The 288,358-nt window shown below is 38.2% G+C and overlaps 3 protein-coding genes across 5 annotated transcripts; 2 read left to right on the plus strand and 1 right to left on the minus strand.

Moving 5' to 3' along the window:
* Positions 1-9,841: 9,841 nt before the first annotated feature.
* rwdd (RWD domain containing 4) lies at positions 9,842-14,998 on the minus strand. Its single transcript, XM_040140406.1, has 8 exons — positions 14,797-14,998; positions 13,972-14,052; positions 13,652-13,761; positions 12,320-12,470; positions 11,681-11,789; positions 10,759-10,808; positions 10,621-10,623; positions 9,842-10,531 (listed from the first exon to the last, which is right to left on the minus strand). Exons 1-8 carry the CDS (start codon positions 14,818-14,820, stop codon positions 10,499-10,501), a joined length of 561 nt encoding a protein of 186 aa, XP_039996340.1. The 5' UTR covers positions 14,821-14,998; the 3' UTR covers positions 9,842-10,498.
* Positions 14,999-36,435: 21,437 nt separating this feature from the next.
* On the plus strand, positions 36,436-242,773 carry adam19a (ADAM metallopeptidase domain 19a). Of its 3 annotated transcripts, XM_040140979.1 has the most exons (23): positions 36,436-36,621; positions 68,653-68,732; positions 134,269-134,345; positions 162,814-162,895; positions 176,762-176,838; positions 190,292-190,475; positions 196,140-196,205; positions 196,826-196,897; positions 197,241-197,407; positions 199,388-199,472; positions 206,577-206,719; positions 207,200-207,377; positions 210,449-210,538; positions 212,374-212,569; positions 214,794-214,902; positions 219,133-219,337; positions 222,091-222,168; positions 228,608-228,716; positions 229,331-229,472; positions 233,043-233,142; positions 234,206-234,457; positions 236,848-237,056; positions 241,945-242,773. In XM_040140979.1, the coding sequence occupies exons 1-23, from the start codon at positions 36,492-36,494 to the stop codon at positions 241,994-241,996; spliced, it is 2,883 nt and encodes a 960-aa protein (XP_039996913.1). In that variant the 5' UTR covers positions 36,436-36,491; the 3' UTR covers positions 241,997-242,773. The 3 variants fall into 3 exon arrangements, with proteins under 3 accessions (XP_039996913.1, XP_039996915.1, XP_039996916.1); XM_040140981.1 differs by lacking the exons at positions 36,436-36,621; positions 68,653-68,732 and adding an exon at positions 134,075-134,160; XM_040140982.1 differs by lacking the exons at positions 36,436-36,621; positions 68,653-68,732; positions 134,269-134,345; positions 162,814-162,895; positions 176,762-176,838 and adding an exon at positions 185,110-185,185.
* Positions 242,774-249,105: 6,332 nt separating this feature from the next.
* LOC120797676 (PC-esterase domain-containing protein 1A-like) lies at positions 249,106-256,978 on the plus strand. The gene is made up of 6 exons (XM_040141529.1): positions 249,106-249,155; positions 249,271-249,332; positions 249,756-249,835; positions 251,213-251,445; positions 254,856-255,006; positions 256,787-256,978. The coding sequence occupies exons 1-6, from the start codon at positions 249,106-249,108 to the stop codon at positions 256,976-256,978; spliced, it is 768 nt and encodes a 255-aa protein (XP_039997463.1).
* The last annotated feature ends 31,380 nt before the right edge of the window (positions 256,979-288,358 follow it).

The following is a 288,358-nucleotide window of genomic DNA, read 5'->3' on the forward strand; positions in this document are numbered from 1 at the left end:
CTCCTTTTAGCTTTGGTTTGGTCTCAACCAACTACTGAGAAAAATATCTGACTCTTTAGCAGCTAAATGCGCCACTATGTTCACCTTTATCAGGGCTTTTTCACTGAAAGCAGCTGCTGCTGCATCTGAAAAAAATGCTAATGAAAGCCTGACACTGAACAAAAACAATAAATTTGTGGGTTGTGAAACCAAACAATGAGGTTAAAGATGCAAAAAAGCTCAGAGGGGAACTGCAGAGTTGGTCATAATTCTCTGTGGGTTTTGTCACTGTGAGCAACACCTTTCATATTACATACAGTCATTTAATCCAATGTTAAAGCTGGCTGAGTGTGAATACTTAACATAATGTAAATTGTATTCAAGCCCAAAGCCCTTAGCAAACGAGCTTGCTTGCACAATGGTGCCAAGTAAATATCTATTTCAATATTTTGTAGTGTATTGAAGTTTTCAATATGTTGTGTGTGGCGACTTTTCCGCACTGCCAAGCTGGTAGCAATGCTTCTTCAGTCAACCAGCAACCACTGGTTTGACAGAGCTGAAGAGAGGAGCAACCCTAGCAAAGAAAACAACTAGGAGTATGGTTGATCCTATGGAGGGAAAACCTAGGAAATGTCCAAGAATAGTTTCTGATGCTCAAGATAAAAAAGAAAGTTGGCGTTTAGAGGAAAGAAAAAAAAGGACAGCAATCAACGGCAAGGATAAACAAAAATCATCATTGGTGTGGCTTTTCCTTGTTGTAGAGTGCTAAGTGAGAAGGGAATGGGGGCAGACACGAATGTTGCCTTACTGCTCTTGGACATGTTGGCATTTGTAAAATATTTGGTGTAAGTTATGTAGCTATTAACTTTACTCTACCTAGATAATGGATTATTGTCTTGGAACAGTAGAAGTTTCTCTGTATTTTTGTAACTATTTCTGAGGATGAGCCAGGGACTTTCCAGGGCTAGTAGTGTTATGTAGTGTTAGCAAGCTAGCTAGTGTCGTTTGTCATTTTTTCACCTGTGGGCATATGTCAAGTGTCGACATTGTTTGTGTAATTATTCTCACTGCCAGAAGGGGGAGAGAAAAGTTCTGCATTGCAGGTGAAATATAAAAATATTGATTAGTGAAGCTTTAATAAAATATCATTTTAAATACTTACTAAAATATATTACACAAATGGCAAAAAAATAAAGAAGGTCTCCGGTGTTCTTAGGATATAAGTTTAGTACTGACACTACTAGTCAAGGTAGGCAAGATATGCTAGTGTGGAAGTGGTTGATTTGTAAGATCATGAAAGCCATGGCCATGAATGATTATTTTTTTTTATCATTTCTGTTCTTATATTCTCCATATCCCTTCAAATTCCCATGATGAACACTTGTTGGTCTACAGCTGCAGCCACTGAAGTATCAGCTGTTGAGATGATTTCTGCCTCCTTGGCATCACTGCCCTTAGTAACTTAATGCTCCAGTTGAATTCTGTAATATATAAACCTGGAAAGTAACGGTATGTTCAGTACAAACCAATTGGGGTAAGAAGATTAAAATGCTGAAATGCCAAAATGTCACAATGCTTTCTGAACTTTGTCTACTAAATTCTACTTTTCCACTGTAAAAAAGAAAAAGAGATACATATTATCAATACAAAAAGTTGAGTAGGCACTATTTTAGTATAGTCATAATTTCAGAGGATTCATTATTTCCACCTAAACACAATATATTTTCCTTATAGATTACATAAATCTATATATGGCAGGTTCATGGCTTACTTAATGCCATTTAGCATGTACCTTATTTCAGATTTAAAGTAAATGTATTGAAGATTTTCCTCCGCTGAGCCCATTTTATTTATCTTTATGGCCACCTAACAAAAGAAAGAGGATAGGCTACTAGTATGTTTAAAGCATTCTTTATTTTTAAAGCCACAATGAAAAGAATTTTAAAATTCTAACTTTGGTTCTGACTCCAGTGGTAGCATCAAAAAAGACACTTGGGCAGATCCTGGGACCAACAATTTAAAAGGACTGCGCTGATTATCATCAGATTTGGTTTTATTTTTCTATAAACGTATGCTCTCAGTATAATTTGACATAATTATAATCACACAGTAAGTGTACACATTGGAGCTTTAACCCATATTAAGGTTTGTTCCAGCACTGAAAGCATCAGTGTTGTTGAAGAGTTTTATACTTTAAACTAGTTTGACAATAGTTTGACATTTTTGGAAATACACTTACATACCACACTAACGGTGGTGCTGGAGGCCAGGGCAAAGTCATCCAGAGTAAATTTATCATTAGATAAGGTGTTCCTGAGGTGTTGGGGGCCGAGCAGAATAACTTCAGTTTTGTCTGAGTTTAATAGCAGAAAGTTGCTGGTCATCCAGGTCTTTATGTCCTTAAGGCAAGCTTGAAGTTTAGCTAACTGATTGGTTTCACCAGGCTTCATTGACAAATACAATTGGGTGTCAGCCTAACAATGGAAGTTTATGGAGTGTGTCCTAATAATATTGCCTAAAGGAAGCATATATAAGGTGAATAGAACTGGTCCAAGCACAGAACCTTGTGGAACTCCGTGACTAACTTTTGAGTATATGGAGGATTTATCGTTAATGTGCAAAAACTGAAATCGATCTGATAAATAGGACACCTATTTTATAACACTTGCCAGCCATTCAGAAATTAGTATGTTCCATGGTAAACATGTCAGATTTGTTGATTTGCTGCAGCTGTAGTTAATACTGCAGACAAACAGGATAATTCAGATGGGACTACTTTAGACATAACAGAATGAACAGAGAACAGAAAGTATATCTGCAAATATTTAGTGGTTTAGTGTCATGGCCTGATGCACTTACTATGAAGTCATTCTTAGTATGGGACTCCTCGTTCAGTTTGGTGCCATGCCCCTTTCTATTTGTCCTCAGCAAAATAAGAGAGCGCGCGCGCACACACACACACACATTTCCCATAATGCAACTCAATAGCTTCTTTTGATGACCCCCCCTGGTGAATGCTCCATGTCTCCATGCCCCCAGTTTTTATTGAGGCTTTATATATTATAAAATATAAATCTTTATAAATCTGTATTCTCCAAGCAAAGATAACCCTGATGACGTCATCTGGGTTGCAAATGTGAAACACATGAGCAGGTGGATCAGACAAGGAAAATGACCAGGGATATCTGGTCTGTTTTAAACTGGTCTGGGGAAAGTTTGTGTTATAAATTTGTATTCTCTAAACCAAGATAACCCTCATGACATAATCAGGGTTATTTTTTCGAACTCTCATCAACAACTGCCTAAAACCCCTGTTGCTGCCGGCTCCAATTAGTGGGTATTAAAAGTAAAATTTAAAGGAAAACATGGCATCATACTCAGAATAAATGTCAGAACTACTGTGTCCCAGAAGTGTCAAGCACTAACAATTGCTGGTTTCCCTGGGGAAATGGAATCTTGTCGTGACTTGCTGATAACAGCACAGGCAGGTAGGACCCAAACACAGATTCACAAGAAAGACTGATGCAGTGAAGTAACATTTAATGTAAAATAATAGGCTTACATGGAGATGGATGAACAAACACGCAGGTGGGTCGACAGGCAGGTCGGCAGTTGGGTAACAAAACTCAGCAGGCATGAAGGAAAACACTAGGGAACAGCAGATGAATTGACAAGGAAATTGTGACAAAGGCAGGTTTAGATTCAGGCTAGGGTAATGGGGTATCTGGGAACAAGCGTGTGAGTGGGCAGGGATGCACAGGCAATTGCGAATGTGAAACAGGTAAGCAGGTGGATCAAACAGGGATAAAGTCAGGGGTCCTGTGGTGGGCAGATGAAGACTGGCAGGTCTGGGGAAATGAAGGGGTGGACATGACTTGGGAGAAGTGAGCTGAGGCTGGAGACAGTAGCTGAGGGGAACTGGGAAGCGACTTTGACAGGAATAGACAGCACAACAGCACTATCATGCAGTGTATTCAAGCTACTGCCTTACATCTACCCCTTACTTAATTGATGGCGTCCCAGCCATCAGACTAAACAAAATAGAACTAAGACCACCCACTAACACATGTACTGCATAATCACAAAACATTAGAACAGTGACAATAAATGTGCGGTGGATGTGCTGTATAGAGAATGTGTGTGTAGCTGTCTTCAATGTGTAGGCATTGTGCCCTGCTGCCCCTCTTGCTTTGGCCCGTTGCCACACCTTCCACCCCTTTCTATCTTCTGCTGGTCATTTTCTGTTTTCAAGACTTTGGACACACATGATAGTCTCTTTGGAGAATGCCGATTATTTGGCTGATTTCTCCTTGGAGTTTTCAGGCCCCTGAGGTGAGCTGGCACTACTGACAGTTACATTGACCTCCCCTCTTTAACTTTATTTGTCCTCTCCGCTTATTGTTCCAGGCAGAGCTCTGTCCACCGTTTCCCCTATATTGTCCACCTCTGAATCCTCCTCTGTATCCAGCTCTATACTTGCATCCCTTGTCTCTGTACCCAACTTGACCTCTTCCATTGTCGCTCCACCAACTTCCTCCACTGGAAGAAACTGTAAAGAGGTTGCCATGGACCACTCTCTGTTCCAAGATCCTATGGTTGCACCACATACACAGGTAAGCTGGGTTGCTTCTTCAACACAATGTACAGATGTGGCTCCCATCTATCTCCCAACTTCTGCTACCCTCCCACATTACACACTTTGATCTGGGCTAAAGACAACTTTTTGGTCATAGTACTTTTTCTTTTGTCCCTTAGCGTTCTGAGATGTGTAGCCTTGGCAAGGCCTGCGACAGACAGTCATGCAGGGTCTGGGCATACTCACTTTATCCACGTGGCTTAATACTGGTGAGAAGCCCAAAGATAAGGTTGACTGGGCACCCGGGATGCATATCAAACATTAGGTAGTATAGAGTATATCCAGTTCATTCATAAAAGTCACAGAATTAAGAATATCTTCAGACATAAATGCAAAATAACCAATTTTGCATAATCAAAATATTTTAATAAACTACTTATTGAACAAAAGAAATTAAAAAAACAAAATATTGAAATATTACTGAAATAATACAAAACACAAAATGTACCCCAGTCACAATTATTGGCATCCTTCACTAATATTTGGTTGCAGAACCTTTGGAAACAATGATAGCCTCTAAACGTTTCTTGTAGCCATCTAGAAGCTTCTTGCACCTGTCTGCTAGTAGTTTCTGCTACTCTTCCATTGCTATGTGTTTAAGCTCTTTTAAGTTTGCAGGAGTCCTTTTTGCAATGGCAGATTTCAGCTCTCTCCAAAGGTTTTTGATGGGATTTAGGTCAGGACTCATTGCTGGTCAGTTTAAAACAGTCCATCTTTCATTTTCAACCATTGTTTTGTGCTGCTGGATGTGTGCTTTGGGTTGTTGCCCTACTGAAAGACCCAAAACCTTCACCTCAAACCTAGTTTTCTGACACTGGGTAACACATTTTGCTCTAACATGCCTCAGTAATCTTCTGATTTCATCATTCCTTTGATACATTCAATGCCTCCAGTACCAGAGGAAGCAAAGCAGCTTATAACATGATAAAACCTCCACCATGTTTTACTGTAAGTAGGTTGTTCTTTTCCTTATGGGTTTCATTTCATCACCTTTAAACAAACTGATACACTGCATTCACAAAGAGCTCTACTTTGGTTTCATCTGTCCATAGAACATTATCCCAGGAAGACTGTGGCTTAACTATGAAAGTTTTTGCAAACATTATTCTTGCCTTTTTGTGCCTTTCTTTCAATAGCAGTCTCCTCCTTGGTCTGCGCCAATGGAGCCCTAATTGATACAGTGTGCGGTGTATGGTACGGGCTGAAACCACCACAACAGATTTTTCAAGGTCAGCCTGAAGCTCTTGGGATATCTTGCGGGGTCTTTTTACTACAATCCACATCAACCTTCACAGACTTCTCTCATTGAGTTTCTTCTGAGCACCTCATCTTGGAAGCGTCTAAACAGTTTTATGACTGTGAAACTTCTTTATAACATTATGAACTGTTGAAGCAGGGATTTCAAGACCTTTGGCTATTGCCTTGTAGACTTTGGAAGTGTTATGTTTTTTGATAATACCATTTCTGATGCTCTCAGACAGGTCTCTTGTCTGTGCCATTGTGAAAAAGAAACTGGAAACAAGCAGTCCCTTTTAATGCAGTAAAACCATCATTCATTGGTTGTTTCAGGTCATGTAAACACGGAAAATTAAGCCCGGGTGAGTCTTAATTGTTTTTTTAATTTTGTTTGAGAAACTCACTTAAATTCATCAAAAGGGTGCAAATGTCCAAACTTTGGACATTTCATTAAATATTCTGATTATACAAAATTGCTTAATTTGCATTTATTTCTGGAGATATTTTAAATTCTGTCCTTAAAATTCAGATGTGACAAAGGGTTCAACCAGGACCATATTATTATGTCCCCTCAGATACTGGAAGTCTAGTCGAATGTGGAAAGCCGAGAAACCCACCGCTGGCCTGTAGCGTCGACCTTGGCTGAGGTCATCACATACTTGAGGGGATTGTTGTCTGTCAGGACAGAGAAACTACGCCCATCAAGCTTGTCATAGAACTTGTCTGTGACTGCCCACTTTAGAGCATGGAACTCTAGTTTATGTGCAGGATACTGTGTCTTTGCTGGCATAGGCTATGACCCTCTCAGCTCGAACCTGGACCTGAGCCAACACAGCACCAAGCCCCTCTCCAGATGCATTGGTCTGAAGCACAAAAGGCAGGCTATAGTCTGGATACCCCAGCACTGGGGTCAACTTTTCTTTTAAGGAGTGAAAGGCCTCCTCACATTAATTAGTCCACAAAAAGGGTTGTTCCGGGCCTGGGCTCTTCAGTATCCCTCTCTTTCCTTCTGGGGTCAGTGGCTTTGAGATGGTACAAAGGAGCAGCCAGGATGGAGTAGCCCTTCACGTAGGGCCTGTAGAATCCCATGAATCAAGAGAACTGCAGCACTTACTTCCAATTAGTGGGCCTTGCCCAACCCATAACCCTGCTGACCTTCTCTGGATCTGTCCTGGTTCCCTCTGCAGGCACCAAGTGCCTTTCCTTTCTAACAAGCTGGCAGTTGGAGGGTTGTAACTTCAGGCAATGCTCCTGAAGCTGATCAAACACTAGCTGCAACCTCTTCAGATGCTCATCAAAAGTTACTGAAAAAATGATGAGGTCATCATGATAAATCCGGTGGTGGTTGAAGTTCAGATCCCCAAAGCAGCAGGTTATGCATCTCTGAAAGGTAGATGGAGCATTCTGCAGCCCAAAGAGCATTCTATTGTAAAAGTTAAGTTAAAAAAAACATAGTCTATTACAAAAAAAATTTGAAACTGAAAAATCATATATTTATAAAATAAAGATTACTGTACATTTAGATTAATTACAGCACCCTTAACATATGATTTACTGCATGGCAATAAATTAAAAACTGAGATATTACAACTAATACTTCATTACATACCATTTCCACTGTACAAATGCTTGACCAATGCACAGCTAAATAGCCAACATCAAAGACAATATTTAAGTACAATACACAAGTGATCACCACTCACAACCACACCAAATTGTAGTTTAACATCGTAATAAACACTGCACATAAGCAGATTAAGTGGATAGGTGGTTTTAGTTCTGATATTTTATGATGATGTAGGCCATCAGTAACACGGCTTGCCTTACAGGGTAGTGAAAGTAAACTTTAGAGCAAAACATGGCATCCTACATGGAATGAATGATGATGCATATAAGCATCACCACGTTGTTCAGAATTACATGGTGATAGACATACATACATACATATACATATATATATACATACATACATACATATGCATATATGCATCATGTCTGTATGTACATATATGTATACTGTCTATATGTACAGCTACCAAATTCAAATTCAATACTTGGAATCAACTCCAGCCCTTTTATCTGAAACTGATTTTCAGTCAATTGTCCAATTACTTTTGAGAAAATTTGGACTATGTATAAAAATAATTATATTATATATATATATATATATATATATGGATCATGTATGTATAATACACATAGTACATTTACGATCAGATTATTTATTGATATCACGCAAATTCTGATTATTACTACACCAAATAATGGCTATTACACAAAAAACTGTTGTTATGAAAATATCACTGGGCATCAGTGTTGCTCCCTGCTGCTGCACCACATCGCTGTTGAACACTCTCTGTTTTATGTGCGTGTGTGAGATGGAGAATTTTCCTCAACCTGACAAGCAGTTGCTAACATGTAGTAGAGAAGTCTGTGATCATACCTGCACATTCATGTGTTTAATACTGCGATTCATCTAGCTGTGCGACATGCTCTTTTTTTGTGTTTCTCTCTGTAGAATTCTTTGTTTCCTACAGTCATACAGCTCCTACATAATAATACCTATAATGTACATAAATCACCTGACATAGTGATGTTGGGCCGTTGTTTATAGCTGGGCCTCTAAGGGCCTCTTTGTTCTGCAAGACCTAAAATGTACAATGAATCATTAGAACCCTCAAGACAGAAATTCAGCTTCTAAAAAATACTGCAATTATACAAATGCCAGCATAAATATATAAATCAATATATAAATCAATAATTTCCTAACAAAACTGTAACTATCTCTATGAGGATATCAAGGTGAAATATAAGTTATCTATCCATTTTTACCAGTATGGGGTCACTAGTAACTTTTTTGTACTCATCCAATAAATGGGAATCTAATATTTACTACTGAGTTTGCCAAACAGACTTTAAGTCCAATATAGGAATATTTTCAGTAGTTTCTTTTTTCCTAATTACTTTTAGTTCATTTAGCTGTTAATGCAGTTAAGGACAGAAGCCTAAATAAAATGAACTGTAAAAGAGTTTCTAAACAAACAAAAAGCAATGATTAATTAATATTGACAATTCAAACGCTGCATGTCGTAAAAAGCCCATTACTTTTCTGTAGTAGGTTGTGTCACCTTCTGCTGTCCATCTTTTAAGTACGAAAGGAGTGAAATGCCAAACGTCTGGTCGTGAATTTCAAAATAAACGCCGCAAAGGGTGGCATAAAATTCCTGAATGAGAAATACTTTGTGAAAGTATAACTAACAGAAAGGACTTCTTTTAGCAGTTATGATTGGCTACCAGGCAATGACCCTTATACTCAAACCATACAATGGTCCATTCAACTGAGAATTTTGTAGTTTTTCTAATCCGTACCAGGGCAGTTGTCAGGATTTTAGAAACAATAAGGTCATCATACAAATTCCCCCAGTGCAGTTCCACCCCAAAACAAAAGACCGACTAGCCTTTAATAAAATACTGAAAACTTAATATTTTATTTATTCTATTACCTTTCCCACTATACTTTCTGTGACATTCCATCTGTCCATATTTTGTGTGCAAAAACATTATCAATTAAGTAAGTAAATGTGACTGACAGTCAAGAGCTTTTGTTCTGACTCTCTGGTGTACAAGACCTTTGTGTTGACTGTTTTAAAATGTTAAATCTTCAAAATATTATCTCAAGCAGCCATATAGAAACGTGTAACATTTGAATAACTCCCTCACAGATCACTACACTCCCAAATATGAGGGCATAACCTCACTTTCCTCAATTCTAGCAACAACCCACTCATTAGATTGTTTTATTTTAAAGCAAAATCACTTAACTTCTTTTGTACCTGAGGTAAAATTTTGTAATTTCACACTTTTGGGACAGAGGAATGCAATTTCACTTTAATGTAGCCTTACAATTGCTATACATGTAATACAGGAACTGGTGAATTGTGTTATACAGTTAGGTGCTTGACCGATGGTAAATGACATAATTAGACAAGAAGCAGACCAAGTGTGTTTTATTTATATATAAAAAATTTAAGTTTTTCAATTCAAAGGGAAAAGGAAACATTTGTCAAAATAAGAAAATGGGGAAAATGGTGAAAGGAGAAGCATTTTGTGTTATTAGAAATTTCTCAGCTTTCACAAAATCACATACCTCAGAGTAAGAGCAGAATGCTACTTGACACTTTGACACATCCATTTCGAACCACAATCCAACATTTATGTCTCAGTGCCTGACAGCTGGGGTTAATCTCACTGACTGAAAACATGGCAGTGACAGCAAGAACTCAAGCACACTCCACCCTGATGGATGACTGAGCAGAATATCTGAGGGCTAAGTGAATGAAGAAAACCTGATCACGTGTTCCTCTTGACGTGGCTGCTTTCCACAAAAACAACAAACACATAAAACACAGCAAGGGCTTCTGAGAAATCCCAGCTTAAAGTCTCATTTTGGCTGAGTGTATGTGTATCCTGAAGTCCACTGTTACCCAGCCTGCTTTGGTTGTCAGGGTGGAAGCAGCCATTGTGAGTGTAACATGTTGGTGAGGTTGAATGTGAAGGCTTCTAGGCTGCAGCATCAACAGGCTGCAGTGATTACAGACTTCACTACAGTTTCTTGTGTAAAGCAGCACCACATCACTGCCCTAAGGCTTAGTCGTCATCTTTTCCTCCTGTTTTACTCAACTGCAACAAAAACACAAGAAAACAATGTTACCACTGGTTTGTGTTACGGATTGTTTAAATAGATTTTAATTGAGGTGGTTTTCACTTACATGCTGGAGGATGGTTGCAGCAATGAACAGGGAGATAAGACAAAAGAGTAGTAAAAGTTAGTAATTTATGTTGCTATGGACTCAGTCTTAACAGGTTTAATTGCATCATCCAGTGGAGAAAAGGTAAAATAAACCTACTTTGATAACATCAACCCAGTTCCAACCTCTTGGCAGTTCTCCCTTGTTATCTGAAAGCACAAATCCTTCTGTTATCTTTTGACTCCACAGCTTTACGACTGACTTTAAAATACTGGCTGTGGTCATAACTAATATATACCAGACAGCCAAACTTAAGACTTTATAGGACATTCTAATGCTACATGGAATTTGAATTAAAGACCAATTGAAAATTAAATTAAGGTTGAAAACTAAAAATTGGAAGCATAAGAAAAAGGACCGCAACAGCCAACAGGGTCCACCTTTACAAGCTCATATTTAAACCAACCAAATATATCTGAAATTTAAAAACCATGAACATACTGAACAGATACATGTACAGTAATTGGACAGCCTTTTAGGGCATGGCATCTTGGGTTTGATTGTTTTATTGTACTCAGTGTGAACATCATATAGCTTCTATGAAGAGTTGAAATAAGAATACAGGCCATATACAGTATGCAATCGTGTCATGTGTGTGCTAAAAGTGCTTTTTGTCAGTATGTCTAAAAATTTTGAGGCAGACAGAGAGAGTGAAAAGTCAGGTGCAACGAAAATGACATGCACTGCATTGCTGCTCTTTTTGATCACAACATGCTGCCGACAATATTACTTTGTTCAATCCTGCTCAGGTCAACCACATTTTGGATCAGGTCTAGTTATCATTGGGTGTATTAAGGTAAGCTCTTACTCTCCTTGAGTCCCTTGCAATTCAGGTCTCTTATTTTGAATATTAATTTTATGCAGTTAGGCTCAGTTATGTTTTGCACGGGGAAAAATTCTGGACCCATATAAGCCTGTAGTATTCTTCATTTTTGTCAAAGCTAGTGAATGTTATTTTCATTGGGTAGTGCACTTGTGAACAAGGCGGTTTCAAAAACAGGACCAGATTTGATTGATGTACCTGTTCTGTTGATGATCCTTCTCTTCTGAGCTTTAGTCAGCTGTTCTTTCTTTTCCTTCTTCTTGGCTGTTGAGCTGGTAGTTGTTACCTCACTGCTGGATGTCAACGTCTGCAACAAGAAATAATCAACAATTATTTTCTTCAAACATAAAGACTCTGGCTATTTGTTCAATGTTCTTTCAAACATTAAATTATGAGGCACTGAAACTGATGCTCACAAAGGCAAAGTTAGGTTGCGCAGGTCGTAGGGAATGAAAATATAATGAATCACCAAAGACCCAACACATACTCAAATAAACTTCTCACTTGTGTAACTGTGTAGATATTGTATAAAACGAAAGTGATAATCCCTGCAGCGGCTTTTTCTTTGGTGCAGTTTATATATATATAAAATACATAGCTGTATTGTTGGGCAATATCACATTTTTTTTGCCCTTAACCCTTCCCAAAAGGTATGGAGTATTACCAGCTAATTTTAAAACTGTAATGTAGGGAAAGAAGGAGCTCCGATTCAAGAATGAAAATATCACAGTACAGGCCACAGTGTCTGACTGATACAAGCTCTCTGGGGAAGTGCAGTCCAGAAACACCTGAGCAATTAGCTGTAAGAAATTTGAAAACTGTACTAGTGAAATGTACCACAGCAGTCACTAAAGGCTTATGGTTCTCCATGAGGGCTTCCTGGTTTTCCTTGGCCCATTCAAACAGGGTGTACATCATCGCGGTCCCCAGGTTAGCCTCCACTTGCTCCTCCAGCTTTAACAAGATCAGCTGCTTTGTCTCTGCAGAGCTGTAATTGAACCAAGATAATGGAAAGAAAAAAAAGACCATATTACGAATTATTTGTGTTTCCATGAACAAGAGTATCATACTGCAGTCACAAACTCAACTTGGTGAAATCTGTTTTAGCCATTTTAGCTTACTTAAAGGCACTATGTGTTGTCTATGAACATTTCTAACTTTGGTGCTCCCCAGTAGTGGTCCCAAAAAAAAAAAAAAACCGAAGCAAACAGCAATTACATTATACATATAAAAGAACGTACACACAGCGGCAACTTTTTTGATCGATTTGAGTATTATTATACTCGTTATGCTTACATTTGACAACTTTTTGGCCAATCAATAACTAGACGATTTAGTATTTCGTTGGCAGACTTTTATTCCAGTGAAGATCTTTGAAACAGCATTTCATGATTTTGTGATTCATTTCGAGAAATAACATTTCCAGAAAAACTAAATAAACAGTTAACTGAGTCAATAAAATACACAAAATCTAAATAATTTTTAAAAATTCATAAACTTTCTTTTTAGGGTCTGATCAAAATTTTCTTAATGGGTTGGGGGTAGTATTTCTAAAATCCTCGTTATGGCCCAGACATCACCACTTTTCACCTGGATTGCCAATTTTTGTTTTTTCTACAAACAGAAATTTATCCTATCAGAATATATTTGAAAAAAAGATTTACTCATAAAAATCCAATACATTGTGGCTTTTAGTCAAATTTCCAACTTTCAAATGCTTTCCACCTCCTCCTAACATACAGCGAGAGAGTGAACTCTAGGGGATGAAGCGCGAAAAATAGTCCAGATATACTACAAGCGATTTAGCGTGATGAGGGGTTGCGAGAGGAGGGGATGGGATGTTTTAATGATTTCTGCAGTTAGAATGATTATTTTGTGACTTGTACACCGTTATATTTTATACAGGCTAATTATATAGGCTTAAATAAAGAGTGATGTTGATTAACTGTCAGTTAATGTCAGTTACGCTACTGTCAAAATAATAGAGTTATCTTACAATCTAAGAAAAGGCTACTAGTCATGTTTAAATCCATAGATTTTCATCTAAAACATGATATGAAAATAGGTTGGAGGTGCGGCAAGTCTGATAATCTGTCATCAGGGCCTTAAATATAAACTGAAGCATGACAGAAGAGGGACATCTGACAATAAACTGTGTTTGCAACGTACATTCTGTTGTTGAAAAAGGCATCGAGGGAGATTTGTGGGGCCGTCTCAGGGTACGTCTCTGGCCATGTGATGTCCAGGATGAATGCTTTGGTGTCCTCAAGGTCTCCTATCTTTGATATAAAATAGAAGGTAAGACACGTTACTATAACAGAATCAATCCAAACAGTTTCTGAAAGGTGTTTAAGTACCAGTGAAGAACAATGTTGAGACTTTCTCTTTGTTTTAATATGATGTGTATCTTGTTGAAACTGGGAGTTGGGGAGACACAGGTGATAGCATTTTTCAAAGTAGACTTGGACAGTACAGAGGACCGTACTCACCCTAAACTGAAAGGACACTGGACTGATTTCCTTGAAACCCTCATCCCCCTCATAGATGGAGCGAAGAGCCTCCAGCTCCATCTGTGATTTAATAAGATCAGTATTGACAGGTTAGTCTGATATAAGTAGTTAATAAGATGGACAGCAGCATGTTCTGATAGCTTCCGCGCACCAAGTACCATTCAGAAATATGGTAAATTAAACCTGACGAAGGTTAAGGGGTATTCAAAATAGAAACAAAGACCGTACACATGACCATGGTAACTTATTTTTTAATTCGGCATACATGTAATCCTCGAGGAATACATGACTACCATTATATTCAACCTTTAACTCGCTAAAGGCACTTTCTACTGTATATACAAGGAAGAGGCTTCGGTAAAACGTCCAATATTTTATTGGCATGATGTTGCTGATTGATGGATAACAATATACAATGGCTTTGTGTACGTTTTCTATTGAGAAAAATGTCGTAACTTGTAGTTCCTGTGGCATGCACGAGTACCTATGATTAATAACACATTAATTTAACAGAGTTCGGACGGACTTTGGCTCGAAATTTTCTCCGTTATGAAAGACGAACCAGGACATAACAGCTAAAAGCAGTCTTGACACCCTGGCCTGGCCGCTTTTCTAGTCAAACGGAGCTCTTCCACATTGAATTAGTGCCGACATGTTAACTTGTTTTGCTGTCTTACAAGTAGAATAGCTGTCAACTGAGCTCGGAAACCCAGACTCAAATGCTAACAGTCATGCTAGTGTTATGTGGTTAGCTGTTAGCCGCTAACAGCAGCTACCCTACCACAGCATCATTATTCATCATACCTCCTGATCCTCGTTAGCTGTCATGGCTCTCGTTCTGCTTCTGTATGATACTTTCTCTGTTTAGAGCTTAAATCTTATAAAAACTCCACAGTTAACAACCCATATCGCTCATTAAAACTTTACTATGTTAATAATTTAAAAACTTCCCCAGCTGGTACAGTCAGTGACACCATGCTACTATACGCATGCGCAGTAGAGAACTCTCCGTAACCTTTGAACCACATAACTGCAGTCTTACATGCATGTTTATTATATTATATTATATATTGCCATTTAAATGGAGAAACTATAAAATCAATAAGATACACGTGAAAATATGTATTTTGATAAATAATGAATATGTCATACAAAAATAAATCAGATATGGTTTGATAATAGCATTATATTAGCTGAACAACTTTGTGATGCACATGTTCATTTAACATAATGATGACATATATCTATATTTAATTTACCAGTTACATGAAAAGAATAAGGTTTGTGAACCCTGCTAAACAGTGCACCACAAATGCTTAAAATTAAGATGAAGATACATTCTTAGGAAAAATATGTATTATCAAGGAAAACACTCAAATTAATATAACAGGAATATAAGATGAGATGTAACTCTTCCCCAAGGGGAGATGCTTTTGGGCATCCCTTTATGGACATACTGTATATTCTATATAGAAGTTTAGTAGTCATATAGACATAGCGTAATATATGGTAATTAATATACGCTTAGTGATAAAGTAAGAGAGGTTTCAAAGAGAATTTTGAGCCAGACATATCTGGTAAAACATGCTTTAGACTGCATACTGAATAATCTTGTGATTTCTGTGGACTACAAATATACACTAAATTCTATTTGTTAGCTTATTGTATTTACAAACAAAATTTTTTGGATGGACTTGGACCATTTTATAATATTTTTTGGACACTTTTGCCAGGATCTATTGGTACATAGCACCACTATTTATAATGTATGCCTATCCTTAAATGAAAAGGCACAGGGTTTGCATCCCTGGTTTATGAACACTATTGGTTGTACATATGTTGAATGTACATACTGTTTGATTCATAAAGAAGGCAAAAACAAACAATAAACAAACAAACCAAAACTATTACCACATGATATCAGCGCTAATACAAATACTGATACTAATGCTTTAGTATTTGTCTTTATCTTTAGTAAAATTTAAAAATGTTCAAAATCACTTATTTACTTGCAAATCACAAAGTGTGTAAAAATAGATATTTAGTGTACATTCCAAAGCTTGATCACAGTTATTTATCTAAATACAGCAGGAACATCTGAGGAACATTAAATAGATCAGGAGAGGCTTGATCAGAGATATAGAGAGAGGGCTGAGTAGTAGATGTTTGAACTGCTATTACTGAAGCTGAAGTGAGAAAGAAATAAAAATAGCAGCTTTGACTGGCTCGCTTCATCTGCATTCGTTAAAAATAGGCCCTCGAACTAGTATGGCGGGTGTGTAGCTTTGAAAGCTGACACCAGTACCAACTAGAAAACGTGCTCAGTAGAGCACATACCCCCCAAGGCCAATGTCAAACAACATACACCCGACCTCAGAGAAAAAGAATTCTAATTCATACTAAATGATCTGGATCTGGCCCAAAATGTAATGAGTTCTTCCCTGGCCCGTACCCCAGCCCTCCTCCAATTTCGGTACAAATTGAATGAGTATTTTTGTGTAATCCTGCTGACAAATAAACACACAAACCAACCAACAGACACATGTGAAAACATAACCTCCTTAGCAGTGGTAACAACAAATATAATTTCAGTGGGTTATCATACACAGACAGACAGATAGACAGACAACACAGTACAACTGCTGGGATCCAGAGGTTATTTAAAAGGAACTCAAGACATTTTGAGAGATATGCTTGTTTTCTGTTTTACCTAGAATCAGACGAGATCATTTTTGAAATCACTTTCATCTCTTTTCATCCAAGATGAATAGTCTTTATTCAAACTGAATTTCAGGACAATGTACTGAAGTCAATTTCTGCCAGGAAAACAAAACAAACAAAACAAACAAACAAACAAACAAACAAAAAAATAGATGAAATGCTACAAATGACAAAAGTCATAACAATGTTCATGGTTAGTCAAAAGTATCAAATGCTAAGTTAAAATGTAGGTTTTTAAAGTCAGGTTTATTACTTTAAAAAAAACTTAATGTCACTATTCTGACTATTATGAGTATTAGCACAGAATCAGCCAATTCTTAACTTTTGCCTCATTTTCCCTTTTTGTCTGCTAAGTCAATAACTTGTAATTCCATATGCAGTACAGTGGCCCTCAGAGCGCTCCCAACAGTTTGTTCCACCCATCTGTGCATCACTTTCCCATTGCCCAATTAGTCTCCTGCAACTGTATCTGAATTTAGCTGCCCACCTAGTTTTTTCCAGATCGTCGAGTGACTTTTACCTGTTCAGATTGATAACCTTGCCGACCTCTGCGTGTCAGTTTGACCAAATAGACTTGGTTTTTGACCTACCTGCCTTTTCTATGAGTCCTGCTTGTGAGTCCAGACCTTGCTCTACTGAGCCATCACAAGTAGTTTCGACTTGTATCTCAGAATTTTGAGTCATAAATGTATCATTGTAATTTAGTATCTCATAATTTCGACTTTTTATGTCCTTATATGGGCTTACCATGAATATTTGTTATCCTTAACATTTTTTCTACAAGATATGGATTTACTGCAATATCAGTCCAGTCTAACCAGACTTATGGTTTGACCTACAACACACTTCAGTTCCTAGTTATTGTCAAAGCTTGTTTTTTTTATTTCCTCTTGTAACTTAAAAAAACCAACTAAATATTCTTATAATATTATTTAAGAAATTACTGTTACATTTAGAGTTGTACTTTTGCTGATGTTCGTATTTTGTCCTTTAAGAAACAGCTGTAAGGGGAGAGAATATAGATCAGGTTGTAGTGGAAGACAAGGATGACAGTTCTCATGACAGTTTTCTACAATGTAGTAGTACTGTAACACTACATATACTGTATAAAGTGTGTGTTAGCAGCATCCAAACCAGTCTGACAAAGATAGCTGGTGCTATACTCATAAATTTACAGTGAGTCTGCTCAATTAGACCCACAGTGTATAGTGAATTAACTTTGATATACTACACCATAGTACATGGAGTGATGAGTGTGATTGAATAATTGCCAGCAGCAGTGTTGGGGAAGCAGAGATAATTTTCCCTTTGCAGCTGAAAATGACACATGGTGTTTGAGTTGTGATTATGTTGATCCTCTGAGTGATTCCCCTCAGGTGAAGAGGGCAGCCATGGTGGAGGAGGAGGATCAAGAAAGATGAAGAGAGGAGGTTCTGGCTTTCACTGTTTGCAATCTTCTGATAAAATGGGAGGGTTTACTTGGTCAAATAAGACTTGAGAGAGAGAACTTGGTCTTTTCCACATTAACTATTGTTAGTTAAAGGACAAGGCTGGTAATTTTCTATATTTTTCTTATTGTCAGTAAATGTAATGTAGAGACCGAAACAAACCATGCGTTAATCAGTTTTTCAATATTTTCTGACTTTCCTAGTCCGTCTGTAGCTCTCAACCCCAAGCCCCCAAAAATTGGTAAAATTTAAACTACTGACTTTAATAATACTGGAATCAGATGTATTTAATTGTAAACTCTCTGCTGGTTATGTAACCCCCCCAAATTCAGGACATCACCTTAGGGTCCTAATGGTAGCTTCACAAAGAGGAGAATTTGCAGTAAATAAAAAGAGGGTACCTGCATAAGACATCTGCTTGATTTGTTTACCTCAGACTGCAAAAACCTCACAATAGCTTGACACCAAACAAGTACTGTGGATTCTGTCCCTCTTTCTCTTACATTGGAAGTGGATTAGGAAGTGATCTCTTTGCAGCCACTATAACAAGGACAAATAATCACAACGACCAAAACCATAAATGTACCCATGGGCCTGAGAGAATTGTTCTGGGACAGAACCGCAGTGTTAACATGAAATTCCAATATTGAATTTTTTTTCCATGTGCCGGTTCTGTGTAACACTTTCATACTGAATTGAGTTTGATGAAATGAAAATACCAAACAAATTTTAAAATATTTACTGAAAGAAAATCACTTACAATGTTGTATATTTTCAGAGTGTTAGTGCATAATGTTAACATTAGCAATTAACCTTAAAAAGGACAAACGTCATCGTCTGTTCAAGACAGTTCTACCCTCTTTACAGTTTGCCTTCAGCGTGTAGAGATTTTCACCGTCCTTCATCTTCTTCCTCTTATTACTCATACATACAGTACATGTTTACTGTCAGATAGCAAACCAAGCCTAAAAGTGCATAAACCTTTTACTGATGCCAAGGAATTAGATGAATCTGTACTTGTTTGCTTTTCCTAAATCCCTGGAATGAGAGTCTCAGAAACCTGACTTGACTCTGAATATGAAATTCATTGCAACACAATATCATCTCTGGATATTGCCTTGTGATTTTGTTCACACTGTGTCAGAGAGACGTTGATTCAATTCTTTGGTCAGTTTTGAAGCTGCAGTCTGAGGTGCTGTTTTATTGGACTCCGTTATATTGCATATTTTGTTCCCTCATTTGGAAGGAAGGCATTTGTTGACAGTCTGTTTATGTCTGCATGTGGAGGCTGTAGGGGTGAACGGATGCCATCCTATGGTTAAAAGGCAAGAACTTTATAGGGACACAAGAGGGCACCTAGAGCTTAATTTTGAGAACATGCACACGGTTTGGAGGAGTGGCTGCCTGATATTGCAGTTCTCTAAAAAATTAGAGCAAGATGCAAACATTTGTAGACTTTTGCATCCAGTGTAAAAGTGTTTTTGATGCTGACTGCACAGTAAGTGGCTACTGACCTTAACCTATGTGGATGACTCCAAGGGTTTACCAACGTTAAGCATCATACTTTGATGTACTATATGTGTACAGGCGGTTTCATTTGTATGACACACCTCTCAGCAGCCACGTCCACTTCCATCATACAGAGTCATTGGCTGCACACCAATAATATTTAAATATATGAACCAGTTACAGAAAAAGCTGTGTGAAAATAAAAGTTGTGATGCAGGAGAAGATCAATGCCAGAATAGTTTTTTTTTTTTTTTTTTCCCCCCCACAAATTCCATTCATGAGACACAGTAAACCCAAGTTGGGAAATAACTCAGTAAATACACTCAGTTGCTATAGTGAGGTAGAATTGTAGGTACTTCAGGTAGTTTTAGGTAATTGTGCCACTTTTTATGTGTGATCCACTGCATTTCTTGTGGAGAAGCGTGAAAAAACCAGCTGGACCACACTTGTAAATTAAAATGCTGTTTACATTTCATTTTTGCAAAATATGTAAGTAAGTTTTGACCACTTGGGCGTAGCAGAGCAACCTGTAAACAGAACACTTATATAAAGTATGATCATCTTATAAGACTGTATGTTAGCAAACAGTTGCTTTTTTTTTTTTTACACATATGAACACGGACCGGCTTTAGAATTGGAGCTGCATTTGTGTCCAGTTAATGAAGTAAATGCAGAAAGCCAAAAAAAAAAAAAAGCTGGTGATTTTACATAGTAAAGCATTTAGCAGCTAGAGAGACAGTCAGTATAGAGAGAGTCGCAGAAAAATTGAGGGAGAGATTTAACATGCAACAATGGTCCTCCAGCCAGGAGTCCAACTATGGACATTGCTTTTACGTGGTACATAATTAAGGAAAAACCTAAATCACAAAGACTGCTCATCTGGCTGGTGTTTCCAAAGGAACAGTGACTAAAGTGACATCTGCTTTTAGATCTATGAAAAAGAACATCAGTAAACAGGGTCAGAAGTTGTTGACAGCAAACATTTGATGACCATGATACAGCAAGAACAGTCATTGACAATTACATAGAGAAGGATATTATAGTAGGGTTGCATTGCATAAACCTGTCATTACAAAAATCAATGCACGTTAGTGCAGCTTTAATATTTTACTGTTAGTACTTTCACTTACATTATGAATGCAGAACATTAAAGCTACATCAACTGAACAAGCCAAAAGCACAACATTTACACACTATCATCTTTTTTTTGTTTCTACAAATGTATTAGCAAAAATATTGCTTATTTACACATCCAGCAGACAGAGCAACATTCAGTCTTTTTTCTGACCACTTGATGAATCCAAGTCCAATATTCATTCTCTGTTTAGCTTTATCCTGGGCTCTTTACCTGCTAAATGCTCCAATACTTTTTCAGTACTCTCTGACTAACTTTGTCTGTCTGCTGTTTGGTGCTGAGCAGGTAGTGGACAGTGAGATTAATCAAAGCTTTTTCACAGAAGACAGCTGCTGCTGAAAATTATGTAGATGAAAGTGGAGACTATGGGCCACAAAACCAAAACAATGAGCTAAAAGATGCTAAAAAGCTGAGGGGAACTGCAGAGTTGTGATAATTCTCTGTGGGTTTTTGTGACAACCAGGGACACCTTTCAGAGTATACAGTCATCATAAAAATATTTCCAGTGCACCTTTAACTTACGGCTTTTGGTAAATGATACAGAGTTGCAGCATATATGGATCTGTGTACAGTGTTTCAGATGGTTTATGAGTTCTCTTTTATGACGTTTTGGCTGCAGTCTATATTACTTTCTGGAAAGAAAAGCTTGACCAGACGAGTCTAGTTGCTGCTGCCCCCCTTAGCTGAGATGGATTGGTTTGGTCAGACCAATTCAACCTCATGGCTTCCTTTACTCTTCAGTATTAACATTTACATGAGAGAAGATATGGAGCAAGCTTTTATGTCAGTTTCAGTCAAATTGGATTCACTGGAAGAGGTAATTGAAGAGAAAACTAGTGTTTTTTGCCCCCTCAAGCACATAGTGAGACAGAAAAGCTTCTATCCTCCGTCCTCTCCATACTAATGTGTTTGTACTGCCAATACCAATAAAAACTCAGGGCTTACTACACGTTGATTTTCATAATAAGACTATCAGTCCTATAGAAAACAGAGGTACATTTGTGCATAGTACACACACACACACACACACACACACACACACACACACACACACACACACACACACACACACACACACAGTTTTGTACTTGCTGAAAACTAAGATTTTGTACCGATGTTTCTTTGCATTTGCCCATTTTACTGTCAGGACAAATTTAGTGATTCAGCTATGTAGCGTTTCCCTTTTATGAGTATTCGTATCATATTGTGAAAGCTTTGAACTTCCACAGGTCAAGTATGTATCATATATATATGCACAAACAGGGTAAAGAAGTAAAAAGCTATTTGATATTTTTAGATATACACGTGTTTGGCACAGAAATAGATTGATTGTGAATTTCCTTCTTCTCTGATGTCTTGCTTGTCATATCATCTAACAGTATGTGAATCCCTCTTTCAAAAGATGGGATGGGGGGGGGCGGTCTATATGGTTGTTGAAAAGAGATTGGCTAGATGAGTTAAAAAAGGTAAAAGTAGGTGGAAGTTCTCTCAACTCTCATGGCAGAAGCCAGGGACGCAGGAAAAGACCCAAATGCAGATTCACGGGAAAGCAGAGAGGATGAGAGAAGTAACTTTTAAATACGTGTAACAGCCTTAAGGGCAGTCAGGTGGACAAGATGGCAGACAGGAATCCCAGAACACAGGCAACAGGAAAATACACACAAGGAGAACCAAGGAACGCAACCAGGAACAATCCAGGGTAGGTAGAACGTCCACAGAGAAACATGAGGTAGTGAAAACAGAAACAGATGAAACTAGTAAGGGCGGGGAAAGCAATCACAAAAGATGGGGGGAAAAACAAAAAAAAAACAAACAAACACTACAATTCTAGGAGGTGGAACAACCAAACAGACACACAAAGGTAATTAATTTCAAATACAAGAGTCACAGGAAGTCACATAGTGGGCAGATCATGTCATCAAGCTTTTTTCTTCTTCATCTGGCACACACGTACAGACTAGATTTTTTTAAGCATACCCTGGCCTTAACTCTGTCAGAGTCTCAGGTTCGTACTCCCAACCGTGAAATCTGTCCTTACCAGAAAAACCACAGCACTGACCCATTTGTACCAGTTTTGGAAAGCACTAAACAATGTTGTCCAGCAGATTAGGCCGATCAGAGAATGCAATTACAAAATACCTTTGTTGTTTAGGTTGAAGGGTCACCTCATATTACCTCTGCCTTTGCTCCTCATGGACAGTCATTATTCACATAATGACAAGAGGTCACTTGTCAGAGAAACGTAAACATTGTTTTAAGTGTTTGAACAAATGACAAATGCTTTGGTTTTTCTATTGAGGACAGTCTCTCTGAGCTCTCCCTACCGCTTCACTTATCATTTTATCATCACTTATGCACATTTACAGGTTCTTTTAATAGCAGACACAGAAATCAGGCATGGTTTACTGTTAAAAATAAATGCAAAAACACAAGAACAAGGGATTTTGGACATGCTGTGTAAATTCTGCAGGTATTAAGTGGAATCTCTGGGAAATACTCAAAGCATTAGCCTACAAAACCAAGAAAAAACAACTGAAATGTAAAATGTTCAAAAAAAATGTCATACTCTGTTTTTATATTTAGTGAACTCAAATCAAGACAGAATATATGTAAACCAATACAAGCTTAATTCTGCTGTACTTTAATACTGACAGTCTTGATTGTCAGCTTGCTTTTCTTATGCCATTTCCTTCAAAGAAATTGGTCACAGTTATTACATTGGGCCCCATCTGCTTCAGAGACAGAAACATTTCAAAGATTTGTCAGTCAATTGGCTTGGTTCCACCCTTGTCTCGTACAATAGTGTGTTGTTTTTTTTAATCTTCTTGGAGAGCGATTCTCTGATACACAATGACCCCCTGCCACAAATACTGAGCATGAAATGCAATTATTGTACAGCAAGAGCAGAATACAAGGCTGTTATCATCTCTTCACTGTTCTTAATTAACTCATCCACTCTGCAAAAGATTTCTGGCCTATAGGGCAAATTCTAAATTGGCTGAGGGAGGCATACTTCCTCTTGAGATGTGATAATCCAAATAAACATCTCTCTCACCAGAGTACCTCAGAATAACTCTGTATTTTTGTGCTCTGCAGTGAGAGCTTTGTTCTTGTGTTTTTAGTAGAGGAGGAGTAAAGTTTAGGCAGAGTTTCTGTCATTCGGGGATCCAGCTAAGCCCTGATTGATAAAACTGGGCCTGTGTTGTGAGAAGTGTGTCATACTCCCCAGACAGGTCTGCTAATAACATTAGCAGAGAGGAAGGAAAGATTTGACTATCTTTCTCACACACACACACACACACACACACACACACACACACACACACACACACACACACACACACACACAGGTTGCCACTCACACATTTGATTTCTCTTCAGGAGGTAACAAAGCTACTACTCATAACAATGTGAAACCATATGGCATGTATAAATAAATAATTCGGTGGAGAGAGCACATTTTCTCAAGGCTACATTCAGCTAACAGCTTTGTGTTTTTGGTTTTGAATTGGCAACCCTGATATGAGATGGTGCCTACAGGTTACACTCAGTGTTAGGATTTTTTCTGCTGGCAACAGCTTGTAAACAGCATTGTTATCCTGACTACTAGAACTCACTATTACTAGTACAATAGGAGTTTGCTAGCATATGGGGCCACTACTGTTGTATTAAAAGAACAGTTCAATATTTTGGGAAATTTCCCTATTTTCTTTCTTTGAGATGAGAAGATCAATATAAATCTCAAGTTAAGTACAGAGCTGGAGTCAGGATGTACTCAGCTTAACTCAGCATACAGACTGGAAGCAGGGGGAACAGCTAGCCTGGCTCTGTTCAAAGCTCAAAAATACACCTACCAACACTTACAAAGCTTCTTTGGTTAATTTGCATAATCAAAGAGAATGAAATAATGTTAGTTCTACAAAATATTTTAGAATAAGGCTATGTGACTGACCCTCAGACCAGATATTGCCCAGAGAATAAATCTTAATACCAACTCCCTGAACTTTGCTGTAGCACCACCGTCAGGACAAACTGTCAAGGGTGGAGGAAGGAGCACAGGCAGAGAGGACAAGCTCAGGTACACAACAAGGCAGGCGCAATGACCTCCTAATAGATTTAGTGATGGGGACCAGCCTTACGGACAGGCAGGCAGGCAGGCAGGCAGGCAGGCAGGCAGGCACAGACAACAGATAACTACATGCAGGTAGCAAGAACAGGAGTCCACAGCATGAGTGGCACAAAGACAAACACACAGAGACATTGGCAAACAATCTGGCAACTGACTGGGGAAACAGGGCTGGTATAAATATTACGGAACAAATGAGGGAAATGAGGAACAGATGTGTAGGTAGGTAGGAAGGGAAGCTCCAGTGATTGGAAATGGAAAACAGGTGAGCAGGTGGATCTGGACATCTGTCGGGCGGGTGGAGTATGACAGGAGGCCAATAAACAGGGCTGAGAAAGAAATCATGACACAAACTGTATTTTCACATTAACATACCACACAATCTGAGTATATTCAGATTATGTGGTATGTACATTCATTCCAGGGGGATAAACACACTTGAACTGAATGACCCCGTGGCCTTTCATTTCCAGCTCCACACGACTCTTAGGAAGGGTAAAAATCAAGAGTGTTTTCTATCCAACACTAATTTATTATCAGGGGGTGGTAAGAGTATTGTAGCTCTCAAGGCTAACTGAGGCTTTTGGCTATTAGTCTTACTTTTTTTAGTAAGTGGCAGGAGTGCTATATATGATTCATATTAGCGTCCTTCTCATTTTTGGGCTGACCCCCAAGTTTAAACTTGAGATAGCTTCAGCATAGCTTTGTCTCTGAAAAATGGTTGGAAAAGTAAAATTACAATCTTCAAATGAAAGATTTTAGCAGAAGTATCCCATGTCATCCCTTTTTTTCCTCATAGTTTATCAACTTTAAAGTCCATTATGTTCTTGAAAAGAACAAACTGCAGAGGAAAGCCTGAAGCTCTTCATCAAAAGAAGATAACACAAGTAGTCCTCAGAAACAAAGAGAAACAGCCGCAACAATACAAAAAGACAATAGCACTAAAAAAAAACAGAAAATGGAGCCAGGTGTTTATTTGCTTATGAGAAGAATGTGCATATGTTTTAAAAAGCCAAATACCTGTTGTCAAAAGGCACTTAAACAGATGGAATACAGCCAGTTTCATTAAGAGTGGAACACAGGAGAGAGGATGAAGCTGTCAGGAGGCCTGCGAGACAACACTGCTCTGAGCTGGTTTGTTTGACACAAGATAAGTCGCATCTGTTTCACTGGGAGTCCTCGAGCTGTTTACCAGGGAACTCGACTGAACTCCATTCACGCTAAGTTAGCGGCTAGCTAGAGGTAAAGGAAGAGGAAGTAGGGGGTGCTGTCTTTATATGCTAGGGTATTATGTCCAGTCCCCAGAGAACAAGACAACAACCCCGACTGCTTTGTTCCAGCAGCAGACCAACCAAAATGAAGCTTTTTCCATAGGATTACTTAGCTCAAGTGCAAGCTAGCTAAAGGGTATTTAAGGATTCAGTCATTGAGTGAATAAGTTACTATAATACCCAGTTATTATTATTATTACCACCCAGTAGCTCCCCCAAATCAGCTTCTTTATTCTGATTTGAATGTTTTTGCTTTCAAGTCAAGTCTTTACGGAGAGAAGTATCACATAAGTCAAGTGTCACAGCAGTTAAGGCTCAAGCCCTTATCTTTCAGACTCAAGTCTTATTCCAGTCTTCTCTTTACTCAACTGTTCCTAGTTCTCTGATACCGTAAGGAAGTGGTCTTTGCTATTTTTTCCATGGGAGCCACACTGGCAGACACAGTCAATAGGACAACCAGATTTACTGTAAAAACAGTAAAAACCACGCTCCAACTTACTTCACTTGAAATTGGAGCAGGAGTGGTTGCCTATTAAACACAAAAGGTTGGATCTGTAGATGGCAAAATAAAAAATCATGTCCATTTTTTAAAAATTTCCTCTTGTCACATTGTATGGAATGTACCTTTTTTTGGTCTTTGTTTCGATTTTCAGCTGCTGCACAGCCTTAATCTGGCCAGCAGTTATGAAGAGACTTTTCTCTAAACCAAAAACGGACTGACAACCCACTTTTCTTTGACCCTGCTGCTAGCATTCAACCCTGTCTCCTATAAATTATGTTTCCATTCAGCTAAATTGCACCAGCATACTCATTTTGTAGGAAATATAATGGCGTCCAGATTACATTTTCTATAAATTTAATCAAGATATGTTGTTAATTAACATATTTGACAAGTCACCAACACGTTGATACTGAACGCATCAGTAAAACGTCCACAGGCAACATATTTGTTTCCCTACAAAATATCTGATCTAGCAGAACAACATCCACATGTAGTGACTTTTTATGGTTCTGATTAGACTCTCACAGCGCTTTGTTAAAGTTAGTGAGAGATCCTGGTCTGGTTTAGTACAGAAAAAGTTGACAGTGACTTCAGGCACAACATGTTTATTTACATTTAAGTAAAACCATCATCTTTCCTGAACCTTAACCAAAGTGCTTTTGTTGCCTGAACCACAGATGGGACTGTGGCTGCTTGCGCTTTATAAACTCGTCACCGACCCAAACCACCTCCTGGCGACTCCACTGCCATAAAAAATATTTCGCTTCTTTCATTCAAATAATTCACTGCCTCTGAACATAATCCTGCCGGCAATATATGTTTCTTACAAAACATATTTGTTGTTGCAGTTTAATTGTATAAAAAAGTAATTTCTAGGAGACAGGGTTGTAGCTGGATGTCTCACCATACAAGGTGATGTACAGTTGGTTACCTAGTTAGCTTAGCTCATTAGCCTCAAGGAATGTTAAGAACTAAATCTCACATTACCCGTTATTTCTGTGAAAAGCAGGGTTTTTGCCTCTTATACAAGCCTGTGCTGAACAATGAAAAAAGAGGAAACTCTACCACGAGCTACTGAGATGAAGTCAAGGGTTGGGGTGCACACCATGTGATAACAGTATGTTCTTAAGGCTTTGAATCCAACATCCTGCAGCCTGCGTTTTGTTCCATGAATCTTTTTCTATCTAACCACCCTGCATCTTAACCACAGCAATAAAAACTTTTAAAACTTTCTGTAACTTTTTTCCTGTATGCAATGAATGGACTCCTACTTAAGTAGTGTTACAAAAAAAGACATAGTGAGAAATAACTTAATGATGAAGTCTGCCATTGGAGTCTTCTTTTTTTGAAGATGTCTGGTTCATATCTGACAATAGCAGCAAAAAAAAAGAGTCCACATGCCTTTCATTTTTTCTGTGAGCAACTGAAAATGTCATACACCAATAATTTCCCTGTGAATGATCAATTAAATGAGCTTTATAATATTACAGGACTAATTATCTGTGTAGAAAAAGCACCTGAAGAGAGCAGAAATAATGAAAAGACCACAATCCTTTGAACAAATGAGGACCTCATGGCCAGTAAAACAAAGAGATGACTGGTTAACAAGGTGATTAGAGCATCTGCTCAAGTGTACTTGAGCAAAACACTGATCATGATTCAGCAGAACTGAGCAGCAAGTCTAGTCTGATGATATTTTTCAGTGCTTCATTCATCCATCATGTTCACTAAGAGATTCATGCTAATCAAATTGTGACACAAACATTAAAAGAGAAATTATGAAGCTAAATAGCCTCCTCATCACCAATTTCAAGCACAGACTACTTAAGATGGAAACCACTAGAGGCTGGGACCCTGGTGTCCTGAAGCTCCTTTATAATTTTGGTGTATTTTGATTGGATATGCATTGCAGGATAAATGTCAATCTGTCTCTAAAAAAGGGAAGTGTTCCAGTTTATTATATTTTATTAGTCTTGCTGAGGGTTCCTAATTTTTGGCCAAAGCAAGTAATATGAGCAGTCAGATGATCAGACAGGTTTTAAACAAACCCCAAGGTAAGCCAAAGATAACTGGAAGAGAAAAAAATTCCATATTATATTGATTCAGACAGCATTACATTTCATCAAAAGGTATATGCCGTTGCAAATTAGTACTGTACTGTAAAAAATGTAGTTTTCTAGGAGATAGTGTTAAATGAGCGGCTGTTCCTGTCATTTCAGGTGTTCTCACTTTCAGTTTGACCTCCAAATAAAGAGGTTTAGATAATCTAGCTAAACTGTGGCTTGTTTATAACCTATCTGATCATGTGACTGACTGTGTTTGTTCCCCCTTCTGACTACGTTGCAGTGATGTCATCATGTTCCCCATAAATTCTAAGATAACACTTATAAGATATATATAAGATATAAGATAAGACCCAACTTCTAATAAACCAGAATTTGATGGAAGGTTTTTGCCATGGCCCCAAAGAAAATCATCCTGGACCTGGACCTAGCCAGCTGCAGGCCTATCTCTGTCTATGTCTGTCAGGCCTATTTTCTGTCCCTGGTATTAAATAATGTGTTTGCTTCACAGCTGCGGTAGTAATTTAAATTTGGCTTGGGAGCACCTCGGGGTCCCCCAGGAGAAGCTGGAAAGTGTTGCTGGGGAGGGGAAAGTCTGGATTATCTTGCTTATCCTACTGCCCCTGTGACTTAACTCCAGATAAGCAGTAGAAAAAGGATGGATGGATGGATGGATGGATGGATGGATGGATGGATGGATGAATGGATGGATGGGTAACGAATGATCTGTTAATGACAGCTGTGCAGACTCTCCATGTCTCCTGACTCTTCTTAACTTGAATATCACACAATGAGGCTGGCACAGATCCGGACTCTCATTCATTCTTAAAAAGCTGTAACTGTGTTATACTCAACATGGCAAAACATAGCTTGTAACTGAAACAGGATCAGAAATGAAAGAGATAGGATCTTAATTAGATAGGAACAACACAGGTTATGTGACTGGGGCAGAAATGTAAGAGATGAATTGGGATTTGCTATGCTACCTTCTACCTGTCGATCACACTCTCATAAAGTGTCCACACATACAGTACTCTTTGACCACAAAATAAGTGGCTTCAGTTTTACTTTTCTAGTAGGGCAGGAAAATGATTTTTGGAAGAAATGTTGGCAAGTTGGGATTGCTCCCTTTCTGGTGTCCCACGGGGTTTGGTACTTTGCTTGATTTTGTCTATCCTCTATACAGTTCTGTAAGGAGCAGTTTTGCTGTGCTAATGCAACCTATATGTACATCAAAAATGCTTAAAGGAGATAAAACCCTGGAAAACTGACCAAAATCAACACGACCAAACCTGTTGAAGGCTATAGGTTTCACAGCCTTTTCTGGTCTGAAAATTTGAACTACTCACATTACAACTTGACTATTGTTTGGCTGTAAATTCGATAAATAATGAGATGATGCAAATCCCTTTAATTTCCACCAAAAATTTGTTAAGAAAAGATCAACATTTGTCATCTTAATTGTCTTGAAGCCTTTCTGCATATCAAACAACACTAACCGAGGTTGTGAAGCTTGTTGAAGGCCTTCTTTGACATTTATTCATTCATTACAGCATCTTGCTGTACAGTGTCAGTATATTCTGAGCATCTGCTGTACCTTGCCTACAAATAAGAGTTATGTGGGCAAAACACTAGGATTTCTTTATATATATATATATATATATATATATATATATATATATATATATATATATATATATATATATATATATATATATATATATATATATATACACATATATATACATATATATACACAACTACAATAACTGTTCTGGACCTGAATTTCCTCAACTCCAGTTCAAAAGTGATAATACCTCTGGGTGACCTAGTGCTCTACTACGGTATATAATCACAGTGTTCCTGGTTTGAGTCCAGCTAGGCATCTTTGTTGGATGTCTTCCCCTTCCTCTCTATGTCACTGTCTCTACTGTCAACTTTCAAACAAAGGCAAATTACCAAATGAAAAAAAAACCCTGTAGTAATTAAATTTTGAATGCCTATGATTATCCACTGCCTCCTTTCAACTACATTTATAACTCATTGTTAATCAATAAAAGTCATCATATCATATGGACAGTAACGCCTTCTGCAAACAACAGTCAGACGAGAATAAAAGAGAACATGTCTGAGGTCAATAGCTCCTCTGTAAAGCCCACAACTCTTTTTTAAATCTTTCTTTCCCCAAAGCCTAGATCAGAATCATAACAATAACTTAAAGCTGCACTAATCAATATTTTCTTATATTAGCAATGGATCAAATGACTCTGTGTAATGTGAAAGGTTTCACTCGTAATGAAAAAGAAGTATTATAACTCTGCAGTTCCCCTCAGCTTTTAAGCATCCTTTAGCTAATTTTTTTGGTTTTACGACCTGCAACTTTAGTATTTGATCTGTTACAGTGCTCTCGCCAGTCTTGTTTTCAGTGAAAAGGCTCTGATAAATACACAAATTCAGAAACAAACACAATATTTAGTATGTCACCTGAAAACAAGACTTCTCAGGAATGTTGGTTCAGTGGAAATCATATATTCCATCGTCATTTAATTCCTGGATGTGTAATCTTTGCCATTTTTTGAGACTTGAAAGAATTAAAATCGGATTAAGAGATTCACAAACTAAGTTTTACTTCACAGCCAACCAATGATCTCTCTTTTTTTTCTTTTCACGGTGTGTCTTAAGTATTTCTGTTGTATAAGCATCTTGCTTGCTTTGATGTAGGATATGATCTTTTCTTTGAATAAGCTGAGTATTGTACACTGTGATACATATATCACAGTGTACAATATATATATACATACATACATATACATATATATACATATATATATACACACACATATATATATATATATATATATATATATATATATATATATATATATGCGCAGTATCTTAGCTGTTCCTAGGACTGTGCTCCTCTTGAAAGAGCCCTCAGATGTTGTACCCGGAATCTGCTGGAGCCATTCTCCCAGTTTGTGGGTCACAGCCCCCAGTGCTCCAATTACCACTGGCACTACTGTTGCCCCACATCTTTTTTAGCTCCTCTTTCAGGCCTTGGTATTTTTCGATTTTTTCGTGTTCCTTCTTCTTTATGTTGCTGTCGCTTGGGATCGCTACGTCTATCACTACTTCTGTTGTTTGTCGATCAACACGATGTCCGATTGGTTACCCATCACCAGTTTGTCAGTCTGGATCTGGAAGTCCCACAGGATCTAGGCTTGCTCATTCTCAACCACCTTAGGAGGTGTCTTTCATCGTGACCTTGGGACCTCAAACCCATAATCAGTGCAGATGTTCCTTTACACTATGCCAGCCACTTGGTTATGGCGTTCCATGTACGCTGTTCCTGCCTGCATCTTACACCCTGCTACTATGTGCTGAACTGTCTCAGGAGCATCTTTGCACAGCCTGCACCTGGGGTCCTGTCTGGTGTGGTAGATCCCCGCCTCTATTGATCTTGTACTGAGTGCCTGTTCTTGTGCTGCCACGATTAATGCTTCTGTGCTGCTCTTTAGTCCAGCCTTTTCCAGCCACTGTTAGGATTTCTTGATATCAGCCACTTCTTCTATCTGTCAGTGGTACATGCCGTGTAGGGGCTTGTCCTTCCATGATGGTTCCTTCTCCTCCTCTGCATCATCGGGTTTCTGCTGCCTGAGGTATTTACTTGGCAGTTCATCTTTGGGGGCCATATTCCTGATGTATTCCTGGATGTTGGTTGTTTCGTCCTGGAAAGTGGCTCTGATGCTCACCAGTCCTCGGCCTCCCTCGTTTCGCTTAGTGTACAGTCTCAGGGTGCTGGACTTGGGGTGAAACCCTCCATGCAATGTGAGGAGCTTTCTTGTCCTGATATCAGTGGCCTCTATCCCCTTCTTTGACCAGCTTATTATACCAGCGGGTATCTGATGACTGGCAGGGCGTACATGTTGATGGCCCGTATCTTATTCTTTGCATTCATACATATATATACATACATACATAGATATATAGATGTATATACACATATATGCACACACACACACACACATATATATATAAACAATCCCAGCACAGCTAAAGGTATATAAGGTATATTCTAAAATCTTATCTTCTCCACTCTCTGATGCCTTTGGTTGACACAGTGCTTTTCTCTCCCTGGGCAGCATGAATGAGAGGATAGATTTGAACTTTTCTGGGTCTAAGGTTTTGACTTTTCAGTGTAACTACTGACGGTGACAGTATCCTCCAAATAAAGCTGAGCAACAACAAAAAAACAAACCATTTGTGCAATGGCTCAGTGAACGAGCGCAATGTCCACTCTCCCACTGGCACTGAATGGTCACTGAAGTGGTCAAACGACAGAGGAGACATTTTCCAAATGAGGTGAAATAAATCCGTCTTATCCAGCACCACCTCCTTCCGGGTAAGTCTAAATCCTTGCCATAATTCCAAAGTCAAAGAGAGTGAGCATGACACCGGCATGCAGCGGTAGCAGGGGAAAGGATAGACAATGACTTTGGGCTTAGTCCTGGCATGCTCTGTGTGCTAGACATCCACACATTATAGAGTCAGCAGCTCGCCAGCACATGATCTGAGTCCTCTGGAGGACACAGATAGCTTTTCTGAACTAGACCGAGCTGCGGATGTCATTTTGTCCTGGGCCAGATATCGCAGAGCATAGGGCAATACAGCCAATAAGCTGAAGTGAGAACTGAAGCTGTTCAGATTGTTTGATTTTTGAATGGAGAGAGGGAGAGGGTAGAAGGAAAAAAATACCATTGGGAGGAAGAAAGATAAGTTAAGGAGTTGCACAAAATGTTTATATTCAGTGTTGCTACTGGCATTAAGTTCAGTGTTTGGATTAATATTGAATAGATCCTCGTTCTACTGGTAACTCCGGCAAAAGAACACTGAGAGGTAGTCATTACAGTACACAAACCCTTATACAAAGACTAAAACCAAAGCTAAAAAGCAGACAAGAACATGTGAAAATAGATCTATGAGGCCCTGTGAAACCCCAAAGCAGCAAAGAGGAATTAGTTCGAAGCCTCAGAAGTCCTGAAATTAATTATAGCTTGTTAAACTGTTTTCAGTTAGAGTGAAAGATTGTTTTGTAAAGAAGTTTTCTTGTTCGAAAAATGTCTTGTTTTCACAAGATCTTATCTTGTTCACCACAACTTCATATCTTGCTTGCACAAGTTATCGTGTTCACACAATATATTATCTTGTGAGAGTGAGCATGATGTCACCACGCTGCTGTAACAGGGGAACAGATACATTCCTAGTTATTATCATGTATGCACAAGATAATAAGAAAATGATTTTTGTACACGTTTTGTTTACACAGGAATAAAAAATGATTTTTTTTGCACTTCAGGGACTATAGATTTCTAATTTTGAACATAAGAAATTTCTTTAAACTTTACATAGAGCTCTAACTGTTTCAATAAAGTTCCCTCTATCCAATAATCTAAATATTGGGTGTGAGTAAATGGCAATCGAATTGAAAATGGAAACGCAATTGGTACACTGCGATGCAGCATTCAATCCGTTTCATATCCTAACTTTATGCAAATTGATAAATTTTAACAGAGGGAGGCAGTGCCATGTGTCTAAGATCCCACCGCCCACCACTTACATCGTACTACAGAGTTTGAGTTTGCCTGGTACCGGTTTTTGGAAGATGATTCTGATATTTCTATGCTGAAGCCATAGATACTTTGTATTTTGAATTTATCCATCCCTCCTCCCTAATCTCCCCCCCTGGGAGATAAAATCAGTGAGACCAAACTTTCGTTTTGTACTCTGGTGTATACAGTCACTGCACCTAACTGGTGTTTATCCAAAAATAATTCCAGCCCCTACCACCCCTAATACCACAAACTGACATCTCAACATCTCTGTGTATATACGAATCAAAGAAACAAGATGCAACATGTGCATTACTTAGCTTTAGAGGTGTTTGTAGGTGTATTTTTGAACTTTTGACAGAGCCAGGCTAGCTGTTTCCCCTTGCTTCCAGTCTTCATGCTAAGCTAGGCTAACCACGTCCTGCCTCCAGTTCCATACTTCACGAAAAGCCATAAGATTGATATCCACATCTTCTCATCTCACTCCATTGAGGAAAGCAAATATTATTTCCCAAAATGTTGAAATATTCCTTTTAGTTAAATATTAAATATTAAATATGCCTCTCAACATAAGTGAGATTCATTTTATAGTCCATACAGCTTATCTATGCTTATGTACAGATTACTTATTACTATTTTTTTTGTTCAATTGATCATCAATTCCTTGTTTAATTGATGATTTTTTTCAATGCTGAAATGTGAAACCAACATTTTACAAATTCATTTTCACAGCTAATAGATTTTTGTGACTAAAACGAACACGGCTTTCAGCAAAGCCTTTCTGCATCCTGCGAATTAGAATGAAAGAGTTTTTAAGGAAACGTAGAAAAATCAGCCAAATCCACGCCTTGTTTTGTCGAGTGCCAAGGGGCGTCAAGTTAAACGCTGTCACAAATGGCCGGATGACACTTGATTTTTACTTCAAAATAAAAGTGTAAATGGTCGCTTACACAAGTCAGACGGCGTCTTTCAGAAGGCTTACTGAAATCTTTATGCATTAAATAAAACAGAAGCATGTAAGTGGACAATACAGCACTTTAATATTGAAGTTTTTGGTATTTAAGTGCCCAGTAGTTTCTTCTGCTGAGGACCTGCAGCTGTGGCAGGCATTGAAAGCAGGTTTGACTGCGGCAGGTCATCAGCCTGTTTAGCTTTCCGATAAATAGGAAACAGGTTTTTTTTTGTTTTTTGTTTTTTTTAACCCTCTTTCGCTTTGCAGTCAGGTTACAAAAATACCCACTGAACAGACAGCAAGAACAAGCAGCAAGTTGAACTGCTCACTGTTAAGTTTCAAATTCACTTTGTGTACACAAAAATGGTTGATTTTGTGCATGAATTCAGCAAGCCTGTGTGAACTATCTTACTTTTTTTTTGCCCACAGTTTGTCCTGTCTGAAATCAAACTCAATTCATGTTTTTCTTGAATTCCTGGAAAATCTAGAGTTTCTAAAGAAGCCGTGATATCTGTGCTTTGAGAGTTTGCAACTGAGGAGCCTTACATTCATGAACTACACCTTTGTTGGAAAATGAAACCTAACACTGATAAATAAACATAGTAAGGAAAATGCTGATGCTGACAATCTATAGGCTGCAAAATAAGATTATGAGACAAATAAAACATCTCTACAGTATTTTCATTTTGAGAACGGATATGCTTCAACCCATGATTCTAAATGTTTCATGCAAAGAAGACGAGTTGCAAGTAGCGTTGACAACCTGCCTGCAGTTGTGCGTGCCTTTGTAACTATATTTGGAATTATGTCAGCCACTTAAAACTGGTCGAAGTGTGTTTGATACAAACCACAGACTAACTTATTATAGTTTTTAAACGACAATACTAATTAAATAATAATAATAATAAATAATTAATTCTAAGTCTTAATTACCCCCCCCCTTACCTTATATGATCCCCTTATTGCTAAAATGTTCAGTGATCGCTTCTTTTTGTGGTACGTATGTTTCAAATCTTTCATCCTACGTTTATTTTGATGGTCGAGGCAGGAAGTAGTGTGTGAGTGGTCTCCCACGCTTGACGCTCGGAGGAGTCAGAGAGGGAGGCAGAGTTGAACAACGGCGAGGAAAGGGAGGTCGGCCGGCGGTACCGAGGGTCACAGGGATGTACAGTAAACACAGGCAGAAAAATGCCCAAATATCACCGGCAAAATGTGGACGTTTGCTCCTTTTTCTTTCTTTTCTGTTGCTGAACGGCATTGTGGCAGGAGCCAGCGGAGACACTGGAGAAGAAGGTAAAGAAAAGGAGCGAACATGCTGTACAACTTCTTTTAGTATGTACCAGTTGCGTGTTGAAACACTGAAGCTCAGTAGATACACAAGTATAAAGGCTTTAAAGAGTGTTGTTCAGTATGTCGAGTTTTAGGCTAAGTGGTAAATGCTTTTTACTGCTGATTGTACTCAAACTTTTCGTAAAGTAATTAGCTGTTATATGAAGAAGAGGGCTGTGTGAGCCAAATTCCATTTAAAAATCTGAGAATTTAATCCCGCGTTGCTTACAAGTCATAGGCGCAAAGCTAACATGATTTACAAGACCTTTGTTGAGTAGCCTAGATTCATTCTTCAGAATTCCATAGGCTTCGTCCCAAACATTAACACATAACTGCTGAATAACACCTCTACTTTTATTACCGCGTGTGATTATTTCAACATCTGTCCCCTCCTCAAATTGGTAGGTGGTTCTGGTTTGAGGGGGGAAATAAGGTGAAACGTTTCTAAAAGTTGACATTATTGAGTTTTGCTTTTCATGCCGAAATTAACGGAAGACGTTAGTGTTTCCAAGAACAAAGAGTCACATATTTTCTAATGGGTTTTACATATCTGTATGCAAGGTAGCATTAAACTAGGATTTTTCAAACGTGTTTCCAGCGAGCGTCTCTTGATCGAGGACACGTATCAAAGCGAGCAGCTCTGTTAACCACATCCTTTTAAAAACATTTTATAATTAAGTTTTTGCAGTTTTCTATAGCTGAAGATTAAAAGTTTCAAATGTATTTAGGGTTGGCGACTAATTGCCTGTAGTATACATGTTAAAAATATTTTTTTCCCTAGCAAACTAAAGAATCAACCCAGTTCTCTCTGTAAGTTGTCCATAAAAGGCAGAGTTCAGACAAATGCTGGAGAGTACTGCAGACCAGTACAGTAGACTAGCCCAGATTTCATCCAATTATGTCACAGAAAGTGTGTTATATGGACTTTGTAGGTGAAACCACGACACTGTAAATCCCTGATTGAACTTTATTCTTCGCTGTTAAGGACTTGTCGTGGCCTTGGGCCCTGGCTGTAGTCTGTATTTGAAATTGCAGGAAATGAACTCTGAAACTTTAATTGAATGTATTCAGCACCTCCCTTCTCTCAGCCTGCTGTGTGATAGTGGCTGGTATGAAGATGCATCCATCTGTCCAGTCATGTGGGTTGAGCTACCGCAGGGCAGAGTAAGACTCAAACAATAACCCCCATTCAAAAAGGATGTTTCAAGTTAATGTAGTTAACCACCCTTGTGTGTGTGTGTGTGTGTGTGTGTGTGTGTGTGTGTGTGTGTGTGTGTGTGTGTGGTTTTGTTTGACCTCTGTACAAACTTCATGACAGGGTTGAGTGTTCAGTGAGAGAACACGGATGTATTTACATTCAATTATCCGATAATGTGAACACTTGTTGTATTGTCTGATCCAAGGGAACACAACAGCTCTGCAATAAGTCCTGTCTTCGTGGAGTTTGTAACGTTTGGTGTTTAATTCTGGTCAATTGTGAGGCTTCAGTTAGCGGAAGTCTTGGACTGTGTTATACTGTTCCTAATATTATTTTGTCCACACGCTGTATGGACTGTAGAGAATTCTTGCTCCTGTTTATCGCTGATTTGATCCCCACACGTCAATGTTGTTGGTTTAATAACTTAATGTGAGTCAGTATAGCCAAAATAGAATATAAAATGTGAAATGTACAAATGACAGCTTTTAAAAACGGGTGATAATTGTAACACAGTAGTCAGTATCTAAAATGGAGCATGTTTGACAGTGTAGTCTTGCCTTACTTCACTGGAAGGTCAGATTTAGCTACAGAGCTGGGAGATATTTAGTAATGCATGGGCAGCTGAAACTGGTTATTGAAAATACTCTCTGCTCCCAAACATTGAACAGATATGGTCTACGCATATTGTGCTTTTCTCAAGTGCTGACACAGGTAGTCCATTAACTGATGCAAGTCAGTCATCAGAAAATAATCAACAGTTCTGACAGTCAGTGAAGAGTTGAAGTCATTTATTGCTCAGAAATGCAAAACATTCACCTGTTCCAGCATGATTTGCTGTTTTTCTCTGTTTTGAATCATTGTAATGGGATTTTTGGGTTTTGGACTGTTGATCAGACAAAACAAGACTTTTGAAGACCTTGCCTTGGGAAATTATGATGTGCATTTTCCTCTATTTCTCACATTTTATAACTGATTAATAGTAAAAAATAACTGGCATATTAAAGCTGGAGTGTGAGACTTTTACATATAAATGAACGTCCTTTACATTCAAGCCCTTGCCAAACAAATTCACACAATGCTGATTAAGCCTATCAGCGACAGGTAAATCTCTCTGTATTTCGCAGTATACTGGAGTTTTAAATCTGGTGTCTGCGGTGACATTCCCACACTGTGTACTGGTAGCGATGCCTTTTACATCAGCCAGCAAGTTTGCCAGAGCTGAAGAGGGGAGCAGTCCTAGCGGCTGAGATGGAGTAGACTATAGCAACTAAGAGTTTGGTGGAGCCTATGGTGGAAAAACTTAGTAAGTGTCCAAGAAAAGTTTCTGACGCGCCAGATAAAAAAGAAACTTGGCGTTCAGAGAAAAGATTACAGTCTAAAAAGACAGCGACTGATGGAGATTACAGTCAAAGATTATCACTGGGGTGGCTTTTCCTTGTTGGAGAGCACTGAATGAGAAGGGCCTGAGGGAATACACAAATTACTGCTTTTGGTTGGCATTTGTAAATTATTTGGTGTAGTCTATGTAGCTATTACTTTTACTCTACCTAAATAATGGATTATTGTCTTGGAACAGTGGACGTTTCTCTATATTTGACAGTGTTTGTGTAGTTGCTCTCACTTCCAGAAGGGGGAGACGGAAGTTCCACACTGCAGGTTTAATTAATAATGAAAATAATTGTAAGCTGCAGCTCCACATTCCCCTCCTCTTCAGCTCCAGAGAGACCCTTAGAGCCAGGAGAAGAAACAATGGCTAACCTCTCCTGGGACTCGAGCCAGACCCTTTACTGGCTTTTTGAGGCTGTTTCTGATATTTAGAGTAAAAATCAGATAACAATGTATCAATCAATATTATTTTTTTTATATAAAAGTATATCAAATACATTTTAATTGCAATTAACTGCAGAGAAAACGAGGGCTTTATTTGAAAAAGACCTATATTAGAAACAGGTCTTTATTTCAAATTTCCCATTATACATTATAATTATATTTTTTCATATTTTAAGAAGCCTCCCTGTTTCCCGATCTGCTCTTTAAGAATAAAATGCTGTTAATGCAGTTTCAACAATTCCTGCATGTTTATCTGTCATCTTGATAAATACATCGTCATTTACATTTGCACTGTGCTGATTCCATCAGTGCAATAACAGTCATGTCATACTGACCACATGTCTCTGATGTTTCTCTCTTTAAAAAAAAAAAAAAAATCAGTTTTCATTCACATTTTCCCAGTCTGTTCCACATTTTTTTGTTAAGCTTCTGTCAGTGATGCTTAGCACTTCCTGCTCCAGTGTCTCCATGGAAAACCTTACTTGTAAATTAACAGCAATCTTATCAGTGATTAAAAAAAAAAAAAAAAAAGTGTTTTCAAGTCATTTTGCATTTGCCAGGGAAAATACATTCGGTCCAGTTTTATAACCAGGAAATGTGTTTACAAATTAGCGTACAATGTGCACTTCAGACAGTTTTATAGTCAAGGAAACAACAGTGAATAATACCACATATCCCACACTTGTTTCCCAGTGCTGGAAACTGGCAGAAGGTCCAACAGAAGAGGATTGTGCCACTTGCCCTCTCTGCTCCCCAACCAGTCTGTCCTCCTCCTCCCCTATTGTTTTACCATATTATTTCATTTTTTGTCTCTCCAATACTTAGTGTCAGCACTTTCTTCTGCAGCATGGTGTCAATCAGTAATGCAGCAGTTAAATGGCCACAGATCATCATTTTCTAAATAGAACAGTGAGAATTGGCAGTTCCTCTGCTCCAACTTCCTTGCTCAAAAATACCCTCCAAAAAACAATACGGACATCAGAAAAGTGGTGATTTTTCCACTCAAACTGGGGGGTAATTTGTAGCAGTCAGCAGAACCCAATCGTCAACCATATCATTGCCATCTGCCATTAACAGTTCATTTCTCAACACAGACTCCAGTCGTCTGAAGACCTGAGAATAAACTGTCACAGTACAATTCAATATTATAAATAAACACATTACCATAAAGAAATCATAAAGAAATATCTGTCTCTTGAGCTGCTGAATGCTCCACTATGTTCACCAGTTAGTTTCTAACTGTGTCTGTCTGCTTTTTGCTGTTGAGCAGGTAGTGGACAGTGGCTTTGTCAGAGCTTTTTCACTAAAAACAAAGATTAAAATGCTCATTAGAGTTAAGGGAAACTGTACTTTTCACATAATACATGGTGATGTAAGCCATCGTTAATATAAAAGTATTGATTAGGGCAGCTTTAAATCTGGAACTGCCAAGTAAACAAGATTACAAATCCGACCACGCAGTTGATGCCAACTTTCAGCATTTTCCAGTTTCTGATACTCTGTACTAAAGACACTGTCCTGACTGCACCACAAGAGTATTGACATTCAATAACCAGTCAGAGTAATACAGTCTGTAGTAGAATGACATTAGTTTTATATTTGATATTCAGCTATTTGAATTTTCCAAGAAATCAAATTGTAACATCCAACTGTTTAAGACCAGCATTATAGCCAATTCTTAATTGTTTAAAACTATACATCTTAGCGTTTACTATATATATGGTTTTGTACAAACATACAATGTTAATAAACATATATCTGGAAAATGTAATTTGAATATATGCAAATATACACCGAGCAAGCTTGGTTGTAATGGGAAAGGTAGGCTTGATAGGCAAATATTTTCATTCAGCTCATCAGTGCTGAGTGTAGTATGCTAATCCATTAAAAATGTATTATTTCTGTATCATTTATCTTGTGCGCAGGTAGCTTTGTGTATGGTCCACTGAGCCTTTTTTATGAACAGCAGAGGATGTGATAGTTCAGGGTATCCCCAGATGAAAACATTTATATCTGCATTATGATATTTGACTTGACTCAACAGGATCACACATCTATTTGTGGTTCTTAACTATGGCACGCTGTAACTATTGAATTCTGCACAACTCTGGGGCTCTGATGCATGGTGATATATGTTGGTGAGTTTTTAGGACCTGTTATCTCGAGATTCTGGCTTAATTATCTCATTATGTTGTGAGAACAGATGGTGCCCATACTTTTTTTTTAGCCTGCTATCTGGAGCTAATAATAAAATTGCAGATACTTAAGTGATGAACGAAACAACTTTTTAACTTAAAAGGTATCTTTGGATCAAAAATAAAGACAAAAGAGAAGATTTCTTTTCTTGACAAAACTAGAATATTAAGTTGTGATCACTAAAAAACGGCTTATTTCAAAACCCCTATGTGTAGATATTTGAAAATGTGATTACAACATATTTCAAATAATGTGAGTGGCATAAGTTTGCTGAAACATGAAATAATCTTGTTTGAAAAGAGGTGCAGGCTATAGGTTTTCAGCTTATTCATCTGCGTGCATTGCTTTCTGCTGCAGTGTCATTTATGATACTTCAATTGGGAGATGTCAAAGTTGTATATTTTGACACATAGTGGCTCAAAAAAACAAGATAATTAAGTCAATTGATGTCTGTAGTCCATTTAAAACTGTGTTTCCCGCAGGTTGAGAATTTACTTGTGGTGGTTGGTGGTGCGCTGTGTGACCTATGTGTGTGCAGAGGCTGATGCAGTTTAGAAGGCGGGAGTGTAACCCAAATCATTTTCTATAGCTACAATTTTCAGGTGCCCTTTAAACATCTCACATGCAGACTATCGTTAGACTCTAGCTAGGTGGCTATGCACGGAGAAGCCTGTAGTCCCCACTCAGTTAATGCAGTGCATGGAACTCGGACAGATGTGTGGCTTAAAATAAGTTAGTCAGTTGAGACCAAGTGATTTTTATCTACCTGGGCGGCTCACCCAAGTAGCTTATGTATGGGAAAAGCTGTAAAATAATTCAGCCTCCTGCTGTATCTGTAGTTGTTCTAATGCAGGTAAAGTAATGGCCACCATAAATATATTACATAAATATAAGTGATGTCTGTATAATCTGTTCATCATAAAGCAACCAACAACTGATAGAACAATACTAAGTTCTGTGGAGCCATAAATTATTCTCAGGAGTTCGTGGAGACCAAACCAGAGCTGAAAGGAGAGTCAGTATTGGACCTACATTTATCAGGTAGACACAAACTTGACTCTAAATAAATGTTGATGTTGCTCTGTGTCTGGTGGATGTGTCAGTTGGCAACTGTTTGCTGACATGATTGTAACAGCTTTATCAGGGGATAATATGTTAGATGTTGTCCATAGAGCTTGTTCTGCTACCCTCAAGTGGCCAGAAATTTAACAGTGCAGCTTTGATAACCAATTTAAAGGAATCTTTATCAAAAATGCTTGTCTTGGTTTTTATAAAAAAGGTTTTTAAGCTAATATTAACCTAAAACTAAGATTGGTGTCAGGCTTAAAATGTTTATCAGTCAGGCTACAGCAGGGATTTATTCAGAATTGACATCATTGACGTCTGCGAATAAAAAAGTGAGATGTGTAAGTGGACTTTCTTATTGTTGACAATGTCTGCACAAAAAGGAAAGAAAAGAAAAAAACAAAGGCCAAACTTTTTACAGGAGAGACTTACCAGCAGTCCAGTCATGCAGATCCAGGGGTTCCAACTCTATTTTCTATATGTGTATAAGTCTGCACTGATAGCTGACAGAGGATTGACTCAAGGACTCTTAAAAAAATCAAAGCTCAGTTTTGTTCCCCTCTCAAAGGCTTTAGCTAATGCATTTTAAAATCTAGAACTTCCTGATATTATCAGGCAGATCTCTGTGACTCTCTTACAGAAACTGAACCCATACAAATTCCCACTTCTCCATTTCTTTTGACAGTACATTGCTTTTTTGTGCACATCGTGTTTTGGTCAAGCACATGCTTGACTACTCATGCCTTGCCCACCTTTTGAAATGTTTTACAGGAGTGTTTTTGCCGCAAGGTAAATATAGTTCATCTCAGTGGATAGCATGTTTGGGTGCAGTTTTCATGGTAGACGTATTTCATTCAAGTTCATTTTGAGTGGCCTTCTCAGTCAGTCTCAGATGCACCTGAAAGGATTTTAGATTGCTTTAAAACCAGTGACGTCCTGCACTTATACCATGGAACATTCAGATCAGGTGGCTCACTAATGGCTCTATTTGACGGTCTTGACGTCATTACATGAAGTCCTGACATCACAGCCAGACTTGTGATTTGATGTCATGATATCATAACCTTATGTTTTCACATCATAATTTGATGTCATGACCTGATGGTCTGACATGTGGTGGATTAAGAGAGCTACCTCATGATACTGACACCCTTTCCTGATGTCATCCATAGTCACAAGTTGGGTTAATGTGCAGGTTTGCACATCTGTATGATTGCTTACACTTGAACACAAAGGATTATAACCTCACCTAATGTTGCTTCCAGTGATCAACATGCTCTGCAACTTTCCTGATCCATCTCCTTGTCAGTTTTCTCACACTCTCGCAATCTCAGACTTGTCATCAAAAGGTTAAAAAGTCCCTCCAAACTCCTAATGCACTTTTGCGCTGCTAGAAATCAATTAAACTCTGTGCTCAGCAGTTTTCTGTAACATATCTGCCTGCAACATGGCCCATTTACCAGGCACAAAGCGCAGCCTGCCCAGGACCTGCTCTCCACATGCTTTTGCAATGCAAGGCCTGTTCTCTTTGCCCAGAGGAATCTGTATGGGATGATTTGAGAGCTCTTGAAAGCGTGGGCTGTTATTTCCAGAGGGAAAGCAGGGACTGGCTGTGCAGTCAACAGAACTGTTGTGGCTTGACCTCTAAACAGGCAAACCTTCATTAGTGACACGTTCCCCGAAAATGCCCAGTTCACCTTTTCACATTTCCTCGTTTTCCAGCTGCAGACACCAGGCCGGCGAGACGGAGAGGTTGTACCCTTGAAGAATATTTTTTTTGGAAATCTAACGAGATTTTTTGGTTGTTATGTGTAACACCCACAAAAATACTGTGCAATGTCCTTTTTGGTCTGCTGTGTGGGCTTCTTGTAGTCATTATTCATTTTCAAAGTGTTATGTTTGTGCTTTGTGGGTCTGTGGTGTTTAGGTGAGGGGCTGCCAGAGAGCACTGTGTTGCTGAGAGCTTCCTGTTACACTCTAATGCTATCAGTCTGTGTGCCAGGATGGAGTGTAATGTAGTTCTACAATAACATGTGAAGTTTGTAACCTTATGATGAGCTGAGAAAAGAGCCTTTCTTACACAACAGATAACTGAGCTGCCTCTACTTTGAGAGCAAGTGTCAGATGCTTTTTAAGTTATTACATGATGCATAGGAGGATATAAAAACCCTTCAGTTTTATAGCTCTATCTAGTAAACCTTTTATCTAAATTTTTTTGCAGTGAATGTCACATGTAATACAGCTCTTTTTTAAATCAAAAGAATAACCCAAAAATTTGTGATGTTGCCTTAGTACAAGTTGACATCATGTTCACTCCAACCTCGCCCATGCTTCCCTATTAAGATATATAAAAATATAACACATTGAACAGTGTGCGTAATTTCATTCCTCTTGATGCTCTTGATCCCCACGGAAAGTCCAGGTAGTATTTACTGTCTCTTGTGGTCATTCAGAACTCAGAGGTGTAGTTACATACATAACTCTTGTTTGGCGTTGTACTTTGAAAATAGATACAGCCCAGGATTTAAATGCATTTTTGAATATGTGAAGGTGGTGTGTTCAGTTGAAAACTGAGTGTTAAATTGCACTTTAAATGTCAGACAAGGCGTGTACCCTCTATCCTGGCTAACCAACCTGCTCTTTATCGAGACATGTACGTAAAGCTAGTAAGTGGACCTTGAATGAAGATTTTTTTCATCAAAACACAAAAGTAATATCAAGATTTTTATTTAATTTAAACTGCTCTTTGAGAAAGTCAGCCACTATGGGTATCTTTGTCAGAAGAAGTAGAAGTTTTTCTGCATACGCGCTGGGTTACCAACATTTAATGAAATAGACAGTTGTTTTGATAGCCACCTCATGTACATTTTAATAGAATTTTTTTGGTGGTGACAACAAAATCGAGCCGTGGTTCTTTTAAGCCACTTAGGTACATCCCTTACTTTTGCTTTGTGATCTTTAATTGGGTAAAATCCCTAATGATTCTTAAAAATAAAAAGGACCCTTAGCTCATATGCACATCAGACATAGCATCACCTCTGAGCAGAGTACATTCCCTGAAGCTTTAATGTTGTGGAAGTGATTCCTCCCTCTTGCAGATGTGAATGGTTTGATTATATCGCCTCCCTGAAGGAAAAGCACCAAGACGAGACACACACAACATCAGTGAGCTGCAGCTCAGCTCAGAAGAATTCTGTTTGCATCCAGTTCTGTGTCATCAAATGTGAGAGTCACAAAACCACTCTGTGTAGAGACAGACAATTGGCAGGTGTATTTTGGTGTAAATAGTTCTCAGTGAAAATGCTCAGTGAGATCCGTGGATTATGTCTTTCTCTGCGATTGGCTTTTCTAAAAGCAGTTTCAAACCAAAATCTCATACAGCTTCCTTGTATATGGGTGATTGAAGGGATCTCAAAAAGAGCTGCAATTAACCATTATTTTCATTATTGATTAATAAATTAATTTTTTTTTTCATATAATTGTTTACTCTTTAAAATTTCAGAAAATAGTGAAAATTGCTCACCACAGTTCCCCAGAACCCAAGATAAAATTTTGAAATTTTATGTTTTGTCTAACAACCAGGAATGAGGGAGAAGTTGCATCCTTGACAAATATTAAAGATATTCAGTTTCAGAACCAACAGGTGCCATGTTGGATCTGGTACCTGGTTGATAAATGACTCTGATTTTATCTCTCCTTCTTTTTTTATTAGCAAAGAGGAATGTAGAAAATATATTGGTAATTTCTTTTCGGCACTGACTGTTGCTTTTGCTGGTTAAAGTGACAAACATTAGCTAACTGATTTTAATTGTGTTAACATCAGTTAAAATAAAACTTATGGCTATTGTATGGTTAATGTGATGTTTGCAATCAGGTGTGTGTACTTGGTGTGTGAGGTAAAACAGACATCACTCTGTAACACCACTCTATGACCACAACTGTGGACTGTGTGTTTTTGTAGTTCAACAAGACATGGTTGATGGGTGAGTCTTGCCTAAAGAAATTATCCTGCTGATTGAGTCATTTTCCGGAGAAAATGGCTCAATCAGCATATGATTTCAAATCATATCAGTATTTGACGGTTACCAGCTCCAATATTTAGGGCAAGTAGCTTCTGAAATTAAAGCTGTGAAAGTAAGCAGGCTATACCTGTTATTTCGATGTGTCATATACATATTTAAACATTTCATTCTGCTGTTCATCTACATTTTAAGGTTGTAGCTTTGAACATTAATCAGACTGCTACTCAAAAAATGTAGTGTTTGTGCCATCTCAGCCAAAAAAAGCTAATTTGAGATCTTTGATTTTTAAACTTCAGTTACTCAGATTCGATAAGGAATTTGAAAGTATTTGATTAGCAGATTCAATACTGGTTCAGATGTGATGAAACACGTTAGAACCCCAACCCTGATCACTGGTGATAAAATGTCTATTGAATGACTTATCACTGACTTGACCAGTTGTTTCACATTCTTTTTATTTCAGATAAACGAGATACATAAAACCTTCCTGTTACTCACGAGCAGAGGATTTTTTCTGATGTCCTGCCAATATGACAACTTCCATGAAGAATCAGTAGACACATGGTTAGGATATTGCTATGACAAACAAGTGTGAACTACCTGTCATTATGAGGCAGGTCCCTTGTTTATTTCTAGAAGCCTTACATTCTTTGTAATTTTGTAAGATGATTATAAAACATTTTCCTGTGTTGAAGGTTTACAATAGAAAAACTCCACAAACCCTGAACATTTTTTGGGTTATTTTCCTCATTGACATAAAATTTAAGTGAAAACATAACAAACAGGAGAAACACAATTTTAAGGGAAAGACTTTTTGTTAAAGCACCAGGAAACAGCTTGTCTAAGGGTGTTCGTTTTAATGATAATGACAAGCAAAACCGACAGTTATTTAAATGTGAAAGTTACAGCTTTTCAGGTATTGCTGTAATAATTTTCGACGTATCATTGGATCTGGTTATTATTCTGTCTCACAAACGCATTGTAAAGGTGGCTCTCATTCTGCCAGGAGTGAGGGAAGGTGAACTGAGCCTCTAACAATCATCAATGTAGAGATAGGGAACCACTTTCCCCTTGGAGAGCACTCAGACTGATACATCACATCACTTCAGTCCTGTGGAAAAGCTAGGAAAAGAAGAGAGAGAGGGGAAGGAAACTCCTTCACCGAGCATCTCATTAAGACTGGGACAAGCTTAGGAATACTTGAGCTGAGAGAGAGAGAGTGATAAAGAGTGAGGTTAGGAGATGAAGTCTGTGGGGATTTAGGATATAGGAAATGTAAGAGTAAGCTGTTTATAGGGGGATTGGGCTGCACTCTCGTTTACTGCTACTTATATGGAGAGCAGTAGCAACTGCCTGCATCTGTCACACAGCCCTATGGGATTTTTTTAAACCTAGTGTCCTTTGATTTGGGCAAATAAGCTTTGCAGTTGTTGCTTTGCTGCATTCACACATCGATACAGCTAAATGTCCTGCTCTGATTAAACCCCTGTGTTCCTGTGTCCCCAATTCTTGTGTTCTGCAAAGGCATAAGCGCACTGCTAGTCCTGTTTGGGAATTTCTCAAGCAGGACTAGCAATGTCATTGTCAAGGGATTGCAAGTTCACATTTAAAGCTGAATATGTCAAACGTCACAGCTATTCGTAAACACCACCGGATAACTTTGTTCAGCGAATCAGCGTGCAATATTCAGGTCAGCTGATGAAACTTTTTTCCGAAACTAAGAGTCTGTGATGTTATCTCCTTCAGGACTGAAAAGAAGAGGAAAGCTGAAAATTAACGAAAAAAGCGTGTTATAGTGGTCAGGGAAAAGTTACCTTCATTGCTTGTAAACACAACTCAGAAAAAGTCTAAATAGGAGTTAACCAAGATAAATTGAGTGCTTTATTCTACAGTGGATAAAGTAAAACAGGATATAACTCTGTTTTCTTACATGGATATCATGTACTGAATGAGGCTGGAAAAATACCTGTCTGCATAGCGTAATTTATGAGCAGTTTTTTAAATATCAAATATTTTTAAATATCTATGAATATGTTGTGGGTAATTCTTTTTTAAATTTCACTTCAAATTATTTTCCTTATATTTCTATACATTGTTCTGGGCTTTCAGTCTGTTAAGAACAGCTCACAACTTAAGGTTTTCCGACTGCATCTGAACATTAACTTGAATCTTATAATCCTTCAGCATTGCCTTATTGCCTCTCCAACTGTGTCATCCTTCTCCCACTGCCCTGCCTACCTCCTTTTCTGTTTCACCATAACTTTTCACCCAAACCCGTGTCGCTTCCCTGCTGCGTGATTATAAATGTGTGTAACACTCTCTTCAACACAAGTCTTCCTTCCTCCTCGGTAAAAGCACAATTCCTCATTTTACTGAAATTGCCTCAAACCAATTGTACATTTGTAATTTCCTTTGTTTGTTAACCTAGACACAAAGTGAACAACATACAGTACACTTTATTACGAGTTTTTTTTAAGATGAAAACACATACAGAAACACAATGCATTTTTCCTGAGGTGCCCAGCAAAGTGAATGTAAGTGCGTTGCTCTTTGGAATAGTTAAGCAGTCATTTTGCTATTAAATGAGAATGGTTCTTTGGGAGAACAGCCATAACAGTACAGCAGTGTATTCTGGAGGCATTAGTTACACACCTTGATAGCATAAGTGATGTTTTCAGAGAACTATTGATTTGTGTGATGCTATTACATTTTGATATGGGCTTCAGTGGTGTAATAGTACCTTAAGAGGTGGATATACCTTGTCCCGCCTTATCCATACAGAGGGACAATAGAAGTACCTTTCAAAATAATGAACCTAAAGACATAAAAGAGCTGCCATGTGTAAAGTGGATAATGATGCCCAAATTTTTTGTCAAAAGCAGTAGAGAATATAATTTTTTAAAAAGTTCTAACTTGGATTTAAGGTAGTCAAAGTTGGGACAGGGTTTATATATTCTAGAATTTTGTTCCAGAGTGGCACAGAGTAATGAAATGCTGCTTCTTCATGTTTGAAGTAGTTTGGACTCCAGGGACAGTTAGCAGATGGCTACCTGATGACCTGAGACGTTGAAAAGGGTGTATATTAATAGTCAGAGATGTTTTGTGGTCCCAGACCAATGACAAATTTGAGCAGATGAGCAGCAGTAATTTAATATGTATTCTATCTCACACTGGCAGACAACGTGTTCACTTTTGATGATTTGATCCTCCTGGTCATAAAATATATAAATAAAATAAAATTCATTAGAAATCAGAGGTGTACAATCTGATCATTATCCTAGTCTCCCTATTCACAATCATGTTACTCTTGCTGTAATACAAATTACAAGCTACCTTGGAGGAACAGTGGTACCACCATTCCTTGTCTAAACATAGGCATCTACACAGTCAAGTCATTCATAAAACGTATGAATGGTTTCCACATCTCAGTTTTCCTAATACTTTGCAAGATATTCACACATTTGGCTTTCAACAGACAAAAATTAATTAGTGTGTGATTCTGTAGATTTATTGAGAAATCTTCAGAGTTTATACTATATGTAACATATGTAATTTTTTATTGGCTGGACCTCAACAGCCAGGGCCAGACCTATAATTGCGAATGTCTGTGACTGACTGAGTGACTGACTGAGTGCGAGATAAAGTTAGACCATTGGTCAGCCGAATGCTGTGTGACTGAGTGCTGGGTTTCCCCAGAGTTGTTGCTCTTTCAAAATAAATAGGTACAAATGTCATCAGGGTGTCGTTTACAGGCAGTGTTGCCAACTTAGCACCTTTGTCGCTAGATTTACCAACTTTTCAGACCCCTTTAGCAACTTCTTTTCACAAAAGCACCTAGCGATAGATCAATCAACTTTTTGTACAAACCTCAGCTAGAAAGTCCCAGTATTGCCCCGCAAGCGCGAGGTCGGGCTTCCCAACGGCAGGCACACCTCTCTATGCATCTCATTAAATTGACCGCACGGCAGCTGACAAGGAGCTGAGGGATAATTTTACGGGTAAATATAGCTGAAAACACAGCACAGGTGTTGGCTTTAACTAAAGTGTATGTTGATTTTATCAGATGGCGTTGCAGTTATAAAATTAGGATTTTAGCAGTGCAGAGCACCAGCTTGGAAATGGCTTGGAAGTGACTGCTGGTTAACATGTAGTCTTAATGGGTTCAGTCACTATTTCATACTTGTTCCATCGTTTGGCAACAGAAACAGAAAAACATGTAAATGGGAACAGCTTTAGTGGGAATTCAGCTGCATTAAATGACTGTATATGTGAGCACAAACAGGAGAGAAGGAGAGAAGCAAACAGATAAAAGGTGATCCAGCCATATACTAGGTTTTGACCTAGTCTTGTTTATTTTTTTCCTGTTGCCATAGTGTGCAGGCGCCACGGCCTCTTGCAGACCAAATATCTTGTTGTATTACTTGTTTTCAGCTGTAAAAAACAAAACAAAAACAAAACCAACCTTTCATATGGCGAAAACTGAACTACTGCTTCAGTCATGCAGATTTAAAGACGGTTTTGCTGAAATTCCAAGAACATATCAAGTTTGTTACACGAGGAGAAAATATACTACACTTTCTTTACACCCAAGTTGGATTAATTAATACAAATTAATAGTTTGGGTCAGAGCCAGAAGGCATGTCTCCCCCCAATCCTCCACAGAGATGGTTTACTTTGAGTTTTTCAATAGTAGACAGTGAGGGTTACAAAGTAGTTTTAATTTGGGAATTTATGAAGCTCCTAATCTGTAATCATTTGAAGAAGTATCTCCTAGGAAAGTTATATTTATCTACTAACTGTTGGAATCATCTTTATACAGGTCTCTTATTTTACATTGTCCTTTTTGAATCCCAATATATTGCGTGTTCCTGGTTTGAAACTATCATTTCCCCAAATAGGTGAGAAACAAGAAAATTTGCTAGTTTCATTTCAAAAAGCGTGGGCCTCCTGCCAGGCTAATATAATCCCAATTCCCAGGCTAATTGGAATGGATTATGTGTGTGTTTTGTAAATACTTTTGTTTTTGACGAATTAAAGTATAAGTGCAGTGGAAGTTCTAATGTATTATTCTTTATATCTCTATAGCTAAATGAGAGACAGTCTAGGACTTTGAGGCAGGTGAAGCTTTTATTAAGTGTGGAGAAAAAGGAAGCTTGTAGGGGCAGTGGAAATTCAACAAATAAACAAATTCGATCGTTTTGGGCTTTAGCAAATTGTGACATTTTTCATAATTTTTTAAACATTTAATAGACCAAACAAAAAAATCATTATTTGCAATCCTAGATTGTGGTTGCTTCATGACAGGTTAGGGTAAATTTGGGTGTTGTCTGCATAATTATGGTAAGTGTTTTTATTGATTTTATTTATTTTTTTGTATAATTTGGCTCAATGGAAGCACCTATATGCTAAATAACACAGGCACAGGGATTGAACCTTGGGGAAATCCACAGGTTATGTTGGTTTTTTGGACGGATTGTTGCCAAGTGAGGCAGTATAGGTGTTGTCCTCAAAACAGATGCAAACCAATCATCCTGAAATCATGACCTGCTGAGTATGTCTGCTTTTTCTCTCATCTGTTTATGACTTTTAGATATCTTGCCTTTTAGATAAATATTCATGCACAATCATGATGTATAATTCATAATGGTAATTCAAATGCTGAAGTTTGGTCAGTAATAACAGAAGCCACTAAAAGCAGAGTTAGACTTCTATGAAAACTCATTTAAATGTGAGCACTATTTTAAACATCAAATATATAGGCACACATAAAGTGTATTACAGAGCAATGTCATGAAAGACTTGGGAGTTACTGACCGGATAGGACAGGAGAGTTAGATGATTGGCTCTCGCTGTGACTTTTGTCATTCTTCTGGCCCTTTGAATAACGTTTCAGAAGACGGAGATCCTAAAAATGAGTTGCTACAAGATTTTTCTTTTAATCAGGCTGTTGGTTGTGCTAAAATAAAGTGTCCTCAATGCCCAGTGAAAAAAATGCAGCTACACTGCTACACTGCCCACTTTTGGTGCTTTATGTTTGTACTCCAGGAGTTGTGAATACAGTTTCTCAGTGTACAATCTCAGTTTGGGAGGAAAACTGACATCTCTCCCGTTTCCCTGTCTAACTTTCTCTCCACGTTACCGTCCTATAAACTTTCCAGCACCATACCCAGTTTCATAAAATGTCCCCAAAGTAGGTTAAAGAAGAAGAAGGAGAAAAAAAACAAACAAAAGAAACATGATCCATTCACATTCAATTTGGCACTGGATGGCTAGGAAAGCGTATGTTGTACCATCTCAGTTCTCTATAGCTCCACACTGGGCATTAAACCCAGGGGAAAGAAGAAGAAGAAATTCATCTCTTCAGTAGGACTGGGCATACATGATATGGAACAGTAAAGCAGCAACAATGCAAACAGGGCCAGAGCTGTCATTATAGGCAGCATCTCTTGTCAGAGACAATGCAAAGATAGATGGTAATAGGCCAAACAGAGGTGGGTTTAAATCCGTTTACATAAAGCAGCTGAATGCCCCCTGCAATTGACATTAGGCACTTTATCTCTTTCTTTTTTTTTGTCTCCCTAGAAAGCACCTCTCTGCTACTTTTACAAAGTGAATCCACACTTTCATTTCTCAAGAAGATAAAGTATTTGCTGTGTATTATTCCTCCTTTTTCTGCTCACTTCTCTGCCCCATCCTCCTTCTCTCTATCTTCCAGCCGTTGGTGTAGCTGTCAGATATAGATCATCCCTCTCATTGTTTCCCCCAGCACCCTGCCATGATAGCTCACCGGGCAAGTGTTGGGTGTGAATGCGAATCCTCTGGCTTTCTTTCGATGTTGGCTGAGAGTCAGGCTCCACGAAGAAAGAGAGTAGATAAAAAAATTAATAATATGAATGTAAGAGGTGTGTATATGAGGTACAGAGAAGGACAAGCTGTTAGTCCTCGAATGACTGAACAAAGAGTAAAACAAGGACAGATTGTTTGGACAGGATGTGTTAAAGAAGCCTGAATATACACTGTGCCACATATATATCCGTGTGTGTGTGTATGATGCGTTCGGTGGGTGCTTTTTTAGTATGCTTTTTTGCTAAGTGTAAGCATGTTTTTCTGCAATGGAAAAATTATTTTTAAATGCAGTGAAAAACTGAAGAGAATGTTTCACATAAGTCTTTATCTGATCTAAGAATATGTTAGTGAATGGAGTTCTGTCAGTATTTAAAACGCATTGTAGCTCTTAGGTGTCATTAGTCCACTAACAAACTTAATAAAAGGTCAAAAATTAGACTGTATCACAACATCATATCAGAGATGGCAAGAGTTGAATGGTCCATGTTTGAATTAAGCTAAAAGGGCAATATAACAAATTACATGTGGTATCTAGCCATGTAGATGGGTTTGCTTGTATTTGTCCAGGGGTTGTGATATCTTCCTCTGGGGTCATTTTAAGAACGAGCCCCCAATAAAATTAGAGTTCATGGAATTGGAACATCTTATTCCAAAAAAACAAAACCAAACAAAACCCAAAAAAACAAGGTCAAAACCTAGTATATGGCTGGACCGTTTGCTGTTTGCTTGTCTTCTACTCTCTGTGCTCCCCTATACAGTAATTTATTAGAGCTGAATTCCCAATAAAGCTGTTCTCATTTACATGTTTTTCTGTTTCTGTTGTCAGACAACGGAACAAGAAATAGTGACTGAACCCATTAAGACTACATGTTAACCAGCATTCACTTCCGATCGATTTCCAAGCTGCTGCTCTGCCCTGCTATAATCCTGATTTTTATAACAACAACGTTGTCTGACAAAATCCCCAGACACATAAGCTAAAGACAATGGCTGTGCTGTGATTTCAGCTATATTTACTTGTAAAATGATCATTTAGAGAGAAAGCTAGAAGCTCATTCGTGTCTGTGTCCGCTGCCGTGCGGTCAAGAGAGAGGTGTTGGTCGCAGAGGGGAAGCCCGACTTTGCAATTGCGGGGCAATACTGGTGACTCTCTTCTACGGAAAGTAGCTAAGGTTTGTCCGAAAACTCCCTAGATTTGTCGCTATGTGCGAGAAGTCGCTAAATCTGAAAAATTGGTAAATCTAGTGACAAAGGCTCTAAGTTGGCAACACTGCCTGTAAATGTCCCCTGATGATGTAACTGTATGTGCAAGTTCCTTTTGAAAGTGCAGCGACCAATATGGAAACATCGAATGTTTTTGAATGTTTTTGACAGCGTGTTGTATGGATTTTCCAAAATAACAAGGACTTTTTTTTGAAAAGATATGTTGCTGTTTCATTTTGTAAAACGTCATTTTTCAGTGCTGTGAGCACCATAAATTAAATTCCATTCATAACCATTTATTGTGATTTAGGCAGAAATCTCAGAGACAGCTATCTGAAAACCTTGGCAAATAAAACTGAAACTGTCTGCATTGTTAGATACCACTGGAGGTAAGTGAGAAAATATGTCTGTGTAATATGGTGAAACAATGCTTCACTGCCACACTGGTATGTCAGTTGACTTCCAGTGTGCGAGAAAAGTTTGAGAGAGGCTGTCAGAGGAGAGCAGTCCATGCTGCAGAAGCTGCTCTGTCAGCCCATTTAATGCTTCCTAAAACTAGACGTTACACGCAACAGTCCGCACTGTCCAGGTCAATTCAGTCAGTACAAAGCAATGATGAAAAGTGTTTTCCTCAGTGAAGGATGTCTTCTTTCCATAACGGCTATTCACTACAACCCAAAATATTTATACTATTTATGGTCATTTTCTGTGCTTTCTTTTCAAAGTCTACTGCTGCAGTGAATCACTTTTGCTATTGGTGAATGCATTACAAGCCCAAATCGTGTTTTTTGTGGCCTGGACAACATAGTCTTAAGTACATTTGTCCTTCACAGTATTCACAAACATTAGCATGTGGCTATAATTGAAAAGTATTTCGCCGATTTATAGCAAAATCAACGCAGTTTGGATCTTTTGAAATTAAATGGCTTCCACCTAATTTTGTGTTCTCAAATCTTTGGCCACTATTAATCTTCTGACTAACATAAAAAACTTCCGCATCTAAGCATCTGAATTAGGGATAATCACATGGACACAATTCCCAAAGAATAAATGGCAGGCGAAATACCAGCCAGAAAAAAGAGCTTGCAAGATTGTGAAAGCCTTAGTATACAAATATTGGCTTTTTTGTTTGAGCATTTCAATTTTTTTACGTTACGATAAGTTTCCCACCTTTCTCATTGGTCACTGAGGTGTTTAATTTACTAAAGGTGGAGAAAAATTGTTGCAATTATAAAGCTGGCTTCCACAATTAAAGAAAAAACGTGTTGTGACTGTCTACAGCAGAGAAAGCACATTTCTCCACTCTCCTGACCCCTTTTATGTATATATTTGCTGATTTTCTGGTATTTTCTACTGTAATTACCTTCATCTTCAATTCATATAAGGCATATGCTCTTCTTTGTTGCTGCGATGACCTACTTTGCTCATTGAATCATTGGGATCATTGAAGTTTAATTTCATCTAATTTACAGCAACTTAAATTCCGCCTTTGAGTGAAAAAAAAACTGTATGCATTATGTAGTATACTCCAGTGGAGAAATTGCATAAATACCTTTGCCTACTTAAGCAGACAAAAGACAAAACAAGACACATTATCTGGAGTAATTAATTAATTCAAGTGTTTTGGATGTATTTATTAAAGTCGGTGGATGCTTTTTCTGAAAGCTCCTTGAAGAATCACCAAACTTTGATTTTATATTGGCAAGAAAATAAAAACATACTACATTTTGTGGTTTATTTTCCACTTTTTCCAAAATGTTAAAGCTATTTAATATAATCTCATGTAATTGCATGAAATTAGAGTAGCCTACAGCAGGTAAAAGCCTCATAATGAACAAAGACCATGCTGTGTCATATTATTTCAAATTACAGGCTTCCATGGAATATACATAATTTTGTTATTCCATTCATGATCCTTAATGGATATAAATTTTGGCATAGCAGGGATAAATAATATGCAGAAATTTAGATTGTTTTGTTTTTGAAATAGTTCAGCATACAAAGACGCAGGGACAAATGGGACAGGCAGGGTGATGGCATAGCATGCAAGTCCTTGTTTGACCTTGAGGCTGATACTTTGCATTTAGACAGTATGCACCAAAGCCCAGTAATCCAAAAGTAAAGTAATCACTTAACTGAGTGAATATTTAGGGAACTTGGAAGAGAGTGATTTCAAAAAGGAACTGTCAAATGAGGCCGACAGACACTGGATTCTATAGGCTGACATATTTTGGCTGATAGCCCTTTTTTTTTTTTTTTTAGCCTAACCTTAATACACATTTTTCAAAAGAAAAACCTAGAATTTCGTTATGAAAGATTTGTAACCTAGACACAATATGTATTGAGTAGGACATTTTACAATGGAAAAATAAAATTGTTTGTGTTGTCTGCTGGAGAAATTGCTGTTTCTAAATGAACTCCAACATATCTATGTTTGACCTTTTTTGTTATGCACTTACTGGCTGACATACAGTACTGTGCCGAAGTCTTAGGCACTAAAAGTAAAGTGAGGATGATTTCTAAAATAATGAATAGTTCTTATTTATCAATTAACTTCATAAAAAGTGCAGTAAATGGAGAAAACCTAAATCAAATCAATAATTGCTGTGACCACCCTGTGCCTTATATACGTGTATACACGTGTATATATGTATACGTTCTCCTTGGTACACCTGCACACAGTTTTTCAGACATTTTATCTGCTTAGTTTCCCATGAAATAACGAGAGAACAGGCCACATCTGGCCATGAAAGTAATTGTCTGTCAATTCTCCAAATGCTTTTGAGCCTCTGAAAATTAGGGACTATGTATAAAAATGGCTGTAATTCCTACACAGTTAATGCAATACTTTTGTTAAACCTTTTTGAATTTAAAGTTGAAAATCTATACTTCAGTCACATCTTGAGTTCTCATTTCAAATCCATCGCGGTTTTGTACAGAGGCAAAATTACAAAAATTGTTTCACTGTCCAAATACTTATGCACTTAACTGTATCTGTTGTAGGTTGCCATCATACGATAATATTGGCCTGCTGATGTATTGGTCAGCTTCTAACTTAGATACTTTGCCTTTTAGTCCCTAGTTCGGATCAAAATTCCAAAAACATTGAATCCTATCATTCCCATGCTGAAACTCAACAGGGTCCTTTAACAGTGGGTCAGTGGAATTGCTTGTCAGATTGTTGAACGGCATCTTAAACCTCCTCCCCTTCAGTGGTCAGATTTGAGGTCTACATCCAACAACATTTGTAACTATCAAAAACTGACAATATGACAAGAATCTCAATTTCACGCAATGATTGTCCAGGCCTGTGAAGGTGAGAAAGAAGGCGGGGCTACTTCCACCACTTTGCATAGTTACAAACAACTGCAACTACATGATGTTAGAAATTTGACATCTGGAAACCCAAGCCGAAATGACCCTGATGACATCATAAGGTTATTTTCTTAGAAAAGACAAAGGTCCTGCAGAGCCACATTAAACAACTGTTTTCAAAGGCTGAATAGTACTCCCAGTCACTTGTAAATTCACTTTGACATGTAAAATTGCTGGGGTGCTTTATTTTTCTGGAAGTAAGTAGTTAGAATTAGTAATAGCCACTGTGGTTGTAAAAAGATAAGAACAACACTTACAGAAACTCAGTGAAGGAAATTCATGGACACGTCACAGCACTAGCCATACTGTTTGTTGGGCAGGTGATCTCCTGGAATTGCAGTGCGGAAACACACCCGCAATGAGTGTTTTGTATTAACATGGAGAAAGAGAGGTCAGAAGATCTCACAGGCTCACGATGATAACTTCTATCTTAGTTCACTTCTCAGTTTTAGTTGAGAATGAGTGTAAAATAGCAAAGAGATTCTGCCTAATTAGTGGCAAACTTTCCTTAATGACTCCCCAAAGTCCATTGTGGATTACATCATGTAATACAGTTTCTCAGAGCCCTCCAGCTTTGTCAATGTTTTGACTTTAAACTGGGTTCAGACAATGCTCCACTTTAAATGTGGGTTTTAAATCCAGGAAAGAGGGCTGCTGTTCTTGTGGGAGCTGCGAGAGGCTGAGCTTAACCTCTTAACCTTTTTCCATCATGAGATTTTCATGAAGCCACCAACTTGTCGAGGAACTAAAAAACCCACTGTATGGAGTATAACACCTTCTTAAACATAAATTGATTTTCTTTGGAGCCAGTGGCAGTTGTTGTGGAAGATATGTTGAACTGCCTCTCTCAAACTTTGTCCAACTTATCGTTCTCCTGCTTCAAATTGGTTGTAGAGGTCAGAATGCTGTGAAACTTTGAAGCTACTCATTGCTCTGCAGCCTCCGCTTTCCACACAGCCAGATGTAAAACTATCCAGCAGTATTAACAGAGCTGTAAAAGGAGACAAGACAGAGAAGAGGGTGAGGAACATGACATGAGAAGACATGAAAAGAAGCATTTAAAGGATCATTTACCATAGAGAGCTCTATCCTCTGTCTCTGACTGTTAACGGATGCCCCATGGTTGGCGTTTGAGTAGGTGGATAAGATGGTGTATCCAATGAGCTCACTGCTAAACTGGGGAATGACGTTAAGGATCTTGGTTAGAGGAGTGGCCCCTCTCATCCGTTTTGCCTTTCCTTATCCCCTTCCATCCACCCATCCATGCATTCATCCATCCGTCCATCCACTGCTGCCTTATTCTTCTCCCGCAGAATGGGGGAGATCGGCTTATCCAGCACACATATACCACCAGACAGACACCTCACACACATTGTCACACAAAGTGAATTTGAAATTGAAAAGCTTCACCGGAGACTTTGTGGAAGTGTTTTAACCAGAATAAGTGAAGCAATGAACAGCAGTGATTTTTTGGCTATGAGGTTGTATTTTGCATGTACCTGGTGTTCATTAAGCACCCCAAAGCCTCTTCGAGCCGTAGTCATTCATTTAGGGAGGGTTGTGTAATGGAGAGCCCTCCAACGTCTGATGCCTCTGCTGAAGCTATCAGCCAGCTGTTTTCTGCAAAGATGATGCCATAATGCCAGAGTCTCCACACCAATGAGTCATTTTTTGATTGTGGCCGTGAATGAATATTGAATACAGATGTTAATTCTTTTCTGGGTCACATTTTGGGCAACAACCCAAACACTCTCTTGACCCTATCTGAAAAATGGAGCTAAAGACAATGTGAGATATGAATTGTTCTGAAGCTTGGAAAGCTTTTAAAGTGTATCAAATGCTGTAAGCGCTTAGTTTGGACTGGGATTTCCAGGATGAGGTAACATGTACTGAATCCTTCCACTATAGCAGAAAAGCAAACTTGTGCAGCAGCTACTGTATCTGCAGTAACTAGTATAGACTGCTCTATCAGAACAAAGCTCCCTTTTTTTTTCTAGTCTCAGATCAATACTAGACAGTATATATATTCCATTAGAGTACTTGTAAAAGCCCAAGGAAACACTGCAATAACCATAATTTTCCATGTAAACTCAAGTAGAATGACGGGGCATCCATATGCAGATGTGGGGGCTGGGGGGAGGACTACATTGTGCATTGTGCATTCCATTGCGTTGTTATATCTTTGCTGTGCTGCACTGTAAGCAACCATGATCATAGCTTGTAATGTGTGGATAACTCAAGTGTTTCAATACAGCAAGAACAGCATGGGAAAAGGTCTTGCTTACCATGATGACATACTGGGAAACTGAGATCACCCAGGCTGCAGTACCTAAAGCCCCTGGAAGAGTACTGCACCGATTTAGCATTGCATTTCAATAACATTGTCAGACTCATGTTGAACATTTTGAAAAAAATCAAAACTGGTGCAGCACCAGAGATATTGCATGCCTTGTCAAAACCTGGTGCCTATGTTACCCACAAGGCAACTTAATTGCCAACATTTCAGAGATGAGGGATATGTTATGCTAGTGGCAACTAAAGTAGCCTAGAGACTGTATGTGTGTGTGTATGTGTGTGTTATATATATGTGTATGTGTGTGTATGTATGTGTTATATATATGTGTATGTGTGTGTATATGTGTGTATGTATATGTATATATATATGTATATATGTATATGTATATGTATATATATGTGTGTATATATATGTGTGTATATATATATATGTGTATGTATATGTATATGTATATATATGTATATGTATATTTATGTATATGTATATATATGTATGTATATGTATACATGTGTATATATATGTATATGTGTATACATGTGTGTATATATATGTATATGTGTATACATGTGTATATATATGTATGTATGTATATATGTATACATGTGTATATATATGTATGTATGTATATGTATACATGTGTATATATATGTATGTATATATGTATACATGTGTATATATATGTATATGTATATATGTATACATGTATATATGTATATATATGTATACATGTATATATATATGTAGACATGTATATATATATATATTTATATGTGTATATATATACATGTATACGTTTGTGTATATGTATATATGTATACGTTTGTATATATATATGTATGTATACGTTTGTATATATATATATATATGTATACGTGTATACACGTGTATATATGTATACGTGTGTATATGTATGTGTATGTATGTATGTGTATGTATGTATGTATGGATATGTATATGTGTACATGTGTATATATGTGTTTACGTGTTTATATATGTGTGTATTTGTGTAAAAGCAACTAAAAGTAAAGTTAGTCTCTTAAAAGTGGTTGCATAACCACATATTTTGAAGCAGTCACTTTACCCTAATGTTGACATAGCATGGCCCCACACTGAACCAAGATTAGTTGCCCCCTCATATGAGGATGTAATGGAAATACAAATTAGCAAAGCATGCGACATTATGGACAAAATGTGCAGTACCATGCTAGAGGGGAAAACAGATGGACAAGACAGGATCCACATCTCAAGAAACCAGAGACATCCACTTATTTACATTCCACTCTGCTAAACTCATTATTTTTGCTTGCCCCTTCTCTGAAATCCTTGAATGTCACAGAAATGTTTTCCCCTCCCTGTCTGTAGCAATACTAGGCAAAGAACCGCTGACATTTTATGAATTCTTTTCAATGTTATCTGCGGTTAATGTTGACCTTTGCTTGGGGGTTGAAGCATTTGATCTTACTCATCTTGAAGAAACGAGGCTATGAGCTTTTGATTTCCAAAGTCAAATTCACCTCGGGTTGCTCTTTTTATATCAAGCAAATACCACAGCAGACGTTCCCTGTGCCGAGCCTTCGTGGAGGTGTTATTTAGCTATGCAGAATGCACAATACACAAAGTTTGCTTGACAATGAGACAGCTTAATGGATTACTGCACAAACAGAGCGACGAGTGCCTTTCAGGCCCCTGCAGTAATTTAAGGCTTGTTAGGAGGTGACAAGAACATGGCAGAGACCTTTGGTGACTTGTGAGGCTCCCTTACTGTGAACTATTGTTAAAGCCGTATGATTAACTTTTCCAGTGAGTATCTTAGTCCAGTTAGATGCTAGCTAAAAGGATAAATGGCTTAGAGAGCAGTATTGCTCAGTGGGACCTATTAAACCTGTTAATCCAATACACTATTTTTGAGTCAATAAGCATAAAGTAGGATTTCGCGAGATTTTGTAAGCAAAATACACAATATGTACGTATGTATAGTGTGGCTTTCAATCATTTATCATTTATCATTTGTATCATATCCGTGATTTAAGATGATCAATTTAATATTTTTGAAAGAGGACTTTCAGTATTAGAATGAAGAAGCTCTTAAAAAATAAGGTATGTCAGATCTAGTCTTCTACAGCTGTTATTTCAATGTGTCAGATTCATTTACGGCTAGGTATTGGCAGAGACCGATTAGTAAAGGACTTAGATTGGGAATGGGGCCAAAGAAACCTGCTCGGGACATCCATAGTTTTAATCAACCTAACATTTAAGAACTAAAAAAAGTTTAAAAGAATGATATTCAAAGAACTGAAGCTATTTGCTGTGCTGTTCAGCTGCATGACTACCAAAAAACTTTGTACTTCGCTCTTTGCCAATAAAAAAAATTGAGAAGATATTAAAAGATGTGATAAAATATTCAATTGAGAGCTTAACAAATTGGAGAACAGTGCATTCAGAAAACTGTTTAGACCCCTTCACATTTTACACATTTTGTTATGTTGCAGCCTTATGCTAAAATAATTTAAATTAATTTTCCCCCTCATGAATCTACAATGAATACCCCATAATGACAAATCAAAAACAGAATTTTAGAATTTTTTGCTAATCTATTAAAAATGACATATTACAATATTCAGATTTGCTATTACACTTGAAATTTATCACATTTCTCTTGATCATCTTTGAGATTGGGGTTCACCTGTGGTAAATTCAATTGATTGATTGATTTGGAAAGGCACACACCTATCTATATAAGTCTCACAAGACAATGCATTTCAGAGCAAAAGCCAAGGAATGAGGTCAAAGGAACTGCCTCCAGAGCTCAGAAACAGGATTGTGTGGAGGTACAGATCTGGGGGAGGCTACAGAAAAATTTCTGCTGCATTGAAGGTTCCCTTGCCGAGCACAGTGGCCTCCGTAATTCTTAAATGGAAGAGGTTTTTAACAACCAGGACTCTTTGTAGAGCTGGCTGCCTGGCCAAACTGGGCAATCGGGGGAGAGGGGCCTTGGTAACAGAAGTGACCAAGAACCCAATGGTCGCTCTTGCTGAGCTTGAGAGATACTGTGTGAGAAAATTCCAGAAGGACAACCATCACTACAGCACTCCAATGATCTGGACTTTATGGCAGAGTCGCCAGATGGAAGCATCTCCTCAGTGAAAGAAAAGAGAAAGCCGCTTGGACTTTGCAAAAACTCACCTAAAGGACTCTCAGACTGTGAGTAACAATATTCTCTGGTCTGATGAAAACCAAAATGGAACTGTGTGGCCTCAATTCTAAGTGTGTTGTCTGGAGGAAACCAGGAACCTTTATCACCTGCCCAATACCATCCAAACGTTGAAGCATGGTGGTGGCAGAATCATGCTGTGGGGATGTTTTTCAGCAACAGGGACAGGGAGACTGGTCAGGTTTGAGGGAAAGCTGAATGGAGCAATCCTTAGTGAAAACCTGGTCCAGAGCGCTCAGGACCTCAGTCTGGGCCAAAGGTTCACCTTCCAACAGGACAATGACCCTAAGCACAGAGCCAAGACAGTGAAGGGGTTGCTTAGGGACAACTCTGTGAATGTCCTTGAGTGGCCCACCCAGAGCCCTGACTTGAACCAAATCAAACATTTCTGGAGACCTGAAAATGGCTGTCCACCAACGATCCCCGTACAGCCTGACAGAACTTGAGAGAAGCTGCAGAGAAGAATGGCAGAAAATCCCCAAATCCAGGGTCTGCAAAGCTTGCCTCGTCATACCCAAGAAGACTCGAGGCTGTAATCGCTGCCAAAGGTGCTTCAACTAAGTGCTGAGGAAAGGGTCTGAATACATTTGTCAATGTGATATTTCAGGTGTTCTTTTTTAATAAATTTGTAAAAAAATTCTGTTTTGGCCCTGTCATTATGGGGTATTGAGTGTAGATTAATGAGGGGTAAAATATATTTAAAAGATTTTAGCATTTGGCTGCAACATAAATAATGTGAAAAAAAGGAGTCTGAATACTTACTTAGTATGGGATCAACTGAGACAGCCTGAAACACAGCTGGAGTGTTAGTAAGACCAAAAGGCAGGGTACTCATAGTGACCACGAGGAGTGCTGAACACTGTTTTTCACTCAACCTGTCTTTGAAGCGAACTAGATGGTAAGCATTTCTGAAATCTAGTTAGTGAAGATGGTGGGACCCTGTAACAGTTCAAAAGCAGTGGATGTGAATGGAAGGGGGTACCTGTTCTCGACAGTGACATTGTTGAGGGCCCAATAGGCAACGCATGGCTGAAGAATCAAGCCTCATTCAACGGGTTGTGGACCGTTGAAAAATCCATCAAGTTTTTACAGGCCCTATATGTCTCTTTACTGGCCCTCTCTGTGTACCTGTCATTCGGGGTGTGCATGAGAACTTGCTATGTGCATGTCAGTGACTGGTCTCATTGGGCTCACTGACAGATCATTGGGTGTTGAACTTAATAACAAAAGAAATATTGATACCTTAATAAAATGTATCAAAGCAACTTAAGACATTGTAAAAGAAACTTACCTTATGTTCAGTAATGTTGAAGGCTTTGTAATAATGTAATAAAATAATAAAAACTATTTAACTGAATTCACATGATCCAATCAAGTATCAGTAAGATCTGACATTGCTTTTAGGCTGACAATAAAACCTGTGTAAGAAATATTATAATCTCCTGTGACATCTAGCTAAACTTTTATATTAAATAGTCAAAAAATGACGCTATTTATCTATTGATAAAATGACTTAATCCAATTTGGGTAAAAAAAAAAGTTGTAGAAGTTATCATTTCTCTTTGAATGATACATTCTTTGCACATACAAAATAACGCACCGCTCGATACACCTACATCATCAATTCTTCCCTCATGTTCTCGACCCCACCAGCAAAAGTACCCAACAGCCTGGACTCCAGAGTTAAAATTACCATTAGTGTTACGCAGAGTGGAGATCATTTCTATGCTTCTGTGTCTGGCTCCATGAGCTGGTGTGGGTGAGTTGATTGGGACCTGTTGGCACCTGCTTTAAAAACCTTGTGTTATTCATTTGGTTAAAATGGAAAAGATTCATACAAAAGGTTGTTTTACTGTCTTCATTTTTGCTTGGCCAACTGTGTGTTCTTTTATAAGCCCATTACACTCCAGCCTTATATTGTATCGTGTTCTGTCTTTCAGATGATATCAGCTAAATGTTCACCAGAGTTGAAATGAAAGTTCTGAAAGCCCTTCCACCTGTTCTCTTCATTGCTTTCCTGCTACAATAAAATGGTGATGTTCCAGAGTTATCTGTGATAGAATGTATAGCCGCCCTGGCCGATATGTATGAATCATTTGTTTAAATTCAATGTTCTGAGAAGTGCTTTTGTCAGTTTGAAGTGAGCTCATAATGCACCTGACCTAATCTAGTCATCCTGTTGAAGTCTTTGCTCAGTGAAAATGGGAGCCATTATTCCACAGAACTGCACTGGTGCATTGACTCAAATCAAGCCAGTAAGAATGCTGAAACAGAACGCGAGAAAATAATACTTCTCCAGTGACTGTGGCATATTTATTTTCAGCTTTTAATTAGCTTTTATGAAGATAGATATTTGGTGATAGGCCATTGTCACGTGTAGACATGAGACAATGATGGTGCAAATTTGACTTGAATGTATATGGGTTCCTGCGCTCACAGTAACTGAATTGTTACTGAACACTGAGGTCTGTCAGCGGGGGCCACATCAGTGTTCGAAATTACTGGGGAGCATGAGGTGGCTTAGCTCACCCAAGGGGGACCTTAGCTCCCCTGGAAGCAACAAAATTTCGAGTTTGGGGGGTCTTGAAAAACTAATAAATAACCATGAGCATTTCTAATGCTGCAATGAATGATATAGAAGAAATTTATCAAATCAAATTCACATCTAATTGCCTGTCATCGTTCATTTTAATTGAATGTTTGCTACTCTGCCCTGAGCATCTGACTTTATCTTCTTTCACTAATGTGTGTAACATGATCGAAAAATTAGATTACAGATTGAATCTGATAATAAAACATTATAAAAATAAAATATTTGTTTAGGATGTTCGCCAAGTTCATCAATTATTCATGATGCTTGTGCAGTCCACACAGTCATCTGTAAAATGCAAGTAAATGGCTATAATTGATATACTTGTAATAATGTATCAAATTACAATGGAAAAACAATGTGAAAATGTGAAATGGTTCTCTTGTAGTGATGAACCTATTATCAGCTCAATCTGGAGCTCCCCTCAGCCTTAAGGAGCTTTATAGTGAGTTTCAGCTCATCGTGTAGCTGTCCAGTCACACCTTTGACCGTTTTGGGTCACTCTCACCGCTCTCGTGTCGTGTTCAGCTGCAGTAGGCAGCTGTGAGTGAATTTTGGACTTGTCGCCAGGTGGAAACAATGCCACTCCAAATTAATGATAATTTTGATCTGCAACTGTTGGATGTGGAAATAAGCTCAACATATCAACTAAAAGGTGATGAAATGTAATTGTCGTGTTCACAACTTGTTTCAGCTGCTCCCAGGTGGCCAAAAATATCAGATATTGCAGGTTTAAATTTTTTTAGGAGTGCTTTAAACTAATTCAATGATTAGCCACTAATGTTCAGTCATGATTAATATACAGTAATACTGCTGGAGATGGTTTCATGTACATGTGATGAATTCATTAAAATGTTATGTATTGGTCTTGCATACTGATGGCTGCACTGTTGGAGATCCTTGCTGATGTAATACAATCTGGGAACTTACTCGTGTTCTTTGCTGCTGTTGTCAGTAACAGTAACACTTCTAGCACTGCAAATATTTTCTTTATTATAATATTATTATTTGTATTATTATCTGATGGTTATTTTTTTGATTGTTTAGTCAGTGGAGTGTAAAATGATGAGATGGTGAAAAAATACGCATCAAGGCTTCCAAAGCCCAAGGCAATGCCATCAAATGTCTTGTTTTGTTTGACCAACATCCAAAACTAGTAATTTTGCAATTATATATGACAAAGAAAAGCAGAAAATTCTCTCATTTAAGAAGTTAGAACTACAGAATGTTTTGCATTTTTTCCACAATTTTTGCTTGATTTATTGATTGAACAAATAATTGTTTAATCTTTATACAGGTCAAAAGAATTTTGGAGCATACTGGGTATTGATTATATAAACAGGTGATTAAGGAAGTGTCTGGATCTATCTATGGATAGCTGTAGGAGTGGAAATCAGGCTCGTGCATGTGTCAGCTTTCATGATGATTGAGATTTGAACCATGTTTACGAACGGCCTGATAAAGCTGTCAGAAAGAATGCATATGCATATTTTTGCTGTGAATCTACGTATGATTTTATGTGCCTGGCCACAGGAGTTCAGGGTTTCCCCCAGGAATTTGGCTAGCAGACGTGATTAAGACTGGGAATTCATGCTCACTTTAGCCTGGTGTCATTGCAGCATCATTTTTTCTCACTCAATTATGATTGACTGGTCTCTTTGTCTCTACTTTGCCTAACTCAGGATGTTTGTTTTCCCCTCTGATTGATAACAAAGTGAAAGTACGATATAATTGATCAGTCGATCACCTGCAGAGCTAAATCGGACGGATCCTAATGCATCTCATCATGTTATCAATGTAGTTAATAGATGATGGTTTAAACAGTTGCCTCACTCATGAAATACTGGATATTTGCTGTGTGAAGTTACACCACTGTTACACCACATCTACCATGCAATGCCATGTTTACCAGTCTATCTACATTGAAACTGAATAGTTTCCCCAACATGTCACAGTTTACTTTCATTGTAACCCTGTTTGCTTTTTTTCTCAATGGCATAATGACACTACACTGTGCAGTTGGCCCTGTTGATTTCATTGCTCATTCTAACCTCTTAACCGTGAGTGTTTCCGATCTGTGTTGACCCGCCTCATATGTAATGATACAGTCTATGTAAGCATTCCTACATCCTATTAATCTCCCTCCTGTTTTGTGTCCTCCAGGACTGAGGAGGGGAAGGATAGTGACGGCAAAGTGGCTTTCTCAAGGCCGAATCAAGAGGGAGGCTGAAACCTTGACACAGGTCAGATATCTCATCAACCTTTGCTTTGACCTTTGTTTCACTGGCGCTCATCCCGCCACATCAAAAGCAGCTAAACACTACAACTGCCTTGCCTTTGGCCACTGGGTTAACTGTTATGATTAGACTGATATATCTGGCTTGTTACAAGAGTAAAAGTCTAAAGTGTTTTTGTGGACCCAAAAGCCTGCTGTTTAGAACATCTAACAAGATTAAACTGTTGTACAAACCCAGCCACACACAATCATTTTTCCTATTGCTAGAGGCTTACCAGTTGTGAGACCTATTAAGGTCATGGGGGCAAAAAAAAAAATCATATTTTTTTATTGCCAACAGTCAAAAGAACTGGCAGTTTTAACCTAAAAACACTATCAACCGGATATTTACAATAGAGTTCTTAGTTTGTAAAACTGTCCCTAAAAAGTTCCTTATCAGGTGAAGTGCAGCAGCATTTGGGAAAGGTTTAGGTTGGAATAGCAAGGTGTAGCTGCGTCAGTGATGTGACATTATTGGGATCACAATAACAAGCACACAACTCAGACCCACCTGATAGCAAGTGAACAGTTGTCACTAATGTTGCATGATAGCTTGATGAAACACAAAAACAGCACTGATGGCAACAGAAACAAAACAGAGGTTGTAGCATAGTACAAACAATAACTTACAGTCAACATGTATTTGTTTGTTAAATACACAAAAAATTTTGGTTTCAGATTGACTTGATTATTGAAGAAACGATTGCTGATTGTTTTTTCCCTGCCAATATTAAGAAACTAAACTGTAATGCATAATAAAATCTATAAAGGAACTTTCTCATGAACCACAGTGCAACCTAGAACATAGAGCATATACTGTATTAAGTATGTATGTAAAACAGTAGTAAATGCAAAAAAAAAAATAAAATAACGGTAGAATAAAAAAAACAACAACTTTAACCAAAAATTAACATAACTGATACAAAAACCACACAGTCTTACGGGTTGGAGTGAGAACTAGAGTGAATTTTCTGCTGTTTTCTCTGTCTGTTGTAAGGTCTTATGGTCAGAGACCTTAAAGTTCCCATACCAGACAGTGATGCAGGTGGTCAGAATGCTCTCAATGGGGCCTATATTGGACGTAATGAGGATGGGTGGAGGGAAGCTAACCTTCCTCAGTTGATGCAGTAAGTGGAGACACTGCTGTGCTTTCTTGGAGAATAGTGTCACGTGTGAGGTCCAGGAGAGGTCTTCTGTGATCTGCACTCCAAGGAACTTTGTGCTGCTGATCCTCTCCAGAGTGGTGCTATCAATGATCAATGGGGTGTAGTCAGCACGTCTTTCTGAAGTGTGTAATTACCTCCTTTGTTTTTACCATGTTTAGGGAAAGGTTGTTGGTTTTACAATTATGCTGCCACTAGGTTCACCACTTCTCTGTATGCTGTTTCATCATTGTTGCTAATGAGGCCCACCACTGCTGTGTCATAAGCAAACTGGGTGAAGGGCAGATGTAACTGTGTCTTCACTTAAGCGGTCGATGTGGTAAGCAAACTGAAGGGGTTTTGCTTATCAAGTCTGATATGTAATCAGTGGCAACTCACTAAACATTTTACATTTTAAAGATAAAACAGTCTTCTTAATGTCTTCTTCTTTCTAAATTAGATCACTTTGATATTAAGATTACTAGTTTGAATTTACAAACTGGTTGGTTGGTGAAAGCGAACAATTTACACTCCCCTCTCCTTCAATAATTACTGTCCAGAGACCTCTCTGAATAGGATAAGCTTCTCCTCCCTAATTGTTGCAACTTGTTATGTCAGTGATATCTTTTATTGTTGACATGGAGTTGCCTGGCCTTCTCCATCTAAGCATGGACACATGGCTGAGTGCCTTGCTGTACAGATGTCCTTGCTTGGCCTAAACGTTGCCTTGGCAAAAGTTGGTTATGGTTGAAGGGGGTGAGAGGAAAAGAGAGATTGTAGCCAAAGCTTTAGGCATTACACAATGAAAGCAGCCATCAGTCTTATCTGCAGCCTCTGTTGAACAAGAAATCAATAAATAAAACATTTCCATTCTTTCTGACTTGTATTGTAAATGAACTAAGACCAAGAGAAAGGCCTTGGCTGCCAAAATAGTTGCATAAAATACATTCTAAGATAGTTGATTATGTAATATCGAGTCATAATTAATAGACCATTTTCACCACAGAAAATCAAGGTTTTAGTGAGATCCTTCACTGTCAAACATAGGAGTTGATTATTGTTTTATTTGAAGGCCAAATATCCCAAATGTTAATTGTTGTTTTAAAAACAAGCAGCAGTCCAAGCAGTTTGCCTACATAAAATAGTTTAAAATGGGAGGTTTAGCCGTTGGAGCTCCAATCCAACATCTCCATTGCAAATGCGATTTAGATATAGATTGGCTTCCAGGTGTAACTATGGCCTACTGTATTTACTTTAGTTGTATGCACATGCAGTTCTACAGTGCAGTAGATAATTATTGGATTAGATTAGATTAGATTAATCTTGGATTTTGTTTAAAATCTGTCTGGTTGTCTGACAGCTCATGTTCCTGCCCTAATAAATTCATATTTAACATTGTGTAGCACATTCACTGTGTCCCCAGAACCCCTTCGATAAGGGGAGCTGAAGGGAGTTGGCAAAACAAATAAAATAAGATCCAAGTTTTAAAAAACTCCAATTACCCTTTTAGGTAAAACAAAGTCAGTGAATTCTTGGTTTACAAGTTTTCCTTTTTTTTCAATTTAATTTCTTTTCATAATTGTTGGCCTGAAACAGGAAGGACAATGAAATTAGTAAATCTCTGGGTGGAAGCACAAACCTGAAAGAGTGTAAGTATAGCAGCATGTCAGGCCTTTGTCCGTTTATCCTCATTTTCCTTTTGATGATTCACTGCCAGGCTCAGGCCAGCTCTCCCTAAGGGTACCATGTAATTGACAATGATCACTGGAGGCATCTGACTTCCTCTTGTGCATCTTAATGCTTACAATAATGGGACAGTGGAGCCCTGCTGAGAAACATAACCACACAGAATGATTCAGACCCACATATTCATCTGCATACCAGAGTCCTCACACTAACTGGCATGCTAACGAGTGGATATTGATGCTTGACTGGCCAGTGCCAGCATTAGAGGAAATTAAGAGGGTTAGTGTCAGTACAGGAGAGATCAATGGGATTAGAAAGCAATGAGAAACCAATGTTGAGGATTAAAGGTGGTTGGTGGCAAATTTCTAAGATTTCTCCTTTGCATGATCAGAATGTTTTTTGACAACTACACAATAGAATAATTTCTTGCCTTCCCTCCCCTGTTTGAAATGTATCATCTCTGCAATTAGAAGAGAGTCTAAATTTAAAACTTTCTGTCTTTTTAAAGCATAATCTACTTTGTGCACAATGGATGTAAAGCCCAGTAGCAGCAGTTTTGTTTTTTTATTCTTATAGGTCAAAGGGTCACCCAGATTGCATTGTCCCTAGGGCAGGTTAAAGGGTTCAGTATGCTTGAAACAAACTAGTTTGTATGACCTGTTGCGAAACCATGTCTACAGGCAAAAGTATTTATTGTACTGAAAGGCCACAGTCAAAGGTGAGGTGAAAGCCTGCCAGCATATTAACTGCATCACATTGCTTCCCTGATCTCTATCCAACAGCTCTGTGTCTGTTGTGTCTTTGTTGTCTTGATGCAAAGTATCGTACAAATAGAAATAACAGTGCTCACTTTCAGAGTCTCTCCTCAAAGGCATTCACATTATTGCACTTGGTTGTACTCATAAACAGTGAATGCTGAATGATAAGAAAAAGTTTTAACGATGCCGACTTTCACCAGTAACTTAAACAACACGCCCCCACCACCGCAGCCTTTTGTGTTTTTTGACACAGTGCTGTTTTTGGTCCAAAAGCCATCGCAAACATTTGTCCACGTCTGGGGGAGTCAGCGCAAACCGTCCACATGCAGCCAAAATTTGTGACTGCACGGACTGTTCGTGCCGATAGCCCATGTGTTAACGCATCTGCCTATGCAGACATCCAGTGTTTGCATCCAAAGTTTGTGCTTGGGGCGTTTTGGAGAATATCCAGCCTGTAAGTGTTGTTGGTCAAGGATACTCTGACAGATATGGGGGAATGTACCCTACCCTCCAGTTGGGTTCAGTCTTACTAACGGCATGTCCAGAAAGAAAATCACCAAAAACGTGTGACAGAGTCGTTAAGCGGACATCTGTTATTGTAGCATTCACCTTTTTCATACCTTCACCTTTTCATTTTTTCCTACACATCAGAAGCTGTCCAGTATCAGAGGTTTCATCTACCACCATTTCTTCTTAAAACTTCATATTTTGTCTAATGTCCTTCAATTATTTGTCAGGGGAGTTCAAAGATTCACTCTGGCCTCTGTCCCTCTATGCTTTATTTTTTTAATTGCCAGTCCTCTTGGAGCTCATCAGTGTCTTCCTGCCTACCCCACATCTTTACTTTCTGTCTGTCTGATGATTAGTTATCTCTCATCGTGCGAACATGCTTGAGATGGCAATGAAATTCACTGTGGCAAGATTTGGAAGTGCACATATGGTTCCAGACCTGGTGCAGGTGCTGTGAGGAGGGGAGTTGTCTACTGTAGCCTTTTTGCAGAGGAGCTTCTGCATGCACATCTGACAGTCACACTAATGATACTCACTAGGATTCAGCTGGTATGATTTTAGAAAGGTGCCCATTGAAGCACAGCTTATTAAAATCCAAGAAAGAAATTGTTTCCTTTTGAATCAATTAAAGCTAAAGGCTTCCATTAGATAACTGTGTTAGTATTGATTAGTTAATCGTTGAAATATGTCATCAATCAGTAAGCATTATTCTTTATTGTATTTCCCTGGCCTGTATCCAGCCATATATACTGACAAACTGAATGCATTGCAAACACTCAGACTTAGCCCAACAGAAAGATTCTGGACTGCCTAACCATGCTAGGTTTTTGGTTTGATTGTTTCATACAACACAACTCATAATTGATAGTTTTTACCTAACTTCCTCAGAGTACTTTTTTCTATAACTTTTTTTTTTCACAGTTTGGCCTGGCATTTCTCCCCTTGAAACATTTGTAAGGGAACTTTCAAGGCATTCATCCAGCTCAAATGAAGCTGGATGAATGTTATAAGTCTTCTGAGGAAAGACACATTTGAAAGACCCAAGGAGTGTGTGTGTGTGCATGCATTTATGCAAGTTTAATATTTGTTTCAGGACACACTTATTTTAGACGGAAGGCTCCTTCACTGTCTTTGGATTTTTAACCAATATTTATACGGGAAGGTCAGCTGACATATGTGCAACATGTACTGTAGTTTCATAATTCCTACAGGCGAAGGAATGTATTTAGAATATTTATGTTTTTGGCCACAATTTATGAAAGTGCACATTGCTGTTCTCAATAGGTGGTTGTGAAGTGAAGGTGATGATTTTGGATGAATTACTGTATATCATCTCAGTAGTTCCTGCAAATACTTTTGTATGTTCACCATCTTTCTCAGAAATAAAGTGACCCCATAATTTATATATTCTTACTTCTGCTGATCTAATCCATCCAGGCAGGACAACAGACAATTCTGCAACCATTTAGTGCCATCATTTTAAAAATTATTCATTTGTGCAGTATTTGTGCATGGTATGTATGGGATGGTTAAGGACAAGTAAAGAATAGATTTTATATGAAATGTATTATACAGGATAAATCCCTTGAGATGTATCATCACATTTTCAAAGGGGTCCTAGCAAACACTCGTAAAACAAATGGAAAACAGAACAGTACAAGACACAATGAAAGATATCACAACAATGACAAAACAAACAAAATAAACAGCAAACAGTGAAATGATGACAGAGAGTGGGTATTTACAAGTAACTTAATCCAATCAGAAGGAGCCTGAAACATAAAAGCTTTTTTACCAACTTCCTTAGATTCAAAGGGGACTATAAAAAGGATCTGATCAGATCTTTTTAATGCATAATTTGACGTAAAAGGAAAAAAAAAAATGTTTTAGACGATAAGGATAGCTAAAGTTTACGCAGCAAGTAAATTGGTACCAGTGAAATTGAAATCTTATATCAAGAGGGAGCCATCTGACACTGTCTAACATTGTGAAGTGGTGTGGTTAAAAAAATAAACAAGAAAAAAAAAAAAAAGCAGCAACCTGGTATAAATCTGAAGAGTCTATTTATATTGTATCAAATTGAGGGGACAAGATCAGTTTTAGAAGCATTCTGGTAAACAATGTCAGAATAGTCCATAGTTGTGAAACAAGTCTCTTTCTAAAATTAAAAGTAAAAAAATGTCACGAATGACACAGAACATCAATTCCAAAATTTACTTTTTTCATGACATGATCAGTGTTCAATTTAAAGGTATGTTCAGAGTCAATCCACACACAGATATTTATTTTTTTCCACGTTCTGAAGCAATGTACTGTTATTACAAATTAGAACCAAAGAGTTGGATTTGGAGTTGAAGTTTTGTCAAGCACCAAGAACCATTTAGTAGGTTTTTTTGTTTTATTGAGCAGTAATTTGTTTAGCTGACAACCAAGCTTTAAAAAATATTAAAGTCAGATTGTAGGACCTCTTGAATTTGGGATATAAAAGTTCATATATATGTATATATATGTGTGTGTGTATATATGTATGTGTGTGTATATATGTATTTGTGTATATATATATATCTATATCTATCTATATATATATATATATACGTGTATATATATGTGTGTATATGTGTATATATATATGTGTGTGTATATGTGTGTATATATATATATGTGTGTGTGTATATGTGTATATCTGTATATATATGTGTATATCTGTATATATATGTGTATATGTGTATATATATGTATGTGTATATATATATATATATGTATATGTGTATATGTATGTATATATGTATGTATATATGTATGTATATGTGTATATGAATGTATATATGTATATGTGTGTGTATATATGTATGTGTATATATGTATATATATGTGTGTATATGTATATGTGTGTATATATATGTGTATATGTATGTATATGTGTGTATATATATATGTATATGTATGTATATGTATATGTACAATGTATCATCTGCATATAGTTGTGCACAACAATCAGAAAAAGAGTGGGAGATCATTAATAAAAATAGGGAAAAGGAGTGGACCTAAAGTACAACCTTGAGGCGCACCTCTCTGCTGAGTAATCAAATCTGAACACCTTCCTTTCTGTTGTGAAGATACAAATTAAAGCACAGCAATACATGTTGGGAAAGACCAGTAGCATGAAGCTTGTCCAAAAGAAGATAGTGGTCGACCAGATCGAAAGCTCTGGTGAGATCAATAAATATTGCTCCTGTCAGATGACCACGATCAGATGCGGAGAAAACATTGTTAGTGAATTCTGTAAGAGCAGTAGTTGTGGAAAAATTAAACCTGAAAGCAATTTGATATTGAGAAAGGATTTTATTATTATTAAAGTACTGTGATAATTGATTATAAATATTTTTCAAATACTTTGGCAATGGAACAGATAACTGAGATAGATCTGTAATTATTGGGATCAAGTGTGTCACTACCTTTGTTTAGAGGAGTAATACATGTAGTTTTCCAAATAGCAGATATTTCACATGTACATAGTGAAAGATTAAACAGATCACTCATTGGAGAGATAGAATATGAGATGCTAATTTAATGAATTTGGTTTCAATCCTATCAAGTCCGGGACCATTGCTCTCTCAAATCACAAGACATCAATAGGAGTTATTTTATGAAAATAAAAAGAACTTTGACAAGCTGGAGTGGAATTGCAAGTCATGTGTACACAGTTAGGAATTAAATTAGAGCAGACAGAGGAAAGTTTCTGATTGAATGTGCGTGCAATAACTGAGGAATCATTCAGTATTGTATCAGGACCTCTTAATTCACTAATTCAGCTTTTATCTGATATATGAAATATGTTTTTATTTTGTTCCAGAACTTTTAAGGATTTTTGAGGTTATTGCTCAGACATTCTTTTCAGTAATTACACTTGAGAATTTCCGACTTGAGTCTTGCTGATATTTCTCAATTGTCTGTACGATTCCCAGTCAGCATGTTTCCTTGTCTGTTGAAATATTGCCCATGATTTTTCCCGCTCCTTCTAAAAACAGATATAAGTTCTTAATTGTTAAATGTCTGCCCTTAACTTTTGACAGGTTCCAAGGAGCATATTTGAGACAAGTGTCCAGTCAAGTAATGGCTTGGAGGTGGGAGTGACTCTAGTGGGTTAATTAATTAGTTGTGTTAGGTTCAAGTTAAAGAACACAGTTTTATGCAATAGGACCTATCTAACCAATATTTGTTAAAGTCACCCAAAATTATAATTTCATTTCTACAGGCAATGGAATTAATGGTTGAGCTCAAACAACTAGATGACTCAGCAGGTGCGGGTGGGTTTTCTGACCTATTATAACTGGGTATAGGGACTTTTAATAAAAATGCAAGGGCCTGTTTTGTTGAGGTTGTGATGTGACCTAATAGAGAGAAGATGTATCACTCTCTTGGATTTGTTGGAACTACAGAAAAACTAAATCCACTTACAGTTGTACTGTGGTGTTCCACAATGGAGGGTCTCCTCTAACAAAGCTCTGGCCGAACACAGACACCGGCTACAGAGAGCTCTTTAACCAGAAAACAGATAAATTTAATATTGCCTGTTATCAACTTACACATGGAATTAACATTAACTAATGATGGCTGACATGATCTACTGCCAGCAATGTTTGTCATTTTAACCAGTGAAAGCTACAGTAGGCACCAACCAAAAATGCTAATGCTAATTGCTAATGATAATTAGTGTTGTAGCTTAGCAAATGTGTTCATTTTGCCAACCTCAGTGTCTGAACTCGTTCGCTCAAGGTGTGTCCAAATAATTTTTCACATTATACTATAATTTTCACTTTTATATGGAGTGGGATGGTTGCACTGTGGATAACAGCTGTTGTAAAGGAGAGCTGTGTGGCAACTCTAGCAGGCTGGGATGGACAAAAGTAGAACAGAGTAAAGAAAGGATTGGTTTTTGTTTGGCTTTATTTTTGCAGACACTGATGTATTAAAATATGCCCAGATTGGTCCCAATACTAATTTTAAGTATCAGCTCTGGACATCTCCAATTGTGTTGCAACACTAGCTGATCCAAATTCTAGTTTAGTGCTGAATGACCCTTTTTTTTGTCAGATATCCCTGTGTTGGGACCCCACTGCACCAGTACACTGCGAGCTGCGTTTTCACATTCTTAATGTCTGTCTGAATATGGCGTGTCTCTGCTGTGGAGTATTTAATATGACAGAAATACCCTAAATATTAAAAGGCAGGGTATTTACAAAAGCCAAATCATTGTCAATTTACTGTTTATTGACTGAAATATCTCAGGAAATTCATACTCTAAAATTTTATTTTGCTAATGTGATGCTGGTTAATCAAAGCATGTCATAGGGAAAACGATCAAATAAATTAGTTTGCTGTTGGCATACATGCCATACACAGTTTGCTTCCTAATCTTTCCTTTTCTTTCCTTGAACAGAGTTAAATAGAGTCATCTCAGCATTGTGTAAACTAGTGTCACAGAGTCACAGTGGAGGTGTGCTGAAGGGGAGAGATAAAGGACACAAATGTCTCTAAAGTGTTGCTATAATTCTGGACTGCTATCCCACAGTTCATGGGCCTTTGGACCCAACTGGTCTGACAGTCAATTCTGCCTCGGGCACTGACCCAAGATGTCAAAGAGGTAAAAATAGAGATGAGAAAAAGTGAGCATATAGGAGTTTTTCTTCAAGAAAAACCCAAAAAGACGAAAGTTCTAAAAAATCTTAAAAACAAATCTGATACATTTTACATTTTTACAATCAAACGTCTCTGGTTGACAAAAATGCTACTTTTAAAATTTGTATTTTTAATCCACTGTTTAAGATATTAAATTGTGGTGTGGTTTTAAGTCTAAAGATATCTTTGTTCTTTTTCATCTGATCAAACCTAACTTGTCAAGTTGACATCAGAGCTACAAAGAAAACTTGCTTTTGTTTTTATGAGCAGAATCAATGTGAAAAATGTTTTATCTTCCCAACATGTTGGGAAGCAGGCTAACATCAATGTGTAGACAGAACCAAATGACGTGTTTGCTTTGTGACAGCTGTCCATTATATTGTCCTGGTCCATTGCTGACAGGAAGGAGCCATGCTACAGTTTGTTCATTGTTGTTAAGTTTGCTTTTTCTCTCTGTTCCCTTCTGTACATCTGGAATTTGTAAACTCTCATGCTTTTCTGCTCTGTGTGTGTTAAGCAAAGTCAGCAATAAGCTGCTATCTGTATTCCTGCCAAGCATACCTTCCCACTGCTGTGTGGCATGGTTTGGGCTTCAGCTCAGAGCGATAGGTTTGAATTGATACTTACTGCCGATGAATTTAAGCACTTCAAATGGGTGAAAATATGGTTTTCTCCACATTCTATTCTTGTGAAGGTGGTGAAGCAAGATTTTCACTGTATTAACTTTATTTTGACTGTTTTTTATTAGCCATTAGTTTTCCTTGCCTGATCGTACCAACGTCTGCTGTCACAAAACACACCAACAGTGTTAGACGAAAAATTAGTTCAACCTCCAGATTTGTGTGGTGTAAAATGGCCAAGTTATGAAGTGTAAAATTTAATGCAATTTAATATAATGTGTGACCACACTGCTACTCAGTGACCACGGATGGGTATGCCTCTGTAGCTCTTGTGTAATCTTCTATGTACTTCATGTATGTCTTTGTAATTTTGGCGATTTTGAATGAAAAATTATTAGACTAGACCGTAGGTGTGTACTTTATTATATTGTTAATCAGTTTTGATTTATTTAACTCCTGTTTAACAGTACTGAACATCACCTTGATAGTTAACTAGTCCTTTACCATTCGGAATAATTCCTTGATGTGCTGCACTGTGATTTTTGTGATTATGACCGTGCTTTGCTATGCTTTTCTTCATATTCTATGTAATATTCTCTTACATCCAATTTCTGTTTAAAATCACTGTTGATTGACTATAGTGATAAACTGACGTGTGTTTCATCTTTGTGTGTAAAAACATCAATTAAATTAATCTCCTTGGAGTAAAGCAAGTTTTCAAATCAATCCCACCCAAAGTCATTGAAACAAAAGAAAGTACATTTCAGCGCAAAAATCTGTCTCTCTGCCTATAATCCACGCCTGAATCTGTGAATTGATAAAAGGGGCTGGACTCCCTTTATCTCTCCATTTTTTGTACTCCTTTGCCAAGTTTGTTTTTTCTCGAGTAACCACTCACCAAGCTTTTTGCTTTTTTATAGTCTTCTAGCAAAGCTGCACACTTTTTAATCTTTAGTGGAGACAAGCCTGAAAGATAAATTGACAAGTGAAATAATTGATAAATTAAAATAATAAACAAATAAAGTAGAATAATTATTTGTTAGTTACAGCCCTACTTGTACTGCATACTTTCATCCCAATTCTCAATTTTACTTTGTGTTTTACCTGTACATACCAGATTTTCAATTAAAAAAATACATTGTATAGCCAAAAGTAAGAGCACAACCTGTCCAGATGTGCTTTCAGCCCAGGCTGTTTTTCCTGGTTTGGGGTCTTTAGTTCCCCTGAAGGGAAATGTTAACACTCCAGCATACTGATATTACAGACAATGGTGCGCTTCCAGCTTTGTTTCAACATTTTAGTAAAGACCATTTCCGACCATTTCCATTTCAACATGACAACACATTTGGGATGAACTGAAACACTGACTGTAAGCCAGGGCCTATCAGCTAACATCAGTGCTGGACCTCACTAATGCTCTTGTGTCTGAATGGGAGCAAATCCTCACAGCCAGGTTCCAACTTCTGGTAAAAGCCCTCCCAAAAAGACGAAGCTGTAATGTTGAGTTGTCCAATTATTTTTGGGCATGTAGTGTATTAACACTGGATTAGGAGCTCCATAATGTCTCATGTTTCACCACACCCATTACTGTCAGAAACCTGTTTTTGGACACACATTGGATTCAAAGTAATATTGCAAAAACATTTAAAATTATTGGGCACCAGGTGTGTGTGTTTGTGTGAGGGGGTGGGTGGGGTAATGTAAAGGGACGAAAGAAGGGGAGTTGAAGTGTCAACAGTGAGCTTTCAACACTTTTTCCTACCTCATCTCTTCCACTCTATGTGTCATCCAAGGTCAGGCTGCAGTGTCAGCAGTGTGAAAGCAGCAGGATGTGTGTGTGTCATGCAGTGTGTGAGCATGTGTGTCTGCTCCTTTTTCCCCCTAAATCCAGTAATTGCTCCAACCTTTGCATTCTAAGAACCAAACAAAATTGAAAATGTCATTTCTGCATGCAAATCCAAGCTGTCAGTCTTAATTTGAAACATTGCAGCACAATAATGTAGGCTATGTGGGGGTGGAAAGGCACTGGGAAATATTCAGGGGGAGGAATTACATTTCTAGACAAAAAAAGAGAAAAAAGTCTGCAGCACTTCAAAGCACCAGATTGTGTTATACAAATCTAATTTCATTTACTGCTCATGTCAGGGAGAGTGGACTGTTGTTTGATTTTCAGTAGCTTAAAGCTTTTGAAGAACCTTGGACAACAATGGAAGAGGAGGAATTTTAAAAGGCAAGCAGCAACTCTTCACTGCACAATTTGATAGAAAGGATTTCTGCTTTTGGTTGAATAACACAGCAGTTAATTGTTTACTGTGTATCTATTCATGTTATATGAAAGTATCCAATATTGCTTGAGGAACTGTCAAGTTTACATTACCATCTTATTTTGAAGACGTGTGCAGCCACAGCTCTGCAGTAAAAGGTAAATTAGAGTTGTGAGTTTTATTAAATATTAATTCCCTTGAAATATCCAATTTAAAATGCATGCTGAAAGTGAGTTTTTCTACATTATTGAGCTACACATCTTGAATTAAGGTACAATCTTAGTCATAGTAATGACATGTGGGAGTAAATATGGAATATGAGGAGAGAACACGTAACTATAGGCATTGTACATGCTGTGGAGCACAAATTCAACTGTCTCTGCATTATTTGCAAGAGCTTGTAATTTAGGCAAATCCTTCAGTTTCAGTGGCTATGCAAAAAGTACTCCAAGTATATGGAAAATTTACCAATTGCATCCCTTTTACCAGTGCAGACCGCTGATATGAGCCAAAGTCACAAAAACAAATCTCAACACATCGCTATCCAAAATGTTAATTTTTTCTGTTTTACGAAGCTAACTGATGTCTTTCAGCTTATAGTTTTTGTTTTCCAGCTTGTAACTTTTCTGTTTTGTTTCAATCTCACCGCTCTCATTAACTCTGTTTCCAGTTGCAGGCAGCAGTTTTCAGCGAAAATAAACCTACTAAACTCTACCTGCCCAGCACCAACACTTAACTAGCACTTCACCCATATTAACGTTATGAGGCCATTATATGTCAAATGTGTGTATACAGTTTTGTGGAGTTCTTCCTAATTAGTTTTGCTTTAACCAAACCATTTCTAACTTACTCACTAAAACTAAGCCTTTTTGTTGAGCTATTTGGGAGAGCAACATGGTCTGGAAAGTGCATCCTAAATTTTTTTCCCTTCAGTAGATTATTTTAAGGCATTACTTTGCTCAAATTCTGTTTCAACCTTACCAAACCTTGATCATGATCGTAGTTGAAATGATAAAACCCACAGTATCTCAACAGTGTTGTGTTAAATTGATCATTGACAACTTTTTGCAGCAGCATTCCAGGGCAGGCTAGGTGACAAGATAAATAGTCAACAGAAACTTTGTTGTTACATTTTGAATGTGAAAACATGGTCTCAATTCAGTGTCTGTTAAAACAGCACAACCAGATGAACTTCTGAAAACTTTATCTGTGCAGTTTTTTAGAGTTCTGACTAGTTTTCCTAATATGTTGCTCACAGGCACCAAAAAATAAGTAAATTGGAAAAAACAGCACACATCTTGGTGTAATGACAACCAATAATACACCAATAACTATTTAGTAATAACTATTCTTTTGGGATTTTTAGCTGTCCATTTTAACCACATCAGTTCAGGATGTCATTTGTGGGCAACAGATGAGGTGGTGTGTACATTTTTTCTTTGTAACATATATTGTTCGACATGGCTCTCTTAAACACAGCCTCTTTTGTTATACATTCAGCCATGTTTTAAATTAAAAACTACATGGTATAGTTACAGGATTATTTAGCTTCTGACAGAAGAGGCAGGTATGATTCAGTCTGTCACTCTTGAGGTACCACCTTTTCCTCATTATGGGAAAGGAAAAACCCTGGAGAACTTTCTCACTGCAGAGATTTTGAGAAAAAGCACTGTTTTACGTGTGACAGGAAACCACGCCAGAGCTCCAGTTAGTACCAGTTTCACTGGAAATGGCATACCTAAATATAATGCAGACATTATTATTACAGCTACCAGCTGCGCCTGTGTTTGACAAATCAAAATGTTCATCAGAGAGATCTATTTAGGGGAAGAGCAGAGAAAGCAAAGTGCGCCACTAACCAAAACAATCTCAAACAGAAGATCAAAGGGAGACGACATCACAGTAACAGCATTGTTTTAACTAGATGGGTTAAAAAAAATCGAAGATTCGACAGATTTACTATTTACTACTGCTATGTTTCTTGTTACTTTTCTTCAGTCGGATTAGAGAACATTGACTGTCACTGAGACTGTAGTCTAGGATACACATTTTCTTTCTTTCAAAGTTTAAAATTTGTATGGCATGGACATACTACATTAAATGAATTTAAATGGAAGTGACCCCCAGTGTTTCCCTTCTCCAACTGCTAGAGACACAGCTGTGCTGAAACTCTGTTTGTTTCCTGCCTGATTGACAATAAGATGTTAAGCAGTGCTGGGGCTGCTCATCCCTCGTGTACATCTGGTTCCTTCCTCATATGACTATGGTTGAGAAATAAATTGGTAAACCATCTCCACTAAACCACCATCTGGACTAAAACACATGACACCAATGGCCAGATGCACAATTGACTCCATGATAATAAAACTGACACTTTACTTTTCAGCTCAAGTCTAAAGCTCTGCCAGTGTCCCTTACAGGCTTCAATTTTATATTACACTCTACGCAGGTTTGCTTTGACAGTGGTACTAGAGGAAAGATCTGGGGAAATCACTGGGATTCAGTGCTTGGGGATGATGAACATCCGTAATAGATTTCATAGAAATACGTCTACAACCATTTTTCCTAGAAATTACATTTTCATACAACTAAACTGCAACAGCAAATATGTTTTTTAAGAAACATAATTGCTGGTTGGATTATATTCAGTGACTACTTTTCGAATGAATGAAGCTGCCCATTCATTAATGCCAGCAACATTCCCCTGTTTTTTGTCCTGTGTCCTCTGTCCTCTGTCCCCTGGATCCCTTGTCCAGATCCCTTCCACCAACCCGACTTGGTGCTGTTAGGCGGCCTAACAGTCTATAATTCTGCCCCTGGGGGGGTGGTACTGTCACGATTCTTCCCCTCTGAGTGACTTTACGCAGGACCTTGTTATTATTTCCTGCTTTATTTTGAAATCACTTTCCTTGTGCGTCTGTCTGTTGTTTTACTTCCTGTCCTTGTCCCTGGACTTTTTTCTTTTTCTACTTACTGCCCTTTTTTCACTTTTAATCACCTAGCTTCCTCTCCTACAACACCTGGTCCCAGTTACCTCATTATCCCAGTCACTAATTAGACCTACCTCTGTCTCTTACTCTTTGTCAGTTCGTCTGTGTATGATCCCTCATGGTCCTTGTGTAAAGAATCATGTTTTGTTTCTGAGTTTGTTCCCCAGTGGTTTCCATTTTTCCATGCAACCTGTGTGGAGTACTAATGTGTATTCCTGCATTACCTGTATAATCTACCTTAAAGTATCTTCATTGCAACTTATTGCATTCGTGTGTGACTGTGTTTGGGTCTTTTCCCTTGGGTTCCTGGCTGCATTGTGATAATGTGATTTCATATTGGAATCAGTTTGTGGATGATACGGTGTGGAAGAAGGCCTGGCTTTTTATCTAATCGATACTTAATCACCAATAAAGTTAAGGAAATGTCTTTTAAACTCATTTATGAATTATATCCAGCTAAAATTGGCATTGCCCAATTGTGAAGAATTTCTGGCGAAACCTATGTGCTTTTATTTGTGAAAATATTGATGAAAGATATATCTTACTTTGGAAGAATGCATTGTTTGCTCTCCTGGAAAATACGCAGAAAAACACTGTGTACATGATTAATCTTATGATAATGAAAGGTAAGGAATAATCTTCTGGAGACCACAAATATCTGTGTCAAATTTCATATCTGGTGTAATCTGATATTTGTCAAATTCTTTCAGACATTTGTATGGTTTATGGTCATTTTCCTGTTGCTGTACTGATAATGAGCATGATAAGGCCATATCTCTTCTGAATCAATACCATTTTGTGGGAAAATGAATACAGGCCATATACCTTGGACTGGTTTAAGAGTCATCCATCTGCACAGTGCTCATCAGTAAATCTGACAGTGGCAGATGCATTTCAGAAATGACATTCATTTTACACAGTTTTCACTGTCATCCAGTACCAAACATTTGTCACCATTCGTGTATCAGATAAATGAACAATGAAATAGTAGTCCTCTCCAACAGTGCATAAGAAAGATTTAATTCACTCTTATCACCCTGCGGTCTTGTCGTGTTTACTAATAAAACAGCTGTTTTCTTACAGGAGTCCAATTGCAACTGCCTGTGCAGTGTCCAAAAATCCTCCTGTGATGTGTTTTTTTTTTTTAAACATTGAGATCATATTGTCTAAATTCGTTGTGTTTGTTCATCTTTCTTTTGGTTGGGCTTGTGGGTCTGAGTCTTTGAATAGATGCTTTGAAAGAGATGAGTGATTCTCAAAATTGGGTCCAGAGGGCTCCTGAGGGGGGAAAAAACAACCTGATGAATAGTTTCAGTTAGCTTTAACTGAATTCTCTAGAAAAAATTAGAAAGAATATAAGATCAACTGTTGTAATCATACAGTAGGTTTTTCTCTTTACACCAATCTAGATGAAGTTATTGCATACTAAATTTTTTTTCTCCAGCAATCTCCTCAATAAATGTTTAGGTAGATTTGCAGTAGGGGAGTGAGGACTGAGCAAACAGAGATTCTTACATATAATTTCATTAACTTTCATCATTAATTTTATTGCCTGCACAGATCAAAGTCGAATAAAATATAAATAAAATAAAGAAATAAACATGCAATGCAGTTAAAGCTGCAAAAATTAGTCGATTAGTTGATTGAAAGAAAATTCATCAGCAACTATTTAGATAATCAATAATTTAAGTCATTGCCAAACATTTGATGGGTCCAAGTTCTCAAATGTGAGAATTTGCTGCTTTTCTTCTTCTTACATTTTAATAAATTTAATATTTTAGTGTAGATTTTTGGCCAGACATAACAAGACATTTCAACTACGCTCAAGATCATGTAGCGTTAGCAGGTCAGAAATATTGTAAAGAGCGAATCCCATATGTACCATAATGGTGATTATGGAGTACCCCAGGAATCAATCCTCGGTCCTTTCCGGAATATTCATACAAGTGGAAAATAAAGGAATTAAGGGTTTCAGTTCTTTCCCTTATCATTTACATAGTATTTTAGTGAGCTTTGTAATGGCATGTATCCAGTAGCAATACTTTGTTCAAGCTTGTTAGTGCTCCTACACAACACCTATTTACTGTCAACAGAAGTAGCAAATCTAATCCACATTACATCTTGCCATATTCCATTAGACCCTTAAAACAGTTTTGTCCCTTTTATCTTAACAATTCTGGTCAGTTTTTCCACATCCTGAACAGAGAGCAACTTAAAATTTCAGATGATATTACAAACAAGATTTATTTCATTTTTGGGATACCTGATAAACAAGCAGGACACATTACCAAATGTTACCAAACAGCAGACATCACAGTTGTTGACACCATCAATCCAACTGGTCTTTCTGACACTAATGGCTAGTCTAGTTCCATCATGGTCTGTTTGTGTGGTTAAAATTTTTTTTTCCATATGGCAGGAAGCGGCAGCTCAAAATGTGGAAAACTAAGACACTTTTTTATAGATAAAGTATTTTGTTCTGGACATTGCATTATCTGGACAAGTAGCCTGTCTCTGAGCTTGTAACTGTCACACAGTCTTCATTTTACAAGCTAGTAAGTGCACCATGCTATGAGATTGTCCTGTAAAACTGTTTTTTCCAAGAATGAACACTCAAGCTGAACCTCTCGGCCAGTGTTATCAAAAGTCTAACAGGTACTCCCAAAAATGATAAGATTGAACTTCTACAGTTCCATTCTAGCTCCATCTGCTGATGAAGACCATACGATACGATTGAAAGCTCTGTAACAAGTTAGTAAGTACACCTTAAGCTGAGATTATTTTGTCAAGCTATTTCACAATTGTTTCTTCTCATTCTCTTATCAAATTTGAAAAGTGAATGAATTCTTTTGCAGTGAACTTTGTCTGATCTGATATAACTGCCATGGTTGAAATGGGAAAATTATAAAATTATTTTGCTCAAACTACTACTACAAGCTGTTATTTGCATTTAACTTGTAGCTAAATATAACCAGCAACATGTCCCTCTAATCAAAAAGAAAGATGTGTTAAGTACATCTAAATATTCCATGTCAAAAGTAAAAAGAATGCCTTCAAGTTCTTAAACTAAGCTTTTAAAAGCAATCCCGGCTGGTTATTTAGCTGGTGCTTATGTTCCTGTCATTCACATCAGTAATTGAAGCCAGCTCAGTGGATACAAGGATTTACAATTTATATATAGTGAAGTGTTTTGGGTGGAGAAAGGTAAGGGGAGAGAGACATTAACAGATGTACCATGGCAGTAAAAGAGAGCATGGATAGATCTGTTGGGAGTCTTGTTTTGATCGCAGCAGGGTTAGCTTTCTGAACAGCTTGGAGAGAGTCTACAGCTCTGCTGTTCCAATTGGAGGCTCTTTTGATCAGGCTCTCTTTAGAATACAGAGACGTCCTCTACAATGAGCAGGGAGATGTCAGTCTGCTGGGGTTTAGGGATATTTCAAGGAGCACAAATGGGATATGACTTGTTTTCAAAGGAAATTTTTAGTTAGAATTTTTTTCCTTAAACAGATGTCAACACATGCACAATCATGACTCATAAAAAAACATACAGATGAAGACATGGAGAATAACACAAGCCTACCAGAACATAAAATACACACAAACAATTAACACTTACTTGTTACATTCATCATGACAACCAGGAGAAATCAGGTCCCTTTTCTCAGTATAAGCACCTTCCTAAACAATCGTTTTTTCAAGATAAAGGTTAATCTTAAAAAAATATATAGGTCTTGCAAAAGTCAAGAGATGATGGGATACAGGATGTACTGACTTTAACAAAAATCACTAACTCAGTTTTTCTGAACTTCACCAAATACCAGGAGTGGATATTTTTGAGAAGACAAATTCAATGTTTTAGTACCCTAAACCTAATAACATTCGGGATTCAAATGTCAGTCTCCAAGAGTCCAAAATCCAAAACTGGCTTGTGGTAATGACCCAAAAGTGCAGAAGGTCATTTTACAAACAGAAAAAAAGACCCAATCTGAAAAGGACCCAAGGATAGTCAGACTCAATCTGGATAGACCAGCAAGTCATTAGATCTGATCCAAAATGTGGTTGATCCACAAGTGTAATTGCTTCCTGGATAATTTTCAGAGGCAATGTTCTTTTGACTGAATGAAACACTACATTTATGTAGTGCACAGGAATCACATGGAGGGGGTTGGGGTGGATGGTGAGCGTATGAAGTGCAGGACTATGACACCAGGGTCAGAGTTTTACCTACAGACTCCCATCTGCTTCTAGTTTTAGGCAATAAAAGCTCTTTGCTTAAAGTTAGGATAAAAATGAGGATGAACATTTTTTCTCTCAAATCATTGTGACCTTTTATGTATTAAACCAGACCACGATCTTTCCCTAACCTTAACCAAGTGATTTGAGAACCTAACCTAACCATAACCTTAAGTTAAAGAAATCTGTAGTCACTATTAGCTGATATTGTGTTGCATGATACATTATGTTTAGTATCAACATTTTGCGGCAGCCTGGTGGTCAAATAAGTTAATTAACACATTTCGTCATTACTTTAATAGAAAACGTAATCTGGCCAGCATTATATTTCCTTCAAAACATATTCGCTGTTGCAATTTAGTTGTATACAAATGTAATTTCTAGGAGACATGGTTGTGTGATGATGGCACACCACATGATCAGAGCTGTTAGTGAGGCCACTCAGATCCAATTGGATATTGACACAAAGACCCACAACCTGTGACAATATAGGGGGACCCCATTACATCCCTTGTAACCAAATCTGACCTGGCTCAGCTCAGGTCCCAGGTCAGATCTTGGCTACAAGGGTCAGAGTAGGACATGTAAAAACCTCTTCACTCAACCCAACCATCCACCTCGAAATCTAACCCTATTTTATCTGTATTTTACCCATCTGATGCACGTCAACTGACACGTAGCACTTACTTCACACTCATACAGACAGAAGTAGTCAAGATAAAGTACAGTAGTTTTGATGTGCCAGTCGAGGGGGCAAATATGATAAACTTGCTGTTTTTGTAGCTAGTTGAAGCGCTTTGATGCTTTGGAATAGGACACCGCTGGTTTGTGTTGCACCTTAGAACATTTCACTTACTGGATTGAAAAAGACGTTGCCAATGTATTTTATTCTAGGAGCAATTAGATTTCCTCCTAAGCGTATTTGCCTAAGCCCATTAGTAAAGAAATGTACTTTGTAGGAGACAAGGTTGCACTAGATGATATTACAATAAACAGTCTTGATAACCAATGTTGGAGCAGTGCTAACGAAGAATGTGAGACTTATTCAGTAAACAGCTTTGGTGAAGAGAGAGAGTTCCCCGGACCTGAAAATAGCAAAATTGAACAGAAGGGAGATCTCTCATATCCAGTTTCCTAGAATGTCAGCCAACTGCACAGAGCTCAGAGTCTGTCACACCAGGGTCCTTCCTGCTTCCAAATTCTGCTCTCTAGCCACCTTCCTTAAAATTCAGAAATATTTAGAGCGCACATGGATTTGAATTTGCAGATAGCCTGCACTGGCCCTGGACTGATAATCCTGTCATGTTGCATTTGGGCTCACTTATATCGAGCAGGCCTGGGTTTTGTTCCCAGTCCCTCAGTGAGAGCTGGAAGCAGAGATCAGAGAGCATGTGAACTCAACAGATGTAAAAAGGATTGTGACTCTTCTCAAATGTCTTGTTAGCAGTTTTTTGGCCAGAAATTATGCACTTATTTTTTCCTCATCCAGAGTTCTACAGATGCTCCAGTGCTACATCTTAATTCAAGCCATATTTTTGGACTGCGTTGTTTGAAAATGAAATTGAGAGCCCCGTGAAGTCTTGTGTATGATATGAAATTGATTGCAATTGGTATTGTGTGGCTGGTACTCAACTGTAGAATGCAGTATGGGAAGAAAAAAGAAGTAAAGATAAGGAAGAGTGATGTGAATGCTGGCTCTTGTTAGAGCAAACTGAGGTGAAGGTAATTACCATCGGCCTCCCTTTACATTCACTTCACAGAACGGATTAGATAAAGACTGATACCGTTATTGTATTTTCGTTTCAATTTCATTACAACAGTCTTTGCCTGTGTGTGTGTGTGTGTGTGTGTGTGTGTGTGTGTGTGTGTGTGTGTGTGTGTGTGTGTGTGTGTGTGTGTGTGTGTGTGTGTGTGTGTGTGTGTGAGAGTATGTGTGTGTGTGTGCCGAGTCTGCATTTGACTGTTTGAAAATGATTTTGTGTATGAATTGTCTGATGTGGGGAATGGGCATGTGCATATGGTGGTGTGTGGATCAGTAAATGGTTTCCCATTGAAACTCGGTGATAGGAGAATCTATCATAACAATAAAATTAGGTGAGAAGATAGATGGAAGTAGCACATTTAGCTAGCAGTCTGTGAGAAATGAGTAACCCTGTATTTAATTTTGGGACAGTAGTCTGTCAAAACCTGAATCAATGACAGAAAGTTGGATGCTGGTTGACTGTTCAATGAATTCACATGGGGTGGAGGTGGGGGAGGGTGTAACTTATTGAGTGTAGGTCATCCACTGGCCCATACGTGCTCCATAATGCATGTATTTCATATTTAAATCAGTCAAAGGCAATTTACCGTATTTCATTATTGACACAGAAAATTTCAATTTACTGGACACATAAAGACTCTTAATATGTGTGTGTTATACTGTATGGCTTTGTGTGTGTGTGGAAATGATACACATTATACTGATTCCCAATGCAAGTTGACTCTGAGGCATGATGATGTAATCTTCATATACATCATGGCATGTTTAGATGAAAGCCCAGTGCAAAGAATTGACATTAAAAGTCAGTGACTGTGTTAGCATTGTTGTTGAATCTTCTGTATAAGCTTTTTATGAATAAAAGAAAAATGATAAAAATAGAGCATATTCAGTACAATACCAGAACTCTGGTCCTGTCCATAGCATTCAGTCATCACTGGTACATCTGTGTTGAAGTGTATTTATAGCCAGCAAACAAGCTACCTGCCCCCTTTAACATACACATATACTAACACATTGGCAGTTTCTACATTCTGACCTTGAACACAACTGTGTTTGAGATAAGACAAAAACAGTTGAATCTCTTAATATAAGGAACAAATAAAGGCTGGTTCACAAATACAGGCTGGGGAAAAAACAGGGGTTTATAAACTACTGGTGCCCTTCCTATAATGTGCGTGCCAGTTAAGGATAATGTACATTTCTACCACTATTATTTAATAAATTCAACCATATAAGGATTGTATTTTTACAGGGTTCAAACTGACACAATTGTGGTGTTTGAGTCATTCAGTCTGATCCAATTTGCTTTGTCGTCCTTTGATACTGTCTGGTTGTTGCTGATGTCTGCAAATTTTTCACAATAAAGGCCCTGTTAAGAAATGAAGGGTTTCTGTCTATGGAAACACTAGAAGTGCTTTAACAGGGTGAATGGGAATGGATCAAAACGAGGCTTTGTTCTAAAATCTGACCAATTATACTTGGAATTGGAAATAGAGACCTGCCTCTAATACAAGTCTTCTTCAAAATAACGGCCTGTTACCTTCTGCAGTTGAGGTATATAAAGGCCCTGGTCACTATTTGAGGCAATACGGTAGTTCTTACATAGAGATCAGTTGTCACTAAATATTTAAACCTCGTAACAGCCAGGTGTGACTAAATAACTGAATTACTTGATGAATGAACAACACGCAGCGGTGGCTAATGGACTGTTAAAAAAGAGCTCCTTTAATCCAGCAAAACTCAGCTATAACTACCAGGATCTTATAGAGATTGGTAGAATGAGAACAAACTATCATACTCCACTGCCTTTAAACGAGTTGCAAAGTCTAGATCTGTTATACTTTGCAAGCCCCAATTCCGCGATAAGGAAGCATTGAAAGTGACGTGAGAGGACCCGGAAGTGTGGTCGTTGTGGAAGTTTCTAGGCTATGCTGAGGGCTAACCCCACAAAACCTATCTTCCATCTTTGCTGTTGGCTAATGTATGTTCACTGAACAATAAATTGGACTTTATGCAGCTTAGGTAGACTACCCGGTTTGAAAAGAAGTACTGCTGTGTGTTTGTTCTCATTGAAACATGGCTACATAGCAACATTCAGGACACAGGTATTGAGCTGGACTGGATAACTTACTACCGAGCTAACGGTTCAAGATTGCTGTGGTTGTGTCCAAGCACAATGTATTAGCGTGAAGTGCCGGCCATACTATCTGCTGAGAGACTTCACCACTTTTCATTATTGTAGCAGTCTACCTGCCTCTTAATGCTGATGTGACAGACGCAATGCAACAGCTTCACAGTGGCTTCAGCAACCAAGACAAAGCATCTCCATCACTAGCGACTTCAATCATGTAAATTTAAAGACAATTTTGCTGAAATTCCACCTGTGTGTCAGTTGTGCAAGAGGAGAAAATACACCGGACCTTTTTTATACAAATACAAAAATGCATACAAAGCTGCACAACTTCTATGCCTGATTTGACGTTAAATAATATGCAGGTATTGAAGACCATCCCTCCCCTGGATGACCAGCTTCTGCATGTGACTGCACACAGTGTGTCAAAGACCCTCTCCAGGGTTAATTGTCAAAAGGCAGCATGACCAGGCATAAGCCCTGAATATGCCATCAAGGCCTGTGCTGAACAGCTGGCAAATGTCCTCACATTCATATTAAATGTCGCTCTGGCTGAAGCAGTCATCCCTGCACCAACTGATGCCTAAGAAGTCTCCCATTTGCTGCTGAATGATTACCACCCCTTGGCACTCACACCTGTCATCGTGAATTGCTTTGTGAGGCTAGTCCTGTGGCAGTCCTACAGTTTCCCTACTGCCCCAACCGCTCCTCTGAAGATGCTGCAACATCTGGCCTCCACCCAGCCCTGTCCCAGCTGGAACAGAAAAGTGCTTTGTGAGGAAGTGATTCATTGACTTCAGATCAGCCTTCAACACAGTCATCCCACAACACCTTATTATGAAGCTGAGCCAGGTAGGCCTACAATCTCCCTCTGCAACTCTGTCCTGGATTTTGTCACTGGTAGGCCACAGTCAGTACAGATCAACAGCAGCACCACACTGAGTACTGGCACTCCCTAGGGCTGTGTACTCAGCCCACTCCTGTTCACGCTGCCGATGTATGACTCCACTGCATCATCCAGCTCCAACTGCAACATTAAGTTTGCCAATGACACACCAGTGGTGGGTCTCATCAGAAACAGTAATAAAGCAGCTTACAGAGAAGAGACGGAGCTACTAGCAGGTGTAAAACCAACAAGCTTTCCCTAAACATAGGGGGAAATTAAGGAGATCATTGACTTCAGAAAGACATCTGCTGACAGCATACTACTGGCAATCACTGGCACCTATGCGGAGAGGGTCAGCAGCACAAAGCTCCTGGGAGTGCAGATCACAGAAGACCTCTCCTGGACCTCACATGTGACAGCACTCTCCAAAAAAGCAAAGTGTTCTTTCCACTTCCTGCGTCAACTGATGAAGGTAAGCCTCCTTCCCGTCCTCAATATGTTCCTAGAGAGGCACCATTGAGAGCGTCCTGACCACCTGCATCACATGGGTACATCAAGGACCCTGACAATAAGACAGCGAACAGTGATCACAGAAGAGCGGATCATCAGTGCTTCTCTCCCAAGCATAAAACAAATCCATGAAGCACAGTGCACGCACAAGGCCCTCAGCATCGTGAATGACCCCACCCACCTCAGCCACAGCCTCTTCAGCCTCTTACCATTCCAGGTAGAGGTTCTGGAGTATCAAGAACTCCTCTGCCATCTGTACAAAAGCTTCTTCCCTCAAGCTGTGTTGATACTCAACAGCACGAGGGCCAAATAATCCATGAAAAACAGTATTTTGTTATTGGTTTATTATATGTATGACATACATATGTACAAATGACAACAATAAAAAACTTTAACTTGAATTTGAACACATCTGACCAGCCACCTGATCAAAATGTGTAATGGCTATGTAATCTGGGAAGATTTTTAAATTGCTCTACACAAAAATATACCTCAAATTACAAAACATTCTGGCAGTAGAGTTACACTAATAGATCAAATACTGGTTAGATAATTATAAAGTTCATGAATACTACAAAAATCTAAAAAATAGTGGTATAACCCTGATTTGTACTATATATAACTATATAGTCATTACTTGGAACTTGAGAAGGACTTCACACACAGATGTAGTGGCAGATTTATGATAAATTGGTGCAACTCAATCAAAGAATAAACTACATTGCTTGGAGCTCATGCTCTGAGAAATTATGTGTTTGGATTGATAAATTATGAGGAGGCATTGTTTCGATTTTTTTCATCTCTTCACCACAGTAGATTGGCATCTGAGACTGAGAATAAATTAATCATGAATAATATACACTATAAACCCAATGCTTAAAAAAACAAACCTAAAAACACAATCTGAATAAAATGTGGATCTCCTGGCTGCAGTAATTATATTTACAAGCGAAAATGCAAAACAAGCGACTCGTTTACTTTTATTTTCAATTACCTACAGTACGTAATTGCTACCACATTTATTCCAGGTAGTCTTGATTAAAACTGTACCTGCAGACCACTACATACTGTAGATTAATTTGCAGTTGATTACACTAAGCCGAACCCCTTTGCAGCCCCTAGCAGCCTAATGCTGCTCTGTGATTGATGCCCAGCCACAGACTAAGGCAGGCTTGTAAATACAGTGACATGGTGGGCAATAAAACTACACAACTGTATTTGAGAGTGGGAGAAACAACTTTTCCCACAGCTCTTAATGTGCCTGAAAGAGGCTAGGTAGTTACAGTGCTGCTATCAAAAGCTAAATTAGTGCTAACAATCTAAAAACTGTGACTCAGTTCATGCCGATGAAATGCTCTTAACACAAGGATCATATGCAGTGAAGATTATCTTTATTCATGTAAGCGTCCACTGAAAATTCACAATATATGTACTAATTACAAGTATTTACTACAATTAAAAATGTATGATCCACAAACATGTACACTAAAAATAATATTAAATAATACAAAAAGATCAATCTAGAGCAGTTAATTAAACTAACTGCTAGTTGTTGTTTTTTTTTGTGTTCTGGTGACAAACATATGCATCTTTATGTGTCCTATATTTTACAAGGATATCAAACACCTCGTCTAGAGGTGATTTTAACTGTCAGAACATGCAAATGTAAAAGGGATTATATTCTTGAACCAAGTCATTTCAAGAAGAAAATAATGCTCTAGAAAATATTTAAGGATAAAGAACTATTCTTGACATTCTCAGGTCATCGGGTGAGTTAGAAAATAACTGGTTATTTGATGAGTCAAAAGAACAAGACTGTATACATTAAAACAAAAAGAAACTAGCAATGACTTCCCAATTGCATTTTTTTTTTTTAAAGAAACATCCAATCTGAGCTTGAGATTTAGTTGTGCCACAAACGGCAAGAAGAGACTTAAGGTTATACTTATCTGCTAAACATTCAACAGTGTAAATTAGTTCACTTTCAGATTATGGTTCAAATTCTGATGAATTCCGCAACTGTTTGTCAGTGATGAAGCATTCTGAATTCGACAGTTTGGTTCCACACCTGTGATGAGCTTCATCTCCATGGCAATGGTACCTGAGGCTTATAGGTACCATTGTATTTAGATTTATCTACCATAGCAAACTGACAGAAAAAATCTTGAGTTCTCAGAAATAAAGTTTAATGAGTAACTTGATGCAGGGATGTACAGGTGTACTCCAGGATGATGTAACATCACTACCAGGTGTGGTTTACACAATTCTGTCCACACACAACCGCACCTATCAGTGATGCTGGATGTTGTCAGAGGTGAAACAGGCTTGAAACTTTCAATCAGAGAGGGCAGCAAAACAGTTGCTCTTTAAATAAGAAAAACTATGTGTTCTTTACAGTTTATTTATGTAGCTCTCACGATCTGTTCTAACAGCTGACTGGCTGGAATCAAACCCACAGGTCAGTTAAATTTATTTACTGGAGAAAATCCACCATCAAATTGGCTGACTGGTTCAACTCTGAACTACAGTACTTGCCATAGCAAATTTTCTTGTGCAGTGAAGGGTAATTAGCAGCATTATGGGGTTGCTTTCTAACTCCAAATGAAGTACTAGTTAATCTGGCAAAACTCTTGGCCTGTTTACAACCTGTTTTGACAATCTGACTGGTCTTGTTTGTTGCCTTATTGAACTTGTTATCTCAGCCAAATTGATGGCTACAACATAACATTTAAATATCTGGGAGATTTCTTGTTTACTTGTTGGGGAACATTAATGATATCATTAAAAGAAAACTGTCAAATGCAAATTTACATTGGGGAAAAATACTTAAAAAATAAAATAAAATAAAATACTTGCAATGCAATATTATGCAATATTTTAAACACAGCGAAGTAAAGCCATGGTCTTCTCTGCTACTTTATTAGCCCGTCCACCATGATGAAGCAACTAGTATTAAGACATAAACGTTGGTAATGTAAAATGAGTAAGAGTAGCTAAAGCTGCTTTGTAAATGTAGTGTGGGGATGATTAGTGTGTTTTTGTGCTAATCACGACCAACTAGCAGTTTTATTGTCAGTCATGTTGCTGAAGGTTAATGAGTTGTCACAAATATAATAATCACCATGATTAACCATATGTGGAAGCACAATGGATCACTAAATCCCAATTGAGTTGGAAAATTGGGAACCATCAACATTTCAGATTTTATTGTCTGCTGCCTCTTATACAGTATATCCACTCACACTTTCAAGGATATTGGTAAGGACAAAAAAAAAGTTCTTACAGTGTGGTTGTCTTTAATAAGTGTAGTTATTTTGATTATTTTGTACTGATCATAAATTGGAGAAATTTGATCTAACCCTTTCAATATTTAATATTAATCATCATGTTAACTTTGGTAGTGAGTTAAAATAAAATCAGTCATTGTGCTTTTAGTGAGAGTAAACTACAATCTTTAAAAGTATTCATGGAGGGATTTTTATGCTCAGGAAAGACTTCTTCCCACTCCCTCTTGCCAATTCTAGACAGTGTTTTTGTATTTTTGGATGGCTGGTTGTTGGTTTTTGGGAACCACGTTTCCTTCACTGTATCTTGAGTTGTCAGGGCCCTTTGCCCTCATAACCAGCCCTGTCTATAATTTTTTGCTTTTTGGGAAGAATTCTTGTTTTTACAGTGTGTATATGTATTTTTTTTGTGTGTGGGTTGTATGTGTATTTGCTCACACAAGATTATTAATCCAATTTGTGAATGCATAATATCTTCCCTTTCCCATTATTTCCTTAATAATATGTTCTGCATAGGCAAAAATAAACAAAGACAAACTTAAGTACAAAATTAAGCACACAGGTCTGAACTGGCTTTCTTGTTCTTATTGACTTAGTGATTATTGTTTTATTTGTTGTTTCAGGTTGAACATGCTCCTTTCACATATTGAAAAAGTGCATTCAAATCCACAGTGCAACCTTCCTGGAAACTCATGTGACCTCCCCTGACCACCATACGACATCCGTTTCAGTGATGTTTTCAGTTGTCTGCCTTCGCTTTAATCGTACAGCTGTATACACCGCCCACATAACGGGTTTTATTTACACTTAGGGGCAACCCAACTACTGTCAGTCACACGTCAGTCAATCTGTTTTTATTTTATAACCTCAAAGGAGAGTTAAGTATTCAACTATTTTTCTATAAATTCTTGTTGAGTGCCAGTGGTTGAGTGCCACCCTTGACAGGGTGGCGTGACCCAGATTAGAGCGAATATGATTTTCCCTTGTACATCGGGGGGCATGGAGTATAAGGCAACGTCACAGATGTTTCACAGATTAGTTTTTTTTTTCCAAAATAGATGACAGAATTACTTGATTTTAAGAAAAAATATGAAGTGATGCAAGTTACCTTCTTCACTGGTTTTCAGTGGCACATGCAGTACATAGATCTGTGTGTCATCTGCAAAACAATGGTAGTGAATGTTGTTTTTGCAGATATGTCTAAGTGTAGAGTTTTTCATACTGTGAGGCGCGCCCCCTGGGAACTCCAGCAGCAGCGGTGGCTGTGACATACAGCTCATGGAGGCAATTAAGGTACTTTAAAACCCTTGGTACCCATTTACCGAAATTTGCTTATTCAAAAATCACACTCCTTCTTGGAATCATACCTCAATCAAATCTCAACACACAGGTATGATACACATATTTTTAGATTCCATCTTTCTAATGATATATTTTCTGATTTCCATCAGAAAGCAAATAAACGTCCATGAATCCACTAAGAAATCTGTAAGGGCAGGTGTGTGTGGATCCAAGTGCAAGAGAGAGAGAGTCAGGCAGAAGTGCAATGTCCAAAATCCAAATCTTTAATCCGAGAGAACTTGAACACAAGGGTAACAAAGACAATCTGGCAAGGCATGAGAAATGAGGCGGGGTTTAAATACACAGGAAACAAGACACAGGTGAAAGATATTAAGGTGGAGACAGTAATCAAAACAGGCGGGAAAAACCAGGAAGTAAAACAAACAGTAACACAACAGAACCAAGACTTCAAAATAAAACAGAAAATGCCAAGAAAATGAATACAGATCCTGACAAAATCATTGAAATAGACACTCGTTAAAGCCCCAGAATTGCTTGAGATTCATCAGGTTTTAAGTTTTCTTTAGTAACAAAGCAATGTAGTGATACTTTTCTGTAGATCCATGGGGACACTGCAAACAGGAACTACTAATAGCTAATTCAGTATAATGGTACCAATTTGACAAAAACAAAAGGACAAAAGGAGGCAGAGGATGGAGCCTCGGGGAACACCACAGGCCGCGAGGCCACTCGAGAGGACCAACTACTGAAAACATTATATGATTGGCATGATTTAAACAGCCTAAGCCAGTATCCAATGCATTTTTCAACGCGATCCAACAAAATGATGTGATCAACTACAGCAAATACCAAGTTGAGATCATGTAGAATTAAACCTGAAATATCACCAGCATCAGCTGTGAGTCAAAAATGTATTATATACCTAAACAAGGGCAGTTCCAGTTCTTGGAGGAGAATGGAAACCTGATAGAAATGGCACTTTCATGATGGGCCAGAATTTTCAGGGGAAGGGTTTTTTTTTAAAAAAATGAGTGAAAATGGCAAGATTTTACAGAATGATGAAAAATTGTATTGGTGAAAAGTTATAGTTTTCTAGAAACAGTGTAAATTTATTTGTTATTATGTTATATGAAAAGGTATTACATAACCTGTGCACACAGAGGGACAGAGCATTACATGTTGAGAAGTTGTAAGATTATCTGCTTGTTATTACATTATCCATAGCTGTAGGCGTCCCCCTCTTCATACTGCACCCCCCCCTTGCCTATCTCCAAACTCTGGAGGTAATTTTTGGGGATTAGTGGCTTTCTGGGAGCTCAGCACTCGCAGCAAGGTAACAAATCACCATGCAATCCGCAGGAAACACACAGAGGACATGTTTTAATTTGTCACCTCACCAGCTCTCCGCCTGCTGTCAGCGCAGGGAGCACACAAAACCACTTCGTAAGAAACACCTTTACGCTGTGTTTCATTTCACAGGCTTTTATGTTTGGCTCCACTCATACATCTGATCTGGATTCAAGGTTCAGGGTGTGTAAAACTGTGTGTGATTTGACGTGTACTACTTTTCTGACTAGGACCAAATGTCCTCATAAGGATAGAAGGATGATGAATATCCACCAGCGAGGATACTTTACCATTCCTCACTTTTTCCTCAGAATTAGTTTAGGATTAGGACTTTTAGTTTTACATTAATATTAGAATGAGAATTAGTTTTACGACAGGCTGAGGGTTAACACTTATCCCTTCCTAAAAGATTAGGATTTGGGTTGTAATTAAGCTCGCAGTGAAGTTTCAGTTCAGGGGTTAAATGATACTTCACATGGTTGTAGATTTTGGTGACACTGTGTGTGATTAGCTGTTGTTGCTTTGGCGTTTGGTACCAGTTTGATTTGATAAAAATGCTTGTCACTGTAGACAAAGCTAATTAACAAAATTCCAAAGAGAAAACAGTCACATCTGTTGCATTCCTTGTCATCTCTGACTGCTAGCCAAGTTTATGTTGGTTTTTGCTCAGAGGCAGATGTATCTTTATGCCTCATTCTCAGTGGTTATGTTTTCTTCCAATTTTAAACTGTATTTTAGTTCTCTAATTGTTGCTCTTGTGTTTGTCTCTACAAGTCAGACATACATGTCAAAGCGAAATATGCTATATCTACGTGTTTGTATTGTAAGATTTTTGTAATTATAACATCTCAAAAAATAATATTTTACTATTAAAAAGTAATCACATAGAGAATTAAGGGATCAGTCTGGCATTATGCTACATTTTTCTTATTGTCAACAAATCCCATGTTAAGACCAAAACCAATTATTTATCTGTCCATCTCTACTTTCTTACTTCTTGTCTGTAATTCTCAGCTCCAAGCCCATTGGTTCCTACAGAAGACATACATTTTTAAAAGCAGCTCACAAATATATAGTTTTTTTTTTTTTAAAGGATCAGTAATTTCCTAAAACAGCTGGCTTATTTTTTTGGCAAACGTTACTCAAACAGGAGGAAAAAGTGCATTTGTATGTAATATTTTCCACAATGGATTAATCCACATCTATCCACAAAATAAACTACAGTGTGTGTTTTTATGGTAATGAAGGAACATATCACCCAGAGCAACATTTATGTGTTCTTAATAGTTTTTGGACAACAATGGAGCTCTTTGGCACTGTGATATTTCAGGCTTTGGATGCACTCACAGTACTTGTTAGTAGGATCCATTTGGTGTTGGTTTGGATCTGCACATGGGATGTGTTGACAATCGGAAAAACGTAGAATACTTATCCTTTAAATGCTAAGACTGAAATATACAGTAATTAATTCAGTGGCTGTAAACCAACAAATGTTCACCTTAAAAGGTTTTGTGAATACATTTATAATTTATTTTCCATTTTGTAATCATATCTATGAACTAGACTGAGCATTAAGATTTGACTATTACACAAGTGAGCCTAAGGGCTCAATTTTCACAAACCTGGCAGTGAAGCGCAGAGCCCTGCTGATTGTGTGGGCAGCGTGCCAAGTAGGCCTATGCCGATTGGCAATCCGATCAACTATCGAAAATTGAAGAAATGAAGATTTTTTTTTTTACTGTGCAATCTGACAAAACCCAATATCTCCATTGTCAATGCCTATTGCTGCTGCTGTTTGTTTGAATGTTAATTTACAAAAGTTGTGATGAAATATATTCGTCAATGACCTTTTTTCCCATAATGAAGGCAAGAGGTTGATGAGACAAAACTGATGTCATTACCTAATAGCTGTGACTAAATCTTAATGCAGTAAGAAAGAAGAAAGAGACTAGGAATTACATTGTGTTTTTTCAAACAATTAAATCGTCCAAATGACCTTTTTTGAATGGCTACCCTGCGCATTTCTCCTCCTGTGCACCCAAGATCATCTTTTCGCTGTCTTTAAACACCAGCAGCACACCATGGAATGCACAATCAACAGTATTATCCTGGATTTAGCTACTATGTTCACTTTAACATTATGAGCTTGGACAGCATATGGGAGCGGTAAAAAAAACATTATGATAACAAAAAAAACAGGTTGACATTTGGAAACACTTAAAATGATAAATCTACTGAGAATTGAGTGTGTAGTATTGTAGGACAAGCCCTGTGGCTACAACATTGCTGGGTAGAATATCACGAACCTGAAGAGCCAACTCCAGAAGCACCACACAGAAACAGAGGTAATCTAACCTTAAGATGCTATAAGATGTTATGTTACTTTTGAAGCCTTATTAAGCCAACTACTGAAGGCAGCGGTGTAATGTGTAGTAGAATCTCAGAACAAGGGGACACTGCTACATTGCTTTCATATGGGTGTTTAGCCTCACTGAAGGTCAGTAGTCCAGCCAGATAAGCTGCCTAACCGTTTGCTTAAGACAAGTTTGTTGTTTTTTTTTGGAATGTTAAACATGCTATCCATCCAAAAGCACACACAACTTAATTCCCATACACATTTGATTGTCAGGTCTTGTTGATTTTAAATGGGTCCATGCCATCTGAATGTTGTCATAAACTGGTTATTAAAATGCACAGTATATTATGCAGGAGATTGTTTAGGGGTTTGAATAGTGTGTTGGGCAGTAGCAAGCTGTCTAGTAGTTAGCTTATGTTGTATGTGAGGTTCCAAATACTTTCTTTACAAATGTATTTAAATGGTAGTGTACAACCTATTCTAAACACTATGAGTATAACAAAGACTAGTACAATGCTACCACTAAGGCCTACAAAATTACAGAATACAATCAATACCTTTCTGCGACAGTACTGACTTGCTACAGTCCTGATAGGTGGATCGCGTTGGATTTTGTTGCATCTTTGTTGTTGCAGCTTTCCAGATTTAATTGTTTTATTCTCTTTTATGTATGGATGTATTACTTAAATTAATAAAATCAGTCTAGACACCCTCTCTGTAAAGCTGCATTATTGATCATACAACCTGTCACTTTGTGGCTTATTTTCATTAAAATTTTCTTTAGCTTAAAATCAGTTGGATGAAATCTTCTATGAGAGCAGTTGGCTGAAGTTTGACTGAAATGCTGGTTCTTGGGCTTGACTAAAGCTAATGTTCTAAAAAAGAGTAAAATGTTCACAACATTTTTGGCAACTAAGCTTCTGACAACTGAAAACTAAGACTAAAATGTAAAGTGGTTTCAATGACTAAAATTAGACTAAAACATTATGGTTTTCTTTGACTAACTGTGTTTTCCCACCTGCGTTTTTTAGTCCAGTTAAATTGGACTCTGGTTCGTTGACATTGTCGTCGTTGCTCAATATTAGATCCCTTGTTCTGCTCAGTCATCTGAAAGTAGCACATCTTCTTTGCAAAGTGTGAAGCAGTATAGTATTTTTAAGACGTTTCTTCGAAGTGCATTCAGAATTCTGCTGGTATAGTTTTTCCTGGTATATTTCCCAGATAATTACCACAGTTATGAACAAATGCCAACTCTGCCGTTGCTCCATGTTAAATTGCATAGATATGTTTCTCTCACAGAAATATTCACTAGTCCATAACATAGGACCTTCTATCAATATTTAATTTCTTGTTCCCACCCCAGACCCATTTTACCAAAAAGCAGAGTGAACTTTCTGACGTAGTTTGTAGTGATGAATTTCGGTTCGCTTGGATTTTTCTTTGTGTGAAAAGAAACCAAACCAAGTGGAAAACGCTCCATCTTTACAATCTCATCAACTGCCTTGGACCAAAGCAACCAATCTGTAAGTGTCAAAATGCCCTAAAATTAGATTAAAATGTACATAATTTTAGTCAACTAAAACAAAAAAGGATGAGGCTAACTAAATATGACTAAAGCTAACATCTATATTGCAGGACTAAGACTAAATCTAAAAATAGCTGACCAAAATAACACTAGTTAGTGTCCTCGGGTGACAGTGGCTCTTTTGTACGTTCCGCTATATGATGTGTCAGGTCTGTTTCTGCCAGACTCATATCTCTAGCCTGAAATTAACTTCTGAATGTGTATAATGCATTTCATTTGTCACTGACTTGGTCTTAAAACACATAGACCTACAGCAGCGCGCGCCCAAGGGGGGGAGGGAGAAATCTCCGTTAAGGTGAAAGAAGCTGTTGCAGCAGACAAATTTATTTTATGATCACTACATAAACCCAAATACACCTTAATGACACCAGCTGTGCTATATTGACATTTTAAATGAATGATGAGAGAGAAATACCACCCCCCATCCACCAGAGGCAATCGGATCGTGTATCAGCTATTGCTGGTAATGACAATATGACAATATGAAGACACAGATGATTGCCCAATCCTTGTGCCAAGTGCACTTTGCTTTTTTCCTTTCAAAGCGAGCCTGGCTCGCCCGACTCACCAGAAACTAGGTGGGATCAAAAAGAATAGATTATCATACATTATACGCGGGCTTGTTTGGTTTGACAATCAATTGGTTGTGACAATCAATAATTTTCACAACTTTCCTCCCCTTTAAACACAGAACTCTCCCCATCATGACGTACTGACAGTTTTGTGAATCCTGGGGAGAGTTTTAATCGGAGGAAACATTATTGTCTGGGATGTACAGAGATTCAAAAAATGAACACAGCTGCTCAAATATACTGCCAAGAGCAGGTGTCTCTTTTAAGGTGAATTCACTTTTGAAATGATGAATATCTTACAATTATCAAGTTTTACGTGTGTAATAGTTTGCCATTTTATTTTTCATAAAATGATACATAGCCATCTGCCATTAAATATCACTGTAATGGCATATGTACAATAAAAGTAGAATTAAAAATGTGGATCAGGTTTTTTAAAAAATTGTTTCTGAAATTATTTATAACTGGTAAATGCTTTTAATGTAGTGGCTGATCGATGGGTTTTGCAACAGGCTGGTACTGCTTGCATAAAATTTAAGCAGCGGATCTACCCTGTGTAATTGTGTCTTGACAGTGACAACATCACTGCTGTTAGAGACTGCAGAAGGAACAGATACCCACTGCCTTCAGACGGCTGTAAAGAGACTGACCAGAGTAAAGGAAAGGCCTTAAGCTTTATACAGTAGACTGCCTTCTAACTGTCATAGATTACAGAGCTTGTAGGAATCACTCATTAATCTTTATTCTGTCTAGCTGGTATTAATGCCATAATCTGAATGACCAATAATCTGCATGATCACATGTCAGCTGGTTTCTATATGTAAACATAAAAGTGGAAATATGAGGAAAACATGATTAGAGGGGTTTGTGTGATTTTTAGGAAGTATATATGGGTGTTATTTCACTGCATAAAGCGACCAAAATACTATGGAACAAAAGTGAGCTGCATTGCAGTGCAAGTTAGCTGTGTGCTGCTGGATCCGTGTCACCACACCCACTTCTGCGCTTGCCCTCCCACTGGGGCTCACGGCAAGTCACCAAGTTACAAAACCAGTGCAGTTGAGAAACTAACCTTATTATGCTGCAGGAAAATACTGGTTCACTGGTGTGCCACTGCACTTCCCTCCATGCACTGACACGAAAATAGAGGCCTAAGTGTTAGATGTCTGCAACTAAAAGGTCAAGTTAAGACATAACTTTTCGAGCCTAGTATTCCAATTAATTACGTTCATATTGGATAATTCCTTAGTGTGTGATTTACATTCAGTACCAATGGTCACTTCCATTGAAGAAAGAAGTGTACCCTTTAAGTACTGAAACTGGAAAGAAAGGGTGTGGCCCCTGGGTTGGTGGATGAGCGTGAAATGTGCTTGAATTTTAATTGGGAGACTTGCATTGACTTGAGTAGCGTTACCTCAGCCTAATAAAATGTGGTTAAAACCATATCCTTTCCTTTACAATGTAACCAGGAGGACAGTCCTGGATAATAATGAACACACACAGAGACTCCAAGCATTGTGAACTTTCTACTATTGCCGGGATTCAACAAAAACTGCCATTCGGTTAAAAATAAAAAATGACAGATTTAAAATCTTGAATGCAAAACATACACAATCGCAAATTGCAGATTAATGTTTTTCCATTATTCTTAACAGTCAAGTAAAACAGTTACCAGAAATTACTAAAAATGTTAATATTGAATTGCATTATTATCTCTGGTGTATCTGGTGTGTATGCACTAGATGTGTCTGTGTAGTGGTGCAGTCATCTCAAACGTAAGTCCAAGTCCAGTCCTGTATGGCTCTTCATTAGAACAGTGGCTCATTAGTCGAGAAGCTGCTGACGTCGTATGACACCCGAAACAGCATGACCATTTGTACTTGGAAAGAAGCTCTGGAATGAGAATCATTGAAATCATCACTAATGGATTTTAACCAGAAAAACTCACATATGCTTATCATATACTGCAAATAATAACAGAATACTTATAAAAGAAAAATATACACCTTCAAGAATTATATGTAGTCAGTAAAGGGTCTTACAAGTATAAGAAAGCAAAAACAAACACAGTCATGACTCATCCCTTTTATCCCTGGTGTTGAAACAGTCAGGCCTCTTTGACACGTCCAGGCCCAAGCACTGCAGCCAAACACTGATTTGAGTTTCCCTCATTTAGCTGCTTGACAAAGGCCAGGCCTGTGTGTGTGTATGTGTGTGAGGGGTGGTCATGTGTGTTTAATTAGCACACAACACCTGCCTCCATTACAGGGCAATTAGACTCCACATCACATCCACACACATTACTGGTAAGCTTTTCACTTGATGTCTGTCTCTCTTTAGTGCACTGTATTCCATGTAGCTTTGTGTGGGCTGTTCTGCATTTATGCCAGTATGGCTCTATTTATTTCTGTTTCTCTTTGAATCAGGCCTTTTCACTCTTTTCAATGTCTCCTTTTTCTTCTTTCATTGCCCGTTTGCTTTCAGCTTTCCACAGATTTCTATTTTTTCGTGCCTCAGTCTGTTTTTATCCCAGCATTTGTTGCCATTGGACTTCTTAGTTTCTTTAGCTGGCTGGTTTGAAAATGAGGACCTGCAATATATGACCTGCAATATATTAGCATAATACATCAAGCTGTGAGAAGTAAGGTATACAGCATAATTTAATAGACAGACCCAGATGCAGAAATTTGTGAGGGCGAATCCAGCTTCTTCAGCAGGTGGTCCTGATGTTCGATCTCTTCTTCTCTCAGAGTTTGTGCTATGAATTCCAGAGTCATGATTACACTTGTCTAAGACTTACAGTAAGTCTTGGACAATCGAGCTGGGCTGCTGCACCAGTCTCTGTAAAGTGTATAAAATAGGACAGAAAGAGAGATATCAGTTGTCACTGTGCAAGGATCATTATTCTGTATTTCTTTCTTGGTGTTGGAAATATTTTAAGCTACATTTATGGTTACATTTATATAGTTATTTTTATCTAAAGTGTTTAAAAGTTTTGTCATTCACCCATTCACGCACACACTCACACACCAATGGCACAGTGCTATAAGGCAAGGTAGTGGTCTGACTATCAGGGGCATATTTCTTCTCTCAGTCTACTACTGCTCAGTCACAATGGTCCTCTGAGCGTCTTTCTATTTTCTGTGTACTGGACTGTTTAATCTCTTCCATTGTGTTCTCAGATTGTACATCATTTCATTCAATAAAGAGTGTTTGAAGAGGGAAAAAAAGCTAGCTTAATAAAACTTAGTTTGCAAACTTGTTGATGGTATTAAGCTTTCATGCTACTATAGCCTTGTCTGTTTTGGATTCCAGCTGTCTGTTCCCTCAAAGGTCAGTACTGTCTACAGCGCACTGTATACGTCTACAGTGCACATTTGCGTATCAGAAATCAACAAAGTTGATTTTAATGCATTTAATGCATTGTACATGGGGTGCCCTGCTAGCTCACCCGGTAGAGCGCATATCACTAACAAGACTGCAGCCTAGGGTCAAATCCAGCCCTTTGCTGCATGTCGTTCCCTCTCTCTCGCCTGCCTTTCCTGTCACTCTCGTCTGAATATCAAAGAAGGCAGAAATGCTGTGAATAAATAATTAAAAAAAAACAAAACAGATTTACTTCACCCAGACTCTGATTCCACTGGAATTATTTGAGTTTGCTGTGAAATTGTGCCTTCTTAAATGTTGGTATGACAAGATCTTTTGCCCTCTTTTGATCACAGAGGGTTCTAGACAGCATGTCAGCCTGGCTGACTGGTGCAACAGATTTTTGTTTATCATTAGCCTAAACACTGTAAACACACTATAAAATCTGATCTGGTGCCACGTATGTCATGGTTTACCATGTTTCCACCATTACCTCATAGCATACCGACTTGTGCTTTGTGTTCTTGTTTGGTACAGTAGCAAAGCCAACCAACTCACTTTTACTGATCACTCTCCCACAGCCTCATCACATCTATGTTAAAGGGGCATTCCACCAATTATACAGGTAAAGGTCAAAGTAGTAATCATAGTTAGTCCTGCTCAGCCTGTGAAAACAGCTGCAAAATGTCCTTTGTGACTCTGTGAGGAGCTTTGTCATGAAAATGGTGAGGATATATTTTGGGGGTATGGTGTTTGAAAGACATTGGCTTTACTAGGCAGCAAGAGTCTGATGAAAAGATGCTATTGGATGCATTATAGAAAACCCGAGTTTGTGTTTTTTTTACTTAGACCATTCTTTTTTTAATTCATCTTGAGTGATATAAAAAAAATGTTGAAAATGACAGTGAAATAAAATGTTTACTTGGAAATATGGCACTGTGACATACTGTTAAAACAGACTTGGAAAATGAAATAAAAATGATGCAATTTTATTGTGAAAAGAAGCAGAATGAAATAGCATTCCACAACAATGAGCACTTTGGTTCACTATCTGGCAGTGGTATCCTAGCACTACAGGAAAAGGCCATTATTGTAAATGTACAGGCATTGTAGTGGTCCTGCATGTTTCTGGCAATTACTCTAACACTGGTGTATTTCAAAAGATCTAACAAAAGGACTCAAAAACTTCCAAAAATGTGCCATAAATTCAATTCCTTCCTATGTTTTTCTTTCTGCTTAATATTAACTTCTCCCTATATTTCTCAACCCAAAACACACTGTTTTCTCTATCCCTCAGTCATGCGGTAGAAAACACCTTTCACACTGCACTTCTCCAATCAGGAAGCTCTCCACATGTTCCCTTCCCATCCATGCTCATCTATTATTAGTATGGCATCAGCCGAGTGGCTGGATGGGTGTACCCATTCTGCCCGGACTAACCTCCTAGGGTACATTCATGGGCAAATACCATTTCCTCCCCTCACTTCATCCTTTTTTAAAAAAAAGGGTTCCACTGTGGAATATGTTGTTTTCTTGTTTTTTTGTTTACCAGTTCATAGCAGCAGGAAGAGGAAAGACAAAAAAAATGTGATGATACAGAATTAAAGTTTTCTTTCTTGCATTTGGGCAGTGGTTTCTTGGGTCCTTTTTCTGCTTGCTCTGTAAGTATAGGTTAAGCCTTGGAGAATTTTTTCTCAAGTGGAAACTTGAGTGTCTTGTCCACAAGCGAACTTTCTATTGAGAGGAATGATAGTGATTTTGACCCTCACCGCACACACACACTCACACTCACACTCACACTCACACTCACTCACTCACAGATACTCCACCACCACTACCAGCAGCATTAGAACTACCACCAAACCTACTTTCAGCTTGCACTCTAAATGCTGCTCCTTTTCTTTTCTTTCTCTTGTATCAGATCACTGTGATTTCATAGCCAAACCGCACAGTGCTGGTTGTTATTGTCCTCTCAGGAGGTGGGGGTGGGAGAGGGAAAAGAAGAGGAGAAATAGAGGGAAAAAGTAAACCACCACTGACCTAAATGTGGCTCTCATTAAAATGGCCTGCACACGAGGGGAGGAGTATGAGCCGAGAAATGTCCTCTTTCTCTTTATCCTCCTTTCTTTTTTCCTCTCATGTCATACGGATCTTTTTTTTGCTGCTGTCACTCCTTTCTTTCCTCTCTGTCTTCTATTTTCCCTCTTTGTCCTCAACCTTTTCTCTTTTCTTTATGTCTCCACTACCCCCCCAACACACACACACACACACACACACACACACACACACTCTTCTCTTCCCCTTTCTATTTTATTTCAATTTCTTGGCTATAGGGGCCCAGTGTTTATGTATAACAGTTACAACAGGGAGAGCTTTCCAGGTGGCCAGGGAGGAAAACAAGTTTATGGCACTGAAAATGAAAAAAAATAATAATAAATGAAAATTCCTCCTTTGCCACAGCCGAAGATTGATATACATCATGTTCTTTCTCTTTTTTGTGTGTTCTTCAAAATTGAAGTTGTAACTTTTTACCATTATACCTGCCATCTAATGTATTGCTCGCACTCCCAGCTGTGGAATGCGATTTACTATTAACATGAATATTAAAGTTGCCTGACCTACTTTATTCCAGCCTCCGTAGCAAAAATCTATACAAAACAGTAAAATAATGAAAGCGGCGACAATGTGGTCCCCCGCCTCTAAGCCTGAATAATAACGTGGCAAGCGGAAAGCAAGATGGAGCGCAGGCAAATAAAAAAAAAAAAGGGGGGGGCCATAACAATCTCAGGCTCGGCTTGAAGTCTTATAGGTCCTGGCAGACAGAGAGTACCCAAACAGGCTATAAACATTAGAGATGATGCATGCATTGTGCGGACAGAGCTGGGTGGGTGGAGGAGCAACAAAAGCACAAAAACATGGCTTTCTTTTGTCTGTCTGGTACTGAGTGTAATGAAAATGGATGGCGGACAGATGTCTTGTATTGCAGTCTGATATATGGATATGTATTAACCAAGACCAGAAATGGGCTGCTGTCTTCAGCAAAATTTCTAATGTACCATAGCTGATACATGTAGAGATAGTATCCATAAATTAGTGTTTATGATCTCTCTCTCTCTCTGTCTCTCTGTCTCTGTCTCTGTCTCTCTCTCTCTCTCTCTCTCTGTGTTTTCATCTGTCTCTCTGCCCGGACATGAATAAGTCTTTGTGCTCAGTCAGGGTCAGAAACTGAGGTAGGCGGGAGCTCAGCATCAAGGAGAAATTAACATTTCTACTCAAAGACTACATCCAACTAATGATTACTTTTAATATCACTTAATCTCATCAAATCAATTAGGGAAAATAATTAGTAGTCATTTGAACTATAAAATGTCAGAATCAGTTCGCTGGGCCCAGAGTGACATTTTTGAGTGTCTTGTTTTGTGTGGGGGTTTAAGAGTTCAAAACCCAAAGAAATATTAATGAACTATCATAGAAACCTAAGGTAACCAGAAAAAAATTCACATTTGGGGACCTGGAACTAGTCGATTTTTGCAATTTCTCCTTCAATAAGAAGGAAAGGTCCCTCCTTTTTTGCTCTTTCTGTTTTCTCCTCTTTTTCCCTGTTAAAGTGTATTTTTTGGGGGGAAGTTTTTCCATATAACTGAGGGTCTTAGGGTTTCATACACTGTACAGATTGTAAAGCCCTTTGAGGTTAATTCATGATTTGCAATTTTGGGCTATTGACTTGACTTGACTTAAGAGTCTCCAGGCATTGTTGCAGCTCTGTGAGGCTGTATTTAGGCACAGCAGTGCTTTGAGCTAAATACTAATATCGTTTTATCATGTTCACAATAGCATGCTAATATTTATTAGATACAATGTGTTCATCATCTTAGTTAAAACTTCTTAGAATGTTAACATTTGGTAGTTCCGTGAGGCTGTTGGAAATGTCATCAGTTTTGCAGGTATTTGGTCATAAACCAAAACATTGGAAACACAGAAAATTTTACCTGATAATGGTGCTAGATGGACAGACATTGCAATCCATAGAGCCCCACGGGTAGCTTGCTTAAAATCACTCCAAAGATCAATTGATTATCAAAATTGCTGCTAATGAATTTTCTGAGAAAATAACAGGAATTTTCAGGTCATTTTTGTAAGGTTTTGTGTAAACTCTGAAAAGCCTAAACAAAGGGAAAGCAGCTAAAAATCTTGTTGTATGTTGTTTTTTGCTTTGGCAACTTCAAAATTGTTCATCACAGCTAGAACTGCAAAGATTAGTTGATTGACAGAAAATTAATTTACAGATATACCGTAGTTAATCTGCTGAGTCTCCAATTTTCCAAAAGTATATATAATATATTGTATGTTGTTTAGCCAAACTTTAGAGCATTGTGCATTTTGAAATCCAGTTTTCTCATATTGCTTTAAGAGATATACATTTGGTAAACACAGTTCAGATACTGATCTCTTGTCAGCTGTGTCAAAGAAAGAAGGGATGAGGTCTCCGACATTTAATTCAAATCACTTCACTTACTTGTATTAACAAAATTACTGTTATGTGTTCAGCCAAATAGGGGCCTAGTCTTGACCCTGGGACCATTTATAATTATCTGTTGCTTTTGAAACCACTTGGTGGAGTCAGTCCAAGCACACATTGGATTTAATAACCATTGCCCGGACCAGGTGCCAGCCATGGCAAATCAGATTATATAATGAGGACAGGGAAGTCTTAAGTGTAGCAGAAAATCACAACAAGCATGGCTGAGGTTATAGAGGACCTGATAATGGAAAAATGTAATCACATTTCTGCTGCAATTCTGAGCATTTTTAGAAGAAAACAAGTCTGCTTACTTCTATATGTGTATCAGGGCCTATGTTATGACAGTATCTTAGGCTGCATTCACATTGCAACCAATAGTACAGATTTTCTTTTTCCTTTTTTTTTTTTTTGCAATTATCTATAGGTGGTCTACACAGGTCATATTTCTAAACTTCTAAACTTACAAAAACACAGGAACAACAAAAAAATAAGGACCAGCATTGTTTATGAACAAGTATACAAATGATATGGAGGACATTTTAACTAACACCAATACATATCCTGCCTATGAATTCATGACAAAAATGTAAATAAGATTGAAGGAGAGCCAAGGTGTTAACTCTGTCTTTTTATGGCACAGTGACAGCTACTTCTGTGCAGAGGGATTTTTGGATGGGAGATCCAGGATACATGACTCTTGGGGTCTGCTACATGGAGTGCTTCTCAGAATCAGAATTCATAACAAATTTTTATCTATTCTTGGAAATACACTCACTTACAATTACCCATATAACAGACCAAGCATGCAGGCCTGGCCTCGCGTAGTACTGAATGGATTTCACCATGACCGTTGAGACTGAGGTCACCGGAAATCAGACAAGCACTGCAATCCCAAAGTTTTTGGACTATAACACCTTTTTGTTGTATTGTTTTGTTCTCCAACACAGTGAATGTGAATTTAAACAATGGCTGTGAAGTCTCAGCTTTAATTTAAAAGTACCCAGTTGTTGGGTACCAAAAGTAGTTGGGAAGTTGAACATAAACTTTGCTAAATTTGGTTGAATTACAGACAATGGAATTCTGAAGCAGGCTAGGTAGGATCTTACCTGATGATGCTCTGCCAGACCTGTACTATAGCCTTCTTCACTTCTGATTAAAACAGCCTGTCAGGCTCACGTATGATTCCACAGTATGTTTTGACCATAAATCGGCTGTGTGCGCATAATGATTTTAAGCATTTCAGCCTCCATTACTGCTCAACACTTAACATTAGTATAACATCAGAGAAGGTGGCATAACCTTCGAAGAGCAGTTGTGGGAAGACCTTGAGTAGCAGTTGCATAGTGTAGTATTAATCCCTTGTTTTGCATAGTGATAACCAGTCATATTTGGCTAACGAAGATAAGATGTCATAGCCTCCTGACTTTTCCTGGTATTGATAGTTTCATTGTTTTAATTTTTAACCACGTTAGTGGTGTCTCTTTAAGGATGGCAGTATTTGGTACTGATATTCATGGTCCCCAGACGATGGCATGTAAAAACTGTGAACCCCTGACTTTTCATTCACTGCTACCATCTGGTCAAAATTTATTCTTGTCCAATATTTTTGTTTATGACCAAATAACTGCAAAACTAATGACATTGCCATAAGCCCCAGCTGTACTTTGTATTCATAGCATACTAACACAAATTGTTAAAGAATCTTAATCTTTTTTTTTTTGTGATATTTCGGATGGTTGTACAAATCTGTGGTCTTATATTTGCTCATAAAGTGACATAGGCGCTTTGATGGTCAGAATTGCCTTTGAATACAAAGAAGTTACACACAGAAGCCTGCACAAGGTATTATGGTATAAGCACAGTTTTTTTGTGAGACAATATGTGTGTGAACACCCTCAAACATGTATTTTAATCTAACGCACCGGAGTAGAGCTAAATACGTGAGGGGGAAAAATACACTTCTAGTGTTCAAACATGACTCCTAGAGAATTTCAACTCATAGATTTAGCATTTTTTCCTGTGACCTTATACTTAAATATGTTTAGTATTTAGTTTAGATTAGTTTCACTGGATTCCTATAATGCTAATCATTACCTTTTCCAGCTAGGCTGCAATAATTTGTGAGAAATTGCAGAGCTCCTTTATGCCCTACAAAAGGTTCTACAGAATAAAAAAAACACTGCCAAAAAATGACATTACAGGTAATCCGTCAGTAACATTAATCCATCTCATTTCTTGTGAAAGGAGCTGTAAAAATCCAGACCTACAGCTGTGGTCAGACAGAGAGAGGAGTGCTTTCATGTGTCTGAATGTGTGTGTGTGTGTTTGCTGCATGTCTAAATTGAAACACTAAATCCATTTTCCTCCTCGCTTCGTCTTCTAAGTGTCTACCACCTGTGTTTTGTGGGTGCATGTGTGTACTTGACACCAGTGTAAGGGTATAATTGCTAGTCAGTGCCTGTTTTACGTCAAGTACAGTTAGTGAGCTGACGGTTGTGTGTGCCATCCTTCTGGACATGGTACAAAGTGAAGGGGATGGAACTGGAGATGAACTTCCTAATCATCCCAAAAGCAATCTGCAAGCCGAGTTCCTCGTCTCTACATGCCACAATGTCAGAACCTGGGAATTGAGCCTGCTACTCTTCGATAAAAGCTCAGCTGACTCCTTAACCATGCCAGTGCTCATGACCCCACGCTAGATCAAATCCCAGAGGAACTTCCCCTCTGAATCACTCTTTATAGCCCCCCAGCAACTCATTTGGAAATTAAAGTGGAAAGGCTCACCTGTGGGACAGCAGGTGGAAGGAATGGATGTGCAGCTGTACCTTCTTCTATCATCCCGGATCTCAGATCCTTCATTTTGCATTTCTTTATGCGCTTTCTCACAGTATCCTTTCATCTTATTCGTTTTTCAAATGCAGCAGCTTTCTTTTAGTATATTCACTGCTAGCAGAGTGCACCTCAGAGTGTTTGAAAATTTCATATGGCACGACTTGCCTTCAAACCTTGATCCTGAAAGGAATGAAAGCTATGTCCACATCCCGTAGGTCAGCTCTGTATTATAAACCACAGATAGATTGTGCTATAAGGTTCCGACTTCTCAAGGAAAATATCAGGTTCAGTCTAGATGTCAAGAAAACTATCTATTTGCTTTGGGGTACAAGAATTTCTATCATAGCGATTCATAGGTGATGTTTTCATCCTTCCTCTTACATGCAACTTCAGTTTTGCTTAAGTAGATTGTGTCAGTTCTAACTTAGACCCTGTTTACACTTGTTATTAATGTGATCTCTATCTGGATACATTATCTGGATAATGACATCTGGTCCACAGGCCTTTGCATTTCCACCTGGTATTAAAAAGCATTGTTGTTATCTCCATTCTACCTGCATTGTGATGAGTTTTCAATATGCAAACTGGTTAGGCAGGGCTGTTACACTTGTTAACAAACATGGTATGTCCAAGGTCATGGGAAGTAATGCCATGGACAGGCATCATTCCTTTCTAAACTGCTTTTTTCAGGGAAAGATTTACTAGCTTTTCTAGCTTATCTTAGGAATGTGGTCATGCTGCAGATTGCATTTTCACCTGGCTGAGATTCGATCACAATCCAAGCGAGACCTCCTCCTAATGTGGTCTGGCTGATCTGATCACATTTCCATCACAATGCTTTCTGTGTGCATTTGCACCTGTCATTACCATGTGCTTTTCCTTATCCAGATAAGATATTCAGATACTGATCTCATAGCAATAGCAGGTGTAAATGGGGTCTTGATGCACTACTTTAAGACTGAATCACATGTCTTTCTGTAATGTGACAGTGGCCGATTGTTATCATGAACCTGCTATAGGTCTTCATGGGTCCATTCTGTTCCTTTTAGCTAAGGCCAGACCCATGACCAAGCAGGTCCAACCTACCGTATATTCAGTCTGACTGGGTTAGGGTAGGTCAGTTTGTCAATAAATGTAATACCAAAGTGGATCCATGCAGATGCTATCTGCACATTAGTTGGCGATGCATTATGCTGCTGCCAGTATTGAAGTTCTCTCTTATTATTTTTGTCTGTTCAGTGTAATTATCCATGGGTCTGTTTTGATTGGTTAGGCTTAGGCTTAGGTTATGGCTGTCCTTGGGTCCTTCTCAGTATGCCTCTTTAAAAAAATGTTTGCGCATTAATTATTGAAACCAACTCTGCAGTTTTTTGGCTTTATGGTAATGGTTTTTCTTATGGGGGTTGTGTCACCAGATTTGTAGGAAACACCAGAGTTCTATCCTGTGTAGTGGACATACTACTTAGCGAACTTGGATTGTCGCTCTTCTAGTTCTTGGGAACTTCAGGAATATTAAAAGGGTTACACACAAGTCATGACAACCTCTCTCAGATATGTGGTAATTTATTTAAAGTATTCACACATATAATAAACAGAAGATAAATGTAATGGATATTCGAATAGGGATATTGACAATTAGAACAATGTTTAATAAAGATGAAATAATGAAGATGAAATAAAAGATCCTATTTATATTGCTTTCTTGAGTCATGACACTCTAGGACTGATAATCAATTATCAAAGGTGGGAGAGCTATAGATGATCAATGACTGAAATGACTTGGAATATTAGCGTGTATATTCAAATAAAGGAATAGATTCAAATAATGAGAACACACCATGAAGCTATACTAAACAACTATAATGTCTGTGATGGTTTAGGCATGCTACTACCTGAAGAGGGGACTTAGATTATTTCTGGTAAGAAGACTTTGGAGCACCCCACGATATAATATGATGCATGGACAGTATTTATGGCGTGCAGGATGACTGTGCTGTCTCATGCAGCCCAGGCAGGATTCCGTCATGCAGGTCACCTGATAGCATGAAGCTTAGCGATCCATTGAGGCTTTAGTAGGCTGCAGCTGTTGTTTGGAAAACACTGCGGGTTGTTGAGGTAGCGTGGTGATCCCACAGTAGTCAGACAGCGATGCTTAGGTTAATTGCCAAAGCAATTGCAGCATGTGGAAATGTGAGCTGATGTCAGGCTCACACAGGTCAGAGAGAGAACCTCTGGGTTACTGATGTTGTCAGTAGTTCAGTGTCGGATGGCCTGGCTTGTTTGGCCAGACGAACCTATGGACCAACATGGCGCAGACTTCACAAGTCAGCAAAGTCAAGAGTATTTTTCCCAAAACCATCATGATTTATGCAGGTAAATGACACCAGACATAACAGGTCTAGCACAGTGACAATTCAAGTTATCCAAACATGAATTGCCTCCGCCAAGGAGGTTACGTTTTCACCCATGTCTGTTTGTTGGTTTGTTAGTCAGCAGGATTACGCAAAAAGTAGTGAAGCGATTTGCAACAAACTTGGTGGAGGTATGGGGCATGGATCATTGAAGAACCCATTAAACCCATCATTGTAAATAAATAACTGTTGGCTAACAGTTTAGCCATTAGAACTTCAGTAGGTGACAGTATGTCAGAGCTTTGTTTCAGCCTGTTTTTCTGGCCACAGTTGTCTGAAAACTCAATCAGGCTTTAAGCTAACTATTAGCAAATCTAGATGGCCCATATTCAGTTAAAAGCCTTTGAACCAGGCTGTCGTAACTTGTGCCAAAAATTGCACACCTCCTTTGCAGGGTCATAACTCATTTCATTTGGAACACAAAGATCTTCAATGTTAACATGAAGCTCAGAAACAATTAACATGGTTCTTATATACCTGACACTGACACCTTCTTCTGTCCATTATACAGATATTTGTGGTGTGTTGAAAACCTGGATATACAGGCAAAAAATTAAAATAATTTAAATTTGTATAAAATGTTTTCTTCTTAAAAACTTGATTGGAACATGCATAGTACCGGTGGATGCAATTCCTAAGTAACCAAACTTACTGAAATCCTGACAAGTCCTGACAGTGGCATGCCTAGTTACGACATATAATGACTGTGACATTACCCTGTAAATAAAAGGAGTGATAGCTGAGCATAAAGTTTTAAAGCGTTAGAGCAAAAGATTATCCAGCAATTACGTTTCTAACCTGTGTCGAGTACCATCAGCCAACGGCTTTAGTTTCCCTACAGGCTCTTTATTTTTAAATGGCTTTGGAGGAGTGGTGTTTATTATGCCTGGCTCCAGGTGAATATTAAATAGGTAAACAGAGAAGCTTTTCAGCGAAGATAAAGTACCAAAGTTGCAAACAAGAGCCCTCCATTTCTCATATCAGCATTCATCCAGCCACCCACGTCCATTTCCAAAAACATTTCATGCTGCTAAAGAGTGAGGCAAGATGCTAAGCACTGAGTGGGGAGCAACTTACATGTTGGCTGATAAATTATCTTTAAGGAGTACTTCTATACTTCTTTTTTCATGTTGCTCAGAAAGCTAAGTAAACAAATACAACCAGCTTATGTCTTTATAGAAGAGATGATGCACTTTACCAGAATTTTTTTTGGTATTTCAGATTTTTATTTTTTCTATATATTTTTGTACAGTATGCACAACTCCAATTCACTTCTGTAAGAGCTTAATTTAACATGCTGCTTCAGTCCCATGCTTCTAGAAAGCTTTCAGCAGTACAAAAAAGTTAAGATTTTTGGCCTGAAATACAGTATGACATTGGTTTAGATGATTGGTCACAAGTTGTTTGTTACTAAAAATCGAAACTGTCTGGTTACTTTTTCCTTAGGCAGTGCCATTGGGTGTATTTGTTGCTTTTTTGGAGGTGGAATTGTTTTCTCCCAGCCATTAGTAGTGTAAAGAGGAATTTTTATTTTCCTTAAAAAAAGGTATTATGCTGTGAATTTTCCCAGTGAAATATGATGTGCTGAGCCACAGATGGAGTAAAATATCCAAGGGAGGAGGCAAGTAAAAGTATGTCTTTTTGGCTGCAATGGATTTGATTTATATGGAAATTATTTTGTACAAAATTATACTTTCGAGTCCCATGTTTTGAAGTCTAAGTTGTTTTGATGATTGAAGCTTGAACTTATATATAAAAAATAAAACATTGGCATGGTAAACTGACTTCACAATGGAGCTGCAAATCATAGATCTGGTCACAACATCAGTGAATTGTCAATTTTTTTGTAAACAATGTTAGATAATATGTTTTAGGGATAGGGATCAGTCTTTCATATTTGTCCTTTGTTGAATTCAGGGACATAACGACAACTTATAGATTTCTATTTTCCTTTAAATTGTTGCTGCCAAGGACTTCTAAAGCCTGAGATATTCCAACCCAGTTGTGATGACAAATAAAACAGCTCTTCATTTGATGGATTCCAAACTTAGTTGCTAGCTGTGTTTGATGTAATTTAAATGCCTTGGCAGTAATAGTGGGTTGAATGTTAGATGGCAGATTGAATGGGAGACTAAACCTGTTGGTATACTATTTTCAAAATCTAATTTGATGTATTCTTAAAGGTTGTTGAATATGCAGCACTGGGTGCAAATGTCATACTCATTGTACCTGGAATGCAGTAAAGGAAAATATGGTGGAGTCAGTCCCTATCGTGAGATCCAAAACAATGGCACAATGAGCTGTTGCTTCACTGTAAGTTAAAACTAATAATACAAGGGAAAAAATGATTTAAAACCTTGATACTGTTTCTGCAACAACAAAAAGCAGAAATGGAGATGGTATATTCATTCCTGAAACTAATTAGGGAAAATTACTGTTTTCTAGCAGCAAATTAGTACAGGTGAAGAGGACAACATATGCGAGCTAGTTTGATGATCTTTAAAACTGAGTCCTCTCATTACAAATTTTATTCCAACTACTATTTTCAAAAGTAAGTCATCATATTGATAAAGCAATAAACAGTCAAACAATTAACTTGGTGCATGTATGAAATGTACTAAAACTCCTATGTATTTAATTTATGTGCCACTATTCAAATCATATGATAAAAGCTGGTCTCTGTAATTGCTTAACTTGATCAGGGAAGAAATACTGAGATTCTGAGTAGCTACTTTCTTTCAATCTTGTTTTTAAATGAGTCCGTGGATGTCGAAGTACAGCCATGATAAATTAGGCTAAAACATTTAATAAATGTCGTTTCCCAGTGTACTTTAAAGCATGTACAGCTAATGGCTATCTGGGGCCTGGTTGGGGCCTTGCTGAATTATTTCTGTGTGGACTTTGAAGTGAACTGTGCACTCTTTGGGGACTTTCTTTGGGCCATTATACAGTATGTTGAGTTTCCATTTCTGACAGTCCAAAGACATGCAGATGAGATAAATATGCAACTTTAAATTGCCTGCAGTTGTAAATGTAAGTGTGACTGGGGCAGATATTAGGGAAGGGACATGGAGTTCTGGACCCCCCTTCCTTGGAAAAACAGAGTTGTCCCCCTCAATATAATTTTTGTAAACATAACTGTATAATTATAAATAATGTAATAATATGAATTGAAAGCACTTTTGCTAATTATAGCACAAGTGCTATAGTGGTTTGGTCCACTGCCCACCATCCCGAACCCCCACACAAATTAGCTCTTGGTTAAAGTGTTTGTGGAGCAATCTCTGGAAGTGTGTCAGTGGTGGCTGACCTCCAGTAAGTAGCTACTTTGCAAAGGTTAACTTAAAACAAAGGATGTCTCAGACATTTTTCTTTATTTCTACCACTCAAGAGAATAAAACACATTTACCGCCATATTGGTATGGGGCAGCTGCGTTTCCTAATGCATGTTGGTTTGTGTTGTTACAAATGCCAGATATGTATTTATGATATAGGATACTTGGTTCTCATACCAAAATACTTTTGTAGATGGTAACAGTAATATTTCTATAATATAATATTTAAGATTAATTTATCCAACATAATTAGGTTCCATTTAATTTTGTTTACAATTTTGGAAATAAATGAAGACTTAATTCATAACACCACATAATTACAACAAATACTATCTTAAAATATTAAGTACGTTTCTGGCAGGATTCATATCGTTCTGGACTTTTTACACATTGAAAGCAAAACCTTAGAGATCTGCTTCTTTGGGAAAACTATGATAAGCATATATTATCTTTAGTTCAGTTAACAGGGATTGCTTTTTTCCTACTATGGTAAATAAAGTTCATGCTGTATGAGTGTGTGTGTGTGTGTGTGTGTGTGTGTGTGTGTGTGTGTGTGTGTGTGTGTGTGTGTGTGTGTGTGTGTGTGTGTGTGTGTGTGTGTTTTTCAGTGCAACGAAACGCAAAGTAAGTAGAAAGACCCCCTTAATATCAAAGACAATTTGATAAAATCTTCATGAGAAACGAGTGAAGCGCTTATAGAAACATTTCAAAGTGGTGTCATTAAGCAAAGACAACACAGAGAACAGAGTTCGGCACAAAGAGACAGGAACAGTCAGACAGAGGCATATAGTTTCAGGTGAGTTTATTTAAAACATTTGAACATGATGGTACAACCCTTACGTTATTTACCTGTAATTATCCAGTATGTTTAGTAGTAATATGGTTTTCCTCCACAATACTTTTGGCGGCACCTTTACTGTCCCCTTCCAAAATTTCTCTTGAGAAATTTTTCCTATTTATTGTCCTCCCCAACAGTGAAATGAAACATCTGCCCAAGTGTAAATGGTTGTCTGTGCATATATACACAGTATGTTACCCCTTTGATAAACTGGTGTTCGGTCCAGGGTGTACACCATCTTTCGCCCAGTATGAGTTGTGATAGGCTCCAGATCCAGAAAAGGCTGTAGATAATGGATGGACGGAAGTTCAGCACAAAGGAAATAGTAGATATATTCTTTTCTATAATATTCTTAAGTGCACACAGGCTTGCAAGATGCTTGTGCATTCAGATGGGTGATTAACAAATCCTTTTCTTTCCAAGTTGCCTGAAAGTGATTTATCTTGGTGATGAGAAGTCATCTGCACTGTAAAAAAAAGAAAAAGTAAAGAAAAGTCAAAATTTCAAGGCAACTTATTACAAGGTAGAGTTATTATTACTCTACATGATCACAATTGAAATTTTGTTTACTTGTTCTCAGTTTACTCTAAGTTACAGTAACTCTGTATGCTGTACCCACTTTCTGTTTATACAGTAGAAGAGCATGGATTCTTTTCTTTCTTTTTAAATCCTTTATTGTGTCAAGCCTTATCTTGATCACATGACAGCTTTTGCTGTATTGTTAATAGTCACAATCAGCACAGGAAGATTATTCCTCAATATGACCACTATAACTCAAGTACCCTACACAAGAAGGGTGCAGGAATTGTCTGAACTACAGATTTATCTTGATCATGGTTTGGAATCTCATGTCCTGCTGCAGTTTTCTTCTGTGGACTGGACTGAAGTTATGTACAGCCATGGTCAGGGCATAAAATCGACTTAATCAAAAGAAAAGAAACTTTGTGTGAAGTTTCTCCTCTTGGAATGTATTCTAATCATTGGTCTATCGTAGCGTTGTTAGGATTTAATAAGTGATACATTTTCTTTCAGAGCAGCTTGCAGGGATGTGTTCCTGAACTCTCCTTTCTTCACTCACTGATTATGGCTTCCTCTTCTTTTCTGTCCACTGCATTGATGTCATCTGTGTGACAGAAAGTAGAACAGACTGGAATTGTTGTCACTAATATTCATTGCAAATGTTGCTAAGTATTCCTTGAGAGTAATTACAAGTGTAAAGCTCAATGCTTGTTGGCATTGGAATCAAACAAAAAGCCCTCCAAAAATACAGCCTTGTCATGTTTTAATAAGTAAATCCTGCTTTCTGGACTTTTTTGTTTGACACAAATATCCAGCTGTGCAATCACAATAACATGCTTTTCAGAATTACTTCTTTGATGGATTTGGTAGCAATTAAGCAGGCAATTACTTTTTGTTGTCATTTGTTGCGTGGGAAATTCTACGATGTGAATTTAAAGGGTAGATCTGGGTGCTGTGATGCATGTGATTAGCCTGGATACCGTGTCTTTCGCAGCATGATGTAGCATCAGAGCCAAGAGATCCTGACAAACATCAACACATTCCCAAACAAGCTGGAGTCAGAGCAACCACATATATTGACTCATAATAGAAACCGTTATCTGATGGCTGTTTGTTGGATAATGGAGCTCAACTTTTCCAGTCCTCTGAGGGAACCAAGTGAGGCCTTTTAAAACATTTAAATAACACTGGCAATTGTCATACATTGCTCTAAGTACTGTAAACAAATGAGACCTTTATTAGGTAGGTAGGTGGGTAGCTGTGCAGATAATAGTGGTGTGTATATGGTTAACGATCTGATACAGATCAATTAAATATGATTAATTTCAGCTCAAAAACAACAGGATTTTAGTGTCAGATGTTGTAACTACATTTGAAATACAATCAGTATCGGGATTTCCTTAATACTGAATTGAACATGCCCAAGAAAATTATGTCTACTCTTACACCTATAATATACAGAAAAGCCACAATGAATCCAGAACATGTAAGAAAACCTCATTCAAAATCAAATTTGTCTAAATGCAAATTACTTAGAATTTTGCATTGGAAGATAACAGTATGTTGTGTGGTACACATTTGTCTAGACGGGGATTATACATGTTTTTTTTAAAAACACTGTAGTATCATTGTTTCGTTTGTGTTTTAGTGGCCTTTAATGAACACCTTTTCCGACAAACTCAAGACCTTCAAAGGTTAAGTTTAATTATCTCGACGGAAGAGGCTAGTTGAGTTGCTACAGAGATAACATCTAAAAGGTTGGAAAAATTACATAAGAGGCATATCGTGGATAAGCAGCAGTTACAAAAATTGCTTTAGTAGATCATTTATCAGATTATGGATAGTAAACCTCATAAACAGGTTACTTTACCGTGAGATACTATTTTGAAGCTAGATGAACAGGGCTATTTTCTGTCTGAATCCCCTCTAAATATTTACTCTCCTTTTAGCTCAACAAAACCCTCGCTTTTCATCCGTTAGAAGAGTTGATTTAAGGACAACTGGACTTGTTGTAGATTTTGTAGACGTTTCACCTCTCATCCAAGAGGTTTCTTCATCTCTTAAATGCCCCACCATGTTCATCAGTTAGACTCTAACTGCCTTTCTGCTGTTTGTTACTGAGCAGATAGTGACCAAGGGGTTTATCAGAGATTTTTCTCTTACAACAGCTGCCTACTACTGCTGAAAATGACACAAGAGCAGTGAGAGTGAACCAAACAGTAAAGTTGTGTCTGGACAGATAAACAATGAGCTGAAACTCACTATAAAGCTCAGTAAAGCCTAGGGGAGCCGCAGATTCAGCTGATAATTCTCTGTAGGTTCATCATTACAAGTGACCCCATTCACATTGTCATGTTGTTTTCACATTTTCATTTGATAAATTGTTATTATAAAAATATTGATCATGGCCAATTTAAAGCAGCATTGTCTAAGATTTCTTTCAGTGTGGGAGTTTTTCAAGGAAGTGGATAGCTTGAAGTAGGAATTTCATTCATATCTCTGCATAGAAGTAGTCATTTTCTCTAATCGATATTCTATCAATTTTCAATACGTACTGATTCATCTTTAGATAAACAGATACTTAATCCATACATATATCATTTTTAAGCCTAGTTCCCATCAGCCGAATGAGTCTTTGAGGTGTTTGTAACACAGGAAGGACACTGGTAAGTGTAAGGTAAGTGTTACATGAGTATTTAAAGACACCAAAATAGAAGTGATGGGTGTTCTGTTGAACTACTGATAACCTCCACCTATCGCTTTTTCGGCCTGACAAATCACTGGAAGATGTTGACACACCACTTGGGCACAGAGGGCGATTGAAGGGAACACTAATAAGTACCTTGCTGTATGCGCCCATACCCATTCACCCCCCAACTCCACTTCTCCATGCTCCTCTCCTCTGCCTCTCAGAGTAAGACTTGTTTAATTTTAGCAGCGTTGATGTACATTTGTCATAGATTAATTATAGAGGCTCTTCATATCATTTATCGAGTTGCGTACGAACACACACACACACAGTACCAAAAGAAGCGATTATTCAGGGCACCCTTTCTTCTACAACAAATCAACCTGATCCTCAGCAACCGGCAGAAGTCATCCATTCTTCACCACTCACCCCTCCTCCACTGTCCTCAGCATCACTCCATCCTCCTCCACCCGCACTCTCCAAGCCCTCTCGAGTCTCAAACATGATTGCCTCTTCCTGTACAGCTCCATCCACTCAAACCTTACCTGGCCCTTCTCCACACTGCTTGACTGATCGGGAAAAATTGCACCGGAGACGACTGTAACTCTTTCAACAATTCCATGGCCTAGTTTCACTCAGATAGGAAAAACAGTCAAAAAAGGAGACTTGGTGAATGGTCAAAATTCAGTCAGTCAGTCATCGCTGCAACTGGAAAGCTCCATCGTGGGACACATACACTGGAGGTTAATACAATTTTATATACCTGAGTGTGTTTCAGAGCTAGGACAAATGAGTATGACTTGGTTTTCTTCTCTAAACTTTTGTAGGTTTGATAAAAATAATAAAGAGTGAACCAAATTAATTTCTGGTTTCAGGTCCAGTAAGTGGTGAGGAATCTTCTTTGCAAATCAAAGTGATGAAACTTAAAGAAACTCTGCTTTTATTGTGAGTCTTATACCAATCAGATGTTAGTCTTCCAAGAAGCAAAACAGTAGATTGCAGGTCGTCACCAAAGGCAGAGGGATAAGTTGTAGTCTTTTTCAATGTCTACACGATTATCTCACTGTATAGAAAATATTGGATGCTCTGGATTGATTGAGTTTTCCAGGCAGTATTGACAAACTTTGCCAATAAAGACATGGAGGTAAAACTGAAATATAATAAAGTATTAGCCTGATAATCGGACTGAATCCACACCTAATACCATTTTTGTAGTGATTTTTCTGTCACTATTTTTCATGGATATAGCTAGGTACCCTAGCTAGCTATGTAGTAAGATGGTATCCTTAGTCTTAATACCGCCTACGGAGGTCTAATTGGTTGGTTTTCTTAAACTGCAGGAAAATATCAATGAGCAAAACACCAAGACCTTTTTGATTAGCTGAAGAAATCGTAACTGTGGGCTACCACATCATATCTAATGTGAAACCATGCTAGTGAGGGATTTCTTTAAGAATGAGATCCAGAACCCTGTTTTACCATAATCATTTTTTAAGACATCTGGGTATTAATTTGCTTAATTCTTTGAATTCCAGTTCAAGGTAAATTCTAGTTTCATAAAACTTGGATGTTATTTATGTAGTTGTGGCCATAGTTACTCACCTTGGTAAATGCTGACAATCAACTTGGTGGAAGATTTGTCAGGGACCCGTGGGCTAAAAAGAATTCCCCTGGGTCGAAAAACATGACCAGTCAGACAATGAACAAACCCCCAGTTTAGCAAAACTTACATGGAAGAGAAAACAAAGGCAAGTGGTAAAATTATTACTTCAGCCTTCCTATGTATACATCCATCCCAGTTTACAGACCCACTTCTGGCCTCAAATTTGAACTACTGTACTTGCCACAGTTGTGTACTCACGGTTTTCCTGTATAATGAGTTATTATTAGTGACATATCAGGTGCACTCATTTTCAGTTTAGAAAATCTCAGACAATCTGGATTAAATTTTGGCTTGTTTCCAACATGTCTCATCATCTGACTGCTCAGGTTTCTTGCCTCATTTGACTTGACTGACTTCACCATGTTCCCAAATCCCAATTATTACTTTGGTCAACACAATTATAACCAATTGAACTGATGACCAAATATATGAAAATAAGACCCCAGTTGTAATTAATCAGAATTATCCAAGGCCTCATGGTGCCATTTTGGGGCAACCATTGTGCAAAACTGCAGCTTTAAGTGAGTTCTGGTGTCATTAAATGAGCATACATTAACTGTCACTGAGTGTTGCCTGGTATCATGTAATGCATGAGATGAGCTATAATAGAGTATACTTATTGTCAGTGTGGCAGCCCACAGTCACATCAGAGATCTGAAGAGTGCGTACATCATCACATCTTTGTATGTTTACTGTTCATAACCCTGTATGATAATCACTGCCTCTCAAGAGGAAAGGGAGGATTGTCAGGGCCCTCTCATCATATTCTTAGCATGTAGATTAGACAAGCTTTGATCCATCTAATAAGCCCTCTTCTCGCACAGTGTGTGTTAGCTCTGCTTCACTAGAGCACAGAGAGAGCCCAGGCTTGGCACCCGATCTGATGCATGGATGCTGCTGTCTTCATTCCTCTCCATGTCTATCCACAGCCCCAAGCAGACAAGCATCAGTGGCACAACCAAATTCAACAACTGTCTTCTTGCTTTCTCATGCTGTCTCATTGGCTTCCTCTTTTCTCTTTTCCTGTTGTTTCTCACCATCGATTTGTCTCTTCCTGTTTCTTTGTTTTCTTGCCTTCTGTTTCTCTTTCAGTGTCTGTTAATGTCTCTCCAACTGTCTCTTTTCATCAATTGAGCCTCGTGAACCAGACTTTTCTAACTTAGAAAGTAACTTCTCAAAATCTCCATACCTCTTAATTTCCCAAGCCAATTTTTCATTTTCAATCCTCACCCTCTAGGATGGGTTGTACTAAAAAAATCCAGATTGACTTACACTCAAACATGATCAAACATGTCACTACACACAGTTTAAATTTGCGTATACTTGATGCAGCTTTACATTATACATTTATTTGCTCTTTAAGCCAGTGGGGGTGCAGGATGAAGATTAAGGCTGTGTAACCGTAACCTTGAGAAATCAGAAAAAGCAGCCCAAATCACTCAGAGCACAAACACCAGTGTCTGCTGTGAAAAATCGACAAATGCGACTGAGGGAATGTGAGAATTTGGAAACTGTTTGATCAGTAAATGTGCAGATACCCTATAACAAACTCAGCAAGCACAGCCTCTGAGTTAGTCATTTTTGAAGAACTGACTCTGAGATATTAGCCTGCAGATATGAAGAAAGGCAGTGAAATGGAAAAGGAAATGGAGATGCTTTTCCAGAAGGCAGAGTAATTGGTCATTTGATATTTTGAGCTAGTAGAAAATCATGTAGACGATGAAATCTGATATACAGCTATGTTTCTTAACCCCTTTTCTACATATGAACCTTCCACAATGAGTTTCTGTGGCAGGAACCTCTGCCATAAGTCACTATGCTTCAAGCCAACTAGGTTGTCTGACAGTTGTCGGACCACTGAAAGCAAAAGTGTTTAAGGGAAGAGCATAAAGGAACAGCTTATAGCCAACCTTGAGGGTAGGGTGAAAAGGCTGCCGACACGTGTCAGATGATAGGAATTTGATTGAATTTGAGATTGGGGAGGCAGTGGGATGTAGTCAACAGGAAGCTATGACAGCAGGCTTTATGCCCCATCTTTGAGGTTGGCCATTAGCGAAAGGCGTAAACACCTACAGATGTGGAGGGACGATGCACATCTGAAGGCAAAAATTACATGTCCCCAGACACAGAATGTGTGTAGGGAATAGTAATGTGCCCTTTCGGATGGTCTCTCCCTGGTGGTTTTGCACACAGCTGGTATATGACGAAGTGACAGAAGTATTTGTATGAAGAATGTAAAAGAATGTTTGAGAAAGAAGTTCAAACTTTGCCTACTTTTACACCACAGTGCACATGGCAAATTACTAAATAAAAGAGGGTTCTTGTTGGATCAGATTTTGGAAGGCACGTTGTTGGACAAAGCCTTCCCTAATTCCGTCAGAAATGGGTTTTTAGACTCTGTTGGAAAATCTGACAAGTACTTTGTTTGAAGCATAATGAGGCTTTTAAGACCTTTCCTTGTCTAAGTTGTTGCTTCTTTAAAGGCAAGGTTATGCTGATAATGAACTAGTTTTGTACAATGCATCTTTCAACCACGTCTAAACGCAATAGTGTTTATAGCTGTTCTGGATAGCCATACTCAAAGGTGACAAGCCGGGTGAAAAACCTGCTGTAAAAGAGCAGGGCAAGATGAGGTAATCATTCAAGTAAGTGTAAAACAGCGCACACTTTCAGACAATCTTTCCCCAGAGGCATTCATGGTGTTGTACTCTGTTGTACAAACAAAAAGTGAGAGATGTTCAGATGTTGCCTACTTTCAAACCTTTGCTCACCTGGCCAATTCTTTCGTGAAGTGGGCATAATTGCCAGATTGTCTGTTTTGAAAATTTGTAAAAAATTGTTGCAGCCTCCTCTGATTCTGCCCAATGAAAGGGCACAGTTACATGATCCAACAAGCCTTTATTTTTAAGCACTGAGACCTTTAAGACCTCTCTTTGTCCAATTCATTGCCACCTTGACAGTTAACACTTCCTTAACTGCCTGCTTCCTGTATCTAAATTCTTACACTCTTACTACCATTTAACACCAGCTCTCTCCCTTTTCACTTTGCCCTCCTTTTCACACTTCCCACTCTCCACCCATTGTGACCCTGCCATGCCCAATTATAGTCTTTCAGCTGGAGCGGGAGCATTCACAACTAAACAGCTGAAAATGAAGCAAGAGTTGTGGAAGTGCATCTTGTGAGCATGTGTCACTTGATGTTTGAATGAGGGATTTAATGATGTGAGAAGGAATAGTCTTGAATTCACAGTAAGTTGTTTTGTTTAGAGCTTTGCCCTGAGATGGGAGATAGATAAGAGTGAATGCAGATAAGACCTGAGGGATGATGGGGAGCATCTCTGTTAATCCTGCTTTATGGTTTAATCGTAATGTACTAAGTTATTTCTTTCCACTCAGGATTTTAATAAAACTCCAATAGGTTACAGGGTTTAACTTGCCCTTGAGGCTGTTTTCACAACACTGAAACGTGGGGTATAATATATCAATAATTTGTGCATAGAAGACGTTCTAAATCACTGTGTAAGAACTTCCCATACGAACAAGAAAGTTTGTATTAAATATGTGTAGGAACATGGGTTCACACAGAACAATTTGAAATCACATATATTGTATATCCGTATGCCTGTGCAACCCTTTTGCTAGAGAAAAACGATTCTACAAAACCCTGGATACTTGTTACAGTGGGTTTTTTTTAATGCTCACTGCCATTGCTTTCTACAGTATCTGGGCATAATGACTACGGTATAGTTAAGGTCAGGGAGAGATGGTGGATATCGCAGTTAAACTAAAAGTAAGGTACAGTTAGGGTTAGGCAGCTAAAAAACATAATTCCTTGGGATTCTGGGCTGGTATGTGCACAAACAGACTCATGTAAATTATGGCACACCCCAAAGCACTATGGTCACTGACATCCCTTTAATAGGCCTAGTAGCCTCAATGTAGGACTACTTGTTGTGGAAAAAATAAGCAACCCAGATAGAAAAGTAAGACAAACATCACAAACAGTGTTATATAAGGATAAATGAGGCTCAGCTAAACCAAACTTTTTTGACACAAGAGGACATTGGGTTGCTAATTTAAAATGAAACACGTCTGAAGATGTTGGATTATCCAATGTGTAATTAGCACTTCAGCAACATTAGGTACACGGTCAATTGTCTTCATGCACCTTTGTTGTCAATCTATCAGTTTTATAGTAGCCCACTGGAGTTTAAATGTCCCCAAATTGGGAATAGGCTTACTGTTGATTACTTTTGTCTACAGAAGGTTTGTTATAAGAGCACTCCACTGATTTAGCATTTCACTCCTACAACACTGTTGGACTCAACTGACAGGTTTTTAATAAAGGATCAAAACTGATAAAGCAGATACATGGACTGCGTCTTCTTTATTCTATTCATTCTTCATCATTGTCAAAACCTGGCACCTACGTTACCCACAATGCACCTGAACCACCGACAGCCAGAGATTCAGGTGTGTTATGCTAGTAGCAGCTAATGTATCCTGGAGCCTCTACAAAATTATTTATGTTATCATGTTATAATACTATCGTTTAGAAACTGTCTCTTTGATACTGTTGTAAGAATAGCAGGCATGCAGTGTCACTTCAGATCATTTTGACAGAAACACACAGTTGCTCTTCTTCCTCTCCGATTTTTGGGAAAGGATTTTCTCAGTTGAGACAAGTGTAATGATTTCATGGTGCTTGTAAAGAGTTTATGGTGTTTCAGACTCTTGTCAGTTGTGGTGCAGCAGTCTTCCTTAAAGCAAACCTTGTCTGTGAAAAAGCACAATGGAACACAGATAATTTTGTTCAAGTCTATCACTAGATTTGCATAGAACTAGTTTTACCTGGGAATGTGTAATTTCATTGCAGATTGTTCTTTCTTTTCTTCATGAAGACAAAAGATTTCTGTTTGCACAAAGTGTAATCAAAGTCTTCAATCTCTTCAACCCCCTGCTAGTGGGATTTCACAACTTTGGATCAGTATTATTTTGCAGAACTGCTCTTACTCAGTCAGCAGAAAAAAAGAGAAACAACAGAATTCAACTGAATTTCAGAAATCAAATATGATTTCATCTAGTCCGTGCTTATGTCTACATTACACAACTCTTTCTGATAGGCTCAGATAAGAGAGTGGTGTCATTAGCTGCTTTCATATATCATACCAAAAGGGGATGATACCAAGATTGTTTATAAAAAATGACGTAATATGTGTTTCTCATAATTAAAAGCATATGGACAAGTTAAAATTAAATAGTATTTCCATATTGTTTTGTTTTACTGTCAGTGTTGGTCAGATGTAAAACAGATTTAGAACCAAAAGAAAAGAAAACATTAATATTTAATTTTCAACATTTTTTTCTCATTTTAAGAATCAGAATCAGAAATACTTTAATGATCCCTGAAGGGAAATTTCTTTGTTACAATTGACTTAGGAACTAATAAGTAAAAACTACTATAAATATTAATAATAATAAAGACATTTTAAGTTCATAGAAAAATGTACAAATGCAAATGTGCCAAAAGTAATGTCCAAGGTAGAACTTCCAGGGCCTCTTAACATTAGCATGCAGCAGGTCCAGGGTCCTATTTCTTCTGGTGGTGCAGTCCACAAACTGAGTGAAAGTGAGGACAGTCTTGTCTGGCTGAAGTCCCCGGAGATCATGAATAAGCACTGGGGTGCAGAGTCTGGAGTCACACAGTAACAGAGCGGATGTTGGTTACCAGGTTAATGGAGGGGTTGATTTAAAAAAACAACCAAGATGATGTGTGAGAACTCCTAGATATATAGCCCCACACCTAACCGTTCAATGTCTGGGCTGCAGAAACGTTCCATCCTGTCTGTCCGAACCGTCAGAAAGCTGTCGATGGTAGCAATGGGATCCAAATTATCTTCCTGTAGCCATGTCTCTGTGAAACACATAACACTACACTCACAGAATTATTAGTATTCTGAAAAGTAAACAACTGAAAATAAATGGATTGTTTTTCTTCAGTAATACAGTTTTAGTTCATTACCTATATACTGTACACAAGTGAATGCAACTCTGGAAGCTACTTGGTTGATGGGCTTTGGTCCAGGGCAGGATACTCTTATCTTCACAGCTACTTGGCAGATTAGCATGAAATTTATAGATGGGTATTTAAGGTCTCTAGAGGATTAATCCTAATTGTTTTGATGACACCTCTAACCTTAACCCTAGTGATAACATCAGGTCAAATGTTCCACCTTCATGCAAAAATTATGAATATTTGGTGCCCCTGAAATGTACTTAGCATATTCATGCTCTCCAGAGAATAAACCTTTGTATGTTCCACATAGCTATAAAATCTGCTGAAAAATGTCATGCGCCAGGGGATAAACCACTTTTGTTTTAATGGCCCATTGCTCATTAAGAATCTCAAATGATATCCATAAGAAAAACTGCAGTTTTAGGATAATTACTCACCACTATCCCTAGTATTTTTTTAAGCCACATTGGCAGTCAGTCGATTTGTCCACCACTTTAGTTCAGATGCAAATATTTCAACAACTATTGGATAAAATCAGCATAAAATGGCATAAATGACATAACATTTTTCCAGACATTCATGGTTCTTGGAGGAAGAATCCCACTGATCACCAGCAGGTCAAATTCTAGTGAAATATTGCAATATCTAATAGATAACACAAAATTTGGTATAGAAATTTTTGGTTCACAGGACAATTTATTCTACTGAAAATTATTGGCAACCATTTTAATAATTAATTAATCATTTAAACATTAATCAAGTTTTAAAAAAATGTCATTATGTGGTTATGTGGTTTTCAAATTTGAGGAGTTACTGCTTATTTACTGTTGTTTGGACAAAACAAGACATCACCTTGCATTATGGGAAATTGTGATATGCATTTTCACAATTTTCTGGTATTTTATACACTCAATGATTAAACAACTTATCAGAAATTAATGGACAGATATTGAAAAGGTTGACAGATAATCAAAGTAATAATTGGTAGTTGTGGTACTACTTTGTTAATTCCGTAACCTTTCCTCTAACTCTAACCCTGCTAAACTAAGATTAATGTACAAAACATACCTGCTAAGCATGATTGTCATTCAGCATCATCCACGTCATTTAGTATTTAGCTCAAAGAGTTGCTAGCATGGCTGCACAATATTTTCTTGTTTTTCTTTTTTGAACCAATCTTTCATAGTATGGCCTATAATAAGCACTGCAGACTCTAAGGGCAACTATTTGGGCTTAAAGATGTGTTATTGGTTTCCTTTTCTCCACATGTGCATTGTTGCCACATGTACTGTGTTTAAATAATTTGAATACACCTGAAACTAAAGATGAATGTTACCTACATGGAAAAGACATGCAGTATAATTTGGGCCATTTTGTGCTTTAAATATAATTCCGTTGCATTGGATTTTAATACTGCAGTTTGAACAAGCATTGTCATGCATGGCCAAATGGCTCTTTAAGACACTTATGAAATATGTGCCAAATATATTTATTTGCCATTTAGGTTCTGTGGCCACTCAGCTTAAAACGGAATGCCTTTGGGTAACTTGTTGAATGTTACCTGCAAGATGAACACTCATTCAAAATGGTAAAGTAAATGCACTTTGATGCATTATAAATGCACTTTGAACAAAGTGTCCCTGGTGAATTCTTCTACTGCAATGACCTGACCTGATCTCTCTTCTTAACCCGACAGGTAGAGTACCCAGTCAGAGGGGAAATAGTGCTCTCATCCAATGACCTCCAACTGGTGCTACAAGTTGAACATAATCAGTGAGTATTCCTTCTCTTGTGCCATCTTTGCTGCTGTAACACCTTTAATAACCTCCTCTGTCTTTCCCATTAGAATTGTAGAATTAACTGGGAAACAGAGAATGCAGAATGAAGTGATAATATGGGAAGATAGGAAAAATCTCTAATCATTCCTCTTCTTTCTCAGTTCTGTCTTCTACTTACCAGAGAATTTCAAGGTTACTAAATGTCTCCACATCTTGAACTCTTGTTAAGGATTGAATGTATGGCCTTAGGATTTGGATGTGCAAGTGCTAAGTGCTTTGAGCTCTTGTTTTAAAAAGAAAACCCTGAGAACACTGTCAGTCTTGTGGGGTCAGTTGGTCAGCACAAAAACCTCTGTGAATTGTTGATGCTGAAAGAGAAAGATAGTGTTCCATTGGACACATTAGTTGATGGTCACGGACACTTAATAGTTCATGACTATGAAAGTTTAGTCATGGTTTAAACCAGTGGCATTTGGAGCTTTTAATATTTACCATAAGAGAGATGAATATGACATGCTCATTAATCATAGCTAGAGCTGCTTTGTAATAGGAGCAGGAAATGTGAAAGTGACACACCTCAGGGCACAAAGATTGGCGAGGCTAATCAGAATGAGTGGTGAGTTCCGTGGAGGGCATGTGGAACAGGGTTTAAGGCAAGCAAAGGTTATGATGTTCCTGTGATAACATCAAGGGGAGTTACATCTGGTGCGTGCAGTAGCTGGAGACGTGCACTGACTCATAAGGTGGACCACTTAACGTGCTCATAAAGCCTGGAGGTGGAGTGAATGTGGGTGAACACCTCCAGTCTGTTCATCAGAGCAGGGATTGCTAACCCAACAAATACATAAATACATAAAGTGCCTTAATAAATGCTGTAGCACTTACTTTAGGCAATTAGTCCAGGACAACCACGTTATTCACCAATATGAAAAAAATAAAAAAAACAACTCCTTTGCCCTCTGGCCCTGTGGATACAGAACATAGCAGCCCATTATCAACAATGTTAACTTAGTTTTGCCCAAATGAAATAGGTCCGCAACTGTAATGTAACCATGGGGTGAGTAAAATTGACTTAGTATGAGGAGCGCAAGAGACATGTTCAGAACCCCATAAAGTTGGAATCTGAAACACAAAAAAATTATAATTCAATAATTACATTTTTACTGGATAAAATCTTTCTTTATTCTTCTTATTTATTTTTCTTATTTTGGATTATATATGTAAATATATATAATAAAAAGATCTAAGTGACTATGAGATTGGGTTCATTGTTGGGGCACAGATGGCAGGAGCTTCAGTCACAAAGACTTCTCATCTGGCTGGTGTTTCAATAGGAACAGTATGGTATAGGTATGTGTGTGTGTATATATATATGTGTGTGTGTATATATAAGTGTGTGTATATATATGTATATATATGTATATGTGTGTATATATATGAATATCTATGTGTATATATGTATATATCTATGTGTATATATCTATGTATGTATATATGTATGTATGTATGTATGTGTGTGTGTGTGTGTGTGTGTGTGTGTGTGTGTGTGTGTGTGTGTGTGTATATATATATATAGGGATATATATATTTGTATATAGGTAAGTATATAGGTATAGGTATAGGTATAGGTATATATATATATAGGTATATGTATATATCTATATCTATATATAGATATAGATATAGATATAGGTATATATATGTATATATGTGTATGTGTATATATAAATATATATAAATATATAGGTATAGGTATACATACATATATATATATATATATATATATGTATGTATATGTATGTATATATATGTATATAAATATATATATATGTATGTATATGTATGTGTATGTATATATATATATATGTCTTTATATATATAGAGGTATATTTATATATATATGTATATAGATAGATAGAATACAATATTAAATAAAAATTTTACACTATGTTATACACAGGATAAATTCAAAGAGGAATGTAGCCCTCACAGCTGTCTGCTTCATTCTATGTACATAATTTTAAAGCAGACACGTGGCTGTTTTGTCACTGTGGATGTTGGTTTGTTATGAAGGAATGTGGGAAATGTTGCAACTTTGTATTATGTAAGCAAGTGTTGTGACTTCAGAAGGGATGAGCAAGTGCGAGATGCTTCAGTGAGTCTCACATTGAGACACATTTCAGTATTTCAGTCAAAGGTAGTGTACACACGGTTGATCCATAGATTTCAGTGCTTGGAAACAGATTGATGACTTGGTGTAAGAGGAGACAAATTGAGGAAGTGATACTTAGGGAGACTGACTGAGACAATGGTGGCATACTAGAAACAGACAGGCAGTGATGAATGAGATAGAGAGGAGATGGAGATGTATAGAGAGGTGACTGTACACTAAGTCTGGGCCAGGGAGTCACAGAGTGTAATACACCAAAGCAAGTAGGCAGACTCTGTGTTTATTTTAAATGAGCAGTTGAGTTCCAGTGAAGTGCACAAATTTGGTTTGGACCAGTGAATGTAGGTCAGAGAAAGAGGGACAAATTCTGGGGTTACAGTCGCTCTGCTGAAGGAGGAGTTACTGGGAATGTTACTGGAGACTGAGTTTATTTTATCTACTGGGCCTCTTCCACTGGGACAGGACCGGAACATGGCCAGGAAGCAGCACTGTGTTTGAAGGCCAAGATTATTACTTTTACACTTATGAAAGGAGGAAAAAATATATCTGGTTTTAAATGATAAAAGTATCTTACTTATAAAGCATCTCATTAAAGGATGAAAAATATCTTGTTATAATGATAAGTATTCTGCAACATCTCCCTTACAGGACACAAAAATATATCTTGTTAGAATAAAAAACATACTATATCACGACAAAATGTGGTGGTGGTGGTGGGGGGGGTGTTCTCATGATAAAGATAAATAGACTAGAAAAAATATAATATATATTTTAAAAAAGTAAAAAGTATCTATTTATCAATACAAAGGTCCACTTCTCAGCAATAAAAAAGATCACACAACAAAGTATGTCCTTGGAAATAGAATAAAATCTCATTATAATGGGAAAAGTATCTCGTTATCAAATCACATAATTATAATGAAAAGCACATCCTGTTATAATGTTAAATCTGTCTTGTTATTTAAAACAAATGATCCTCTCATTTGATAAAATTAACTCATTAATAGAAGAAACATTGTGTCCCAGTAAAACAGTACATACTTATCCAAGTAAAAAGGAATAAAAACATATTTATTTGACTGTATTATTTTTAATTGTATTCCATTATATTTTTGACTCATAACCTTTAATTGTCTTTTGTTGGTTTTGGGGCTCCATAGAAAGGATTAAACATTGTGAGAAATCTTAATGTCTCTTATAATACATAGTATTTTAATGTTAAATCAAATTTTATTACTTAAAAACACTGAAGTAGTTCTATTGTTAATATATGGTTTGTCATTAGCGGACACTACAGTAAGTAGAGGATTGTCTGCTGTTTACATCCACATTCTACCAAAGTGGCATTCAGGAGATTGTTTGGTATTTCCATATTCATTATTTGGTACAGAAAAGCTTGTTCTATAATCTTTTGTTCTCTCTCTAACATTTAGCGATCAGTAAATTCTCTAAGATCCTGTCAGTCCTTTTCACTTTTGTCTCTTCAGAAGGAGAAACTTTTAAGTGAATTTCTTTTTGCGAAAACAATTAAATTATTAATAGGAGAGGCAAAGACACTGACATTCATGCATTTTTGTGTTGTTATGGTTAAGGAGGAGAATCCATCACATTGGAGCTTGATCTAAATCAATAACTGATATCTGAAAAGTGCGTTATCAAACTGATAGACTGGTCTTATAAAGTATCACTCCCTTGCTTCAAGTGGTTTAAACAGGAACGAGGAAGGAGGAGAAGAGAGGACTGGAATGAGAATGAATGTGCGGGGGGAAAGCTGATCTACACACAGATCCTGAGAATAGATTGAGCATGAGAGTGGGGAGGCGTGCGTGCGTGCGTGCGTGCGTGCGTGCATGCGTGAGTGCGTGTGCCATGCTTTTGGTACATGGTGGGTCCTGGAATACAAGCTGACAGGCCTGTCCTGAGTGAAATATCCAGAACAGTTTATCTGTGAATCACGTTTGGCTGTCATGACGCTGGTTTGTTTGTTTGTCTGCTGTTTGTGGTGTTCCAGTGTGTAGAGCAGGGCCTCAGGACATCTGACAGCACTGTTAATCAGGTCTGCCCACTAACAGCTCCAACCCACATGAGGGTAAAGGTCACTGAAATGTCGGTATCAGTGTTTGAGCTGATGTAGTGATGAATACATGTATATATGTCTATTTTAGTTGAGATTATTTTTTAATATTTTGTTGACATTATTTTGTCACTCATGATTGATTATAAGATGACCCCCCCTTTTTCCAAAATCTCTTGTTAAGTAAAATACTTGACAACCCATTAATCCAGTGGTTCTCAAACTTTCAGAAGCTGAAAAAAGTTTGAATTAACTGGAAAATTCTAACAGAAAAATGTGACATGGCTGTAACATTTCTCACTTGACAGATGATTTTTTCTTTTAGTGCTTCAGGGGTCACTGCCCAAAACAAGGGGGACATAAACAAAACTGTGACAAGTGTAAACCTGGTCAGTATGAAAAAACAAATCACAATTTTAGTTGGAAGTCAAATTCATAGAACTTCAAAGTTTATCTGCATCTTGAAAATCAGACCAGTTACCTGTAACAATACTGTAGATTACAATACGGAGACACTCAAAATCTCTTTATTATGCTCAAAATTATCATTACATTCAAACGGCATGAAGATGTCAGATATCATCTAAAATAGTATTGTCCTGTTGACAGCTCTCAGTCGAACTTCGGCTGCTCATCTATGTTGCAAATTTGCATTATGTTCGCAAATCTTTGCTTACTGTAGAGTTTCACATACTGATGGAAGCTGCAGCTCACCTGTGAATGCTCAGCGATCCAGATTACAATGATGACTTTAAAATGCTGAAGTGATGTGCTGATGTATAACCTTGTAATTCTGCGGCTAACTCCCACTGAGATTTGCTGCTGGTTAGTACTTGACTTCTGTCTATTGGAAAGTAGAGGGCAAATGGCCCAACAGTAGTTAATTTATGTATAATCAGACCTGCCACTCTGTTGGTCTTTTCAGCTGCAAAAACTGTGTAACCACTTGCCATCTTTTTCTTTCCGTGAATAATAATCTTTTGTTCACATTGTACAGTCACCATCTTAGTTGAGTTGTTTGGATAACTTGTAAAATTTAATGCAATGTAGCTGAAGGGAGACTCGACATATTATGTTTTAAAGAGGGATTTTTTTACAGTTACAGGCTCTGGATCAAACCCTGAGATATATTTTTCCATCAACGATTACTTCTTAGAAAACACTGCTATGAAATAAGATGTTTTTTCATCCCATAGGACAAAATCTCATAGCGGCAAAACTAATTCTTAAACAGTGAAAAAAAAATGCTTTCTAGGGGAAAAATATATTATAAAATAAAAAAACAGTCTATTTAGATAATGAAGTGGCACAATTTTAGTTATTAAATCAAGAAAAGCTTCTTTACATTAGAAGATAAGAAAATCACTTTTGCTAATGTTACAGTTAACCTTGTTTACACAGGTGCCTGTTTGTTGTGTGTGTGTGTGTGTGTGTGTGTGTGTGTGTGTGTGTGTGTGTGTGTGTTTTTGTGTGTGTGTGTGTGTGTGTGTGTGTGTGTGTGTGTGTTGAGCTAGTACAAGCAAGGAAAAAGAATTAAGTAAATGTGTACATTACTGAAGAAGAGCCACCAGGGTAATCACACATTAAATAGTAATAGCATCGAAACAATTGGCCATGTCATTCAAGTAGTTTGCAGTGGCTGGTGGTGCTCAGCAGCTTGATCTCTTCGCCTGAGTTTATCTCACACACAGAGCTCAGGATATCAGCGTTGAACTTAAAAAACACATTTAATTTTAATAGCAGATTTTCTGTTTAGGGTGTTAAGTGTAAACTCTCTTTATGTTAATGAAAGCCTTGATTACACTGCCACCCTGGGATGATACTAAGTGAAATGGGAAATACATGCCATCAATTGCACATGATGATGAGGCAGACCCCTGCAAATGTGTCTAGTTGAGCTAAATGTATTGCTGTGCTCCAAGCAGCAGACCTGACAAGGTGTTAATTAGGACTTGAGTCCTCTGAGAGTCTGACTTCAGAAAGAAAGAGTTTAGAGGCACTTTTTAAGCACTCTCATGATAACAGCTTTTATTATCCCAGTTCCTTCTTAGAGTTTTCCCCTGGAACTAGTCTGTTTGAACTTGGCCACAGCCCCACAGTGTCTCCACTTTAATAGTGATTAAAATCAATAATGAGCTTTGTTCTGTTAATCTGGTTTAATTCAGCTCAGGATGTTAGCTCAGACGATGACTGGCAGCTTCGAGCCAGCTGCGCCCGCCTATTTTTTGCAAAGGAAAATCCCAAGAAAACCGTTCCGATTTGGAGCCGCTCCAGCTGGCAGGATGAAGGGAGTGAGGCGAGAGGAGAAGGGAGGGTGGAATGACTCTCTGGAGTGTGGGAAAGACAGAGACACTGCAGAGGGTTAGACAGACTCACAGAAAACACAATAAGCCTTCAGTGAAAGTTAGTCCTGGAGGTCAAGGAGGATAGGGATCTGGAAGAGGTGAAGTAGATTTGAAAACAGATGGAGACAGAGAACAGGTGGTGGTGTTGGGTGATGTGAGCTTGTGCCTGCCAGACCTGTATACCCTGCAGATTCTGTAGTGTTTCCTGTTTGGCATGTGCTGAGGAAGTCCTGTTAGAGCAGCTGTGCAGCCTTGAAACATTTTATATTTGCTCCACATTTCTACATGGTTGCGTAGCTGCACAAACATACACTCTCTCTCTGACAACTTATGCGTATACAGTACAGTCCTGTTCACTGTTGCGTTTGTATCCCTAAAGACAACATAGCCTCATCCGTCAAAGTGTGACCTTCTGAAACTGAATGTCTGAGACAGACCACAATTAAGGCTCAGTCCTGCTGGGCTTTGTTGGTATCTCTCATTTAACTTCAGACCTTAAGTCCAGGATGACTGATGGCCAACACAAATCATACTTCACACACCTTTTCCACATCCTCAAACAGCAAAATCATAACCCACAACACAATACACAGTGAGGAGATTCTTAAAACCATTAAAATGTCTAAAAGTTTTCCTCTTCATTCAAAACTTTTAAATGTTTTAATCCCACTAAAGCAGAGTTCTGTTTTCAAAATATTAAAAGTTAATTATTTAAGCTTTCAGAGAGTCTGTAAGTTTTCCCAGATCATTTCCCAGACATTCAGTTTCAGAAGTTTTTCTGTATTCATTCCATTCACTTGGTGGATTTTTAGCAAGCTAATACACCCCCACACCATTTCAGGCTAATTGTTGCCATGAAAATGACCTTGAGTGTTATTTAAACTGAGATTAGAAAAGCTCAGCCACACTTAATTGATGTCTATGTTATTGAAATTTCATTCTTTCAAAATATCAGTGCATTGCATTTCTCAGATCCAATTTCTGTACAAGCCTCTCTTGTTAGCCTTTCTTAACAAATCATGCAAAGACTTTAGCTGGCCTTCTTTTGGACTCTGAATGGGTTGGCCTTTCTAGTGTTGACGTGTGATTGTATTTGAGTCAGTTTTTGAGATATTCAGGAGATGCTCAGAGCTTCACTTATTTTTTTTATTCCCAGGTAAACATGATATCTATGACAAAAGTTAAGACAAACAAATTCATCTTATGTTGTACAATAACTTGTACAAATCAAAGGTTGTGACATGAGGTCAGTGCATACATTTCCTTATGTTACTGCATCATCTTGAATTACACAATGTACGCTGCCACTGACAAGCTAAGACTGTACCTTGCACACATATGGCTGATTGATCACTGTGTAATAAGCAGTTGAATTTTGTTATTTTTATTTAAAATTAATTATATCAAACTTAAAAGTCAGCATCCAAAATAACACAACGAGGCACAAAGACTAATATTTGGTACTGGTACAAACATATAGTTGCCATGAGCCGTCATCACTTTTTTTGTTTTCAAAGGAAGCCATTAACCTTGATCCTGTGACAGGGGCTCGGGGAGTTGACAGCACACTTCACAGATCAGTGACAGGCCATGAAGAGGCGCTGGGGCCAATTAGAGCCGGTGTGACAGACATTGAGGTTCCTGGTTGTTGTAGCCAAAGAATGTGACCACAGTGTGTTGTCAGGTTGAGGTTAGCTGTGAAGTGTGCTTGTCATGTGAGTTAAGCTACATTTACACTTGTTGCAAGCGGTTATCGGTAGTTCCACCGTAGATACAATGGAGATTTTGATTTATAGCTCAGTGTTGGATATAACCTATTGATAGCACCATCGCAACACCAGATGATTGTATCATACGTGATCAGGAGACTATGCTTCCAAGAAGAACGAAAGCATCAGTTATTTCAGCCATTGCCTCAAACTGACATACTGTATGTTTCAAGTGCCAAATCCCGATAGCAGCCGTAATGATGGGAGCAAAGGTGACATAAGTAAGGTGAGGGTATTATAGAGCACAAATGTAGGGAGGAGGTTGGGGTGGATGGATGATTTACCAAAACATTGGACTTAAACGTAGGAGACAGCTGTTCGTTTCCTGTTTGAGACTGCATTGTTTTTTAAGTATGACCACAATCATTCTATATCATAACCATGGGTATTACTGTAACCATGATGACAAAGGTCCCCTAACCAAAATCACAATGTTTCTCTGACCTTACCTTAACAAAGTACTTATTTTAACCCAAGGTATGCCCTTTCCCCAAACCTTTACCTAGCATTGTCACGTCATAAAACTGATTTGCTTTTGGTTTTGGATGTGTTGTTCTAGAGGACATGGACAATAGACAAATTTTGTTGTTTAATTTAAAGGACTTGTTGATGAACAGGCCGCATCATACTTTTTCCTACTGCTTAAGCTTTTGTGTTGCTCACTGACAGACGTCAATCAACGTATCCGTCTAAACTGAGCCCACAAGAAATTAAATATTTAAGACTAAAGCTGATTCATTTTTTTTAGCCAATTTGGGCAGTGGAAGCTGAGAACAAAATACAGTCTAATGGGGTAGCAAAGAATTGCCCATTTACACATCTAGCAGACCCAAATCAACACGAGCATTCAAAATATCTGGCTTTTGAGCTGCTAGAGCCTCCACTGTCTTCACCAGCTAGTCTCTGACTGTGTCTGTCTCCTGTTTGATGATGAGAAGGTAGTGTACTTTGAGTTTATCAGAGCTTTTTCACTGAAAAGAGCTGCTGGAAACTGAGCTTATAAGAGTGGAGTTTATGTGCCATAAAACCAAAACTATATGCTAAAAGAGCCTGAAAAAGCTTTGTAGAGCTGAGAGGAACTGCAGAGTTGGTGATAATTCTCTGTGTTTGTCGCTATGAGAAACAGCCTTTATATTACACATAGTCATTTGATCCATTGTTAATATAAAAAGTATTGATCAGTGCAGCTTTAATAAACAGCAAATACTGGTTTCATACCGTATACCATTAAACCAATACACTGAATGAATAATCATTTTGCTTTCCCCTCTGACACTTTCCTCTTTTATAGTAGCAGTCATGTGTTTCATTTATTGAGTTAAGTTGTCTGCTGTAGTGTGTAATCACGGCCCCTCATCGGGCTCAGATGTTTGCCTTGTTTTTCCAGATGTCTTTTATAGGACCAGGGAGAGCTGCATAATTACATTAACTGCAACTCTGCCATTTATTTTTTTCTTTTGTTTTCCCAGACACCATCAACTTAGTTTAACTCCAACTCAGGCCCGTGAAAACTGTAATTACGATTAAAGTATTTATGTTTTAATTACAGTGCACAATAAAAGCGCTAGCTGTGTTGTGATGTAGCTATAAGAAACATCACCTGAAACCTGGCTACTATCATTTCTCTGTTGTCTTATCACCACTGTTCCCGCTCCCAGCAGCACTCAGCCCTACTTACCAACGTGATGAATGTCCTTTCTCAGACCTCCTGTGTTTGTGTCTTTGAGGCTCAGCACAATATGCTCATTTCGGAAATGCACAAATCTTCAGTTACACTTTTTTTTTTTCTCTTTTCTCTTTGGGCCCCATTAGGCATGGAGCCAATTTTCTTTAGATAACAACATTTGCAGTTCTTTCAGTTCCATACAGCAAAACACAATTTACAGTTGGCCTTAAGTTAATTTAGGTCCTTGTAGGTATGACATGTGTTGGTATAATCCATTATGATATGATCACCCAACCAAAAGAGGCTGTTATGGGGATAGTTATGAGTCTTTTTTCTGTTCAGTGATTGCTGTAAACAGGAGAGGAGCAGGAGAGGAACAAAGAGAGGGCAACTGGTCCATTCCCCCAACCCCTCCCTTCATCTGTGTCAGGTGTTTATCACCCCATCTCGACGCTACTTGAGTTGTGAATGCTCCCTGGGGCAGGGGGCTGGTAGCCAGTAAAGCGGACTGAAGGAGTCCTGTGTGTTCACAGTCAGCAGGAGTGGTTATTCTTAAACTAGTTTGGTCTGGGTATGTGTAAGTATTGATGGATAAATATAAGGAGGGGAGGGGAGAAGAAGTGAGGAAGTGTGTTAGCAACAGGAGAGTGTGTGTATCACATCTTCTGTGTGTTTCCTCGTGGTTCCTTCTGTCAGTAGGGCAATGGGTCACTTTTTCTGTCTCTCTGTCTCTCACCCACCCCTTCCTGTCATCTACTGGTCTCTCTGCCAGCAATTGGCAGTAGTTCATTTGTATACATAACTAAAAGGCTGTCTGGGCTCTCGGGCTTGTTGTGTTTATTCAGCTGGACAATAAATACTCTGTTTTTACAACAGAGCAAAAAGACATTGAGGAGTGCAATCAGAGTGAAAGATTGAACAATGTAAAATTCTGGCACTATATTGCAAATGGCCACATTTTTGGTGATTCTCTAGTTCTCTATTTGCCTACAGTTCAGCATTAAGTTAGTGTTATGGACTATGCTATTAATCCTTTATGGCCATACCAAAACTGCTCTATTGAACCACTGTCCAACACAGGTACATTCTTAAAAATCAACAAGAGAATTTTAACCCCATAAACTGAGATAAACTGTGCCGTCCTACAACTTATACAACTGGACTCAAAAAAGACAGAACAACAACAGCATTCACTGTGTGTGGCCGCACACTTAAACTGACTTTAAGTATGTTTACATATTCCTGAAAAGCGACCTCTTGTGGTGGTGCAAATAATTACTGTGGTCTGTCAGATACAAAGGCAGGAGTAGTGTGACATTGCTATTGCCCTTATGCGTGCTCCAACTATAATTTTGTCTTTTAACTTCCTGTCTACACTGGAAGTGGGAATGTGTCGCATTGAGTAGATTGGCAGTTTAACAAATATATGACCAGTGTCACGTTATACCTTACATTATGAAGGACTGATGGAGCTGGAAGAAAATGAGAGACTTCGTCTACAGTCGCCTGACAAACAACATTATTAGATTATTTCTCCTGCACAGCTCTGGGATCAGATGGTCATGATACTGTGTGAACTGATCAGGACCAAGACTTTTGACTTGTATTTGCTACAGCCAGCAGTAGCAACCGGAAGTTAAGTGAGACACATAACGTAAATATTGTGGCACCACAGAAACTCTTAGGGTGGATGTTGTTGTGGACGGCTGGGCATACAGAATGTCTGACTTTGATATTGGATATTCTTTCAAATGCTTTTATCTGAAAACAGATAATACGGAAAGCGACAGCAAGGCAATGTGTTTTGTAGTTTAGGTTGGAGGGTTGACAGGAAAGGGCCCCACAAGGTTATAAATCTGCTCATAATACCGTAAAAATTTATAACATGATGCACAGCTTCCTGTTCTCCAAAATCAAGAAGAAAAGATACTGTGTAGGTTAAGATACTTCCAAAATAATTTCATATTCAAAGAATTGGCTAGAGAGGCCCATCTCATAAGTCATCAAAGTGAAAAATTAAAGCAGAAGCCAAAGGAGAAGTGGTTTGACCAAGAATGCTTAAACAAGAGACATCCACTGAGAGTATTGTCAAAGCAAAAACATGCTGTATAAATCCTGCAGATCAGATAAACTGCAGTTAACACAAAGTCCTATGGCCATATGTAAAATATCCACATTTATGTTGAAGGTGATGCAAATATTGGCTACTTTCCTGACATGTAGAATAAAGGCATTAAGCACATATAAAGATAAAGACAACATGAGCCCCAACAATTACACAACTGTAATCTGTGTCATAAGCACACAAGGCAAGGTGTTCTGTAGCACCCAAAATACACAAATAGTTATTTTCTAAACAAAATAAATCCCTAAACACTAAATATACAAAATACTAATAATAAAGCATTTAATGACATAAGGGCCCGTTCTTCAAACTGGTCAGATGTGAAGAGATAATTATTTTAGTATACATATAAAAAAAAAACTTCTGCTGCATTAAGGTTGATAATAAACAACAAAAATCTTTAGTCAGAATAGAGGTTTAAGGCAAGGATGCTGACTGAGCTCCACATAATTCAACATTAACTGTATATTAATGAGTTGGCAGCAGCAATTCTGCAGTCATCTGCATCACCTAGGCTCACTGTAGGGGACTGAGAAAAAAATGACTTCTATATGCAGACAACCTTTTCAGGGTGTCCCCTGCAGCACAAGGACTACAACAAAATCTGTCCATATTGGAAAAATCTGCCAGGACTGTGAACTATGAATAAATACAGACAAGAAAAGCTTTGATTTCACTACTAAAGAAGAAACTCTCACACACCATCAACAAATGCTACATTGGCTTCTACATAAGCTCCTCTAGGTCATTTTACATTGCCTGAAATATTTTACCCCACCAATGACATAAAATATTTCCATAATTCTGTCATTTCACCTAGAATAACGTGTCTTAGAGCACATGGGATATGGAAGGGAGTGCAGAATAGCTCACAATTTGCCCAATTTAAGTGCCACCAGGCATTTACTAAATGTGCATTCTAGACACTTTCTGGGTGCCTGGTGATGATTCCTAGTTTTGTATGGAACATGCAACCTGTTTCGACAACTCATCACAATCATTGTGCTCAGTAATGCCTGCTCTTGTGGTCATGGCCGGGCTGAGTCCCCCAGTCTATTTCACTATTGAGTGACAATGTACAAACCAAAGAGAAGATGCAATTAATTTAAAACTAAAATAAATATATTCATTGCATTCAAAAGCGTTAAACTCAGTAAATTAAAATAATTTTGCCTTGTTGCATTTGGAGCACGTGACCAGGAGTTAGATGCCTGGCAGTATTCAGTATGCACTCTTAAAAAACTGGCAGCACTAAAAAATGGCAAGTTGTGAGCCATTCCATTCTATACCAAAGAAAACATGGCTGTCCAAGAACAGAGAGGATGTTAATCCATTTAAAATAAACAATGAGTCAATGGGATTTGCTTCACATTCTTCCTCTTGTTTTATTTCTGGCAGTGCAGATGCAGCATAAGAATATTCCTGCCAGCCACTGTAAAATGGTTCAACCTTATCAGACCAACCCCCCTCTTTAAGAAACACCACATGGTGTTTCTGGACAGGGGAGACCAATAATGTCATGAAAATAGAGAGCCAAAGTGAAGCTGGAATTTCCAGGTTCTGATCCAGAAATAAGAAAACATTATTCAAAATCCCATTGGAATTTGCAGTACAGCAAACCACTAAAAATCAAGCCATGGAACAGATCCTTACTCAACAACATGTAGTGTGTTTCAGTAGTCTACTATGTTTACATAAAGATGGTAAAAAAATTTAATGTCATTCTTTATTTAACATTTCTGTTTTTTTACCGGTCTTTAACAAATAGCATTTTCCATAAGCCCTAGACCATCATAGATTAAATGTCATGGTTCAACAAAAGAGGCAAGTCCATGAGTGGGTCAATAGTCGTGGTTAGTTCAGACTAAACAGTGTTAAAGTTTTTAGACAGCAGAGATTACAGCTAAAAAATGAATTTTATGGATATCGACAAAACCAAGCTACAATAACGTAAGTATCTGGTCTGCCACAATGTTTAAGTTTGTTAAAATCATGGAGGTTTTTTTTTGCCGGGAGCTTTTGAGCATATCACATGTCTTTATCAATGATTTTTATTCATTTGGATTATTTTGTTAACAGTACTCATAGTTAACATTTTTGTTGTTATACAGCCACAACATCTTGGTGTAACCTACAGTAAATACTGTACAATATACTGCCAGGAACATGATAATGGAGCCAAATTATCCTAATTAGAAAATAGCTTTCTGAGGTTAATAGCTTTGTCAGTGTTGTCATAGTCTTACCAAGACGCTACAGGGTGAACAGAGCTTAATAATGTACTGTTTGATGGGTTGACCTAATGGGCTACAAAATTAGTTTTGGGTTATAAAGAAAAAATATTTAGAAAATATGGGAACATCTAAACCCATTTGAAAAACCATTGCTGTGCCTCTCCTTTTCCCCCACGCCTAAGGCCCAAACAAAGGACACAGCAGGAAAAGACAAACTGTCCTCTCCCCACAACTGTAATCTGCAGCTCCAAAGCACACCATAAAATCCTGTCAGCCATCATAATGACTTAAAGTGTTGTGAAACCTCAGTTGCACTGAAAAGTATAGGATCAGTTCTAACACAGAGAAGGAATAAAATACAAAATTCTCAACTGAAGGACAGACATAAATAGGAAGAGCTAGCAAAGGCGTGAATGCCTTCTTCCTGAAGCTCTTGTCCTTCCTCCATGGCTCCGTCCCCCTCAGACATTCTTAGGCTGGTTAAACAAGGATCTGTTTTTTTTCCTGAGAAGAAATGGATCCATTATTACAAGGTCAACGACTCACCAAAAACTTGAAGTGACAACCAAAGAAATGTTGCCTTGATCATCATTAGTATCACAATTTTGTTGTTGTTTGAATAGTTGACGGCAAAAGTACATACGTCTAACTCCTCTCCAACATACCATGCATTATTCCCCCCGAAATCTTCTGCTTTGTTTCCATCATCAGGGTGATATCTGAGGTTGTTTCCAGTTTTTTCCATGCTACAGAGGTACTATTGGATGGATTGTCATGTAAGTTTTTACAGACTGTCATGGTCCCCAGAGAATGAATCTGAGTGATTTTGGTAATCTCGTGACTTTTCATCTAGTAACACTATCAGATCGCTGTATTTACTTATCCAGTGAAATATCCCAACATCTACCTGATGGATCAGCACACAATTTAGCAAAGATATTCATGGTCCCCAGTGAATATATCCTGATGAGATTTTGGTGTTCCCCTGACTTTTCTTCTGGTACCACCGTGAGGTTGGCATTTTTGGTCGGAAGTGTTGACAATTATTGGATGGATGTCCATGAAATTTGGTTTAGACATTCATAACCCATTCAGGATGAATGGTAAAACTCCTCTGTTGAAATCATCAGGTCAAAATTTTAATTTGTCCGATACTTTGGCTTATGACCTAATACCTCCAAAACTGATGACATTCCCTTCAAATTAAGCTGTACTTTGTGTTTAATGTTAATAAGAAATGTTAGCAGACTAACACGCTAAAGATGGGAAACAGTAAACGTTACAGCTGATAAACATCAGCATATTAGCATGTTGACATTAGCATTTTGAAAGCACAGTTGTGCCAAAGGACAGCGTCACAAAGCTGCTAACGCAGTTGCAGACTCTTAATCCTGTTTATTTATGATATTGATATTGGAACCAGCCTCAAAAGTCCAATATTGTGTGGGCACTAAGATAAAATCAGTTATCAGTATATTAGGTACACGTAGCTAAAACGAATGCAGTCTAATACAAAAATCATGCAATCAAGCCTCCCTTCATGAAGGTTGAAATGTTCAGTTTCTGTTGAAACTGTGATAAATAGGTGTTGGTTAAACTGTGTGATCATTTTTAATTTTGCAATCTGTGAGGCTGTTGAATTGTATTGTTTAATACTGACAAGTGTATCTATTATTTTGTCAACCCCATTTATATCAATGAGGGAAGGCTAAACAGCATAAACACCTCTGTATAATGCAGAACAGTTAAACATAAATTAAAATAAAAACAGTACATACTGTACATCTGTATACTGTGTTTGCTTTCACTTGCACGTGCATTGTACAATATTTCACATTAACCCATCACCTGTTTCTCTTTTCCCACCCTATTCAATTAAATGGAAAAAAAAAAAATTTTAGTCTTTCAACCTTACCTTTCCATACATAGTGTACTGAAATGTCTTCTATCTATCTACCATTTATGAAAAGCTCTAACAAATCTGTGAATAAATGTACATTTACAGTTGGCCTCATCACATCCCCCTCATCACATCCCTTTAACTGAAATTAATATTATTCTCTAAGATTCTCTAGTTTTTTTTTTAAACAAAAGTAATACATCCAACTTTTCAAATCTAATTTCCTTAGAATGAAGAATATTGGTTTTTCATAGAAGAGGTGTGGTGTGTTTTGATCAACTGTATTGAAACCCACACTGGTCTGTGCATCTTGCTGTGTATGCAAAAATAAAGCCTTGAATTAATAACCCTTGAGAAACTATAATTTGCAGTGATTTTAATAATAGCTAAAACTCATATAAAATCTCCACAATCAAGTCTGTTATTGCTTGTTGTATTCATGAAATGTTGGGAAATATTTTATCTTTTAGTCATCGTTAAATGTATGTATTTTCTTTATCAGCCCTGCAAAGTAGACTGGTTGCTTGTACGTGACATGTACGTAAGGATATAAGCAGTGACTTTCCATTCGTGCTTTAAAAACCAAATAATCTGAGGTCAAAGGTATATTGTAACAGCTTCATGTGTCTAAGCCTATCATAACTTGAGACCAGTTTTACAGTACAGGTCTCAAAAACTGTCAGGTTTGTGGTAAACCTCATCCTTGTTGAGATAGGGCCACACCTTTACCAGACTGACAATAGCCGATGTGTTTCAGAGAAGTGAGGCATCACTCCCAGGAGACGAAATGCTCTAAAGCTGAGATAGTGTGACACATGCAGGAGGGTGCGTTGACACTTCCTCCAACTCAGATTCAAAAGACAACAGCAACTCAAAGGCAAGTGAAATCATTTTGTGACAAGACGAAGGAACAACACTCTTCAGTGTTCAGTTCTCACTTCCTTTGTGCCTTAGCAGCATGATTTCATGGTTCACTGGCAACATCAGTTCCTGTTCAAGACTTCTTTCATGATCCTATGTACTTCTAAGTCTTTTTTTTAAAGATAAATGTAATGAGAATTACTTGATCAAATCTAATGTACTTTGTATCTTTGAATGCATATGATTTGGTTGATGAAATTCGTTGAAAATTGAAATTCATATGGACAATCGCTAGGTTGTTGCAATGTATATATCTATAAATGTAACCTCATAACCTTACCCTAGGAAAACATGTAAACTCAGTGGTTCATTCCTGTTTTTATCATCTCGGAATCATTTACTATAATAAATTATATATTCTGTACGAATGCAGCAGTCAGCAAAAACATTAAAACCAGCAACTTGTTTTAATGTCGTGTTCTTAATGTTATTTTTGCTGCCACAGTGGAGTCAGACCAGTGATGATGAGAGAAGGTCAGGAGGAAGCTGAGAGACGATGATTTTCAATGTGGTCTTACATTCTTTTGTTGGTTTGGAGTTGTCTCAAATTAGCGGTTTATTTCCTCCTCAGTAACCTTTTCCTGATTGAGCTGAACCAGTCGGAATTGATGAGGCTGAAAGTGAGACCCACTCCACCGCTGGCTGTTTATATATTTGCAGTTTGCATATTCTCAGTTTTCAAACAATAATCATCCATATCTGCTTTCAAGGAGTGTGTATGCATCAGCGCATCTATACGAGTAGACTGAGAACTAAACAACATAATGTCTGAGAAATCCGAAAGTGCAGACAACTGCATGTTGGGATAATTAAGCCACATCTGGCTTATTTGTAGTTTTTCCATTCATTTAATGATTTATGATAACCTATTCAGCACATGCAGGTATATACATAGACCACTGTTCTTTCATTCTGTGTCACCTGCTCGTTCTCTCTGTTTTCTCAGTATCTCCTGATAATGTTTTGCTGTTAAGTATTTTCTGTAAAATGGTAGAAGAAATAACTGGAATGCGGCTTGTTTTATAGACCACTGTAAAGTTTAGCTAAGTGTTCGGCAGGGAGTCTGAGGCGGATGATCTTCTTTATATGTGACAGTCACAAGCAAACAAATGTTCGGCTTACCTAGAAAATCAAATGTCAAAATAGGAGTGCCAGTGTCATGTCATGTAAGTATTCCTCCTTATTTACTTGATTTAGTTAACATAGTTAGGACTAAATGATAAAGGAATAGTTTTTGCCTTAATTGCAGCATGACCAACTTAATTAACATAATTATTAATGTAATGTGGAATTTAGTTAAATTAACAGTTTTTTTCTCCTAAATTCTGTCCATAACATCATAATTATGACTGGCAACCTGATTTTTCTGAAAGGTTTGATATATCTAAGCCAACTAATAGGAAGTGCATGAAAAAGCACACATACATTGATATCTTGTGTTAGCCAAAGTCTTAGCTCAAGGTAATTCAGGAATGACAAAATAATCTTCACTCATGGTCCACTTACTAGGTTTTTTCGGAGGCTTCCAGCAACATTTGATTGCCTCCACAGTGGAAAGAGTTTGCTTTGTTGAGATGGAGAGATTGAGATGTGGTTAAAGCTCTGAAAAAGTTAATGAGTGGACCTTGAGTTAAGATTCCCTTGAACAGTGGACCTTGGCTGGCAGGGGACATTTATGTATAAGTAAATATGTATGTATGTATATGTATATGCATATATGTATGTTTAGGCAGTCCCGTTATTATCCCTAATTTAATGGATATTAAGTAGTTCTATATTGACCTTGCACAGTAATTTTAACCCTCACTAAACCAACTCTGCAATCATACAACCGTTGCTTGATATTGGATGACTGATATTATTCATTCAGTGTTCAAAGGTAGTTAGACAGCTGGAATCTCCAGTCATCAGTGAAAGGCAGCGCAATAAGACTGGCTTCTGCCATCATGAGTTGTCCAGTGCCGTGAACCCTGGCACATTCTGAACCCGGGAATCTTTCCAATTGCTACCTTTCGTCCCGCATGTGAACTCACCATATAATTGAAAGGTCTGGTTGGTCCAGATCAATGAATCTTCATTAGTACTGGGCATATTGCCATTAACCTTAGTATGGATTTGGATGGTCTTCAGGCAACCATTCCTTGTAAGTTTTGAGATCCCCTGACCTTGTCTTCAGCATCAGCTGGTCACAATTACCACAAAAATAACAAAGCCTAGCCTTAAATTTGCAAATCTCATTCATGCACTATCTGCACACTTCATTGGCTTTCCTCTTGCATGCCTTCATCAAAAAATGCCAACGAAGCCCATTAAAAATCCTTTATTGCCATAAAATTTAAAGATATATGTCATTCATGCTCACTTCATCGTAGCAACATGGTTCTACTGATGGTAATGCTGGTCTGTCGGTTAGTCATTCCTGGCTAAAACATCTCAACAACCCAAAGCATAAATCCTGCTGACTTTGATGAGGTTAACATTTTTGGTTTTTAGTAAAATAACTCAGCAATTATTTGATGGATTGCCATGACATTTTGACAGAAATGCAGTAGTTTTATGACATTCACAAATCTCAACATCCTTGACTACTTACTCTGGCTGTATGGTGCATTTGTTGTTAGTTACAAGCATCAGTTAACATCAGTGAGAGCCTCACAGCATCCCAGCATAAACACTAGTTTTCAGCATTTTTACCTTCTCTCAGTTGTTTTGACATGTTCCATGACATTTTAATGGAACATGAAAATGTCCCTGTTTAGTCTGTGTTTCAGCCAAATCATTAAACTTTGAACCATGAATCACCTTATCTGACACGATGACCATCTTCACAGTATTGTGTAGTCTAAATGCAAAATTAAGGATAACAAAATAGATATTGTGCATTCCATCCAGGCCTTTTTATTTTGAGAAGTGATGAACGTGCTGCTGCTTGTTCATTACTTTCTATTTCCTGCTCTTTCTATTCAGCCCAGGTCTCTCGTTCCTGCTCTCTCTTTATTTCGGTGTATGTTGACATTCAAGACCAAGTACTTTGGTTAGTCTATATGTTTTTCATAGTATTCCTGACCCTGACTCTTTGCGCGTGTGTTGTTAGAGAGATTATCTTTTTAAAGTTCTGTAAGCTTTGTTACTCACCTGTTGGCAGATATCTGTGCACCTTCTTAGGAGGTGTGTACAAATAACAATGGATAATTTTTGTATATATGTATCTATATGTATATATATATATGTATATATATGTGTGTATATATATATATATATATATATATATATATATATATATATGTGTGTGTGTATATATATGTATATAGAAAACAACCCTTTCTGTTAAAAGGACTTAAAAACCCCTATAATACGACTAAAGCTAGAAATATTTCATCATGAAGCTAAATACAAAGCCACTCTTAGTTCAAGAAAAGCAAAATTTGTAGGAACACAAGTTTTTCACCTAACAGTAGTGATAATCGACGCTCCCTGGAGACTGTGATCTCTCTTTCTAGCCGTGAATGTTTAACTGATCATCACATACACTTATCAGTGAACCGGAAAATTTAGCCCGATCCTCGGGATATCACCATGGATACTATCAAAGGCACATCCTCCTTCTCCATCCCTTAAAATCCATTTTCTATGGAGCTATAAAGAGCATCAGTGTGCAGCCACACAGATAAGGAAGCAAGAAGTTCTGTCTCTCTGGTTTTTGGCTTCAGGAGGCAAAAGTCAGCACATATTCTTTCTGGACAAAAGAACCTTTCCCTGTAGCCAGGCTACAGTAGAAACTTTCATAGCTTTAAAGACAGCATGACACTGTTGTTAGTAACCCTTGAAAAGTTTCTTTTGAGAGCAACTACACCTCAAGCATTTACTATATTTAATATTCAGCTGCCGATAAATCCTTTCAGCTAGCTCCGTACAATAATGACAAGCTTTACTTCATTGGATCCATTTACTGACTCTGTTATTCCCTGTTTTCTTATTAGTTCCTTAGGCATGACTGCTGAATAAGACCTCCTCAGACAGCAGAATATTTTAGTCATTCATTATTCGTCATTTTTATGTGATGTATTTATTTAGACAGCTATTTCACTGGTTACATTTGCCTGTCTTTGCAAATGAAGTCTGGTAATGGCAGAAGCCTGTTTATATCAGATTTTGAAACACACAAAGGTGAGTCTATGTGTTGTTGACATTTGAGTCTTATCTTCTGCAGGATTTGTGGGTTTCCACCCATCCTGTCAGTTTCTATTGAGAACAACAAAGTAAAAACCCACAGGCAATGACTTTTAATAGAGCAAGTGATTGCTTGGTCAGCATGTAACACGGCAGAAAAAAAATCTTTTCATAAACAATCTCAATTTTATTTTTGCAGTTATGGTAATACCAGCTTCATGGCAAAATAGAAAACAGTCATCAGAAGGATTTTATCAATTACATTTTAACAGATTACTTTCTTAGACTTGCAATAAAAGAGTTTTTGGCCACTTGAGGGCAACAGAAACAAGTTAGGAACACAACATTGACTTATCATAACCTTTTAAGATGATATGGTGAGTCACTTATTTCCAGATCCAGGAGTTACAGAGCAACATTATCATTCATCTGGAGGCATGCTTGTGTCCACCTGATGAATGTAAGTTGTGGTCCGGACAGCTAAGCAGTGAGCTGAAATTCATTATAAGGCTCAGTAAAGCCAAGGACAGCAGATTCAGTAAATAATTCTCTGTAGGTTCACCTCTACAAGCAGCCCATTTCACATTGTCACATTGTTTTCACATTGTCATTTAATACATTGTTTTTCTAAAATATCATTTATTAAGTAAGGTTGAATGGTACCAAATTGCAGTCAAATGTTTGATACTCTCTAGTACCGAAACATATCAGTCGGTGCCATAAAGCTTCTGAACTTACTCTCATCCCTATTGTGAGCTAATGGGTCACGCAATACACAGCTAGTACACTAATAGCCGGATACAATTCTATATAAGACACAGTGTAAATGTAGACAATAATATTAACTTATTAATCGACCAATAGAAAGATTATTTGATTATTACAATTGCTGTTGATTAAAGTGTTTAAAACTAGCCTATGTAAAATTTTCTGAACAACAGCATTGTGGCCACAAGTGATAGTTACATGATAATGGTTGTAGATGCTGAAATAATAACAACAGTGTTACATTAGAAAAGATCAGTAACATCAGTGAGCCAACTTAGAAACGACACATTAATTAATCATCAATTACACTTCAATATCTATCTAAAGTTTGCTAACATTAGCCACCATAAGGTACTGGTCATACCAGATCAACAAAGACTGTAGCAGCCAAACCTCTGAGTGTGTACTGAATTAAGAAAAGGTTTGTTTTATTGCTTCTGAATTCAACTTTTCTTTTATAAGAGGGAGAATGTGTTTTTACTTCAAAAAAAGCAAGTCTTTGCTGGTTGCAGCTTCTCAAATGTATGGACCTGCTCTTCTGTGTTTTGTGTCATTGTTAATTGAGTATATTTGGGTTTGGGACCGCTAAAAGGAGAAAAACCATTTCAGGAGCTCATCTAGGACTTTAGAAATTGTTATGGGTAGTTTTGTATTATTTTATGACATTAATGACATAAACTAAAGGAATTATTGATTAATCAAAACCTAACCAAACCGTTACCAACGGTAACAAGTGTCTGTAGTTGTTGTTCTTGTTGGAAAGCAGTATTTACCTTGAAGGATCACACACAAACAACATCTGATCTCCATGTGGGGGATTTCTGCAGCAATATCTTTGTAACATGAGATCTGAGAAGCAAGCACCCTGTTGCTTTTTCACTTACCTCTGACAGAAAAATCCCTCCTTTCACTCTTCATACTCCTATCCCAAGTACAGTATTTGCTTCTCTTCTCCCCTTCCCTTGTGATTTCTCCTATAGCTTGTTTAACCAAGATATAGGAGCTTTGCTAACCAATCAGATGTCAAAAAAAGAAAAGATAATAGGTATTAAAACACACCTTTACAGTACATCCAGGAAAACACATTGCTGTGTCCAGCTGCTTATTCTATTGGCCTGCTCATTAGAGCAAATGAGATCAACACACCAAAGCCAGGCTGCCTGTCTGCTTCCCTTCTGCCTTGAAAAGAGTCCATTACTTTTAAACTTGGAAGTAGCACAGCAGTTTGACCCCCGCTGCACTGTGTGTCTTTGCTGCTGACGCAGTGAGATAGAGAAAAAAGCTGGGTGTGTTTGTGTAATTATTCAGTATCAGGGCTGCTGATGAGTTGCTCCACATCCACTGACACTTTTTTAATGAGCATTCATGGTAGAACGTAGTACTTAACATAGTATGTGGCAGAGTGAGGTCTGCACACATCCTCCCTTACAGTGTGGGTTTTTGAATTTGGAAGAGAAAACAGAGGAATTAACCACTAGAATCAAATCAAGTCACCGGATTTTCTAGAGCACGGTTACTTAATTTTACACTAACTATAAAATTATTTTTTTTTGTGGAGAGGCATTTCATGTGTTCTGTTCATTCAAGCGATATAACACTACAGTGTGGAGAAATGGTCTTTTGTGTTGCCCCAAAATAACCACTATCCATATATAATATCATTTGTATTTCAGTTTTGTCTCTTTTGTTCTCTCTATATCTCATTTCCACCAAAGGTCATTGGTTTAGGTACAAATGAAGTATATACTGTAGATGGAGTTCAACAGCAGGACTGCAGAGACGCTGTCTTGCCCACAAAACCAGTACATTCACCATCAACACTGATGCAGAACAGCTGACCTGATTCGTTAAGGCGCAACCGTGAAAACCCAGGCACAGATGTACTAGTCACAGTATATAAACTGCAACGCAGCATAGAAACAGCCTAGGAAAATATCTTAGTACAGAGGCCTTCATTTACCATTTATTACTTAGACTGACTTGTTTTGGCAAACAACCCTTCCTCAGAGGACAACAGTGGTGTCCTCCTCCTCACTATGCTTCAAACAAAGTACTTGTCTGACAGTGTTTGAAACCTCTTTCTGACAACACATTTAAGAAGGAGGCTACAACTGCTAATTAAATAGTAGATGATAAAATACATTTTAATTCAAGTGGGTGAGAAAAAAAATTTGCATTAGCTGGTGTTATGAAATTGTGCACATCTGATTGCAAATTGAAAGTTACCTTGAGTGAGTCAGGCTGAATGATCACATATCGGTCACAATCTTGGTGTGGACCTCCGGTATATCAGCCGTTCCATCGTACAGTAAAGCATCAAGTCACAAGTGAACGATTGTAAATATAAAAAGGAAAGCATTTTATTACAACTTGGGCTTTATTTTGTACCTATGGCCAGTTCAAACCAGTAGGATAACATTGTACTTCCTAAAGTAATTGCTGAGATCTTGGAATGTGGTGACATTGCTAAAAATAGGTCCAAATGGCCAAGCAAAGATAGCCAGAGGATCAGACAGATTGTAAACAAACCCTCAGGTTAGCTGTCTGTTGCATCACAGCATAACAGTTCACTTCCCGGTTCAATTTTGACCTACTATATTTGCCACAGTTGTGCTCACTCAAAGTTTTCCTGAGCAACAAGCAATTATGAGCAACATTGCAGGTGCACTCAGTTTCAGTTTTACCTCTAAATAAATTGGTAGCTTATCTTGATATATTGTTGGGTTGTTTACAACTAGTCTGATCCTCTGATTGGTTGTGTTTGTTGCCTCATTGATCTGTTTTTGGAGATGTCACCTTGTTTCCAGATCTTAGCAGTTTCTATGCTAAGTACAATGCTATAAGAACTGATACAACCAATGGCTAGAGCCACAAAAATAAAATCCAGGCTGTAGTAACATAGTTTTCCCTCCGACATAAACAGTGGTAATCCATCTGTCACCAAGCATTATTGAGCCAACCATCACACACCCTCAACAGTCAACCAGAACAGTCTTTGTGAAACAACTACATTCGCAAAGAACAGAACCTGATAAATCAGAGATGGTTAAAAGTTCTCCGTTTCCTATTTAACGCTTTAGTTCCTATGAATCTCAATCATGGAAACACAGTTTGCTAGCTAGTAACTGGCTAGATATCGCTCCTTTTCACATATGTGTAAGATGTAACAAAGACAAAATATAAGTAAGCAGTATAGTCAACATTGAAAGTTAAACTGCAGTAGTAATATTAATTTTTATTTTTTATTTATAAACATAGTAGTAACACTTGAGTCATGTACCTGAGCCTTAACTACAGTATTGAAAATTGGCCTAAACTTAGGCCTGAACCTAACAGCCTGACAGCTTCAATCAAGCTTGGTTGCTTGAGTTGCTGACCTCTACACATTTCACAAACACTGATCAGTGCTGTATTGTTTTGCTTCAGTACAAAGGTCATTTATCATATATGCAGGTGATCACTGTGGGTACACATTTCATCCAGTATCTGCTAAGCCTCAGAGAAGTTAATTTCACTCTTTGCCAGGTTCTCAATTAAGCCATACGAGATATTTAACTGTGATCTTTGCTTCTACACTGTCCTGACAGCTTGAAAGACTGTGACCTGCCATGAAAAGCAATCAACTTTTTCTTCCTTCTCCCTTTGATGAAAATGCTGTGTAAATACTGCTCTTAATAAGATAGAGTTGAATTTCGCACACCACTGTCTGTGGACCAGCTTCAATCGAATTAACTTTAGAGGATTGCAACGTAAGACAGTCTTTTTAAATAGTAAAGCAAATTGTCTGGAGTAAAAGGGGTGAGAAAGCTGGATTAAGTTCCATTACGATCCCCCTCAATGAATAATACAATAGGGCCCCCGGGACCAAATGGAGATTGGGCTCATCTTTTCATGTCCGTCGTCCATTTTCCCATTTGTGTTCAGGGATCTGCTGTTGGTGTGTTTCTCCTGCCTGGTCAGTAATTCAACCACACACATAGGCTGAATAAGGCTAGGCGTCATGGTAATGATCCATACATCGGTAACACTGAAACGTTTGCCTAGCGTCATCTTGGCATTTGACAACCAACTCCTTCATTCTCAGACATGACAAATGTCACCTTTTTCTCCTGCAGGCTAAAATGGAGCCAATTCATTTTTTTTGTAAGGTGACCTTTAAGGATACATCAAACAATAATCTCTTTTCTTTATCTTTAGCAGCGCTTTGCAAGTCCTCTTTCAGCGGAGTGCTATCAAAAGTGTGAATAAAAACAAGCTTAGTTGCACAAGATAAGAATTTGCATGAGATAAGTAACTAACATAAATCAAGTGTGATACAATTGCAAAGAAAGCATTTGGATAATTTTTTCTTTCGCTGTCTCTTTTTGTTATCCACGCCTAACTCCATCAATATGAAAGACTCTGGTCCTGCTGATCCAACATTTAATTTTGAGGAGATAATGCTTTTTGCAATCCAGCTTGGCAATTTCAAAAAATGATACAGGGGACGTCAGCAAGCAAAGGAAGAAGCTATACATTTTTTTGAAGCTTTGTCTGACTTTGCACTTTCTTCAAAATAGAGATTCAGTAGGCAAGTGTAGTAGGAGATAGAAAGAGGTATCACACATCAGGCAATTACTGTCATTAGTCTGAGCTTGCATGGTAAGAACAAAGGTTACCACTCTCTGTCATTTTTATGGTGATTGCATTTTGCCTGTTCATTGTACTCAGGAGCTAAGGTTCGTGAACCCAAATGGTTGTTGATTTTCTCAGTCATGTAATCCATTAGTTGAATTTAATATGCAGAGGGCAAGTGAGGCAAAACAGGAATGAGTTTTAGTCATATTTGTGTTTCTTTGGTTTATGTGTTTCCATCTCAAAGATTCAACCAACAGCTTAAATTCTGTCTGGATCCACCTCTTGTCACTGACTACCCAGCCATGCAAACATGTCTGCCAGCTAGTCTGTAAAATTAAACTGAGAATAATATTTGATATTAGACAGTATGGGTCTAAAAGTGCCCCCTTACTGTTTCTGGGAGCAACTCATAACATTGTAAAGGAGTACTCCATTAATTTAATATCCAAGATCCAAGATATACTGACTTTTAGCCCCTGATATTGGGCAAATTTCTAAAATGCTGGATCCTAAATTTCCCATGATGTAGCATCAGTGACATTTTTTCATGAGGCTCTTTTGCAACTATGGCTTTCTTCTAAAATTTGTAGCTCCCGAGCCACAATCCATGCAATCCCCAATGAGTGACATCAAAGTGCTTTTTAGGGGGATAGTATCAATCCGCAATGGGGAGTGCCTAACAGGCAACATTCTTCAAACGTCATCAAATAGAAGATAGTCGTCTTCTGCTCTGATTAAATCATGATTAAATGTTGAATTAAATCTTAAGTGTTTGTTCTATAATATGTACTCTGTTCTGAAAAAATATATGGGAAAGATATAAAATCTGTAGTGATAATAAGTGTTAAGAAGTGAGAGAATATAGGAAAGAAGGCTTGATGAAATTTAGGTCATCATGGGATTTTCTTTACATTTTTAATATTGCAGTAGCAGTTGGTGGTTTATTACAGCATGTAATTGATATATAGTAATATCCCTGTTTAACTTTATTCTAATTTACTAAACTGATACAAAACACTACATAGCATTGAAACCTGAGGGGAACTGCTCTGCCTTGACTGTTAAGAGTTCTTCACATGAAGTAGCTCAAGAAACATCCTTTGTTATTGTTAAGCAACCCCACAGTCAGCTGCTGTTAGACACTTAGCTAGTCGAGCTAATGACATTAGCTAATGTCATCAGCTAATATCATTAGCTAATCACATTAGCTAACTTCATCCACTAATATCATTAGCTAATGACATTAGCTAATGTCATCAGGTAATATAATTTGCTTACTAAAGAATAAAAAACCTGTGGTTGTGTCGAGGCACTCCCAGTCTGCTGCTGCTTATTATACTGTGACATCTGATGATTAAACAAGGTTGAGCAAATACATTTACGGCTTACTTGGTCTCCATTTTCTCCATTTGGTTCTGGTGGATATAATAGTGCTTTCACCCAACTGGACACAAAAGAAAGATGCTCCAAAGGGATAAACACAAGTTCCTGGAGTGTAAAAGCACTGTATAAAATGATTTGTAAATGAAAATGATCCTAAAATTGCTAAAATGTGTTCTGTGTGACCATCGCATCAGACTATTTTTCTTTGTTCTGTCCTATTTCCACCTGCCACTGTTAGAAATTAATTCAACAGGTATCAATAAAGTTAAATCTTATCTCACCTGCCATCTTTTTCTCCTCTCCTCTCTTTTTCTTTCCCAGCGAGCTTTTAGGTCCAGACTTCACAGAGACCTACTACAAAGAAGATGGGCAGCCAGTGACTGTGACCAATCTGAATTACACTGTAAGTATAAAGCAACAGGTTGAAGTAAGTCTCCCAAGCTTCTTGAGACTGGGAGTCATCTTTTCATTCAGTATTTAGATATACAAACTTGCATTCATAGTGCCGTCTACAAAGTAATTTCCCCCACACCTTTTGCACTCATGCAGCCCCACATCAGCACACTACCACCTCCAGCTTTCATGCTCAGCACTATGTTGACACTTTGGTAGTCTTGGCCAGGTCCGTACCAAACATGCTGGACCTCATCTGACCCAAACCAATCTATTTTGGTTTCATCTGACCAAAGAATGTGCCTCCAACATTCATCAGGCTTCTTTTCATTTTCCTCTTGGACACCGTCCATAGCGGTTGACTTGATGCCATGTCCTTCGCACCCTTTTCAGAAGCACTTACCAATCTGTTTTTCAGTTCAAGGTGGCATAAATAGCAAGTTTTGCATGTCATCATTTTTTGAGGACGGCCACTGCCCCTTCTGTAATTGGTAGTAAGGCTCTTCCTATACCTCCTCACCACTGTGGCTGTGTTGCAGCTTATGTTCAGTAACCTACTGATGCTCTGTTACCCTCTCCCAGCTTTATGAAGTCGCACATTCTGGTTTCTTACTTGTTCAGGCAGTTCCTTTCTATGTGGAGCCATGTTCACAGGTTCTTTTATAACCTTGGTCATACAATTAGCTTTAACTGGAAATAACAGGTGTAATCACTTTTGGTGCATTGAGGTTGCACTTTGGGGCCTATATTTTCACTGTGGTCTATGTACCCTGTTTTTTTTTAAATTATATATAAGATCAAATACCCTACACTTCAACAGAAAAATCACACAATTATTGCAAGATGATACAATTTTGAATAATTTAACATTTTAGTGATATTGCAAAGGGGTGTACTCAGTTTTGTTGTATACTGTAACTGCCAACTCTTTTCCAATACATAACAGTATTTTAATTATTTGAATTACTACTGTATCCTCAGGCCATCATTGGTTTCCATTAATTTCTGTATGGTATTCATATCAGCTTGTAGGATAAAAACCTTTTACATATAAGTGTGTGATTTGGGATTTTATGAATTCAAGAAGGACATTAAAAATTATTGCATATCAATTATCATATCAATAAGAGGACGGCACATCTATTAGGATTTACATTTGAAATAATACCGTTTTGAGATTTATACTACTATGATCTTATCACTGAATATGATTTATTTTGTACTTTTATGTAGTATTATCTCATAAAAGAAATACAGCATTGGTATTTTGTGATATGTGATTTCACAAAACCAAACAATGAAACCTGTATGGAAATCTTTGGTGGCCAAAATTAAATTCACTCATTGCACAATACATGAAAAAATTAAAACTTTTTTTTTCAATTTTACATTTGAAGTCTTACCCCAATGTATCATCGATGTGTGAGCGTATGTAGAAAGCGCCGTATGTATAGAAAAGAGTGCTGTATGAAAGTGTGTTTGAATGGGTGAATGTGGCAGTATTGTAAAGCACTTTGAGTGGTCGATAAGACTAGAAAAGCGCTATATAAGTGCAGTTTATTTACCAAGTGTAAATTGAACTTTTAAAGTTAGTCAAATTATGTCCTAATTTAAACCCACTTCCATTTACAATTAAAATGATCATAGTTACAAGGTTCTCCCAGGCCATTCATGTGAAATCTTTCAAAGTAATTCCTCATACAATTGATCATTTGGAAAACCATTTTAATTTAATTTTCAATGTAAATAAGCTAAACTCAGGACATAATACAAAATCAAATGCAAAAATTTTGTTTGGAATTTAATTCTAAAGATTAGGTTGCATATTGTCTGCTAATAAAAAAATTAAAATGAAAAGTAGTTTTCACATTCATAATAATGCATCTTCAAAATTCATATTTTCATACATCATTTGTCATACATCATGTGTGCATAGTGATTTCAATTTTATTAAATGTCTTCATTTTAATATTGTTTGTTAATCCAGGATTTTCTAATCATTCAGGGGAAAGGGATGGGGTTAAATTAAGATGGATAAAGTGGTGGCATTACAATAAAATTGTATAAATTCTGTGAACAGGCTTCACAGAAGAGTACCATGTGGAAAAACATTAATGCTTAGAGACAGAAGATAAACATGTGTTGGGAAAAAGGCTTTCTTCCAAAGTCTTGACTGTTTGCAAAAAAATAATTTCAAAATCTTTACCTCAGGTTCCCAATATATATAATGTATTAGATCATACATCAACATCTCTTTATTTTCATATATCAACTAAAAGCACCTGAACAGCTTGCTATGCTAAATGTTAGTTTAATCTTAAATCAAATGGGTTGGCCTACATAACTGTCTCAAATAATAGTTAGTATTAATACAGCAACAATGCATGCAGTCCCAGCTGAGGTTTCTTTACAGTCTAGAAAGGTAAAAATGTTTCACTTTGTTTAAGTCACTTTCAAACCTGTAATTCAGTTCATTAGTTCCAAACCAAAGAAAATAAGAATATGTTCTTGCCTTTAGTTCTGGCCTGATTATGTTCAAACTGGCTCATTACAAATCACAAAGTAAAAACATTCCAGCAGTACATAACAAACTAAATCTAAACTACAGATTGAAATACAACACTGTAATGTGGTGGAATTTTCTTTAATTATGTTTCATTCACAGACACTTACATCAATAAAGTGACCATTTATAGCAAATGGTTCTACAGTTAGATTTAGCGGAAAGGGCTCTGCTTTTTTAGGGAGCTCTGAATGAATCCAAGCAGCGACATGGATTCTGCTGGGAGCTAATCCCCACAAATGAACGCGAATCTTAGTTAAATCAACAACATGAAATACAACATCAGAAGGAGGTTGGGGTGGTGGAGGGAGCTGCAGCAACAAACTGTGTTGGCATATGTGATCATCAGAGTAACCATGAGGAAATGTCAGGTTATAATGTCTGTCATTGTATATCATAGTATAATCATTGTTTAGTATACTACAAATGACTGGAGCCAATCGGCCAATGCAAGAACAACTTCAGCACTCTGCCTGAACTAATGCTATGCTATGCAACATAGTTGCACAAGGCCGCTGCCATCAGTGATGCATAAATTATAAAGCCCTATGAAGGCTGCCGGCCATGTGTCAGACAGGTTGTGTGTGGCAGGTTGGGGAGCAGGGCTTGTCAGTCAGGTCGAAAGTGTGTTGAAGGAAATAGAACCTGTATGTACTGCTAGAGCTGCAAACCAGCATCATGCCAGTTACTTTGAACTCAACTGGCACACACATACACAGAAACAGCTTTAATAGGTAGATATGCACAGTAAAATAAACAGACATCAAATGAACACATGAATGGAAACACAGGTAAAGAAGTGGTGATAGTAATAGTACACATTTATCCACTCTTGTACGATTGCATGCACACATACACAGACAGTAGTGTCAGTTTCTATACAAATCTGATTATACACCATTTTATTTATGCATAAAATGTAAAAACACAGAAGTGGTTCACATATGCATAGACTCACAAAACTCGCCTAAACAAAAAAGTTTGCCAGTGGCAAACACAATAAAACCCCAGTCCCTGCATGCATAATACACACTTCACAGTCTTAATGCTGACCTGCACACATATGCATACACTTAACACCATCGCATGACCTCACTGAGTAATGAAATGAACTGTAGTCTACAGAGTGTGCCTGTAACTATGGATAGATTCCAGCCTCTATGGAGGATTTAATGCATATGTGGTATTTAACATTATGTTGTGTGATGGAGTAAGTAGCATTGTAACATCAGTCTGTATGACAACATTTCTGCAGTCTAATATATTTAATATAAAGAAACATTGAGATTATTAGGAACTTAAGTTTGCCTCCACATTGAACTGCCACCAGGTAACATTTGGATGAACTTCATTAAGCCATGGGAGCTTACAGAACAAAGGAGGCTTCTGTTCTTTAACTGCAAACGGATATAAAGCTCTCAAAGTTTTCGCCAGAGGCAGATGCATAAGTTTCCATTCAAATTTATTTTAAATGTTAAAAACTGATATAAATTTTGAAATCTAATAAAAATCCAGGTGAAAATCCGATTTTAAAACATATGAAGCACAACATTGAGCATTTAAAATGTCTTGCTTAATTAATCATATATAGGGAACAGCACATCATTTCTATGTTCTTCCCATTTTCACTCTCATTTTTTATTATAGAAAGATTTTCTCTGTTCTCCTCACAGATTTTGGGGATATTTGGTAAAAACCTGTATAATAATATAATAAAATTCAACTTCAAAATCCAATTATAGGTACAGTAATAAGTTACACTTTAGGGCTATTAGGTTTACAGGTTATTAAAATGTTTGCTGCTTGTCAAAAGACCTTAGTGTCCTTTAGAAAAAGTAACCAGTATACTATAACACAGCAACATTTTTTGATGAGTTCAACTTCAAATCAGCATAAATACCCAAATATTTGTGATTATTTTGTATCTTTTTCTGTTTTTTTGTCCTGTGGATATTCAAAATTGAGGAAAAAAAAACCTCTTGATGATTGCCTCTTTGGTCTTTCATCAACAGTATTTAGCAAAGTCACAATCCTCTTCATGCAATGTCCACTGAAGTCACTTGATTTCAATCTTTAAAGACTCAAGTTATCAGGATCTTTGCAGACGTCTCACATCTCAAGAATTTTTGATGATCAGAGATGATGTAAAGCACTGATTGGCCCTTTGATTAACTTAGCTGTTTAGAGCTACATCATAGGAACAAATCATCAGTTTGTCCTCAGTGGACTTTTGGCTGCACTGCTATAAGCCCAGTTATGTACACTTATGCTTTGTTAAGAGATTAATAACTTTTTCAAACAAATAAAGGATGAAGTTGAAAATAGTTGAAAATTGGTTTGGTTTTAGAGATGCTGTTAGCTCTGTTTCTCATTTTGAGGTCATTTAAGTGGATGCAAAGATTTGAGGTATGTGCAAGTCAGCCACTATGTACCACCTTCACTTGCTATAGAGACAGGGTCGATCAAGTATTCCCTGCTAATCCATTCATTTGTATACATTTTGTATAAATGTTGCCTTTTTCCTACATAACATATCATGTAAGATTACCCTAAGATATTATTTTATTGTTTGTAATAACAATAAAAGCTGTGTTTCTGAGCATAATTCATGCAAGTGTGAGCATGCACACAGAAAGACTCTCACCGTGCTATCTGTCCAGTGGTCCACTTGAGTTTGAGTATATGGAGGGTTCTCTGATAGTACTGATGATACCTGCATTAAATACATGCCAGTGAGTCTGAATAGCTGATAAGGTCAATTGTTATGCAGATGTTTTATTCAGGAAATCCTCAAGATTCCTTTATTGTTACATTCCATTATACAGTTATAAGAGAGTAAAATTCTTTGTTTTCAGCTCCTCGACATTTGAGCAGTGATAAAATAACAATAAAAATATAATACCATACTAAAGTTCAAATGTGTATTGTTTTTTGTGTTTGTGTATGCACAGCTACATGTGAGTGTGTGTGTGTGTGTGTGTGTGTGTGTGTGTGTGTGTGTGTGTGTGTGTATGTGTGTGTGTGTGTGTGTGTGTGTGTGTGTGTGTGTATGTGTGTGTGTGTGTATGTGTGTGTGTGTGTGTGTGTGTGAGAACGGCAAACAGGCAATGTGAGTGTCCATTGTTCATGAGCCTGGCTGCTTGGTGTAAAAAATTGTCCCCGAGCCTGCAGGTCTGGGCTTTGAGGCTGAGATACCACTTGCCAGTCGGCAGCAGCTCAAACAGTCCATGATAGGGGTGGCTGGGGTCTTTGATAAGCCTGCAGGCTTTACCGACGCACAGTCTGCTGTATAAATCCTGAATGGAAGGAAGTTCACATCCACTGATGCACTGGACTGCCTGCACAACCCTCTGCATTGTTTTGAGGGCAGAGCAGTTCTCATACCACGCAGTGATGCCTCCAGTCAAGATGCTCTCTGTTGTGCCTCTGTAGAAGACTCGTAAGATCTTGGGCCCACTTCCAAACTTTTTTCAGCTGTCTGAGGTGAAAGAGGCATTTTAGTGTTCATGTCCCAGATGGGGTCCTCTGTGATATGGACGCCAAAAAACTTGTAGTCGCTGACATCTCTACAGTAGACCATCTGAGGGTGATGAGGTCGAGCCTCTCTCCTCTCCTCCTGTAGTTCACGATCAGCTCCTTGGTCTTAGCAACGTTGAGAGAGAGGTTAATCTCCTGGCACCACTGTCAGGTTGTTGACTTGCCCTGTGCTGGAGGTAGATGTTAATAAACTCGAAAAAGGCTTTAAAAATATTCAGCTTGTCCAGAAGGGAGGCAGCAATGTTAGCTGTGCAGCTGGTCTCTGTTTAAAGTCTATTGTAGTGTGGCGTGCCTTCAACATACCACCTGAGTCATATTCACTTAGCTGTGTCTTGATCTTCTCTCTGTATTCCATTTTGGCCACTGGGACTGCTCTGCAGAGACCATAAAAGGCTACTTTTTCCACCACTTCTTAAAGACGGTGTCTTGTGTGGTAAGAGTAGCACGTACAGTACTGTTGATCCATGGTTTATGGTTCGGATACACTGCATTCGTTGGGACGTCCTCTATACACTATTCCGGATGAATCCTGTGACTGCTTCCGTGTATTCTTCAATGTCACCATTTGATGCATCACGTACCATCTGCAAGTCTCGGTGATCAAAATAGTCCTGTATTACAGTGTCCCATGGTCAGGAAAGCAGTGGATCATCTTCACAGTGTGCATTGCTTACTTCAGCCTCTGCCTATAGGTACAGTGATCAGATTTTCCAAACAGCGGGTGGACAACGGGTTTGAAGGCATTGCGGAACGGAGAGTAGAAGTTGTCTAGTAAACTATCTCCCTGTGTGTTTACATTGATGTATTGGAAAAAATTTGGTAATACTTTCCTCAGAGACGATTGCTTGAGGTCCCAGACACAATAAAAGCAGCTTCTGGGTGCAAGTTTGCCATGTTGCTAATTGTCCCGTACATTTCATTCAGTCCTTGGTCCATGGACTCCTTAGGCAGCCCGAGAGATATTCCATATTAGATATTCCAGGTCCAGGGCTTTGCAAACCAAGCATTGTTGATTTTCCAGGTAAAAAAAAAAAAAATCAAATAAAAGTTGAAAATTAAAAGACTGAATAAAATTTTCCAAAACATTTCATTTGTCAGATCAATGTATGATTGTAGTGACTTGTTTTTTTTCAATTTTCCATCACTGGAATGTTGGATAGAAAAGTGGAAAATAGAAAAATAGAAAATCAAAGTACTATTATTTCTGCTCATACCTAACAATATATAGCCTAAAGCAGTGGAACCCTTAAATTCTTGGGTGTTTTTTAAAACACATATTGCGAGTAGTTAGCAATCCAGCGCTTACAGCAGATTAAGCCATATATTAATATGATATTGCTTGTAACCGTTTCAGATCGTGTTATTAACAATAAACACAAAAAATACATATTTGTCATAAATTAAAATTTTACAATCATTTATAGATGTCAGGAAAAAGTGGCTTTTTTCAAATTCATTAATATTTCTCACTGTAGATTGTTTATTCTCTCACACATACCAAAATCAGTCAGCACGGTAATCACTAATCACAGTCACTTGCTTGTGGTTGTTACACAGTGGTAACTGCACAAATGTTCTGCTCCGTTCATTTTTGGTCGAGTACAGATGGACAGATGTGGCTCTCTGGCATTTCTGTGAGAGTTTTTCAGCTAAAGCGGTTCTGTTTCTGAAGAAACCAAAGCCTTTTAGAGCATCCATCAGCTTTGAGAAGTCATAGCGCTTCTTTCCTTTTCTCCATCCAGGGAAATTCCCTCATGAGTCCTAACTTCTCTTGGGACCGCTACCTGGACGTATCTTGACCACTGTCATTCTGACGCTCTTGTTCGGCTTTTAAATAATTTGATTCATAAATGGTACAAACAACTAATCAACAACTAATCCCTCATCAATAGTAGCCTCAGGTAGATCTTCATTTGCAGAACTGCTGTTATCAAACCTCTCCACTATCGAAGAAATTGCTTCGATTCACTTAGCCTGACACCCATGTGATAGCCATCGTGTTACTGTGACAGTAAGCGACATAATAGATTTCTTGCTCATTGTGACTGTATTTATTCATAGTAACAGTGAGAAAACACCATAACCATGAGGTCAAACTGGAAATAAAACAAGATGACCACTATGACCTGCGTCCAGCATCCCATGAAAAAAAATAACAGTCACACTCCTACAGTACATACCTCAAGCTGTTAACAACCCTATACAGTTTTTAGAGAAAAGCCTTAGAAAAACAATGCTGTTTATCATTTTTGACATTTTGACATCAGAGCACTGTTGCAGACAAATAGTTTGAGGAATACAAGGGGTTGAGTGCGTAATTGAATGAAATATATGCATTAGATGGGGATGTGTAGTCCTGGGTCGAGGTATGCAGGTAAGGGTTTAATCAGCAAAATCCTTAACAACTACAGCAGTTAAATGCAACATACACATTAATGCACCAGAAATATTAATTCATAGAATTAATTCAGATATAATAGTAAAACACTGACAGGGACTTTTTTCTGTATTATGAGTACTTTCACTTAAATCTTGATACCTAATCTGGCTACCCATGCTCGCCCAAGTCAAATTCAAATCACCAATGCTTGCCCAGATACACTTATGGGTCGGTATCCATCTACCACTGCGTTTCTCCAAGGAACATCGTCTGGCATTGCCATTTCTGCCCACAAGGCAATCACAGTCCAGACTGTTCTCATTTGTGGTTCCCTGATGGTGGAGGGAGCCACCAAATGTTGTCAGAGCACGGACGTCCTTCTCTATCTTAAAGAAACTCTTGAGGATTGATCTCTTCCAAGAGCACCTCCTCTCCTAACCCCTCACCTAACAGCTAACATTTAACACCCTGACATGCCTAACTTGCACTTTCTGTGCACTTCTTTACCTGGTCTCCTACTGTACTAAAGCTGTGTCTATCAAATGAGTAAATGTAAAAATGAAAATTTACTTACTTTACTTACTTACTTGCACCACTGCTTGCTAGTAACATTACCACCAGATTAACTACAACGTAGAGTTAAGATAGAACTTAAAATTTGCACCTCCTCTGGCAGGAGTAAGTCATGCCTTACTAACTGTTGCCATCGCGGAATAATTAAAGAAAATGGGAAAGAGATGTAAATGGTGAAGATCCTTTTCATATTTATGATGACACTGACATACATACTCAGTTTCGATACAGTTTCGTAGGAGTTGACTTAAGCGATGTTTTTACATCAAGGTGGAAGGGATGTTGATGTAATTATTCATCACGATCGTAGTTCTGTGTGCTTCAGCCAACTTCACCTTTGTAAAAAACATCAGAACACAAAAAATATAGCTCAAGCAAGTAAGTTATATAATCTTTCAGTTTCTAAGTAATGAAGTGTGTTATCATATTTTACCTAGTTCACAGGTGATAGCACACAATTTTATTTCTCTTAATAAACAGCCTACTGGTGGTCTTTTACTTTTTGTCAATAGCCAGTAGTACTTTTCTCTCCAATATTATCTGTATGCTACTCTGATGAAACGTCACTCTCTACGACATGTTCTGTTTACAGTTCTCATAGTTCAGTTGCAGTGTCAGAAGAGATGGTTCCACAAATCAAACTGGGCACTTCAGAGTGAAACTAACTAGTTTTCAGCGTAGCAGTTTGATTTTGACTTTACAGACAAACTTATGATCAGGTGGTGCAACAGGCTGCTTGTTTATAGTCACTTTAACTTTGCTAGCACCCACCGGTAAAACGATCACCGCCACTGCTTAACAAAAAACACAAAACAAGCTTATAACGGCAACCTTAAAACTTCATACATGTGCACATGTTGAGTTTGGCTTCATCAAGATCTTACTCAAACGGTTAAAGAAACAAAAAAACAAAAACCAACTGTAGCCCGACTGATACTGGATTTTGGAGTCCAATACCAATAAGAATATCTGAGAGTTTGAAAAATCCAACAGCGATCTATTGGCTAATAGTCTTAAAAAAACAACACATAACCTAAACAAATATTTACCTTCGCCAAGGAGGTTATGTTTTCACCCGTCTGTTTGTTTGTTTGTCTTTTTATCATTCAGCAGGGTTATGCAAAAAGTACTTAACCAGGGAACGGTTAGGGGAGTTAGAGTTAGGGCCAGGTAAAAACCCATTACATTTGGTGCAGATCTGGTTAAAGGGGCAGATTCAGGAATTGTATCACTTTCCTTTAAATTGTGAGATAGGCGGTTTTTGCCTTGGTGGAGGAATAAGACTTTGTATGTACTGAGTAGGATATTATACACTGTAAAATCAACTTCTCTTTGCTCTTTGGTGAATAAACTATGTAACAGAAACACTTTTTCTAAATAACCACAAACATATCTTCACCATTTCTGTACTGCAATTTTATCTGTGATAATCTGATATATTACATCGGTCCACACAGTATATCAATCACCCTCTAAAAAAAAACTGTGCCCGTATATTTATGGGAATGCTTTTACTGATTAAAAAAACTCAATGTTATTCCAACAAAGTATTTCAATAAATTCTACTGTTCAATTGTTTGACAGCTTTTTAGTGTTATAAGTTGTAGGAACACCACAGAAATAAACCATTAGACTGTAATGTGTTACAGGCAACAAGGATTGTAACTACTGCAGTTCAGAATTATGCACTTAGTAAATCAGTCACAATTAATAATTGCAAGTTCCACTGTAACAATCAGCTTATCTACACATATAATTTCAACCATCAGATGATATATGTTTAATTTTTGCCACTGCTGTTGATTGAAAGGTGGCAGGAATCCCAAAAGGCATATGTGATGGGACAACTTTCAGATGAGAATGAAACAAAGGGCTAAACACAATGCAAAGAGAGAAGGAATGCATAAAATATCGGCAAAAAGAAACATCAGCTTTATGAAATGCAGTGCCTGTGTTGCAGCATTTGCTTGAATGTAAATGTTCTTGGGTTGATTTTTGTATGCAGTGAGATTCATAGAGCCTCACCTTTTTGCTTCACTGTGGCATCCTTTCAAAAGATCACTTGTCCCTTATTATACAAAGACTTCATCTGCATTGTGATGTTTCAGGGTTCGGTCACTTGAATTTAAGCGGCAAAGTGAGGGTGTCATCTTTGAATACCTTTTGGTTTTCTTAGTTCTGAAACCTTATATTGCGCAAGAATACTTCCATAGTTGACTAAATGCAGACTTCAGCTTGGAAATTTATAAAAACACAAGTACTGTCATAAAACACAGATTGAAAATGGCCAATTTGTCTTGGCAGCTGCTCAAGTTCAAATTTGGTTGTCACAACCTGGTCAGACAAACAAGACTAAAAGTGTACACCCTCTCGAGGCAAATTAACTCCTACAAACATGTTTGATGTATCTACTCTGGTCACGCAGAACTGCAGATGGGATCCTGTCTCTGCATGTGGCAGTGGTTTTGGGCACAGTAGGCCCTCACAGATGGCAGACCAGAAACAAGCCCTAAAAGGCCAATGTCTTTGGCTGCATCCACACCACATCCTGTACATGTAACCAGATTAATTGCTGGGAGCTGACAAAGAGCATTCTCACTGACAGTTGATTTGTATGTTGGCTCTAACAGAGCACTCACTTCTCTTGCTGCTGCTGTTCAAATGAAAGAGCTCATTTCACACTCTGATGAGCTGACAGAGGCTTTTGAATAGTCGAAAATCGACATGCAGACATAATTTAAACCTTGCCGTGATAAATCCCTTTTCATCAACAGTCAGTCTTTGAGCCGATAGGCAGAGTTGCTTTTAGAAATAATGAAAGGTGTGATACCTTTGCACCTGAAAGGTTGAGTTGAAAGTGTTAATTTCATGTCATTTTTTCTTTTTTCTTTTTTTTTTTTCCTTTTGTACAAGTTAAAATATTGTAGTGAGCACAGCAAGTCAGGTGTGCTGGCAGCTTGTCTGGTTACTTTTTGCTTTTAAAAAATAACTCTTCTATTTTGTATTTCTTATTTCCTTAGCATTTTATATTTTCCAGGAAAGTGACCTAAATTCACCGCTACCCTTCTCTTTATAGTTCAATTAGAAATGTAACGGTACACACACACACACACACACACACACACACACACACACACACACACACACACACAAAAACAACCCACAGTTCAGTACGTAACTCAGTTTTATGGTCACAGTTTTGTACGTTTTTCAGTAAATGATAACAACAAAAAGGTACCATTTTTGTTGCATATTGAAAAATTTAAGCATTGCTCATTGGCCATAATTCACGTTGTAAAATTATGGCAGGTAACTGCAGCTTGTGTTCATTGTTATAGGGCAGTGGAAAATTCCTGGATGACTTCAGACTGAGCTCATTTACGCAGGATATTGTATAATTCCCGAACGAGTGCAGCTTGTACCTTTTTATGCAGAGCAGTGGATCAATCCTCGATGACAAGAGCATCGTTATAGGGCAGTGGATAATTCCTGGACGACTTCAGGCTGAGCTCATTTATACAGGACATTGGATAATTCCTGATTGACTGCAGGGCTTGTTTGTTTATAGAGGGCAGTGGAAAATTCCAGGATGACTGCAGCATTTAAAGAAAAACCAGTATAAAAAGGGCATGTGTAACAGACTGAGCAACTGACTGAAATGTGCTTTTGAAGGAAAATTATACTTGGTTTCTAGCTCTGTAATAGACCCATTTTCATGACGCTGTCCCAAATTCTTTAACAATCAATATGTTTGATTGATTGTGTTTTCCAAAAACAAACCCAGCTGTAGTTGAGCAATGTTTGCACACAGTTTTAGACCAATCCACCACTTGTTGTCCAGTGTTGCTGTATCTAACTAGTGAACCACAACACCAAACAATAGTTCTAAACAATGTGACAGGCTCTTTCTTTGCGATAAAAGCAGAGACATATTTACATTAGCTTTCATCTACAGGCTAACTCAACTAGCATGGCTTAGCTAACAGAAAATGTTCCAAAACTTTTCAGGTGGAACACTTTAGAATATATATTCTGTACCTGCAGACGTCTATTTAATCAGAGTCTATTACACTAATTCAACAGTAATGTTTCACAGAGTGTACAAAACCAAACAAAGTTGGAGGCCAACATGTGTATGAACTATGGATACGTGTATCAGTGCATCCTAGAGTTCATAAATTCTTTGTGGCTGGTACATTAAAAAAGACTACAAATTACTGTATATTGTACTGTATGTTGTGCACATATTTTGTACTGTATGTTGTGTGGCCCATTAGATATGGGCCACACTACTGTCTCACAAAGACAGTTGTGTGTTTTATTCAGTTAACATGTTGATATTGCCTATCAGAGGAGTGTGGAAACATTGGCTACGATAATAAGTCTCCAGCAGTGACTCACTTTAGCTTTGATTCCCCGTGTCCATCACACTCTCAACCAGCCTGCCTTCTTATTAAAGTTCTTCAAATCATGCTTCTTTTGTTGCAAGATTGATAAATTCATGTCAAATCCTTATCAGGATGTTTGAGTGGCCGAGCCCCAGCTTTCATATGAACACAGTCATCCTCTAAGGAACTTTGCATGTATTTATTCATTCCTCTTACTTGTTCAACTACAGTGGGCAGTGATTTTACTGGCAGCTGTAGTCATGGGACAGGAGCACAGGGCTCGCTTTGGGGACACTTACACCACTGAGTCGATCCAGCAGATCGATTCACTGTTGGCTGCACTGGAGGCATGTCTGCATAAACATTATCATAGCTTTTTAAAGCTTTCCTCCAGATGAAATATCAAGTATTGATGTCAATTCTTTTCTCTTTCAGGATCACTGCTTCTACCAAGGCCATGTAAGAGGACATCCGGAGTCCTGGGTAGCTCTCAGCACATGCTCAGGAGTCAGGTACAGTTGACAGCTCAAGATTCAGTCCTGTTAGAGTTTGTGTTTTTTAGTTCGGGTAGTTCCAGTTTGGGTAAAGCTGCTCTGATGTGAGCCAGACAAATTACAGCAGGTTACATATGAGATTTAGTTTACTCAGGTCATTCAGATTCAAAGTGTTTTATTGTTTTTGTGGGCATAGCCTTGCTGATGTGGATGTGTTATGAATATGAATGCACACATTTGATTGAGGCATTACCATTCATGGCAACCGCTGCAAAGTTATTAAGAAATATAGTCCTTTATATTTGGCTAGCTCCAGAGCCAGCTAAACCAGCTGTCCATATGCTCAAACCTAGCCTAGTTATAAAGGTAAGTGTTAATATAGTGGAGATTTATACATTACTCAATTAAAAACTAGTCCTTATGTTATTGAAGTAGTTGTTTTTCAAAACAAGCAACAGGCCATGTATAACTGCTGCATAATTGAACCAAGTGATAACAGTAGCTAGCTAATACAGTATGTGAGCCGTTTAGATTAGAGAGTAAAGAAGATAATATTTGATATGGTTGACATATCTGACCTGACACTTAAAGAAGTGGTAAAATTTTCAATTCCATTACACAAAAATAACCCAGTACCTCAAACTACAAATGACATACTAGCTGAACCCTACAAAGACTGGACAAACTACACATTTTCGATTTACTTCTAATTGAATTTATTTCTATATTATAGTGTTTTTATTCTTCCCAAGAATGCAAGTTACTTACTTACTAAATTGCACAGATTTTTTGGCAGTCAGGAAGGGGCATCAACCTTATGACCTGGTAAATTCACTAGACAGCAAACCACTGGTAAGTAATGAACAGCAATTGTTGCATGTTCTTCTACGGAAAAAAACATGGAGGGTAACCATCAGCTTGCACTGTTTATATGCAGTGCAATCTGCACTGAAAGGGCCAAAAAAGTAGTAAATACACTCAGGATTTGAGTGAGATCACAAATCGAGAGGTGTGGGCAATGATACTGAAATGACAAATCAGTCTGGTTTTCAGGGTAATAACTAAAACCACTTACAATAAGAGATCAGCAGAAAGCATGTTACTACAGGATACAGTTTGAGAAAGTTACTAAGTAAAAAGTCAATATTAATCAATGCTGGATTACTAACTGGAAAAGGGGGCAACTGTCCTGGGGCCTAGGACCATATTTTGTGGTAATTACTTTTTGGTCATCTGATTCATTGCAAATGTGTTTGCAGATACTGTATGCACTGCTAAAGCACAATTAAAAAGTGACGTGTAAGGTTGCGCTTGCATCTTTTGGCCCTGTTTAATAGAGGTGCACGGTCTCAAAATCGAGTTGTAATACATTTAATATGGCAAGATAAGGAAAGATCCTGGTAGGAAAATGTGCATAATTACTTCAGACACAAGCTGTGTAATTACATTTAACCCATACCACAATCTTTTCCTAACGTTATCCAAAGTGCTTTAGTTGCATAAACCACAGATGGGACTCTGGACACGAACCCTGGTCTATGGTGTGACAGTCATGCGTTTTGTGTGTCCACCACCCACCATGCCTGTTAACATAATCCAGCCAGCAAATACGCTTTCAACAAAACTTATTTATTGTTGCAGTTTCATTGTATATGAATGTGATTTTTAGGAGACAGGGTTGATCAGGTGGATTGCTGGGTGCAGATTTATCCATCTAATAATGATAATGATAATGTGCTTACATGGTGCATATCCCTAAATAAACTTGTGTTCAATCAAATGATCACAAACTGGACCACAATATTCCCAAGTAGAAATAAGGCTGAGGGGGACTCTGAGCAACATGGAGGAACATTTGTGTTTGGGAGGTCAATAGGAGCCCACAGCTCATTTTCATTTTCACTTCTGAACGAAGAAATATCTCAGAGCCAGCCTACAAATGAAAGTTGAGTTCATAAGTAATAAAACGCACCTTGCTTCGTTCCACACACTCTTAATTACACACAATAATTGGTCTGGTATGACCAGTAGCTTACGCTGGCTAATGTTAGCTAATCTTAGCAGTTTTCTCTCCACTTTACTGCCACAACCCCTCACCTGACTCATGTGCATTTAGACCTGTAGACACAGGTTTTGTTTATTTTAATGTCAATAAAAGACTCACACCGAAAGCTCAGATTCCCAAAAAATATATTCATGAATTTGATCCAGTAAAAGAGACATTGACTTACAGCTCAGTGGGGCTTTAGTAGGAATTAATTCAAAAGCCAGTTCAGTAAATCTAAACAGATAAGAGTTTGAGGAAGTTTTTCATCAAGCTGTAAGAAAATTTTTATATATTTTTCTTTCTAATGGTGGCTGGTTCAGTGCTGACACATCCGTCAGCACTCTTCAGTCCTTCTGTCCTGATCTGGGAAGGTAGCCAGATGCTGCTTGTTGACAGCAGCTTTGATGAGAACAGAGCAGACGTGGGGGAGAATAGAGATCTGTAAGCCAGCAGAATGTAAATGCTTTCTAAAAAGATCCAGTCATTCACAGAGCCATCCAAATGTGTGCTGACTGATACAAGTTTGCTCTTGGACTGAAAACTAATTGAAATTATAATGAGCCATTAAGTTTATTTAAGGGATGTAGTGGTAAAATAACAGGAATTTGTTGAGTACAAACATATCTTTCAACAAAAACATTTTTTTCATCAGAAAATTATTATTCAAAGTTATTAATCATTAATGATTATTCAACAGTATAAGCAAAACCTGTCAACATATCATGTGTGGCTATGTTATCCTAACACAGCCACACATGAACATTGCATGAATAAAGTATAGTTTTTTAAAGAGAAATGTAATGTATTCCCTGCAAATCTTGGTTTTGTTGACCTCAAGTGGTTTAACTTCTCAACCTGCTTTTCAGTTACAGCACTGATTTAAATTGACCCATGCATCAAAATGAAATGTTCACGGTTGGATAGCTAATAGGATCCTCTGTTGGTTAGGAGAACTCTGTATAGTGACAAATAATTTTAACTCAAGGTGCACTTACTGTCCTAGTAACTACAGTTATTTTACCTTCTACATCAGTGAATTAGTTAAGAAAGATGTATTGAAATCGATACAGCACATCCAGAGATATCATCTACTTCCTTGTCAAAACCAAGCCTACATTGCTCACAGTGCAATTTGACCCATGACAATTCAGCACTGAGTTTACCTTTGATAATGGCCTTCAATAATAAAAATCATCCCTTGTTACGCAGCCCGAAGAGTGAAGAGTTTAAACCAGAAAGCAGTCATGGGACTTTGTTTGCCATCGTTCACAGAGAGAGAGCGAGCACCGGAAAACTACTGCCCTCCACCTAATGTTCTGTTAACTTATTGACATATTATAATTATAGCCTACACTGGGTTTCCGTTATGACTATATAGCTCACATGCAGTCTCCACTTTCTCCTTTAACAACATGCTACTTCTAATATGGTTGAAAAAAAATAATATTTATAGTTTTTTATGTCTATGATATATTCAGAAAAAGATTAGAGATGAAACTATAGTTAAAGGTGCCAGTTTTATGTAATGCTGCTGGTATGATACCAATATGACTATCAACAAATCTTTTTACTTCTATTTTTGCTGAGAACCGTGCTGGCACACATGGAAAATAGACGAGACGTCTAAACTCTAGATCACGTGCAGCTGTAGCAGGGTTCGAGCTGCACCTCAGACGTGATGCAGGCCCTGTGGCTGCTCTAGCTTGTTACCATGGGCCCCAAGATGAACAGCAAGAAGTTCCACGATCGTCAGGTACAGGTGAAGTAGGTGGCGCGGCCCAGGCTTAATGTATCCTGGAGCCTTTGGGCTGCAGCAGAGATGAAGGGCAGGCTACAGAGATCTGGTGAGCTCACTTCTCTCTAACTCCCCAGATATTTTTACTTTTCAAACCTGTAGTTTGCAACCAATGCTGACTCAAGTGAAATCACTTGAGGCAATGTATCAGATTTCACTCAGCTCCCTCTGGAGACACTAAAGGCTTTAAACAACTTTTTTCACACATGTAGTAGTGCTCCTCAATATCCGGAAACACACACTGATTTGGAAAATCAGTGGAGATCCTCCTAAAAGTTATTTTGTCTAACTAGTGTTCCCAAGGTCAAAAAATAACTTTCATGTTCAAACTCTGTACAGAGTTCCAGTAACAGAAGGTAGAAAAAAAAAAAAAGAAGATTAAACACCACAACATTTCTAATTTTGCTGCAGATCAACTAGATTCCCTCTAAGCCATTAGACAACATTCAAAAATGGTAAAACTTCAGAATATAAGCACTGCCATTGCTACTTTTTTTGTAAAGATTTTTACCTTTATTATGATATTCAACATTAAACTGATAAATCCCACATTCTTTTGAATGGTAGTCCAAATTACTAAACCCAAAATACAAGTCACAGTTTGGTAATTAAGATTAATCTTTCATTATAATCAACAGTAGAATAAGCTTTAAAGCTTACATCAGCAACACTGCATGCAACCAGGAATGACGTCTTGTTGTCCTTATCACACTGAACAGTTACCCCTCACTCAGCTTGCTCTAAAAAGAACAAAAACATCTATTCTGTCCCTTGTCTCATTCTGTGTGTGTTCTTCACAGTCTCATAAATGATTAAGGCAGTCATTTTAAAGAACTGACCTTTGCATTCCTTGTCATTTTTGACGCTCATTGAATCAAAGCTTACTCTACTATTATACTCATTATAAATCACTCCCGAACAAAAGCCTCAACTGTAGCTCTTAATTGTAAATGTCATTTTAGGAGGCAGAATAATGGCTCTCTGATCATAAAATGATATTGTCAGAGAGACGTGGCAGGAAACAAATAAAATCAGCAAAAAAGGTGACAGAGATTTGGTGTGATTAAGCAGGGAAAGAGCAGTGTGACAGTTGTTGTTCCAGAAGCCATAATGAAAGCGTTCTGTCATAGGTCACTTTAAGTATTTTCTGTGCTAGGCAACAGTGCTGTCATAAACCATGAATCAACAATGTATTTCACAAACAACAGTGACTCCTCTGTCCATCCTCATTGCTCTCATTAAATGATCAATGATTACGGGACAAACAATTTCCTGGATAAGGAGTTGAGAAAATTAGTGTTTTCTGGCTTTATTCCTTGTATATGCATAGGATTTGTGTAAAAGGATAAAAGGAGTTAAGTAAGAAACTTGATAAGACTATGTATTGTACTCTAGCTGCAGTGCTATATCAAATAGCACCGTCATTTTTTCTGTGGATTTGAGGCTTTTCTTTGTAACGGCCAAACCATATGACGGTTTAACTCGCAAGGCACTGATGAATATGCAAAAAAAAATTAATGATTGCAAAAATTGCCAGTTGTCAGAGGCCATCACCATCAGGATAAAGTTTCGGATCCAAACTTTTTGTTCAGGTTTCAGCATTGACCTCATCTGCTCTTGTCTACAGTCCTGCAGCAGTCCTGTGTTCTCATTTTCACTCCTGCCCTGCAGTTCCCAGCTCATTCTTCCTGCTAGCAACTTTAATGCCACAATGAGGTGTTTTGTATTGACTCAGGATGAATTACATGGTCTTAGGTGATATTGTTAAACAGCCTTGGTCATATAATTACTAAAGAAAAAGAAAGAACCCACTGTATTTTCTCACAAAGCATGGCTCAGAGCTCAACTGTGCCCATATGGTCATGCAGTGTGGATGAGGAGAATAACCGGCACAACTCCTTTCACGAAAACCAATTTGATTCTCTTTGTGTCTATTGTGTCTGCTGTGAAATAAATAACAACTCTGACAAAATTTTCACAGACAAGGTGAAATAGTTTTCATACAAACTTCAAATGCATATTGAACCACAGCGAGCAGAGCCCGTATGAATCATTATTTTTTAAGGTCAGGACAGAGGTGGATAGATAGATTTCTTAGAATTTGTTTGCCTCTACAGAAACAGTTTATTTTATAAATATGAATATATAAAAGATCATAAAAAAAGAAATCCTTATAATATACAATTTTGAAATGTAATAAAGCATTTTCAAAGTGATTATACAAATGTCCTCTCTATGTAGTTTTAAATTAGTCTTTAATGTAATGATATGGGTATAAAGTTTTTAGGTAATTTATGATTAACCAAGTATCACCAAGTATGTGCTCATACTGTTAATAGTAGGACTTTTGAGGGATAAGGGTCTTTTTATATTTGGTTGTTAAAGAATTGTAACCAATATACTGTATGTAATGAGCAGGAGATTTTACCATGAAAACATAAACTTGTCTGTGCTGTCTGGAGGACAGACAATATTAATGGGCAACACTTTCTAGATTAACTCAAACCTATCGTTGACTTTTCTGTGCGCACATTTATTGTTACTTATTGGAGAAAATACTGTACGCTGCTACTGATACATCTGTGATAAGTTAATATCAGCCCTAATGTCATCAGGGAGTTCAGCTACTAATGTTGGATGATAACACCTGGCTTGCAGGTATGAGGGCTGTGGTTGAAAAGTCAAAAATATTCCCTTTCCTATCCACCTTGACCTCACGACGTTTTCCATCGAGGTCAAGGAAAAAGAACCCGATCGCACTTACACTAAGTAGTGTAATAATGCGACAGCGGATGTTATTGATCTGGGTCTGCCATGTTAAAAATAAAAGTTCCAAAGATAGACTACAAAGAGTGCATATTAGATACTTCACCCCATGCGTTCTTACCTCGTTGTTTAAAGCAGGCTATATGAACGTGGACTACCCAGTGAAAAATATCACTTCATTACCAAGGTTGGAATAGAAATAAAAAAAGGATTACAGGCTACCAGTCACAAAAGTGAAAAAAAAAAATGTTTGTCAAATTGTGAATGGTTGCTCACACTGACCCTCCTGTCCACTCACATTTATAATATTTATCATTCATGGATCCCAATTAGTCTCATTTATGAAAATTAATTTATGCAACATAGGTATAACACGATAGGCCTACAGATCCACTACTGTGCATATCATCATTCTTAAGTTTCAAACATATGGAATTAAAAACATCATCTTGCTAAAAACGTCTCATGTCCCTTTTGCTTGAAAGACAAAAGGGACCAAATCATTGTTTTTACTTTAATACTTTAACTACATTTTGCTGCTCACTTAAGTACTTTTACCTATCATAATACTTTTACATATGATTTTCCTTGCAGGATTTTTACTTGTAATGGAGTATTTTTACATTGCTGGTACTTTTACTTACGTATAGGATCTGAATACTTCTCCCACCACATTACATATATATAGATGATGAGATGATCCAGTTAAACCTTTTCCTTTATAAAGCTGCTAAAGGAGATAAGATTGGAAGCACTGAAGCACCTTTCCTTGGCATTTAGAGAATCCCACCAGCTCTTATCATGGTTGCCACTTAGGTACTTCCGGGTCATTTCAATCTGTTAGGAACCTTCCTAAGCAAAAAGGACTTTTCAACTGCAGCACAGTTTTTTTTTTTTCTTGGTACCAATCAAAATGCACCTGCATCACTGAGTATCAAAAACTTTTGAAGTACCAAAAGCGGGTACTGAACATCCGGCAAAATTCATAATCTTGTTTTCCAATTCTTTGATCAGATCAATCCTGACTGAAATTACTATTTATATTAAACATAAATGTATTCCTCCTAAACAGTTATTCAACATCCATTTTTTATGCTGATGATACAATTTTATATCACTAATGATACATTTATTAGCACTCAATATAGCTCTCTTTATCACAAGGCTCGATGGACATCCGTGCTGACAAGAAGAAATAATCCTGATATTTATCTATAAATCTCTATGGTTAAACCTTCCAAACTACCTCCCATTTCTTCTCTCATTCTCTCATCAAGTATTGTAATTCCAGTTCAAGATCAAATACATAACTTTAGATATCACATATGTACGCATTAATCTTGGCAAGACTAGTTTCAAATAACATGCATCTTTTAGATAGAATGAACTGCAAATTACTTAGACTTATAATCGATTTTATTAACTCTCTGTTGATTGTGGTTGTCCGGGCTTATTTGTGTTGTTTTTGTGTGCTATTTTTGCGTGGTTGTCTGATTATGAAGGCTTCTTGTTCTCTGCTCTCAGATCTCAGTCTCAACAAGACTACCTGATTAAATGAAGTTGTTAAGGGCAGCTGAGTGGGTGATTCCAAATGCAGACACAGACTGGGAGACTGGGAAGCAATTTAAGATGTTTATTGCAAGCTCACAGGCAGTAACTGGGAGCCTGAGACTGGGGCAGGGGGAAGTCCAGGGAAACGTGAGAGCAGATTTTCAAATGGGAAGAGACGGAGGAGGCAGACCAGTGGACTTTTGCAGGTTAGGAGAGAAGGATGGGGCCGAAGCAATGCAGGAGAGACAGATAGCAGAATAAGCTCAGGGAAAAACAGCGAGGACAAAAATCACATAATATCAGAAAAACGCAGTAAAGTGTGGCTGTAAACGTAGCTTTACTGACTGTGGCAGAGACTGCTATCTGGCATGGTGGCAATGGAAGAGCTGAGTATTTGAAGAGGTTTGATTGCAGAGATGGGATGCAGCTGGTGAAGCTCTGCTCTGACTCTGGCACACCTGCAGGAAATCACAACACACATACAAACACACACACACACACACACACACACACACACACACACACACACACACACACAAACAGAAACATAGCGATAGAGGGTAGAGAGCCACTCAGAGAGTGGTAAAGGGTTAGAGAGAGGAAGAATTGGAGGTGGAGGGCATAGCAGTGGATGTCCCCGGAGTGGATGTAACAAAAGTTTAAAAAACATCAAACTCATGAAAATTTTATCAAAATAAGATAAGAAAATTAAGACAGCATGGTATTGTTATCAGTAGGGAAACTTAGATACTGTATAGGTGCTACCAATGAAAGGTTTTCTCAGCTTTTAATTTTGAGAAACAGTGAGTGTTTGGAACATGCTGTACACACAACTGGACAAAGGAAAAGTGCATCTGAGTGCTTCAAGAAGTTACTGTGAATGTTTTGATTTGTTATTTCCCACTGGGTTGTGTGTTATTTTCATATATTTTCAATGAAAGATGAAACTCCAAAGTGTTTTTTGAGTGGGATTGTAACTCTGTTTTTAACTTGGGTTTATTGCCAAATTGGAGTTGAGATTTGGTCAGGGAACAGACTTTTTGAAAGCCCTAAAGTAAAATCAACAGGTCAAACCCAAAAACTGCTCCAACCCTTTGAAGAGGTTGGAGGTCATGATTTGATGATTTTCTGGAGTTTTTGTGAGTTAAAGTTAAGAGCCCAAGAAGTTGTTGTGATCAGGGGTCAGACATCAGCTGTGATACCGAAACAGTCTGATGGATGAGGGTTTTGTGAGGAAATGTAGTCAGTAAAAGATCTTTATAAGAATAGAGGTAGAAGTAGGTGTCTGAGAGTCTGTCTGGATGAAGTAAAAGGCTCCATCTCTTTCTCAATCTTTTTCAAATACTCATACACGCTTACACACATAGTCTGGTTTTTCCCCCAGACAGTCACTGTTGCAGAATGACTCTTTGCTTTAAATTGCCTTTTTACTATTCTGTGTTGTCTAGGACAACACGTCTTCAGGTTCCACTGTTCATCATCATGGCTTTTCTGTAAGGATGCATGGAGGACTAAACTTCAGCAATATGACAGAAACATTGTCTCCTCATACGTCAACCACGCACCTGCATAGATCGAAGATTTTTTTCAGCGTCCTTTTTTACCATAAAGTAGATCGTATTAATCAGACCCCATTTCTAACTAGTATTAACATGCGAGCTGTATCTAAATACTTTATCTCAGAAGTTTTCAACCAGTGTGCATGGGAGAGTTTAAGGAGTGGCTTTGTGAGGCAAATATACTGTGTGGGGCGAAAGATTCAGGTGCACACCGGTGTTCTAAAAACAACAGGATGATTGTTATTGTAGTTTAATCTGCTGATTTGGCCATTTAATAACTCTCTTGGCAGTTTCAGTAGCAGCAGTTAAAGAACTTTAAAACCCATCACACCTAGTTGCTGCTATTAGCGTCAAACATCATACTCCGTCTCTAAATCTTACCTCAATCAAATTTGAACACACAGACATGATACACATATTTTTAGATTCCGTGTGATTTACTCTTAACAAGGATAATCATTATCTCTGGTGTTTATTGTGAATAAACGTCCATAAATCCACTTAGAAATCACAGGAAAAAAACTCCTCATAACCCCAGAAACTTGCCTGAGAATCATCACATTTTTAAGTTTTCCTCTGTATCAGTGTAATCCAGGGATAGTTGCCACAGGAACAGTAAAAGTAACTGTTAATAGCTGATTTGGCACATTTTTAAGTTGTGGCCCACAGCTCCAATGAAACATTATACATCCTGTTTACACTGCCCAAAGCATGACAGGAACTGTAATTCCAAAACATAGATCATGACCATTAAATAAAAGTAAGAACAAGAAAACCAATAGGAGTAAAAAAAAAAAAAAAAAAAAATCCATCAATTAATGTTTTTCATGATGAACTATCAATATTTATATAGCTCAGACTGACAATTTTGTTTTTTTCCATTGATATACAAATATTTGCCTCGTGTTGAAGACGTGGACATATAAAGAGAAGTTGTCTCAATTCTGTCTGAAAGGGGGGGGCATGGTGATGAAAACCCCTGCATAATTTAATAACTTATACCCAGGGACCTTTCCGGTTTCATCTGGCATTTTAGGTTTACTTGGAGCTCTTGTTATCAGGGTATGCTTGAATAGAACTAATTTGTACAAAGTGTAACCCAACCATGTCTAAAAGCAAAAGTGTTCATATTTCCTCTAAAATGTCCACACTTGAAGGGGGAGTGAAATTTACAGTGTCATAGAAAGGGGCCAGATGTGATCACTCGTGCAAGTGGGGATAATGTATACTGCAGGAAGCGTTCTTGGTGTTGCACTTAGTTGTAACTGTGAAGAACGAGGAAACAGAGCTTGAGAGAGAAGCTTAAACCTTGCCTACTTTCATACGTGCATACATGAATGGGCATGAATGTCGGATTGTCTATATTTCTGAAAGTTACAAAACTGGCTTCCACCATCTCCAGCAAGTGCAAGCAGGGGTTTTTACCAACAAGCACTTTGTTTGAAGCATACTGAAACTTTAAGGTTACTTATACTACAAGGAGATAATCTGAGCCAGTGGAGAGCCTTGCTAGCACTAGTGCCAGCTCTGCTGCCCCCTTTGATCATGACCTTGGTTCTTGTGTGTCTTAAGGCCAATTTATACTTTTGCATAGGATTGATGCGGAGTGTACACCATAGCCTCCACAAGTGGCCTATGCTGTTGTTAGCATTTATACTTGTTTGCTGGTGTGGCTGCGTTGTTCACCAAAGCACTATTTGGCAGTAGGGTTTTTATGCCATTGTGTTGTGCTTCTCTGTGTACTTCAAATAATGGCGACTGAAACGGAGCGGATCATGTTGGAGTTGGAGCTGATAAATGTTGAACAACAGTTACTTTTACTGAAATTACTGCAACGCAGACAAGAGAAGAGACATTGGAGGAGAAGGTGTGTTTGACCATTGAACCGATTGAGGCAGAAGGAGGGTGAATTTTTTTGCTTGTCCAACAACAACTAGCAAATTTCAAGGAAATTAAAGCAAACCGTTTGTATAGTGTAATTTTTTCTGGAGCCCAACAAATGCACTAAGTCTAAAAGATGTATTTCAACAGTGTTCTCAATGTCTATGTCAAAAAAAATTAATCACTGTATGTTCTATGTGAAAATAGAGAAATGCACAGTATACAATCCATAGTCCATCAAGGGGTTCAGCGGGGGAGTTTGAAACTAATGGATGGGTGGTAAGCTGTAATCTTCATCTACCTTAGTATTGCAGTAGTAGTTGGTGAAAATAAACCGCTGCATCCTGCAATGGGGCTTTAAGGGGGGAAAAACAATTTGAAGGTAGAGCTACAGCAGTTAACCAAAGATAGGTTGTATTTGGTCAGTGGTAAACATGTGACGTATGCAAGTGAGAACTCTTCTGAGAACAGTTTTTTTAGTGTTGAGTAGCAAAAAATACTGGTTCAGTTATAGATCTTATGGGAAAAAATGCCATTGTAAGTTGCTGTGTTGAAAATGTTCTTCTTACACTGAAAAAAGACCTTCCCTATAATCCCCAGTGGTTGATCAAAAAATATATGCCAGTTTACTGAAAAACCAAGTGGTTTTCAGTGTTACTGAAAAGAATATTCCAGACATATGAAGTTATAAAAAAAGAAGTTTACACTAAATACTGTCCTTAAAGCTGCATTGCACTGGACTGAAGCTTAACATATATATTATATATATTATATATTATACTATTATAAAGTTGATGTGGAAAATGTGCTGGCAAACAGTTGCGTATTTTAAAAAAATCAGCAGATACAGAGCAACATGATCATTCGTTTGGAGTCATATTTGTATCCACCTGATGAATGTAAGTCCAATATTCACTCTTTTAGCTGTTTTGGTCAACAACTCCTGAGTAAAATATGTGGTTCTGTAGCTGATAAATGCTCCAGCATGTTCACCAGCTAGTCTCTAACTGTGTCCGTCAGCTGTTTGCTGCTGAGCAGGTAGAGGACAGAGTATTTATCAGAGCTTTTCAGTTGCAAATAGCTGCTGCAACTGCTGGAACCCAGGTTGATGAGAGTGGTGACACTGACCCAAAATTGTAATTTAGTGGACCTTAAAACCAAATGAGCTGAATGAGGCTACAAAGCTCTGTGAAGATGAGAGGAACTGTGGAATGACAATTATTATCTATGGAGATGTCACTGCCAGCAACACCTATTACACAGTCGTCTGATCCATTACTAATATAAAAAAATATTGTTTAGGTTTAATATTATGAATAATTAGATGACATAATTATATGAATATATAATACCAACCAAGGTGCCCTGGTGGCTTCCATGGTAAAGTATTTTGGGTTAGATTGTACCTGTCACATTTGTATGAAATTAGTCTTGCATCACAAGGCAAGCTCTGTTTCAAATACCTGACCAAATTTTAGCATAACATCACAACAAACATCAATTTATTCTGGTGGTTAATTATTGTTCCCTAAAAAATGAAAAGATCCTAGTGAAAACGTGCAGTCAGTGGGGTATGTTGTCATTCTTAGCACCACCACTTGGATTCACCAAAGTTTGATTTTTTTACATCCTATAGATCTAAGCTACATCCTAATAGATTTAAGATTAGAGATGTGCACTTTGATTCCTTTACTTTCAAAGTGATCACCATTTGCTGTCACATTCTAGTAAATTAGACCTTACATTGTTTAATGTTGTTTAATGTTTCAGACCCTCCTTTCTTAACCTTTGAACCTCCTAAGAAAACCCCATTATCCCATTGTCTTCTACAAGCTCACCAGCATTGTTTTCTTCTTTTCTTTCTTGACACAGGGGCCTGATATCCTTGAATTCTAGTGACACATACTACCTGGAGCCAATCAGTGGTATGGATCCTCTTCACCATTCACTGCTGAATGCTAAGGAACTGCCAATTAAAGGCGGAAACTGTGGCCACAGCCATAACACCGCACATTCCAACCATATCTTTGACCTGCTCAGACCATTTCATTTAAGGGTGAGTCTCCCAGATGCCTATTTGCTAGAAAATTATTACTATATTAGGTTTTTTGTGATATAAATTTAAGTAGTATGGAGATACTAGAGTTTTGACTAAATTTAAAGGAACAATGTTTGGAACCCATCTAAGTCTGTCTCAGAGGGTTATCCATTTGACAGTTATAAAAGGGTGGAAGTGATGCTGAATACATGTTATACACTTATTTGGGGTTATGTGAAAGGAAATGTGTTAAATGAAAAAATGTTGAATATTAGAAAAATTATTGCCTTTCAGTAACAGACTGCTATTGAAGTCAATATTTCTAAGTCTTTTTGAGTCAAGTCTAACTCAAGTCTCAAGTCTTTGACGGCAAGTCCAAGTCAAGTCTCAAGTCTTTCAGAGCAAGTCACGTGTTACGTTTTTAGAAAGCAAGTCCAAGTCAAGTCTCATGTCTTCATATGGCAAGTCTAAGTCAAGTCTCAAGCCTTTCAAGGCAAGTGAAGTCTCCAGTCTCTGAGGGCAAGTCCAAGCCCCAAGAAAGTACAAGTCAAGTTTTAAGCATTAAGAATGCAAGTCCAAGTCAAGTCTCAAGTCTTAAGAGGGCAAGTCCACGCCATGTTTCAAATCTTAAAGGGGGGCGCTCCAAGTCAAATCTTAAGTCTTTGAGAGAAAGCCCAAGTCAAGTGACAAGTCTTAAAGAGGGCAAGTCCAAGTCAAGTCTTAAAGCTTAACAGGGGGGAGTTATATTCAAATCTAATATCTTAGACATCTAGTCCGAGTCAAGTTTCAAGTCTTAAGAAGGTAAGCCTAAGTCAAGTCTAAAATCTTGAGAAGGAAATCCAAGTCAAGTCTCAAATCTCTGGTAAGAGCCTTGCGAAGCCTACAGTACATAGTTTATGACTGTTTGATGGATGCTCTCACTGTATGATGATCTTACACAGAGGGAGAATCTTCCCAACAAACTTGTATCCAAGCACTCCAGAAACAAATGTGAAATTCAAGTAAGCACAACTTCATGAAAAACTGGATTTACTGTCAGTCTGGCCCTCTCTACAGCTAAAAATCCATGTAATCAACCCCTTTTTGAGATGATTTCTTAACACTGAAGACAACCTGACAACACTTCTTAAGTCCATTAAAGAATGGTTAGAATAGCCAAAACTTATGGATACATAATGCAGCATAATAATGTTAATAATGGATAAGTTAAAGCCATTTGAATAAGTTAAGGAGTTAGATATTTTGGCAAAACTTTGTGCTGAAGTTTCAGTATGTCTAGCATGCCAACACCCTCTGCTCCGTATACTGAAATCTGTTATACTCTTTTGTTTGGTCCTAGAATGGAATCTTCAAAATACAGCATCCCACATAACATGTGTTTTTAGTAGGGTTTGGTCCTGATATCATGTGTATCCATTTTGGATCTGGCTCCCAGCTGGCAAAATACCCAGATTCCCTAAACTCAGTTAAAAAAAAATTGGTGAAACTTCAATTTCTGCTTGCGTTTTTTCATTAGCAAAGAGAAAGCTAGAAAACATTTAGGTTGTAGGCTTGTTATTTTTAGGCAGTGCTTCAATACTGGATGTGGATTTGATAAAATACTATGGAGCCCTATCCTTAGGTTTAATTGCCTTAGGTGTAATTTATTCTTTGTGTATCCATACACAAAAATATTAGAAAGATTAAGGGTAGAAACAAAACAGAACAAGGCCTGCCAGTTCAGGGAAATAACTACAGTAGACTCAGTTATACATTCAAATGGCATCATCCAGTCTCTAGAACACATATCCAGCACACCCTTTGCAATAAGGCCTCCACACCAGCATCCACCTGTTGGCTCTGATTGTACTTTCCTGTAAAGTTTGGGTATGTGTTCCTTATCAGCATTCATAGGGAGTTCAGGGACTAGTCACCAATTCTAGTCATGATTCATTAACTTCCTCTAATATGATGGACCAAGTCCTAATTCTCTTCTAGTTTATTTTATTATGTAGTAAAATTAAATCACCGATCATATGAGAACATTTGGCTCTGCATGGGAAAAGGTCTTTTTCATATGCAAGCAACAATATTGAATCGGTTTTGGCAACATTTTAGGGTGCAAGATGACTCAAACCAACAGGAAATGAAGGGAATTACTGCTTTGACTCAACTTTTCATGTCGGTTTAGGCCATGGCTTTGAGTCAATTTCCTGTGCCTTTATAGAGATGAAGAACTAAACACAAGTTTTCTCATCTGCAGTTATAGATGTTACTCCTCAGTGGGTCTCTCTGTCTTCATCTGTCTCAACTGCTGGGACGAACGGTTATTCTTTGGTTTTTCTTCTCATATTTATTCCCATATATATCACTTTCCTGTTTACATTCTCAATCACTTTAAACTGTTCTCATCTTTCTCCGCTCCTCATATGCTAAAGCCCTCCTAGCTCTCCACCAGGGCATCGTCCTGTTCCCCTATTTCTTTATCTTCCTTCCTCCTGCACTGTACCCGTTGGCTCTCCCAATTCCCTCCACAGCGACCCATTAATCCGGGGTTGTTATGCAGAAATGCCAGCCACAGCAGACCCCAAATGATCCCAAAGCTTTTGCCACTATTTGCTTCTCAAATGAACAATGTGATGTGTGAATGCATTACTGTGGATACGTGTGTGTGCAGAGCGCCGCAGGCTACCATCACAGCGCCACAGATTCCCTGCCAATCTGCAGTATTGGTGTTAAGTTCTGACTGAGCCATGGCAGCAGTCCCTCCACATGTAAATCAATGAGATTTAATTATGGCAGACCCTTTCCCTAATGGCTGTGATCAAGTATTAGGAGGGTGGAGACTAAGTGATGGAGGAATGTAAAGATTCATAAAGATTTTTAAACACAGCAGCATGGATAGCGGGGAGGCTACTCATACATATTAGACTTTTCACCTCTTTATGTAAAACTAAATTATGTTAAACATAGTCATGTGTTTCATGTAATTTACAGTTACTTGTGTTAATGTATTTAAATTCAATTTAAAATGATTTTATTTTTGTCTTTGTCTAAATTCCAAAATATCTTATATTATGTTTAAGGTAGTATTTGAGATATCGTATTCTTGATTATAATGGATTCAGAAGTTCCCTCTTTCCTTCTTGGGTGTCCAGATTTATGCAAATCAAACTTGTTTGAAGTTAAATTTGGGCCATTCTCACTGAGCAGCAGTTTTTTTGTTTTTTCTTTTTGGTTACACAAATAATACAAGCGCCAAGCTCTTTAGTTGAGCCTTGGTTTTGCTGACCTTACTGACAGTTCATTAATGGCGCATCAATTTAGAACCACAAACTCCTTCATCAGAGGTATCCTTACACTGCCCAGTGAATATAAACTAATGGCAGCAGCCAGCCAGTCAGACACAGAAATATTCAGCAGCCAGGGGACATTGTATCAGTCAAGTGCCCTGAGTTGTAGGACTGCAGGTGCCCCAGAAAGCTGGTTTGTGCTACTTTAACTGAAAATTTGTATAAGAATATGCACCACTAAAGCTCAGTAAATACAGTATTTCCATCAACAAAAGCTCTAATGAAGACTATGCATTGATGACCTTTCTTCCAGGCGGAACTAAATAAAAAGTAGCCTTAGCTGACAAAAGCTATTAGAATATTACAGTTTTAGTCGATAATCAAAAATTAAAGATGTGAAAGAATGGATAAATTCGGTTTTAATGCAGTCTTATTCAGTCTGCGTGTATCTGCAGGATCACAAATTAGTAAATCAGTATCCTCAGCTACATACACATACACATACAGTGGCAAGAAAAAGTAAGTGAACCCTATCTGCATTTATCTATACATTTGTCTTAAAATATGATCAAATGTTCATCTAAGTTTCAATTATGAACTAACACAATCTAGTTTAACTAATAACACACATCTCATGGTTTTGTTATCATATTGAATACATCATTCAAACATTCACAGTGTAGGTTGGAAATAGTATGCGAAGCTCTTGGCTAATGACATCAACTAAAGCTAACTGGAGTCAGGAGTTTACAGACCTGGAGTCCAGTCAATGAAACCAGAGTGGAGGTGTGGTTTAGAGCTACTTTGATTTATAGAAAACACTCAAACATTCTGAGTTTGCTATTCACAGGAAGCATCTGCTGAAGTGAACCATGCCTCATAAACAACAGATCTCAGAAGATTTACCATCAAGAAACTGCAGATTTGCATAAAGCTGGAAAGGGTTACAGAGAAATCTCAAAGAGTTCAGATATTCATCAGTCCACAGTCAAACAAACTGTCTATAAATGGAGACGATTCAGTTCTTTGGCTATTCTCCCTAGACAGTGTTTGTCAGCTAAGATGACTCAAAAGCCACAAAGTGAATGTTCAGTGAGATAAAGAAGACGCCCAGAGTAACAGCGAAAGGCTTAAAGGAATCATTGGAACTGGTTAACATCGCTGTTCATGAGTCAAACATACACAAATCATGGTGCATGGAGCAAAGTGTCCATGGCAGGATGCTGCTGCTCTCCAAAAAAAACATCACTGTGTGTCTGAAGTTTGCCAAAGAGCAGCTTGACACTCCACAACACTGCTGGGAAAATGTTTTGTGGACTGATCAAACTAAGGCTGATTGTTTGTGAAAAACATGCAGCTCTTCCCACTTTGTAAAAACGTCACTGCATGCCAACATGAAAACATCATCCCAACATGAAGCATCTTGATTTTTGGCTTTGCTGCCTCTGGGCCTGGACACCCTGCCATCATCAAGGGGAAAATGATTTCCCCAGTTTATCAAGGTATCTTACAGGATAATGTCAGGGTGGCTGTCCGCCAGCTGAAGCTCAGTAGAAGTTCTGACTTCAAACAGAGAGAGTGGCTCAGTCAGATCCCAGACCTTGCCCTGACAGAGATGCTGTGGAAAGGGCTCAGAGAGCAGTTCACACCAGAAACCCTAAGAATATGGCTGAGCTGAAGCAGCTCTGTAGAAGAAATGGTCCAAAATACCTCCTGAACATTGTACAGCTCTGATTAGCAGCTACTGGAAGAGCTTGTTTTTGAGGTTGTTGCTGCCAAATGAGGTTAAACCAGTTATTAAATCTAAGGGTTCACTTACTTTTTCCAACAGCACTGTGAATATTTAATGTATGTGTTCAATAAAGAAACTAAAGATTATGTTTGTGTGTTATTAGCTTTAGTGAATTATATCTGTCAATATTCATGACTTAGATGGAGATCAGGTTACATTTTTTTTTAAACAATTCATGCAGAAAATCATGTATTTGTAAAGGGTTCACATATTTTTTCTTGCCACTGTAGATAGTGTGTCTATTGTGAATAAATGTCCATAAATTTTGCTAAAAATCATAGAAAAAGACGCTCCATATAACTCCCAAACGTGCCTCAGGATCGTAATGGTTTAAAATTCTAATCCAGTGATAGTTGTCTGTACATCTGTGGGCACACTGCAAGCATGAAATGCTAATAGCTTATTTGACATACTTTTAATGAATGAGTTTGCCAAAATGTCTCAATTTTGTCTGAGGGCAGCCCATAACGGCATACTTCAAAAATCCCTGGAATATAGTATATAGTTTTATGTAGTTTATAGCATAGTATTGTGTAACAAACCAGTAACAACTGATGCCGCACTGATAACCATGATCCCATCGTCTTTGTCTTTCTCTTTTCCTTTGTCCTTTGTCAGGTTAAAAGGAACACCTGGGGTACAACCAAGTACATGGAGCTGTACATCGTGGCTGACAATACACTGGTAAGCTGTCGGTAACTCTCAACCTATTCCACCCATTCCACTGCAGAATATTCATGTGTACAGTACATCGACATGAGCGTCAGATTTATCCACTTTCGTCAGACAGCCATCAAATGACACACCAGGATGGAAACAGCGTCGACGTCTTAAACAATTATCTCATTCCAGCTAATGGAGCTCTTTCATACTGAGAGCTCTGAGCTGACATAATAGTCACAGCGAGGCAAAGCATGTGGAGACGAGCCAGAAGGATTTGTCTGCTTAATGAGGGAACCTATTTAGGTGGAATCTAAAGGTGGAAGGGCTTTTAAATAGACACTAAGCTGCAGTGATGAGATGCTATATCTTCATAAAAGTCACTTTAGGGTTCTGATTGCTACATCAGTGCCATAGTAACAGCAAATGGAGAATCTGGTCTTTTCCTTCTGTAACTGGTATAATTGTGATGATGGACCATGGTATAAGTGGTAAAGCAGAGCTGGTTGGGTTATATTGTTGTTTCCATGGGTCATTAGTCTCTGCAGGAACTTTAGAGAGGATTGTCTCTGACATTTTATATATTTTTCTGACTGCAGATTTCATTCATGTTACTAATACTCCCACATCCCCCTGTCCTGCAGTTTAAACGGCAGAATAAGGACTATGAGAAGACCAAGGCGAGGATAATGGAAATTGCGAATTATGTGGATAAGGTAAGGCTGATGGGTTCTTCTGCTCCCGATTGCAATTCTCCAGAGAACAAACCGCTCCATTCAACAAACTAACAGATATTTCTGTATAGTCATCACATATCTTTATGTCATCTCATACTAATCTGCTTTGAAGTATGTTGTCTTTGATTTTCCAAATAAATATCTACTGTCGTATAAGGCCTTATCTGGATTTAATCATTACGGTCCTTTAACAGTCCTTTGGGGTAATTGAGGAGAAATTGCCTCTTGTGACCAGACTGTGTTATGGGAGCTAATGACAAGATTGTGGAAAAACCCGTGTGTGTGTATTTGCAGGAACATATTTGTTTTTTTGTGTGTTCAGTTCTACAGGGCTTTGAACATCCGTGTGCCTCTGATTGGTCTGGAGGTTTGGAATGACAGGGATCAGTGTATTGTCACAGAGGAACCAAACGCCACCCTCTGGTCTTTCCTACAGTGGAGACAGAAGCTGAAATCCCGCAAAAAACACGACAACGCGCAGCTGCTCACGTGAGTAATCAAACACACAAACACACACGCACACACAAATACGCACACAATTTACACTAGTAATCAGAAAGACATTAAACACACTCTTGCAGCTGATGTGACCCTTCATTTGCAGATATGTTGCTACAGAAACAGGCAGCAGCAACCTAATTTTCAACTTTAAAGAGGAACGTGAATGGGCTAGAAACTGGGTGTAAAGTGAGACTATGCCACCTTTGAAAGAAGAAATAACAGTCTTCCTCTAACAACTGAAAAGTTGAATTTATAAGAAATAAAACACACCCTTACTTAATTCATTACACTCAGATGTTTTGCTGCCATACCTTTACTTGGTCTAATATGACCATTAGCCTATGGTGGCTAATGTTAGCTAATGTTACTTGTGCTACATTCAAGCATGTCACTTCATCAGAAAAGTTAATCAAAAAGTAAACACACTATAACAGTGAAGCAGGTGCTAGTTTCCTCCCAGTCATAACTCCTAGCCAGTTCCCAAGCAGTCGCTGCTTCTCTAAGCTGGGGGTTTTCAACTGTGTGTAATCAGGAGCCAATTCTGCAGTTTTGCATTTCAGCATCAACAAAAATAAAAATTCTGTTTTATTACCAATATGGTTTTATTTTTAAATAAAATATCATGAAATATGGGAACATGGAGGCATCACTGCAGTTAAGTCCAACAGGTCAGGAAACATGAGCAGTCACATGATCAGACAGGTTGTAAAGACACCAGCAGTTGACCCAGATTATCTAAGCCACTATATTTGGAAGTAGAACTGAAAGTGAGCGCACCTGAAATGTCACTAATGATCCCTCATTACACAAGAAAATTGTGTATTTGTTCCATATAAGTCTGGCTAGCCTGGAGGTTTGTCTACAACCTGCCTGACGTATCATTGCTTATTATTACTTGCTATTATATTACTTGAAGGAACAACTTCCAACACTATGCAAACAAGACCAAATTGTGATTAGACCTTATCTTTTAAGGATTTTCTTGTGTTTTGTTACAGACATTTTTGATGTCTAAGGACATCCAAGCCTGATAAAGGTCCTAGAACCTATGAAGTAAATACTATTTAGAGAACCAGTGAGAAACTCCTTGCAAAAATAATTCACTGTATACACACTATAACAGTGATCCATAGAAGTTATAATAACCTGGGAATATGAAGGCAATGTGAAGGGTGTCTGTTCTCACTTTCCCGGTAAGTTTGGGAACAACATTCTCCACATTCTCCTCCATCAGTTATTCTTCCATTGAATATTCACCTCGGAAGGAACTAATCAGTGAAATTAGCTGCTTTAGTTTTTGTTTGGAGTGAGAACCTGCAGATGCTCTGCCCTCCTGATGTTAATACATGGGTGCTCTTAATCATCATTGTACCTCAGCTAATAAGAAAGCTGATTAAATCCACATCCTCCTACATACACCTCCTATCCCCTGATGAGCCTCTGTGAGGCTCTAATGACACATACACTCTGAGTTTTGGGACAGATAATTTCACATTTCATGTAGAAATTGTGAAATGATTAGTTAAACAGGGATTTTATTATGCAAAAGATACCACTTCAGTCAGCTGTAATTTGGCCAAACAACTCAGCATGCAGGCAGTAGCAGCATTGCAGCTTCACTGCTGGCGCAAACACACTCTGACGCATACACATTTGCAGATTTATCCATAAGCAGTAAATTGTTGGCCCCTCTTGCTCTATAATTAGTTGTGCTGATACCACAGGGCCTATTTTGTTTTGATTCATCAGACAGGCCTTGATTTTGTTTTTGGATGCTAAGTGACAACTGCCAAGAGACCACATGGTGGATTGAGGTTCCCTCTCCCACATCTGACAGGCTTATCATATCTGCCACCATGCACTGCTGTTGCATCCACAATCAATGTGCATCCGCTGTGGAACCCATAGCTCAACAAGGACGAGATTAAGGTTTAAGTGATTTTTTTGTTATGTGTGTGTTTGTGATAGCGGTGTGATTTTCAAGGGGACAACTATTGGGATGGCCCCGCTGGAGGGGATGTGCAGCCTGGAGAACTCTGGAGGCATCAACGTGGTATGTAGGAATGAATTTCTGTTCTTTTTCTCCACTCTATCATTTCTTCTCTCAGCTCTGTTTTCTTTTCACTCTTAAAAGTCCGTTTTTCCCCCTCAATCTTTTCTTCCAGCTTGAATCCATCTTTTAATGATCCAATCGTCCGTGCTTTGTGCCTGCAGAACGTCCTCCAAAATATAGAATTTTTTTCATCACTTCTGGAAGCAGGTTTAGGTTTTCAATTAGAGCCAAGATTAAAATTAGGGGGGATAAGGGTTGTTTCGGTTGTACAGTGATGCAGTGGTTAGCACTGTTGCCTCACAGAACTGTTGCCTCCAGAAAACCTTCTTCACAGCAAGAAGGTTCTGGGTTCAAACCCCAGTTCAGCCGGGGCCTTTCTGTGTGGAGTTTGCATGTTCTGCCTGTGCTTGAATGGATTTCCTCCAGTTACTCCATCTTCCTCCCACAGTCCAAAGACATGCAGGTTAACTGGTGACTCTAAATTGCCCGTAGGTGTGAATATGAGCATGACTGGTTGTTTGCCTCTATATGTCAGCTCTGTGATAGACTGGTGACCTGTCTAGGGTGTACCCTGCCTCTCATCCAACGTCAGTTGGTATTGGCTCCAGCCCCCCCACGATGGATCATGTGAAAGATGTCTCTCTGCAATTTTTCTTAGCGCTACAGAGCTTTTCAGCCTCTTTTAGCTCACTGTTTTCGTTTTACGGCACACAACTTCAGTGTTTTGGTTCAGTGCCACTTTTTTCATCACCCTGGAACTGTATGGATAAAGGATCTTATCTTACCACAAGAAGTCTCCTTAAACGGTGCTAAAGGTTCCTAACTAAGAGTTGTCTCTTAAGAGCCTTTCACAATGCTGCTGACACTGAGAACTGTTAAGCTAAGAAAAGGGCTATGGATGACATCATGTTTCATGAATGAATTTACTGACTGTGTCTACAGTGATAAGTTGACTAGTGACCAGTCTGTGTCAGGGAATTACTATTTATCAATTCGCATGATAGATAGATAGATAGAAACATTTTTAATTGTTAAGTATTGTATTGGCATGTCATATTTTTTCAGTTGACCGAACAAATCTTCATACTTCAAAAGGGAAGTTGTATATATATATTACCTAGAAATCCAGCAATGGTGATGAAACTACCTTTATTTATTTAATTCCGTTGATGTTGCCGTACACTTGGTATACTGTGAAACAAATTTAGGTCTGTAAAATGCATTTTGGTTTGATTAATGACTATGAGAATGGGTGTGATATTCATCAAGACTAAAAATGGTTATGGATATGGTGTGTATCCATTGTTTTGGTTTCATTTATCAAGGTTTTGTGTTACCTGCCTCCTCTGCAATACAGTGGAGGTGAATGGAATTTATTTGTACAAAATTTCACAAATCAAATGCCAACTATAAGGCTTGAAAACTTCAACACCTTAAAATCCCACACTGTTCATCAGAAAAGTGGATAACAATACTAAGAGTGTACAGCTATCCTAGCATCTATGTGAGGCTGTACTTAGGCACAATGTCAATATGTTAACATGCTCACAATAACAATGTTAAAGTATAGTGAAGGTCATGAGTAGTTATGAATTTTTAATGTTATGGAAAAAAATCCTTCAAATTTGAAGCCAAGGTTTCCGGGACTTTAACTGGCACAATATAATTCTTGCTGATAATCAACACAGGACTTTTTGGTACTGTGTCTCTTGTTGTACAACAGAAATACCTTAAATCAAACGGACTAACTTGAATGGTCGGTATTCAATGTGTGTATAAGCTTTGTGTCTCTATTGCTCTTTGTCAGATCTCGGTTCTCTGTCTACATTTTGCTGGCATTTAAAATAAATTCAAACATAACCTGAATACTGTGTATGCATAATACATTCACTAAAGTTTTCAGTGTATTGTGCACCCATACTGCATGACACAGTGAGTTAGTGAGTTATCATTTGCTTAGTGCAAAACTGTGTCTAATTTGGTCCCATTTGATACTTCAGGGTGTTTATTTTAATATTCAGTTTAATTTTATACCTGCAAAGCTAGATCATTGGCAGCTTTCTGCTGCATTAGATGGTAAAAAGGCTGAAACAATAGCGGAGATAAAAAAAAACTCAGTCCATAATGAATTGAGCCACAGGTGCCCCAGTTATTGTGGGAATACAGTATCCAGCCTAGTCACTAGGACATATTTCTATACAGGACTGCTAGTCCTGCTAGAGTCTCTGCACACTGCTGATGTGCAGTCTACAGTACTGCCTGTTTCTCTCTTGTTTTGCCTTTTGTATTGTTATAAAGTCTTTATGTGTCATAATGTCGCCTTGCAACTCTTTTGTATGTTGAATAAATGAATGATGAATTAGTGTAAATTAGCACTATTTTACGTCCAGTCTTTTTAACTTCAACAAAGGTAAGATAGGTCTTAATTATCCCAAAATACATTTTTTGTGCAAAAGATCTATAAATGATAAATGGCAGGGGAGCTTGTACATGAAAGTGAAGAATACCAGTTACTATGTTAAGAATTGTTAAGATATGAAGCAAGATTAGGTCAAAACCTAGTATATGGCTGGAGCGCCCTTTATCTGTTTGCTTCTCTCTTACTCTCTGTGCTCACATATACAGTAATTTAATGCAGCTGAATTCCCACTAAAGCTGTCCTCATTTACATGTTTTTTCTGTTTCTGTTGTCAGACAACGGAACAAGTATGAAATAGTGACTGAAAAGCGGCCCATTTAGACTATATGTTAACCAGCTGTTACTTCCAAGCCCTATCCAAGCTGCTGCTCTGCTAAAGTCCTGATTTTACAACCCTAACGTTGTCTGACAAAATCACCAGACACAAAAGTTAAAGACCACACCTGAGCTATGATTTCAGCTATATTTACCTGTACAATGATACCTCAGAGAGAAAGTAAAAAGCTCCTTCATGACTGTGTCAGCTGCCGTGTGGTCAGTTGAATGAAACGCATAGAGAAGTGTGCCTGCAGTGGGAAAGCCCGGCCGGGGGGGCAATACTGACAACCCTCTTCTATTGAAAGTAGCTAATGTTTGTCCAAAAAGTCGCTAGACTTCTTGCTATGTGCTTTTGTGAAGTAAAGTCTCTAAAGGGGTCTGCAAAGTTGGAGAATGTAACGTCAAGGCGCTAAGTTGGCAACACTAACTGTAAACGTCCCCTGATGACACTATAGCAAGTGTTTGCACCTATTCATTTGGAAAGAGCAATGGCTGATGGTGTAACTTCTGCACTTTGTCGCACAGCATTTGCCAGACCAATGGTGTAACTTCATCACTCACTCATTCAAGTTACAGATGTAAGTTACAGATGTAATATATAGTGTAATGTCATAAAGAGTAATCTAATCTACCTAATTGATACCACTTAGTGATAGTAATGATAGTCATTATGTTTTTCAAAGTAGCGGTCCACTGGTCCTCATTGACCTAATCAAGTAATAGAAAAGATGCAGAGTCATGCTGCAGCCTCCATGTTGCAGTGTTGCAAAGCATTGCTAGAATTTGTGTCATTGTGAATTAAATATATTTTACAGTAAACATTATTATGAGACTACTACTAGTAAAGATATACTGTACGTATAAATGTACAACAGAGACAGACGTGGCTAAAAGTGTTGTTACTCGCACATCTCATTAAAACAATGTTTCAATGAGCTGTTCTTTCTGAAAAGTGTTGAAATTAAAAGCTCTTCAGTCATGCATACCTGTATGCCTTTGGGTTGCCATTGAAGCCTCAAAAAAGAGCTGAATTCTTGCTTATTCTACAAAGTGCCACAGTCTAGGCCGTGACTTCAGTTTTTTCTCTTGTGTTTTGTAATGTTCCCTGTTTCCCCGTGTTTTCTGTCTTTCACCTGTCTTTTGTGTGTGCGTGTGTGTGTATGTGTCTGCGTCTGCGTCTGCGTCTGCGTCTGCGTCTGCGTCTGCGCAAAATACCAGCTGAGATGTCTCATAAAGTACAAACAATTTTAGTCATGTCTGTATAATTTACAAATTTTCTTTTGTACTATTTTAACTTAAAACTAGTAATAAAAAAATATTTTATCATCAATGAAACTTCAGAGATTCAAAATAAAGGTTCCTGAAAGAAAATACAAACCCTGTGCTCTTAGAATAAGGCTCACTCACCTTGTTTCAAGAATTTTCTAGAAGCAGTTAGAACTAATTAGCACTTTCTGCACTAGAGTTAAAAAAAAATAAATCAGAACGTGCTAATTAGTCAGCCTTAGAGGTGTTGGAAGGTGTATTTTTCAACTTTGAACAAAGCCGGGATACCTGTTTCCCCCTGCTTCAAGTCTCTAAGCTAAGCTAAGGTAACCACATCCTGACTAAAGCTCTGAACTGACAAAAAAATTGATATTCTCATGTCACTCTTGCAAGAAAGTGAATAAGCATATTTTCCCAAAACATCTTACTAACCATCCTACCTCAAAACTAACCAACTGAACCACATTTTTCAAAAAGAAACATGCAGGATTGTTTTTGTCTTGCCAAGTTTTAAGACTGGTCTGAATCCTGACATAAACAAACTAATCTCTTAGTAGGTGTTTGGGATATCAGTGCGACAGCCATGCAGTCATTTTTTCAGACTTGTTTCAGACTGAAAAATAGATTAAATAAGATAAATCAATAGCAGTTACCGTGTCTTACATATGAATTATATCAAATTTATATATACTGTAATGTAATGGAGGGTGGTGCATGAAAACAATTTTATTTTTGAAAAAGAAAAAAATTCAATTATCATAAAATAAGATGTCATGAATGTCTACTCTAGTTTGTTGTTTGTTTGACTTCTTTTTTTATAGTTGAACTTGTTTACAGGCATCTCAATACAGCTAAATTTTCTTCCACCGTAGTTTGAATGGTTTTGTTTTTATCTGGACCAATTTAAGGGAATAATGCACCAGAGTACTGGCGCAGTACTTCAAGTATGGGACACCCTTCGGTACTGCAGCCCTTTTTGGTAATTTAGGATGTTAACATTCAAACCTGGCCTGGTATCCTCCAGCTTTAAAACCTCCACTCTGTAGTATTATTCAGCCTTTGTAACTTCATATATATGTGCAGCAGTGGGCTGAATGGAGACGGCTGAAGAAATCGATAGCTTTTCCATGCTTGATTTGCTGCTAATAGGCTGTCAGCTCTTTTGTGGGCCAACATGGCCTGTAGAATCCAAATGTCCAGTGGCTGACCAAGCCATGGACTCAGAACCAACACACACTTCACACACATTACCTATGTGGTTTGGCCCTCTGAGCATTAAATGACATGGGAAGGATTTCACTGCAGAACATCAGCATTTCCAGACAGTTAACACATCCCCATTTTATACAATATGCATAATTCAGAGGCAGAGTTGAGAGTGAATGACAGCTTTCAGTGGATCAAAGAGGAACTAAAGACATCTGAATACTGTTACTGTTTTGTGTTTGTGTGTGTGTGCGTGCGTGTGTGTGTGTGTTTGTGTTTGTGTGTGTGTGTGTGTGTGTGTGTGTGTGTGTATTCATGAGTCCTATGAGTCTGACGTTTTTACCTTTGGAACCAGGACACTATAGCTGTTTCTTACTTCTACACGGGCTTCAATTTAACATCATCTAACCTTATCAAACACATGCACTGATTATGTACCTTACACTTCTGCACCCATTTTGTTTTTAGCAGTGTGTTCCACTGTTGAATAACCATTTAACAAAAGATTGGTTGGTTCTGCAATGGTTCTGCATTGCAATTTTTAGCTGCTGTAGCAGCGGGGCTCTAGGGATGACAGTGTCGGTCAGTCATTCCAACACTTTGGTCCACATGTAATGAATAGTCATGGTCTCCAAAGTATTGATCCTAATGACTTTGGTGATCCCCTGATTTTTCCTCTAGCACCCCAAGCAGGTTCACCTTTGTGATTTTGAGTGAAATGGTTCCACAACTATTGGATGGATTGCCATGAAATGTGTGCTACTAATATGCATGTCCCCTTCAGGATTAACTTTAATTACTTTAATAACTCAATAACTAAAGCCAATTAATCTGGTGCCATCATCATGTGATTTTGTTTTATCTTTGTCCAATACTTTGGTTTATAACCAAACACCACAAATACTGTAAATACTGCAAATACCGCGAAAGTAACAACATTCCCAACAGTTTCAGATGTACTTTGTGCTTAGCACTAATTAGCAAATTTTATGCATGTTAAAACACTAAACTAATGGTGATGGTAAAGATGGTAAACATTATAGCTCTAAAAACTTGATTATGAGCATGTTAGCATTCTAACCTTAGCAAGTAGCTCAAAGTGCCACTGGACCTAATTACAGCCTTACAGAGTTGCACGGCTGATGGTTGTAACCAGGGATTTAATGAGCCAGAATGATCTGGAATGGCACATACAATTAATAAATAAATAAATTTGATTTCTAGTGTAATTCATAGTGATGTCATGCAGTGGTGCACTGGCCATAGGACATACTGGGACAAATCCTGGTGGGCCGCTACTTTGGTGGGCTGGGGGCCATCAAAAAAATCCATCAAGTTTCTATAGGCCCTGTTTGTCTCTTTATCGGCCCTCTCTGTATACCTGTCATTCAAGATGTGCATGAGAGTGTGCTGTGTGCACGTTCTAGGCCTGTACTCACTGGCCAGTCACAGCAAAGTTAGTTAATGCACGTCACCATTCTAGACCAATGCAAAAGTTGTGTGCAGCAGTGAACATATATAAGCAACTCTCACCAAGAGCGCACCCCCATCTTGAACCCATACTTTAGAGGTTCCCTGAGTCAAAGTCGAGGCTTTAGACTGTCATTGCTTTGCTTTATATTGTGCTTAGATGGGGAATATTCCTAAATTTGTGCTTGTTGAAGCTACCACACACTAACTAATACATACACCAACAACATTGAATGGGTCAAGGGGGGACCCACAGCTCAGTTTGCCCCGGGGCCAGGACAGAGGGTTAATCCAGTGCTGTACATATGAAAGATGTGACGTACTTAGAATCGTACGAGAATGTATGTATTTATACAGCCATACCTACATCATCAAACATTTTCTGAGCAACATTAATGGGTTCTCCATCTAATTCACCACCACAGGACCACTCTGAGCTGTCCATTGGCGCCGCAGCCACTATGGCCCACGAGATTGGCCACAATTTTGGTATGAGCCACGACCACGAGGGCTGTTGTGTCGAGGCTACCGCTGAGCAGGGAGGCTGTGTGATGGCTGCTGCCACTGGGTGAGCCTCAGGCAATGCATCAGGCTTCTGCATAAGCCTGCCCACACTGAGACGTTGTTGCTAACAGCTTGACATATTTATAACAAATTCATTATCCAAAAGAAAAAAAAATTACATATTCTGTTAATGTTGCTGCCTAAAGAATATGTCACTTGAGATTGTTAATTTATCTCAGATATAAAAAAACTTCTGTACCATTTTATTATGATCATCAAAGATTTTTAATCAACATTTTTCACTGATATTGTATTTCCCATGTTGTGCTTCACATTAGCTTCAACAGGATGACAGTCTGAAAGAAAACATTTTACTGTAGTGAAAGCCTTAGTATGTTGTCCTACAATAACTCAAAGCGCCACATAGAAACACAAGGAAGTGCTACTAGGTTTTAGCAAAGCAAAGCAAGAAAAGGATAGTCTGTGTAATACATTTTCGCAAGTTCTGCTACTCAAAAACTGAATAAAAATTTTCTGTGTCCAGGCATCCATTCCCACGAGTCTTCAGTCGCTGCAGTGTACGTGACCTGGACAGCTACTTCCAGAAGGGAGGGGGCATGTGTCTTTACAACATGCCCAACATGAAGGACCTGGTGGGGGGCAAGAAGTGCGGCAACGGCTTCGTGGAGGATGGAGAAGAGTGTGATTGTGGAGAACCTGACGTGAGTATATTTGCTCTTTAATATTTATCTGAACTACCCCAACCTCATAAAACAGTCACTTCAAATTCAAATGAATTCCAATGATACATGAATTTTAAAGGGACATAGTGACATACTTAGAGGGAAATTCCAATTTTCCTTTTTCTCATAATTGCAGCCATTCTGACTATAAGTCATGCTAACTTTGCACTTATCCCCTCCATTTTAGAGATCTGAGGAACACAACTCAGGGAAAACCATATACAACAGGTTAAGCAGCATGAGCCTCTTAAAGCTTTCTAAATAAACTTCTTTTAAAGTCATTTCAGACACTTTTCTCTGTGTCCGACTAATTTCTGTGTGGGAGGTTGTGGATCAAAAGTAAACACACAAAGCCACCCTAATAGCTAAATCCATAAGGGACAGCTTGCTGGCTAGCCAAACTAGTCACATGGAAGACACCAGTTTGTTTACATATGGGAGGTTGTGGATCACTGTCATTTTGGCATTGTGTACATGGTAGTGAAGTAGTAGTAAACAACATAGAGTTTGTTTGCGTTACTGTCTGGTTATTCAGTGGATTGTTATGAAGACAATCATGATATCAATCTCATAACTCTGTGTTAAGTATAAAGCTGGAGTTAGGATGTGGTTAGCCTAGCTTAGCATAAAGACTAGAACCAGGGGGAAACAGCTTGCTTGGCTTTGTCCAAAGTTCAGAAAGATGCCTGGCAGCACCTCTGAAGCTCACTTATTCATGACACTTTATCAGGTTTTTTATTTTGATGTACAACAGTTTATCCATCCACCCAGGACTTCACTGTAGGTTGCCTGATGAGTGGGGTGATCATAGGTTTTGGTTAGTTCTCTGTACAAGCACAATAGTACCAAAGCCGACAGCCCCATCTTGTCATCAGTGTGATAAAAATGTTGAACTATTTGTTTAATTTATTATCCTGTTCAGAGTGAGCTGTGTACAGTACATAAGCCAATGGACAGATGTACTAAACTCACATCATCGTTGCTGTTTCAATTTCAAATCAAGTAACCACTCCATTTGCATGTGTGTCTGTTGCTTTATATGGATAGATGTATGTATATGTATCCATATAGAGCAACAGACGATTTTAATGTGGCTGATTGGTGTTACGTATGTTATTCTGTCTATTTTATATTGATGTCACTGAAGGAAAATGCAGCTGTTTTTTAATATTTTACTTCAGCTCTTACCTTGCGTAGTGCAGCATCATTGAAGACTCATCATTAATGCACTCTGCATCACATTTGTGTAACATGGCTGAAAGATTGCTGAAAGTTTCTTCAAATCAGAATGAATTGTATGGGCTCGATAAACCCAGAGGTTAAGTGAACCTTTTTTGGCTTAAACAGCAGAGTAAATTGAAAACAGAAGAAGCAAACTGGTAGCTGACAGCAGCAGCACCGCTGACGGGGCTGTTTGTTATGTGTCCTACTCAGAGCGGAGCTGACAGTTAAGCTCAGACTGCTGACAAGCCACCTGCTCTTCAACGCAAATGAGATGAGCTACAGAATTAATGCTTAGTGGTCTCACCTTGTGATTTCCCCAATGGGAGATAAATGTATGATACACATAACAAACATGGGTGTAAGTGCATTCCTCTTTTTCTTTCAGGAAGGGAATTCAGAATCATTTCAAAACCAAATCTTTTAAGACCACCAAAATTTTACAGTGAATCTAGAAAGAAAGTTTTTATTTTGAATCTGATAAGACAATTTGTACAGAAAGTGGGTGTGGGGAGAATCACAGAGAGACATTTCAGTTTAGAATTCAAGCACTGAGCCAACGAGCCAACTACAAACTAGTCAGTGCTTTTTATTGTTGTTGTGTTCACCCATAATTCCCTCTCCGTTCTTGCCTGCCAGTATAATTGGCTTTTTTTTCCTCTTGCTTTAGTCAACTCCCCCATTTGTTTTGACCGTAATCGTGGCTCAGTGGAGGGCGCCATGGCAACGGGATATAAGTCATGTTTGGTGGATTTAAATTTTTTGTTTCTTCCTGCCAACATCTGTTGAAATTGCGACTTGTCAGTCACAGCTATCAGTTGCCTGTTTCCTTGGAACTGCTACTCAGAAGTGTCTGATGAGTGTGTGTGAAAGCATGGGTTTGATCAGTACCGCTTTATAATGAGATAGGATCACTTGTACAAGGTTTGTACACTTAGCTTCTCAGTTCAGCATGAAGACCCCTCCAATGGACAGTTTCACCTCTGACCATCTGGATTTTGGGGGCTGCAGGGTATCTGGACCATAATTCAAAATAAACAACCTGCTAACATTGACTATAGAATACTTTGAAAGTCGTAGAACCCTCTCTGAACGACTTAATACAGGGTTTGAATTACACTATGGCTTTCAGGAGAGTCTCTGAGAGAGTGGCTGCTGAACTGAATGTGCTGTCAGGAGGGACATGCTGATCTGACACCAAATTCATCCACAATAATTACACATAGGCGCATAGACCAAGACATGAAAGCAGCAAGTGAGCGTTGATAAATAAAATATACATTGTACATATCACAGTCAGTTATGTTACAGGCATTACTGACAGCAGATAAAGTCAGACGCACTGATCATGGCAGAGCTGTGCACATAAATTCAAAATTACCTGTGACAAGACATTAGATTTTAATTAGACTGAATGAATTTCTTTTATTGTTCATTGCAGCGTTAGAATTAATGGTTAACAGTTAAGTAATATTAATGGTATTAATGGTTATTTGTCAGCTTTGCGAGGTCCCCACAAACAATACATGTTGTTGTTTCTGGGGGAGCTCAGGTCTCTTTTGGTAGAAACGTAGAAGGACTTTCACAAACTGGTAACCCAAAGGCTTATTAATGGCTTATAACTGATATATAAATCATTAGTAAATTATTAACTAACATTAACTAATTAATTAGTCACAGCTTTTAAACCCTTGTTAAATGGTGACTTATTAGAAACTGGTACCATTTAATGTTGGGCTACAGGTGGACCTGGATTGGGCATGTGGGTGTGTAAATTTAGGCACTTGACTGAGTTGATATAATGAGTTTGTGTGTGTGACTGTTAACAGGAATGCACCAATGACTGCTGCAATGCCAATAACTGCACCTTGAAGGAGGAGGCTCAGTGTGCCCATGGAGTGTGCTGCGAGGGCTGCAAAGTAAGAAACACACACAGACACACACACGTGCAGGCAGAGTGGCGTAGGAGGGAGCTCACCTCATTTGCTGTGGTATCTCAGTATCATTAGTTCACTGTCAGTCATCATGTCAGTGTGTTGGCATACTGTACCCACAGCGTGTCAGCTCCCATCACAGCGGGGCTAGTCATCTTCACATTGCACCAACACGTTTCATCTTTGCTCTCATCTCACTGTTCAAATGCAAATCCTAACATCCCATTGTGATACACAGCAACCCGAATTCTGTTGAGCTATAGCCTGACAACAGAGACAAGTACTGAAGATGGCAATAACTTATGTACTGTCTGCAGAAGAAGAGCTACAACTCCTATCAGTTTGTTTCTGTTATTGTCATCACACTATTGTTTATCTTTCAATACAAATGTTTCTTCTTACTTTACATGCTGTGTATGGCAAATTATTCCTATTACACAGAGGTACACATTTTAGCATATTATATATATATATATATATATATATATATATACATAATATTCATATTTATTTTTACTTAACCATGAATGCCTATTTTAATTAATTTAAAAATTCCCTTAAAGCTGCATTTAGGAATATTTTTATGTTAACAATGCATCAAATTATTATGAGTAATTGAAAGGTGTAGGTTGAAGGGAAAACCCCCTCAAGAATTTTCATCCCTTTTCACTGCACCCTATGGAGATGTTTATCCACTTTTAGTTCACTGTTCACTTTTGGTTTTCTGGACCACAAACTTTGCCCTCATCAACAACAGCAGGCTGCTCTGATTACCCAAATATCCACTACCTGCTCAGCAGGAAACAGCAGACAAACTCAGTGAGAGACCAGCTGGTGAAGACGGTGGAGTATTTAGCAGCTAAAGTGCCACATATTTCCCTCAGGAGCTGGTGGAGACCAAACCAGAGCTAAAAAGAGACGGAATATTGAAGTTACATTCATCAGGTGGACACAAACAGGATTCTGAATTAATGCTAATGTTGCTGAATGTGGGAAGAGTCAAATTCAAAAACACCATAACAATTTTACAAGGTTAGAGAACAGGTTTTCATCCTGTTCTGCTGTTCCCAAGCAGCCAAATCGTCATCATTATTCAGATTAAAGTTGGTTTAAGTTTAGTGAAAACATTTCATACTGTGTAGTATGACAATAACAGATATAGTGTTTATCTATCTACCCAACACTCCCTGTCTTTTCATTTTAACAAAGCTTTGTACCAATATAACCAGCTGCCCACCTAAAATAGTTTAATACAACATGTTGTATTCCACAGCTTATAAATAATTTAAAAGCCTCTGTCTTTTTGCTTTTGTCCATATATTTTTATTTGCGCTTAGTTTTAAAATTATCTGGCGTGCTGTATTTCTCTGACTGTCTTTTACTCTGCCATGGCCAAACTAATATGCTATGGGCCCCTGGGGCAAAAATGAGCTAATGGGCCCTTGTTGACCCCCCTTCCTCCCACTCTCTCTGCATTAGTGTAGAATAGACATGACATGACAATCATATTTTGTCTAAAGCCCCAGATTCCTGTCATGGAACACTACCTGGCCCCAGGTTCGTTGAAATCCTATTAGTTTGTGATAATTTATTAGATGCTAAATTATTTGGGAATATGACCCATTTAACAATATCAACTGAAAAACTACAGGTCTTAAAACCAGATTTTTACAACTAGATTTTGGTGTGTCTACAAGAAAGGGTTCACTATGCATCTTCCCTCCGAGATTCACCATATTATAGATGATCTTCTTGTTGTTCTAGATGTCTTGTGCTCTCCACACCCTCCCATCTCATTGCTTGTTCCCTGTCTGTGCCAGTTGAAGCAGGCAGGTACCATGTGCCGGGGCCCGGCGGGGGCATGCGACCTACCAGAGTACTGCACCGGGGCCTCTCCTTACTGTCCTGCCAACGTCTACCTGCTGGACGGCTCCTCCTGTCAGTATGGTCTGGCCTACTGCTACAACGGCATGTGCCTCACCCACGAACAGCAGTGCCTGCAGCTTTGGGGCTATGGTAATGACAAGTCTATGACTACACATTACAAACAATACACTTATCCCATTCACTCAATATTCAAGGGATAAATGTACCCTCAGACCAGTGTTGAGTCCTTGTTTAAACATGAAATGAAAAAAAAGTATTTACCAGTGGAGGTTTTGAAGGGCAGTGCATTTATTTTGGGATTCCGAGCACCAATAGCCAATATTGGTGTTTAAAACTGCCTTAAACTACAGTGTAACTGCCAACAGATTTTACAGTATTTTCATTACTGTTTACTGGGTTCCAGAGTTGAGCAACACAATGAATACCATGAGCTTAGACTAGTCTTTCAAAAACACCCATCAAAGCTAGACATTCTTGTTCCTTTTTCTCTCACATGTAAAAGTTGCATTAACAAGTATGACAGTGCTTGCAAAGTCTTTGATACAAAGACTTAAGATGCTCTCTAGTTTTATGCCATTGTTTGGGGAAAACTGAGATTTTGAATTCCCATAATGTTAGTGTTAATTTTGTCAACTATTATCCTGAGATCAAAATGTTCATGTTAGTTTTAGCCATACTTAGTCAGCCTCATTTTTTTTTTTTTTATTCAGTTTTTAGTCAATAAAATTCTGGACATTTTAGTCTCGTTTTAGTCAAAGAAATTATGAAATTAATAAAAGTTAAGAAACATAGCATTATTAAACATCTTATCCTTAACACTAGCTCAGTGTCTGTGAGGTTTATAGCATTCTTCCAGCTATTTTGTAGTGGCAGGGTTTATTTACTGAACATGATTTTACTATACACTCCACAGCTATATATTTAAATTGGCTCCAAATATCGACCAAATTTTTCAGACCAAACCCTGCTGGTGCCATCATGTACTTTTCCTATCATCGTCTCACATTGGCCAAGCTCCTACAGCCACACAGGATCAGTTAGCTCCAGGATCCAGCACTTAATATTGTGAACATAAAGTTAATCTGTAATTTTGCAGACATAAAATAACAAAAATAGTAAACTAAGAAATATAAAAATAATAAATTATGAAAATAAAGTAATTAGTAAAATAAAATAATTTTATTTTAAACATTATTACTTTTTTTCTGGGAACATTCAATTTTTCTCATAATATTTTGATTTTTCACAAATGAATTCAGCTTTGTTCTTGAGATCTTAGATTTCTTTTCCCCCACAGCTGCCCTGATATTCCATCATACTTTTCGACTTAGATTACACCACAACAGTCTTTGTCCCTTATATGTCTGTCCTGTAAGATTGTTAAGTATTTGGACATTTTCAGTGAACAGCCAGTTAATTCTTCAGTAGACCTCCATTACTGTGCCATCTGTAGTTACCATAGCTATCATATGCCAATGTATTATAAATATTATATCAAAGGAACGATTCGACATTTTGTGCAAAATATGCCATCTTAGTCAGCTGAGGAGAGTAGTAACAGATTCATCTCTGTGGTGACCAGTGCAGAAATAGCTACACCACACTCAGTTGGCAGTTTATCAGGAACCCCTAGCTAAAAATAATACAGTTTAATACAGGTGTTGATACAGCTTTATGGTCATTTTGGAGAATTTGGTTTGTGATGCTTTTGAAATGTTTTGCCTTATACAGAGAGGTATTTGTAGTATTTAGTCCACCCTCATTGATATTAATGTGCAATACCTCCATGAAAGTAGAATTTATTGCACTACTGTTGTATTAGACTGCATTAGTTTTAGATAGATGTCTATACTGGTAGCTGAGTGTGTACAGTATGTATGTGTTTAGCAGAGCTTAACTAGACTAAACACAGAATGCAACAGTCCTGGCCTCATAGTGATATCGCCATGTTTTAGCTCTGTTAAAACTCTACTGTGAGCAAAACCCAGCTGACTCTTGATTCAACATGTGGTGAATTAAATTGATATTGATCTCTTCATCTGACTCTTGTTGTGACACCAAACAAGCATATTTCCCAAAATATCTCACTGTTCTTAAAATTTCACACATCTCTTAGCGTCTCTTGGCTGAATGAGGGTTCACAATGTGTATATAATGAGCACTGTGATCTCCCTCACCATCTCTGCAATAGACAAGTAGTTGGCTGAGGCCAGCATTAGCTGCATCCGTCACCAAGATCATTGCTAACAATGTTAGCAAGGATCTCCTCCACACACCACAATTGGCAATACAAGTAAACATACAAGTAAACAGCCTGATTCCTGAGGGCTGAGGGGATATTTTGTTTTTTCAGGAGCTCGACCAGCACACGATGTCTGCTTCGAAGATGTCAATGCAGCAGGAAACGCATTTGGAAACTGTGGGAAAGATGAACATGGCAACTACATGAAGTGTGAGAAAAGGTAAGAGATGCTGGTGATACTGACAAATCATAACACACATTAAAAACATAGGCTACTCTATATATGGTAGATGCTACAGGTAATAAGGATTCTACACAGCAGATACATGTTTCTTTTTGGATTTCTGTCATAAGTCATGAGCTGAGGTACAATAGCCAAACAGATACCTAGCAACCCATGACTAAAATCTATCAGGTAAAAAAAAAAATACATGAAAAATTGTTAACACCAAAAATAAAAATACTCACAATAGGCAAAAATTATAAGGTACCATTTTAAGAAGAAATTTTAAGTAGAGATTTAACTGATTATCTCATTATGTATATTACGGTCTCATAATTTTGACTTACAGTAAGTACAATTCTTTTTATTTGGTTGTCTATATCTGCTTTAACATGTGGCTACTTTGATATTGTTGTAGAATACAAAAAATGAATCAGTAGATAGATTTTGATTATGATTTAAAGGTGCCATATGTAAGTTTTTGCTATTGCTACATAGCAAACGTTAGCATAAACAGCTGTTTATTCACCAGTTTAGAAGAAACATTGTGAGTTCAGCATCAAACTTCAATTCGTTACTCATCAAGAGCTGTCTCCACTGGTGGAAAGCAACACCAATGTTAACTCTTGTTTCGCTTCTATTTCTATCACTTCTTTTCTTTTACTGAAGTTAGCATGCTAACCAGCTAGCCCCAGCTCATCCTGTCTTGTAAGAAAACTTTACGATAGTGAGTCACTGTAGCGAGCAGTCTGGCCTCAGTTCAGCAGGAGAGGATGAAGAAGTAGCACTGCTCAGAGGGTGTATTCTAACATAACATATTGTCTTGTAAACGCAATGATGGCTAAAGCTCTTGCCAAATGACCATTATCACCACCAGCCACTTCAGAAGAAAACACGTTCAATGGCAGAGAAAACTTACATATAGCACCTTTTACAGCTGCACTATTAAATATTTTTATATTAATAATGACTTAAATGACTGTGTGTGTAATGTGGAAGCTGTTTCCCATAGTGACAAACCCAAAGAGTGTCATCATCAACTCTGCAGTTCCCCTCAGTTATACAGTGCTTTTTAGCCTCTTTCAGTTTATTGTTTTGGTTTTACAGCCCACAGTTTTTGTTTGGTTCGGTTTCACTGCTTTCATCAGCCTTGTTTCCAGTAGCAGCATGCAGCTGTGAAAAATTCTGATAAACCCACAGTACACTACCTGCCCAGCACCAAACAGCTAACAGACAGTTAGAGACCAGCTGGTGAACACAGTGGAGCATTTAGCAGCTAAAGAGCCAGATATTTTTCTCAGGAGTTGGTGGAGACTAAATCAGAGGTAAAAGCGGAATGGATATTGGACCTACATTAATCAGATGGACACAAACAGGACTCCAAATGAAGGCTAATGTTGCTCTGTGTCTGCTGGATGTGTAACTAGGCATCTTTTAGCTAACATGTTATTTATATCAACTTTGTAGGGTCAAATTCTGTCATCTGTTTTCAGCTTGTTCTGCTGCCCCAAGTGTACACAAAATAATACAGTCCAGCTTTAATGAAATAAGAATAAAAGTCCTGGTTTATGCTAGCACATTTCACTTTTATAGTCATGTGAGCATTTGGATATTTTCAAATCTCTGCTGCTGCTTGAAAGCACGCTTTTGCTGAATTAAGTGTTTTACCATACAAACTAGCACACACACTCACACACACAGAGAGCCAGGCCCTCTGTATATTGTCATTACAGGCCTCTCGGAGACAGTTTCCATGGAACAGTGCCAGAGCTAATTAATGGATTCAAATTAGCGACTTAGTTATGTAAATGAGCTTGTGGATTACGGTGGCTGACGGCTGCCTTGTATGATCCACCACTGCCCAAATCCATTATGAAGTCCCACAGGAGTCATTAGAGTGTTATCTGGCCACAGTGAGTCACAGAGCTGATTAGAGGATATGTAAATGCACTATCTGCCTGTCATTAAGATGTGAATAATCTACACACAGCCGCTATCAGCCCATCATTCTGTAATCCTCTTCACTTGTCTTTCTCATGACACACTGTGTGTGTGTGTGTGTGTATATTTACCAGTTAGAATCTGAATATTAATCAGGAAAATGCAGATGTTAACAAAAAAATAAAGTATGACTCTTTCCTCCCTCAATAGATGTTGTTGAAATAGTTATGTATCCTAAAGCCTCACAACTACCAACTAAGGATGGACCTATGTGGAATCACTACAATATGAATATTCAGATTTCAATACTGTCGATATATAATGTCTTCTTTTTTTCAACTCTTAGAGAATTAATTATATGTGGTGAAAATTAACTAGTGTGGCCAGACGGACGCCTCTCCTCAGTGAAAGACACACATAAGCCCGCTGTGAGAAACAAGATTCTCTGGTCTGATGAAACCAAGATTGAGCTATATAGCCTCAATTCTAAGCATCATGTCTGATTTCCTCCAGACGTGACGCTTAGATATCGTCCGATTACCCACTTCAGATTGTCCCTCCTTAGTTGAGTAGCTGCTATTACATCTCACAAACTTCCTAGTCAGTCTTAGAGCCAAGAACACCAGTTTTTAAGGCAGAAAAGGGTTCAGAAATGATTGACCCACGGACGTAACAGTATCTTCAAAACCCCATCAGGGATATTAAGCCATAGTTAAAACCTTCTCTTTCATCATCATTGCTCCCATGCTGGAATTAACAGAAAAGGTCAATTTGAATCGACTCCAAAATCTCACCATCATTCATTTTCTTAACTAAAACCCAGGTATACTGGAATCAGTGTCCCTGCCATCTTATTTGGTTCCCTCCGGCATAGTTTTTTCCGACAGAGTTTACCTCTACACCAAATTTGCTTCTCCACCAGATTTATATATCTTGCTGTCACTGCAGTTTAGACCTTTACGTATTTCTGAGGAGTGTATCTATACTTGCTCAACAGTGGTCCCAGTGGCTGGAAACTGTCTGGCATACATAGAGCCTTCAGCAGGGGGTGGCAACTCTTGAGTGGCTGGGACTTTTGAAAGTCAAAATATACTGTGTGCTGAGATTAGAATGAATGCATGAGAGAGAGAAAATAAGAATGAAAATAGATGTCAACAACGCACAAAGTCAGTTTTTATGTTGCTGGCTAGCTACAGCTAATGTCTGTACAGTTGGTACATTGGCTGTTTCTGGCCAGGAAACACTTGTAAATTGTTGAAAAAATGGGTGACAGAAATTCATTTTACACTTGGTCTGGACATACCTTAAATCATAAGGCTGTTGATATCAAATATTTTTCCTGTTGTCGACAAATATAATGAAAAGATTAAAACCAACAATGTCATGGTCTGACTTTTCAAATTCACCACCGTGTCTGAAGTCCATGGGTTTCTACTGAAGATCTACATTTTTAAAAATGTCTCACAATAAATAGTTTAATTTTTTTTAAAAAGGGGAATTTATATCCTACAACAGCTGGTCGCTATAGTTTTTTATCAGATGTTACTCAAACAGGAGGATTTTCAGTGGCGGATTGTTCCACATTTTTGGGTCTCTGGCAATTTGGGGGGGCAGAACAGTAGTGGCGGATTGTTCCACATTTGGTGCTCTGGCAAGTATTTGGGGCAGCAGAACAGTGTATGTGAACTTGAGTCAAAATCAACTACAGCGTGTGTGTTTGTGATAGAAGGAACATCTCACGCAGTGTAACAGTGTGGCTCACTGATGTTTTTTTGATTGTTTGGCACAAATGACTAAGATATATCAGGTTTTGATGCACACACAATACTTGTTAGTAGGAAACATTTACTGTTGGTTTGGCTCTGCACATGTTATTTTGTGACAGATTAATAGTCTTAATTTTTAAATACAGTAAGAATTTTCCTTAAGAAATGTTACATTTTAAGTTCCATAAAAACAGGCACTTTTATTTTACAGATACATGTGTATTTGGAATATAAACAACATGGAAAAACAACACAAACATTAAAAAAAACACTTGGCATATTGTACTGGATCATTTTTATAGTAGAGGTATCAGCTGGTAAATCACACTGATTCAGTGACAGAAGTCAAACTTTGGCTGATTGATATTGGTAAACAGATATTTGGTGTGTCCCTAATCCCATGCTCAATTGTATGAATAAAGAAAGCAGAGTTGCTAAAAATGAACATGGAGCTCTACTGACTTGTCCTTCAAAAGTAAAGGCTAAATCTTTTTTTGTATGTGCTTTTATCTCTGCCAAGCGATGCCAAGTGCGGTAAAATCCAGTGCCACAGTGCTGCCAAGAAGCCCAAAGGCACTAATGCCGTATCCATTGACACCACCATCAAGACGGGTGGCATCGAGGTGAAGTGCCGAGGTACCTACGTCTACAGCACACAGGACGGCCAAGGCGACCTGCCTGACCCCGGCCTCGTGATGACTGGTACCAAGTGTGGAAATGGCAAGGTGGGTCCACACCATGCTGGGCTTTAGGGGGAGCATTAAGAGTCAGTCAATTAAATGATGTAATTGATTAATATAGTTGTCATATGTCATAATTCCAAAACAAATTATACTTTAATAATCCAATGGTCTATATGAACACTAAATTTGTTCATTAACAGGGTAACAGGGTTTTTGATCCACACAAACACTTAACAAATGTATCTGGCCACATGCCGAGAAAATGCACACCTACCTGGTATTTTGAACTGGCCTGCAATAGAACAGGATGCAGGGAGAAGGAAACGGACCGCACAACACATTTTGGTTACAAGGGATTTAAAGCCATGTTCTAAAGCCAGAAAACAAATGCCAGAGCAGTGTTTTGACTCTTCTATGTGAACATCGATTTAGTACATCTTTACAAGGAGTTTCTTTAGTAACTTCGCTTCAGTTTGTTGGCTTACCTCTTTTTTACTGTCATACTGTTTTGTACAGGTTACCATAGCTCAAGGGTGAAGAAAAAAATCAAACAAAAGCTCCCATTGAAGTGATGGGATTAAGTGTGTTGACATGCACAATGTAATGTTCTGACATGTGAAGCCGTATGGTGTACTTTAGCTGGGGCTACAGTTCCAGGTTGCCAGAATATCAGGGTACTCTAAATTCCAAGACTAATTAATCCTTAACTGAATCTTTGTCTTTTCCAACAGCTCTGAGACTCTCGTTAGGATGGAATTCTGATGCTAAATGGAGTATAAAATTCCAAGTAAACCCACTTGCAGATACATACAAAAATCATACAATAATAAGAGGTGAATTATGCATGTAAAATAGAGATATATAAAAATGCACACATACACCGAATAATAGCTGCAGGTCCCTCCAGTCCACCACTAAAATTTTATCTCTCTATTTGTCTATATTGCTTTCCCTCTGCAGCACTTTCCAGCCACTTGAATTCCATTTCAGCTATTGTGTGCAGCGCGCTGAAAGGACTGAATAGTGCTGCATGAGTAATATATTATAAATAGGCAGCAGAGAATATTGTCTGCCATCCAGGCTGATGAATTTTGAGTCAACATATTGAACTGCATTTCTCAGCGATAAATGCACACATAGCACAGAGCTGCTGCTTCTAATCACACAGTCACACATTCACCAACACTAAATTGATTCCCCTGCAAGCAAAAGTAAAGCAACAGCAATGGGCAGAGCAACAGATACAGTAATAGTACAAATACTGATATTAGCATTAATACAGCTCAGTGATAGAGTGCTACATAAAAAGTGCTGAAATATGACCTGCAGTTTGCAAGAGAGGCCTCCAACAACAGTTAAAAAGACACATTTTACTGCTGGAGATGTGTACTGTAGTGTGTTAAAGACTTGTAGTAAGTAATGTAATATTTATTTGTGGTGCATTTTTCAAATGTTGCTGGCATACGATTTTTAATTGATTATTTCTACACATGGTGACTACAGTACTGTATGGTATTGGTAAGGAACCTAAAACTCCTCTGTAAAAGGAATAGTTGAAAATTTTGAAAAACAATTACTGGTTTTCTTTATGTGAGTGAAATGAGAGGATTGATACTAATATCCTGTCTGTGTGTTTAGTACAGAGCTGGAGTCAGGCTGTGAATAGCCTAGCTTAGCACAAAGACTGGAAGCTAGCCTGGCTCAAAAATGCATCTACTAACATCTCTAAAGCTCACTAATTAGCATGTATTTTGTTTGGGTAATCTGTACACAGAAGTATCAACATGTCAATTTCTCAGTGTGGGAGTTACATGCTGAAACACTGTTTTTGCATTGCATTACATTTATGAAAAAAACTGCAAATAATTAAAACATTCAAATTGAAACACAATCACCAATTTGAAAAGATTTACATGGCACGGTGAAAATACAGAAAACACAAGCAAATAGAGAAATGCAACATGTCATACAGAACTCAGCATTTCCAGGGACACTAAAAACTGACAATTTGCTGAAGTCAGCCACTTGTCAGAAATTAACTATGTGTTGGGACAATGGTGGGCATTAGTGCACCTAGCACCTAGCATTAACCTTTTAACTAATCATTTGTGTGTTCATCACTTTTAGTTTTTCTGTGAAACTCAGATCTGTTTTGCTCTGTACCACTTGCATTGGCGGTATAGACCTGAAGTCACATGACCTGGAGTCAAGTCAGACTTTGAGTTTGAATCTGATAACATTAGACTTGACAAAAATTTAGATGACAAAAAAAGATTCGCAACACAAGTCTGTGTTTTTAACTTCTCCATCTCAACTCCTCTTCACACAACTGAAATGCAAAACGACGGAGCTCCAGCCAATTTTTACCTGATTAAAGTCTCTGGTCCCAGATCAGTGTCAGTGACTCATCCATTACAGTACTGACTCTACCTATTCCTCTACTGCCTGTCCTAAGACTGTAAGGATTGATGAGCTACGTGACTCACAAAGCTCCTTATAAAGTGACACATCACTCCAGCATTAATGGTTATTAAAATGAGTATTAGAGCAGCAGTCGAGACCAAATGTGTTTGGTAAAAGCAGCTCAATAAAACATCCTTACAAGCTGTAACAGCAGTCTATAAAAGTAGTGAAGTGATTTAAAACGGATGTTGCTTGCCCAATGTCTTCAGGCAGCCAGGTTGTTCCGAAGCCCAAGGGCACTGGCAGAAGGCCGATCAAGGTTTGTATATGTGTGTGAGTATGCACTGAAATCTTTTACACATTATGTGATCATTCTGCTTGTGTTGCCACAGGTGTGCAGAGACCGAAGATGCCAAGATGCCTCTTTTACTGAGCTGGAGACTTGCATTGCACGCTGTCACGGCAATGGGGTATTCACACACACACGCACACACACACACACGCACACACACACAAGCAAACACACACAAGCATACAGAGTCATGCAACAGACTCAACTCACTTAGCTGCTGGGCACAGCTCCCTAATCTTATTGTCACACTGTGTCCTTGGGCAAAGGTAGTGCTTTGCAGTGCTGTCACCAAGTCTGTCGTAAAAGGCAGGAAAATAGATGGCTGGAATACAACAGCAACTGAAGTGATGAACTATTTATTGGAGCAGTACAAGCAAGCCTGAGGCAGATAAGGAATAATCATACATAGTTTATAAGTTAGTAACCAAGCTTTGGAGTGGAGTCTTTGGTACTTGAACACTTTTACAGGAGATGTGGATGTAGATAGGGGTTATTCATCAGTGAACTCTTGACTTTGAAATTATTGTCTAAAATTGAGACAGTGTGTATTGATCTGGTGTTGATCCTATTAATGTCCCATTGAATGATTTTTTCGAAGGAAATTCAGTAAACTGAAACGTAAATATGATAATGACATATTGATTTACCAGCATAATTTGAAATTTTACCAGGTCTTGTCTTGCTTAGACAACTCTAAGCAGGACTTGTTTTACTTAAATTATCCAAGAGATTCTGAGTAGGATAAGCAGGTGTACAAAATGAATGTATGGTTAGATGCTTAAAATATCAAGTGCACACACTGCTGTAAAGAGTATCCCATCCTTGCTAACTTACACGAAATGAAATTAATATATTGATATGGTCACTGGTGGGAAATTTCATCTCTAGACAGTAAGTGATGTCTCCTCCATTAACAGTGAAACACAAGCTGTCTCCTAAAGAGCAGTCGGTGAGCAGCTCATTCAGAGGGAGCTGGACTGTCATGGCTTCTACATCCTCTGGGATAAACACTGCAGACTTCCCAAGGTTATGGCAGCTGACTGATGTCACATTGGAAAGTTTCACCCGTAGGAGTTGAAGGCTTACTGGCTTCCCAGCAGCGACACAGTCATGACTAAACGGAGTGTACCACAGCAGGAGCTAGAACCACAGATTTCTGCCATTGTAGATTGTAGATCTTACCCCAGTTTGTGCCCGTTTGGAAAGCCCAGTTCCCTCTGCACTGCAATCCTTCCTGCTGCTAACCCTGCTGTTGTCCTGGGGCAGGTGTAGACGGACATTGAGAGGGAGGATGTAATGTGTAGGATGTTTTCTGTCCCTTCCAGCTCCAACTTCCACTTTGAAGGGGCATTCACCAACCAATAGGAGTTACAAGTGCAGTGACTAGGATGTGATCCCTCAACAGCTTCCCACTCACAAACACATTTAACTGTGCTTTTGAAGTTCACGACAAAGCCAGGGATACCACTACAGGGAATAGAAAAGCAGGTTTTTGGATTGGTGAATGGGAACTTAAAACTGTTGCACCTTTTTTAAATCCTAAAAACTCAGATAGCAGAGTTTATATTTACTTTTTAAATTTACTATTTACATTCTTTTGTGCTCCAGGTGTGCAAAACAATCTTCAGTCTTAACCTGTTACCCAAAATTAAAAGGTTCTTTAAACCTTTTGATTACAGTAATAACCCTGGTCTCAATCAATCAGTCAATCGCAGACAGAAGCACTCAAGTTTTTGGGACTTTTTGTACATGAAAACATGTTTATTGCACTAAAGCATGGCTGCATTTTTTTCATTGGAGTCTTGTGGTGAAAATGGTGTGGAGTTTTAGCACTTGGATGTGTGTCTTCCCTCAGAAATGACTGAAAAGCTAAAAAGGAAAATAGCGTTTGCAGTGAAATGATGATCCTAAATGCTTTTCACAGATAGAATCGGGATCCTTAGAGCTTTCAAACAGTGTATAACTTGTCAAGGTTGTGTGAAGATTGAGACCAAAACACACCTAAAGTAACACTGCCAAGGCCAAAGCGTCCCATGGGTGGGACAGTGTATTTTAGGTTAATTAGGAACAGTACATTTAAATGAGCTCAACTGCAGCTGTGATCATTTAAATCATTAGTGGTAGTAAATACCTCTCTAAACTAAAGCATGGAGCAATGAAAAATATCCTCCTCTGACAGTAATCTTCAATAAACTTAATAAATCTCCTCTCAACACAAAATAAAAAGCTGTCACAAGTTGTGTGTAGGTTGAATAGATAATTAGTCATAAAGACTGATATTTGATACTGTAGATATACTGAGTTACTAGTTTAAAAGGTACACCTGACTATGGCTCTTTAATTATATTAAATTTGATGTTGCCATTTTAATTTTAGAAACCACTTTGAAAAGGCAGGTCAGATTCTTCCCAGAGAACTTTGATTTTTGTCATTTTTTTGTATATGGCTCCACCAGGCTCAGAAGAGAGTACAGCAGTGTAATGCAATACGGCAGGTGCCATTAATGTTCCACCAGTATGGCTCTTTAATAGGTGGGGGGGTTTTAAACCGAAGCTGCTGACATGTTGACAGCTGATATTTTTGTCTGCAGTATAATAAGCCACAGTGAAAATTAAACTTGCATTTTTCCCTTTTAGAATTTAACAATTGAAAGTTTTCCCTTCAGTCCCCCTGGGTTTTTCCCATGTGAACCAATGTGAGCCAGTCTGAGACACGAATGGAAACTGTTAGATTCCAGTTTCATGTTGTACTGCAGCTTTACTACAAAATAAAATCCTTATGTTATCAGTTTACTAGTTTGGCAATGGGTGAAATGACATTCCACTGTGTCATCAGAGGAAACTATAACTAAGTCCGTATCAGAACGAACTGATGTTCACCTTTGCAGGTAAGTTTTGAAGCTGACTGGCTAATTAGCTACGTAGCCTGCAAACTGATGTTAGCAGTGCACTTTCCCCAGTGAAACACTGTTTGGTCACTTGTTCAACAAGACACAGTGCAGGACAAGAAGTGTCCATGATTGTGGCAGGAAAAGGAGACATTAGCTAGAAATGTTCAAAGTTTGTGGCTTCTTTTGTATTGTATCAGGCAGCTGCCTTTGTATTACTCAGCCTCACAGAGAAATTCTGACTGAAACATGCAAAGACACGGGGTGCTGTCATGAAACCAGAGATTATAAAATATACATTTCTTCCTTTTGTGTACTGATTTTATGCTCAGAGGAGAGCACAGTACATGTCATTTAAAGAGCAAAACTATACAAGCAGTAGCAGAAAAAAACTGCAGTTCATTTTGAACATTTTCTAAGCTGCCAGTTTTTGTTGACGAAATTATCACTAGTTACAAATGACATTTAAAAAAAAAAAACAATCACAACTGACATATCCACTGAATGGATTATCTTCAAGCTTTTTCTCTTATGAAAGTGAAACACATTGTCTGAAAAGTTACATGCTGAGGTAATGTTAAAAAGCTAGCAAGCTAGAGCTGATAAAATCTGACAGTGACAGTTGTCATTTCAAAGGGAAAACTGCACAGCTGCTGACTGAGAATGACTGACAAGCACTAGCATGTTCCTGGCTAGTTAGCATGTTAGTAGTTAGGTCAACAGTATTTCACCAGTAGATGTTACATCACCAAGCTTCTAGCACCAACTCTTATGCTACAACATGTGGGCGAGGTTTGCTTTCCCACTTTTTAGTGTGACTAGGAGAGAAACCCATGACATTTTTAAAAATCTTTGGGTTTTTACAAAAGACCAGTTTCATACATACAATATGATTCTAACCCTAGTTGACATGGCTTAGTTTGTGTTTTTGAACTACTCTGTAGCTTGCTTTGACCCTGAGCATTTGAAGCGAACCCTGCCTCAACTGAAATTTCACACCTTAGAAGACTCAGTCTGTTTACCTCATCTTCTGCATAAGGAATGGGTTTACCACTCGTCAGGCATTGCTATTTGATTAGGATTTGAAATATTATGAGTGAGAAGAGAAACACCAGACATATCCTCTCCTCTCTTAATCCCCTTCTCCTTCTCTCTTCACTTTGTTGTTCTATGCTGTTTGTCCCTTTTTTGTTCCCTCCTCTCAGTGTAACAGTAGATAGATAATGGAAATGGCTTTGAGTCAGGATTATTCTAAATGGAGAGTTTTCCTGTACTCCCATCTTAGGGCCTCTTCCTGTATTAGGATGTGTCTTTTTTAATTTAGCATTATCATTTGATTCATTCATTCACTGATCCTCAGGCTGTTGGTGTGCATGGATGTTCATCCAAATAAACAGGAATAATGAGCAGGGGAAGTTTCTCTCACTTCTGAGAGCACTACTGGTCTGCACCTTTTAAAAAACTTATACAAAGAGATAGTTATTAAAGAAGCTTAAAACATATTAGATGTCTTGGAGACTTAGCCAGCTGAAGGATATGTTATATATCATCAACGGTGTGTCATGGCAGGTCCGGGCATTTCATTTATTACAGCTTTTCTTTTCTTATCTTTGTATGATGTAGAAATGCCTTTCAAATATGCTCTTCAAAAAACAGGATAAGACCTTTTCACAGAGAAACCACAGTAGATCTCTTGAATCTGAAATAAAGGAGCGATAAGAATCAGCTAACAACTGAGCACTCTTCTTGTCGACCAAGTGCTAATGGGGTAAATAGGCATGTTAATCACCGGTAGGATAATTACATCTCGATGTAATTGGAGAATGTCAGTAATTTCTATTCCATTTAGTGGTGGTGAATTACACAAGATGTCTGGAGATATTAATCAAGTTTAAATGCTAATCGCTAGATAACAGTTTTTTTTCACAAGTTTAAGGGAAGTCAATTAAAAACTCATAGAGGCAATTTGCTGCCAAATGTAGTGAAGTAAAAGCGAGTTTTTCCAGTTCATGTCACATTTTGACCCTTCAACTAAACCTCAAAGATGGCCTATTACTAGCCATTACTCAGAGCTCTGTTTTTTGGCTTGTATTCATTTTTATTCTTAGTCACTGCAAACAAATTATTGGTGTTGGAAAGGGGGGTTGAACCTTATGTCTCACTTTATACAAATAAAACCTTCACCAGCATTAAGTTTTTTTCTTTGTTTCTGAAAAATCATGTTTTGTCTGAAAATTTGGATTGGTGGAGGTCTAAATACTACTATCCATGAGTCTCTGTCAGTGTTGCCATGGAGAAGAGGCCAGTCAGTGAATCAGAGAAGTAGTGAATTCAGAACGCTTTTACTTTCAACTTCTTATCAAAGAACCAGATATTTTCTAACAGAGCCTTTAATATTTTGTACAGATGATTTAACTGGGAGAGTTTCATGCTGATTCAAGTCGGCAAGAGTAAACTAATGAATCTCTATATTGTAGGGAAAAGTAAATGAGTGAACGACGGAAGGGTTTTAGACAGCTGAACAAACACATTTGTGTGGTCTTACAGTGTACTGTATATTTTCATAATGTCCAACCATAGATGATGCTACAGGTTGGAAAGGAAGTGGAGGTCTGATGCCGTTGGATGATTTTAGCTGAACTTGCTCTCAGGTTCTTTGCCTTAGCGACACCATGTAATTGTTCATATTTATTTATCCTTCATTAAGACCAGGACCTGATTAACCTGCTAGGGGGCCCCAGGGCCAGACTAAGACGGGGGCCCTGACTGAACCTCCCATTTGTTTTACTCCATGTATAATGAGTATATCTTGTGTTTGGGCCCTCTTGCCCATAAGTACCCATTGTGTACAGTGCACACAGCAGACCACACATGGCAGCTTAAGTGCATTTTGCCTTTAGCCACTGAAATTTGTATTCCTACAGAATTTTGTAATACTATACACGGTGCGTGTTTGGTTTCTCTCAATTAGTTTTTCCTAATTTGATTAAAAACAAATTTATTATGTGATATGCACATAATATTAACTGAAATAATAAAGGTATAAGACTATTAACACGTACATAGGCATAAATGCAGCAGCCACCTTAATTTCAGTAATAGCATTTCAGTTTGTATCGTGCTTTAGTGGTGCATAATAAGCAACACATTTGCAATTAATCAAGTGAGAAAGAACTAAATGCCACAGCATGGGCCTGGGGCCTTTGGGGCCTCTGATGGTTTAGGGCCTCATTGCAGTTTGGCATTTTGCCAGAAGTCAAGTTAGACCTGAGGACAAAGAAAGCATGACAAAGGAAGTACACAGTCTATTTCAAAGATAAATATCATCACCTAAACATTCAGAAACAAAATAATGAGAATAAAGGAAAATCATACAACGTACATTATACACAGATAATGGAAACACAAATTTAAGTATCATGGCTTCTAATCTTAGTGTTTTGCCGTGTGTTCCATTTAAAAGGCAAATATATAAAGGTATAGGAGGGAAAATCCCATTAAAACACATGCAGTGCCAGTCTGTAGTAAACAAGACATTAGTGCTTCTAATTTGACTGACACCTCCCGGCACATGCACACAAGATTACACTGAGACTGAACAGCAAATCGCATTAACAAATGCCTTGTTCATGTGTGTGCAAACTTTATGTGCGTGTGTGTTCGTGTGCAGGTGTGTAACAGTAATGGGAACTGCCACTGTAATCGAGGCTGGGCACCACCTTTCTGTGAGAAGCCGGGACTCGGTGGCAGTGTGGACAGTGGACCTATCCAGTATGACAGTGAGTTCACTCACACACACAACCTTAACCTTTTAATGTTTTTGAATCTATTTTTTGTGAGACCCAAAATGTATGAAGGTGAAATACAAAATAGGTGAGCATTCTTTTACCTTGCAAACTATAGTCCTGGTTCTTATCAAGTTTCCAGAGAAATGCAGGATCATTTCTCTGCTTTTGTCTCAAGTTTTGCATCCACATATACTGTCTACAGTATAAATAACGAGAGAGGGGGATACGTTATTTAGATGCCATCTTCACAAACAGGCCTTCAATTTGAGTGACAGAGAATTACATTGCTAGTTATAAATTAACAAGCTCATGCACCCCACAGACTTATAATGCAGCAGTGTCCAGGCAGCCATAATTTACTGATATATTCATCTTTGTGTTAATATTAATGGTATTAGTCTGTAGAAGGTGTGTAGAATGGACAGTCAGTGAGATATGAAAAGGGCAGACACACCTGCACAGACAGTAATTAGAAACCTGATGCTCATGAATAAGATGGTTACCCCATGATCCATGTAAACATCACATCCACAATACAATGATGAATTGCATGGATAATGGTGTACATGTAACCACGCTCAGTGTGTGCGTGTGTGTCTCCACAGGTCAGGTTGGGCTGGTGGTGGGGCTGCTGTTTGCCTTCCTGGTGGTCCTGCCTGCAGCGCTGCTGCTCTTCTACTGCTACAGGATCAAGACTTCCTATTACCATAAGTGGCTTTCCCAGAGAGAGAAGAACAAGAGCAACAAGTACTGTAACGTGTCCTGTCTGCCTGTCTGTCTGACTGTGTCTGTCTGTCTGTTTGTCTGTCTGCAAACAACACATTACACACACTTTACTGGAATTACAACCAGAACAAAAAGAGAAAGCACAAAATTATCTTTACATGACATGTAGGTTAATACATAATTTTTTTTTTTTATTATCTCATTGTTCATTTTTAGTTTTTTGTTAATCACATCAAATTTAAGCTAGGAACTTGACCCAAAACCTCAAGCTACAGTATATTTGTTTTATTAGGGCTCTGTGACAGCAACAGCCGTGGCTGGAGGTGTTATGTTTTCGGGATGTCCGTTCATCCGTCCTATTCCCGTGTACACAATATCTCTGGAACGACCTGAGGGGAATTCTACACATTTGGCGCAAACGTTCAGTTGGACTGAAGGATGAACTGAGTATATTTTGGTGCTCAAACGTCCCTGTGATCTCAAAAAACACTTCTTTGGCCATAACAAAAATTCATATGCTAATTATGATAAAATATTCGTAATAACTTTTATTAATAAAGTCTTCACCGCATATATTGTGAGACAGAACAGACATGAATGTAAACTACAACTTGATTGGTTGGCGGAGGCATACAACTGCGAGGTGGTAATTTCTAGTTTTGTCCATGACCTACTGTTACCTCCCCAGGCCAAAGCAAGACTTTTGCTGTGCAGAAGACTGGCACAGTCAGACAGAGAAATAAATTACATTTGAAAATAACAAGACCTGAACTGACTCAAGCCTGATGCTTTACCTGACAAAACAGAGCAAATAGCTGAACTCTAGCCCTCGGTCAGGGACTTTCTCAGCAGCACACAGGGTCAGCCTGAAATATTTGAGCTACAAAATAAGACAATACACAAAAGTAGAGCTGGAACAATTATATGATTAACTGACTACACAATTGACAGAAAATTAAGCTGCAACAACTTTGATAACCAGTTAACAAATTAACCCACTGCTCAAGCAAAAATGCTAAGAAAATCACTGGTTTTCACCTCTCCTATGTGAAGATTTGCTTCTTTTCTTTGTCATAGCTGCCATAGCAGACATCCATTTGGACTCTAGCAAATTGCGATGGGCAATTTTCACTGTTTTTTTTTTTTTTTTTTTAATTTTACAGACCAATAGACCAAACAATTTAATAGAGAAAATACTTGGCAGACTAACTAATGGAAATATTTTTTAGATTCTTCTCTACACAAGAGGCATACTTTTCACAACATAAAACAAAATCTTTCATGTATGACCAGTTCTGGATTCTTCTCTCAGACCACACTGTATCTTGGAATTTGTTTGTTGAAAACTACCAGTCAGCACATCACACTGTCTGAGAAGGAAGGGAAACAAAAAGTGTAGGAAGGAGGAAATGAATCTTGAATAGAAGGCAGAAAATAATTCAGGAATAGAAGGAAGGAAGGAAGCAAGGGGTGGAAAATAAGGAAGTAGGGAAAATGTGGTGGCAGGGTGAATTAACAGAAAAAGGTTATGTATGGAAGAGGAAATAAATTAGACGAAGTAAAGGGAGGATGAAAGGAAGCATTGAATTACAGGAAGGTATGAAGAAAGGAAGGAAGTACACAGTGCCTCATCTGCCAGCACTCCCAGCAGATCAATGTGTACACCAGAACTTTCCATCTCTACATCAGCATAAATGGCAGCATTTTGTGCCTCCTCTTACCCCCATCAGAACCAAACAAAATCCATGTCCTCATAAGCTCCAGAGCTTCTTTTAAGAGTGCTGCCATATACCTCACCCAGAGAGACAGCCTCATCATAACACTGGCTGAGTTAGTGCCTCTGAAAATACTGAAGTCTTTCACAGTGATTTATAGAGCAGAAATGTTTCTGGAGAGGATCCAGCACTACAGCAGCGTTTTAAAGACCCTGACCTTCCAAATTAAGACAAAGAGAAAGGCTAAATACTGGTGATATTGGGCCTCAGCAGGATTTTATAGTAACTGCTGCTAAAGGAGGACAGAGGGGAGACAACTGAATGAATGGCTAATGATAAGGAAAGTTGAGCAGCTACGATGATTAACAAGACCCTGTGTTTTTTCTGGTTTTGTTCCATTGCCAATAGTTTGAGTTCATTTACAGTTCAACAGCAGGATGGCGGGTGGTTCGAGCTGATTAAAGGCTCTTCTAAGCATATATATATATATATATATATATATATATATATATATATATATCAAGTATGCTTAGAGAGCCTTCTAATCAGCTAAGAGCCTGCAGTATGTACAGCACATACACCAAGTATTAGCTGTATGGTCTACTTTGATTCAATTCAAAAGCCCTGTAGTAAATATATTTGAGTTCAGTTGAATCAGCTCTTTGGTCATTTTGGAGACTGTAGTTAGCTGTCATTAGCCATGTTATTGTACTGGATGCATGTGTCTCCAAATGTTTGGAGGATGGCACATGCTTTATACATACTGTATCCAACTTAAAGGTACCCCTTGAACTTTTAATCCTGCACTAATCAATATGTCTATATCTATAAGGAATCAAATATTTATGTGTAATGTGAGAATTTGTTGCTCACAGCCACGAACGTACAGAGAATTATCACCAACCCTGTCATTCCCCTCAGCTCTATGGAACTTTTCAGTTTCTTTTAGCTCACTGTTTTGGTTTTACGGCCAGCCGTTTTGGCATTTGGTTCAGTTTCAGCGCTCTCATCAGCCTCGTTTCCAGCAGCAGCAGGCAGCAGCTGCTTTCAGTGTAAAATCTCTGATAAAGCCACAGTCCACTACCTGCTCAGCAGCAAGCAGCAGAAAGGCACAGTCAGAGACCACCTGGTGAAGACAGTGGAGCATTTAGCGGCTAAAGAGCCAGATATTTTTCTCAGGAGCTGGTGGAGACCCAACTTACTTTCGTCATGTTGACACATGTGACACATGTGGTGGTAAACAACAGTTTATGTCAAACTACAGTTTATCCATCCACACTATAATTGTATGCTATAGCACAGGTTTCTAGATACAGGTTAATTGGTTTTTTTCTTGTTACCCCCTGGGTCCAGTCTTAATGCTAAGCTAGACTAACCATGTCCTGACGCCAGCTTCGTACATAACACACAGAGATGATCCAGATCTTCTAATCTTCTCATAGGAAGGCCAATGGGACAAGTATCACCAAGAAAATCACTTACAGCTTTTCTCATTAGAAGGACTTAATATGTCCATTTTATGTACGTTTTACAGTTCTTATATGGATCGATACTCATTAGCTGATACAGTAATGTGCATGCTGGTGTGTGTGTGTGTGTGTGCGTGTATGTTTCGGTGTGTAAAGAGCTTTTGAGGGACTGGTCCACTCAGCTCAACTTGACAGCATCAGAAATCAGCTCTCCATACACTGGGCTTAAACATTTGGTTTATCCTACACCTCCTCATTTCCTCTCACATCATGCTAGGTGAAAAAATTCTCTCTCTTTTCCCACCTGAGGCCAAAAAATGAATGCCAGATTGAGAAGAGTGATGAAGCGGGACAGCTTTCAGGTTACAGTCCCTGGTTTATTTTCTGTCTCCTCATTTTCTGCTCAGGACGGAGGCAACAGTGGAGAAAGGGAAGAACGGCCATCTGAATCCTGCCTTTCACCTTAAGGTTGTAGGACCAATCAACAAAGCTAGCAGCCACAAGGGGGTGAGTGGAAAGTGTGTGTGGTAAAGTAAGGAAAAGTGGGAAGGAAGAGAGGAAATGGGAGGAGAATGGTGACTGTTTCTCTTGGTTTGTTTTAGTGAATAATGGACCATCCATGAGGTTGACCTTCATATTAAATGACCTCATATTACAGCAGATTATACTGTGACCACTTTGAGTCGGCCTCCTCCCACGTCCACAAAACTCATCTGCACTGGTTCACTGTGCCTTCAGCATCATTTCATCATGTTGTTATTACCTTGTTTTTACAGCATTTGTTTAATTGGATGGGTTAGATACTCAGGTTTAGGGTACATTTGTCATTGGCAACGAAAGAAATACAAAAAAGCAAGAAAGGAGACAAAGAGAGGAAGGAAAGTGAGGGACAAAGGGGCAAGGGAATCAGTGAGTCTTTATGTGAAGTGAAGAATAATTATAATAAATTGTATTCATATAGCATCTCTTATACAAAAGTATAAGCATAAAATGCAACTCAGTGTTATTCACATTAAGAGTCACGGCAGGGATTGATGACTAATGATAGATACTCAGCTAACTATCTATAAAAAATTAAGCTCCTTGATTTTTTTGTTTTTAATCACACTAAATGTAGACCACTCCTATATTTCTGGGAAATGTCATACAATTATTGTCTTTTGGGAAATGGTACGTAGCTTGGTACAACAAAAGTTAAGATGTAATTTCCACGAGTTGCATGATACGTTATCTCGGTAATTTCTTTGAAGAAATTGTACCAGGAAGAAATAAATATGTGGTTAGAATACTATTAATAGCAAGTTAAAAAGTAATTTCAATTATATGGGAATGGCAGCTCCCTGACACAAGATCAATTGCTGGTAATTGTTTAGGAAATCCTTTTCATGGAAAAACTGACACATAGGTAAAAAGGTATTGTTGTTTAAGCAATCTGTAAATTGCATGACGACTTTCTTTTCTAGGATTCTTCTTTTGAAGAGAAGGTGGGAAATTAGTCTTGAGTCTTCATTTAATTTGAGGAATTTTTCTTTTCTTTAAGTTTTTGTTGTTGTCTTTCATTTGACCCCAGCTTCCTCACACCAGCAAAGAGGTCCTGCCTCTCAGACCAGGCCTGGCACCCAATGGCAACCAGCCAGTCAACATTGTGCGACCTCTAAGACCGGCCCCATCTCCCCAGGGTGGTCCCCAGGACCTCAAGGCAGTTCGCCCGCCCCTGCCAGCTGGCAAGCCCCCAACGGCCCCATCCAAATCCGCCCTGAGCCCACAGAGACTCAGCCCGCCCAAGAAACCTCTGCCCCTCAACCCAACACGATCTCCACTGGTAAGACCCATTTGACCCTCTTGTGAACTGTAAACGAACTTAATTGAATTTTAAAAACTGTGACCTAAAAGTCATACCACATAATGTAAAAAGCAACTGACCTGGAGAATGTGGAGTAACATCGAGGCAGGGAGCCACAGATATGGAATTAGGAACTCAGAAACCAATGATTGCCTCTTTTCATATTTAAAGAGGGAAAGCTGTGTTTTGATTTTAAGTGTAGGGAGATTGGTACTACAGTAAAATGTAGTACCAATCAATCAAGAGATGTCATAAAATACCAATGAGGACCAACGAGTTCACTGAAAAACAATGTGTAATTGCAACTGTATTACTTGGATGGGGGTGAAAAATTACAAACATATGCACTCCGGATGGATTAAAATCACTGACCAGTGCAGGTCCTATTAAATCACCCCACCTCCCCTAGAGAAATAAATCCAGTCCCAATGGGGCTTACTGAACCACATATAAATTGAGCTCTGTAACTGCATAGCTTTACCTCACCTCAAATTTACTCCAAAACTAATTCTTTTGGATAGTTCAGGAGAAATGTTGTGTTTCCAGGACAGCTGTCATGTTTTTCCAGGAAAGAGTAAACAACAATTTTAAGTCCTTCTCTACACTGATTCCTTGTACAGGGTAAGCATAAAAACCCTGCTTTTTACCTACAGGAGATTTCCATTCTATCATGGAGCCAACATCTGTAAAACATCTGTGTTTGGTCTATACTGTATGTTGAGAGGTGAGGAGGGACCAGCCTAATTTGTCTCTGCTGTGTAAATCGGAGACGGGGACATAATCGCAGAACATGTACAAATGATTGTGCCTTGATTGTATAAAAATAATTTTAATGCTATTTTTAATTGTTTTGATAAAGGTTTTATTGTGTGGTTCATTAGTCATCTAAAGTATAGCATACAAATAAACTATGTAAAAAAGAAATAATTTCTTTTGGTCAGTTTTCACAAACTCCAAGACAGATGTTTTCAAAATGTGAGGCATCTCCCCAGGGTTTGCAGGAGAGTTGTAAGGGAGGCGTGGAGGGAGAGACATGAAGCAGAGATACTGTGTGCGGTGAAAGGGACAGGTGCATGTCTGTGTTCTAAAAACAGTGAGTAGTTTCTCTGAGTCATAACTCAGTGAGATCTGAACACACAGACATGACACATATTTTTAGATTCAGTGTGATTTACATATCAAGACACATCATTATCGCCAATGTTCATTGTTTATAAGCATCCATAAATCTGCCTAGACATGACAGGAAAAAAGATCTTTATAAGAAGCTCCTTATAACTGCAGAGCCTGCCTGAGAATCATTATGTTTTTAAGGTTTTCCTCAGTATCATGGTAATCCAGTGATAGCTGTCTGAACATCTATGAGTATACTGCAAACAGGAGCTAATTTGGCTAACCATTAATTTTACCAATTTGCCAAAAATGTATACGGATGTAAGATAAAAAAAAACTGGGTTCAAGTTATAGGCCACAGCTAACTCACCGAATCCATGGCAACATTATACTTCTTGATTGCAAGGGATGTGATGGGCAGGCGTAGTTGTACACAGTGTCAGACAGTGAAAACCCCTGCTCATGATGCTTTGCTCATGACTGCAGCTAAATGCATACTATGTAAATATAATTCAGAGCTATTGCCAAATACACAGAGATAATGAGAAAACTGCTGATGAATTAGAGAGATTTCTTCTGAACCCTGAAGAAATAATAAATAAAACTGCGTATGTTTTTTATCTGATTGCCCTCTTATTGATTAATCCTCTGAAATGGCTCTCATCAGTGCACCTCTGTGAAGTGTAAAATGCCTTTAAATTAGATCAAGTTTTTGCCATATTGCTTTTTCTTGTTTGTGTAAAATATCCAATATTTCATGCAAGTTTACTTTGTGATCTCAGAGTTGTGCTGTAGTGGTAATTTTTAATCTACTAACTGTGAAGTGGGACAGAAGATCCTCTTATCAGCTAGCTGAGTAGATTCATGAGACATCCTGGATCCTTTCCAGACTGACAGTACAGAAACTGGAATGGAGTTCTCCTCCCTACTGTGTCCATGTGTGCAGGGATTTAGTGTTGTGTTCCATGTTGGCAGTGATCCCATGTAAAAAGATGTCCATTTTCTCCTTAATGATAACTGTGTTTTTTGCCTTTTAAACATTTTCTCTTTCCTTTGATCATTGTCCTTACTTTCTATATTTCAGACACTTTGCTCAGCCACTTAAGAGCAGTTTCCAAAGTTAGTGCTAATGCATAGTAATCTCGACTTTCTAAGGCTATTTTGACACCTAAACTGGCTGTTGTGTCTTAGTGTTGCATTTGAAGGTTCAATAATCTAAATGCCAATAATCAGTATTTCCGTTTGGTCTTTTTTAGTTGGTATCTCAGCTGCAGTCCAAACGGTGCCCCTTTCCTCCTCAGAGGCCTCTCCCCCTCAGCCCAGCCAGAGGAACCTCCCCCACAGTGAGTCCACCCCTGACTGCGGTTTCCAAACCCTCTCCAGGTCTGCTGGTCATGATGCCCCCAGCGGTGGGACCCAAACCTGTGGGGAAAGTCTCTGCCATCCCCCCTCTCAGAGCTCTCAGGTGGGCAAACATACAGCACTGTCACAACACAGACATACTGTAGTGTAGTCTTAGCTGCTCAGGTAGGTAAGGGTCTTCTGTTCTCTGTCATCTCTGTAATAAGATGAGAGGCTTTTATTTCTCCTGCCTAAATGGAAAGTGCACATGTGAATGTCAGTAATATGACAGAGCAAGAGTTCAAAAGATAAAATAACAATCACATAATTTCATTGCAGTTTAGCACAGTTTGACAACAACTTCAAACCTCTCTACAGCAGTTAGCATTAGCAGGCTAACCTGCACCAGAAAGAGCTTCATGTTATTGGATTGACAAGAGTAAACCAGGATTTTCTCTTTTATTGTGGACCTCAACAGACATCAGGAGCCTATTCTGCAGTAAAGGATGTTGGAATTAAAAGTAATATCCTTTTCAAGAGCTGCCTGTTTTCAGGGCTTTTTGGTGTAATGTATCATACAATAATGGTGAAAGATTTGACAAAGGAATTTATGGTAAGTTTCTGAAGCTTTCAGCTGCATCTTCCATTCAGAGTGTTTTTTAAGTCAGTGTTAAGAGAAGTTCAACTTGAGAAAATGCGACTTTAAGTTTCGAGGAGACACACTGCTGCGCTGATTATTCCAGTAAAGATGTGGTCGTCAAGGGGTTAAGGTGCCAACCGTGAACCACAACTTTCTTGCACCTTTGTGGCATGTTTGCATGACATTCCCCATCTCTCTCCCTCATCCTCTACCGTCAGCTATTTAAAAAAAAGACCAGAAACCTTTTTTTTAGTTTTTAGGGGGAGCAGGGGGGCATTGTATGCCTTTGTCAGACAGCAATAGTGGATAGATGACAGAAAACGAGGGAGACAGAGATGCAACAAAGGTCCCCAGCGTGATTCGAACCAGGACGTTGTGGGTCGCCTCTTACCCCTTAAGCCACGGAGGCGCCAACCCCCAAAAATGATTCAAAAAAACATTAACATTAAAAACATTATTAATCTCAAAAGGTACTTTAAAAGATAACCTTGGTAGGTTTCAAAATGCATTGCATCAGTGCGATCTCTAGGTAAAGGCTGAATCTATCAAGCCCATTGAGACTTGGTACTGGACTGTTGGTGTGCACCGTATTGTGGTGCTACGTCACTAATTGGACTGCTGGTCCAATAATTGACTGATCCGATGACTGAAAACTTTACAGGGATTTTTTTCCAAATCTAAAATAAACCTTAGAAGGGGATTGTGTTAATTTTGCCCAAGTCTAAAATCTAGGCCTCATTCTGGACTCTTATCTAAATTTTGATTACATCTATAGTTAGTTTAGACTCAAGACCATAGGGATATTTTCAGTCCCCAGTTTTAACTCTAAAAGTGAGACCCCATTGGTGGCCCTTGGTTAAGGTGGTAACCATGTACTACGACAACTAACATCTGGCCAGGGACCTTTAGTGCATGTCATTAACCATCTTTCTCTCTCTCCTCATTTCCTGTTATCTCTCTACTGTTGGCTATCAAATAAAGGCATAAAATGTCTAAAATAGCAATGCCTAAGAGTTATGTTGTCTTCCACATAATCTTAAAAAGATTATTAAATTTCTTAGTCTAGATTTAAGATAAAAATTCAGGTTGTTATGTATATTATTTACAGAGGTAATATTTGTTATCCAAGTTTTGTCAATCTCTGCAGGCAAACACCAAGCTCAGCACAGCAGAGACTGGGTCAGGGCAAGCCTGATTTTTAGTCTTTAACATAGAATCTGCAGACACTTAGAGGGTATTAAAAAATGTGAAATTTTTGGGTCTTGTCTGCTGTAGGCACTGATGTTAGTAATAACATGTTTTTGTATGTCGTTGCAAGCTGTCAGGCGATGTTATGTACCTTTAAACTAAAAGTGGGATTGTTGTAACAGTGGGTTGTGCGGCGGGAAGCTGTTCGGCCTTTTTTGTGTCGTTTCAGTCGGCACCATCAGACCTGCAGTAAACCCTGTCACTACTGCTGCTACAGAAGCTAGGAGGCTCATCCTTTCTTAAGTCTCAATTTAGCAAAAACTTAGATGAACTTAAATAGATAAGAAATTTTTTATTACATTTTTAATAACTCTAACATAGTCTACCTTGTTTAAAATCACAGCCCTATTGCAAAAGGTGTGGTGGATTTACTGTAGAGTGAAGCACGTTGAGTATCTGCACTGAATTTGTCTTGCTAAACCAGCTCACAGGCTTCACTCCATATGATCAGTCTCGTCCTCAGTCTTGATTTAGCACTTACATTTTTATATTTGATGCTAGTCTTTTGTTCCAGATATATTTTGGTTTGGATGGGTCTGTTTTTTGATTTTACACGCACACGCGCGCATGCAGCTGCTGCACTGAATTTCTATAGAAGTGGAAGCCAATGGCATTATCCCCTCCACCCACTCAAGGTCACTGCTACTGTAGATGCTGTACTGAACAACATGTTTTACAGCTCTACACACTGTAGGTGTAAACAACAACACAGCATTTTCAAGCATCACTCAACTCAGTTTGTCACTCCTCTGACTTTAAACTGAACTCAGAGGGAATGTTACTTTGATATGATCTAAAATAGATCTAATGAGAAAAACTCTGATCAAAAAGCAGCCGTTTGTTGTCGTCATTCCACTTCCTGCGATTCCAGCCCTGTTTGAAAGGCCTTTTATGACCCAACTATAACAGTGCTGAGAAATACTGCCTCAAAATATTCCAACCTCTCCATGTCGTGCTGTTTTCTGCTCAGAGTGAATGTGAGCACATAAACGCTCAAGGTTTACAAACGATGCTATGCACTGATGCAGTTCTTCATCAGCAATCAATTTTCATTTCTTCAGAAGCAGAGTCATGCTTTTTGTTCCATGCACATCTGTAAACGTAGGAAAAGTCAGGCAGGAAACCTCACGGTGATGTTCTTCAGGTTTTATGGTTCCTCTGTTTCTGTAATCTAGCAGATGGCTCCAAATGTCTCTACATTTAGTTCTGTCTAGCAAAACCAAGAGCAGATCCCACATCTGCTGCAGATCTCACAGCAGCAGCTGCTGGTGTAACTTGTTGAGAGGATAAAGCTGGAGCAGTCTGTGTCAGACTTTACAAATCCCAAGCTGTCAATGTGTTCTAAATGGGTTCACCTGTGCATGGGAAGCAACAGAACAGGCTCAGAAATCAGTACCATGCGCTCTTACTGTAGCAGGTATTTGTGCTGATAATACCTGTTCATATGATAATGGCTAGTTTTATGCAAAGAAATTCTTGCCTGATTTTATTCTTAGCAGGGTGGAAAGTCTGAGACAGGACTCAAATCATAACCCCATTCTTTGCTTAAAAAACTCACACATGCATGTATACCGGTAGCCAATCTCATCGGAACATTGCATTAGATACCTAATTTTCATACTTACATTATTCTATATTTTTTATCGTCAACAACAAGAATCATTATTATTATTATTAATTGGTGCTGCTATCGTTGCAGCTGTTATTATTAATAACATTATTACACCTATAGGTATGACTATTATTATTATCAGTATAACAGCCAGTGTGACAATGCTTGAATACAACAGTATGTACAGCTGTTCCTGGTCTCTCTCTCTTCTTCCCCTCCCTTCTCCCTCCTCAGATCCTCAGATAGATTCGATCCTCCTAATAGCCTAATGGTTCAATATCCACATTTTGATTCCAGCTAAGCACCTGTGTTACATGTCCATTGCTGCTCTCTCTCCTCTCTTATTTGTCCTCCTCCCCAACAGGAGGAAGAAAAGAAATCTTAGGAAATAACAAATGACTAAGCATCTAATCATTTTGCCAGACTCCAGACTTTTCATCCAGCACCATCATCAGGTTAAAGGATAGGTTCACATTTTTTCCAAACCATCTTTATACTATATTCACACGCCCATATGTACTGTACACTGAAAGGATTAGTAATAGTTTTTCCTCCTGTTCATACGGTCTGTAAAGAGATCCCAACATACCCACCTGAACACAACAAGAGATTGGGGGGGCAAATTCAAAGTCCACAAAGCCAAAGTTCTCATTCTGTGTAAAAATGACTTATAAAGTTTAGCTGAAGTTAATACGAGGCTTCAGCAGTCAGAGTTAAGAGAAAATGAATTGGATAATATGAAGATTAATATGAAGCTTCATATTATCTGCAGCTCAATTTTAGGATTCATTTATTGGCAGAACGAGGACTGGCTTTTGACCCCCATGTCTTACTCTGGAAGCATGTAAGGAAGGGATCTGTTCAGAGACGGTATGGACGGAAGGAACATACGTAATGAACAGCAACTCTGTCAATGTACATATGTGCATCTGAGTATTGTCAAAGATAGACTTTGAAAAATGTGAACAGATCCTTTATAATTTCAGTCCAGTACTTTGGTTTATGACCAAACACTAATGACATTCCCATCAGTCTCAGCTGGACTAACTGTTTTGTACAAATTAGTAAATGTTAGTATGATAATATGATAAACTACTTTACCGTGTTCACGATCGGTTTAGTTTCTCATCATTTTAACTTAGCATTTCGTGATTTTGTTGTTTGGTTCGTGTGGGATTGAGTGAAAGATAAACTACAGTGTGTGTGTTCATGGTAATGAAGGAACATGTGAACATGTGACCCAATACAACAGTGCGGCTCACTGACGTGTTTTAATAGTCTTTGGACAACAATGGAGCTCTGTGACGCAGAGGAATGGGATATATCTTACCCCTCTGTACTTGTTAGTAGGACACACCGATTGTGGGTTTGGCTCTGCACATGGGATTTGTTCACATTAAAAAAATATAGAATATTTTCAGGCTTACTATTGAAAAGAATATCAGCAAGTCAGTATGCTGTATTAGTTTAACCTTAAGCCAGAATCTTTTTTTTTCTTCCTTCTCCTTCCAGACCAGTCCCAGGTGCCAAACCAAACACAGCCTCGACTCCACCGCGAAAATGACCTTCACCTCCCCCCTCCGCCCTCTGCGGAGGCAGCAGCTGACAGCCTATTTGCACTAAAGAGACTTTGGCTGGTAAATCACAGAGCTGTTGCACTCACCAGAGGAGGACAAACACAAAGTTAATACAAGAGACACAAAAGAACAAACAGGATTCATACCAGTTTAGACTTCAAAATGAAACCTTAAGCCCTCTCTCCCCTTTCAATTTTGACCCCCCGCCCTCCAACATTCTCTGCTCAGCGCGCTAACATTAACCACATCGACGCGGTTTTGCACGGAGGCCTTGCAGACTGAGACAAGTGTTATCGCTGGGGGACGGTCACATTGGCCAAATCAGTTTTTTTAAGATTGTTTGGTTTTTTTTAATCTGTTAATGCTGTCTGTGTATAAAAAATGCATTTTGTAATGACTGCTATTTTGTTTACAGTTTGTTTTATGTCACGTTTTATGATTTGTGTTATGTGCCAAAGAGGTCTCTTCATACCTGGGGTGTGTCCCAAATGCTTGAAAATCTCCTTTGTTTAAGTTTACCATAAGTCAACTCCTCCATATTTGCAGGTTTTATAATTTATTGTATGTATGAGGGAATGTCTAAAATACAACCTGGAGATGCAGAGGCCTATCGGGGGAGAGCCAATCAGATAGCAGCTTCTTCTCAACACTGTTTACATGGTGGAGGACTCAATACTTGGGGCTTGCAGGACACACCCCAGTCGCTCATGTAGATTTGAATGTCTTTTGCTGTGTGTTATGACTTTTAAATTGTTACATAAAATATTTTTACAAAACGATCAACAAGTTTCTTTCATTCTTTTTTTTTCATCCCACTTGAACAATATTTAATGGAAGTTTGCATGTGATTACGTCATGACAGCTGGTTCAGGTGTCTGAAAGGGAAGAACCAGGTGCATATGAAGCTACTTCACATCAGATAATGTCTCAACTTGTAAAATTAAATCGGTCATGCAATCTTTAGGCTAAAGTCTTTTCAAAAGAACACAAAGTAATCAGCCCTTCGAGATCATCAAAGGAGAGCTCACATTTTAGACGTCAAGATCAAATTACTAGTCATGGTTAGTACTACTCAGCCTGAGATAACATTTGTATGTCTCCTGTGGCTCTGGCGGAGTCTGCAGAACACATTGTGCCAAGGTTTTATTTGTTTACCTGAATTAAAGATTACAGTGATTCTCTGAATTGGATTTAGGATTAATTACAGCAATTATCCATTTCCTGTGAATGGTTTGTTTTTACTTGTTCTTGTTTAAACCTCCCAAACCCCAGTAGCTCCATGTACGTTGGAGATCAGCAGGGTCGTGTCCAGAACAAATAAAACTGGGGGGTTAGTGTGTGAATGCAACACAAATAAAAAACAGTATTCTCAATATACACCCAGTAGATGCAAGGGTGCTTAGCAGACAGGCTACTTTACTCAGTGACAAGGAAACAACCAGTGTCTTTCATTACCCGATGCCAGTGCAAACCACTTCTTAATATTCACTGACATTAACACTCCCAACAAAGAAAAACTAAAAAAAAACGCTGCAACTTCCACTGTGACAAGTTAAGAGTACACAATTTAATGTTATCATGTCATCCAAATCACTGTGCTATGCTGTTATATTATTATAATTATTTTGGGAAGTTTTTTATTATAATTTAATTATTATAACCTGTGGAGAAGGGGGAAGCGCATAATATAAGAGGAGGGGCCTGGCCTCCTTGGGGCCCTGATGACATTGATGCTAAATAGGTCAAAGGGTATCAACTTGAAGTAGCAGAGAGTTAAATTTTTACTGTATGGATATATACTGAAAGTACTGATATTTGTAATTTAACAAAAAATATTTTTCAAGGAGAATTCCACTGATTTTCCACATCTGTGTGTGTTCCCAGGTGCTGGGTAGTACTGTATATGTGAAACAGTAATTTAAAGCCTTTAGTGTCTCCACAGGGAGCTGAGCTAAGTCTGATAAAGGTCCTCAAGTGATGTCATCTGAGTCAGCATTGGTTGGGTCTGAAGACTACAAGTTTGAAAAGTAAAAAAATCTGAGGATGTTGAGTTAGAGAGAAGTGAGCTCATCAGACCTCTGTAGCCTGCCCCCATCTCTGACTGAACTGTCAGCCATCAAGTCACATTGTGGGCAATGTAGGCAACAGGTTTTGACAAGGAAGAAGAATGCTTGGAATAAAAAAAATTATATCTCAGGTTCTTCTGTTTTTAAATTGTCAATTGTGAGTCAAATGACATTTCAAAACTGCATTGCTAAAATTTTCAGGACCACTTAACGCAAAGTTTCTGGAGATTTCAGCTGGTACGGCTAATTAAAAAAAAGTAATAAAAAAATCAATTGTAAACCTATAGATTGTAAATAGTTCATCCAAAAGGCCAAGATGCAAGGTGATTTTTGTAGTGTTTTTGACCTCTAGAGTGCTGCCTTTTTCCTGACTTTGTTTTTGGGAATTACAAACATTGCGTTTTTTTGAGGCAGAGAGCCCGACTAAAGTTCAGCAGCCTTTTTCTCTTACGAATAGTAGGCAGGTCTGAGGAGTTGTAGGCTTCAGTGTCTTGCTCAAGGGCACTTCACACTTCCGTTCTTTTAAGCCAGTCCTTCCTCATGTCTTACTGCTAGTGTTCTTTTCCAAAACAAAGAATGAGACTCAAATTTTGACTCACTGTGTTGTCATGATGATCTTTCAGCTCTTGGTTGATGAGCAAGCATGAAGGCTTTACATCGTGGGTAGTCTCTACTCTCACCTGCTCTTAATGGATTCCATATCTGTGAAAGGCAGCTCTCTCCTCCCTGGAGACTAATGCATTTGGAGAGTCCACAGTACGAGTGGAACGCTATCGGACAGCGAGGAGGAATGGCCTCGTGGGGAGATATATCGATGTAGACGTTTTCCCAGCCCATTACCAGGGCACCCGGCGCCCCAACAGACCTGTGGGGTGGATTCTGCACCAGACAGCAGACGTGATCTACATGAAAGAGCTGAGTTTTTCCAGGACCACTGTCTATAAATCAAGTTCTGACCAGCCCTGGGCCTGAGGGAGGTGAATAAATACGCTAATGTCTTTCCTCGGGCTATCCTTCAGTTGGTGAGCCACAAAAAAGAAAGTGAGGGGTTTATAAAAACAGCAGTCAGTCAGCTTTAGTTGTCTCCTAACCCTTTACACACACCACCAGGTGACCTGTTCCTATGATAAAGTGTAAAATGTAAAGTAAAAATGTAAAGTCTTGACATGACTTTGGACTAGCTGCTGTTCTAACCTCTTCACAAAAGCTTCTTCGAGCTAGGGTCTTCAAGCTAACGTCTTTGGAGTTTCTTCAATTTTTTTCCCATAATGTGAAGTTAAAGTTGAATTAAAGGTGTTTCTGAGGTTTACTCTCCATATTCAAGATAAATTACTATCTACCATACAACAAGTTCTCCAAAGGTTTACACTACCTCTTAGCTAGAGTTAGGGAAAGATTGGTTGGAGTTAAAAACATCTACATGAGGGTTAGGGAAATTGGTTGTCAAGGTGAAAATCTAAAAAGAAAAACTACATTAGTAGGGATAGGAAAAGAAACTGGCCATTATGTTTAGAAGAAACAAACATTGACTAATGGTAGGAGGAAAAATGGAATAGTGGTGTTCCATTTCACAGTCGGAACCACCCCATCCTCCTCAGAGAGTCAAGCATTTATTGTAAGGAGACACGCTTCCCCTTTTGCAGCTTTGTTGCTCCAGTCTCTGAGTATAACATTATTCAGTGTCTGCTCCATCGTTTTTCCTCTTTTATATCACTGTGGGTATGTTGGACTCTCACTTGCATAACTGGTGTTAATGGTGTAATCCCTCATTGACTCAGCTGACTAATGGCTTTTATATACGCCTCATATGGAAGTGAGTTCAGTTAACACTCCTGCTGTCATGCGGGAAGCCTTGTGAGTAGAGAACGATGGCATTATCCAAACAGAAGGTCCCTTGAAACACACAAATGTTCTGATTCTGCTTCAGAGCTACAGATCAAACTAAATACAAAACAAACTGCTACAGTCTTTTTCATCTCCTGTGCTATGGCGCTGTAGCCTGCAATGACACTACCAAATGAGCAGTCTACCCGAGGCTGAGCTGGGCTGATGCTTCAGAGCGCAGTGGCCTTAGATGCCTCTTACTGCCCTTTAGTTAATCTGCTTTTGGAGAACATGCAGCAAGTTAGTTAGATTGGCAGGACTTAAATGATTTCTGAAGCACACACCTGTAAGATAAAAAAAAAAAAGAAAAAGTTAGAGAAATATCTGGATATCAGTTACCAAGTCATAATGTCAGTAATTCACTTGAAAAGGTGACAGGTGACTGGAATCATATACCAACCCAGGGAAAGACTTGTGTCTGATTCAGAATTGATAACAACACTCGACTTAAAAGGAATAGTTCAACATTTTGGTGAATCCACTTATTTACCTTCTTAGATGTGAAGATTGACACCACTCTCATGTCTTTACATTAAATATGAAGCTAGAAGCAGCAGCAGGTTAGCTTAGCACCGGAAACTGGGGGTTTAATGCATATGAAAACCATTTTACTGGGGGGTTTCTCTACCAGCCTATTTCTTGGCCAAGACCAGTAACCTCTTGTAGTTGCTTGGAAACTGGTCCCGTTTTTTTTTTATGGATTAAAAAATGAGATATAACATGTCCATTAGTGACCCAGATTGCAAAATAAAACTTCTAGCCCAACATATACCTGGGTCCTCAGCCCAGGTCTGGCCCATATGCTACCACATCTGGGCTGACTGTTATCATCCAGTGATGGCTGACAGCTAGGAAATTTTTTTTGTGTGCAACAGGATTGGTCCAGATGTGGAAGTAGAATGTGACAGTCATGCTGTATGAGAGCCGGGCTTGGACCATGGAGCTGGGTATATATTGAGCCAGAAGAAAAACAACGTTCCTTGATTTAATAGTCCTCTGTCTTGATTGCTATTGTGATCTGTAGACTTTAGCTTTTATCTTTATCTTTTCAATGTTTTTTTGCTGCTGGGCGGCATGCTAGCTCTGACAGCTCGACGGACTACTGGCTGACAACAAAGGGGCAGGGCTTAGCGAAGGGTCAATTTAAGGGTTTTAGCTCCATTTAGACATTATATTCTATATATAAACACTTCATGGCTACTTTATATGCTATTTCCAGTATTTTTTATGTTCAATATATTTGAATTTGATGAATGTGATCCACAGCCTGTATAATTTTGCTTTCTGATGTATTGTTTTATTGGAGAGATTTGTCAATTAATGATCTAAATATTTTTAGAAATGTTTCATTGGTTTTGTCAATGACCTCATCATCATATACTCTTTTCCAGTTTAGTGTTAATGATTCATTTCTAAAGGTGCTTATGGATTCCTCTATACTCTCCTATATTTTCATTTATTGGCATCCTTATCCTTCCCATCATCACAGTCATAGATCACAAAAAACTGGCCAAAGGTCAGAGATGTCAATAACAAGCCTGGTTACTGTGTTGTCTTATTACTTATTAATATTTGTAAATATATGATCTATTAGAGTGGCAAAATGTGATGTTATTCTGCTCGGTCTACTGATCACTGGATATAAACTCATATTATACATTGCATCAATGAACTCGTCAGTCATTTTGTGCTTATCAGGATGTAACAAGTCTTAGCTGAAATGCTCACAAATATATGCTATAGCACTAGGAAATTGTCATTAAAACTTCCTCCACTCATCAATATTAGTCCTATAACTATACTCTCAAAAGCATTTGAAGCTGGGACGAACAGACTCACTGTTTACTGATAATCTGCCAATGTACAGTATAGACAGTTATGAGATAACTAAATTTTATCAGGCAAGGATCCCTGAGACTACAAAATGGTTGAGGACCACCGGTCAACATCACACAGCTATACATTTATTTTCGATACTATAATGTATCTAAGGACACAAGGCCATTTTAGGACCTAGGTGAAAGAACTGTTTTAAATGCTGGCAGGCCCACTAAACATTTATGGTGCTACACTATATGTATTGATATTACAATATATCTGGTTATAATAGCAATGTTGTTGGACTCTAAAAGCAGTGTATATGGTTTTTATCGGAGGCATATTTTGAGTTCTGCTGTTGGGCTGGTTTTGTCACACAGACCTGGAAACCCTACATTTGGGTAGGAGCGGGAACGAGCGGCCTCACCTTCCGCCAACACGGTGAGGTCGTTGTGTTTTACTTTTTAACCTAAATCACCGGGAAAGCTTTATGAAGGAGACAAGCTCAGCTCCTTTGGTAAATTAATAACAGTCACTTAGTCCTTCAAGTCTGCGAACATGTATGCAATGCGCAATACTTATTTCGAAATGCTTTAAACAGTCGGTTCACTTCACTCCGGCAAACCTGTCCTCTATCCTTAAATGAAAGTATTGTCGACCGGAGTTTGGTTGAGTTGTCACTGAACAAACTTATTCTTAAAGAAACGTGCGTCAGGCTTGAACAATGAGTGGCAGTGAGCAGTGTAACAAGTCCAAAAGTTGATATTCGGAAAGCGTGAAGTGAAAGCGCAGTTTTCCGCCGATATTTGGCAGATTTTAGGTGGCGCCATGCCACGTGTTGTGTCTTTTTATTAAGAGTGTTGAACGGATTGGGTTGATTTGGGTTGTCGTGCACACAAACTTACAAAAATAAGGAATGATCAAGTTGAAAGTGAGGAGTGTAGCAGTTCAAGAAACTGATATTTCCAAAAGGAGCTGCTCCTTGGTGAAGTATCAGTATCGTACCTTATCCTTATACAGCCCAGCATTTACGACAGACGCCACGCGATGTTGTGTAGTTGATATTTTGAATGGAGTTTGGGTTGTCACTTCCTGACTTCCAAAAAGTAATTTTTTAAAAGGTTGCAAAATGATCTACTTGTATCTTCTTTAGTGTCTGAGATATGAAGCCTTTAAAAACGAGGTCTTGGTCCTAATAAACGACTGCTGCTAAAAAATTGCAAAGTTCCACAAGTCATTACTTTTGAACTATTCATGGGGGAAATTTTGCACACCACTTGATGTTATGATGATGATGTTATTTACATAAAGTATGAAGCAAATCCAAGATGATCAGTCAGGAGGCCTCTGATGATTTGACGTGGAATGACCCAATATCGTAACATTTTGACAGGTTTCAGGTACTACTACTAACTAACACCATATGTTGTGTCTTTAAACTGATATTTTTGAACAGAGTTTGGATTATGTTGACACATTAAATTTGAAAATAGGGTAAGAAAGCAGTTTCTGCAGCTTCTGCACAACAGGTTCCCGGTAATTCTTGGTGGCTCAGGTGAGAGACGAGAACAAGATTTTAAATTGTATTTGCAATCATTTTAGATTCACAAAGTATAAACCGAGTAAATGTTTTATGCCATCAAAGCCTTACATAACATTAATATTTGCTTTTTAAAAATCTAAATCCTTGCATCTCTATTGTCTTGATCCTAAAATGTTCCCCAAGATATTTTTGTATACTTGCAGAGAGAACTCGACAGCTGTTATTCAACATGCCATGTTCAGCATTTACCAGACCCCAAATCTTATTATTGTAAGAGTACCTCTTCACATCTTAGCCGCTATCTGAACCCTTTAAATTTCCCATTTCTCTGTTCCTTTTCAAGGTGTTTTTTTCATTGAAATTGATTGAAATCTTTGAGGATTTTTCCTCTACTTGATGTGAGGGAAGCCTATTGCTTTTGTTGTATGATTTCAGTGCAGCGCTCTGTTTACAAAGACCTGGTTCTGCTGCTTCAGAGGGATCAGTACTTGACTCTGCCTCAGCTCAGGTCCAAAGTAAATCTTTCCACAAGCTTTTCATTCGCATGAAACTGAAGTACCATACCTCTAGTTTCACTTTAGAACCTGCTGTCTCAAGGCGCTTCTCTTATGTCAACACCAAGGCCTCGCCTCAGTCTTACATCCATTCCTCAGTCTGTCTTTATCAATTAGAAATACATTGCCTCCAGAGAAACAGAAGCTGCCAGAGCAGGCTTTAATAGTGTACTGTGCATAGTGATGAAGTGGCAGGTAAAATGAAAGATAAACTGTCATCAGGTTGGTGATCATCATAAGGCAAATAGTTACCAATATAAACAAAAAACATTTATTCTTGCTTAGGACCCTTACTCTTCTTTAGCCTGCAGCAATTTTATATCGCTTCCTGTACCCCCAGTTCCTGACCTGGGGTCAGAATCTCCGTAAGGGTCCCATGATAAATCTGAGGGGTTTATGGATGCTTAACAGGATAAGAAGGAAGGAAAGAAACAGCACTTCTGCTGCACAAATGTCATAATTTTTGCTTTTTCTGTGAAATACTGAATAGTTTTACCTCTTCAGGGGTCATTTCACTGAGTTAGTCAGAGATGTCAGTCCTCAGTAATTCACAACGAGGACTCCTAACTCACAAAGACCTTCTTCCAATCACTCAGCTGCTATATGAAATGAACATCATCACAATAGCATTGCAGAAAAATACAATGGAACTAAACTTTAAAAACAGGTATTGGCTCATTTGTAATGGTATTTTGATGGTGAGCACTTCGAGAAGGCTCCATTCAGCCCATCAACAAACTGAAACAATCCAGTAAAGCTGGAAATATCAACATCTCCTTGCTACTTGGACTGTGGGAAGATGCAGCTATATTGCACTGATGAGGGTGGAATATCACATCTGTGTGACAGAATTATTCACCAAACCATATTGTCCTCTTCAGACTCCATATTGCTCAAAACTTCATTAAGTGTGTGTTAGAAAATTACTAACTATAATATATAAAATAAAATGAAGCAGCCATCAGGGAATTACCTGGTAAAATTAGTGCTGTTTTCCATCAAAAGATGAAGATTTGTTTGGCCAAATGGAAAAAATACCAATAAATACAGTATAAACATACAGATGGTATTTGATGTCTGATACAATCTACTTGACATGTCTGTACTTTTACTTTGTGATACATATTATAGAATTTCTAAAATATCTGTTAATAAAATCTAGATATCCATCAATCTTTCTACCTTAAAGTATGACAAGGAGAGAGATAAAATTTCATTTTAAGAGATAATACAAGGTTGGATCTACTGACTTAATAATATGTTAACAGTGAACCGACCCCGATTCATGGATGAAGAAATCCAATGTTTTCCTTTAATCACTTCCTTTCTATGGTCCAGGGGGAGTTTTCCTTTGAGCAGGACAGTCTGGTGGAAGGAGGTCGATTGGGTCCCATGACTAACGGCACTGAGTATCGAGAGGTCCGACAGTACCGCTCCGACCACCACCTGCTGCGTTTCTACTTCCTGACACGGATCTACTCACCTTACGTGGAGAGCATCCTGGAGGACTTTAGGCGGGGACTCAAACCTGACATCATTATCGTCAGCTCCTGTGTGTGGGACATCACAAGGTAACGTAGCCTCTATTCCATTCTATTCTATTCTATTCTATCCATCTGCTCTGCCTCTTTCTGAACTACTCCTCATCGATATATAAGCAGCATTTTACTGTTGTAGCTGCTCAAGGTAGAGTTTGTTTAGATTTTGACTTAACTTTTACTTATTATACAGTAAGGTAGTTCAGTGGTTCCCAACGTAGGAGTTGGGCCGCTTCAACACTGCTGTTTTGTAAGGGGTTACAAGTCAAAAAGGTTGGGAGCCAATGATTCCATCTCTAACAAGGCATTTTGTTTATTATACTGTATGTATTTGTCATGTAAACTGTTAATCTGAAAAGTAACTTGTATCTACAGCTGTTAACAGATAACTGTGGTGCGGTATTATAAGTGTAAAATAGCAGCAAAATGGAAATAATCAGGTATTCTACCTGTGGTTTTTACGCTACAGGCTGACAGACTTTAAACTCCAATCCTCATCAGTGTTACATCCACAAGTAGGTTTGCAATATCTCCAAAACTTAAAAAAGATTCAGATATTTAAATCTTCATCAGAACAGTGACAAATTAGCAACTGTTAAAAGTTCCCCCTAAACAATTTATTTACAGAATAATCCTACAAAAACAGCTCTGAACTGCAGTTGTTTCTGCACTTACCTGGGTGGAAGTTTGGAGGCTGAGTACAGTAGTTTGTTCCGCACTGTGCAGTAAAGGTCTACCTATAGATTATTCATCCCCCGTCCTCTTATAGCTCCAGACAGGCTCTTAAAACAGCAGAAAACCATGAACCGTCACTAATCTGACTGCTTCAGCCTCCACACAAACTACACTCATTTCTGCAGAGTAAAAAAAATCTGATGTACAGAATCTGTATTGAAAATGACAGTGATCTCTTTAGAGGTATGTTTCATAAGTTAACCGTGATGAAACAAGAATTTTTTTTTTTCTCGCTCGCTGGAACGCCTGTCTGCCACTGCACATCCTAGTCCTCCAGTAATTTGTTGTTGTGAATTTCATTAAAGTTGAGTCATGTTCGGGCTCAGTCTGAGTGAGAGGGAGACGAGTGTGTGATTAATTATGTACAGAGATCGAACAGAGTCGCTCAATCAGCCACTGCAGGGAGAAAAGTAAGCATTGCCTGCGATGGACAAAAATCAAGTAGCAACTCCATCCTGTTCTTCTGCTGTCCTAATACACATTTCTGCTACAGAAGAGGAGGAAATATTCGACCATATGTCAAACACCAGAGTAGAGCATCACGATGTGCACAGATGTTTAATGATAGACTAAATCTGAATGAAGCAAAAGCTCTTTTACTAAATTCGCTGGCTATTGTGATGTACTTAATGCTTCGTGCATTTCGTGGGAGTTAGCGTAATTTCCACTTCTGACTTTTAAATAGTTTTTCGTGTCAACATCCAAGTTTTAACCACAACTGGGAAAGTCTGATTTTTCTGAAAGCTCTATATGAAAGCTAATATATCCAACTAGGTGGGAAATAATACAGAGGGGAAAAAGGAAACAGACGTGGATGTCCGCCATCAGCATAGGTTCACACTCCCCAGGGATCAGTGTTTGTGAACAAGACTCACATTGGTATAGTGTTAATTTTGTTATCTATTCTTAGATTTTGTCTTAGTTTTAGTCCTTAGATCAAAGTCCATTTAAATTTTAGTCACCTGAACCTACACTATTCAAATTGTAGTCCTGAGATGAATGGGACAATACAAGGATCTAAAGACTGTAAAAAACACACAGAAAGTGATTTCATTTTTTTTCTACACACCTCTGTTCTGTGCTTTGAATGAAAACAAATATGTTTTAGTTAAGAGTTCTCCACTGATTTAGCATTGCAATCCCTAAGACTGTCGGTCGCAAGATGGACTGTTAAAAAGGATCACACATTCCTTCGTTGTCACAATGTGGTTACCCGCAGTCCAACTCAACCACTGACGGTTCACAGTTCAGTTGGAGATCCAGCTTTGTTATGCTAGGAGCAGCTATTGTAACCTGGAGCCTGTGGGCTGCAGCAGAGATGAAGGTTGAGCTCACTTCTCTCTAACTCCACACCCCCACATTTATTTTCTTTTCAAACTTGTAGCCTTCAGACCCAACCAACCCTGACTCAAGTGACATCACTTGAGAACATTTATCAGCTCTCTCTGGAGACACTAAAGGCTTTATACAACTTTTTTCACACATGTAGTAGTGCTCCTCAACATCTGGAAACACACACTGGTGTGGAAAATCAATGGAGTTCCACTTAAAATGCCACTACAATATGACGACAGATTGATGATATCTACAGGGAATTCTGTCAAGGACAACAACAGTTTTATTCAGAAGAAGTCACACTACTAAGCTGAGTATCATGGTATGATGTTTCTTCTTGTCACTGGCGGGTAAATAGAATCAGATGGGGACACAGTGGGTGCTTTAGATTTAGTGTCCTCATTCTTCCAACCACTGGCCTGACCAAAAATCAGTTGATGTCCATTATGTTATACTGTAGATATATCCTATGAGGAAGTCTTTTACTGGATGGTTAGAACCGATCCATAGGGTTTTTGATTGTTTATTGATTCGTCATTGCAGCTGAACTGGTGGGAATGCATAAGTAGTAGACAGCTATGGAAATGCGTTTTACTGCACAGATTAATAATAGTGCCTCACTGCTAAACTATAGATTGTTTAAATGACCTGTGGGGACAGCACCAATCATCATTATTTAAAGTAGAGTAATAATTATCCAAAATGTTTGTAACCTAGTCAGGCTCGGTGGTGCAGTGGTTAGCACTGTCGCCTAACAGTGCGAAGGTCCTGGACTTGAACTCCGGTTTGGCTGGCACCTTTCTGTGTGGAGTTTGCATGTTCTCCCCGTGCCTTTGTCGGTTTCCTCCTACAGTACAGCGACATGCAGGTTAAGTGAATTGGTGACCGAGGGTATACCCTGCCTCTTACCCAATGGTGAGAATAATGAAGACTCTTCTGCCTTTTTTCCAGTTAAAAGCATCTCCTTTATCTCTTCCTCTTCTCTTAAGCTGTTTTCTCTTATGAATATGAGAAAAACAGGATAATGTCCAGATAAGGTTGCAGGTGTGCAGTGTATAGTATAATGTACAGAGTAATATAAAAGTCAGTGCAACAATATGACTCCATCATAAAACATTTCTTAACAATCTATTACAAGAGGATGCAATCACCATGAAAAGCTTCCCATTGATTTCATCCACAAGTCCACAGTTTAGTTAGTAGTGACAAGGACTGCGATGCTGGGGAACTGGACATCCCAAACTGGAAGAAAAAAAAACCCCAAATAAATAGAAGATAAACATAATTAAATAAAACAAGTTCCTAGAAATGCCAGACCAAGTTTGGCAGCTTCATTTCCACTTATCTGGTTTTCTTAATGTCTTGTATGGCAGGTACAGCCTGGAGTGTTTTCAGCAGTACAAAGAGAGCCTCCACAAGTTCTTTGGCCAGATTAAAACAATTGTTTGCCAGGATTGTCCCATCTTGTGGACTCTGGTCATGCCGCTTGGAAAAAAGATCAAGGGTGGATTCTTGGTGCCTGAAGTGAGTATCTCTCAGCAATGAGCCAGTGGGTTTTCATTTTAATCGAACACTACAGCGGCTGATTACACTTAATAGAACACCTTCATCTAGAGAAAAAGGAAATGAGCAGCTGTTCATTCTGTTAGAATTGCAGGATTAGAAGAGCTGCAGAGATAAAATGTATGGAGAAATTGGCCTCTCAAAAGTCTCCTAACTTTCTGTCACGTTCTCACATTGGCTTGGAACCTTTGATCTTTATCTGAGAGACTCACTTGATTATGTTTGTTAGCTACTTTTAACAGAACTGTGGGTTTTTGAGGTATAGAGTATCTAATCTGTCAGGATAATGCCAGACACTCATCCCTGACTGAATTAATGAGTTTTTGGCTGCTGAAGCACATGTGTTAAGTGTTTCTTAAAATGCCCATTAACACTGTTGTTTTGTATGCCAACCACATACATACAAAATACAAATCACAATCTATGTAGTGCTCCTCAGCAAACCAAAGAGAGGGTGATAGAACACAGTACTGCAATACTTCCTAATAAGCAGATGTTGTTGTTATAACTAGCTGAGAAAGCCTTTATGGATCTTCTGCGACATTAAAACTGCTTTCACACTATATGTAGCTTAATCTCAGTTTAAGTACTTTCACTCACTGAACTGTTGGAAGACCCTTTTCTTGTTGGTTGTCATGTTTAAAGTGTCTATCATGGGGATTTGAGCATAAAAATCTAACCAGCCTAAATCACATTATGTGGCAACAGTGGTGAGATGCTGTATATTTACCAGTGTTCCATACTAAACTACTTTCCATACTAAAATATCAGAGCTATGGAATAGACTGCCATGAAATTTGATACAGGCATTCATGGTGCACAGGATGAATCCCACTAGCCCTTCTTTTTCAACTAGTACTACCAGCAAATCAAAGTTTTCACTTAAGTGAGATATGTCTGCATCTACTAGATGGACTGACCAAACTTTGTTTCAGAGAATTTTGGTTCCCAGACAATGAATCCTAATCACTTTGGTCATCTTCTGACTTTTCATCTAATGCAAACATCAGGTCAACATTTTAATTAGTCCACTACTTTTTTTTATGACCAAATACCTGCAAAACTAATGACATTCCCATCAGCCTCTGCTCTACTTTGTGTTTACAGCTAATTAGCCAATGTTTGCATGCTAACATGCTAAATTAAGATGGTGAACATGGTAAACATTACATCTGGTAAACATCAGCATGTTAGTATTGTAATCATGAGCATGTTAGCATGCTGACGTTAGTATTTTGCTCCAAGCTCTGCTGTGCCAAAGTATAGCCTTACAGAGCTGCTAGCATAGCTGGAGACTCTGGATTACTTTGGTTCACTTTGTCCAGACCAAAGAAAAAAATTATGCTGTAAATTGGTGCCTTTTAATCCTGGTTGAAATCATCGAAACACTGCTTTATTACAAATGAACCAAGAGATGTAAACATGAAGTCATATAGACCGACAAGTAACTCATTCATTGGAGTTTTTAAAAGAGAAGATATTAAGGTCTGAGGTTAATAGTTTGCTTCTTGTCTTTGTGCTTTTTGAAACTGTCAGATTCAGTAAACCTGACACTTTTAAAGGAAGGTATATATGTAATACATACGGGATTTGTGAAGATAATAAATGATAATATTGAATTATTGTTCACTGAGCTTACAACAGAAAATGTAAAATTATTCATAAACCGGGTTGTGCTTGAATCACTCCCTACCATCAATGAATCACAACAGATATGATGTAATGAAGTCAACTTCTGTAGCTGGCTGATGCCTACAGCTTGGACGTCCTTGACCTGCACTTCCACTTCCGCCTCAACCTGCAGCACCGCATGCCAGACGGAGTCCACTGGGACGCACTGGCCCATCGACGCATCAGCGGCCTGCTGTTGCAGCACGCCGCTGACGCCTGGGGAGTAAAACTGCATTACCCCCCCCCAGGACAAGGGCAGTGAAAAAACAAGATGTTGGAATGATATACTGAGTGCAGATCATGTTATTGTCCTTTGATTTCAAATGGAACATGGTTCATACTAGTGACTTGTTAACCTTTAGTACGAAGCAGTTTATCAACTGCATATTTACTGTTTTGTACAATTAATCAATATCACCGTGGCTGTCTATAGGATGCCCTTTCCCTGAACTGATCCAGACTGATCCTTCATGCACAAGTATGCATATCACACAAAATATGAACATAGACAAAATACATTAATACTATCACCCCAGGTTTCAGAAGAGGGTATTTATGTCTCTGGACCTAAATTCGGTTTGAGAGGCTTCTACACCTGTCAAACTGTGAGAAAACTCAGAACTTTGAGTTCTGAAAACTGTCGAAAGATCAGATGAAGTTATTGACTACTGTATTCACTGGGTGAGTTCCAGAATTGTTTTTACAGTGAGGTCCATACGTGTTTGGACAGTGACAACATTTTCATAATTTTGCCTCTGTACACCACCACAATGCATTTGATACAAAGACATCAAGATGTGAATGAAGTGTAGAATTTCAGCTTTAATTTAAGTGGTTTAACAAAAATATTGCATTAACCATTAAGGAATTACAGCCATTTTTATACATAGTCCCTCATTTTCAGAGGCTCAAAAGTAATTGGACAAACCAACATAATCATAAATATAAGGATTATTTTTAATACTTGGATTTTTAATTCTTTGCAGTCAATGACTTCCTGAAGTCTGGAACCCATGGACATCACCAAATGTTTTCCTCCTTTGAGATTTGTTGCCAGGCCTTTACCGAACTGCCTTCAGTTGCTGCCTGTATGTGGGTCTTTCTGCCCTCAGTTTTGTCTTCAGGAAGTGAAAAGCATGCTTAGTTGTGTTGAGGTCAGGTGACTGACTTGGTCATTGAAGAATATTCAATTTCTTTGCCTTGAAAAGCTCTTGGGTTGCTTTTGCAGTATGTTTTGGGTCATTATCCATCTGTACTGTGCGGCACCGTCCTATCAGTTTTGCAGCATTTGGCTGAAACTGAGCAGATAGTATAGACCTGCACACTTCAGGATTCATCCTGCTACTTCTATCAGCAGTCACATCATCAATAAACACCACTGACCCAGTGCCATTGGCAGCCATACATGCCTATGCCATAACACTGCCTCCACCTTGTTTGACAGATGATGTGGTGGCTTTGGATCATGAGCCACTCCTTTCCTTCTCCCATCATTCTGGTACAAGTTCATCTTGGTTTCATCTGTCCAATGTTGTTCCAGAACTGGACAGGCTTTTTTAGATGTTTTCTGTCAAAGTCTAATCTAGCCTTTCTGTTCTGGGTATTACCAGTCGTTTGCACCTTGATTATAGACTTTGACAATGAGAGTGTTCTTGACTTGGCTAAATGTTGTGAAGGGGTTTTTCTTCACCAAGGAAAGAGTTCTGTGATGATCCACTTCGGTTGTCTTCTGTGTTCTTCCAGGTCTTTTGGTGTTTGTGAGTTCGCCAGTTCATTCCTTCTTTTTAAGAATGTTCATTGTTGTTTAATCGTTGACTTGGCAACTCCTAAAGTTTCCGCTATCTGTTTGATGGGTTTGTTGTGTTTTTTCAGCGTAATGATGTCCTCCTTCATTTGCATCGACTCCTATTTGGACTGCACATAACAGCTACCAATTGCAGATTCAACACTCGGAATCAACTCCAGACCTTCTATCTGCTTAACTTGTAATGAGGTAATTGGCCACAACTGGCCATGAAACTTATTTTTAGTCGACTGTCCAATTACTTTTGAGCTTCTGAAACTGACTTACTGGCTGTAACAGTTAATGTGATTTTTTTGTTAAAACCCTTAAATTAAAGCTGAAAGTCAACACTTCAGTCACATCTTGATGGCTTCACTTCAAATGCACTGTGGTGGTGTACAGAGGCAAAATTACAAAAGTTTTGTCACACCTCCAAATACTTATGTACTTAACTGTATTTTTCAAAAAGCTATATCAGTTTTACTCTGCTGTCAAAATGAGCTCTTGCAATGACAATGATGTCCTCCTTTTCTGAAAAAGTCACCCACACAAATGAATGAAAATAAGGTAAAAAAAAACGATGCCAGCAGCTGCAAAAAGTGTTTTACTTAGATGGTGAAATTTATAAAAGAAGACAAGTACACAAACAGAAAAGGTTTAAGTCAATAGAATATTATAAGTACGTCATCAATGCAAAGCAGGCCATTTTGAAAGCAACCTTCCATTTGTGGGCAAAAGTAAGCAGGCCTACGATAATATGCATTATTGAATATCTTGTGCTACCAAAGGGTAAGATGTAAAGTCCCAGACAGCAAAGAATTTTTAAGAAGCTGGCCACCCCAGCTTAACTGACTTTCTTCTTCATACATGTCTGTAAACCTCAACAACAACCCTTTGAAGGTTGTACGATACACCATTTTTATTAGATAACAATCTACTTCATTGCAGTACAATGGCCAGTTATGGTGCTTTTGAATATTCACACTCTGGACGTACTCTAAAAGGGCCAGACATCCTCACCTAACTACAGTATGTCTTCCATTTCGGCCACCCAGTTTGAAATGATACATCTGGCGCATGAACTGTATGCATGTGATGACACTATGACAGAGGTGATAATACTGTCTGAATGTTTTAGTGTTTCAGGGTTACAGAGAAGACTTTGGACATACCAGTTTCAGACCTGCGTGTCCCCATCCAAGGACCTTGCTGGACTCAGGTTGGTAACATTAAAATGTATTTTTCAGTGTCAGTCACTCAGAGGTCAGGACTCACTGGTGCCAGTTGAATAACTGAAGAGTACAGAATATTCTAAAAAGAAAAGAAAAGAAAAGTCAGCCCATGGTAATAGTTTGGACTAGGTTTACATATATTCTCATACTGTCTTTATCTCAGTACCACACCAGAGATGTAGCCTGATCCAGTACCAGCAGAATCCCTTCATATCAAATAGGTTTCGGCTGCTTCCTCCAAACTCGGGTAACTCTTTCTGTGTGTGTGTGTGTGTGTGTGTGTGTGTGTGTGTGTGTGTGTGTGTGTGTGTGTGTGTGTGTGTGTGTGTGTGTGTGTGTGTGAGAGAGAGAGAGAGAAAGAGAGAGAGAGAGAGTGTGTGAGAGAGTGTGGATGTTGCTCTTTGTGAATATGTTGGCATGTATGGTAACTACTTTGTACCTGATGATCAAAAAACAAATTTGAAAATCTCCAACTTCTATGCCTTCTAGTGGAAAAACAGATTATTCAGCTGGCCTGTAAAAAAACTTCTACAATATATTTAATTTTATTATCTGTGTAATGAGTCTCTCCTGATTAGTCTGTGCTCCTTTACCATATTGTGAACATGTGAAAACACATTCCACTGACTATTAAAAGTGAAGACAGTAGAATTTGCAGTTTGAAGAAATGAAATTGGATTGTTAAATGTACCTCTGCCCTTTCAGGCAGAGGTACTCAAGGATAAGGATACTCCACTCAAGGATAAGGATACTCCACATAACTGGAACAAACACTCAAAGCTTCAGAAAAGGTTTTATACCCTAGCCCTTATCTATGTCTCACCGCAATATATATCGGGGAGGTTTACAGAGAGTTGCTTGGACATGGCTTGGTTTTTCTCCTGAAATGCAGTGTGAATTGTGGGTCCTTATACACACAGGTGCGCCTTTTCTACGACTTCAAATAATTTCAGTTTGCCACAGGTAGACTCCAAACAAGTTGTAGACACATCTCAAGGAAAATTAAAGCAAACAAAATCCACCTGACTACAATTTTTGATTTGTAATAAATTTGCAAAAATTTCCAAAATCTTCAAGTCAATAAAGTGTGTAAAAAGTGAAGGGGTCTGCATAATTTCTGAAGTCACTGTATACGTATACATTATATATGGTTAATGCAAACATACAGACAGGTGACAAATTAAAGGAAAAACTTGAATAAATGAGTGGAGAAACTTAAAGAATGTAGATGCTTCCACACAAGTGCACTGCATAGCACAATAAAGCAATTAACATCCAATCATACTCTGTGTCATGTATAAAAATGTTGATCAGGTCCAGTTGATTCTGATTTTGTATCAGGATGGTAAGAGGAAAAGATCTAAGTGACTTTGAAAGAGGGTTCATTTCTGGGGCATTGATGGCTGGAGCTTCAGTCACAATGCTCAACTGGCTAGTGTTTCAATAGGAACAGTGACTAAAGTGACATCTGCAATTAGATCTATGGGAAAAGCATCAGTAAATAAGATCGGAAATTGCTCTTTACTGTGCACATTTGATGACCATGATGCTCGTGCATTAGAGTGATATGTAAGGAAACAGAGTAAGAGTAACTCTTCTGTGGGTGACCGAGAATGTCATTGCAGGATGTGATCAGGCTGTGTCAGCAAGAACAGTCGTTGATAATTACATTGAGAGGGATATTATAGTAGGGTTGCATTGCATAAACCCCTCATTACAAAGATGAATGCACATTTGAGAGTTCAATGGTACAAATACCAGAGACACTGGTCTACAAGGATGTGGAAAAAGTGATGTGGTCAGATGAGTCATCCTTCACCATATTCTCAAATGATACGGGCCTGAATGCTTGACCCCTACAGTGAGGGGATCTGGTGAGAAGAGTGAAATTCAGTAGATAAGTTTTTATATTAGAACCCTAATGTTTAAGACAGAATGAATGATAATAGAGGTTTGTTTGTCTGCATGCCAAAAGACAGATTGGAAGAACAGAACAAGTATTAAACAACAGTGAAGGCAGATGTTATTAAGTCTTTCATTAGAAAAGCTTAATAATGTTTTAAAAGGAAAACATGTTATGTTTTGAAAATGTTTGGGGGACCAATTCTTGTTTTTCTAAAATCTATGGACTTGATAAGGGAGCTGTGAACCTCGCCAAGTGTTTTATGGGAACTCTCGAGACTGAAATTATGTCAAGTTAATTAGTGAAATATCCTTTGATAGTTTAGAAACTCTGTATTAGGGATAACCAATATATGAAAAGACTGATTTGTGTGTTTTGTTGGTTTTAAATGTCTTAATGTATGCTTTTTTATGTTGGAATGTGGAACATTCCAATATATCTTCTATGTGGAAGACAGAAAGTGAACATCATACCCCTGCTGGTGCCCACACAACTTAATCACCCCGATCACCGTGCACAGACTGCTGGTCACCACTATGGAGGTAAAGCTTCAGCCTGTGTGTGGCACACTATTATTATAGTGTTCCAACCTTTTCTCTCCTCTCCACAACTGTGGATTGTGTTTCCCCATGCTTGCAGGTTCATAAGATGTGCTGATGTGTTTAAATTTGTGCAATTGTGCATATAAAAGTGAAAAAGGCTGAATTTTATTATTAACTGTGCCACATAGAAATTAATAACAGCAGGTGAGTAGTACTTAACTTTCTTGCTGTGTCATCCATCTGTGCTGAAACACGTGTTGTTATTTTTTATAATGCGCTCCAAATTAAATGTCCAGTAAAACCTGCATCGAATATTGTGTTTTGTAAGTTTTTCTGATTTATTTTCCAGAAATTAGAGTGAATAATGACATTAGTGGTCAGTGTACACACTTTTTACAAGCAAAATTTGTAATTTTTTTTAGAACTGAACTTTTCAAGCTGAATCATGCATGATTCCTAAAACTTTCACATATGCTAATAAATGAACTCAGAGTAGCAGACTTGCTTATTAGAAATAGGAAACTTGAAGGAATGTTTTTAATATTCTTTGTATGGCAGACATTCACTTTTCCTATGTACATCACACCATGATAAAGTAGGGGTTTTGGCAGTTAACATGAAGTTTCCTTTTCCATACTTGGCATCCACCTCTGGCAAATTCAACTGATTACATGAGAATTATACACTGGTCTTTGTAAAGCCTCACAGTTCACAGTGACTGTCAGAACCATAAAAACAAGCTATGAAGTCCAATAAAGTCTCTGTAGCCCTAGAGCTGTCTGGACAGACCGTGTGGTCTGACAAAGCTTCAGAGGGTCAGTGATGGCCTAAAGGTTGAGGAAGCAGGCTCGTCACTGCACTGGCAAAAAAATGGTATGGGTGGGGAAAGTGACAGAACACCAATTTCAACTCCCTCATTACCACTATTGTGCTCTCCCTACGCACCCAAATGCCCCACTGGAGCTGCTTAGTGGCCATAAGATCAGACTGTAGTTGTACTTGGCAGCTTCCAGGTGTGAATGTGTGTAATTGAGTGTGAACAGGGCGTTTCTGAAATAAGCTTGGCTCTCAGCGAAACTTCCCTGAATAAATAAAGGTTAAAAAAGAAATAGGAGCAATTTCCCAAATCCATGTAGGAAAAATTTAAGAAGTACATCGAAGGACACAAATCACAGCCAATGGTAACTCCATAATGAACAGATTACTACTGAAGACATACTGCAACACACTGCAATAACCATGGAAGCAAGCAATAGACTGTGTTTGTATTGAAAAAGAAGACTGATCTGCCCCAGTAGTTGGTTGTGGGAAGTGTGGGCAGCACTTTGAGGCTTCTGAAAGCTGGAAATATGCTTCTGTGACGATACAGATCTCTGCAAACTTACACAGAGAAGGGTGCTATGGGTAATGGTGAGGTGCAGAGGAGCCCAAATCTCCACAAGGAGTCTGCATGTCAAGCAAGCTGATCAGTTGATTCAATTCTTTTTGGCAGGCAGTTTGAAACTGAAGAAACAAAAAGCATAAATTTTATACAAGTCGTACATATAAGTACAAAAGAAACAGCAACAAAGACCGTCTCTGATCAAACCTCGTGTATGTTCGCCTACGTGCAGCCAAGAGAAGCATGTTTCTGCCTTCATGCTTAGTGTGGCTGTACTCTGACACTGTAACAAACCATTATAAACATAAGTCTGTACCAAAGGCTGAAGAAGTTACCCATGGAACTAGGGACTAGAAGACTGCAGTGAGTATTCACTTATCTAAAGGGAAAACGCTGAGATGCTGCATTGTTAGCAAATCTCTGAATAACAGCATAACAGAAGAAACTTACCTTTCTCTGTCAGTCCTGATTCTGTGCTGCCCCAGTATAAGGCTTAGCAATTAATGGAAAAATAATCTAAATCGACACTATGAATCTAACTGATCTAATTTCAGTCGTGTCAGTATGCTCAGTAAATGAATCCCTTCCTTCAGGCGGCCTTCATACCTAACCCCAAAGGTATAGGTACACAACCAATCAGAGTTTGCTGTGTGGGTAATGTTCAGAAGAGGAGTCAGTATTATTTCACCTAGCAGTTAACTATAAGCAACGTAATTAACCCTGCATGTTAGTTCATTTAGACAGACAAAACAAGTTAAATGTTGTAGAACAGCAGCTGGGGGTAGTTGCAAATAGAGCTGGTACACTAAAAAAGATGTCATGTCGGTGTTGTGGGTAAACTTTGGCTTCAGTCAGCATGTTGCAGAACATAGTAAAGCGTAATGTAAATACCATTGGAAAATAGCAGAGTAGTAGTGTGTGTGAGAGACGGTGTGGCCGTGCTCAGGACATGCCGGGGTTGCTGACGGTCGGAGTGGAGTCAGGTTAGCAGTTAGCTTTGAATGTACAGTTAGGTACACTTGGACAGTGTCACAATTTTCATAATTTTGCCTCTGTACACCACCACAATGGATTTGAAACAAAGTCATCAAGATGTGAATGAAGTGTAGACTTTGAGCTTTAATTTAAGGGGTTTAACAAAAAACAAGAACTGGGCAGACTGTTTTAGTTGTTTTCTGGCAAAGTCTAATCTGGCCTTTCTGTTCTTGAGTGTTACCAGTGGTTTGCACCTTGATTATAGACATTGACAATGAGAGTGTTCTTGACCTGGCTAGATATTGTGAAAGGGTTTTTCTTCACCAAGGAAAGAATTTGGGGATTATCCACTTTAGCTGTTTTCTCTTGTCTTCCAGGCCTTTTGTTGTTGCTGAGCTCCTTCCATCTTTTTAAGAATATACCAAATTGTTGATTTGGCCACTTCTAAAGTTTCTGCTATCTGTCTAATTGTTTTGTTTTTTTTTTTGTTTTTTTGTTTTTTCAGCCTGATTATGGCCTCCTTCATTTGCATCGACACGTCTTTGGACCGCATATCGAGTGTTCCCATGGACAGCTAAAAATGCAAATTCAACACTTGGAATCAACTCCAGACCTTTTATTTGCTTAATATGTCATGAAGAGGATCAGGCCACACTTGGCCATGAAACTGATTATCAGTCAATTGTCCAATTACTTTTGAGGCTCTGAAAATGAGAGACTATCTATAAAAATGGTTGCAATTCCTAAACGGTTAATGTGATATTTTTGTTAAACCTCTTGAAAGTCTAAACTTCTGTCACATCTTGATGGCTTCATTATAAATTGACCGTGGTTGTGTACAGAGGCAAAATTACGAAAACTGTGTCTCTGTCTAAATACTATACTTTAGTACAGTTGGGTCCTATATGTACCTAACTGTAAGTGCTCATTCAGTTTGAGCTGTAGTTGATCAGAAGATAAACTCTACATCTCCTCAAGAACCAAGTGAAGTTCCCTAGTTTTATTGCAAATAGATGAGTACAGTGGCCAGGGTTAACCCAGAAGTTAGCTACAACCTCCCTCTGGAGCAATATAGGAGTCTCCCCAGTGCTTCCTGACCACAGCCTGGAGGATTAAACAAATATTTGTTAAAATAATGTCCTACACTCTAAAAGATCCAGCTGATGGAAGAATGAGATAGCAAAGGCTATAAAAGTGCTATTCATTATTTATAATATTATTTATTATGATATTCACAAGACATCAAAGACACATTTTACTTTAATTTTCTGTTAAAGCAAATAAATACCTAAGAATCTATGATACTCTTTATCTTTAGTTGAAAGAATAAGAGGACAAAGCACCTTGTGCACAAGTGTATTAACTAAGATATTTTTATTAACTGTTACCAAGGTAAATGTAACAATTAATTGTGATATTGATTTCAGATGTTATTACCTAGCCCTCCACAAATTTACTTTAGTCCTGATTACTTCTCCTGATTTGCTTTGGCACAGCTTTCTGCTTTTGCTTGCAGACATTTATTCTCTGTTCTTGTGAGGTCCCACAGAGGGACACTAACACTAGATGCAGGATGACAATTTCTAGAGGGCTTAGGGTTTGATGATTGGAGGTGATGAAGCTTGGATTAAAACAGCTTCAGGGAATCACAGCAGAATCTGTGAATATTTCTCTTAAAAATCCTGACAAAAGGCATGACTTATTTATTCCTTGATTTCTCCCTCAAAGTCGAAAAATCAACACCAGCCATTGTCACTAATTCTGATCAAAAATGTATTTGTGAACATAATGTAGATCTATCCTTTATCTAGTCATGAAGAACCGCTGCCCTAAAATACTCTCTCCTCCTAGTATTAAAATGAGCTGGAAACATTAAATTGAAGTAGTTTGAACAGGCAGATAAACCCAAGCCAAGTGTGGACAAGCACCGTCTTACCTCATTACACCAGATTTGAGCATGACAGTCAGCAGGCTGCCTTGGCGAACTTCCCCTTTCTCCATCAAAAACCACTGAGGCATGCTTTGCTTACTTTTACTTTGACTGAGCTCTGTAGAGGCCAAGCTGAAGCTGTAGATGGAATGAACAATGGCTGTCTGTGATGTTTGTACCAAAGGAAGCCAAAGAGAGATACAGAAGATCAAAAGTTAGTGAGTGAGGGTTTTTCAGGAGTCACTGACTGAGCTTTGTAATTCTTTTTTCACTTTCACATCTTTTCTATCTTAATGATATACAGATAGATGACAAATGAGAAATGTAGCAAATGCAGATGCTTCCGCACAGGTGCACTGCATGGTTCAATTAAACAATTAACATCAAATCATACTCTGTGTCATGTATAAAAATGTTGATCAGGCCCAGTTGATTCTGATTTTGTATCAAGATGGTAAGAGGAAAAGATCTAAGTGACTTTGAAAGAGGGTTCATTGTTGGGGCATAGATGGCTGGAGCTTCAGTCACAATGCTCAACTGGCTAGTTTTTCAATAGGAACTGTGCTTGAAGTAGCATCTTCATTTAGATCTATGGGAAAGACATCAGTAAATAGGGTCGGAAATTGTTCTTTACTGTGCACATTTGATGACCATGATGCTCGTGCATTAGTTCAATATGTAAGGAAAAACAGAAGAGCAACTCTTCTTTGGGTGACTGAAAATGTCAGTGCAGGATGTGATCAGACTGTTTCATTTGAGAGTTCAGTGGTGCAAAAACTAGACGCACTGGTCTACAGAGATGTGGAAAAAGTGACATGGTCTGATGAGTCTTCCTTCACCATATTCTCGAATGGTAGAGGCCTGAATGCTTGACCCCTACAGTGAGGGGATCCGGTGGCTCTGTTATGCTACGGGGGGCATTTTGCATGGTTTGGGTCCACTTTTCCCCTTAGAGGGAACGGTCACTGTAAATCAATACAAAGTTGTTCTGAGTGATCACCTTTATCCTATGATGAAACATTTTTTATACTGACGGGAATGGTCTCCTCCTGCATGACAATGCTCCCATCCATAGGCCACGAGGGGTCACTGAGTGGTTTGATGGATATGAAAATGATGTGAATCATATGTTATGGCCCCCGCAGTCACCAGATCTCAGTCCAATTGAACACCTATGGGAGATTTTGGACCAATGTGTTAGACAGAACTCTCCACCACTATCATCCAAACACCAAATGAAGGAATATCTTTTGGAAGAATGTTGTTCCATCCCTCCAGTAGAATTCCAGAGACTTATAGAATCTATGCAAAGGTGCACCGAAGAAGATTTCTACCTGTTAAACGGGAGTTTTTTCCTGGCCAGTGTTGCCAAGTTCTTGCTCCTGGGGGATGGATGGGTCTTTGTAAATAATATTATAAAGGGTAGGTCTGGACCTGTTCTATATGAAAAGTGCCCTGAGATAACTTCTGTTATAATCTGGCGCTATATAAATAAAACTGACTTGACTTAAACCACTAGAATATCGCAGACAGAAAGGCAGCTTTAATTGATTGGAGGTTCAGGCAGGGAGGAATCCATCCAGGTTCTCACCCAAACTCTGTGCCTTTTTTCTCCTTCTTTGGCCTTTTCAGCTCAAATGTCTCTGCGTATAAACAGTATGAACTGCTGGAGGCATTGCATGTGTGGTTTGGTACAAGGAAATGCAACAATTCTCATTCTCCAAAGATTTGCAGGGTCATCCACTGCCAGAACTTAAGACATTACTGACAGTAAAAGCTAAAGCTCAGGCACTCAGATTGCTCTGAACGCTTGATTCCATGTTTTTTTCTACTTCCGCGATGACCTGACGTTACCTCGTCACAGATTTCTCATTGCTGGCCAGTTTAAAACATCCTTCTTTGGGCTGCTGAAAGACCAAAGAACTTTGCTTCAAACCTGGCTTTCTGACACTGGGAAACACATTTTTGCTCTAAAATGCCTCAGTAATCTTCTGATTTTATCAGTCCATTGATACATTCAATGCCTCCAGTTCCAGAGGCAGCAAAGCAGCCAGAAAGCATGATAGACCCTCCACCATGTTTTACTGTAAGTAGGTTATTCTTTTCCTTATGGATTTCATTTCATCACCTATAAACAAATTGATGCACTGCATTCCCAAAGAGCTCTACATTTCGCTTGATCTGTCCATAGAACATTATCCCAGAAAGCCTATGGCTTATTTATGAAGATTTAGCAAACATTACTCTCGCCTTTTTGTGCCTTTCTTTCAATAGTGGTGTTGAAACAGGGATTTCAACATCTTTGCTGGTTGCCTTATAGCCTTTTGAAATGTTATGTTTTTTGATAATAGCATTTCTCATGCTCTCAGACAGCTCTCTTGTGAAAAATTGTGAAAAAGAAACTGGAAATATTCAGCAACATTTTATGCAGTAAAATCATCATTCATTGGTTAATTCAGGTCATGTGAACACTGAAAATTTTCAACCAGGACTGTACATGTTTGGGACAGACAACTGCACTGACTTGAATGAGGCCACTGCATTGATGCAATGGTGGTGCAGATGTGGAGGGTTCTGGCAAAAAAAGCAAAGACATCTGGCAAAATATTTGAACCTGGCTTTTGCCACAATGCAATGCAACGTTATTTGGCAGTGACAGCCAATCAAACTGGGGAAAGCACATATTCCTGGAAGTTTACTAAATGAACAGTGTATTAATACTCTTTACTTTTCGATCAATGCAACAAAACTGAAATCCTTCCACGTAATACTCTAAACTACTGTGCACTGTTATGGTATCTGGCAAAAAACTTCAGACTCATGGATCTATTACTCAAACTGGACCTCTTGGATCATATTTCATTATCTCAGGGTGTGCTGTTTCAGGTACCTCTACCAAGAGAGCCATTTGTATTTTCTGACACAAACCTGTTTTGTTTGAACGCAACCTGGTAGTTAGAATTGAGGGTTTATAAAGGCCTGCTCACTAACTAAACAAAGGCAAGGCTATATTTTCTGCTAGCACACATTTCTCCTGTGCACTGAGGTATTACTGACATTTTGATAGCACTCACTCTAGGTTTTACCTCCATATAATTTGTTAGCTAATCTAGTTTAACTGTTGGCTTGTTGACAACCTGTCTGATCCTCTGACTGCTGTTTCTGTCCCCCACGTCTGGTGGTGAGAATGATGGTGCTGCAGACAAACAGAGTCCTGACTAGGAAGAGAATGGTACAGTTTCTGGGGATGACAAGGGCAGCAATGGGTTTGGCAGACCAGGCAGAGGAATGTTCCATGATGAACAGAAAGGGACTTGTTAAGAAGGGGGACCAGCAGAGATGCATTCCATCTGCAACTCCAACGTTTCATTAGATCACTCCCACTGACACATAATAGTAACATATTTTATTATAGTGAAGAACTATTAGTAAGCATTGATAAGATTGGCAATGTATATGGAGCAGCAACTCAAAAATGCAGGATTATTTTATGACACTAATCCTATATGTACACTCGCCAGCCACACTCACAACAATAGACTGTAGCCATGTTGTTAACTGCTAGCCACAACATGAGCGGTAGCTACATTGCTAAGTGGCTGGCTTGAATTGGTTGTGGCCACTCATCTTTTGTAGTTTAATGATTTAATAGTTCACATTACAGTTCGGCTCCCTGTTACAATTCATGATGAAGCCAGAGAGCCAATCTACCAAAAATAATAAAAAATAATCTGAGCTATACAGGCACTCCTGCCTGCTTCGCTACCCCTGCCTTTCAGCTTTCTCTTGGCTTTCACATATTTGTCTCGCAGATACTTCCCTTTTTGACGCCAGGCATTTTCATTGCTGGATTGGATCTCCTCACATAGCCTCTCTTCAAAACAAAACTCCGTTTTATTTGTTATGTGAGATAGCTGCATGCGGACGTCAGCATATGGGTCCTCGCGGACATGAGTAGTTTTTTTTTACACTTGCGGACAGTTTCTCGGGTGCTCGGCAGGTAGGTTGTTCCCAGCATCTTGGAGAATTTGCCACAGTTCTTCTGTGGCTTTAGGCTGTCTCAGTGCCTTCTTTCTCTTCATGTAATCCCAGACTCCTTCATGTTGAGATCAGGGCTTTGTGGGGGCCAGACCATCTTTTGCAGGACTCCTTGTTCTTTTTTTCTCTGAAAATGTCTGTATGTTTGGGCTCGTTGTCCTGCTGCAGAATGAAACTGGGGTGGATCTGAAACTTCCCTAATTTTAAAAAAAAATAAGATAGATCAGAATTTTTCTTTAGACACCTATTAAGAAATAACTATCACATAATCTGAAATATTGTCTCCTTAATAAAAAAATTAAATTAAATTGCTATATAAGTGCTAATAAGTAACTAATGCAAAGATACTGATGCATAATTTATTTGATTTATCGAAGCAATGATATACAGTTAAGTCCATCCGTATTTGGACAGGGATACAATTTTGATAATTTTGCTTCCCTACACAACCACGACGGATTCGTCATATTGTGGTGTGATAGAACTGTAGACTTTCAGCTGTAATTCAAGGGGTTTAACAAAAATATCACATTAACTGTTTAGGAATTACAGCCATTTTTTTTTTTACATAGTCTCATTTTCAGAGCCTTAAAAGTAATTGGACAATTGACAATTGATAAGTTTAATGTCCAGGTGTGGTCTGTCCCCTCATTATTTCATGAAAAAATTAAAAAGATAGAAGGCCTGGAGTTGACTCCAAGTGTTGAATTTGCATTTGGTAGCTTTTCATGGGAGCTCTCGATATGCGGTCCAAAGAGGTGTCGATGGAAAGGCCATCATTAGGCAAAAACAAAACAAAACAAAGCTATCAGAGAGATGGCAGAACTTTGGGAGTGGCCAAATCAACAATTTGGTATATTCTTAAAAAGATGGAAGGAGCTCAGCAACAACAAAAGGCCTGGAAGACAACAGAAAACAGCTAAAGGGGAAGATCGCAGAATTCTTTCCTTGGTGAAGAAAACCCCTTCACAACATCTAAGCAAGTCATGAACACTCTCGGGGAGGTAGGCGCATCAATGTCAAGTCTATAATCAAGAGACACCTTCATGAATTTAAATACAGGGGGTTTACCACAAGGTGCAAACCACTGGTAACACTCAAGAACAGAAAGGTAAGATTAGACTTTGCCAGAAAACCTCTTAAAAAGCCAGTCCGGTTCTGGAACAACATTCTTTGGACAGATGAAACCAAGATGAACTTGTATCAGAATGAACGGAAGAGAAGAGTATCGGGAAGGAAAGAAACTGCTCATGATCCAAAGCCACCACATCATCTGTCAAACATGGTGGAGGCAGTGTTATGCATGGTCGTTTTTGGCTGCCAATGGAACTGGGTCACTGGTGTTTATTGATGATGTGACTGCTGATAGAAGTAGCAGAATGAATTCTGAAGTGTGCAGGTCTATACTATCTGCTCAGATTCAGCCAAATGCTGCAAAACTGATAGGAAGGTGCACAGTACAGATGGATAATGACCCAAAACATACTGCGAAAGCAACCCAAGAGCCTCTCAAGACAAAAAAATTGAATATTCTTCAACGGCCAAGTCAGTCACCTGACCTCAACCCAACTGAGCATGCTTTTCGACTCTTGAAGACAAAACTGAGGGCAGAAGGCAAAGCCTCTCAAGGGAGGAAACTGGATGATTTTCATCCAAGTATTAAAAATAATCCTTATATTTATGATTATGTTGGCTTGTCCAATTACTTTTGAGCCCGTGAAAATGAGGGACTATGTATAAAAATAAATGGTTAATGCAATATTTTTGTTAAACCCCTTGAATTAAAGCTTCAATCACATCTTGAGTCGTTTGTTTCAAATCCATTGTTTTGGTTTACAAAGGCCAAATTACAAAAATTGTGTCACTTTCCAAATACTTTTGGACCTTTCTGTAGTGCTGTTGTCCATTTCTTGCTCATCAGTTGATTGGTGGCATACACATCCCATCACAATAGGAAAAGGCTGCGTACCCCTACTCGTCCCAAAGGTGGCAGAATATGTATTTTTCAACTCAACCCAGTGTCCCTACACACAGTCGAGGGACACTAGGTGGAGGCCCAGCAACACTGCTTCCAGGATATTAAGAGTCGCCATTTTATTGGTCCCTCAAGTGTAGTTTTGTTACTCCTTGTGTGTAAAGTCTGCAGTCTCTTAGTGGAGAAGTGCGGCTCTACTCTTTTGTAGCCACTCTGTGACTGAAGCTAATAATACGGCTGTTTTGTTTTAAATAAAGAATCCTGGCTTGAATGTCCCCAGATAGCATTCACCGACACAGTTCAGTTCATGTGGACAGAATTTTTACATTATTGCTTATTGAAGCTTAAATACAACTACATACATTTTCAATATCTCCAAACATTTGTAAATAGTCATATATATACATATATTTGTATATACATATATATATATATATATATATATATATATATATATATATATATATATATATATATATCAACAAGCTGCTGCTAGATGAAAACCCAGCTATAGTACCTATAAAATCCCCACAAACCCTGTCTACTGTTTCCCTAAAGCTTTTTATATTTGCCATAGCTGTGCTTAGCAATCAGAAGTGTCTGCCTACTCGGCAGGGTCCATTGATTGCATCAGTACAGTAATCAGCCCTCATTCAGTGGAGAGCCTTCACCTCTTGGCCAGTTCTCAATAGCTAATAAAGAGCCTTTTGAGAGTTCTAAAAGCCTCCTGCCCACCTTTAATCAGCCAAGTCATGGAGAGGAGAATCACCAAGTCATGCTCTGCTTTCTCAGCTCCTGTTTGTGATTTAGCTGACTTTAACACGAACCCATTCTCTGTTCAAATTTCAGGGAGAGACTGGTTCAGTCAAAAATTTCCCTTATTTTCTCATTTGTTTGAGTTAAGTATGTTTGCATATCACTCTCATTTTAATAAATTCTACAACCTACTAATACTTTGAACCATTAAATACTTTTATTTCCATATTGCTGCCTAATGAGTAATGTACAGTGTCTACCGTCAGTTGTGTTAAATTTTCCTCATTTACTTGACTTCTACACATATTCTACTTGTCTTTGCTGTATCCTGTTACTATTTTTATGGTTTCCCCACTGGGGATAGCTTTATTTCATAACATTTCCTACCTTGCTCATTAAAACCCTTATGAGGTACCCACTCATCAGTCTATACAGTACTTGCCAACATTAAAGTTACAGGAAACTAAAAATTGTGAATTTGTAGCTAAGTAGGTTCAAATTGTGTTGGTGGTCCTGCCCTCAGCTCTTAGTAATTTAATCAGTTGATGTTTATTGATCCAGTGTTGTTTCTTTATTGAAATCATGTTTAATTCCAGGTTCAGACGCTGGATTTTAATGTAATTTGGCTATTTTTTTGCACACCAAGAAAGCGGTGCAAGTATTGAAGAAAAAATTTGGGCGTGTATTATGGTGTGTGATTGACAACCATCAATCTAATTAGCGTTGAGAGAATTCTGACATGCCGACGTCTGTGGATTGTTGAACAGTTCAGGGATTATTACAGGTGAAACATGTACATTGGGTGACCTTCCACAAAGCTTATTCCAAGGGACCAGATGATTTTTGTGCGGCATAAATTCTGGCAAAATTGGATACAAAACAAAATGGGTAAAAAATTTATTGCAGGAGGCAGTGCAGTTTTTGGCTTTGTAGTTTCCCATATATCTTATGAAAGTTCAAATAAAAACCTGGTCCCCAGACTTCTGTAAGTAAAGTCAGAATAAACTCTGGTAATTTTAGGACTTTTTTATATTTTTTTCGGTAACTAAATATTTTAAATATTCCATCATCTGTACTGTATACCTACAGTGGCTACAGAAAGTATTCAGCCCCCCTAAAACCATTTTTCATTTTGTCATTATGGGTTGAGTGTAGACTGATGAGCAAACATGGAAATTTTATCAATTTAAAACTAAACGTACAACACAGTAAAGTGTGCAAAGAGTCACACACTTTCTGAAGCCACTGTATACATGGCAAAACTCCGAACACCTATAATTACTCAGTGTTTGAATCAGGCTGTTATTAGCTCAGTTTTAAGTCCCTACATAGTTTCATTTTTCAACTAGGCATGCCATATATTCTTAATTTAAGGCTAAATTAGGCTCTTCAGAAATATTTTCACTTTGCATTTTACTGGGACTATACATGTTTGAGGACAGTTTTTAATGAAAAAACCTTTCACATAATTGGAAATTATTGAGACACTGATTGTAATGTGAACATTAACATGCTATGTTTTCAGTATGATAGATTTCCATGCAAAGTTGAGTTTTTGTATCGGTTAGTAAGGATGTCTTTCTGCTCTGTTGTTCTGGGATGCTGTAGGAATGGTGATTCAATTTGCCTGAACAAAATCTTCTCCTTGCTGGTCCGGGGATTGGGATTATATGCCTTTGAGACTAATAGAGAGATGCAGTAAAGGTCTCAGCTGGATTCAAACCAGGTCATTTAGTTCATAGTTAGTGTCTTAACACCTCAGATGCAGGGTGCCCCATTAAAAACGTTTTGATAATCGAGTAATTGTTTAAATCATTTATGAAGCAAAAATGCCAAACATTCCCTAGTTCCAGCATCTCGGGTGAGAGGATTTACTGCTTTTCTCTATTTGGATCATTGTGAATATCTTTAGTTTTTGGACTGTTGCTCAAACAAAACAAGACATTTGAACAACTTGGAAAATTGCGATAGGATTTTTGAAAATTCATCCAAAAAAAAATATGATCATCAGTTGCAGCCCTACCAGCTTCTGATCTTCACTTGTAGACAGTGTAGTATCAACAGTGAAACAACAGCAGAGACAGAATTCCAAGAAGCCACTGAATGTACAGCACAACAGCAAGACATCATTACTAAAAAGTGGCTTGTTTAAACAGAGGTGTGTTGGCACCCAACTTTTTGTGTTTTCTCTTTCTTTTTCAATGGCAGTCTGTCGCAACTAATAGAACAGATTGTTTGTACTTGACATGCAAACAATGGTTGCTGAATCAGAGAGTGAGCCCTTTCACTGCTTTTTTTTGCAAAATCATGATCAAAAAAATTCTGAATGTACCTGTAGACACACTTTGAAAAGTTCCTCTAACGCCAACAGTAGTCCAGAGTTTAACTCACATTTGTTCCCATATCTCTAAGATCAAATTACTGTATGCATTAACAAACTTTTTCATGAGTTTCTTAAATAGCTAGATCAAGACAAGCTTGACAGATACCTTCTGATCAGTTTCAGCCAGTTAAAGGCACAAAAGACTTGATATTTGAACTCAACAGCAAGAAAAAAAAAAAAATACACCCCTCCCCTTCAGTGCTCGTTCAGAGACTCCACCCTCTAAATTCATGGACACATATTGCCAAGACAGTGACACAATGGCAGAATCTGAAGCGTCTTAATCAGTCTGGAAGCTGATACTCTCTCATAGCTGAAGTGAAACAAACCTTATAATATAAATTGTCATCAAACAAACAACGTGCATACAAACATCGCATCCAAAACACAACAGAGTAAATACTACAGAGAGTAAGTTGTTTAGATTGTTTTACATTGCAAAACTACAGTAACAGAAGAGGGGACCGTAGGTATATAGCTAAGCTAACATGGAAGGTAACGTTACCTGGCAAAGCATTTTGCATAATGCATCCAACCAAATAAATGCACTGTGCTAGCAAACTTGTGTTTTGAGGTCTTCGTTGCTATAAAACCCTTCTCCCGCAGTTACGGACAAATGGCCCAATATAGAGCAAACATTGAGACAGAAAACTGTCACTACAGTTGCTGCCGCAAAGCTAACCTGCAGAGAGGACGAGAAGGTTTCCCAGAGCCAGCACACCTGCTACAGATAGTGATACTCACAACTCTCCTGCTACTATAGCTAACATCACACCAACACCATATCTTGGCAACCTAGAAATTAAGCTGAATGTCCGCGGGCAAGTAATTTATTGTACAGGAGAAACAAATGTGACACAGGTACCTGTTTGCTAACTAACCAGTCGGGATTTGCTATCACAAACATTAGCAAACAGGACTCACAGCACTTCATTTAGCGTCCCTGGCTCCTAATAGCCCCTTTACCCTAATTTCCCCTGTCCTGTGCACAATCTTGAGCACCCTGTTGCTGATTGGCTGAAATACTGTTGTATGGCTCAGCATGAGCCACTTTGTTTTTTTTTACAGAGGCTGGGCTGTTTACAGACACCGGATTTTTTTTCAGCACACACAGAACAGACAGCTAGCAGACAATTAGGAGATCGTATTGGATTGTATTAGAACCGCTGACTATACCTTTTAAGAGTGCATACTCTTTTTTTAATATTGTGTGCATGCACACAAGGACATGCAGCTGAGAGGTTACATAGTCCTACTGATGGCTTCAAGCTATTCCACTGATCGTATTTGGTGGTGCCAAGAAATGTAGCAATGTTTCAACAAAGGCAGGTAAGAAGACTGCTAGCAAATATGGATATAAACAATGCAGGATTAAAATTCTTGCATAAACCCGGTGTGAAATTTTTTTTAATGATGAAATAAAGGAGCATAGTGAACAGCAGCTGTTAAATACCACATTGTAGATTGAAAATTTGGAGAATCAACTTTCTCCATAATGGGCTGTCAACTCTGGAACACATTACCAACTGAAATCCAATTAATTACAGATATAAAATCCTTCACAACAAAGGTTTAGGGCTGGCTAAAAGAAAACCAGAGCTGTAGACAGTTTTAGACAATTGTACTCTAAATTATTTTTTTTTCTTTATGTCATTCCATATTTGTAGTGTATTGTGATTTTATGAGAAAGAAAGCTGTATATTTTAATTATACTGCGTATCTAAAAGCTCAACTAAGGGCAAGACTTGAAAATTAGCAATAGCTAAAAACTGTCTCTGCAGCACATCAGTTTCCTGCTCTGTACCGGAACTATGTTATACTTCATCGTCCCCATCAAATAAAATAAAATTCAAATTGAATGCATTCATCATGTTTGTTAGACCTCAACGATGTAATCATAACTTTGTTTGTTTACAAAAATCTCTACAGGGCACCTTTGACTGCTAGTTTTATTTTCTTAAAAGACATTTTAAAAATTGCACTAATCAACTATTTAGTAGTAACAATGGATCAAATGTGTAAAGGTGACTCCCATAGAAAATTATCCAACTTGAAAGTTCTTCTCATCTCTATGTAGCTATTTTGTCTCTTTTAGCTCCTTGTTCTGGTTTTACAAACTTTGTTCTCTTCAACCTCTGATAAACCTATTGTATACTCCCTGACGACAAAATTAGCGCTAGCAGATGAACATAGTGGATAATTTAGCAGCTAAAGAGCCAGATGTTTTCCTCAGGAGTTGATGGACACCAAACAAGGACCTGATTTTGTGAAGAGATTTTAGACTGGTCTGTAGTTTTAGGCCTGTCTTAATGTTGCTCTCAGTCAGTTTCACAAAAATAAAGACTGACTTATTTTAAGACCAAAAGGTTCACTACTCTACCCCCATGCTAACTCTAAACAAAGGGCCATGCTTCCATGTTAAGTCACTGACACCTTTTAACCAGTGGCATCAAATGACAAAAAAAGGGTTAAACAGTGCTCATAATGTGTAGCTCACTAACAATGTTGTGGAATGAGTAATGAGAATGTATAGTATTTATAGAGACTAGTAGGAGAAGAGTAGGAACCTGTTGGAAATATACAGCAGTGAGGACACTGTCAATCCTTTTTGTTTGTTCGGGGAAAATGTATCCTGAGCCTGACTGATGAGTTAGCTTAAGTACTGAGCCCTGCCACGCTAAGAAGCCCCAGCAGCTGTCAAGTTACATTATACATTTGTCTGTTCTGCACACTTTGTTGTATTGCTGCAGTCTTTCTCATTTTCCCAGTAAAATGTTCTTTTTGCTGTTCATTTCTTCCAGAAGGCAAACATCTTCTGCTGGAGTGAAAGGAACTGATCATCCGCCAGGTTTTTTAGTTTGAAAAAAGTGTCAATTTATCCAAAATTCATGGCAAATTAGTCCTACTTCACATAGTCAAGAACTAGACGGCTTTGGATACCGTGAATATTGAGCTTGCATTCACCAGCTAGACACAGTCATGACTAATGAATGCCAGTGTTGCTTTGTGTCTGCTGGATGTTTAAATATGAAACTTTGCTAACATATTTGTGATTACAACTTTACGGTGATATGCCAGATGTTGTTTGCAGCTTGTTACACTGTCACCTAGTGGCCCAAAGAAAGACATCAATTATTGCAGCTTTTAAAAAAAGATCTCAAGAGGTGTCATGAGGAGAAATGCACAGATTTATAAACAAGATCTTTTTGGATACTTACTAATAAAATAAATGCTGGTCTTACCACAGTGTTTATCTCAAGACGAATGAAAATGGTACAATGGCAAAGAAGCCAACTCCTGAGTTGTATTGTCTTTTCTGTCAAGGTGGACATTTCAGTTTACGTCCGCATTTCCAAGCAGGTAATCGCTATATGAGGAGGAGGACGAGGCCAAACTTCAGAACTCAACCGTACCCCCTCACCTTCCCTGGGTGACACCCAGACACCCTGCATTTGGACGGTGAGCTGCAGACACAGAAACTCATTACAGCAGGGACACAAGGACTCGGGATTTAACATTAATATTTAGTGATTTCCTAAAAGAAGTCACTGCCTATGTTGAAAAAACCTGTTAAGAAATAGCAGATAAGGGGAAATGAAGTTAAGTGAGTTTAAAGTCACAGGCTGTTTCTAGATGTTGATGTTATTAGTAATTAAGGATGGTGGGGAGCACTGTAACACGTACCATACCTGCATTATAATAAACTGATCAGTGTTTCTCCATATTCCCCAATTCAATCTAATTTCGATTTTAGATGAGTGAATTGTTACATTATGTTTTTGACACGAAGATGGTGATGATAAAAAGATTTTCTACACTTCCTGTCTTTGCTCCCTAAGTGGAAAGACTCGGTTCTGTAGTCCCTTACATACATTAACTTCATCCTTCACAACTTTGAATCCTATCATCTGTACAGAGGGGTCCATGTCTACCAGATCAAATCCACTGCTCTCCTCATCTACTGCCTTGATCTCTAGCCTCAGGCAGTTGTCCACCCACAGGTACACTGTGTTCACACTGCGAGCAACACGGTCAGCTAGTCACCATTTGACCTAGAAATTCGGACAATTTGCAGACGATCAACAAGCTTAACACCTGACAAAAATTCTTAACGTCACCAGTCAAATCAGACTTTTTGTTTGTGTGTTTGCAATTTCATTTTTTTTATGAACAGAGGTGAAGAGTGCAGAATGGTTGAGAAGCTGATTTTAGCTTTTCTCAAAGTTGTTATGAAGTAAATTATCACATGAATAAATAGAGTAAAAATCTATAAATGAAACAAAAAGTTTAAAAATTTCAAGAGATTCTTAACTCCTGATTATAAAATGTTTATTTTGTTTTATAAGACTTTATTTCTTAACAGAATTGTTTTATTTCAAAATGCCCTCTTTCAAAAGCCTGTATTTATTTTATGGCACTTTCAGCCCATCACATGCCGAGTGGTTTTTAAGCTAGAAAGTTCAACAACTGCTACTAGATTTAGCCAGTAAGCTCATGGTTAGCTAGAGCAAAAACAATATCAAAGTAATTGCGAATCAGCAATCTAGCTGCTGCTGTAAATAAACTCTCAGTACACAGACACAGAAACTGACATCTGGCAAACTGATCTTAACAAGGCTAGTGAGCTTAACAAATGAGCTTGGTTACTTACTCATCATCGAAGTGAAGAGACAGTGTTAACAGACTCAGCTAATGTTGGCTGGTTAATTTAGAGTTACTCAGCCACATACTGAATCTAAAGATGCTCCTCAGACATACAACTCCGAGAAGCAAAAAGAAAGACAGTCTTCCACTGGTCGCTCAAGCCAACTGGAGCTGGCTACCACTGATAACACTGTCAATCATGAAAAAAAACCACCTGTGAAATGCAAGCCAAAACTACCGAAAAATGTGACATAATCTGATGTAAATTTAAAATGCGAGTTGCCAAAAATGCCTACCCTCTGAATTTTTACAATATTGGCTTGTATAACACACAAAATCATATAATTACTTTTCAAATAATATTTTCCATGAAACCTAATGCATAAATTCAGTAAGAAATATAATCCACACGTTGCTATTTAACACTTTAAATCTCTGCTGGTATACCCCAAAGACAGGACCCTCCTGAGAGGAAGGTGTGATCTATGACATCAGGATCAGAGTCAGAAAAACTTTACTGATCCCTGCAGGGAAATTGCTTTATTACAATTGATCAGCATGCAGTTATGAAAGAGGAAGTAAATAATCATAAAAGTACCTACTATACCTACCTACTATAAAATATTAGTAATAATAAATACACAGTAAGTGTACAAATCTGCAGAAAGTAATGTGCCCAGTGTCACTTGATTGAAGTCCCTGGAGATCTTGAAGAATCACTGAGGTTTGATAGCTGGGCTGCAGAAACATTCCTTTGTGACCAGGGTGGCCACCATCATCAGACCGGTGTTGAAGAAGACTGCAGTGTCAGAGCTCAATGACTATTAGCAGTCAGCGGTCCTGACACTTAACCCCAACCCTTACCCGAACCCTAACCTTAAACCTAACTCTAACCTGAACCCTAAAAACAAGTCTTAACCCTCAAACAGCCCTTTGAAGTTGTGAGAAGTGTCCGCAGTTTCCCAAAATGTCCTCACTCCATAAGGTGTATAACTCAAATTGGTCCTCACAAATATAGAAGTACAAATACACATACACAAAGACGTCTTCCACTGTCCCCATAGGAACATTTATTAACTTAAAGCATTCCCTAACGCATTACCTTAACCTTAACCATCCAAATAGATGCCGAACCTAAACCTAATTCTAACCTGAACCCTAAAACCAAGTCCTAACCCTCAAAAAGCATTCTCTACCCATGGGGTCCTCAATTTTTGTCCCCATGGGTTAGCGTGCATTCAGGTTAAAGTCCCCACCAGGATATAAGAACAAGTACACACACACACACACACACACACACACACACACACACACACACACACACACACACACACAAAAAACCCCTCACCCTTTGTTTACCACTGGTCCTCTTTCATACCAGTCCCTCACCCTCGTAAACCCCCCTGGACCAGTACCAATTCCCACCCACCTCCCCACTTGCACAGCCACATTATTGGACAGTTGGAAAATCTACTTATTGCCTACTGGCACAAGATCCTCATTGTTTACATGCACACAAAGTCTACAATGTTTACGCAATATCTATATCATCACACACTAAATGTTCATCTTTACACTATATTTACATCTGTAAATTGTATTTATATCTATACCTATTTATCTATTTATATTCATTGCACAGTTTTTTTTATACTATACTGTATAGGAGGTAGTAAGTAGTATGTATGGTATGACGATGTACTATATGTACTTTACATACACTATACATACACTATGTGTGTATGTATATACCCCCACTTAGCCCTTTTAATAGAGTGTTAGGTACAATATTGAAAAACACTATACTAAAAAGGACTAACACTACACTGCACTTTCTACGCTGCACTTTCTACGTTGCATCATGTGGTCCAAAGAGAATATAATTTCGTCTCTGCTGAGTACTGTACTGTATATGGTGGGGATAAAAATAAAGCTCTTCTGACTTGACTTGACAAGATTTAACACTACACTCACAGAAGTCCCTCCAATTCCTCACAAGGCCCGCTAGCTTGTCCATCTTATTGTCCAGTTATCTCCTGTTGCCCATGATGACAGAAGGGAGATAAGGCTTAAATCTCCTCTTCTCAATCAGTCTCTGTTGTCTGGACCCAGCTCTCTTCCCTCGTCACTTTGTTCCTCCTCTGCATCCTCTGTGTGTCCTCCTCTGATTTCTAAGGGGATGTGCATTGTTCTGGTCACCATGCTGGCGGGCTTCAGCACAATCAGCGGGTGCCCGGTGTAAACAATGCGACCATGGAGGTGCAGCGCCACGGTAGCGTAGCTGAATGAAAACACACAACGCTACACTCACTACGAAGTAATTCCACGATGAAAAAACAGACAAGATCTTTACACTCTTTACCAGCATGTTTAGAGAGGATGCAACAAGGAAAAAGTTAGACAGGGAATTTAAATTAAATCATTCAAAAGTTTCACTCAAAAGTGGGTATGGCAGAGCACTCCAGTAGTTTAATGGTTACAGAACATGCAGTATAACCAAAATGTCCACAATTGATTCCGGCCAGGAACCTTTGTTGCATGTAATACACCCAAACCATTTTGGTGTAGTGGCCAAACTGGTTAAAACCACTTCCACATTCAGCATGTGATGCACACTGGGCATTTTTCCCATACCCAGTCATTGGAAAAGGAATGGCACTAATTTGGTGAATACATTTTGTGAGTATCACAAATCCTAAGAAATGACCAAGAGCCGAATGATTAATTTACTTTATCCCATTCATGTGTGCAAGGATCCAACAGGAAGTCCTTTGGCTCAACTGGAGGATAACTCTCGTGAGTATGCTCTATGGCCCAAAAACACAGAAACGTGAGGAAGCCCGTGGAGACATGGCAGACATTTTTTAGTGTATGCACCAAGTGAGCAACTGTCCTAGGAATCAGTAGGGCGCTATCTTTGAAGGCATTATCCAGTTCTCCTTAATATACATCCATGCATACCCCCTCTGCCCCTTTGTTTCCTGCCTACATCCTCACTATTGACTGTCAAATAAAAGCAAAAATGGCAAAAAAATATGTAAATATATTACAAAAAATGATAATATAATGGGCATGGCTTAGGGAGTACAGAGCAATATGAAGATGTATAGGAGTGTTGTAAGAACTGTTAACACAGGGAAAACATGATCAGTACTTGGACATTTTTTTTTTTTTGTCGCTTCATTAAAAAACTTTTACAAACATTTTTCAATATATTAAAACCTGTATTGTTATAGCTATAATATGCAAGTTTTGGAAATCAAGTTAGCGCTAGCATGAGACTGGAAGGCAAACCTCTTTGCTTCCACCCCTCCCTCTGCCTGTGCCGTTCCACTCTGGCCAACCCTTCACCTACATCCTCGTCGTGTTCGCTGTCTCAGCTAATGCAAGAATCGGGAGTTTGCTAGCCTGTGAGTAAGCCATAGCAATGTCTTCCAACAGCTAATACTAGCTTTACATCCTGGTGCAAGACAAGTGGCGAGGCTCACTCAAAAACTTTAGAAGGTAACATCTCTGCACTGCTGTCAAGCTGTTCAGTGCGTCTGGGTCACAGAAGCCTTTGACAGCACCTCTCCACATTAACATATGTTTTGGAGCATATTTCAACTAAAACTATTGGAAAAAGCTACATACTGTAGCTTTACCTTTAATGTTTACATGATGTTTTCTTCTTTCAAGACTGTGCACAAACTGTTGGTTCAGTTGAATAGTCGGAATCTAAGGGATATGTGTATGCTGTAGTACTTCATTCTGTGTTCATTAGGCAGTCTGGGGCAATCTTTTTCATATATGGGCAATTTTTACTTACAAGCCTAGCTAGCAATTAATGAGATGTTCCAGCTGTTGTGTTTTCTACATTGCATACACTCCAGATGCTACATGCTTCATGTTTAGTTTTCCAAATATACTACATACATTACTCTCTCTTCTCTCTTCTCTAAGTCTCTCTTTCTTTTCTGTTTAAAATATTTTTTAAAGATACACTCAAGTATTTGAATATAGAATCCTAAAATTTTAAAATTTACTTCCACTTTTGATTTTTTAAAGTCAAATTTAATCTGTGTTGAGTGTCAATATGCCAGTTGTTAAAAAAAAAAAACAGGGTCCCTTTAAATAGTTGGCGCTATCTCAGATAACTGTGGTTCCTCTAAGCTAACTCTAATATTCTTTGTTAAATACAAATTTTTAGCCTTTTCTTTTTAAAAAAAAAAAAGAAAATTCTAAACAAACACACACATAAACTAAAACTGTCACATGCTCTAAATTATCTTTCTCTCTTCTCTGTCATTTTTCAGTTTGAAATACATATTACTTTAAAGGTAAACTGAAATATTTTTCTCATAGTGCTCAAAAATATCAAAATGTCGTTCCAAATTAGATTTTTTAAAAATTGGCTGTAATCTGTGTCATGTTATAGCCTTAAAACATTGCTTGTGTTGAAAACTCCAAAGGGTAGCCTATTTTTTTATATAGCCACTTGTTAGCTAGCTACAGCATTGTTTTAAGTTAACTTTTCTCACAAAAATCTTTACATTCATTCTTATTATAATTTAGTACAAATTACTATTCTAAAGAAACATAGTGTTTGCTAGCTTACTGTAACCTCTAAGTTAACTATAAGATTTTAATTCATATTAATTCTTGGCTTTTTAGTTGGTGTCAAATAACACCTAATTTTCATCATGCATTAGCTTTAGTTCATGAAAACAACTTGAATCAATTGTTAAGCAGTTTATAGCAGAGCTTCCAGCTGCAGATGACAGATGTGCCCAAAAGCCTGCTCTCCTGCCCAGAGTTTCACAGCACAATTATTCATAGACCAAGTGGATCGCAGTGTGAAAACGGACTCAGAAGCTCAATGAGCTGCTGTTTTATCAGTAGCTTCCCCATTAAATAGTCACCTTCTGTACCTCTTCTCAGCCCTGTATCACCATAGTCTGATGAAGCAACACAGCAGATCTGCTGCTGGCTGATATCCATCCATGTTGGAGCGTGGAGTATCATACCAATCTACAATTACATCCCATAAATGTCGGGCTGCCTCTTCATTCTCTGCCTTGGTAAGTGGTAGGCCTCACAGGGCCATCCGCTCAGACGTGAGAGGAATTGGCCTGACGCCATTTCCATACACAAGTGTGAGCATTCATTAAGTATGTCTTATCGAGAAGTGAGACGATGAGCCAGCAGCAGACGGTCCGCCAAGGCGTAGTATGATAGGGCAATTAAAATGATAGTCAATTAGGCCACGCTAGTAATTGACTCATGATTAAAGCCAGAGCTGATTAATAAAGTGAAGGCAACGCTCCTCTTCTCGGCCTAGGGAGAAGAGATAGGGAGATAGGGAGGAGGTGTGAGAGAGAGATTGTATGTGCTGATGTATAGACGTAAACACGGGCACAGTTGGGCCCTGTTTCAGTCTGTATGCTGGATAGCTCAGCATTTGAGTGCGCTCATGAAGCAGCCTTTTCTATTTGTTTCTCATCATTTTTCTTTCTCTAGGTTCAGCAGCCTGTCTTTGCAAATAATGGTGAAGTAAGCAAGATTTTTACTGTCCCATAGAATGCATAGAATGACCGTAATATACAGCATCTGAGCAGTTTGATAGATTTGCTGCTAATAAAAGATCATTTGGCCAGATGCTGAGGTGTCTGGCTTCCAAACTGGTGCTGCAGTCCCTCCTGAAGAGTTTGATCAGTCATTAATCATGGAATGGCCCTTTAAAGAGTCAGTGAACCCAAATAACTGAAGAAGCGAAAAAAAGACATTTTCTCACTTAGTGGCATCTATCCATGCAGTTAGTTTTATTTGTCCAGGTTTCTGCAATACTGTGTCTTGAGATTTCTGCCTCCACCCCAATACAGTGGAGGTTAGAAGAATCTCATCAGCAGTGCTCACAGCATTGAAAAGTTACATTTTGAATTGAAAAGCAACATTTCTTTCTGAAAATAATGTCCAACATAGGTAACAAAAGACAGTAAACCTTAAAATCGATTTTTTTTGTGTGGCAAGGTTCTTTGAATGGCAAAATATTGCTCTTGTTCTTAAAATTAAGCTTATTCTAAAAATTTAAAGTTGTCAGTTGCAAAAATCAAACTGGATGCCTTATCCACACTTTTTGGACATGACTCCTACTCTGTGAGTACTGCAGAGATATATTCAAAATTCTCTCAGAGGTGTTTGAGGGGAACCCATCTCTACTGACAGCAATATTTGGAGGACTGGTTGAAGAAGTTCATCTTCTAAATTATAAATTATATGCTATTGCATTTAATTTATAGACTATTGCCTTTGCATCTCTGATTGCTTGATGCGTAATTCGTCTTACATGGAAGGATGAGACACCACCTCCCCATACTCACTGAATCAGGGATCTAATGCAATTTTTGCAGAGAAAGTTGCGTTATCTCTGAGGGAATCTACTGACAACTTTCAAAAGGCCTGTTAGCTATTGATCACCCATGCCGAGAGTTGCAAACTTGGCAAAACATTTTGAGTATGATGGTTTCTGTACATGAATATTGCTGAAATGCTCCATGAAATTGATAATGTATCTGTCGCAAGCAGTCAGTCATGATAAAAGGTGTGATGTGTCGTGACAACACACGACTAGTATTTTTTCATTATATTTTTGTTTTCTATCCTAGTTTTCTACTATCAATATTAATTATTTTGTTTATTCTTTATTCAAACTTTCCTTTTTGTTTACTTATTTTGCATTTAATAGCTTATTTATTTCATTTCACTACTGATTTGCTCATGGTTTTCTTCTCCAGTGCTAATGGGTGGGAGACTGAATGGTGATGGGATCTGCTGCTTTTAGTGTTGTTGAGATGTTTACTGTTTTGTCATTTGTTCTTATTGGACTGCTAAATTACATTGTTTTTGTCTGTTTTTCTGTTTTAAGATAAAAATTGAAAATCAAGTGCTTTTCATTTCTGCAATGATATGGTGTCTCAGATGTCTGTTGAGGATAAACTCAAGGTAAATTAATACAATTGACCAGACGGGTGAGTCTCATTCAGGAGGCAACACAGACAGATTGTTAAAATATGAAATAAAAGTTTACCATATCTTAGTGAAATGATAACTACAACCTCTAAGTGCATATTTCATTTTTTTAAGGCTCAAGAAAAACATCACATCCTTTTGCCACGCAGGCCAGGATGGGAGATAGGGGATTTTCAGGCAAGAAGTATTCTATGAGTGATAAAGGCGATAATGTCCTTTTCTTTAGTGCCATATAAGATTGTTTCGGCTGGCGAAAACTGCCAGAAGAGGGCATGGTTGTAAATGATCTCTAGAACTTTAGTTAGAATATTAAAAACATAGCACCAAAAATCTCTTAGTTTGGGAGAAGCCCAAAACGTGTAGTAAGTCTGCTTGTGGATAACTACAATGGTTGCATCTTGAGTCATGACCTGGTAATATTTTAGCTAACCTACTTTTACTAAAGTGCATCCTATGGACAACTTTAAACTGCATAAGACAAAGTCTGGCACAGGATGTAGAGGTGTTCACCCTATTTGGTGGATACCCACCAATAGTCTTTTAAATTCATCTCCAATTAACTTTCCGATTTACTTGTTATAGAAAACTTATCAATGGCACCCAAAATCTGATGAGTGAGTGTGTTTCTAGTAGTTTTTCCCACAATGTCTTACATGGGAGGTTAGGGTTTGAAAGGGAACTGTTTCAGTACAAAAAGAAGGACCTCAAAGTAAATGAAGAGATTTGAATGTGGCCAATCCAATTTTTTACATAGTGTTAAAACTGGAAAAGTGGCCACCGTCATAGAGTTCTCTGAAAAACTTTAGTCCCCATCTTATCCAGTGTGAAAAGGTAGCATCCACTATAGAAGGTGGGAATAAGTGATTATTACTAATACGACCTAGAGAGGAAGCTGTAAGAAAGTGAAGGCAAAATTGAATCCAAATTCTAAGAGTAGCAAGGACAATTGAGTTAGAAGAATAACAGGCCATGGTCTTACTGGAAGAGATGAATATACTAAGGCAGAAAAAGAAGATGGATGGAATGACTGAGCCTCTAAAATGCACCAGTCTGTCTCAGGAGCATTAACCCAGAATGATATTTTTTGAATGT

The sequence above is a fragment of the Xiphias gladius genome, chromosome 12 (genome assembly GCF_016859285.1).
Source record: "Xiphias gladius isolate SHS-SW01 ecotype Sanya breed wild chromosome 12, ASM1685928v1, whole genome shotgun sequence".
In the NCBI taxonomy this organism is placed as follows: Eukaryota; Metazoa; Chordata; class Actinopteri; order Istiophoriformes; family Xiphiidae; genus Xiphias; species Xiphias gladius.

Excerpts from the sequence above, each read along its gene's own strand:
- rwdd (XM_040140406.1), bottom strand. The coding sequence starts at position 14,820 with ATGACAGCTAACGAGGATCAGGAG. Across the intron at positions 13,762-13,971 it reads CAGTGTCCTTTCAGTTTAGG|ATAGGAGACCTTGAGGACAC; the intron begins GTGAGTACGGTC and ends TTTATATCAAAG. Across the intron at positions 12,471-13,651 it reads GCCTTTTTCAACAACAGAAT|CTCTGCAGAGACAAAGCAGC; the intron begins GTACGTTGCAAA and ends GTTCAATTACAG.
- adam19a (XM_040140979.1), top strand. The coding sequence starts at position 36,492 with ATGTACAGTAAACACAGGCAGAAAAATGCCCAAATATCACCGGCAAAA. Across the intron at positions 196,206-196,825 it reads TCGTGGCTGACAATACACTG|TTTAAACGGCAGAATAAGGA; the intron begins GTAAGCTGTCGG and ends CCTGTCCTGCAG. Across the intron at positions 234,458-236,847 it reads ACCCAACACGATCTCCACTG|TTGGTATCTCAGCTGCAGTC; the intron begins GTAAGACCCATT and ends GGTCTTTTTTAG.
- LOC120797676 (XM_040141529.1), top strand. The coding sequence starts at position 249,106 with ATGATCAGTCAGGAGGCCTCTGATGATTTGACGTGGAATGACCCAATA. Across the intron at positions 249,836-251,212 it reads TGCCTCAGCTCAGGTCCAAA|GGGGAGTTTTCCTTTGAGCA; the intron begins GTAAATCTTTCC and ends TCTATGGTCCAG. Across the intron at positions 251,446-254,855 it reads TGTGTGTGGGACATCACAAG|GTACAGCCTGGAGTGTTTTC; the intron begins GTAACGTAGCCT and ends CTTGTATGGCAG.